The sequence below is a fragment of the Heterocephalus glaber genome, unplaced genomic scaffold, assembly GCF_053883595.1.
Source record: "Heterocephalus glaber isolate CG9 unplaced genomic scaffold, H.glaber_assembly_v1.0 deba00001504, whole genome shotgun sequence".
NCBI lineage: Eukaryota > Metazoa > Chordata > Mammalia > Rodentia > Bathyergidae > Heterocephalus > Heterocephalus glaber.
The window spans coordinates 47130021-47418378 of record NW_028258324.1 but is presented as its reverse complement, the minus strand read 5'-3'; the positions used below and the strand labels follow the sequence as shown (position 1 = coordinate 47418378).

General features: G+C 39.7%; 1 protein-coding gene and 2 pseudogenes across 2 annotated transcripts; all 3 read left to right on the top strand.

The window, feature by feature from the left end:
* The first annotated feature begins 140554 nt into the window (after window positions 1–140554).
* Slc7a14 (solute carrier family 7 member 14) lies at window positions 140555–262966 on the top strand. The gene is made up of 8 exons (XM_004834585.3): window positions 140555–140778; window positions 202576–203032; window positions 228728–228964; window positions 230452–230669; window positions 239685–239831; window positions 242475–242683; window positions 244513–245390; window positions 262423–262966. Exons 2-8 carry the CDS (start codon window positions 202729–202731, stop codon window positions 262743–262745), a joined length of 2316 nt encoding a protein of 771 aa, XP_004834642.2. The 5' UTR covers window positions 140555–140778; window positions 202576–202728; the 3' UTR covers window positions 262746–262966.
* A 2720-nt stretch (window positions 262967–265686) lies between these two features.
* On the top strand, window positions 265687–271687 carry LOC101726180 (elongation factor 1-alpha 1 pseudogene; annotated as a pseudogene). Its single transcript, XR_015440946.1, has one exon. The product of XR_015440946.1 is annotated as an elongation factor 1-alpha 1 pseudogene (transcript).
* A 13394-nt stretch (window positions 271688–285081) lies between these two features.
* Window positions 285082–286939, top strand: LOC101697648 (E3 ubiquitin-protein ligase RNF115 pseudogene; annotated as a pseudogene).
* The last annotated feature ends 1419 nt before the right edge of the window (window positions 286940–288358 follow it).

Genomic DNA, 288358 nt, shown 5'->3' with positions numbered 1-288358 from the left:
GATGTCTTGTTAATGCTTGAGATGTTTTTTAATTATATGGAAAAATGTTTAAGTACTTTTGAGTTTTGCTTTGGTTGAGTTCTATTATATTCAAATATTATTATAGATTTTTTCCCTTGCATTGCTTTTCTTTGAATAATTTTAATTTTTGTATATGTGTGTGTTTAATGAATGATAATAAAGTTATACATTATTTAAAATAAAAAAATATATTGTATACCTAAAATGTTCCAATAAAAATTAATTTTTTAAAAAGATACCTAAAGTCTTCTTTTGCTAAAATTTTTTGACATCTAGCTTAATCAAAGGTCACTGTACAGTACCAATCATACTTATTTAAGAAATTCCAAACTGCTCTTGTAGAACATATTGCACTGTTAGGAATACTCTCAGGATTATATAAAAGAGAAAGAAGGCAAATTGGACCCTTTATGGCAGACATATTTTCATTTTCTGTGAAATTTAACTGGCTATTTAGAGTATGTATGATTGCTCTGTATGTGGAACAGTGGAAAGATGGGCTAAGTTTTATCTCCACCTTATTGAACATGCATATTATTTCAATCAATACTCATGATGGCCTTGTAAATCAGATTTTTTGCCACCACCCTTTTAATTTGTAATTTTATTTTAAGTTGTTTTTAATATTACAAGAAAATGCATCCTCCCCATAACTGAGTCCAGAGACATACATTAGTGTAAATGTCTTTCCCAACACATCTTATCTTTCATCTTTTCCATTTTGCAGATAGCCACTGTGAGATTAACACACCTGTCAAAGGTCACACAGTGAGTAAGTGGAAGAGGCAGTAATGAAAGCCAGGTTTGTCTGACTAAAGACACTTTAATCTCCATTTTATTGTTTAAACACCAGTGCCTGGCACCAGTCTTTTCAGGAAGGGTATTACAATGAACAGAAAAAATAATCAACAGAGATCCTGTGGGCTGCCTTTTGTCCACAATTAACTAGATAGAAAGATGAAGCAATGTCCAGAAAATGAAAACTGCTGTGAGTAAAGAAATTTTATTAAGACAGACTGACCTAGGCTGGCTCCCTCTTTGGTTCTGGATTGGCTTATAAAAGCAAGTAGATGTGTAGCCAACTGCCACTCCAACTGAAGATAAAGTAATAGGGTCAGGATTAACTTTCCTACCTGAAAAAAATGGAACAAAGTTTATGAAACAACCAAGACTATGAGCATCAACAATGAATGGCCATGAGCCTTATGATTGCCCCAACTTACAGCCTTGAGAGAATATCCATTTGTTGGCACAAGGAGGTGGAGTGTGAGTGGATCCATGTTCTATCTGACAGAGGAGATGAAGTGGGGCGCCTGCAGAGTCAGGTGGAGTTTTCAAGGCAGAGTTGCAGAGAGGAGAAAGCTGTACACTCAGGGAACCCCAGAGATCTTCAGAAGATCCCCCTTGAGTTTTCAGCTCTATGTCTTTGGCATATGTCTTTCAGCTATATGTCTAGGAGAAGGAACTACCTGGGGACAGTAAATGAACAAACCAAAAATATTAGAGGGATCATAGTTGGGCCTCACAGAGAGCAGGAAATAGTTTCTGATACCACCAGCCACAGTGGAAAACATCATATACAGGGCATCACGTAGAATATTGGAAAATTTTTTGCTTCAAGAAAAGAGCAAAATTAGCCCTAAAATTCTGCTGTGGCTCCTCCTATAAAACCTTAAATTAATAGCCACAGGATCAAACTGTTTCTAGATAACTTACATATATGTGGTTTGAACATTGTTTAAGCAAGTCTCACCAAAGGCTTGTGTGTTAGGAGCTTGCTCCCTAGTTTGGTAATGTGGGAGCTGATGAAACTTTCAGCAAGTGGTCCTGGAGGGGAGGTCCTTAGGTCCTCCAGGGCATTGCCATCTCTCATGAGAGGCAGTTATTATAAAGCCTAGCCTGGCCCCACCCAGACTCTTTCTGGCTCCCTGCACGGAAACCTGATCACTTGCTCCCAGAGGGCCTCCTACCATTGTCATCCGCCATGATGTAATGCAGCTGAGAGGGCCCTCGCCAGAACAAAGCCCACACACCAGCACCATTTCCTGCAGCCTCTAAAATACTGAGTTAAATAAACCTCTTTTCTTTATAAGAAGTTCACCTCATGTATTTCATTATGATCATTAGAAGCTGGCTAATATGATGACAAAAGCAATATAAAAGTTTCCAGGACGCAACTGGGCATTGTAGCACATGCCAGAACTCTGGGGAGCTGAGGCAGGAGGATTGCAAGTTTGAGTACTGCCTGGGCAACTTAGCAAGACCTCATTTCAAAATAAAATAAAAAGGGCTGGGGATGTAACTCAGTGAGAAGACCTTGGTTTCAATCTCTAGTATTAAAAAAAAAGAAAAGTCCAGGACTCAACAAGGTAAAATCCCCAATGTCTAGCATCCAGCCAAAAATTATCCAGCATACCTCTTCCTCAATTCATGTTCTAGGTTCTGGTCCATCAGTACCATATTATTTCCAATTGCACCATAGATCGCAGGTGTTAAATGTGTCTTTCACTCATTTCTGCCACTTTCTCTTAGCAGCTTCCAGGTTTTTAAAGCTGCTTTCCTGCCCCTAGAGACTTCCAGGACTCACTTATTCTGTCTGTTCTCCTGCTAAAATGTCTAAGCTACAATTTGGAGGAGATGCCAAAAATAGTCATTCTGCAGGGACCTACCTAGTTATTTCTCCATAATTTATTTACTCAGAGGTGCTGCTTTGAGGATGAATAATACCATTTCTCTGACAATTTCTTGATATTATGACACCACTCAATACAAAAAAACAGCAAACAGTAGCTTTGATAAATAGGGTAGCAATTTAATGATGGGAAGATTTACATTCTGCTTGCTGCTCTGAGCAAATGTTCTCAAAGATATAAGAAGCTTAGAGTTTAAAAGAAAGGGAAAAGAGAAAATTAAAAATGTGACTCAGCCAGGTAAATAGGACCAAAAATATAAAATTCAAAACACGTATTCTAAAAATATCCACATTCTCACATGAAGCACACTCTTCTTATGTAATTAAACCATATATTTTAGATATATTTTTAAGAAAGAATAAGATTTGATCCTTGGAGAAAACCAATTAAATTCCAAGATCTGTGCTTATGTGATCTCAGTCTCCCAACTACAAAGCCTTGGGCAACAGTAACTCATCAAAAACAAAATCAACATTGAAAAGATTTTAAAATAGAGTGAAGTACAATAATATCCTGCTTCCAGAGCAGGTGTCCCAGGCCAGGGATAGAGTCAGAGGATGCTCCTGGAAATGTTAGTGCCCTTAGGGTGTCCCCTTAGGTAATGAAAGGGACAAGTATTCAGTGCCCATCGGATTTCTTCCATGAGCTAGACTCTGTATTGTGTGCCAATATTTCATAATGAAATGAAGGGAAGGCCAGCTGCCTCCCTTGGTGATAATCTTGTTCAGGTCTTTTGGTCTAGTTTCCTCGGGCACTTTATTCTGTATTAGCAAGAAGCCCTTGTTTTATTGTCAGTGTGTTTCTGTGAGTACTCACTGAAGGCAGCTACAGCTGTCTCCTCTTCCTCCTCCTTTTCTTCTTATGCTTTCCCTCAGCTCTCAGATGAGGGTTGTAGCAAGGGTGGGATCACCTGGCATTTAGTTGTAAATTGTGCCATGCTCTCCAGCTTCTTCTCTAAGCCCTGCTCTTCTTTCTGTCTGATCATAACTGCATTTTGTCACTGTTTGGGCTCTGTTTATTCTCAGAGCTCAGAGACCCCTTTGATGTATTTTGGCTTACTTCTTCTCATCCAAACTCAGCTCTCCCTCAGCCATGATGCACTCAGAAACAAATCCACCATCTACACGCATAAACATTTTTGTGTGTGTTTTTTTCCAAATAATTTATTTTTTAGTAATACAAATTTGCAGTACATAATAATTACATTCATCATGGGGAATTGATATATGCATTAACCCGTCTTATTTTCTTTTTTTTATCCCTTCTCTCCCTTCTCGCTCCATCTTTTGGTCCTCTTTCCTTCTGTAAACATTCTATGAGGAACATATCTTTATGGCAAGCTCTAGAACACTGTTGGATATGACATTGGTAGTCAGCTGGGTAGGGTGTGGATGGCCCATGAATACATGGCCTGTGGCCACCCTGGCAGCTTCAGCTTCTCCCCATGAACTGCTGTGGCTGCATCCAGCTTCTTCCACCTTCTCCCCTTGGTGTAGAATGTGCCCTCTCCCTAGAACTTTTCTCTCTCATTCCTTTACTCTGGTCCTATTTTCACCTAGTTGACTCCATTCTTCAGATGCTCCCTTCCAGAAAGGGCTTGTGGGTTACATAGTATTATGGAATGACTTGTGCTCCCTGCCTTCAAATTCATACATTGAATTCCTAACCCACAGAACTTTAGAATGTGGTCTTATTTAGGTGTAGGATCTTTTCTAGTCAAATTAAAAAGAAGTCACTGAAGTGGGTCCTAGTCCAGTATGACTGGTGACATTATAAAAGGGGGAAATTTGGACACAGAACCATCCAGAGGGAACAATGTGAAGAGATACAGGAAGATGGCCAAAGAGGAACCCCCTCACAACCTCAGAAGGAACCAACCCTGCCAATGCCTCAGTCTTCAACTTCCAGCCACCAGAACGATGAGAAGATACATTTCTGCTGTTTAAACCTCCCAACATGCTGTACTGTGCTACTGAAGCCCAAGCACGCCATTACTCTCAGCTTCTCTGGGCCTCACTTTTTTCATCTGTTAAATAGGGATGATAAATTCTATTTCACAAATGGATGTGAGGATTGAATGAGATGTGAAAGTTCCTAGATGGATTATGTCTTCTTCACAGTGTTGGGAACGGGACAGGAGGGGTGTGTTTATGCAGCAGTGGAGCAATGGGCTCAATCTGGAATTTGCTGATTACCTGGTGCCTGTGGAACAACCAGATACACATTCTAGGAGGCAATGGTCTATACAGTGCTGGATAAGTGTTGACTTGGTGTAAATTAATTTACTCTTCCTGCCCTCAAATTTCTCCCTCCCTCATTTTCATGCTTGTAATGCAAGAAGTCTGACTCCTCCAGCCTTTCTACTTCTTCTCGACTCTCCCCCACTCCTTATAACCCATCAGCACAAATAACAAAATATCTATCTACCTGCCTCTGTTATCTGGGGAATCATTTGCTTTGTGGAAAAATATAAATGATGGAAATGCACGAAGTACATGGGAGATGAATAGAGGGCTTCAGTGTGGGGCAGGGCTTCCTTTGTGTTACAAAGATGGGTCTAGAAGCAGGGTAATGATTTATGAGGTTTTTGATAGTAGTTGGGGAGGCAAACCATCTCATTTATAAATGTGAACTACTTCCTTCTAGCATCTTATATTGAAAATGTAAATAGAAATGCCATAAGCATGGATTCTCAGCACTTTGTTTGATCCTGGGCTTTAGAGAAGGAAATTAGAATGCATAAGCAATTATCTTTTGGAAGATACAGTATATTGTTTATGCTCTGAAATGAGGGGAGCTCTGCCCTAATCTCAGTGTGTGTGTGGGCACACGTGTGTGTGTCTGAATAGGAAAGTAAACTGAAGGAGAGGAAGATATCCAATATTTGCTTGTATTTGTTAGACTTTACCATATGTCAAGCTGAAATCTTTTTTCTTTTGTTACCTGTGGTCCTCTGATGGTGTTAGGGCTAACAAAAGGGCAAGAAAGAAAGATACAAAATTATACAGAAAAGAGCCCAGACTTGAATTTCACATCTGGCCTGCTCCCTGGTGTATTACTTTTCATAGAATTACACACCACAGCATGTTATAACTGTGAATGGGTGCCAATGTACCTGATCTAGCTCCCTTATTTCTAGGACAGGGATAGAAAGAATAAAGGAGATAAGCAACCTGTCCAAAAGGTCCAGGAAAAGCAGTGGTCTAGGTAGGATTCACGCTGTGAGGCCAGTGACTGTGTGATCTGCATGAGACTCTCAGTCAGAGGTGACAGGCTCTGGAAAGGGCAATGCTTTATTGTGACTTTTTAATTTATAAAACTGAAGCTTACTTTGCAGCAAGCAGCTCATCTGGTAGCATATAAAGCACCTTTATGACAAGTTATAAAAACACACTCCCTCTAGGCCCACGACCCCAGAGGAGAGACATGGCTTTGGGTAAAACAGGTCAATCTCCCTTCACCACCCTAATTAAGTACAGTTGTCTAGAATTCATGGTTTGGAAATTGGAGTGCAGGCTGGGTCTTGGCCCCTATGGGCCTCTCAGCTGAGTGATCTGCTATGCAGCAACCAGCTTGATCATCCCTGAAGAAGTTTGCAGACCTATGTCTTCATTGTGGTCAAAGGCATGGAGAAGTGTTTGTCTAGCTGGGTGACACCTAGATTTCTAAAGCTGCTCCCTCATCTCTTTCTGCCTTCTTCCTCTTTGTCTATTTCTCTCCTTCCCTCCCTCCTTCCCTTCCTCCCTCTCTCCTTCCCTCCTTCTTTCTTTTCTCATCTCAAGCTAATGTGGCTGGTATAGCACCATCTAGGACACTGAGATGCTAGTTGAGAATAACAAACTGAGATCTACATGCTTGTGTTAGTGTTCCAAAGTCATCCATTCAACAGAAATCACACCAAGATACACCTTTTCTTTCTTGGGTGATTTCTTCATTATAGTTTTTATAATAATTTCTTCAATAAACATCAGTCAAATATGTCCATACCACTCAGCTGTTGATAGCTTTCTCAGGGCTTTGCTTTTTGCTTTATCACAGACAACACAGTTACACCTTAAAGTTACAATTTTGATCAATAAATAAATACTTCAGTTCATCTGTTTCCTTGGTTTATTTTTTATATAGCTCTTCAATCTCTCTGTCTAGCATTTCTCTTTGGAGTTGCCAAATGAAAACACAAATGAAAAGAAGAAAAGAATCTTTCTCATTATCCCTTGGAGGCTGGAATTAATCGATGAGAGGCAATAGGAATAGCATAAGATAAGCAGAAGAAAGACCTGATATGAAAAATCCCTGTCCTGTCACTTTCTGGACAAGTGGTCTTGGGCAAATCACTCAACTCTGCTATGCCATTGTTCTTCAGTTTGCAAAATGGGAGTAAAAATAAAGTCTAACCTTTTCAAATGAGAGAATATATGCAAAATACTGTGGTATTTATACACAATGGAGTGCTACTTAAACATAAAGAAAGATAACTTGTGCTGGGGATTTAGCTTAGTGGCACTGCACCTGCCTGGCCAGTGCAAAGTCCTGAGTTTGATCCCTGATACCAAAAAAAAAAGAAAGAAAGATAACTTGAGTTATTTGAGAGGTAGAGGAAAGGAGGAGGGAAGGAAGGGAAAAGGGATGAAAAAAAGGATTTTGAGGTGTTATGTATATGTACCAAATCCACAGTTTCCAAAAAGAGAAGGGGAAATTGTGGGGGACCGCCCTATTGATTATGCCTAAAGCAGGTTGTAAGCAGTGCAGGCTGTAAAAAGTTGACCCTGTAATTGGCTTGTTTATAGAAGTAAGTCTGGCCAAAGCCTATGTGCTGAGGTCAAAGTGACTCACACCCAAATTCCATTCCCAGAGTTAAAACCTTCTTTTCTTAAAAGACAAAGTTAATTATTGACCACAACTTATATTTTTTCTGTTCTATTCCCAATTCAAGAATGCTTTGTCTCTTCCTTTACAAGCCTTGCCTACATCAGTGATGTGTCCATAGCCACTATGAATTCTCTCACATAGTCCCTTTACCTCAATCCAACTATGATGTCACCAATAAATATCAACAGCTCCAGGTGTTCAGGGCCTTTGCTTGTTCAGCCTTACTTATATACAAAGGTTGGTCACCTTGGCTTCTCATTTCTCTGTCTCTTTCATTCTGTCTTTAAGTTATTCTTTTAACCTTGCATTATAACACTTAATAGGCGATCAAAACCAGCCACAGAGGTCTCTGATAGAGGGAAGGGGTAAGGGCTTAAAAAAATGGAATTAGGAGGTGTTACACACATATACCAAATCCCCACAAGGACTGTAAACATTATATATTGCAAACATGTACACCAAAAGAAGGGGGTCAAGCGATGGGAAGAATGGGGAGGGAGAGGAAGGAAAGGGCATGAAAAAAGGAATTATGATGTGCTATGTACATGTTCCAACTTCCCACAAAGAATGTAAACATTATGTATTAAGTATGTATACTAATAAGTGAAAATTTAAAAAATAAATAAAAATAAAAGTGAATGAAAAAGTGGTTAAAATTCTACAACTGCCAAGCATTATACAAACGGTTATGATTAATTTTGTTGTTATTTGTGGCTGGTTAAGAGAAGGCCAAAGCCACAGCCCTTACAACTCCTCCTGTAAGGAGGTGGTACCTATTTTCCCCTCCCCTATGATCTCTGGACCAGCCTATCACTTGCTTTGGCCAATAGACCTGAAGTTGGGAAACAAGTGACAAGAGCAGTAGAATATAGGAGATAGATGCCTGTGTCTGTGTCTGGGGGTTGGCAGCGTAATGAGGAAACCGTTCTCCATCAGCATGGGTAGAGCTCAATTTTACTCTGTTACATCAGTGGCAACTTGGAATTTGCAAAGCTGAGGCCATGGGGTGGGGGGACCCTCATGAAGGAGCACAGCAGAATAGCTGAGAAGACACAAGAAAGAAAAAATTATTTTCACTCTCCCCAGGCATAAGCTGGATAAGGAAAGAATAGATGATCCCCCTTGCACCAAATTCTCCCCATTCTGGAGACTGGCTTCATTTAAAGAGGAAGGAATACAAAGGTGAAGATGAGTTGGGGAGAACTGCTATAGGTGGTTGAGTGATACAGTGGAAGTGCTAGGATTTTGCAGTCAGACAAACCCAGGCTTGGTGCTGCCTTTACTGCTTGCCAGCTGTGAGAGTCTGCAAGTTCAACTTCTGGAATACAGGCTACTACAAGGAAGGGACTGAAAGGTAACAGGACTGGAGGCAAGAGGATCTTGTGATAGAGACCACCATTGTTCCCAAACTCACTCTCCCTGTCTTGAGGCACAAGCTTGGTCTATGTTCTCCCAGACTCCCTTGCAGCTATGTGCGGCTACATAACTGTCTATGCTGATGGAATAAGAGTATGGAATGTGTGATACTTGCAGGCCTCTCGTGCATGTTTTATAACATGAGAGGAAAGCAGGCTTTTATAGCAGGCTGAAATGCAATGCCCACAGAGCCCTTCTAAGCCACCAATTGGCACAAAAAAGTCTAATAGTCAAAGTCTGAAGGACTGTGTCAGAGACAATAGCCTCACCAGCCTTGTAGCAAGAAATAAATTTTTATTATGTTAACCCATTGTAATTTGGAGGTTTATTTGCTCCCACAAGCTAATATAATCCACATAAGAGATTTTTGCTTGGCCCAGAGGAGATTACGAGGAGTTGGTGTACATATGTGGACACAGGAGAAACATTAGCAAAGGCAAACTGTGGTCCACTCCTCAGCAGTTCTTCCCATACTCCTCAAGGAATAGGGAGGAGTAAAGGAGCCCCCCAAAGTTGAAAGAGAGTTCCACTGCCTACAAACAATAAGCAGCAAGATCCCCCAAGCAAGTACTCAAACAGATAATGGAGCTACAGGTGGAGGTGTCAGTAAGTAAAAGTGGTAGCCATGGAAACAGACTTCCAGCAAGGCCACGAAGAAGCTAGGAGTGCAGTGATCTGGCAGGGACAAAAACATTGGGAAGACATCAGTGGTACAGACAGTGTCGAAGCCTGGGAAGGCTGAGGTGGGCTTAGCCTGGGATTGCATATTGCACCTCTCCCTGTCTCACTCTCCTTGCTCCAAATGCTGTCTAGAGCTTTGAGGGCTGCAGGTAACAGAAGGAGCAGAGAAAGATGAAGCAATATGGGAGCTGCAATCTGCTTGAGTCTTTTCCTGCTCTATGTTTCTGGCTTCTTCTTGAGAACTGCTCATGGATTCTCCCCAGCTATTTCCCCGCCAGGATAGAGTCCAGGCTGCCACACCAACAAACACTGCTGAGATGATGGTGAGCTCCAAACACTTACTAATAACCATTTTGAAGAGTATGTAGGGTGTGGAGTTCAGTAAAACAGCTCATTGGGATGATAACTGATGATTTGGGCAAATCTCAAAGACAATTATTTTGATCTATTTTTATCTCATTTTCCTCTATCCATTTTCTTCCATCCCAGTCTGATTTCTCCTATATTTTATTAGGTGGTTAAGAAATCTATGTGTCCTTGCCTTTCTTAACCAACCTATTTTCTTTTGATGTGAGAGTCTCTATTTCCACTCACTTCTGCTTTTTCTCTTTTCTGATTTTAATGCAGCAGACTCTGTGAAAACCTAATTGAACTCTTCTTTTATGTGGGGATTAAGAGCAGAATGGAGCTGAATTGATGCATTGTGCAGAGGCTCAATTTAACGTCAGCAAAGAATCCCTTTTACATATGGCTAAAATCGTGTTATTTATTAAAGGATAACTTTTAAATAACACAAAATCATGACTCTCAGGTATAAAATGAACATATTTTAAAGATTTTATTTCACTTATTAACTGGGGGAATAAGTCAGATGTTATTACTGAAGACAAAGAGCACAAATGTGCCTGTATATTCAGATTTCATATCTATGGATTCAACCAACTGGATTGAAAATGTTTGGGAAAAAATTTCACCTGTACTAAACATATACAGACTTTTCTTGTCATCATTCCCTAACCAATACATTATACTATAACAACTATTTACATATCATTTATGTTGTATCTGTATTATAAATAATCTAGAGATGACCCAAAGAATAGAGGATGATATGCACAGGTTATATGCAAAGGCTACACTATTTTATGTAAGACTCTTGAGCATCCTGGGACCAACCTCCATAGGATACTGGGAGGCAAATATACTTCAAACTTTTATGGAGTAAAGGAATGTTAAAACAAAAGTGCAAATGGATGCAAAATTGACTTTCTTGGAACAGGGAAGGGTTTTCTTTTCTTGAACATAATTTATTTCCATGTCAATAGTAACAGTGATTTTGTATTGCTATCAATTAGTAACTATTTACAATGTTTAGAGTAGCACAATTTATAAGCTAGAACTTGCCAACAGTATATATGTCCATTGACAGATGAATGGATAAAGCAAATGTGGTATTTATACACAATACAGTACTACACTACCATAAAGAAAGACAAACTTGAGGCATTTGTAGGCAAACAGATGCAACCTGAGAACATGTTAAGTGAACTATGTCAGACACATAAGCTTAAATATTGCATGGTTTCTCTCATATGAGAATCTCTCAGAGCAAAACAGAAGATAGATAAATAATAAAGAGAAGCGGAGTTCAAATAATTCCCTAAATTACCTATTCCATTGTTTCAAAAATATTTTAATATATATACTAATTTGTTTCATTTATACTACTAGTTCCTCTTTGTTCATTGAAAAGAAAGTTTTATGCTATTTTCTGTTTGTTTCTTTCTTTTCTTTTCTTTTTTTTTTTGGTAACGGAGATCAAACTCAGGCAGGCAGCAGAACCACTGAGCCAAATCCACGGCCCTGTTTGTTTCTTTTTTGTAAGAGAATTTTTTTTGTCTATTACTTGTAGTCTGTGAAACATTTTGGTCATTATTTTAAGATTATGATACACTATGTTAACTATTGTTATCTCTATGTCACTAGGAAATTTTGTTTTATTTTTTCATGGAAGAAGAGTGCTTTTTCTAAACTAAAATCAAAATGGATTAAAGATCTAAATATTAAAATAGAAACTCTGAACCAGTTGGAACAGAGATTAGGTAGAAACCTTGAAGACATCAGTGTAGGAAAAGATTTTATGAACAAAACCTCAGTTGCCTGTGAACTAGGACAAACAATCAACAAGTGGGATCTCTTCTTATTAAAAGGCTTCTGCACAGCAAGAGAAACCACCAGCAGTGTAAAAAGACAACCCACAATGTGGGAAAAAATCTTCACCTGTTCTTCCTCAGACAAAGGTCTACTATCTCAAATCTATAAAGAACTTAAAAAGATCAGACCTCTCAAATTTAAAGACCCAATCCAAAAATGGACATGTGGAATGAACAGACATTTCTCAGACAAAGAAGTAGAAATAGCAAATAAATACATGAAAAAATGTGCAACATCACTGGTCATTTGAGAGATGCAAATGAAAACAACTCTGAGATTCCACTTCACTCCAGAAAGAATGGCTGCTATCATGAAATCAACCAATAACAAATGCTGGTGGGGCTGTAGGGAAAGAGGAACCCTGCTCCACTGCTGGTGGGAGTGTAGACTGGTGCAACCACTGTGGAAATCAGTATGGAGATACCTCAAACAACTAGGACTAGAAGTCCCATTTGACCCCACTATTCCACTGCTGGGGACCTTCCCCAAAGAATTAAAAGAATCATACCACAGTGATATATGTGTGCCCATGTTCATAGCTGCACAGTTTGTAATAGCTAAAACTTGGAAACAGCCCAAATGCCCATCAACTGGAGACTGGATAAAGAAAATGTGTTTTTTTAATAAAATGGAGTACTACTCAGCCATAAAAAATGAGAAATTAGAGACATTTTTAGCTAAGTGGATGTACATTGAGGCAATACTCTTAAGTGAAATAAATAAGACACACATGTATAAATACCAAATAGTTTCTCTGGTGTGAGAAACTGAAAGTGTAAATAAGGACTAAATGTATAATAGGTAATGTGAAATAGGAAGAAAAGGGGCAAAGGGGAAGGAAGTGGGAGGGCTAGGGGAAAGGATAGAAGGGAATGGGATTAATATGAGAAAATGGAAAAATAGGAACAAAATCTTTGTAAATAGGGAGGACTGGAGGGGTTGAAGGGAGGGCTGGGCAAGGGTGAAAAATAAGAACCAAGAGAGACTATGTAAAGGTGCAAATTTCCAATGATGAATGTCATTATATTGTATACCTAAAATGTACCAATGATTAGAATGAATAATCGAAAATGTGAAATAGGCAGAAAAGGTCCAAAGGGGTAGGGGTAGTGGGAGGGGCAGGGGAAAGGAAAGAAGGGAAGGGAAAAATGATGAGAAATGGAAAAAATGGAAATAAAGTCTTTGTAAATAGGGAAGGGTGGAGGGGGTGAAGGGAGGGCTAGGAATGGGGAAAAAATAAGAACCAAGATGTATTGTGTAAAGGTACAATTCCCAATGAGAAATGTAATTGTGTTGTATACCTACAATGTACCAATAAAAGAATTTAATTAAAAAAAATTTAGAAAAAAAAAGAAGTGCTTTTTAATATTTTATTAATATCTACTTGTATTTCATAAAAATAGTACTATTTACAAAATAAAATGGCTCCATGTGTTGTTAAACAGTTTTGGGGTTTTCTGGGTTTTGTTTTTGTTTTGTTTTGTTTTGTTTTGTTTTGTTTGATTCAGATAGAAATCACGAATTGGAAAAGTGCAGCTCTGCCCACAGCCTGTGGCACTGGTCAACATCCATTAATGCCACACACATTTGGTCAACTCTGCCAACCACTGCTAGTAGACACCAGCTTGTGCCAAGTGCCATCGGCTAACTCGGCTGGTTGCCCCTCTCTGGTGCTGCTGGCTACCACCTCCAGTCCATGCTGGCTTGGGTTGGAAACCATCAGTCAACTCTGTCAGTTGCTGCTGCTCTCTGTCAATGGTCTTCATTAGCTGCTGGTCTCTGGAGCTCTTCAGAATTAATGGTCCCTTGTGTTTATAATTGTTATTTCTTTAAAGTAACTCTTCTGTTCACATTACTCAGGATATCCTGACTAGATTTATATGAACTTTTGAGCCCACACTACTCAAGAAATAAATCATGAACAAATTTACAGGACCACTTGTGCAAAGTTTTATTTGAACATGATCTTTGCTACAGCATTGGGGTAGAGAGGGTTCAGTAGAAAAGAGGAAGTCTTTCTCCACAGACTCAAGAAAGGTGAGAGGAATGCCACTTATATAGCTATAGCAGGCCTGTGATTGGTCCAAATTCAAGCTTATTGATTGGTCCAAACTGGTCTCAACTCAAGCCTTCTGGTTCGAGCCTAATGATTAGTCCAAATTCAATTCTACTGTATATTTAAATGCCATCCTGCTATGGGCAGGGCAGAAATCTTCAGGAACACATATTAGACGTCCAGGACAGCCACATCTGACATGGTGTCAGTTCCACCTAACTAGGGAGACAAGATCTGTTTGATTGATAGCTGTTGCATTTCCACGAAAAATGGCAGGGCTGAAACTGGAGAATTTCAGGAGGGATGGCTACATTAATCACTGCTTATGAGGGACTGGGGAAGATGAGGATGTTGAGAATGGGCACAGATCCCTCCTCAATCTCTGTCACATTACAAATGATTCCCCTGCTTGCTTCCTCAAAGAGATAGCAGCACCTGGAGTGGTAGGAATGGAGAGCGGGTACTGTGGCCAAGCCGCACCTCCTGTCAATGCCAAGAGCAGCCTCCAGGGAACCCCATCTGTGAGGCCTAAGCAAAAGGCCTTGAGAGTTTGCAACTTTAGTGTACAATTTTAGAAACAGTAAAGGTGTTCCTGAAGAGCTGGCAGACTACAGGCTTCCCAGAAGAAGCACTGCTGAGATATCTAGATTTGCTGCCCAGACCCCCTTTTCCATTCCCTGCCCCTTGTAAGAACTCCAGCCTCTCACCCTATTGATATGATTCCCCTCTTGGAAACTCATTCATTCTTCCTCTTGACAGTATACCGTGATCCGAATAAACTCTTGTTTTTTCTGTTTCTTGACTGCGTGTAAATTATTTTGCCATCCACGTCACTGGCCCTTGCATGGCATTAGCAGGACACTGAGACAAGAGCAAGAGGGTCTTGTGCTTTAGACAAGACATCATTTTCCATTAAAACATACTTTTTCGGAGGGGGCTGGGGATTTAGCTCAGTGGTGAAACACCAATTTAGCTTCAGTGGTATTCAAAAACTCTGTTCCTAATCAGTCTCATCCATTTTATGTTGTTATTGTCACAAAATACATTTTTATACATTGTGTCAAGAAGGAAACTTGGGTCTAATTACAATTTGCTTTGCACTTGGCCCCACAACTAATCTAAATCTAAACTTGACCCTGTCTAATTTTCACAGAAGGGCATTGATTTGTATCTTACACTAAATTTAAAAATCAAGGATAATTTTTCAGTCACAGAATCAGGAGACCTAGTCCAGCTTTCTGGCATGCAATCTATGAGTCTTGGTTTTCTTACCTACAAGATAACAGAAGAAACTAGATGGTAGTCTCAAAGGTCCTTTTTTTTTCAGTTCCCAAACTCATGTCAGTGGAATGTTTTGTTTTATATCACTGTAGAGGTTAATCTTATGTGTCAACTTGGCAAGACCATAGTGCCCAGATATATGGTCAAACATTATTCTGGATATTTCTCTAAAGATACTTTTTTTGCACAAGGTTAACCCTTAAATTGGTAAACTTAAGTAAAGCACATGGCTCTCTATTATGTGAGTGACCTCATCTAAACAGTTGAAAACTTTAATAGAACAAGGACTGACCTCTCCCAAGCAAGAATGGCAACTGCCTGCAGACTGCCTTTAGACTTCAATTGCAGCTCTTCCTCCCATCCCATCAGATTTTGGGCCCTTTAGGCCTCCCCACTAATGTGAGCCAATTCCTAAAAGTATATCTTTGTTATATATATTCACGTATCCCATTGGTTCTATTTCTCTGGAGAACCCTAACTAATAAAATTACTATGAGGAAAAAGGGGCCAGAGTTGTTGAAAATAGCTTTCTCTCCATGCTTCTGAAATCTGATAAAACCTATGATTTTCTGCCTATACTCTGTACAAAACAGTTTTGCATGTGATGTGTGCTTATTCAAAGTCACTTCCAGACTCCTTCCATAAAGTCCAGGACATCTATTGAGTAGGAAGAAGAAAAGAACATTATCAAAAGGAAGAGTCAGATTCTTTGATCAAGGACCTTTCATTTTTTGACACTCAAGTGAAGGGGGCTGCTGTCAAATAGCTGAGAGCTTGTACTTTCCTCCCTAAATTCTCAGTGAAGCCTGGCTTTTCCAGGAACTAGAAACATAGGATTATTGTCCTTGATTACTTTTTCTGGTATGTCTATATGACACAAGGTGGGGCCTTTAGGTTTAAATATACTCATTTGACTTGTGGATTTATTAAGGCCCAAGGCAAACAAATTTCATGAGGCTAAGGAAGTTGGCTAGGAATTACTGTCCCATTCCATACTGACAAAACATCAAGACCATTTAGGCAATAATACCAAGGATATCAATGATCTATTATGGAAAAAGAAATTCTTAAAGGCTTGTATAACCAAGCATAAAATATGCCATAATGATGTTGAGCTCCTACCATGTGCTAGTCTATGTTCACACATAGTATTAATATAGCACATTTGCATTCTTTCCTATCTTTCTTTTGTCTCTTTTCCTCTCCTTTTTTAATGGATGAGAATAATGAAGGGATAGTAGGATTAAGTGACTTTCCCAAGACCACAAAGCCGGTAAGGTGCAGAGACAGTAATCTAACCTGGATTCTCTGGCTGGAAGCCTTGTGCTTTTGCTACTGCATCAGACTTGGAGCACCACACCTGTGGTCACCCTTTCTCTGCCATCCTTCCTATTGAAAGGACGAGTACTTCCTACAGAATGTCAAATGTGAGAGAATGGTACTACAATGAAACAGAAAGAAAAGAAACACCATATTTCAGTGCAGTAATATCTCTCTCTCTCTCTCTCTCTCTCTCTGTCTCTCTCTTTCTCTCACACACACACGTGTGTGCACGAGCACACACACACACACACACAATTGGTAGAAACTATGTTGTGGAGCCAATAGGGCAATACATGACCATTGCTATCTAAGGAGTCCCAAAATTATCCTGTTTGTGGTTTGGAGCATATGCAAGCTATAGAAAATATGTGATTTCATGTGAACCTTGATGGTGAATGTGTAGGGTTTTATTCATCCAATGTCTGAAAAACTTCTATTATGGCCAAGACTCTTATTTTAAGAAGCTATAGAGGTTCTCCGGGATAATAGAATTCCTGGCTTCTGCCTTCCAGGAGCTTTTTATTTAGACTTACTAAGGAAAAACTTACCAAAGAAGTTACCAGATTTGCCAAATAAGATTAACATTAGAATGGATAGACATACAACCTGTCTACCCCATTAGCTCCAAGAGGGGAGTGTTTAACTTAAATTGGAGGAATTGCAAAAGATCTTGTAAAGCAAGTAGAACTAGAGCTTGCAGGCTGACAGCAACATCAACTGGCAGAACTTGGAGGGAATCTCATTTCCAGTTTAGGAAACAGACTTGGAAATGTAGGACTATGTTGCATTTATGACTAAAAGACCAGCTGATGTGAGCAGAGCATAGACAAGAAAAGGAAAGGTGAGAGATGAAGCTGGCTCAACTATTGGTTCTCAATGCTATCAAGAGTGTGTCGTGTTTTTAGTATAATTTTCAGCTTCTCACTAATCCTTCCAGTGGGAGGATTATACATCTTCAGTCACTGCTGTGGGACTTTCAGTGTCTCCTGTAGGAATACACATATCTGCCCCACTGACATTGGACTTGGTGCTATGACTTGCTTTAGTCATGACGTAAGAATAGATACGACATGTGCCATGTTTGGTACAAGCCTTAAGACCATGCCTTGTTTCTATCAACTCTCTTGCTTTTTATTCTCTGCCACCAGAATGGCTTAACCATAGAGAGGCTACTCCTTCCACTGAGTTACAGAATTGATATAACCTACAGTTGAAACTGTAATGACCCATAACTAACATGCAGCATGAATAAGAAATATATCTTTATTGTTATAAGTAAATGGCATTTTAAGGTTGTTTGCTGCCCAGCAAAGCTGAGTAATAAATGTGTTTGACATTATTCTGAAAGGCAATGGATATTGTAAAAAAAAACAACAAAAATTTGCCCTTATCCTGCTCCTGACAATCCTATGAATTTCAGTGGTGAGCAAAACCTAATTTTAATTTCTGGCTCTATTCACATTCAATTGCTTTTTCCATATCAGAGGCATTCTGGGAGAATAGAATAACAATCAGCTAAATACTGACTGTAGCCACTGGATTATATTCACCTGGAATCCATGTAAATCTGATAAATAGCACTGTGGGTGTCCAGCACTTTGTAGCTGATGGCAGCAAAAACATTACTTCCTTCCAAATTGTTGAGGATATTGCCAATTTGCCAGATAGAAATAAAGATTTCAAATTTAAACTTGAAGCTTTATTTTTCCAAAGATGGAATATTCCATTCAGACTCAGCAAAGCAATAAAGGGACAGATGTTCCATGCTGAGAAGGCAAGTGGGAAAAATGGTTTGCTAATGCTGGCCACAAGCTGAAAGCCTGTGCTACTACCTATGTAAGTTCAAAGAGCTTTAACCTTCACAAGGTTAATAAGAACAGTTTGGGGATAGAGTTTTTTCTTTTTATTTCTTGGGCATCACTTAGTTGAGCATCAATAGAGTTCATAATTCATTATTTAAAAATAGGAGAGGACAATGGAAGAGAGAGGAAGAAGGGTTGAGATTCCAAAATTGTCATTCAGGGCACATCACCAATGATCTAACTTCCTGCTGCCACTCCCTACCTCCTAAAGCTTCTACCACCTCCTCAGAGCTCCAGGGAGTGGAGACTAAGTCTTTGGGAGGGGGGTTTCAATATCCAAACTATAGTACTAGTAATGGTAGCAGTGATAATGAGGAAGAAGATGATAAAGAAATAAAAAGAAAAGGTAAGGGCCAGGGGTTTAGCTCAGTAGTATCACACCTGCCTGGCAAGTGCAAGATCCTGAGTTCGATCCCTGGTACCAAAAAAAAAAAAGAAAAGAAAAAGTGAATGACTTACAACTTACTACCTATGTGTGTTGAATAAATCTCCTTTCTTAAATCTCTGAAATAAAGTTTCTTCATTTGTAAAATAGATATAATAATATCTCTCTGCATTAGTGTTTATGAGGACAATATGAGATAATGAAAGCAAAGTGCTTGTAATCCGAGCCTCCTACACATGAGGCGTGTGCCCTCCCACCCCCAGCCCCATGTGAGTGGTTTTTATTGATGAACCATGGAATGTGCTAAGTAGGGAGGGAAGGGAAGATCTTTTTTTTTTTTTTTGCTTAAATTCTTTAATTGGTACATTTTAGGTATACAATATGTTTACATTTATCATTGGGTGCTTGTACCTGTACATGATGTATCTTAGTTCTTATTTTTTCCCCATTACCTGTGTGCCCCTCACCCCTCCACCCTTCCCTATTTACTTAGACTTCGTTTCCATTTTTTTCTTTTCTCATAATTTTTCCTTTCCCTTCTTTCCTTTCCCCTTCCCCTCCCACTTCCCTTACCCCTTTGGGCCTTTTCTTCCTATTTCAACTTATCAATTATTTGTTTTGATCCTTATTTACACTTTCAGTTTCTCACACTAGAGAAACTATTTGGTATTTACACATGTGTGTCCTATTTATTTCACTTACGAGGATGGCCTCAATATGCATCCATTTAACTATAAATGTCTGTAGTTTCTCGTTCTTTATGGCTGAGTAGTACTCCATTTTATGAAAAAAAAACAATCCCACATCTTCTTTATCCAGTTTCAAGTTGATAGGCACTCCAAGCTTTAGCTATTACAAACTGGGCCACTATGAACATGGGTGCAGATATATCATTGGGGTATGATTCTTTTAATTCTTTTGGGAAGATCCCCAGCAGGGGAATAGCTGGGTCAAATGGGACCTCTAGCCCTAGGTCTTTGAGGTATCTCCATACTGACTTCCACAGTGGTTGCACCAGTCTGCACTCCCACCAACAATGGAAAAGGGTTCCTTTCTCCCCACACCCCCACCAGCATTTGTTATTGGTTGATTTCTTTCTTTCTTTTCTTTTTCTTTTTTTTTTTTTTTTTTGGTACCAGGGATTGAACTTGGGTCCTTGCGCTTGCCCAGCAGTCAGCAAAACCACTGAGCTAAATCCCTGACCCTGTTATTGGTTGATTTCTTGATAGCAGCCATTCTTTCTGGGGTGAGGTGGAATCTCAGTGTTGTTTTCATCTGCATCTCTCAAATGACAAGTGATGTTGAACATTTTTTCATATGTTTATTTGCTCCTTTTACTTCTTTGAGAAATGTGTGTTCATTTCAGATGCCCATCTTTGAATTGGGTCTTTGAATTTGGGGGGTCTGATTTTTTTCAGTTCTTTATATATTCTAGATAATAGACCTTTGTCTGAGGTACAGCTGCTAAAAATTGTTTCCCACATTGTAGGTTGTCTCTTAGCTCTGTTGGTGGTTTCTCTTGCAGTCCAGAAGCTTTTTAATAAGATGAGATCCCAGGAAGTGAAGATCTTATGGCCATGAGGAACAGTGAAAATATCGATCATAGGTCCTGGAAAGGTTGAAGAATTATTGGGGTTAGAGTACTAGAAGGAGCAGTCTGGAGAGCTAGGAGCAAAAGCTGTGCTTATGAGATGCATAAAATAGAGAGGCCTAGGGCATGACTGTGGAGTAAGTGACAGAACAGAGACAGAAGACAGGTCCTTAATCATCACCATGTGGGTCTCATGTCTCCGCTGAACACTCAGGAGAGGAGGCTATCACATGTGGGTCTGAGCCTTTCTCCCTCAGCTCCTAGCACAGTGCCATGTGTTTCAGAAGGACACCATTAAGGTTTACGAATTTGTATTGAATTTTTAAAAATCAACAAATGCAAAATAAAAATGAAATAAGGGCACCAGGACTCATTTTCCTTTACAAACTACTTCTTTCTGATTTCCCTCATCCCCAAAAATCATTGCCAAGATTCTAAGATCAACTAAAGAAGATCCCTGGCCTTAGAGAGATTAAAGTCATGGTTTCAATTATTGAAAACCAATCATAGAATTCCACAGCAGGAGACAATTTGTAATTTGTAAAAGCATGAACTTAGACTTCATGGCTTGGAGCCTTAGCTGATAAGACCAGCCAGGCACTCAGTATTTACATCTCAGTGTGGTCATGTTGTCTTATAGCTATTTTCAGATCTGCACACTTGCTAAAGGGAGAAAAATGTGTAAAAATTGCCTAAAAATGAAAGTGATTCTCTCTTTAGGGAGCCCATACAGGCTTCAGTGTAGAAACTTCAAAAATGTAGAAACAACCAAGTTTTACATCCTTTTTGTTTAAGTTGCCTTACTGCTTTTATCAGTATTTTAGTGGGTTGCTAAATACTTAGGACAAAAAGTTCCAAGTAATGGGGGAAATTGTCTTCAGCTCAAACTAGCCTTAATGATAAGCTAAAGGAAATAGAAAAAAAAAAAAACCTTTGGGTTGCAAGTTGTGAAAATGAAAATAAACTAAGACTTTTGAAGCAATACCTTGTCTCATAAAATGTACTGCCTTACCTAGCAGCCGATGGATAACTGGAAGGCTGCAGCTCATAGTAATCAATCAAATATGATCACATAGGAGCAGCTTTTGCAAGGAAGAAAAACGGGGCTTAAATTAGTATTTTGTAGGCTTCTTCTTCTTCCTTATTTGCTCATCCCAGAGAGAAAATGTCTTCAGAGGGACTGACCAAAGCACTAACTCTCACCTTCATCCCCGTGTAGTACTCTGTAGTCCACAAATCTTGCAGGCTAAATTCTCACACCCTCCCAATGCAAGAAAGTATTAATTACTTATCTCAAGGCTGTGACTGGAAGACCTACTCAGAGATGCCTAGACTATGCCTGACAGAGCAGTGATTCAAATCATATTTTCTGGGTCCATACTTAGCCTTTCCCATGCCCCAACCAAGCCTGCACTCATGACAGTCTAACCTGAGGAGCATTTGTCCTAGGTTTCAGATGGCACATTTCCATCCGAACTGCCATTTAGGAGGCAAGAACATGCCAGCAGCTGGCTCTGAAGAGGACTGAGTCCTTCCTTATAGTCTCATATCTGCTTCTTCCTCTTTTCATGCCCTCTGCCCTCCATTAAGTCACCCTGAGTTACTGTAGTTCAGCCCATCATTGTGTTTCTTTCTTCCATGCAAGTTTTTGCATTGATGTAGGTTAATATTTCTAAAATGCCAATTTAATTATTGATTTCAAGACATTCTTTGGCTGTTATTCTCAGGATCAGGAAAAAACTCTTTAACTTGGTGTTCAAGGCCTTTGCATTTGATCTTTAACTGCAAACTTTACAGTTTGTCCTTGTCAAACCCATGGCACTGTGCTAGGAGTTTAGGGAGAAAGGCACAAACTTTGTAAACTGCAAAGCATTGCGGTTTATAAATGTTAGTGATAGTCACTATTAGGAAGTTACTATACAAGTAGTTATAAAAACTAGAGTTCCAAAAGACTGTTGGGAAGGGGAAACTTCAAAAAGAAGTAGTGCACAACTAGGCTGTGAAATTTGGAAATGTAGTAAGAAAAATACTTGAAAGCTTAAAATTTTTTCAATATACAGAACTATTTAGATATACTTCATTCTTTCATCTCCATGTGTAAAGAATACCCAAATCTGCTAGAAAAAGCAAACATTTAAAAGTTTGAATAAACACGTATTTGAGAACATATAATTATAATGGAAATAGATAATTGATAATGTTGGAAGTTAATAATGACATATTATACTTTCCTTCTCCAAGTAATTGTTTCCTATTCAATATAGTCTTGCTCAGAATTAAGTAAATTATTTCAATTCAAAGACATTTCCACTGGCATCAGTTTACTTATTTTCTGGCCAGTAGGAGGCTGCTACAGAGGATCTGACCACAAATTTTAAAGATCTGACATTCTGTGTCTTTCAGAAATGGCTTCTGAAAGGACTGAAAAACAATTTTCCAGAAATTATGGAAGCAACTAAAATTGTTCTAAAGGTAGGCCTGCCTTCTACAATTTTTGTGAAGATTGAGACAACCAATATGAAATGTATAGCTCAGTGCCTGCACATGGTACCATTTAAGGACAGCTTCCTTCACCCTTATCTTCAGAGGCTCTTGCACAATTATGTTAAGCATGCAGGGTTATATATACAAAATGTATATAGATTTGAATACAAGCATGTTGTGTATGTTTAATGTAACAGTAACATAATACAGACTGTGCTTTGGAAACTTAAACTGAGAACAAACTATGCACATTTTTAATTTGACTAAATATGCCATGCATTAAGGAACATTACCATTTCTCAGAATTCATATGCAAGAGGATTGATGCCTAAGACAATTTATTGGAAAATTAAATGTAATCTGTACAGTATCTTTGTGGTGATTGTGAATTGTAGATATATGGAAATCTTTGGGGTATTTTGTGTGATTGTCCTAGGCATTATAATTATCCATAAGCTTAACTTCTATAGACTTAATAAAGATGGCTTAAGAAGAAAGATCAATGAATTCATTAACAAGCGTTCTAAATAATCAGCTAAAATATATCTTTATTTCTTTGTAAAAATCTTGCGATTAAGGGCTGGGGATTTAGCTCAGTGGTTTCGGCTGCCTGCTGCGCAAGCGCAAGGACCCGAGTTCGATCCCCGGTACCAAAAAAAATCTTGCAATTAATAGTGAATTGAGGATTGCATCACAGTGAATCCCAACTATAGGTTGGATTTGAGTGAATTAGGCTTTTTCAGGTTTTCTCCATCTTCCTTTTCTTCCGCATTTCTTATTTCTCTGCTGCTTTGTTTCCTGAGTTCTGCTTCTTTGCATTTCTATTGTTTGATGACTTCTGTACTCTCTCTCTCCTCCCTCCCTCTCTCTCTCTCTCTCTCTCTCTCTCTCTCTCTCTCTCTCTCTGTAGAGCCTTTGGTTTCCTCTCTACTGTTGGCTGAATGTGTGCATCTCAAGTATCCAACTCAGGGATCTGGTATAGCCTTGGTCCCCACTGCATAGAGCACGTCTGTTGGATGGAGCCCTAGCACCAGACCAGCAGCAGCATAGCATGACTGACTGTTTTTGTTCAAGAGATTATTTAAATTCTGTTCTAAGTAATCATGGCCAGTTGTTTGATATCAGGTGAAACCTATGTCTGAGAATTTCCTGAAGGTGGTCTGTAGGCCTTCTGAGATCATTTTTAACTCTAAGAGTCTATGAATGTCAATTTGGAATGAGATTCAATTAGCATGTGTTGGATGACTATAACATGTCAGCTGTTCTCACTGTATTGTCTCATTTGTTTCTTGTAACAAGCCAGGAAGCATTTTACCATACTTTGTTGAATCTGAAATGCCAGTAGTTGTAAACTGTACACTAAGGCTGAAAGAATATTGACAATTCTATTTTGGCAGAATAGTCTCTTACCATTTAGTTTTCATTTTTTGTGTATCAAAAAGCTCTCTTAGACTTACATAGACATACTTTTTATTATACATCATTTTAATGTGCATATTGACAGGAAAATATAGCAAAACTAATTTTAAGGTATTCTAAAAGACTGTTTCTTTTCAGATTTTGACTCATCTGAATTACTTTCCTACTGAGTTGTCCAAAGATGTCCAAGATTTTACACTTGGTATCATTCTCTGGGTCACAGTACACTGATAATTCTTCTTTTTAGGAACTCTATTATCATCTCTGATATTTTCTTTCATATTTCTTATGTCTGTTTTGCAAGATTTAATGCTATGATATTGTTTTTATCTTATCATAAGTTGTCAAAAAATTTCCACCCACAGTGAAGACTCACAACCCTTCTAAAAATTGTTTCTATTTTATTTAATTTTGTTTTGTTTCCTTTTGTTTTGTTTTATAAGACAGGGTCTTGCTATGTAGTATAGGCTGGACTTGAACTTATTAAGTAGCCGAGGCTGGCCTTGAACTTACTATGTAGCCTAGGCTGGCCTCAAGCTTTTGGCAATCTTTCTGCCTAGCCTCCTGAGTGGGAGTGTTCTTAAGTGATCAGGAAAGGCAAAGTTCAGTCAGAGTTTCAGGAATAAAAATAAATTCAAGTATTTACAAGCAATACCAGCCATGTCACCACTCCCATAAACCAAGATTGTAAGTTGCCTCTGATTGCAAGATGTTAAAAAAGCAAAAGAGTATCTTAGAATTAACAAAACAGGTATTATTACCAATTTATAGATGAGGCTCAGTGCTATTTCATTGTTTCTCTATTAAAGAAGTAGGAAGAGAATTAAATTCAGATATGTCAATTGTGTTATGCCATTTAATGCTCAAGCACATTCTTTAAAGTGTGTGCTTCACAGATGAGAAAGGTTAAAAGACTAAATAATGCACCCATCATAATAGATTATCAAATGAAGAGGCAAAATTTAAATCCAGGTCTGTCTTACAGAGGGATTGGGATTAGAAGATTAGACAAGAAAGACAACTATGACTCAGGGAAATCAATCTTTAAGAGACTGGCAGGACACCATAATTATCTAGGATGCCTACGAATGAGTGGATACAACTCCCTGTGCTGAGGCCGGGTGTTAATGGAAGGAGAGTTCGGCCCCTTAGCCTGCTGCCTTTTGTCCTAGACAAAGCATGGGCTCTAATTAGCTCTTGAGGCTCCATCACACACCACAGAGAGAAGTCACACTGTATTCTTCAGTATTCTATTTCTCACCATCTCATCCAGCCAGCTGGGGACCTGACCATGACCTAAAGTCTCTATTTTTTTTTCTGTTTGATTTTTGTTGTTGATGGTGTCAATGTTAATTTATCTAGTCCTAAAGTACTAAAAATAAATTTTTTAAAGTTTCTTTTCATTAGTACGTGTTTGGAGTATATAACGATCGCATTAATCATGGGGCTTGGTATATGAACATAACACATTTTAATTCTTTTTTGTTTTTTTTCCCTTCCTCTCTCCTCCCTCCAACACTTCTCTCCCCTTTATAAAAGCTCTATTTCCATTTTTCCCTTCAATTCTTTTAAAAAGGAATTCATTTTATACAAACACCTTAAACATATTATTTTAAGTGAGCTTTTTTTTTTTCTTTCATTTCACTCAACAAAGAAAATAACAAACTGGGAATCTATCTACTATAAAATTAACTCGAGGGCACAGCGTTGAACTTGAAATAAGACTTCCATTCATAGGCATATAGGAATGGCTGGACATAAAATTCCATCGTCACAAAGCTCATTGTTGTTCTGAGGTCCTCAAGTTTTTGGTGGGCAGCCAAGGGGTCTGGTACCTAAACTGAAAAGACAAAGAACAAGAAATCAGACTAAGGAGGCTTAGAAGCTCTGCATGAGATGGAAGTGTTTGATGAAGTTCACTTTTCATCTCCTGTTGCTGGATGTTTCCAAGGTATAACTAGAGGAGGCAGAGCCATCTGCCATTTTTATGGTTGTGGCAGACAGTTCAATTCCTTGCTCCATGATATGCCCTTGGACAGAGTAACTGGTATGGACTCATGGTGCTCACCCTGTCTGAGCCTCCCTTCCCTGCCAGGAGAGGCTATTTATGGAGGAGCCTCTTTGGAGAGCTGAAGTGGGTGTGTTCAAACAATCATAGCAGCTATAAAGAGCTACCACATATTGAGAACACACCATGTTTCACACATTTCATCTCATTCAGTCCTCACAGCCATGCTGTGAAGTAGCTATTATTTTCCCATTCTTAAATGAGGATACTAAATTTTAGATAAGGTTACGTGACTCACCAATGTTTGCACAGCCAGTATATGACTGTGAAGTCAATGCTTGGATGGAGGTCTGAAGGGCTACCTAGGGTGTTCTCTGTCAACCAGGGCACACCATTGGGACCCACAGGGTTAGACTGGACACATCTGTGGTGACCAATAAAAGATCCCTGTCCAGGAGAGAGAGAGAGAGAGAGAGAGAGAGAGAGAGAGAGAGAGAGAGAGAGAGAGAGAGAGAGGGAGGGAGACACCACTTGAGATTTACAGAATTATAGATTTTTAAACAAACAAATGAACCAACAAAAACATGAAAATTATGCTGCTATTATGTTTGTTCCTGCTCTCCAGGCTGTTTATCTGGATTTTATGCTGTTTGGGATTGATGCCAATCCCTTCCTTTTCCTTCAGCACTCTTTTTAACCATGAGCTCCACCAGCATCCAACCATTCCCTGACTGTCTGGTGCCCTGACTCTGCCCTTTTTAAGCCTCCCTGATCCACTTGCCAGGGCTACCCAGATTCCTCCCAACTTGAAAACCTACCCCTCTTGACCCATTTCACCCCAGTAGCTATCATTTGAACATCCCTTCCCTTGAGTTCAGTAGACACAAGAGCTCCAGCTCATTGGTTTCCCCACAAAACCTTGGTCTTTACATAAAACCAGTTAATGGGATCAGGACCCAAAGAGGTCTGTGTGGGAAATGAGAGTTGGGGGGTCAAGTACTGTTAGAATTCTCTGGGTCCCTAATTTTGGGAGCTGGAATCTAATATGTCTATAGGAGGATCTACCCAATCCTGGTGCTGGGTAGAAGGGCAAGGATTCCAGGCACGGGTGAGAAGGAATAAGTGGAGTGCATGTTTGTGTGCATGGATATGAGATTCCGACTGAACAGTGTAGTAGAGAAAGACTGGGCTGGGAAGAAAATTAGAAGATGTAGTTTAAGGAAGAAAAGGTATGCAGATATGGGCAGTATTTTGAAACTTGAACTAATCGTACCTTCTGATTCTCCATCTTTTACCTTCATAAACACTTCTTTCTTCCTCAGCCAATTTATTCACTCAACAGATACTCATTGAGTTTCTGTGGTTCTGCCTTGACTTTACTTGGAAACTATGTTCATTCTCATTCAATTTCTTTATGAAGAAGAGTATTATGGGCTGGGTCTGGTGTACCACACCTGTAATCCCAGCACTCCAGGAGGCTGAGCCAGGGTTACAAGTTAAAGACCCGATCTTGACAACTTAGCAATTTAGACCCTATTTCAAAATAAAAAATAGAAAGGGCTAAGGATGTAACTCAGTCTCAAGGCCCTGGGTTGAACCCCCAGTAATGAAAAAAAGCCCTACAAAATAAGTATTATTTAAAATATGTCTCCATATGTCCTTTTTGGAATGAAATATAGACTCTTTATTACATCATTTTCTCCTCAAAAGATTTCCCCGTAGGGAGGGAGGCTCAATGGATACTCAACGGCCTACCACCAAGGGAGTGAAAATTCCTGGCATAACAGAGAGATTTGTCAACTCCAAACGGCTGATTTGCCTTTCAACTAGCATCCTATTGCATTTAAAATTATGAAAATTCTTTTTTTGGGGGGGGGAGTACTGGGGATCGAACTCAGGACCTTGTGCTTGCAGGGCAGGGAGTGGAACCACTGAGCTAAATCCCTGACCCCAAATTATGGAAATTCTATAAAGAAGGATGAAGAGGAGAAGGGAAGGAGGGGAATGAAGAAAAGAAAAGGAAAGAAGAGGAAAGAAAGGGGCAGGAATGGAAGAGAAAAGTTAATAGACATTCACCCTGCTGATCTGAGAAGGGTAATTCACTGGATTACACAGAGCATCCTAATCACTTGTGTGTAAATGTGCGTGTGTGTGTGTGCACGCCCATTTGCTTGTTTATACACACAAACACATGTAGTTTTTGCTACTGCTTCAGAAATTTTATTGAATTTTACCTCATATGATCCATGGCCAAGGTATTATTTCTGTGTTTTAAATCTAAGATATAACTACATTTAATTCACTAAATAGGCCAAAGTGAACAGGACCCCAAACTGTCAATGAGATGCTCCCTCCTTTTTTGGCTCTGACTTAACATTCCTTGCTTGAGTTACTGACAGGTCTATTTCAACTTAGACCAATTTCTTTTCTTGAACAAGGGTTGATTCTGGACTCAGAAGACCATATATTTTCAACTTCTTTCCAAACTGAATATTTTGGTGACTATGCTAGCACAGAAGGTAATTATCAGGCTGAAATAAGGTCCACAGCCATCCTATTTAATACCAGCACTCTCTCTCCATTTGATTTTCAATCTTAGGGTCAGCCAGAGACTCTGCAAAGCTTTTCAGAGACAGATATAGCACTGCTGTCTTCATATCTATAAGCCGTGGCATATATTCTCATTCTGAGTTTTCGTGAACTCTTGTGCAAGAAGTTCTGTTTGAAAGAATTCAGCTCCATGTTGCTGTCATGCTTTTGTGTTCACCAAAGTTACTTGTTACAGGGGTGTTACAATGAGTTACTACATTGCAGTTACTCATTCCTCTTTATTCTCCCCTACAGATTGTAACATTATAGAGAGCAAGCACTTGTCCTTTTATGCATCTTCCCATGCACTTCGTACATGTTTAATAAAGGTTTGTTGAAGAATCAATGAGTAGTTGTTCTCTCTAAACAAAGAATGCTCTTTAAGAATATTCAGGTATCACCAAATAGTATTCCCTTTGTAAAGACCAGTTCTATGCTGCTGAGTACTTCGGAATCTTTATGAAGGTGTCATCATGGGACACAGCAAAATTGTTCTCATCAATAAGTACCATTTTAAGAACTTAGTATCTTCCAAGCATTATGTTTGAGTTGATTTTTTCTAATTTATTAAGTAACCCTCAATATAAATTTTAATATTTTATTTTAAAGATAAAGAAAATGAAGCTTAGAGAAGCTAAGTAACCTGCCCGAGATGGTATAGGTAGTGAGCAATGCTTCTGGGATTCTCATCACAGTAGGTCTGTATTCATCCTCTACATCTTCCTACCTCTTAAGACTCAACTGTAAAGAAGAAACAGGTATTCCAAAGGTTATTTGGGATGTGTAATTTATGGAATAAATAGCTTTTTTAGCACAGAAATTATTTTATCTTTACAGACTCTTTTAGAATTAAGAACTTATACCTATGTTATTTACTCCTTGTCCAAACCTTATGAGATTTTTAAAAATTTTTATTTATTTATTTTTGGCCCTAAGGATCAAACCCAGGGCCTTGCTAAGAATCCCCCCTCCTTCTGTCTCCCCCACTGAACTATACCCACAGCCCCTAATCTTTATTTTTATTTTTTTTATTAAATTCTTTTATTGGTACATTGTAGGTATACAACACAATTACATTTCTCATTGGGAATTGTACCTTTATATAACGCATCTTGGTTCTTATTTTTTCCCCATTCCTAGCCCTCCCTTCACGCCCTCCACCCTTCCCTATTTACAAAGACTTTATTTCCATTTTTTCCATTTCTTATCATTTTTCCTTTCCCTTCTTTCCTTTCCCCTGCCCCTCCCACTACCCCTACCCCTTTGGACCTTTTCTTCCTATTTTGCATTATCGATTATTCATTCTAATCAATGGTACATTTTAGGTATATAATCCTAATCTTTATTTTTATATGCCAGAGAATTTATGATCATTTTATTGGAATGGGAAGATTTGAAAGCTCACCCCAAGGCAGGAGTAGCATAACTAGAGCTAATCACTAGATTTTTGTGGTTTCTACCACATGATTTAATATTCCAAACATAGCAAAGTGTGTTAAAAGACTAAACAGAGAAGCAGTTAGCTGATGGGCTCCAGTCCAACACTGGAAACAGAATTGAAAATAAAAAAACACAATATGTGCTAAAATGCAATGCTTAGAGCATGTACATCTCAAGACATATGTAGCAACTACATTTCAGCAGTGACTGGGCATAGTTTCCATAGCAATATGATGATTGCCAGTAGACTGTGTCAACTGAAACAGTAGACTTCCCTCATTAAAGGGAACAAATAAAAAGTTCATCAATATTTGTTTTTCCATTACAGTCAGATCATAATGCTTGGTTTTGGCATAGAGACAATAATCACAGAGCAACCAGGAACTAAGGTCTCCATGGTTGGCCTGGAACACCATGGAGTTCTGCTGGTAGAGAGGAGTTACAGTCACAGAGAACACTGGGTGTCACACAGGCTGTGCCAAGGCTGGAGGCCTGGGTCCTTCCATCCTGCATGATGATACACTTCAGCAAATGCAATCTAATGCAAAGAAGTTTACATTGGTCTTCCTCGGGCATAAAAAAATTAAACAAAAAAAAAGATTGATTTTCTCCAGGGAGGAACTCTTGGCCTTGAATGGGGCAGAGAGGTCTAGAACTAGAATGCAACACTTCAAGCTACATCTATCACATTCTCCCCCTGTGCCAGATTCTTTTTTAAGATTCTCTTATGAATTATCCCTGTGATTCTTCCCATAATTCCCATGAGATAGGTATTACTGCATCCCTGATTTACAGATGTGAAAACTGAAACACAGGGGGCTAAGTGTCTTGTCTAAGGGCACACAATTGTGGAATGACAAAGCTAGGATTTAAGCTCTGTACATCTGGCTCCAGAAGCTGCACTTCTAACTGATCTTCTGCATCATCCCTCCAGTGTCCTGAGTGAGTGATTAAGTTCTTGGACCACAAGTTCAGTGAGGTTTTCATCATACCAGGCTGGCTCTTTCCTCATAGTCTAGGGTATTAGAAGAATGAAGAGCGATTCATGAGAAGCAGAATGGTGCGAGTCATAAAGTTACCTTTTTCTATCTTGCTTCTTAATAACACACACATCTCTTAAATTCCAAATCAACAACTCTCTCCAAAACTCTGTCTACAGCTCAAATCCTGATAAAATTGTCTTAAGGGTGTGCCCAAGTTTGGTGGTGCCATTATTTGACTAGTTGATAATTATTGAGCTTCAAAGTTGAACTAATTCTCTTGCCATTCAGGTTGCTGTTTGGAGGAATAGGATCTGACCTTAATTCCTTTTAGTCAAGGAGTGATAATGTAAAGTGGCTGCATTCCTCACATCAGGTATCTTTGCCGACCTTATGAATAAAAATATCTTGATTAGGGGCCGGGAATTTAGCTCAATGGTTCCAGCGCCTGCCTTACAAGTGCAAGGACTCGCGTTTGATCCCAGGTACCAAAAAAAGAGAGAGAGACTCAAAAATATCTTGATTAGAAGCAGGTCTTTTGAGAGTTATCTGATGAGGACAAAAACCAGAAAGTTTGTCCATGAGCTGGAATATAAACATAAATACAGAGGAGGCAGCCTTGTATAGAGATTAATGATGTCACTGCTGGAGCATCAAACCTCTCTTCAACCATCTTGTTTACTGACAAGTTAGGGCAGTAAAATTGAACAAGCCTCAGTTTCCTCATCTATAAAATGGGATTAGTAACACTGTCTTCATAATGCTGTAGAAATTAGAGAGGCAATATAAAGCAATTAGAATGGAATCTGGGATGTTGTAGCCTCACACCCTGCCTCTTTTTCCCTTTGCATGCCAACAACACTGAGGTTTTTGAAGTTCCCCAAACATACCATGTTCCTACAGCATCAATATTTTTTCACTCTACCTGGAAGGCCCTTGCCCTATTTTTTCCCTTGAAAAACCCCTCCTCAGTCTTCAAGCTTAATTCAAATACTTCATGACTCACCTAAGCAGTCTCACATAGCTCTCTGTCCTCCCAGTATTTCCAGTAATCCACTATTTAAATGCTCACCAAACTGCAATGATGTCACCGCCTGTCTTTCTCTTTATTCAGCTCCTTTGAGTATATATAAATTATCAGTGCCCTGCAGAGTCAGTTGTATGAGGAGCATTTAGTAAGTACTTGTTGAATAGATGAACAGGTAAATACTGAAATTTAGTGTAAAGTCTAGGCTTATGTTCAGTAAATTAAAATTAGAAAATCTTTTGAAAGTATTAATAATCCAATCCAATCAATCAGGAAGACACTAACCATGAAACCAAAAGTGCATTCCCAATTTGGTTTTAATTGAACCCCACAGCTTCAGAAATTATTGATCAGATCGAATTAGACCCAGAAGAGATTATAGGTCAATTTGTGATAGAAAGAGACTCTCAAGGCCGGAAGGAGGCTGAGATCATGACTCAACTTGCAGAAGAGAAACTTTACAGAATTCAAATGTGTATTGTATGTCTCAGGCAACAAATGATTGGTTATTTTTTGCCATCTAACAAGTATTCTGCATAATAATGCACTAAGAAACATCAGGATATAATAGCACATCATGAACAACTAACTGGGTTTGTTTTTCCATGTTAAACTAAGAATCAATGGAAATAGTTATATCCCTTCCACTCTTCCAAAGGAACACACAGTTCTTGAGCAATTTCATTGTAGTGGAAGTATAGCTAAGAGGTAAGAATGGGAAGTAGCCCATCTACATCATTCAGAGCTTCTCAGGCCTATGATGTTTTAATAGGTAGGATGCAAGCAGATCATAAGGGCAGACTATTCCTACTTTTCCTGACTGAGCACTGGAATAATACGTGAGAAAGGAAAACTTTGTAAAGATATGCTGCAGAATGCTATCCTGTCATCTAACAGTGTTCACTAGTTTCCATAGTACAAATATACTTACAGCATGGCTGATTTCAATCTCCCCACGTGACATGGAACACTGAGATGGAAGAAGTACATGACTTTTGCTAGTCAGTAGAGAGTTAGCTCATCCAGCTCACTGTGCCTCCCTAGAGCCAGAAAAAATATACTTCCAGAGAGGCAGACACCTTTGGCACATAGCTAGATACAGTTCTCAACTAGAACTGAGTAGAACTCAGTTGCTACACTGATAACTGGCTCAAATGTAAGGAAAGTTCAAGCTTCTGTTCTATATTCAGTGGAAGACTTCCATCAGCTCTATACATAATTAAAAGCAACGAGATGAGAACAGGGTCACCTTGCAGGTGGCCACACCAGGAGTTAGCCCAGCATGAATTAGAAGGATTTTCTTCCTAAATTCCTGTAGTTACACATATTCCTGGTCTTGTTTGAAGTTTAATAATCCCCTTTCTGTCATACAGGAAATGTTGTATTTCTGTCTCTAGTCATGTCTTTTAAACCATAGAAATATTAGAGCTTGAATTCTGCCCACTAAATGAAAGATCATAGCTGGTTGCTTAATTCATACTGTGCCTTACTTTCCATATTTGAAAAAAAATGGAGATTGTGATGTTTTCCCAGAGATTGTTGGAAATAGTATAAATTATTTTTCAAAATGTATGTGGCATACAGTAGGAATAAAATGTGATGAACACTGTGATTACTCCTTTATTGCAGGAAGGGTGCAAACACAGCCAAGGAAAGTAACCAAAGAAGTAGGGCCACAAGCAGAGCTTGCTAAAAATAGGCATGAGGGAGGATGGATGGCTGAGTGGGCCCCAATGCCGAGAGAGCACAGGTGAGATGTAGGCTTCTGCCCCTCCCATCCCAACATTCTTTCTGAACTTGGATGGGACCAGAGAAGTAGTCTGGACAGACTGACAGTTCTTCCTTTGACAGGATAAAGTGAATATGGCAATATCTCTTCAGTACTCAAGTTTGTGGATTAAAAGTTGCACCCCTTACACAGTGATTCCCCCAATAGTATTTTGTTCCCATCAGTAAATTCCTAGAATAGTGAAGTAAAGACAGTGTTGTTTTCAGAGTCAGGCAGACTTTGCTCCAATTCTATCTTGATTCCAGCCCCCGCCCTAAGTGTGATTATGGGCAGATTGACAGTTTTTAAACCCTTTGGGGAATCAGTTTCTTCATCTTTAAAATAGTGGTTAGTGTAAGGACTGAATAAGACAAGACGGAAGATTGTTTACTGGGGAGTCACACACGGGGAGGTTCCCGTGGAGGTGGGAGGTTCCCGTGGAGGTAGGAGCTCCTGGGCTTCAGGTGGCTGCAGGTTGATGCCACCATGGCTCATAGACAGAGGGAAATGGGGCTGACGGGTGGGCCAAAATGACCCCACCTAGGCTGGGAGATGACATGAAGTCCTTACAGTCTTCATGGAGACACTCCAGATGCACAGGCTAGAAGGAGTTTGGGAAGAAAAGCCTCTACTAGAACAGATGACTTTGGGAAATTTTCTGAAAAGAGCTATTGCATCACCTTTTCCTTTGGTTCTGCAAGTATAACAACTCCCAAGGATGTGGGAATTTGCTGCAGAGCAACAAGCATTTCCAAAAACAAAAATTATGCAGGTCTTGCCAGTTTATAGGTGATGACTGAGCATTGAAAATTCTGATTTTCATTATGAGAAAGACTAAACAGAATGTATTATTTCTGTATGCATGCTTATGTGCCTAAAGATTTAGGGTTTTATATGACATGCTATTTCTTTTTCCCTTTATCATACATAGCCAGATGTTTTTCGTCTTTGAAAAATAATGATGGATATGTACAACATTCTTCAACTCATTTGCAAGATGTATTTATATAAAGAGTTTTAAAACATAATTCTTTCAAAATTTGCTTATCTATTACCACAAGTTATGGCCTGGAAAATGATGTTTCTGTTATTTTTCTCTTTGGAGTTAAGATATCCCAACCACAGAAATATTGTTAAGCTGGGACAAATCAAGTCTCTGAAATTTTGGAAACTGTCACCTTCTGTAATATATGTAAAATATTATACACAATATATTACATAAAGTTAATGCTCAGTGAAAGTTATTTTCTTCTCTTCTTTCTCTTTACTCACCTCATTTCCAAGGCTATCTGAAAAATAATCTCTCCTCATCATCCTTGCATTAGTATTCCCATTCCATTGCTATTCCTAGTCTACCTCAAAATATAAAATATCGCCAGATATTTCTGCTGTACTGCGAGCTAGGAATACAGAACAGACTCAATCCTTGCCCTAAGTAACTGACAGTCTAGAGAGAAAGAAAGGCCATTAAAACCTGGACACACAATCTGACACTCACCTGTCCATACAGTATTTAAATCTGTGGTTTCCTGTTACATTACACAATGATCTCACCTGGCTAGCTCCTCACTGGCTTTTGTCTTTCTCGGGCCACCTATCCTGATGAATGGTGTAAGCTCTTATAAATTAGAATTGCTCACATAAGTCCTTCAAACGCTCAACTGGAGAAGACGAACAGCTACCTTATTAGACTTGGTAGACTTTTTGAAAAGGCCTTCAAAATGAAGTAGAATTTGCTTGTGAACTGAAGAGGGAGAGAGTTTTAAGGTCAAGAATTCTATGGTTAGCAAAGATATCTGCCTACTCAAAATGCGGATTTTAGGAATAAATTTCCTCACCCCTTTTGAGTTTCCCCCATCAGACCTTTCATTTAATAAGCTCATAGAGAGGGCCTGCCTAGGGCCACAGGCTGCACAGGCAGTGGGTTAAGATGAGCTAAGATGAACACTTCCCTCAAAGAGTTCAAGGGCAAGAGAAGTGGAAATATAAATCAACTCACAATTAGAGGACAGTGATGGGGCCATGGGAATCACATACAGGGAGCTTTGGAACACAGGAGAGGATTTTCTCCACTGATTTGGTAAAATTTGCTTTCTCATAGTGTGCCCCCAGCCAAGTTAATCTTCATTATTGTAAGAGCAGTGATCCTGGCACAGTTATTTTTCCTGATTCCAATTTGGCTCCCCAGAAAGGTGAAAGTAGTGCATCTTAAAGTTTGCGTTCTTTCAGGAGCCGTAAAGCCTGTTGAGATGTTTGTCTCTGTCTAACAGTCTTCTAGGCTCTGCGTCCTTGAGGATATCTCAGAATGTCCATCTCAAGAAATGGCAAGAAGCAAGACTGTCGATGGCATTGGCAAAACTCTTCCTAGCAAAGTCTGGGTTTAGAACTGGTTTTTTCCACACTAAAAAGAAGTATCTCCCCACACTTTTCCAGTCTTGGTCTAGACAGTGTGTCCTAACAGTTAGTGTGCACCACCTCCTCCTTGCTTGTTATTATCCCATGCTGGATTCCATCAAATAAAACAGCTTAATTCTCTCTAATTCTTTGAATGGTGCATCCACCACGCCTGCTTATTCCTGCATAGGAGGGGCAAGCTGAGGGACTAAGAAGACTTTCTCACACATTCCAGCTCAGAGAACATAAAAACATACAAACCATGTCATCTCTTTGGGGCCCACCATTGCTCCATCTACAGCAGGAAGCTGACCTTTGTAAGCCCGGTTTCTGAAATGGGCTGGAAGGAAAGATTCAGACAGGGCTACCTGTGGCAGAGTGGGAAGGTGAGCAACACCAGGACCTGGAAGTGGGTCTCTCAGGGAAGAGGTAGCCATCAGGAGACAGTCCCATTAACCACATGGAACTCAGGATAAGATGATGAAAATAAGAGGGCTGTCTTAAGAAACCAGAAAGTTTTCAAAATGTCTTTTAAAATCAATTGAAATACAGCTTCAGATATTTTATGCTTTGATACTGACAGGAGTATCAATGTTTTGGTAATGATAGGAACTCATTACAAACTGTGGGAGTTGCTGAAAGCATCACCTCAGGTCCTAAGGAGGGGCTGTTTACAGATGGAGAGGAGGGAGAGTTTCTCAAACACTTTTTTTCTCATTGAAAAAAGATTTTACACTGCTGTGAGAGTATAGTGTGACTACAGTGTTACTTTTTCTGGTTTTGTTTTGTGGAGCATATAGGCATGCCTCCAAGGAGGGAAGGAAAAGTGATGCTGTGTTTTTCTCACTCCTCTTACAGTTCTTCAGCTCAGTCCTTCCTAGGTGTAATGAATGGCAGCAATACTAAAGCAACAGCGATGAGAGCAACTGTGATCGCTCTAAAAGCAACCATGTTACTTCTTTTCAGAGCTCAGGGTTGAACAAACTAGAGACTTTCGTGGCTACTCAAAAAGTATGGAGAAGAGAGTCAAGGCTTTGCTTATACAAAGATGTAGAAAATTTTAGGAATCATAATTAATGAGGTAAATAACATGCTACTAAATGTAGGTATTCATTTCTGTAAGAGTAGTTTGTTCAAATTTAGTACTTTTATATCTATTTTAAAATGTATTTTATGCAATTCCAGCTGGTGAAAAGCAGGGTTCTGTTTCAGTTTTCTGCCTGCTGTGCAAAGTCTGACCAACACAACACTAAGATACCTCGTGTGACCTCTGGTCAGTATATGTAAATTGCAGGAACATTCTATAATGGGTTTGGGATTAGAAGACTATTAGATGATGAAACTGAAAAGCAAATATAAAATGAACAAAAGGTATTAAGTAAATTTATAGTGATTCAAATATCTGAAAGTTTGAATTTAAAGTATTAAATGAACAACATTCGCATTGAGTTCTGAAGGCAACAGACATGACTAGAGGTCTCTGCAAAAATGATTTTGGAAGTCATATTATTATAGATAGATGAGCTAGACAGAAACATTATAGGCAGTCAGATAGGGCTAGCTCGAGAGCTTCAGGACAAAGGTGAAACACACCACAGCTGCACTGGAGACACATCGGCTGAAAACCAGGCCTCAGGACAAAGACAAGAAGACCAGACCTGCATACTTCCTCAAAGAACAAACACTGGCCCTAATGAAGTCTAGATAGACATCAACCACCCCCATGAGTGACTAGAGACCTCTGGACCCATCACTTCCTAGGAAAATCTTTGTTCTTTCCATCCACACTTGTTACGTGTCTTGTTTCCCAATTGGACCACCATTACCTAAGTGACTATACTTGTAACCTTATTGGATGCTTGTGGTGGTGGCCCACGTTGTCCCCACGTGGGTTTCACCCTATAAAATTCCTCTGTAAAGTGGGGTCCCCAGGCTACCCACTCAGGTACACCTCCTGCCCCTCAGGAGCTTTCCTATCAATAAACATCTTCCTACTCTTAACCTCCATTGTTCCTAGGACTCATTCTTCGATTTCTAGAGAACAAGAACTCAGCATATCATACAGTTTACAAGTTGGGAGATACATTATTTCATGTTTCATCTCTGATATTATTTCCTATAACAATATGAAGGCTACTATAGCATTAATTGTCAGGGTTGAAATCAAAACCCAAGCAGCCTTTGAGAAAAAAATGCAATCCCTGAACACCAAGGATGATGTTGTGATTTTCGTCCCTGAAATATGGGCAGATAATTCAAAACCAAACCTGGTCTCATCCTTTGGAATACCATATCGTGAAAAAGGCTTGTTCGCAAGAAAGCTGTGTACTCCTTTTTTGCCCTTGGAGACACTTGCTTTTTTAACCCAGCTACCATGCTAAGAGGAAGCCAAAACAAGACCAGGCAGGACCACACTGGGGGCCCTAACATGGGCATTCTGGCCAGCTGAACCCTACAGAAGCCCTAATCCACAGCATCAACCGCCAGATATGTCAAGTCAAAATGCCTCTTGATGATTCCAGTGCCGAACAGTTGAATCTTTCAGGTGGGAAGCCCCAGACACCTGGGGCAAAAATTAGATGCCCTTGCCCTGTACTGTCTGAATTAACTGACTCATGGGTATGAGTCATACTAAAATGAGCATAATAAAATGGCTCTATCCCTCTTCATTTGGGGGTGACTTATTACATAGCAAGAATATCTTCAAATCTCTCAGTCCAGACGTCTCTCTTACACATCCAGACACTATATGACCACTCTTCACCCAGGTGGAAGAAAGGGTAGCTATTTGGATTTGGGCTGAGGATCCTAGGATCTAACTACTTTAACCCACTTGCAGTCAATCCTGTCTGCAATTATACACATGCTCCTGTTTCCAGAGGTCTTGGTCCCATTAATTCCTGAACCCTTAAAAGAGTCTGTTAGAATATTTTCTCACCTTTCCCTTCTGCCAGCTCAGGATTCAATTTCCTCAAGTCTGCTAAGGTCAGGTATCATTCATTCCTTTAGTTTTCCAGCTTCCCGAATTTTGTTACTATAGTCTTACCTTCCATTTTTTTTCTTGGGAGTTCATGCTTTTATTAAAAATATTTTTTGATGTTTTAGAGGGATTTGTGTAGGAAATAGAATTAAACCCATCTATGTTAAATTTACTATCCGTAATTGAAATTTTACCTAAATCTTTTATATCTTTTCTGGATATTGTGACTATTTTCTTTTACTTTTTAATTAAAATAAATTACTCAACAGTACCAAATACAGGCACTTACGCATTATTGAAAACATCAACAACAAAAACCTTTCTACTCCCTATTTTTTTCAACTCATTTAGTCCTCTGAGACTGGTCCAAATGCATGTGAGTCTAAAAGCTCCCACTTTCTCTAATTTAATTATCATCATCAAAGACCTCTTTTTTATGGCCTATGTTGCATATTCATAAGAAATAAGAACACAGGCTCATCTCTAAAGAAGAAGACTAATGATAGAAAACAATATAAAAAAATACAAAAACTATCATAGAACATGCCATGATTGTAAATAATAAGTAGATACTGTATTTATAGATGAATGGGCCAACTCTTAAGCAGGTGGTTTGGGCCATGACATCAAGAGAGGTTTAGGTTTTTGCAGTGGTCATATCTCTTACCACCTAATAGGTCCACTTAATCCTCCTCTCACCCTGCATGTGGGGCTTTGGAGGCTGTTTTTTCTGCTAGTTGGGCCCTTGTGGAAACAAGAGTGTCTCCTTCTCCTTTTCTCCAGGTTTTCACCAAGGAAAACCAACTTCTCACCATGGGACCCTCTGCCCTAGCCTCTCAGCTCCTGTCTGTCACCTGCTGCAGATCGTCAATGTCTCTGCTGAATGGCTGCAAAGGCTTATGCAGAGGAACCATCCTCCACAAACTGGAATACCCAGAACCTCCACTCCTGTACCTCTCAATCTGCTAGTATTAGTATTGAACAACCATTCTGGCATAGTTGCACTACACCAACCCATTCCAAACTCTAATTCTTCTCTGAATGAGAAAATCTCCCTCACCCAAAAATTATGTATATATCATATATATTATATATAATTCATTGCATATATTATATAATATACATTATATTATAAAATTATAATTGTATTATAATTTAATATTAAATACAATATAATATACAATTCATGTTTTATATAATTTATATGTTATATAAATATATTATATATATATGAATGGATATATAAATATGAGTTATATAAATATATTCATTCTAAAAAAGCCATATCAGGTGTGTAGCCTTGGAGTGTTTTCATGTCATCACTCTAGCCAATGAATCACTGGGCACCCTGTAATCATGTAAAAACTGTGCCTATTAATTTACACATGTTCACCATGATGGGTATGAGGTTAATAGTCCTTAGAAGAATTGTATGTATTGAAGCATTTAGTTTTTTAATGTAAGCTTAGAATTTATTTAAGTATAACAATTGTATCACTTGTTGGGTTTTTTTGTATCAGAGATCGAACTCAGGGCCCCTCGCTTGGCAGACAGGTGCTCTGCCACTCAGCTACATCCCCAGCCCTGTATCACTTATTTTTGAACTAAAGTATGAAAGCATTTTTGGTTAAGATATGGATCTGTGAGCATCTATTGATGCATGCTCTTGCATGTATATTGGTGTAATTACTTAACCAAAAGTTTAAATGATTTAAAGGGTATAAAAATAGTTGAAAACCCAAAGGAGAAGTGCTTAAGTGGGGAGCAGAGGAGTTAAGAGCCAAAAATGAAACTATAAGACTATGAAGATCAAGGTGATTATTGGGAACAAGACAGAGTGAAATACTAGAAGATGAATAGAATAGAAGCACCTGTTGAGAATAGAGGCATAGCCAAGGGCAAAGAATATGATAATAAATAAGTCTGAAAACTCCACATTGGCCTCATACCACACACACCTTTCCTTCCATGACACAAATGTCCTCCCCAGAGACAGACATGGCAGTTCTCCATACATTTCACTTGTACAGTCACTATTAACAAATCAGACAGGTAAATGTTAAAATCTATGTATGCCTCTATTCTTATTCAGTTATACACTGATCTCTTAATGATTCTATCATTGAACCCCTTAAGTGTTGTATCTAACAAAACTGAGATTGTATATTATCTTAAAAGTATGTATAAATAAGTAGTTACAATTTAAAGAGTTGTTTTAATTAGTACACTTAAAATTATTTTGGCTTAGGTTTATTATTGCAAAGACAATGTGATAATCCTCAGGTAAAACATCTTTTCTCTTTAAAACACTTGCTATTAGGTATTTAATTTGCTATGTAGTTAGGCATATGTTCTTCCACTCTTTTTTCTATACATTTATACACATTAATGAATGTACAATTTTGATAGCCAGAATAAAGACCTCCCAAAGATTTCTATATCCTAGTACCTGGAATAAATTAAGTTAGAGTGCAAAGGGGAATTCAAGTTGACTTTAAAATAGTGAGCTTAGCCTGAGTTACTTGTGTGGGCCCAATGCAATCTCAAAAGTCCTTCAATATATAAAAGAGGCAGCAGCATCAGTGTTTGAATGATACTACATTTTAAAAAAAGATTTGACCAATTATTCCAGGCTTAGAAAATAAAAGAAAGCAGACCAGGAGCCAGGGAATTCAGATAGTCTTTAGAAGCTGGAAAAGATAAGAAAACAAATTCTCCCTTAGTTCCTCCAAAAAGGATCAAAACCCTGAAGACTTCTTATGACTTCTGACTTCCATAACTATAAGATAAATGTGTGTTGTTTTAAACCACATAACTTGTGCCAGTTTGTTACAGTGACAATAGGAGGCTAATATACTGACATTGGGATTTGCTCAATAAATGACCCAGCAGGTTCACCCAATAGTGAATGTCAGAGGCAATAAACTCTACACACACACTCGGTTTCCAATTACCTCTTTCATCATTCCTAACCATGAGTAAATAGGCAGTGGTCTCCAGACATCTGATGAAAGCCTCATAATGGAGAGATAGACAACAAACTTTTTTTTTAATTTTTAAATTAATTTTATTGGTACATTTTAGGTATACAATTCATTTACATTTATCATTGGGTGTTTGTACCTGTACATGATGTATTTTGGTTCTTATTTTTTTCCCCCATTACCTGTGCGCCCTTCACCCCTTCCGCCCTTCCCTATTTACATAGATTTCATTTCCAATTTTTTTTCTTTTCTCATAGTTTTTCCTTTCCCTCTTTTGCTTTCCCATTCCCCTCCCTTCACTCCTTCGTCTTTGGACATTTTTTTCCTATTTCAAATTCTCAACTATTCATTTTAATCATTTTAACCCTTGTTTACACTATCAGTTTCTCACACTAGAGAAACTATTCAGTATTTACACATGTGTGTCCTATTTATTTCACTTGAGTATGGCCTCAATATGCATCCATTTAGCTATAAATGACTCTAGTTTTTTGTTCTTTATGGCTGAGTAGTACTCCATTTTATTAAAAAAACCACATTTTCTTTATCCAGTTTCCAGTTGATGGGCACTTGGACTGCTTCCAAGTTTTAGCTATTACAAACTGTGCCGCTATGAACATGGTGCACATATATCACTGTGGTATGATTCTTTTAATTCTTTGGGGAAGATATCCAGTAGGGGAATAGCTGGGTCAAATGGGACCTCCAGGTCTAGTTCTTTGAGGTATCTCCATACTGACTTCCACAGTGGTTGCACCAGTCTGCACTCCCACCAACAATGGAGAAGGGTTCCTTTCTCCCCACAACCCAGCCAGCATTTGTTATTTGTTGATTTCTTGATAGCAGCCATTCTTTCTGGGGTGAGGTGAAATCTCGGGGTTATTTTCATCTGCATTTCTCAAATGATGAGTGATGCTGAACAGTTTTTCATATATTTGCTTGCTGCTTTTCTTCTTTGTCTGAGAAATGTCTGTTCATTTCAGATGCCCATTTTTGAATTGGGTCTTTGAATTTGGGGGGGTCTGATTTTTTTCAGTTCTTTATATATTCTAGATAGTAGTCCTTTGTCTGAGGTACAGCTGCTAAAATTTTTTTCCCATATTGTAGGCTGTCTGTTAGCACTGTTGGTGGTTTCTTTTGCAGTGCAGAAGCTTTTTAATAAGATTAGATCCCAGTTGCTGATTCTTTCTGCTAGTTCTCGTGCTGCTGAGGTTTTGTTCATGAAGGCTTTTCCTATGCCAATGTCTTCAAGAGTTCTACCTAACTTATCTTTCAGCAAGTTTAGTGTTTCTGCCTTAATATTTATATCTTTAATCCACTTTGATCTTAGTTTAGTGCATGGTGATAGGTGTGGGTCTAGTTTTAATCTTTGGCAGGTTGAAATCCAGTTTTTCCAACACCATTTATTGAATAGGCTATCTTTCCTCCAATGATGGTGGTTGGCTCCTTTGTCAAAGATGAGGTGGCTGAGCATGTCTGGAGTTGTTTCTGGATCTTCTAATCTATTCCACTGATCCTCAGGTCTGATCCTTTGCCAGTACATGCTGATTTTATCACGTAGCTTTGTAGCATAGTTTCAAGTTGGGGATTGTGATACCCCCAGCCATGTCTCTGTTGCCTAGAATTGCTTTAGCTATTCTAGGTCTCTTATGGTTCCAAATGAAATTTTGAATTGTTTTCTCTAGTTCTGTGAAGTATATTGTTGGAATTTCAATTGGCATTGCATTGAATCTATATAGTACTTTTGGAAGTATGGCCATTTTCACTATATTGGTTCTTCCTACCCAGGAGCAAAGGGTGTCTTTCCATTTTCTTGTATCCTCTTCAATCTCTTTTTTCAGAGTGCTGTAGTTTTCAGTGTAGAGGTCTTTTGGTTCCTTTGTTAGATTAATTCCTAGATATTTCATTTTTTTGGATGCTATTGTAAATGGAATTGTTTCCCTAATTTCTCTTTCAGTGAGTCTATTATGTGTGTACAAGAAAGCTATTGTTTTTTGAGTGTTGACCTTGTATCCAGCTACTCTACTGAATCTGTCAATTAAGTCTAGAAGTCTTCTGGCAGAGTTTTTTGGGTCTTCTATGTAAAGTATCATATCATCAGCAAATAATGACAGTTTAACTTCTTCTTTTCCTATCTTTATTCCTTTTATTTCTTTCTCTTTTCTAATTGCTGTGGCCAATGTTTCCAGAACTATACTGAACAGGAGTGGTGACAGTGGGCATCCTTGTCTGTTCCTGATTTTAGCATGAAAGTTTTCAGTTTTTGACCATTTATTATGGTGTTGGCTGTTGGTTTTTCATTGATAGCCTTAATCAGGTTAAGATAAAGACCTTCTATTCCAATTTTCTGTAGGATTTTTATCATGAATGGGTGCTGGATTTTGTCGAATGCTTTTTCTGCATCTATTAAGATGATCATATGGTTTCTGTCCTTGACTCTGTTAATATAGTGTATTACCTTTATTGATTTACGAATCTTGAACCAACCTTGCATCCCTGGGATAAATCCGACTTGGTCAGGGTGTATGATCTTCTTGATGACCCTCTGTATTCTGTTTACCAGTATCTTGTTGAGGATTTTTGCATCTATGTTCATTAGGGAGATTGGCCTGTAGTTCTCTTTTGGGCTTGGGTCTTTCCCTGGTTTTGGAATGAAAGTAACACTTGCTTCCAGGAATGAATTTGGAAGTATTGCTTCCCTTTCAATTTCCTTGATGAGTTTAAGGAGTAATGGCATTAGTTCTTCTTTAAATGTCTTGTAAAATTCAGCAGTGAAGCCATCTGGACCTGGGCTTTTATTTGTTGGTAAATATTTTATTATATTTACAATTTCACTCATTGTAATTGGGGTGTTTAGAATTTCTATACCTTCTTCATTTAACTTTGGCAATTTGTATGTATCTAGGAATCTGTCCATTTCTTCTGTGTTTTCCATTTTATTGGAGTAGAGGTTCTCAAAGTAGGTATTGATGATCCTCTGGATTTCTGTTGGATCTCTTGTGACTTCACCTTTTTCATTCTTAATTGCATGTATTTGTGCCTTTTCTTTCCTTTTTTTGATAAGGTTGGCTAAAGGTTTATCGATTTTATTTATTCTTTCAAAAAACCAACTCTTTGATTCATTGATTTTTTGTATTGTTCTCTTAGTCTCCATTGCATTGATTTCTGCTCTGATCTTTATAATTTCCTCTCTTGTATGAGCTTTGGATTTGTTATGCTCTTCTTTTTCTAGGAGCTTGAGGTTCTGCATTAGGTTATTTATCTGAGCTTTCTCTGTTTTCCTAATATGGGCATTCACTGCTATGAATTTCCCGCATAGAACCGCTTTCATTGTGTCCCATAGATTCCTGTATGTTTTACTGGCATTTTCATTTACTTATAGAAACTGTTTAATTTCTTCTTTAATTACTTCTGTGACCCATTGGTTGTTCATGAGGATGTTATTCAGTTTCCATGTGTTTGTTGGGGTTTTGCGGTTTCTTATGTTATTGATCTCCAATTTTATTGCACTATGGTCTGATAATATACAGGGGGTAACTTAAATTCTTTTACATTTACTTAGACATGTCCTATGAGCTAGCATGTGGTCTATTCTGGAGAATGACCCATGTGCAGCCAAAAAGAATGTGTATTCCGATTTTGTGGGGTGGAACACTCTTTAAACATCTATTAAGTCCTTTTGTTCAATGGCTTGGTTCAGTTCTAGAATTTCTTTGTTAGCTTTTTGTCTAGATGATCTGTCTATTTGTGATAGTGGGGTATTGAGGTCCCCCACTACAATTGTGTCAGTGTTTATTTGGTTTTTCATGTCTATTAATATTTGTTTTGTATAGTTGGGGGCATTCGTATTTGGTGCATATATATTTAGGATTGTCATCTCTTCTTCTTGGATTTTTCTCCTCACAAGGTTGTAGTGACCCTCTTTGTCTCTCTTAATTAGTTCTGGTTTGAAATCTACTTTGTCTGCAAATAAGATTGCTACCCCTGTTTTCTTCTGGGTTCCTGTGGCATAGAGAACTATTTTCCATCCTTTTATTTTCAGTCTATGAGTTTCTTTTGGAGTTAGGTGTGTTTCTTGTATACAGCATATTGTTGCATTTTCCTTTTTAATCCATTCTGCCAGTCTATTTCTTTTGATTGGTGAATTGAAGCCATTAACATTGAGGGTTATAATTGATAGATATTGACTCATCCTTGTCGTGATGTTTTACTTTTGTTTACTCTTTTATTTCTTATTTTTCCCCCTTTCCCTTTAGTGTCTTAACTTGCCTGGTGACTTCCCTCTGTTGGGCCTCATGGAGTTGTGGCCTTCATTGCTTTTTTCTAGGATATTGTTTAGAATTGCTTGTAGTGCTGGTTTGGTGTTCATGAAATTTCTCAGGTGTTCTTTGTCATGGAAGTATCTAATTTCCCCATTGATTTTGAAAGATAATTTTGCAGGATACAACAGTCTAGGTTGGAAGTTATCTTCTTTTAGGGCTTGAAATATTTCACTCCAGGCTCTCCTTGATTTGAGGGTTTGTATTGAGAAGTCTCCTGCGATTCTGATGGGCTTTCCTTTGTAGGTGATTTGTTTCTTTTCTCTACCTGCTTGTAGGATTTTGTTTTTCTGTTGCATTTCTGGGATCTTGATTATTATATGTCTAGATGTAGATTTTTTTTGATCATGGCTAGTTGGGGTTCTATATGCCTCACTTATCTGTATGTCCAATTCTCTACCTCTGTCTGGGAAGTTTTCCACTATTACTTCTGTGAACAGTTTTTTTTTATGTCAATTGTGCTTTCTCCTGTTTTTTCATGGACTCCTATCAGTCTTATGTTATTCTTCTTTGCATCATCTAGCAGTTGTTGGATTGATTTCTCATGATCTCTTACTATTTTTAAGAAATCTCTATTTTCATGGTCTCTAACCACGATCCTGTCTTCTATATCTGATATTCTATCTTGAGATTCCCTTAATCTGCTGTGGATACTTTCAATGGAGTTTTTGATCTCCTGAATATCTGTTTGAATCTGTTTCATGGATTCCATTTCTTTCTTATGTTGGGCGATCATAGTTTCCATTTCTTTCTTATGCTGGGTATTCACGGCTTCCAGCATGTTTCTGTTCTAGATCCTCTAATCATGTCTTACACTCTGCTCACCATCTCTGTAGATATCTGGGAGATTATTTCTGCTTTGAATTTTTCTAGAGCCTCATTCATCTGTTTTGTTACTTCCTGTGCTATCAGTTCAGGGTATCCAGGTGGTTGGTTATGGGACATTTCCATCTCATTTCCCCCAGGATTTATCCTTGGTGGGGTGGATGTCTGAGTTTGTGCCTTGCTTAAATGTCTTCTCATTTTTGTTTTTGGTACTGTCCTTGGTTTAACTCCTGGGTTGATAGTTTGAAATTGCTTATTGTAGGTATCTTTGTTGCTTGTAATTAGAACCCCTATGGAATGATTGCTTCTCAGAGGTGTCTTCCAGATATAGCTGGTCTTTAAGTTTTGAGTCTGCAATGACTCTATGGCTATCTCATTTTCCTTATACTAGGAAGGTTCATTGACCAGATCAATAACAACACCTTAGCCCAAGTGATACAAATCAGCAACAGCACTGCATCAAGTACATCTTCAAAAATGACATTTTGTGGTAGTTAATCTATCACCTTTAGCTGTGTGAATTAAATCAAGATTGAGGACCAACCCAACATATAGTGAATAAACTCTTCAATATAACAACTTTACCCTTTGGGATGGGGAGTTAGAAGGGGTTGGGGAGGGAGGGACAGATGGGAAGAAGGATAGGGGAAGGTTAGCAGTGTGGTCAGAGGACACAGTTGAGAAGGAAAAAGAGAATAATAGGAAAATAAATAACTCTGAATGAGGACTAAAACAGAGACAAAAAGGGAAGATGAACAATGTGGGAGAGCAAGAAAGTGACTGTAAGAGAGACAGAAAGGAAAGAGAAAAGAAAGAAGAAAAAGAAAAGAAAAAAAGGAGAGAAAAACAAATATTTGCAAAGAGTAGGAAAAAAAATAAAGATAAGAGGAGCAAAAGAAAAGAAAAGAGAGAAAAAAAACTAATAATACTAATTTTGGGAATAAAAATAAAACAATGAAGACGTAGGGCCTCTTTCAGGGTATGTCTCTGCTATCACAATAGACAATGTGGGTAGCAGTGTGCAAATATATTTCAATGAGTCTCAGCAAGCTAGTCACATACCCATGAGATTCAGGCAGATTTCTGGCTGCAAGTCCCAAGTTGAGCTCCCTGTCCTCCTGTAGGGTTGAACTCTGCAGAGTTGTATTGCAAGTTCCAGCTGCCCTTCCCCTGAAGATAGACCCGGTCCTGATGGGATGTGAAGATGACTCCAACTTACCCAGTACAGTGGTCTGGTGGTCCAGTGTCCTCTGTGTCTTTGTAGTGTGGAACCAGGTGACTGTACAGAGAAGAGGCCAGAGGAGCGGTGGGTGGGTGGGGGGTGTCCAGTGGATTGCTGCTGGGGCACGGGCTGATTCGGCATGTTCCTCACTACTCACAACTTTGGTAGGGCTGACAACAAACTTTTGAAAATGATTTTATATAATCAAATCTGTTAAATTTCTCCTGTAGTGCTCTTGGAATTTTTTAATAAGTAAAATTTGCTCTCTTTCCTAAGATTATTTTTCTATATTTTCTTCCAGTTCTTATAATGTTCTAGGTTTTCATTTTTAGCCCTTAGATCCTCTTCTTCTACCTAATTAGCCCAGGTAGGTTATCAGTACCATTATATCATGGTCCTCTCTACTTACTATTTGCAGTAAAATGTCCCTAAGTGTACAGCTAAATGTGATGTTGGGAGATGAAGTCTGGTCACTGAGGGCAAGGCCTGGAAGGGTGTATCTCCCTGCCTCTTCCCTTCATCACTCTCTGGTTCCTGCTGCCATGCCATAAGCGACCTCACTCTGCCATGCCCCTCTGACATGCTGCCCTGCCTTGGAGCCAGCTGACTACAGATGAACCTCTACAAACTGTGAGCCAAAATAAACCTTTCCTCCTTTAAGTGTGAGTGTCAGGTGTTATGTCCCAGTGATGAGAAAGTAACTAAGACACCCACTCTGGGAAGTTCTAGCCCTTAAACTTTTGTGAGAGTGAGTTGATGATTCTGAAAATAATTTTGAAAAAATAAATTTAAAAAAATTATAAAACACTACTCAAATATAAAGTTTTAGGAAGAGGAGGAGCATCAGTATTTCCAACAGCCCTATATTTTGCCAATTCACAGCTACCCCTTTCCTACCATACCATCTCTGTATTTTGACTTCCCTTTTCCTACCATACCATCTCTGTATTTTGACTTCCCTTTTGTTTCCTTCTCATTTCTCCAGACTTCAGAATTACCAGTGAAGAATTCTGCACTGCTCAGGAAGATCAAGTTTTCATCATCGGAAGCAGCCTGAGAGGCACAGGAATCTCAGAACTCTAATCATAACCTTGATATCAACATTTGGAACAACCATCATAAAAGCAGTTACTACAAGCAGACTCAAGCAGTTCATCCTCACTGGGGTTTATTTATCAGGCCAGTATTCAAAACAGAAACACCACTCACTTCATCTCTCCTCCAGCTTCAGAGGGTGCCAGCTACATACTTCAGGCCATGGTTGGAGTTCTGAGTAGGCTTGTTAATCAAAGTTTCTTTAGCTTCATCTAACAGCAGGGGTGTGTTGAGTAAAACTTTCAGAGTCAGGTGTTGGCTCTGCTTCCTTAAAAAGAAAGCAGTGAAATAGGAAAGGCATCCAACTGAGATAAAAGCTATGCTAACAAATGATAGCATTTCCAAAACAAATCATTGGCTTGAATACCCTCAAATGAAATAGAAGAGGAGGGAGTGTCAGGAAGAGCACAAGATGACCCAGCCTTAGAATGAACAGAAGGCAGGGGTGGACAAAAGACCTTGACAGAAGATGTGAGTCTTTCTGTCAATTTTTCCAACAGGCCATGCCTTCCTGTTTCCCTGTACTTCCTGTCCTTCTCACAAGGTACATGCTGTGAGGACATGCTAGGACGTCATTTTGTGTTGACAATTATTTTCCACTGTTGTGTCTAGGAAAACAGTCTGTTGGAGAGAAACATGGAGCTGAATGAGAAGAAATAGCTTCATAATTTTAGCATAGAGAAAGACTGGTAAGAACTAGGAATCAAATGTAACAAGTGAAATCATTTTGATGGCAGAGTGAAGGTCAAGCCCAGGCCTCTTTGGTCACACTCTTGCTCCAATATCCTGGTCACATCACTAGTGATAAAATGCACATAGGTGATCTCTGAATCGGAGTGTTGAATAAACATATGGGCTATTGGGGTGTGTGCTAGAAAGTCATCACAATGCATGTTTTCTAGATATTTTCTCTGTTCTAGAATGTGCTACTTGGAATGAGCACAAAGAAAAACAAACTTGGAACACATCATCCATCAGATATAATGGAAAAACAGGAATATGTGATCTAGTTATTGAAGAATTCTAGCAGGATTTGGTGATTCTTTTAATTAGAACTCTTTTGGATGCAAGTGTGATCTTGAATATGCCTTCACATGGGGGTGGTTTTTATTGGTGTTATATCATGGAAAATCCAAGGACAGTCATACAGTTAACTGGAACCAGAGACTTGAATGCAGCCAAGAACTCTTTTTCCATCTTAAGTAATTGCATCCTTCTTTTCCTCTTTCCCTACTGAAATCCTCTCCTCCTGTAACAGAGCATTAACTAGCATTCAACTATTGAACAGCTGTCTGTTCTTTCTGGATTCCAAGTCCAAATGTTCCAGGCAGAGTTTCATTGATCTATCTTGGTTTGTGTTTCACCTCTGACCAATCTGTTAAACCAAAACTCTTGAAACCAAGGGATATCTGAAATAAGAGTATTGATTGATCCATTACAGCTAGATAAAGGACTAGGTCCAGGAACAAGTTCTTTTAGCTTCCAGCAACTAAGTAGCAGCTAGAAAAATGTCCATTGAACCTACAGCTAAAAATATTTTTATAATGAAAATTTGGGGAAAGAAAGTATAAATTGATTACATTGATCCTATACTGGTTATAAATGAGAGGCTTGGGATTATGTGATGGGTAAAACTTTGAGATAGGTGTCCAGTCAGTCCACAAGCAGAAGTAATTGTTGGTTCTGGATTGGTTCAGTTGTAAGCAATGGTGGTGCCTAGGCTAGGAAATCATAATAGGATTTGAGTTAAGGTTTTATACACATTCAGGAATGTTAAATGGGCCTTTGTTCCTTTGGACCAGTAAATATAAATTGATTAACCTCTCCCCTTCCCTTCATTTTCCCATTCTCTGGTCCTTGTAATAAAACATGGGAGAGCTCTGAAGTTTTTCCTCTTTTCAGATCCATTGAGATGAAGGAGCAGATTTTGTAAAAGCTAAGACTTCCAGTGAGAACAACACAGCTACCATCTTCAACTTGATGAGTTCCTCAAAGTTCTGCCTTATATACTCACTTTAGCCTTCTCATGTCTATCTCGGTTCTCTGTTTTTCTCCTATAGTCTTATGTCCAGATTCTCCTTCCTTGTACAGTTCTTATGAAACAATAAGCAATTTGAATGATCTGCATGGTCTGAATCAGCTTTTTTCCCCAAGACATTCCTTCATGGCTCTCCTGCTCAGCTCCATAAACATTGTCTATGGGCTCAGGATCTCTGCCCACTCCAGACACCCAGCTGCAAGGCACCATTGCTGAGGAAGTGAGATTACAGTGTTCATCAAATGACCATGTGGAGTTATCCAGAAGGTTGTTAGAAGGGCAAGTCTGTAGCTTAAAGGGACATTATAATCGAAGTCATCACTTCTGAGCCATCATCTCCCTGCAGAAGACAGCTGGAGTTGTGGAACTGTCAATGATTAATAAAGAAGAAAGTTGTGAGATGAGAAGGTCAAAGAGAATGTGGAGTACCCTATATATGAGGATGTGCAGAGGATAAGAGGCCTTCAAGTTTACAAAAAGACAGAACGTGAAGAGAAGAAAGAAATTTGATTGACTTAGATGATCAACTTGTGTTACTTTGCAAGAAACTCCTAGTTGTCTAACAGTCAGAAACAAGACTATCTAGTCAAAAGCCAGACTTAAAATCCATGACTTTACCCATTTTTCTATTTGCTCCTAAACACTAGACTTGATAAAAGGACTGATTGGGTAGGGGAATGACGTAGTAAGTACATAGTAAAGATTCTTATTTTCTTACTTAAGAATTTTTATTCATTCTTCTAACAAAATAGTTAATTTTTACATTTCATAGTTGCTTAGAATTCCAGGAAACAAAGCAACAAGCTTCCAAATTTAGGAGACCCAGATATGTAAAGATATATAAGATAGATTGTCATTGCCTAGAAAGATCTTTTGCTATAGGATATCCTTTTTCTATCATCTTGGTGTACTTTTATTTGCATGTTTGGCATTTAAACCATAGTAGGAAACGAGAACCCCACTGAGAAAGATATACATCTGTGTTTGTAATAGCATTTATTGCCTAACTGCTCTGGACAATTTCCATGCTTCTGAGAGTGTATGTAAATAGGCTCTGCCCATCAGCTGTAAAAAGATATAACTGTAAATTAACATAGTTTCTGGAGGTCATAATAACTGAGATAAGGAATGTCTCTCTTATTAATGAAGCAACATCTTCCCCAAGGCTTTCAAAACCAAAATTCTGTGATTTTTTTTTGTTAGACCATGTCCCATGATGTGTTTTAAATAAACAGCTCAGACCAATTTTCTGCAACAGCCATTTATCATTATTGATTTCTGAAATTAACAATAAAAATATTTCCAGTACCCTCTAAAAATTTCGTTTTTTGGAACGTGAATTACAAACTGAATAAAATTTGAAGAACCCCTCAAAGGAACAATGACAATTAAATAAATAACAACATAATAGTGGTGACACCAACCTGAAGTGTTAGTATGAGGATCATACTCAATTGGGTACTGCATATATTTAGTGACAGTTACCATGTTAACTCCTATCATCTTGGTACTAGATTTATCTTCACATACCCTGCCAGTTTCCTGAATATTCCCATTCCTATGTAAGCCACATTTCCTACACTCTTCTTTATCTGAGATATTCCCCTTTTGATCCATTAAATGGAGTTATTTTAAAGCTGGTGCTGTAGACCAGGGTGCTCCAGATGTCATTTGACTCAAGTAGAGGACAGCATCAGGACTCACACTCTCTGTGGCCTGAATACTGCATATGTTTTCTGCACAAAGGTTGATAGCAGTTGCTGCCTTTTGTTTATTGAAACACATTTTATAGAATGGTTTAATTTCAAAATTTTAAGGACAAGAGTTTCTGGGACTGGGAGAAATTTGAAAAAATGTTTCTGCCTGAGAAGTCATAGCCAAAGAGAGAGGACCTAGGAAAAATAGCTTACTACTTTTAAGGATTAGGGGAAGGCAAAAATGAGTTAAGAAGTAGTAGGAACTATAGGGGAGAAGTTTGAATGCACAATTTATATATGGACAAGAAGAGTGGAACCAAACCAAGGCCACAAACAGATGGAGAATCCCGTCTAATAACATTTGGTGAGTATGTTGGGAGGAGGAAGCACGACCTATTAAGGTTCAGAGATTTATTTAAGTAAATGTTCACATTTCATCGGGATCCTTCAGAGAAACAGAACCAATAAAACATGGATGGATGAATGGATGGATCGATGAGGTAGATCGATGATATAGAGATATACGAGAGGATTTATTATGAGTACTGGTTCGTGCGATTATGGAGGCAAAGAAGTCCTATGATCTTTCATCTGCAAGCTGAAGAACCAGGAAAGTCAATGGTATAATTCAGTCCAAGTCCAAAGGCTTCAAAACATGCTGATGGCCAAGGACGGGGAAATGTGCATGTTCCAGCTCAAACAGAGAGAGATCACCCTTCCTTTGTTTGTCTTTTTGTTCTGTTTATGTGCTCAAAACACTAGACGCCCAACCACATTGGTGAGGGTGTGTCTTCTTTACTCAGTCAACAGATTCCAATGCTTATATCTTCTTGAAACATCCTCACCCAATATACCCAGAAATATTTATTTTCCATTTAGTTTATTGGTATATTTTAGGCATACAATACAGTTACATTCATTAGGATCTTGTACCTTTACATGATGTATCTTGGTTCTTATTTTTTCCCCATTCCCCTGCCCTCCCCTCACCCCTTCCACCCTTCCCTATTTACAAAGACTTTATTTCCATGTTTTTCAACACCCAGAAATATTTTTAACAGCTGTCCAGGCATTCCTTCACCCAGTAAACTTTACACTGAAAATTAACACATACCAAGAAAATCATATGAAGCATCTACATATATTACCTTCATTGATGGTTTCTAAATACCAGTACAGTTTTGATGTGTTTCGAATAAAACATTTGATCTTAAGTCAGATAGTTATTACTGATATTCAAAATCAAGCTGTTTCTGGCTTTTGTTTTCAAGGCATCACACTTCACCTCTCTTTTTGAAAGTTAGATATAGCTATGTGATTGGCTTTGGCCAAAGTTTTGTGAGTGGATACCTTACAATTTGGCATGTAATTTACCATATTCTCTTCCCACTGCTGAAATGATAGTGAAAACCTATGTCAAGATGATACGTCTCTCAGCTTGCTTCTGGGAAGGTTTCAAGTGTGCCAAGACATTTTTTTAAAATTTGCATTGGAGATGTACCTGATTGAGAATTAGGGCTGGAAAATGAGGAATTGTAAGAGTTATTGGGACAATAAATACAATTCAAAAATGTGTGGTCATTCTACTAAGTCCTAAATTTGTGATCAATCACTGAGATTGGAGACTTGTTTTTTGTTTGTTTGTTTATTTGTTTGTTTTACTGCAGCATCTCCTCACCTGTCCTAATTGACATTTCAACATATTTGTCAAAATATACAACAATCCATTTATAGAGGGCCAACAGATAAACTGTGTAATCTTGTTATAACCATCCAAGGTAGATGAGAATGTGGTTTCCAACATCTAGGTGAAATAAATTATATTGGTGCTGACAAGTAAGCAACTTGCTAGGATTCTCACTCCCAAGTGAAAGGCAGTCCTTCTCCAACATCCATCAGATCTTGCCCAGGAAATACTTACAGAAGAGCCGAATTCAGATTGAAAACAGCTGACATCAGCAAAATGTGCTGTCTGCATGAATTCTGCTTAAGAGTATGGTACTAAGTTTCCCCTGCAGAGCAGCTCAAGGAAAATTCAGCTAGAGAGTGTTTCACTTGACCAGCAGATTGTTGTACAGAAAACAAAATGAACTTGCATGCCTTTAGATTAGGCAGGCCACCCTCAGGTTTGTTACTGCCCTCTACTAATTTCTATTCTTTTTTACACTAATTTATTAATTTTATTGGTACATTTTAGGTATACAATATAATAGACATTCATCATTGGAAATTTGCACCTTTACATAATCTCTTGGTTTCTATTTTTTCCCCTTTCCCTGCCCTCCCTTCAACACCTCCATTCCTCCCTATTTACAAAGACTTTGTTTCCATTTTATCATTTTCTCATATTAATTCCATTCCCTTCTTTCCTTTCCCCTACCCCACCCACTTCCCCTTCCCCTTTGCCCCTTTTCTTTCTATTTCACATTATCTATTATACGTTTTAGTCCTTATTTACACTTTCAGTTTCTCACACTAGAGAAATTATTCAGTATTTACACGTGTGTCCTATTTATTTCACTTAAGAGTATGGCCTCAATGTGCATCCACTTAGCTATAAATGTCTTCAATTACTCATTTTCATGGCTGAGTAGTACTCCATTTTATTTTTTAAAAACCCCACATTTTCTTTATCCAGTCTCCAGTTGATGGGCAATTGGGCTGCTTCCAAGTTTTAGCTATTACAACTTGTGCTGCTATGAACATGGGTGCACATATACCACTGTGAAATGATTCCTTTAATTCTTTGAGGAAGATACACAGGGGGGAATAGCTGGTTCAAATGGGCCTTCCAGTCCTAGTTGTTTGAGGTATCTCCATACTGATTTCCACAATGGTTGCACCAGTCTACACTCCCACCAGCAGTGGAGCAGGGTTCCTCTTTCCCCACAGCCCCGCCAGCATTTGCTATTGGTTGATTTCTTGATAGCAGCCATTCTCTCATTTGCATCTCTCGGAAGACCAGTGATGTTGAACATTTTTTTGTATGTTTAGTTGCTATTTCTACTTCTTTGTCTGAGAAATGTCTGTTCATTTCAGATGCCCATTTTTGGATTGGGTATTTAAATTTGGGAGGTCTGATTTTTCAAAATTCTTTATAGATTCTTTGTCTGAGGAACAACAGGTGAAAATTTTTTCCCAGATTGTGGGTTGTCTCTTCACACTGCTGGTGGTGTCTCTTGCTGTGCAGAAGCCTTTTAATAAAAAGAGATCCCACTTGTTGATTGTTTGTGCTAGTTCATGGGCAACTGAGGTTTTGTTCATAAAATCTTTTCCTACACCAAAGTCTTCAAGAGTTCTACCTAACCTCTGCTCTAGTTGGTTCAGCATTTCTGTTTTAATATTTAGATCTATAATCCATTTTGATTTTACTTTAGTGCATGGTGAGAGATATAGGTCTAGTTTTAATCTTTGGCAAGTTGAAACCCAATTTATCCAGTATCATTTATGAAAGAGGCTATCTTTCCTCCAGTGAGGGTATTTGGCTCTTTTGTCGAAGATGAGATGGCTGAGTGTGTCTGGAGTTGTTTCTGCATGTTCTAATCTGTTTCACTGGTCCAAAGGTCTGTTTCTTTGCCACTATCATGCTGTGTTTTTTATCACAGTAGCTTTGTAGTATAGTTTCAAGTTGGGGATTGTGATACCCCCTGGCATGTCTCTGTTACCTAGAATTGCTTTTACTATTCTGGGTCTCTTCTTGTTCCAAATGAATTTTTGGATTGTTTTCTCAAGGTCTATGAAGTATGCTGCTGGGATTTCAATTGGGATTGCATTGAATCTATATAGTACTTTTGGAAGTATGACCATTTTCACTATGTTGATTCTTTCTATCCAGGAGCAAGGGATGTCTTTTCATTTTCTGATATCTTCTTCAATCTCTCTTTTCCGAGTGCTTTAGTTTTCAGAGAAGAGGTCTTTGATTTCTTTTGTTAGGGTGATTCACAGGCATTTCAGTTTTTTGGATGCTGTTGTGAAAGGAATTGTTTGCCCTATTTTTCTCTCAGTGAATTGTTGTTCATGTAGAGGAAAGCTATTGATTTTTGTGTGTTGACCTTGTATCCAGCTACTTTACTGAATTTGGTTATTAAGTCTAGAAGACTTTTGATGGAGTTCTTGGGGTCTTCTATATAGAGTATCATGTCATCTGCAAATAATGACAGTTTGACTTTGTTTCCTATCTTTATTCCTTTTATTTCTTTCTCTTGTCTAATTGCTGTGGCTAATGTTTCCAAAACTATATTGATCAGGAGTGGTGATAGTGGACATCCTTGTCTTGCTCCTGATTTTAGTAGCAATGATTTCAATTTTTGACCATTTAGTATGATCTTGGCTGTTGGTTTTTCATAGATGGCTTTTATCAGATTGAGGTAGAGACTGTCTATTCCAGTATTTTGTAGGGTTTTATCATAAATGCATGTTGGATTTTGTCAAATGCTTTTTCCGCATCTATTGAGATGATCATATGGCTTTTGTCCTTGGCTCTGTTGGTATAGTGTATTATATTGATTGATTTGCATATGTTGAACCATCCCTGCATTCCAGGGAAGAATTCCACTTGGTCAGGGTGTATGATCTTCTTGATGATCTTCTGCATTCTATTTGCCAGTATCTTATTAAGGATTTTTGCATCTATGTTCATTAGTGAGACTGGTCTATAGTTCTCTTTTCCAGTTGGATCTTTCTCTGCTTTGGGGATCAAGATGATGCTTGCTTCCAGGAATGAATGAGTATTGCTTCCCTTTCAATTTCATTGAAGAATTTAAACAGTAGTTCCTCTCTAAATGTCTTGTAGAATTCTACAGTAAAGCCATCAGGACCGAGGCTTTTCTTAGTTGGTAAGTTTTTAATTACATTTTCAATTTCATTGATTGATATTGGTTTGTTTAGAAATTTTGGTCTTCTTTGTTTAATTTTTGTAATTCATACGTATCTAGGAATCTGTCCATTTCTTCTGTATTTTCCACCTTATTGGTGTATAGGTTCTCGAAGTAGGTATCAATGATCTTCTGGATTTCTGCTGGGTCCATTGTCATTTCACCCTTTTCATTCCTAATTGCATGGATTTGGGCCTTTTCTTTCCTTTTCCTGATAAGGTTGGCTAAGGGTTTGTAAATTTTGTTTACTCTTTCAAAGAACCAATTCTTGGCTTCATTAATTTTTTTTATCATTCTCTTACTCTCCATTTCATTGATTTCTGCCCTGATCTTTGTAATTTCCTCTCTTGTATGAGCTTTGGGTTTGTCTTGCTCTTCTTTTTCTAGAAGCTTGAGGTGCAGCATCAGGTTGTTTAATTGGGCTTGCTCTGTTTTCCTGATATGTGTATTCACTGCTATGAATTTCCTTTGTAAGACAGCTTTCATTGTGTCCCATAGATTCTGATATGTTGTATTGTCATTGCCATTTAATTGTAGGAACTGTCTGATTTCTTCTTTAATTTTCTCTGTGACCCAATGGTTATTCAGAAGTGTGTTGTTCAATTTCCATGTGTTTAGGAAATATTTGAGGTTTCTTTTGCTATGGATCTCCAATTTCATCACACTATGGTCTGATAATATACAGGGAATAACTTCAATTTCTTTGTACTTACTTAAACAGGTTCTATGAGTGAGTATGTGGTTTGTTTTGGAGAATGACCCATGTGCAACTGAAAAGAATGTGTACTCTGATTTTGTGGGGTGGAACACTCTGTAAACATCTGTTAAGTTCATTTGTTCAAGAGTTCAATTGAGTTCTAGTATTTCATTACTTATTTTTTGTCTAGTTGATCTATCTATTCATGACAGTCGGTATTGAGGTCCCCCATTACTTTTGTATTAGTGCTTATTTGATTTTTCATGTCTGTTACTATTTGTTTTATATAGTTGAGCACACTAGTGTTTGGTGCATATATATTTATGTTTGCCATCTCTTCCTCTTGGATTGTTCCCTTTACAAGGATGTAGTTTCCGTCTTTGTCTCTCTTAATCAGTGTTGGTTTGAAATCCACTTGATCTGCAAAGAGGATAGCTACTCCTGTTTTTTTTCAGGTTCCTGTCACATGGAGTATTGTTTTCCACCCTTTAACTTTCTATGAGTTTCTTTATGAATTAAGTGTGTTTCTTGTATGCAGCATATTGTTGGATCTTGCTTCTTGACACATTCTGCCAGTCTATTTCTTTTGACTGATGAATTGAGACCATTAACATTGATGGTTATAACTGATACATATGTGTATTTTTCTTTTTGTTGGATTCTCCCCCTTTGCTTTTAATTTCTTGTCTCGCCGGATGGATTCATTTTGCTGAGCTTCCTGAGGTTGTGATCTTTGTTGTCTTTTCCTAGGATGTTGTCTAAAATTTTTTGGAGTGCTGCTTTGGTATTCATGAAGTTCCTAAGTGCTCTTTGATATGAAAATATCTTATTTCTTCTTCAATTTTGAAAGATAGTTTTGCAGGGTACATCAATCTGGGTTGGAGACTGTTTTCCTTTGGGGCTTGAAATATGTCACTCCAAGCTCTTCTTGACTTGAGGGTTTGTGTTGAGAAACCTGCTGTGATTCTAATGGGCTTTCCTTTGTATGTGATTTGTTTCTTTTCTCTAAGTGCTTGTAGAACTTTGTTCTTCTGTTGGGTTTCTGGAATCTTAACAATTATATGCCCATGTGTAGATTTTTTTTTGATCAAGGCTAGTTGGAGTCCTATATGCCTGACTTATCTATATGTCAAGTTCTTTCCCCCTGCTTGGGAAGCTTTCTGCCATCACTTCTGTGAACATTTTTTTTATGTTGTCTGCACACTCTCCTGTTTCTTCATTGGCTCTGATCAGTCTTACATTATTCTTATTTGCATTGTCTAGTGGCTGCTGGATTGATTTCTCATGGTCCCTTACTATTTCAAAGAAATTTTTCTTTTCCTGGTCACTAATTCCAATCCTATCTTTTATATCTGAAATTCTATCCTCACTCTGGCTCATTCTGCTGCCCAGGCTTTCAGTGGAGTTTTTAATCTCCTGGAAATCTGTTTGCATCTGTTTTATGGATTCCATTTGTTCCCTATGTTGGTATTCCATCATGTTCTCAGCTCCTCTATTTTTTTATCTGTGTCCTCTCTAGATTTATTAATCATGTCTTGCACTATGGGCAAAATCTCTGCTGTTATCTGAGAAATTATTTCTGGTTTCATTTTTTCCACATCTTCTTTCATTGCCAGTTCAGGGAGTCTAGGCGTTTGAGTATCAGATTGTTCCATCTCGTTTCCCTTTGGGGTTGCTTTAGGTGACCTAGAAGTCTTTTTTTGAGACTTGTTTACGTTTCTTCTCATTTTAGCGGGGGGGGGGCTACTGCTGGCACCCATGTGGCTCAGTTCCTTGGCACTGGCCAGGGGAGCTCTGGTCCTCGGCACTGGGGGCGGTGGTACAACAGCCTGAATGGCTCAGCTATTCTTATGTCCTGCTGTTTTCCACTTCTTTGTTTCATTTATATTATTTGCCTGGCCTCTGAAAGCATCTGGACCTGGCAGAGAAGGACTGTGGCTGAGAAAGAAAGTGTAAAAGCCCAAATAGACAAAGAAATGGCACTTTACTTCTTTAGTGTTCTTTCCAGAAACCCATAACACCAGTCTAATCATATGAGAAACACCAGACAAATTCTGATTGGGAGACGTTCTACAGGTTACCAAGCCAGGGCTCCATAAGATTGCCAAGGTCATGAAAAACAAAGGCCTGAGAAATCATCAGAAGCCAGAAGAAACTAGAGAGACTCGATTTTTTTAAACCTTTGCCTGTAAATCCTGATTGATTAGATGACATTGATATAGGGGGAAGAGATGTAACTTCCAAACCTACTAGCTATCCAAAACTCAAGTTTGTGTTCTCTAAAATCAAAGAATGAATTCTAAGAACATTGGGGGCTAAAAATAGGAAAAATTTATTGAGAGAAAGAAAGCTTCTAAGAGAGACAGAAGGGGGACCAGAAAGTGGTTGCCCACCCAGCCCACTTTTCAAAGATGTTTTATACAGCAAAGCTTTGTGGTGAGGCTGATGCAAAGTGGGACAAAACTATAAGACCCAGTGGAAATTTACAAGGTGGGCATGAGGAGGGACAAAACCATGACCAACCAATAAGATTACACGTACAGTCAGTCACCCAGTTAATATTGATTAAATAGGGATCAAATGGGGAAAACAAGTCCCATACAAGGAATTTCCCATTTCCAATATCAATCACTGCTATCTCTAGGGGAAGTAGTGCCTCTTCTTTTTATAACCAGTGAATGGACCTCAATTGTTCTCCATGTTGGCTCCTTGCTGTGTTGGCTCCTGAGGGCTGGCACCTTGAGGACTGGGGCCTTGAGGGCTGGGACCTTAAGGGAGGCCCTGTCTAACTGCCTACAAGATATCTAATTAACTTACCTATCTACAATAACAACTGAGATTATACCAAGAGGATGAGAAAGACCTAGCCATGCCTTGATCTCAAGGAAGTGTTTTATGGGACTGGGAACAAAAAACATAAAGACCAAGGAGCAGTAATGAACTTGGAATATCTGAGGAACATGGAGAATGTTGATGTGTGTGTATCAGAGTGAGCAAGGTGAGTGATATACTGATAAGGACAAAAAGATATTAGGGGCCACATCATATAGGGCATGGTAAGGAGTTTGGATTTTACTCTAAGGACAAAGAAAAGCTATTGAGATCCTTAAATAGAGAAATGATATGGTCTAACTTATTCTATAAAAAAGATCATTCTGATTTCCTAAAATGAGGGGAGATGTGTTCCTTCTTTTTTCTGCTTTAAATGTTTGATATTATTTATCAGTTAAAATGTATATGAGCCTGTTGTTGTCATACAGGTAAGTTTTCAAGCTAGGAATATAATTTCTTTAATAGGTGCTATTCAAATTTTATATTTATATTTCCTCCAGAGCTAGTTTCATTAATTTGTCTTCCAAGGTACTTCTTAGAAGTTGTCTAATTTATTTCAAAAAAGATTTTTGTAATATGCCTTCTATATCCTTTTAAATTCTGTAAAATCTTTGGTAATGTCTCCTAGATCTTGATATTGTAATTTTTAAAATGTATAATTGATATTGTGTAATAGGAAGAAAAGGTCTAAAGGAGCAGGGGAAGTGGGAGGGGTAGGGGAAAGGAAAGAAGGGAAAAGAAAAAATATGAGAAAATGAAAACAAAGTCTTTGCAAATAGGGAAGGGTGGAGGGGGTGAAGAGAGGGCAGGAGACAGGGGGAAAAAATAAGAACCAAGATACTCATGTAATGGTACAAAATCCCAATGATGAATATAACTGTATTTTATACCTAAAATGTAGCAATAAACTTAATGGGAAAAAAATCATTCTGGTATCTGAGGAATGAACTGCAGATAAGAATGGGAGAGAAGGAGCAACTTGAAGGCTGTTGCTGGAACCCAGGAGAGAGATGGTGTAGCTTGGGGTGGATTAGTAGCAGAGGAAATGGTGAGGATGGAGCAGACCTAGGCTATATTCTGCACATAGAGCTCAAAGAAGCTGCTTTTGGATCTAATGTGGGGAAGTAAGGGAAAGGCAGAAATCAAAGCTCTGAATTTTTAGCTTTCATAACTCTGTCAATGGTGCCATCTACTGAGATTGGGAGTCTTAAAGAAGTTTCAGAAAGAGTTGAGTAGGAATCAGGAATTCTACATTAACGTATGATTGTATCCATTCCATTCACTCCTATAGCACCAAATATAGTTTACGTTTTTATAATTCCCAGACTTACCCCTCTAGCCATGAGGTTCTGACTCTAATAGCATTTGTCTGACATTTTCACTTGAATATCTAATAAACATTTCAGTCCTAAGACCTTGCTGAGATGAGACCAACTGCCTCATACCAGAGCTACTGAAACTCAGGAAACTGACTCCTGGTAATTTATTCAAGAAATGGTAACTGTTTCCTTCAGTTTGCCCTTACCTGCTTCTGCCTATAGGACCCTGACAGATTTACAATGGGCTGAGACACCAACCTAGCACAACAATTTTTCTAGCTCTATCAAAGAACATCATATTTTATCCTAAGAGACACACCCTAAACCTCCAGTGCTCTACCTCCTAGGTTTGTCCTCAATTTTCCATATGTGACACAGATCACAATATGTAAAATGATATGTAAAATATTACCACCAAAGAAATGACAAATTCTTCAATTTTTAGGAAAAGATGGGGCCCTTACATAGTGTTAGAGTAAGGAACATGGGCCCTTTTATAGGGAAAGAAAAAACAGCCTCTACAACTAACAGTGGACAGTAAGGAGCTACCCTTGGGTCAGCTCTCAAAACAACTCCCCTCACCCCGTGCTTTGAACATCCTTAACTCTTGCTAAACTGTGAGTTGCAGCTACCCCAATGCACTGTATGACCTTAGTAACCAGCCTATTAACCAGTTAAGTGGAGACACTCTGGGTGGATGGAGATGGCCCCTACTCCATAAAAAAGGACCACTATCCCATATTCAGCAGTCACCCAGCTCTGAGCCCCCCACTCTGGAGTGGCTTTGAATCGCTTCCGCAGTCAATCTACTTTCACTTTGCTGCAGTAACTCTACTTTTTCTCTGCAATGTGACTTCTGACTCTTCTTCCTCTTTCTACATAAGAGAGAGAGACAAGCCCGGGAAAGTTCAAGGGTGGGCTGGTGACCCCAGACCCACTGGACACAACAAACGTAGGGTAGAAGAATTTATAGTAAGGAGCCTTATAACTGGAGAAATATGGAAATGACTGTAAGTTTAGGAAACAGTAACAAGAAGCTATACCAAGAACAGTGGAAATATGCCATTCATATCATGGGATTCCCATTCTCTTTGGCACACAAAGGAAAGGGGGCCTCTGATCCAGGAGCCACAACTCTGGCCTTTTTCTAGCCATATCCTTTCTCACAGGGCCAAAGAAATGGGCTGAACAAGAGCCAATTTATAAAATTCTTTCCCACAGCCTAGATAACTTGAGACTCAGGACCCCTTAACCATCTGTCTCCAAACCTACAAAGGGCGCCTCCGTGTCTCATTCTCCCAAAGGTGAGTGACGTGACCACTGCAAGTCATCTCCTTATGCAGTGTGGGGTCTCAGGAAAGACAGCAAGAGCCAAGCCCAACAAACAGATGTGGGCTGAGTACAGCAGTCTCAGGAGAGTCATCATCCCTCCACCCCATACCATGTCCCAGGGTGGAAACTGATACCCAAATGGGGTGTAGGATATTGTGGCTTTCAGTATCATCATTTCCCCCATGCACACTCTTACTCTGACCCTTTTATGTCTTTCTTCTCATGTTCATACGTGGTTTGCTTTAAACATGAAGGAAAAGACACAAAAGTTTTGGAGTATGTATGGGGAAAATGACCATGAACAAAGCTAACATTTTAGGAAGAAGCTGGCACATCTTTGTTCTGCCAGAATGGGGGGAGTGTATGCCTGTGTGTGTTCAAGGAATGAGGAGTGGGTGTTGCCATTAAGAGGTCAGACCTACCTTATAAATGAAGCCGCTCAACCCCACATTTTCTGAATAAAGCATCAGGCCGTACCAGAGAAAGCATCTCTGGTCACTCACTGTCTGGCCTCACATTTACCATGTGGGAGGGAGCTGGAAAGGTCTGTGAAGTATTGTCCTTTCACTCTGTCACAGTAGTCTTCATTGGATCTTACGCACCCCAGGGTGGGATTCTGGGTTAGCTGGTGGCCAAGAGTGTGGTCTGGGCATCCGGAGACTTAAAGTCCCCACACAATTCCACTGTGCAGCCAAGATCAACAATCACAGCTCTGACAGCAACTCTCTCCCACACTCTCCAACCCAGGAAGAGGCTGTTGGTTTTAGACCAAACTTTCCAGAACTGCCCTGCCATTGAGACTTCATTCAGGAGAAAGGCATCCTTAGACATTATTGCAGGAGCTTTGGGCAAATCTGTGCTGCCACTGTAGACACAGTAACAGTGAACTTGGACTTAATGTAGTATCAACAGACCCATAATACTTCTTCCATTGTTTGCTATTAATAATATCAGAAAAAATCAATATAAAAATAGCTTACATGAGGGGTTGAACCTAAACCATTTCACTATTTAAAAAACACAACAGCAGACAACTTAAAATTGCCAGATCATAATGCTTTAGTCTTGATAATTTACTCTTTTCTTTGCACAGAGGTCTTTTGTGATGAATCCGAGGGTGCCGAGCTCCCTTTTTCAGAAAGGATATAAGGAGCCCGGAAGTGTGGACTCCTGTCTGGAGTCCTTATCACTGAGCACCTGCCAGCAGGGGCAAAGCCCCAGAGGGAGCTGAGAACATGGAAGAGAGCCCCAGTCCTGAGGCTGACAGCCTGGCATCACAGACTGGGTTGGCCTTGGTCCCATATCTTCTGTACCTCTTCCTCTTTGCTAAAGAAATTGAGAATTAATCCAAGTGAGAATGGGGGGTGGGGGGGATATCAGTAACAATAGTCTTTACCTCTACATGATAGAACAAAGAAAACTAATCTGAAGAGTTAAAGGGGGGGAGGGGTGGCATGGTATAATGATGAGGGGGAGATTGGGAGTCATTGCAAGCATAATATAAGGGCATCCAACCGGCTATTTTTCAATTTCTGCTGGCATATGCTCTTTGACTGACTAGAATTTGAGAAACAAAGTCATTTTCTACTTCACTGGTGATAAGTCAATATTTTCACTCCAAAGAATGGTTGCTTTCATCTTTTTCTTCTACCTAAATGAAATTCTTGATTAGTGTTTAACATTCACACAGAAGTATTAGAAGGACATCTTTCATTTAGCTTAGAACAGTATATTCTCAAGAATGTCTTGCGTCAACTTGGAAGCTGTACTGCTACCATTGGAGCCTGGTGTCTGCCTACTGCAGGCTCCTCCCCTCCCCATCGCTCCCCTCCCTGCTCCTCTCCTCTCCTACAGGAGACACAAAGGAAAATTCTTTCAGAAACCTCCTGAAGGACAGAAGAATGAGTAGTGCCAAACACTGTAAATAAATCTTCCAAACAACTCTTGAAGCTGTCAAAAACCCAAACTTTTAACAAATTTAAAGATTGATTGCCTCATATTAGCAACTCATGAAATGGGCAGCATACCCTCCATGGTTTAAGAAAGGTTCTCCAATGAGCTGAGCAGAAGAGACCTTTACAGGCAGACAAAGGCTGAAGAAAGCCACAACAAGGAACAAAAGTAGATGGGTCATTACAAGGCTACTTTCTCTATAAGGTTAAATCAGAGAGACTTCCTTATCATGCCAGCTCAGGTGGTGTGGGCCTCTTCCAATTCCTTACTGTGAATTTTTTGGTTTTGGAAAACTACCCTGTTTTAAAGTTCACTTTGACTATGTGGCACCAAGCACACGTGGCTCCATTCTGGTTTTGTCTCATTTGTTGTGCCTAATGCAGGAATCCAGTCCAAAACAGTGGCCTCTCATAAATTTTACTTTATAGAGTTTAACTATTTACATTTCATAGATTGACACAGCAAGCCAATTAATAAATACAGAGAAGCATTCCTGTTCTAGAGAAATAAGTGGCTTAGGGTTTCAACAGAGCTTTAATAAATCTATTTTAGTTCAAATTATAACTTCTATAGAGAAAAGCCTGATGCAGTCTGTCAAAATGTTAAAGTATATACCCCTTAAGGCAACAATCCCAAGCAGTGGGATTTATGCCACAGATCCATGTACAGCTGCAAAATGTGTATACGTATCATTTCCATCTTAGCAGTGTTGAAAGCAAACAATGTTCCTTGATAGTAGACTGGTTAAGCCAACTTATGGTACCTCCATTGATGAAATATTATGTAGCTTTTAAAGATGAGTCTATTCTTTCTCATTTACAAGGATCTTCAATATATATTCAATGCAAAAAGAACAGTGAAAATGTCTGTACAAAAAGTATAAATCATATATATTTACATACATATTTATAGGATGTCTTTGGAAGGGTACAAATAAACCTGCTAACATAGGCTTCCCCTATGAGAGAGCTGAGTGGCATTAAGGACCAGTAGGAAACCAACTTTTCAATATGTGTGTTTTCCATTTTTTACCATGTGCATGTACTGCTTATAAAAACACCTGTTTTATGATTTAAAGTGAGTCTATAGTCCTTAATCGAGACTCAAGGAAGTAAGGCACAAGTCAAAGGTCACAGAAGGGTCCTGAGCCCCGCAGAAGAGGCCCAATCACCCCGCTGCAGACAGGCGGGTCTGTGCACGCCCTGCCTAGGTCCCCAGTCACACGGAATACGCCTAATCAGCCCGCTGCAGATAGGCAGGTCTGTGCACGACCTGCCGAGGTCCTGAGTCCAGCGGAAGACACCTAGTCACCCCGCTGCAGACAGGCAGGTCTGTGCACGCCCTACCTAGGTCACCAGTCACACGGAATACACCTAATCAGCCCGCTGCAGATAGGCAGGTCTGGGCGAGCCCTACCGAGGTCCCCAGTCTCACAAAGGAAGCCGAATCACCCCTCTGTGGAAAGGCAGCCACCTGGTTCCACACTACAAAGACGCAGAGGACACCAGACCACCAAACTAATGTACTGAGTCCCGCTGCTCCCTGCCCAAAGGTAGGGGCTTCTGAGCCGCCATCCCACTGCTCCTGGTCCAGAGGAAGGGGTTTCCCAGCCACCATCCCTCCGGCTGCTCCCAGCCCAAAGGAAAGGGCTTTTGGGTCACTATCCCTACCGCTGCTCCTGGCCCCTGTTCCACCTCTCCCAGCTCAGAGGAGGTAATCCATCCAGGCCCTAACAGCCCCCCGCCCCAGTCAAAATGAGAAAACACATAAATAAGTCTCAAAACCAGACTTCCAGATCACCTATAGCAACCCCAAAGGGAAATGAGACGGAACACTCTGATACTCAACTACCTGGACCCACTGAACTGGCAACAAAAGGGGATCTGGAAAAAATGAAATCAGAAATAATTTCTCAGGTAACAGGGTAACAGGAGAAATTGTGCCCCTAGTGCAAGACATGATTAATAAATCTAGAGAGGAGCTCAGGAACATGATGAAATCCCAACATAAGAAAAACATGGAATCCATAAAACAGATGTAAATAGATTTCCAGGACATGAAAAACTCCACTGAAAGGCTACACAGCAGAATGAGCCAATGTGAGGACAGGATTTCAGATATAGAAGATAAGATTGCAATTAGTGACCAGGAAAAGAAAAACTGCTTCAAAATTGTAAGGGAACATGAGAAATCCATCCAGCAGCTGCTAGATGATGCAAAAAAGAATAACATAAGACTGGGCTCAATGAAGAAACAGGAGAGAGTGCAGATGACATAAAAAATCTCTTCACAGAAATAATGGCAGAAAACTTCCCAAGCAGAAGAAAAGAGCTTGACATACAGATAAGTGAGGCATACAGGACTCCAAATACCCTGGATCAAAAAAAAATCTACACATAGGCATATAATTGTTAAGATTCCAGACTCAACAGAAGAACAAAGTTCTCCAAGCAGTCAGAGAAAAGAAACAAATCACATGCAAAGGAAAGCCCATCAGAATCACAGCAGACTTCTCAAGACAAACCATCAAGGCAAGAAGAGCTTGGAGTGACATATAGCAAGCCCTAAAAGAAAACAGCCTCCAACCCAGATTGATGTACCCTGAAAAACTATCTTTCAAAATGGATGGAGAAATAAGATACTTTCATGACAAAGAGCACCTTAGGAACTTCGTGAATACCAAACCAGCACTCCAAAGAATTTTACACAATATCCTAGGAACAGGCATTGAGGATCACAACCCCAGGAAGCAAAGCAGAATGAACCCATCTGGCATGACAAGAAATTAAATGTAAAGGGGGAGAACCCAACAAAAAGAAAAAGTCATGGCAATGACAAGTCAATACATTTCAGTTATAACCATCAATGTTAATGGTCTCAATTCACCAATCAAAAGAAATAGACTGGCAGAATGGGTCAAGAAGCAAAATCCAACAATATGCTGCATACAAGAAACACACTTAATTCAAAAGGAAACTCATAGACTGAAAGTTAAAGGGTGGAAAACAATACTCCATGTGACAGGAACCCGAAAAAAGGCAGGAGTACCTATCCTCTTGGCAGATCAAATAGATTTCAAACCAACACTGATTAAGAGAGACAAAGAAGGATACTACATCCTTGTAAAGGGAAGAATCCAAGAGGAAGAGATGACAATCATAAATATCTATGCACTAAACACTAGTGCATCCAACTATATAAAACAAATACTAATGGACATGAAAAGTCATATATGCACTAATACAGTTGTAGTGGGGGACCTCAACACCCCACTGTCACAAATAGATAGATCAACTAGACTAAAACTAACTAATGAAATACTAGAACTCAATCGAACTCTTGAACAAATGAACTTAACAGATGTTTGCAGAGTCTTCCACCCCACAAAATCAGAATACACATTCTTCTCAGCTGCACATGGGTCATTCTCCAAAATAGACCACACACTCACACATAGAACATGTTTAAGTAAGTGCAAAGGAATTGAAGTTATCCCCTGTATATTATCAGACCATAGTGTGATGAAATTGGAGATCCATAGCAAAAGAAACACAAAATATTTCCTAAGCACATGGAAATTGAACAACACACTTCTGAATAACCAATGGGTCACAGAGGAAATTAAAGAAGATATCAGACAGTTCCTTCAATTATATGACAATGACAATACAACATATCAGAATCTATGGGACACAATGAAAGCAGTCTTATGAGGGAAATTCATAGCAGTGAATATGCATATTAGGAAAACAGAAAGAGGCCAAATAAACAACTTGATTCTGAACCTCAAGCTTCTAGAAAAAGAAGAGCAGGAAAACCCCAAAGCTCATACAAGGGAGGAAATTATAAAGATCAGAGGAGAAATCAATGCAATGGAGACTAAGAGAATGATACAAAAAATTCAATGAATCAAAGAGTTGCTTCTTCAAAAGAATCAACAAAATTGACAAACCTTTAGCCAACCTTGTCAGAAAAAGGAAAGAAAAGGACCAAATCCATGCAATTAGGAATGAAAAGGGTGAAATTACAACAGACCCAGCAGAAATCCAGAGGATCATCAATACCTACTTCCAGAACCTATATACCAATAAGATGGACAACACAAAAGAAATGGACAGATTCTTAGATACATATGAATTGCCAAAGTTGAATGAAGAAGACCTAAAAATTCTGAACAACCCAATATCAACCAATGAAATTGAAAATGTAATTAAAAACTTATCAACTAAGAAAAGCCCAGTCCCTGATGACTTCACTGCTGAATTCTACAAGACATTTAGAGAGGAACTGCTGCCACTACTGTTTAAACTCTTCAATGAAATTGAAAGGGAAGCAATACTCCCAAATCCGTTCCTGGAAGCAAGCATCACCTTGATCCCCAAAGCAGAGAAAGACCCAACTGAAAAAGAGAACTATAGGCCAATCTCACTAATGAACATAGATGCAAAATTCCTTAATAAGATACTGGTAAACAGAATGCAGAGGATCATCAAGAAAATCATACACCCTGATCAAGTGGGATTCATCCCAGAGATGCAGGGATGGTTCAATATACGAAAATCAACCAATGTAATACACTATATCAATAGAGCCAAGGACAAAAACCATATGATTATCTCCATAGATGCAGAAAAAGCATTTGACAAAATCCTATCTGCATTTATGGTAAAAACCCTATAAAAAATTGGAATAGATGGTCTCTACCTCAAACTGATAGAAGCCATCTATGAAAAACCAACAGCCAATATCATACTAAATGGTCAAAAACTGAAATCCTTCACATTCAAATCAGGAACAAGACAAGGATGTCCACTATCACCACTCTTGTTCAATATAGTTCTGGAAACATTAGCCACGGCAGTTAGACAAGAGAAAGAAATAAAAGGAGTAAAGATAGGTAATGAAGAAGTCAAATTGTCATTATTTGCAGATGACATGATACTCTATATAGAAGACCCCAAGAACTCCACCAAAAGTCTTCTAGACTTACTAACCAAATTCAGTCAAGTAGCTGGTTACGAGGTCAACACACAAAAATCAATAGCTTTCCTCTACACCAATGACAGACTCACTGAGAGAGAAATAGGGCAAATAATTCCTTTCACAATAGCATCCAAAAAACTGAAATACCTAGGAATCATCCTAATGAAAGAAATCAAAGACCTCTTCTCTGAAAACTATGGCACTCTGAAAAGAGAGATTGAAGATGATATCAGAAAATGGACAGACATCCCCAGCTCCTGGGAAGGAAGGATTAATATAGTGAAAATGGCCATACTTCCAAAACTGCTATATAGATTTAATGCAATTCCAATTGAGATCCCAGAAGCATACTTCATAGACCTTGAGAAAACAATCCAAAACTTCATTTGGAAACAAGAAGAGACCCAGAATAGCAAAAGCAATTCCAGGTAACAGAGACATGGCAGAGGGTGTCACAATCCCCAACCTGCAACTTTACTACAAAGCTACTGTGATAAAAACAGGATGGTACTGGCAAAGAAACAGACCTGAGGACCAGTGGAACAGATTAGAAGATGCAGAAACAATGCCAGACACACTCAGCCATCTCATCTTCTATAAAGGAGCCAAACACCCTCACTGGAGGAAAGATAGCCTCTTTAATAAATGGTGCTAGAAAAATTGGGCTTCAACTTGCCAAAGATTAAAACTAGACTTATATCTCTCACAATGCATTAAACTAAAATCAAAATGAATTAAAGATCTAAATATTAAAATAGAAACTCTGAACCAGTTGGAACAGAGGTTAGGTAGAACCCTTGAAGACATCGGTGTAGGAAAAGATTTTATGAACAAAACCTCAGTTGCCCATGAACTAGCACAAACAATCAACAAGTGGGATCTCTTCTTATTAAAAGGCTTCTGCACAGCAAGAGAAACCACCAGCAGTGTGAAGAGACAACCCACAATGTGGGAAAAAATCTTCACCTGCTCTTCCTCAGACAAAGGTCTACTATCTTGAATCTATAAAGAACTTAAAAAGATCAGACCTCCCAAATTTAAAGACCCAATCCGAAAATGGGCATGTGAAATGAACAGACATTTCTCAGACAAAGAAGTAGAAATAGCAAATAAATACATGAAAAAATGTTCAACATCACTGGTCATTCGAGAGATGCAAATGAAAACAACGCTGAGATTCCACTTCACTCCAGAAAGAATGGCTCCTATCATGAAATCAACCAATAACAAATGCTGGTGGGGCTGTGGGGGAAGAGGAACCCTGCTCCACTGCTGGTGGGAGTGTAGACTGGTGCAACCTCTGTGGAAATCAGTATGGAGATACCTCAAAGAACTAGGACTGGAAGTCCCATTTGACCCTGCTATTCCACTGCTGGGGATCTTCCCCAAAGAATTAAAAGAATCATACCACAGTGATATATGTGTGCCCATGTTCATAGCTGCACAGTTTGTAACAGCTAAAACTTAGAAACAGCCCAAATGCCCATCAAATGGAGACTGGATAAAGAAAATGTGGTTTTTTTATAAAACGGAGTACTACTCAGCCATAAAAAATGAGAAATTAGAGACATTTATAGCTAAGTGGATGCACATTGAGGCAATAGTCTTAAGTGAAATAAATAGGACACACATGAATAAATTCTGAATAGTTTCTCTGGTGTGAGAAACTGAAAGTGTAAATAAGGACTAAATGTATAATAGGTAATGTGAAATAGGAAGAAAAGGGGCAAAGGGGAAGGAAGTGGGAGGGCTAGGGGAAAGGATAGTAGGGAATGGGATTAATATGGGAAAATGGAAAAATAGGAACAAAATCTTTGTAAATAGGGAGGACTGGAGGGGTTGAAGGGAGGGCTGGGCAAGGGTGAAAAATAAGAACCAAGAGAGACTATGTAAAGGTGCAAATTTCCAATGATGAATGTCATTATATTGTATACCTAAAATGTACCAATGATTAGAATGAATAATCAAAAATGTAAAATAGGAAGAAAAGGTCCAAAGGGGTAGGGGTAGTGGGAGGGGCAGGGGAAAGGAAAGAAGGGAAAGGAAAAATGATGAGAAATGCAAAAAATGGAAATAAAGTCTTTATAAATAGGGAAGGGTGGAGGGGGTGAGGGGAGGGCTAGGAATGGGGAAAAAATAAGAACCAAGATGTATTATGTAAAGGTACAATTCCCAATGAGAAATGTAATTGTGTTGTATACCTACAATGTACCAATAAAAGAATTTAATTAAAAAAAAAAAGGTCACAGAAGGCTAAAAGTGATGAAGTCAAGGCTTGACCCTGGGTTCTCCTGATCCTCAAGTCCATGCACCCTGCTCACCAGCACGCTGCTTTTTGTCCTGTTATTTCCTCCATCGCCTCAGGTAAGAAGATCCAAGAGCTGAAATGGAGCCTTGCTATGAGAACGGGGCTGATTCTTGTCTCCAGAAGACTCCATTCAACCTCGCCTGAAAGAGTTCTGCCTAGATTTAAGTATTCAAAGAAATTCAATAAGGAGATTGTCATAGCATTTTTGTTTTAGTATCTTACAGATAATTTTATTCAATAAAGCTTCTTTTTAATGTTTTGTAGCACACCAAGGCCCTGAATAATTTATATGAGAAAATATTAAGAAACTATTAAGTTAGAACTTGAAATATTCATTCAAGAATATTTATTGAGGGCCTGTTATGTATCAGAGCCTATAAACTCTTAGATTACAACAATAAGAAAAAAAGGATAAAATAGAAACAAAGCTTTGCAAATAAGGAGGGGAAGAAGGGTTGGGGAGGATGGGAAAAAAAGAGGAATCAAGATATATCATGTACAGGTACAAATTTCCTATGATGAATGTGATCATTATGTATATCTAAATTATACCAATAAAATTAATTTCTAAAAGAGTAAGACATGTCCCTAGCCCTCAAATAGGTTGGTAGCAGGCTGGAAGATATGTCAGGCACACAAGAATCTGTGACACAAGGCAGAACATGATGCCAAAATAAGCAAATGCAGGGGCTGGGAGGCACAGGCCCTGTTGTTCCTCCAGAGCCTACTGCACCTCACAGCTCAGCCAGGCCCAAGCAGAGCAGTAGTGGACCACAAGGCCTGTGGGCATACAGAGCTTGGACCTGTCTCAAGCGGCAGCCACTGCTCTCCCCCTTTTTACTGATGCCTCATGGAAATGAGGGCCCAGTGTTGATCTTCCTATTTAAGGTGAGCACTCATGACCTTGATGTAGTGATTTCTGTATGGAAAAACTACCAAGCATCTCAAATAAAATGTGTGTATGGATAAGTTCTGCACACTGGTCATCAATCTGAAAACTCTATTTTTATATTTTCATGTGCTTCGCACAGTCCCTCATGAACAAATAGGTGATTCAATCTCTGAGCCAGGTGTGGTGCTGCATGCCTATAATCCTAGCACTCAGGAAGCTGAAGCAGGAGGATATCTGTGAGTGACCAGCCTGGGCTACACAGTGAGACCCTGTCTCAAAAAAAAGGCCCTTCACTTTCTTTCCTCAGTCTGGAGGTAGGTAATTTTCTAGTACAATAGCCTTCTCTTAGCTACTGATTTCTCCCTAACCCTGCCACCATTGCATTAGAGTGTCTTGGTGAAGAAATTTTCAATATTGAATTGCCAAAGCAAATTTTCTCAATGGATTTTTTTGCCACTCACAGATAGACTTAGTCTTTAAGAGATGCTCAATAGTAACTGTGCCCATAATAAGAGCAACATCTAGGAGGCAACACAAAATAGCTATACACCAACTGCTCCAACCTCCATCTTCACTGACAACTTCAAGTCAGGGCTTCACCTACATAGGATGACCTCACCCTTGAAAGGAGAATGGATCAAACTTTAGAATTTGAAGTTTTCCAGGGAAAACTTGAATGTTGGACAGCTGGGCTTGGGGCCAAGATACTTTGGATCTCTTCATTTATTCAGTGTGTGACTCTGGGTAAGTCATTGCCAATTAAATAGCCATTTGCTCATATTTACAATGCAGAACTGATTTGAATCCCATCCCTTCTGGCCTTTCAAGGATTCTCTGATCATGATCTGAGTGGATAAAGGAAGCTGTTCTAAGTAAGAACTTGATGAGTTACACACAGAAGATTTAAATAATAACTGCAGAACAGGATGAGAGTAGGGGGCATCCTCCAAGAGTATCACATTCTTTGTTGATCTACCAAGACATAATACACAGTTTTTTGTTTTGTTTTTGGTCCCAAGGATTGAACTCGGGTCCTTGCCCTTGGGCAGCAGGCGGCGAAACCACTGAGCTAAATCCCCGTCCCTAATACACAGTTTTTTGTCAAACTGTTTGTCCTCAAATGCATGAAATAGTGTGAGGTCATGCACCATGGTGCCAGGAAAATGAACCACTGGGTCTTCCCTTTTCTCCTCCTCTAAGCCCAGTGTGTAATCTCAGGCTGTAGGTAGTCTGAGGGAGAAAGACAGAGGCTATAGAAACCTGGAGGGAAGTATCCAAAATAAGCTCTAGAGGAATCTGGAAAGTCTTCCAGTATGAAATATTCTTTAAGTAGAAGTCTGAAGCCTGAGTAGGAGTTAACCAGAAAAAGAGAAAGAGGAGACCCACTCTAATTAAGGGGAAAAGGGAATTGAGGGTCTACAGCTGCCAATCTCTGCATTAGAAGAACTGACTGCAATGCAGTATGGCTTGAGCACCTAGGGTTGTGTTAGTCAGCTTTCTGTCACTATGACAAAATGCCCAAGAAAGACAACTTAAAGGGAGAAAGTTTATTTTGATTCATGGTTTCAGAGTTTCAGTCCATGGTCTGCTGGCTCCATTGCTTTGGGTCTGAGGTGAGGCAGAGAATCATTGCAGAAGGGCACAATGGAGCAAACTGCTCATCTCATGTTAGCCAGGAAGCAGACAGGTGAGATAAGCAAAAAGCCTGTGCTAGCAGCCTTGCTCCTTTCTGCTTCTGTTCCATCTGGGCCTCTGCCATATTGGATGTTGCCACCAGCATTCAGGGTGAGTCTCTCCCTTCAATTTGCTGTCCCATATGTCAGTTATCTCTGGTAACACCTCACAGACATGCCTAGCAGTATGCTTTATTAACCTAGCCATCTCTGAATCCAATCAAGTTGGCAATCAAGGTTAATAATCACAGAGGACAAGGAATTGGGGCACAGTGAGAGAGAAATGTGTCTGAGGATGAGCAGACACCAGATCACAAAGGCCAAGTTAGGCCATGACCTGTACGACCAGTTCCTTGGTCCATTCATTTCTTCATTTATCCATGCATCCCATTCATCTAGTCACCCACCTACCCATCTAACTGTCCATCCATCACCTATCCAACACATAATGCAATGGCTCTCAACCTTGTAATTTCATTAGAATTGTATGAAAAACCTTATTTATCTCAATGCCCAGGCTGCATCCTAGACCAGCTAAATCAGATCTTCAGGGGTAGGACCCAGGTATCTCCACAAGAGATTGCAGTATAGTCAAGTCTGAGAACTACTGAAATAATGTGTTCATTTATGTACCTGTCAGTTAACCAAGGCCTTGAAATCAACTGTGCCAGTTTCCCCATATTACTCTACATCTTAGTTTCTTTATCTCAGGCCCATGAGTTGCATAGGACTGGGCATTCACAATCCAGGTCACCAGCAGTCACAATCATACTAAGTAGAACAGGCACCTTCTCTTCATATCTTGCTTCATTCTGTTTGAAACCGTTTTGTTATATATTGGTTATACCAGAATAGAATCTGTCCATCCGTCACAAAATTTTTGTAATCAACATACAAATTAATAAAATCTGCTCTGCTATTAGAGACTCCTAGTATATGACAGCCTTGTACAGTGCACAACTGTGCAATCATACATGACAACTCTTTTTTGTTAGGGCAAGTGTATCCTTCTAACCCCTCTCCCCCAACCCTTTTATTGATCTCAGCCAACTTATTTGCCTCCTTTCCAAGATGATCCTTAAATAAGGGGGAATGTATTTCAAAAGAGTACTCTGGTTCTGAGAAAGGTTTTCCTTATTGTTGCTTGAATTAGTAGATTCATTGAAATAAAACATTCTATAAAAGCCTACAAATTAAATCACATTTATTTAATGAGTCATATTTATTGAAAAATAATTATGCTGCATGAAATTAGAACTGTTCAGGAAAACCTGAGAAGATGACTGCGAAACTCTAACTTCCAGTCTGAAATTCCACAGCTCTACTCTGCAGTCCCCTGAGCAGTCCCATGACAGGAAGTTTGTGCCCTGCTTTGTTCCCTTTGCCTCATGAGTTCTTTCCAGTTTAAAGGCAGCTGGTGACCTAGAAGAGGGTCCTGGCTGGGACACAGAGGTGCATAGAACACAAACCCTGAGGTGCTGTCCCTCCCATGTCTGCTGAGAAGGAACAATGCCTCTTAGGAGACACTTCTGTGGGGGAATCATGCTCACTGATGCAAGGAGGGAGGAGACAAAACTGACAAAGGTGATGGTAGCCCCAGAAACCCACAAAGAGCATTTGTCCCACAGATGACCAGGAGGAGGGAGGCATGCCTTCAGAGGAGGAAGTGTGTACAGCTGGAAAACACATCTTGCAGACATGAGCAAGGCATATCTTCCCACCTGTGGAGGCCAGGACAAGGCTATCAACCAGTGGATAAGACAAAAATAGCAGTAGTAAAAGTTATCTATGTCCCCAAAGAACCATTAATCAAGACAGGGAAACAAAAGGATGTAGCTAAACCTCCATCCTTCACGGAACTCTGCCCACAGAATCTAGGGGCACAGGAAGACCGGTCATGTTCTCAGAGATAACGTTGTAATCCTAATCTTGATATTAACCAGCTGTTTGACCTTGGACAAGTTATCTTACCACCTGGTACCTCTGAATGTACCTATGTGAAATAAGGGGGTGAACTATGTGACCTGAAAATTCCCCTCCAGAGCTGGAGGCAAAATGACAGATAGCAGAGTCTCTGGAGACAGAAGACCAAGATGCACCTTGTGGCTCTGTCTCCTGCTAGTTGCGACCTTGGGGAAATTATTCATTCTCTATGTTCCAGAATAAGATGGCAATTAAGATGTTACCTCATAGAGGTGCTGTGAAGATCAAGTGAGATCACATATATAAAGTGCTTAAAACAGAGCCTGGCGCGAAGACCATGGTCAATAAATATTCCACTACAATGGAAGCCACATGAGAGCAGTTATCCATGTCTGCTTTGAGCACTGTTGTGCTGATATCACTATCTGATAATAGCATCTGGCATATAGACACGCAGTAAATATTTGTTGAGAGGATGAATGAGTGAATAGGCATTTTGACTATGGCTCCATGATCATAGTTTGAACCAGAGACTTCCCTGTCCTCCCTCCCCCCTCATTGAGGTTTCCTATCATCATTCTTACCATAGTGTAGAGGATCTTGAAGAAGTAAGGTAAAAGAACAAAACATGAAAATTAACACACACACACACACACACAGCCACTCTAGTTACTGTGACAGACCCTGCATTTTCAAAAATATAAAAGGCTACAAGAATATTTTCAGTCACACATGCTCTTCCAGAACCTTACTACTTTCCCACCAAGAGATGAAGTCCAAGTTCCCTCCACTTGAATACAAGCAGGGCTTTTGACTGCCTTGCCTAATAGAGTATGGTCAATGTAACATTATATGACATCCCAGGACTAAGTCATAAAACATGACATAACTTCTTTGGGTCCCCCTTGAAATGCTCACCTGGAGATGCAGAGCTGGCATGTAAGAAGTCTAAGGCTGCCATGTTGCAGAGAAGCTTGAGCTGCTTTACATGATGGTCCATATGGAGAAGCGCTGAGGCTCCCTGAAGAGGAAGCCATGATGGCCAGCCCTCAGCTCCTCCTGAACCCCTGAACTCCCTTCAGGGCCAGCTGGAGCTGACTGACCATGACTGCATATAATGCCCTGAGCTACAGTCACCCAGCTGAGCTGTTTCCCAATGCCTGACCAATAGAAACTATGAGAAATAATCAGTATTCTTGTTTTCAGTCCCTGTTGGAGGATGATTTCTTATGCAGCAAAGATAAATTTGACCTACTGCTTGGCAAAAGCCTGGCTTGTTCAGCCTCACCTCTCTCCAGCCCCATATGACTACTTAGTCCTTGGGGATGTCAGGGCTTTTCTGGCAGGAATTCAAGCAAAGCCTCCTCCCCCAGTGCACCTAGGAATTCTACCAACAGCAGAATCCCACATTCTCTCTGGTCTAGTTCAAGATCAGCACTGCAGGGATTACTCTAGCTTTGGTCCCCAGCCTACCTGGCCCATGTCAGACTCTTTAGTGGGAACTTTCCTTTCTATCTGTGCTTCTAGTAACTGTTAGACCCCTCAAGAACCCTTTTTCATTGGTGTATTGTTGAGAGGTTTCTCATTTCCTTCTGTCTCCCATCATTTACTTTCATTTCCCTCAGATCTAAGGATGACTGATTGCAACTCGACCATTTTCTTTTGTCATTAACGTTTGAGCGATTATAAAAGCAAGTGCCTATACATTCTGAGACTGATAAACATCACAGAGTTGATTCTGGGGGAAAAGTTACATTTACTTTGAAAAAGGAAGAACTATTTATCATACTAGTAATTCAAAGTATATATTCATATTTTTAAAGAGCAGCCATGCTTCGGGCAATCCTTTTACAAAAAGTGTTCAAGGAACTGTTCGTACAAATTGTTCTTGATCAATTCAAGACCTGGCTATTCCTCTAGGGCATAAAGGAAGTCATAGAGTGAACACACTCATGTCAGACATAACATGTCTTAGGTGTTGGGAAAAGATTTCTCCAAAGTTGAGAACAGAAAGTATGAAAGCATAATTTCAAGGTTGTCGTGCGAGACAACCCAGGTCTGACTCCTTGGAGCTACTCGTAGTATGGTGCCTATTGCAAGAATCTGGAGAAAGAAACATGCATTTGTCTCCCACCTCTGTGACTTATCAGCTATGTAACTTGAATAAGTAAAATTTCCAAGGCATAATTTTTTCTTCATCAGTAACGTAAGATATTAATAACTTTACTTTTAATAGTATATAAAAATAATTAGTAATATGTTCAAACTAAAACTTACACTAGAATACTCATGACAATACCACTCATAATAACAAATAGGGAGAAATAACCCAAATGTCCATCAACCAATAAATGAATAAAAATGTGGTATATTCATGAGTAAAATACTATTCAGCCATAAAAAGGAATGAAACATTGATATATGCTACAACACGAGTGAATCTTGAAAACATGCTAAGTGAAAGAAGTCAGTTGCAAAATGTCACATATTGTACAATTCCTTTTAAATAATATGACCAGGATAAGTAAATCTATGAAATAGAAAACAGATTAGTGGTGGCCAGGGCTGGGGGTAGAAAGTAATATGACAGACTTCTTAATGAGTACTAGATTTTCTTTAGGGACGGTGAAATGCTATGAAGCTAGATAATGGTAAATGCACAACATTGTAACTGGTTAACTGCCACTGAAGTACACACTTTGAATTAGTCAAAGTGGTGAATTTTAAGTATATTTTGCCACAACAAAATAAAGTATGTAAAGCACACAACAGTTTCCAGTACTCCATAGCAGTTCAACAAAAAACATTACTTATCCCTCTTTGACTCTTTGCTAGGTTTGTCTGCTTTCTCTCAGGGTCCAGAAAATGGTGATGAGCATGCAGTGCATCTCAACAGTAGAATCAAACTTGTATCTGAAGCCCTGATGCCAAGGGAGGGTAGGAAATGTCAGCAAAGGGATAATAAATAACATCAAGCACAGAAAAGCACCATGTTCTGCCCGTGGTGAGGACATCCTCAAAGAGTTCACAGCTCAGTGCAAGGGATTTTACCCCCATTGCCACACATCTATATGGCCCCAACTTTAGGGCAGAGTCCTGGGCCCCATCATCAAAGACTTTTTTTGGTAGGTCTATAGTTGGGCTTATTATCTGAAATTTTAAAATCTCTACAAGTAACTACACGGCCAGGATGAGGAACCTCAGGACTAGAAAGTGAGCCAATACAAGTGTAGGGTGAAAAATGAGAAGATGGAGGGGAAGTGTTATATAAGCTCAAAGTAAACCTGGGGAGCTTCCAACTCCAAACTGGAAGAACAATGGGGAAAATGTCAGAGCAAGTTTTGTGGAAGAGATGTCATCTTCAGTAGCAAGAACTGGAGTATGGGCAAAAGCCAATTTAGGTAAAGAAAATAGGCAGGCAAGACCTGGTAGCAGAGAGCTCAAGCTCCAGTGTTGTGGACTGAATATTTCCCCCCAACCCCAATATTTATATGTGGAAGCACTAGCTCATATTCAGAGGAAAGAAGGAAGTAGCTAAGGTTAAGTAAGGTCATAAAAGTAGGATTCTGGTGCAGTAGGATTAGTATCCTTTTAAGAAAAGACACCAGAAAGCCTACTCTTTTGATGACTGAAAAGGCCATGTGAAAACACAGCTAGGTTCAGCCACCTGCAAGGCAGAAAGCAAGCCCCCACTAGAATCCAGCCATGCTGGCACTTTGATCCTGAGCTTCCAGCCCCCAGAATTGTGAGAAAAGAAACTTTTGTTGCTTAAGCCATCTAAATTATATTTTGTTAGGTAGCTTAAACAGGTTAACACACTTGGCCAGAGCATCAGACACTTGGGTTGATAATGACTTCATCTGAAAGGTAGTTTGGGAGCAGATCCCGGAAGACTTTGGATGCTACTGTTTTTAAATAAACCATATTTTATAAGAATTTTTGGGGTGTGACCCAGTGATTCAGTGGTAGAAAACATATCTAGCATGTGTAAGGCCCTGGATTCAATTCTTGCCCCCCCCAAATATGCAGTTTTACAATGAACACCAAAAATGTTCCACTGTAAAATATGCTGGTTACTTCTGGGAAGACTCATTTGAAAATGAGCTGATGCTTTCAAATATCCTCCAGTGATTTTCTCTGAGGTCTGGCTAGGTCTGCAGGTGAACAGAGGGTCTAGCCTAATTGGGAGCCCCTAGGGTTATATCGGAGCCTCCCAATGCCTCTTTCTCAATTGTCAGTGTTCCAGCAGGACAAGGGAATCTCATTAAACAGTGTTTGTTCCTAGGAAACAATGATGGCTGAAGAATAAAGGTAAAATCAATAACATTGTCATGTAGAGAGCAGAAGCCCAGGTGGTCATAGCTTTTGTTGATAAGCTGTGGAAAGAGGAACCAGAGCTCATGTTCACTCATTCTCCAACGTCAGAGTGATAGTGACAAAAAAACCCTAGGACACTGCTGGTTTCTAGCACATACAACAATAACCTTAATGCAATTCTCTCTTTCTCCATATCTGCCAGATGCTGTATTGAGTGCTTTACAATGATGTTTCATTTAATCTTTACAATAATACCATGACTTAAACCAGCTTGCCCATTTTATAGATGAAGGCATTGAAGTTCACAGGATAAATGTGTCTTTTTGGAAAGGAGCCAGGAAAGCAAACCCAAGTAGAATCTCAGGGCCACCCTTACTGTGACAGATTGTGTTCTCCTTCTCCCCTTCCCCATGCCACTAGACTGATAGGAAACTAGCACCAACCTGGAACAGTTTGTCCCAACCACTCCATCACATTACAAAGTCAATTCAGGGGAAGGGACAATAGAGTTGAGAGTCAGCTCCACTTTGCTTTGGGTACAAGTGGGACGTGTATTTTACAAACTCTTTTCTGAGGATTATCATGTATTTTCTAGTTGGGGATTTCTTTACTAAATCAGGCAACTTCCCACCAATAGGCCTTGGCCCAAAACTCTTCTTCATCCTAAGAGAACCGTGTACCACCTGAGTTCACCCATGGTGAAATTTTCTCCACCAAAAAGATATAGCTCACAGGACATTCTATTCTGAGCCCCTTTCAAGAGAACAAGTAAACCCCTGGTGGCCAATTAGATGTAGCCACCCATCTCAAGTGGACTAAATTGCAATCAAACCTCTACTATTGGCTTTGTTGCTGTGAGAGACATTTAAAAATACTTGTAAATATTTTTTGCAAATTGCTATTAAATATCTTGTGTCGTCTGTTGAATAATGGCCCCTCACAATGATGTGTCCATATCTTGACCCCTGGTACCTTATTTTGGATGCAGAATCTTTGCAAAAGTAATTAAGAATCTCCAAATGAGACAGTCTTGGACTTATGGTGGGCTCTTAATCCAATGTCTGCTATCCTTATATAAGAAAGGAGTTTTGAGACTCAGAACCCAAAGGAGAAAGTCTTGTGAAGACAGACCAAGATTGGCATGATGTGTCAACAAGCCAAGGAACCAACCCTAAGGATCATCTATTGCTACCAGAAGCCAAGATGCCAGGGCATGGAATGAACTCTCCATTAGAGCCTCCTGACCTCTTGATTCTGCATATCTGGCTTTCAAGATAATGAGAAAATTAATTTGTTGTTTTAAACCACAAAATGTATGATAATTTGTTATGGAAACCCTAAGAAACTAATATATTACATCACACTTAATGTCAGGAATTAGCCAACAAACTTTCTTCTAGAATTCAGTACAAGGAACTAGTGTCTCTCCAGATAATCATGTATGCTCCTCCTTACCAGCAAGGAGTAAAAGGTTTCTAGCCTGGTAATTTTGTACTTTTCTTGTTAGAAAGCTCAGAAGAAGACTAGAGCTCAATTTAGTGATTTCTCGTCCTGTTTTCTTGCTATAAACATCCCCTTACTTTTTTGTTTCTATTCTCTTTCATTTTTAGATTAATTTTCTTAGTAGTTACATTTTCTTATTATCTTGTTAGTATTATAACTCACATATATCCTTTTTGAAGAGAAGTGACTATCAAATTATAAATAATAGCAGAGTAGCTAAGAGAGAGAAAGAAGGGATAAATCTGCCTAGGTTTAAATCCAGCTATACAGTGAATGTACAGGCATTCTGTGCCTCCATTTCCACAGACATGAAGTGGGAATAACATTAGTATATGGGGCTCTTACAAAGGATTAAATAAGTTAAACAGATGCAATTCATTTAGAACAATATCTGACTCATAAAAAATATCCACTCAATAAATATTAGCTGTTGCTATTATTTGTCCATGTTGCTGTGGCATTTACATTGTTCTGATGGATGAAGCTTGCCCTCCCATCACAGCACAAAGGATTTCCATGATGGGCATCTTCCCGGGGACACCTCTTGTCCCTTGCCAAGGGCATTGGATCTGACCCTCCAGCAATGCTGACCACATTCACACACTTGGCTGTCTGCACTGCAGGTTGCCCTGACTAACTTCTACTGCCCTGAAAGCTCTACTCTGAGGTTACCTTCTCCAGGATTCCATCCGAGGCCTCCCTGGGCTGTGGTAGCTCTTCCTGGTCCAGATCCAAGTATAGCCCAACACTTCCTCACCGTGTTGGAGAGACTTGGATTGTGGCTTTCTCCTCCAGAATATGTCTTAAACTCCTGGTTTCTGTGTTTGTTGGCAAAGAACAAATGCATGGAAGTTCTCTGGAAGGTGAATTATTAGGCTGAGGTGAGAAAGGCATCTCTTCTTACTGGCTTGGGAGGCCCTGGATGGCTCTAGATAGCATCTGATAGCTTAAAGCTCCAGAAGTGGACCACACTGGTCTACTTACACTTAAGTTAAAAGATGCTTCTTCCACCAAGGCCTTTAAATCTTAGGGCTGATGTTACTCAATTGGCTAAATGTCATTCTGCATTCAGAGCTACTGACCTCAACTTTTGAACGAGTTAAAGAATAACAGCCTCTGGGAGAGAATTTCCAAATGGCTGTGTTTGATCACATTCAGAAGCATGACATTAAATCTTCTAAGAGGTTTTCCATCATGTCCTTTTTGAGGACTCCAGATGTGGGGCTTGACAATGTGTGTGTGTGTGTGTGTGTGTGTGTGTGTGTGTGTGTGTGTACATGCATGCACATAACTGTATGGGAAAAATGAGTCAAACTCAGGCATGTCAGGCCCACAAATAACCTGGGCTTAATGGGCCTGTGTTCCACTCCTCCCATGGCCCTTACTCCCACCAAAAACAGGATAGAGTATGAGGACCTCAGACTCAGTGCTTGAGGGGCTGTGTGCCTTCAGGGACAGGTGCCTGAGCCTGCACAGAGGAGATGTGGGACAGCTAGGCTGAGGGGTCCCAGACTACAAGAGCCCACATTGCTCAACACCCTCCTGAGGCTTCACCTTCTGACACTCTGCAGCATTCGTGGTCTTGTGCCAGTATTCAGATGATCGGGAGGTTCTTAGATGTAGAAAATGAAGTTGGAGAATGGAAAGGAAGCCCAGGGTGATTTCTTCTCTCAGGAGGAGCCTGCCATTATCAGCCAGTGTGGAAACTGGATGGTCTGGGTTAGAGTCAGAGGCAGGAGAGGCAAGTGGCTGGGTGACAGGTGCCAGGCTCTCTCCTCCCAACATAAACACTGGCACACAGCACATTTTCTGGCACACAGAAATCTTTTCAACATCAGTCTCTCTCTCTCTCTCTCTCTCTCTCTCTCTCTCTCTCTCTCTCTCTCTCTCTCATCCTCATCTCCCAATACTTCTACCTTCCAGGCCCAGCTTGCAAGGAAAGAAAAGGTAGGAACCTTGGTAGTCCTTTGTCATCCCCCTGTCTGGTCTTGTCATACATCAGAGGGGAAAAAATGAGACTCGGTAGTAGTCGTGTCATCATCAGACCTGCCTTGAGTGCCTCAAGTAACTGAACCCCTCTCTGGCTTTGGGGCAGGGCTAAGATCATTTACAGGCATAAAGCAAATCAAGTGCTGCCAGGAGGAAAGTGTTGTGGTTTGTATCTAGATGTACCCCCCAAAGTCTCATGTGCTCATAGGTGGGGTTTTTCAGAGGTAGCTAGATCATGGGTCTGTGACCCTGAATTAAGGGTGTCTATTAACTGGGTTAGTCACTGGTTGATTTAACATGGTTCTGAGTGTGGATTAATAGATTTACTGAAGACAGAAGCCCTACCCTGGGTTCGAGTGGCATCAAGCAATAGGCTTGTAGGCTTGATGTAATAAAAGAGGAAAGAGAGGCTTGCTGCTCACTGCTTCCTACGTGCATGCCCTTCTGCCATGCCACTCTGCCTTGGAGCCAGCTAAACCTTTCCTTCTCTAACTTGTGGGTGTTGAGTATCTGTCCCAGCAATGAAAAAGTAACTAAGACAGTAAGGCACAAAGCCGAAGTCAGTCCAGACGCAGAACCAAAGGATGAATACCAACAGTAGCAAGGAGTGTCAGTCAACAGGAAATTATTGAGCAACTAGTGATGGCCAAGCATTCTTCTAAATGCTGAGGACAGGGCAGAGAACAAAAGGACAGAAATTCCTAACCTTTAGTAGCCTCTTTTCCCCAGTGAAAATCCCGGTGATTCAACCAAAGTTTGAAGGTCTCACTACAGTGCAACAAGGAGCTCAGACTCGGTCTTTGTTGGAAGCCTCCCTACCCTTTAACTTTATGACCTTATGCAATTTACTCATCTATACAATGGAAATGATAAGACTAACATCCCCAGAAGCCTGCTGTAAAGATCAAATAGTGCCTGGCTTACAGTAAGCCTTGAGAATTTCATTATTTTATCCTGGACACTGACCTTATAAAAATGCTGGGTGTGTGCAATGCTGGCACTTGCAGGGCATTTTAAAGAGGCTACCAAGGGCCTGCCAGCTGGTGTTTCATTAGTAATGACAAATTGCTGCCTGGCTTCACACAGGTCACCGATTGTTCTCAGCTTCCATCCCATTCTCCAGTCCTAGGACGGCAGAGGAGTGGATGGTGTCACTTGTGCAGGAAACACTGGGTGGTGATCGGAAGTCACCACCAGCACAGTCCAGGCAGATGGCTCCATGTTTGTCATAGAAAGAGAAGGCAAAGCAGCCTGATAGTGGAGGGGGACTCACAGCTTCTTTCAGGCAGGTTAATCAGGAGCTGGGGGCTTGTGTGTGTGCTGGAGCTGCCACGTCATGATGTATTAAAAGCTATGCTAAAGTTAAATTGAGATTCAAAAGGCTAATTAATGAATATTGACAGTATTTTAAAACAAATATAGTTGCCTTATTTTAATGAAGTTGGGATAGGAGTAAGGGAGGAAAGGATTCAGCCTGCATAAAACTCAGGAGGCCCCAGTATGAAATAATATGAGTATCCAAAATTGTTTTAAAGCACTTTAAAGGGTTTAGGATATCTGCTCTGTCCAATATGGTAGCCACAAGGCACATGTGACAATTGAATACTTGAAATGAAGCTTGTCAAGTTGAGCTGTGCTATATGGGTTCCCTACACTTACAAAGAAAAAACATGTAAATATCTCATTAATGATTTTTTATTGACTACATATTAAAATGATAATATTTTGGATATATTATTAGAATTAATTCCACCTTTTGTTTTTACTGTGACTATTAAAAAATCTACAACTTACGTGATGTCTTAGTTACTTCTTCATTGCTGGGACAAAATACCTGACACTCACAAGTTAAAAGAGGTAAGGTTTATTTTAGCTTACAGTTTATAGAGGTTTCAATCCATAATTAGCTGACTCCAAGGCAGAACAGCATAGCAGAGGAACATAGCAGAGGAGAAACAGTTCATAGTATGACAGGCAGGAAGCAGGAAACAGCAAAGCAGTGAGCCCCCCTTTCCCTTCTATCCCATCTGGGCTACAAGCCTATTAGTTGGTGCCACGCACATCCAGGGTGGGCTTTCCCATTACCCACACCCAGAACTACACTAAAGTAATCAGTGGGCTACTTTAGTTATCACATACACTTAATTCATTCTCACACATCCTAAATACAATCACCTCTGAAAAGCTCTACCTATGCATATGAAAAGCCCATGAGGCTTTGGGGGGATATCTAGATATGAACCATAATATATGCTATTTCTATTGGTCAGTGAAGTTTAGTTAGAGGGTATTATGGGAACTGCTTTTTTTCCAGGGGTGCTACTTGAGCTATTACTGATTTCTTCTTGGTCAAGTAGCAAGAAGTCTTCTCAATGGAGAAAACACTGGGCCAGAAGGCTGTAGATCTAATTTATCATTTCTCTTTGACCATCAAGTTGTTACATGGCCTTGGCAACAACAATGGTGGTAGCAAATGATTCTGTCATATTTTTAATAGGCAAGGCACTGTTCTAAGTGGATACATATAAACTTCTCATAACAACTCTATGAGATGGGAACTATTACCTCCATTTTCCAAGGAGGATAAAGGTGTGGCAAGAGGTGTGGAGAAGTTAAATAACAGACTCACAATTGGACAGTGGTAGAGCAAGGATTCAAACCCATGCAGCCTCATTTCCAGAGTCCAATAAAGTGTGAACCACTTTATTGCCTCAAGTTATTCATACTGGCTTAAGTTCAGTCCCCTTCTCTACAAAATAGAGTTAATAATATCTGTTCTGTCTACCTTGTGGGATTATTGTGAAGATCAGAAGATGACATGGGTTATCACAAATGGTACAAATTCAAGATGGCAGAAGCTCAAGAAAGAAAATGGCATTGAAAGAGCTTCCCACCTATAACACCATTAAAATCCAGGCTTGGTTCTTTCATAGAGTATCTTCCTAAATACCTTAGAGCAGTGGTAGTAGACCTATTGCACACATACCACAGTGGGCTTTTATATCATTGAAAGCTCTAAAAGGTTCACCAACACTGTCCTAGATGGAATAATTTTTTTCCTATGCTTCCATACCATTTTGTTAAATATGACAATCACTCACATATCTTATGTTTCATTGCAAGTATAGGTTCATTTCCTTCATTCCACTTCAGTTTTCTTAAGACAAACTGTCTTGTAGACCAATGGTTCTCCACTGGAGATGACAGCGCCCCCCCACACACACTTGTTAGTATCTGGAGGTATTTGTGAGTGTCTCACCAGGTGGAGGGAGAGAGTGAGTGTGTGCTACCAGCTTGATGTTGTACACATTAGGGATATTGCTAAATATCCTACAATGCACAGGTCCAAAATGTCAATCATGTTAGAAGGGAGAAACTCTGCTGTAGATCATTCCATGACCCATGTTTTACACATGTATGAAACAATAGGTGCTCAATAAATGATGAGAGATTAAGTGAACAAAAGAATAACAAATTTAAAGTAATCCATCTTCCTTGGATGTAACTTTGTTTTGGTTACACTCAACATACATGGATTAAATCTCCACTACATGCCAGACACATGCTAAGCCTGGCAGGGGGAAGAAGGACACAAGCTGTAAAATGCATAAGGCTCCTGCCCTTGTGATCTAGCATTCTCCTAGGGGAATCAGGGTCACAACAAAGAGGCTCAAACTTGCCTGGCAAATGATAAGTGCCACTCACTTTTCACTAGCTCTGGGTTGGAGTACCACTCAAGGGCTTTGTAAAAAGACAAATGGCTCAGCTAATCTGGGAAGCATTAATCACTTTTTTCTCAATTTTTTCTATGGAAAAATTTCAATCATACAGAAAAGGTGAGATAACAGTACAATAAATATTTATATACACATTATTAACATTAGATTACTAGATTGATCAGTTGATAGATTTAGAAATATAATATATATGCATGCACACAGACCTTTTTTTCTGAACCACTGGGAAATAAGATGCAGACATCGTGTCCTTTGCTAAATACATCAGCATGAATTGGGCAGACTTACTGATTTAATAGGTCTGGAATAGGGCCCTGGAAACAGTCATTTAAAAAATTCTCCATTTGGACACACAGTCAAATTTGAGAACCTTGGGAAAGAGAAACTATGGGGACAAGGCTGTCTTGGGAAAGAGACACAGCCTTCTGAAAGAGGTAAAGGTCAAGGTGAGTTTTGAAAATACATAAAGGTCATCCTGGTAAGTAAGATAAAGAGGGAAGTTCCAAGCAGGAGCAATAATATGAACTCAGGTGTAGAGGCTGGAAATGGCACGGTATGTTCAGTTTTCTGGAAGCACAAAGACACAGGTAGAGAGACTGGGAAAGGAGGAGAGACCAGGTAACTAAACCTCATGTACCTCCTAGGAAGTCATAGACAGCCACGAGGGACAGTCAGGTCTGGTAACCATATAGAGAATAGGTGGAGGGAGGGAATGACGGAGACTGTAACACAAGTTCAGCTCTGGCATTACTCATGGGGTGCCTCAGTCCTTGAATCCCACCTGCCCTTGCTACCTCCATGTCTTAACAAACTGTGGAGAGACACACAGGCCTTCTAAGACTGGAACTCTCACTAATTTTCTCCCTTCATCAGCAGTTCCTGAAACCTTTTGTCTGTACCTACAAATTCTGGTAATCCTGGGCTTAAATGTCCACCTATGTATTTCTAGGACCCTCAGATATGCTGACTGTGCCACTGGGATGTATGAGCCTATTGCAGTGCCTTTTGGTTAACTTCCTCTACCTGCCATCATGCACATCCCACTGCCTACCCATTCACAGGCCCCATCCAGTTGCCGGGTCTGCTTCCAGGACCCTTTCTCTTACACTTAATGTGTCTTGGTGCACTTTCTCATAGCTGGTTTCCATTTCCAAGTAAGTGATTGGAATGTTTCTAAGGTCCTTTTTCAGGTCAAATATGATTCTCAAATCTGATAGACGATAACAGTGAACATCAAGACTTAAGTCAGAAAGTCCTTACTATAGCTGTAGTTATCCTAAAACCTAACCTAATAGCCACATAATCTCAAGATTCAATGAGGGCAAAACCATTAGACAGGCTTGTTGTGTAGTCAGTGTACCAAGAGAGCATGCATTGATTGGTCAATTGTATTGTCAAACAGTAATCTTCTAAGCATTCCTTTAATGTCTTTGACCTCCAGCATTCTGGCTAATGCTTTGCCTAAGTTCATCTTAAGTATACTTAGCCCTTTCAGTACCAATTTTGTAAATTGAGATAAAATGCCTCTATGCTCCCTCTAATTTCTACAGAGCCTGCAAAAGTAGCTACATTCAAAGAAGTAAAAACAACAGAGAGATGCCACTCCACAACAAATGAGGTCATGCCTGGCCCTTGGACCTCCCTCTTCAAGTTCTTCTCTGCTGGCTGTGTACAGAATGAATTTGGCTCCCAGCTGGCAGTAACAGCCTAAACTCAGGGACACTGTTTGTGGTCAGATCACAAGGGCCAATATAGTGCAGTTGTCTTTGCCAAAGTCCTTGCATTTGGGAGATTCTGAATCCCAGGGACTCCCAAGGAAGAAAGGAAACACAGGTCACACTGGGAAGTTCTTCTATTGTACAAATAAGAAAATGAGGTTTTAGAAGGGTCAAGTGCTTTCTCTAAGGTCACACATCGAATTAGTATATGCTTGTCTATGTCTTTCCATTCTGTCTAACCTGAAAATTCCACTCTGGGCTTTACACTAGAGACCTGCTCATACACAGGTGTGATGATGGATAAGCAAGGTTGCTCAGGGCAGCACTGCAGTGTAGCCAAAGATTTGAAACAGCCTTAATGTCCATAAGGGAGTTTAATGGAATAGTAAGCACCTGTAAGAGAGAATATTACCTGCTGTCTGTGTGCTGACATGAACGGTTCCAAAGCCATGCTAAGTTAGGAACAAGGTGCTAGGCATGTGTAAGAATGAAGTGATGCTGTTTGTAAGAATGGAGGGAAAGAGCCTGCTCTGTGTACATGTACGTGTGTAGGAGGTCATATTATGCCTTTGTTTGCTTATGGAAAGAAGAACCAAAAAAAAGAAGAAGAAGAACCAGGTGACTGGGGGTGATAAGGCAGAGTTTTAACTGAACTTTTAGGACCATATTATTATTTATTCAAAAGCTTTATGAAGTGTATTACCCATGTGGCAGACTGGAGGCCAGGTAGCTTGTCCAAGTGATACAACTGGCTAGATAACAGAGTCACAGGCCGTCTTATTCTCATCAGCACACATAAAAACAGTTTTCTAAACACTTTTTTATTAGTACATATTTGCAATATATATATAATGTTTACATTCCTTATGTGGAATTGGTACATGTAGATAACAGATCTTAATTCCTTTTTGCATTCCCTTTCTCTTCCCTCACACCTCCTTCCCTCCATTTCTTGATCTCCTTCTCATTTGAGAAAGTTCTACCTCCCTTCTTCCTGTTATCTATCTTTTATTTTGTTCTTTGTATATAATTTCAGTTTCTCATGTAAAAGAAACCATGTGATATTTAAGCTTGTGTGTCCAATTTATCTTACTTAATATTATAGTCTCAAGGTGCATCCATTTTTCCTAACACTTCATAAAGTGTAGAAAGAGAAAGAAGTGATGGGTTGAAAATAGAAGAAAAAAGATTTTAAAATGGGACTAGGGACCAGAGGAGAATGAAAGGAGACAAAAAGAGAAGAGGGAGTTGATAGTGGGCAGGAGCTAATGATAGTGGTGGATTTGGAGCCCTGCCCCCTCACAGCCCAGAGATGGCTCCAATTCAATGGGTGCTGTGACCAAGGCTCATGGGCTAAGTGGGAACAGGTAGTGTGTAAGGGAAGGGCAGGAGATTGCTAGGTGCTGCCTCTATGGACCCTCTGGACCGCATCCCTCTCCATGCACTGCATCTGGTGCCTCCACTCAGACCCACAGAATGAGCCCTCCAAGGGTGACTGTACTCTGCCATGGCGTGAGCTCCAACAACTCCTCAGCTCCACTCCAAAGGGCTGTGCAGCAGCCTCTCCAGCCTGATGAGAGAGGAGCACCCTTGTGTCATATGGCACTTTGTTCTGTAGCCAAGGTCTGATGAAAACTTGAGGTGCTGATGGGGCAGCCCAGGCTGCTGCCAGCCTGCCCCTGGTAGGGCTTACAGCAAAGTCACATGGGCTAGTTTCCACTTCTAAATGTGCCCCTCTTGGTTAAGGGGACTTCTCTGCCAGAACACCATTTTAGGTCATTTCTGTTATCAGCTTTGACCTTTAAGGGATAGAAGAGAAATGGAATTGTGCCATAGGGGCTCAAGCACAGGCCTCACATTGCCAAGGCCATCCCACGCTACTTCACTCTTCCTTTTCCTCATTTGTAAGGAACAGAAACTACATTCCCTCTGAGCTTTTTTAGACAAGCTTCTGTAAACACAAGAATCCCAGAACCCTCCCCTCCTAGAGGCCAGCTCCAATGTCCCACCCAAAGTCTGAGGGCCAGTAGGGGCACTGTAGCTACCATGAGGTCTTCATGGCCTGGCTTCCCTTGGCCTGAGTGCCCTATTCCCAGCCGTAACTGAATCATGGGCTCCAAGGCACTGTTCTCAAGGGCAGCTACAGAGCTCCTTGCCCTGGAGAAAGAACAATACTGGGGGAGGGGGTGTTCTTAGTCATTGTTTTGTCATAAAGGTGAGACAGAAAGAGATGGCATCAAAGAAAGTGATAATGTGAAGATGCAAGAAATCCCTTTGTGGAATGATTCCTACAGTGATACGTTAATGAACATGCCCTGGAAAGCAAAGTATCTTTTACTGAAATCAGCCAGGCACAGAGGCATGATTCCATATATCTTCTGCTCCCAGTTGCTGCTGCAGCCGCTGAGGAAAAGCAGGGGTGTGTCTTACCCAGGTGCACGGTAGTGGAGCCTGGGCCAAGTGTATCTGAGAGGAAGCTCTCACAGCCATCCCCACCGGTGACACCTATACCTTGATAAGGCATGTTACCTCTCTCACAGCAGAATGTGAAAAAGAAAAGGAAGTCCCCCCATCACTGGGTTGTGGTCAGGGAATCCATATTCTAATTGAATTCCTGTAACTATCTTACCTAACTTTGATAAGAAAATTTTTCTAATTAAAAGCTGCCATGGGGACTTCCTTCATGTGGAAAGGAGCAGAAAGCATTTGCTGTTAATATAATGCAGAATAATTGTGAAATTCAAGGAGAGGGTAAAATCTGACAATTCTCTAACATGGCACAAGATGGTTCCAGATATAAAATTAACTCTGTCTCCCACGACATCCCCATGCTCTGGGTTTTGCTTTCTCCTACAACAGTGCCTGTTCTTGTCTCCATCATTTTCAACCCTCAGATGACTTTTACATAATCAGGACCTGATCCCATACTGGTTCAAGAGAATGGAATGGCATTGTTGGGTTCTTTGGGCTGTGGCCCAGCCTTGGAAGCTAGATCGGTTTTTTTAAAACTCCATAATGATGGGTTTGTCTGCTTCCATCAACTGCCCACATAATCTAAGCACTTCTCCCAAGAAAATCTTCAGAATCTTTCCAGTCTAGACCTATTGCTTGGATGTGGCCCACAATGCATCTGGCTTGGGTCCTCATGGTTCTCCAAGTGGCATTCATTTTCTGTAGGGTTTGGTATCATCTCATTTTCCTTCATCAAAACTGAAGGCTTTCTTGAGAAAACAGGAGGAAACTATATTCACTAAACTAAACGTGGGTGGCAGACAGACCCTCTCTGTGCTAGAAACCAGCTTGTCCATAGTCATCTTCCCTGAAGTCAAACCAAGACCTAAGGCCTGTAAGGGAGAAGGCCCAGATCTAATGTGGCAGAGGGATAAGATGCCAATTCATCAGCACCACTTCTCCCCAGCCCTATTTCTCTCTGCAGACATATGCTGTTTTTGGCTTTACAAATGTTATCCTTCAGTGATAGCAAGGACATTACTCCTGGGGCTCCAACATCAGACAGACTTGACTTATTCATTTGGTCATCCTTCATTATGAATGGGTTCTGTTATACTCCGTAGAGTACAGTCAGGTTTCAGAATCTTTAATTATCTTCAATAAAGATATTTCCAATTCACACAAAAATACTTAACAAATTGGTGTTTAGCTGAAGTGTATAGTCAGTCTCGTAAATATATACAAGTTTCACACAGGTGACTGGCTACATTCTGAACATCTTCTCACTGGGGCCCTGGGGCAAGAGCTGGAGGACAAAGAATCAAAAATACCCTGGCCTCTTTCCTTGTTGCTGTTGACTTGGGTGGTTTGGGCTTAGCACCTCTCTCTGACCTTAGATTCATGTTTTCCCAGAGAAGTGGAAATGAAACCAGCACGCAGGAGTTTTGGCCTGGATTTTTGGCCATCAATACAGCTGACCGACAGCCTATGCAAATCAGATAGTAATTAAGGCCTAGCAGCAAAAACATTTCCATTTATGTCCTGATCTAACTGTGAATGGTGTATGGTGAAATGGTTGATCCCCAGAGAAGACCTGGCTCCTCCTCTCACATCTGTGGTGATTGAACCCGTGCTAAGATAGGATTTGAACCCTTGGGGCAATCAACCTCTTTGCTCAATCCCACTGCTTAGCTGGCACAAAAACAGAAAGAAGTGTGGGTCCACCTGCCCTGGAGCCCCCTTCAAGACTACACATTTCCTTTTCTACTTGATGTGTTTTCTCTGCATCCAGCCCCATTTATCCTACATGGAGCTGCAAAATCAATCTTCTTAAAGAACAGCTGTCATCTTGTTAAAACTTGTCAAAAACTTGTGATTACTACCTGTTTTCAGCATAGGCTGATGTCCAAATTTCTTAGTAATTAACTTATTTGAAAATATATATGGTCAGAAGCTGAAGGCTGAGGGTAGCTTCTCTGACTGAAGATGGGGGAATGTCTTCACTGCAGGTGGATCCTTTTCCAGCCTGTGTCTCTTACAAGCTGCTCTTTAAGGTAACACACAGTACCTGTGAGCCAGGATTTCATCTTACATGGAGTTGCCACTAGCTGGTAGGACAATAATGATCATCAATTATGGATATCTGATCTGGCAACGGGTATGAGAAAGAGAACTGAATGATGGCAACAGCGCCTAGTATTTGCCGTTCATTTGTTATAAAGTGAACAAAATGTGTATGTGTGCATTTTGTGTGTGTCTGTGTGTACATAATGATGAACTGACTCACCAGATGATAACCACAAACTATACAGAGCCCTCTTCACCACTAACAGTCTATTAACCAGTAAGTTAAAAAAATTTTAGCTACCCCTTACTTGCAAATAGGACCTGAGGATTCAGGGCTAGAAGCTGGATGGAAATCTCAGTAAAGGCTGGGAATGCCTATTGGTAGGAGGCTCCAACCATAGAGGGATCAGAGGTCAACAAAGAGTAGAGAATCAAAGCCAGCTGCCTTTCTTATTAGGAAGCTGAAGTTAGGAAAAATTGGAGAGAAGGGAAGGAGTAACCAGCACAAGCTGAGCAATTTAGTGAACAGAGGCAGAGGGAACCTTGAAATTGAAGAAAACTGTCACATGGTTTTTGTCCTTTAGGAATGTTGAGGTGTCACTTTCTCAGAGTGGCCCTCCCTGGCACTCCTGGCTACCAGAGCAGTTCCTGCCACTCTCCATCCCTTCCCAGCTTTATTGATATTCAGAGTCCTTTTCTCTGCCTGATAATGTATCAGATTTCTATTTACTCTTTTTGTTTGCATCCTCATATAAGCTCCCTATAGGCAAAGGGGTTTTCTTGCTCATTATGGTTTCCCCAATGCCTAGGACAGCTCCTAATAAATAATAGAGTTTCAATACATCATTTTTGTTTGACCGATGAACTGATTCAATAGATAAGAAAACTGAGGTTGAAAAGTAGAGAGTGACTTGCAGAGCTCAGGAGTTGCAAACCACCCACCCTACAACACACGAGATTCCCTTTGCAACAGAGAGTTGGTCATCCCTTTGGTTCAGTAGTGGAAAGTTGAGAAATGAAGGATTACAGACAAGGTGGGGAGTATTGGGGTAAAGAAGGGTGAGGAGAGGCCCTCTTTGATCTGCACCTTGAGTAATGGCGTCATTTGCACAGAGGAAGATGGGAAAAAGCTGGCTAGGGAGGAAATTAAATGGTTGTCTCCCTTTCCCTACAGTGTGACCTCTGAAAGTCAATCCCTCATTTTGGTTCTAGCACCCACACATCTCTAGTTGTGTGAAGCAAAAATCCCTCCTGGGGACAAAACTCCCCCTGGGTCCAGAACCACTGGAATCTAGCCAGAAGTAAGCTCTTCCCTCTCCTTTCTGGGAACTGCAGCCTTCTTAAAGGTCCCGGGTTCTAACACAGGATCAGGAACACTCTCACCCTTTGAGCATTTTCTTCCCTGCTGGATTGTGGGCTCTCGATTCAACTCATGCAGCATCCTTTTCTGCACATTGCCTTGTTTCTCTCACACATGGGAGCAAACAAGGGACCAACAACTCTATCACTGCAGCACGTGAATGAAAGCTGGGAAAGGAAAGAAACACCTCACTGAGGGGAGAAAACCAAGTGACTTGATTGGCAGTTCTGAAAATAGTCCCTGAGGGGCACCCTCAAGGGCACTGGGCTGCATTATTTAGCATGTCTGTTTAAAGAGAAAACCAACATTTTTCCTTTGGTTTGGTTTTCTTTCTGGTTTAAGATTCAGTACATCACCCATATTGATGGATTTCATTGCAATATTTTCCCCAAATGACCTATAGTTCCATTTTCTAATATGCAGCCACCCACCCACAGCTTGGAAGCTGGCAATTGATATTCTGTAATTTTCAATGAGTAGCTGAAGCTTTGCTGTGCACTACAGTAATACTGCTGCTTGTTATAGGTAAAAAGAAAGAAAATGATTATTACACTGATGGAAAATTCAGTTGCATCTCAAAGATGATGTAACTCTAAATCGCAAAAGAATTAGGAATCCATGGCTGGATGGAGCAATTACAGGTCAGCAATTTCATGTTAAATTGCGTAGTGCAAGGTGGGGCTGGAAGATACTGCAGAGCAAATTTAATTCGCCTTGAAAATAATCAGTCGATGCAAAGGCCTGGAGATGAAAAATTTCTTTAAAATTAATTATTGCTGCTCAAATCTAGCCAGTCTCTTTCAGCAGCAAGAACAGCCTGCAGAGAGAGATTTCATCTCTTTGAGTATGTTGAAAAGATCTGTTGGTTTCTGGTCCAAAATCAGTTTGAGTTTACCATTATACAGGGAAGCCTATGCTGTACAATGAGCTGAATTGTCACTGAGTCAGATGAAAAAGTGGACAGGAAAGATAAAAATGGGGATTGGTACCTCAGCCAAACAATCCAATCAGATTTTCAGGCCTTACCCTGTCTAGAAATCTAGGTAACTGTCAGTTTCTTTGTGTGAATAAGGAGAAAAATGCTCCCTTCTCTCACGAGACCCAGCACATCCTTAGTCATTGAAGACTAAAATCAAAAAGGAAAAACACACTGCATTTCTGACATGCAGTTCACAGCACCCTTCTTTGAGAGCCTTCTAAGAGCTGAGGCAGAAGTTGTAAAGTCAATTAAAATCATCAGCCATGATTGACAAGGAAACTTGAATACTAAAAGAGCTGAGACTCTCATACCACAGGACTGGGTCTCATATCCCCCAGGAAGGGGAGTGAGACAGGGCAGATCATTTCTCTGCACTGAGGTATACTGTGTCCTTTAGATTTGTTTCCATCATCCATGCTAAGGACAGAAATGAAGGCATGTCCTGCTAATGTGCTGGGGCCGTGCATCACACAATGCCTCCTTGTGAGCTGAGGGACGTCTACATGCAAACAGGATTGAAGGAACAGTCAAAACAGCCTCCCATGGCTATTTGCCCCACAAACCCCAAAAGACCAGAGGGACTGCAGTGTTTGGTTTGTGGTCTCCCTGCTTCTATAGGAACTGCCCAAGTGGTCAACCCTGGACAGCAGTTGGAGCCCCCCTTGCTACTGCCTCTGAGGCCACAACTGCAGATAAAGAAGACTCACTCAGGCTACAGGCAGAGCTCCAACACATAAAATAAGGGAGGAGAGGAGAACAGAGAAAATGAATCAATCCACAAATTAAAAAATAATAATAATAAGTTGAGGTTGGGTGCAACATCGCACCCCTGTAATCTCAACTACTTGAGAGGCTGAGGCTTGAGGATCATAAGTTTGAAGGCAGCTTGGGCAACTTGTGAGACCCTGTCTCAAACTTTAAAAATGGATAGATAAAAAAGGTCTGGGAATATAGTGTGGTGTGTGGCCCCAGGTTCAATAACTAAATAAAACACATGCATACATTTAGCCCAAGGTGGCACCTACATAGGTCATGTTGCTGACCTATGCAGTGGCGAAAAGCACTTCTTCCCTCAGGGTACAAAGCCCAGTGAGCAGATGGCAGGCTGAATTTTAAAGTGTAGCCATTATGCCAACATGTACATTCTTATCAATATCTCTATCAGTCATGTTCAAGAAGGAAATCAATGGCATATTCAGGAGACTTGCGGGGGGGGGGGACATTTATCAAGATGTGGGCAGGTTGTAGGATAAAATAGTACCTGTAGGCTGAAATGATGAGGGGCACAGTATCACTGGGACCTGGAAAAAAGGGCATCATGCAGAGAGGGTCATCTTGACAGGAGTTATAACCACTAGGAAACGGCTAGCCAGAGGCAATCTCATAAGGAGGAGGTCAAGGAAACAAACACCTTAGCCTTACTCCCCTCTTTCCCTCCCAGCTCCTTCTGGAACTCATTAGCTGAAGTCACCCAGAAAGCCAGGAGTTGAGGGATCTCTTTGATGGGGCCTATAGGGTCAGCTCCCTGAGGCAGAGAGCACCACGCAGAGGGTGGAACATTGATCTGGAACACACTGGGAAATATGTAGCTCACTGCCCAAGGTAGGACAACCCTGGCCATTTATTCATCTTTCAAACATGTGTTTAGAGCTGCCACCCAGGTGCTAGGCCAGATCCTGGGTACACATTGATGGGCCTACTATGGATTGTTAACCTCAAGAAATAGCTTGGTGAGGGGTGCTTGATGTTTTCTGTGAATCAGCAATCTCCTCTTCCAAAGAGTAGGTCCAATAATCTTGGAAAATGAGACATTTTATTTCTAGCCATGTAGCTTATGCTTCCACTTTATATAACAAGAGGGCTGATATTATCCTGAAGGCTCTGGACAGTTTACTTCTTATGAGTGTCTTCCTTATAAAAAATTAACCAGAAAATTGCTAAAGTTCACAAATGCAGCATCAGACCCAGAGGGACAATATAGGATACAATTTTTGATATCTTTAGGTAAAAAAACATGAAAAACACATATCAAAAAAGTTAAAAAAAAAAAAAAAGCTAGGTGAGGCTGTCTTTTTATTCTCCTTTCAATGTAAGCAGGGTAGTATATGTTTGTTTTCTGTGGATGGTGCTGATTCATCAAGGATTCAAGAATTACTAATGAGTGTTTTCACTTCTCATTTACAAAAGGAATACATTAAGAGATTACTCAGCTGTTCGGTGTGGCTTTTAATTGAAACCTCCTTCTCTGTATGGATGGGCAGGATTTGTTTTGCACTGTGCACAGAGGCTGGGTGACCTTTTCCGCATCAGAGAGACTGAAATGTGGTCAACACATTTTCTGTTTTCAAATGAATGATTCCACGCAGTCTATTTACACAGAGTAGCCAAATTGTCTAGCTTTTCATAGAACTCATCTCTGTCTCTCGCTCTCTCTCTTTCATTCCTCTCTCCCACTCTCTACACTTTGATCACTTTCTAAATAGAGAAAATGCACCAAGAGATGACACATTTATCAGCCCAACAACTACACTCCATTTTACCTCCTTAATATCAAACCTATAGCCTAGTAGAATAGTTAGTCCAGTGTGACAGATGAAATGTAATGTCTTCTCATATTCAAGAACAAATGCAAAGTGATAAATCTCTGACACAAATAAGTAAATGGACAAAGGAAATAAACCAGACAATTGCATCTAGAAATCGCATTTACAGAACAAACATGGGAGGAAATGTTCAACCTCATTTTTTCATTCCCTGATTCATTCATTCATGAAGTTGTTAAATATTTATTGAGCACCAACTCTGTGCTTGGCACTACACAGATCCTGGGTGTATAGTGATGATTAAAACACAGATTTCATTCTCATGGGGTTTCCATTTCAGCAAGAGAGACCTGAAAATAAGATTCATGGAAGAGGATGTCCTGTTAGGTACAATCAGCAATTAAGAAAGCTGAAATCCTGAGGTGAGGAAGGTTGAAGAGGACCACAAGAGAACTCAGCAACAACAAAGAAGCTGAGAACTATAACAAGCACCATTTTCAATGAGAAAATTCACAAACATTTTAAGCAATTTTCAATTCAGTAAAGCAATAGTGAATTGACAATTTAAACAATAATAACCATGGCTCTTTAATCATGAAGTTCCATATTAAGGGTATAATATATTGGAAAAACTATATGCCATAAAATGTTCACATCACATAAAATATTGTTATGTATAATAGCAAAAGGTTGGACTCTAATCCTAATCACAAGAAGTTTCCATGAACTACAGCACATCCTTTTGCCTGAATATTTTGCAACCATTAGAAATACTTAAGACAATTAGGGAAACAATCCATGTCACAATAGTATCCAAAAAAAGAGAAATATCTAGGAATCAATCTAATGAAGGAAGCAAAAGACCTCTACATTGAGAACTACAACAATCTGAAAAAAGAGATTGATGAGGATGTAAGAAAATGGAAAGAGGGCCAGGGATTTAGCTCAGTGGTTCTGGTGCCTGCCTTGCAAGCACAAGGACCCAAGTTCAATCTCTGGTACCAAAAAAAAAAAAAAAGAAAAGAAAATGGAAAGATATCCCTTGTTCCTGGATAGGAAGAACAAATACAGTGAAAATGGCCATACTTCCAAAAACTACTATACAGATTCAATGCAGTCCCTATTGAAATCCCAACAGTATATCTCACAGAACTAGAGAAAACAATCCAAAAATTCATTTGGAACAAGAAGAGAGCCAGAATAGCAAAAGCAATTCTAGGCAACAGAGACATGGCAGGGGATATCACAATCTCCGACTTGAAAATATACTACAAAGCCACTGAGATAAAAACAGCATGGTACTGGCAAAGAAACAGACCTGAGGATCAGTGGAATAGACTAGAAGATACAGAAACAACTTCAGACTTACTCAGCTACCTCATCTTCGACAAAGGAGCCAACCATTCTCACTGGAGAAAAGATAGCCTCTTTAATAAACAGTGTTGGAAAAACTGGATTTCAACTTGCCAAAGATTAAAACTTGACCCCTATCTTTCACCATGCACTAAACTAAAATCGAAGTGGATTAAAGATCTAAATATTAAAACAGAAACACTAAACTTGCTGGAAGATAAGTTAGGTAGAACACTTGAAGACATTGGTATAGGAAAAAACTTTATGAACAAATCCTCAGTAGCACGGGAACTAGCACAAAGAATCAACAACTGGGATTTCATCTTATTAAAAAGCTTCTGCACTGCAAGAGAAACCACCAACAGAGCTAACAGACAACCTACAGTATAGGAAAAAAAATTTAGCAGCTGTAACTCAGACAAAGGGCTACTATCTAGAATATATAAAGAACTTAAAAAAATCAGACCCCCCAAATTCAAAGACCCAATTCAAAAATGGACATCTGAAATGAACAGACATTTTTCAGACAAAGAAGTACAAGCAGCAAATAAACATATGAAAAAATGTTCAACATCACTGGTCATTCGAGAGATGCAGATGAAAACAACACTGAGATTCCACCTCACCCCAGAAAAACTGGCTACTATCAAGAAATAAACCAATAACAAATGGTGGCGGGGATGTGGGGAGAAAGGAACCCTTCTCCATTATTGGTGGGAGTGCAGACTGGTGCAACCACTATGGAAATCAGTGTGGAGATACCTCAAAGAACTAGGCCTGGAGGTCCCATTGACCCAGATATTCCCCTTCTGGGTATTTTCCCAAAAGAATTAAAAGAATCATACCACAGAGATATATGTGCACCCATGTTTATAGCGGCACAGTTTGTAATAGCTAAAGCTTGGAAACAGCCCAAATGCTCATCAACTGGAGACTGGATAAAGAAAATGTGTTTTTTTTATAAAATGGAGTACTATTCAGCCATAAAGAACAAGAAACTAGAGTCATTTATAGCTAAATGGATGCATATCGAGGCCATACTCTTAAGTGAAATAAATAGGACACACGTGTAAATACCAAATAGTTTCTCTAGTGTGAGAAACTGAGAGTGTAAATAAGGATTAAAAGGTTTAATAACTAATAGTTGATACTTTGAAATAGGAAAAGGTCCAAAGGCATAGAGATGGTGGGAGGAGATGGGGAAAGGAAAGAAAGGAAAGGAAAAATTATGAGAAAAGAAAAAAAAATGGAAACGAAGTCTATGTAGATAGGGAAGGGTGGAGGGGTGAGGGGCACACAGGTAATGGGGAAAAATAAGAATTAAGATATGCCATGTACAGGTACAAACACCCAATGATAAATGTAAACATATTGTATACCTAAAATGTACCAATTAAAGAATTTAAGAAAAAAAGAGAGAGAGAAACCACCAACAGAGCTAAGAGACAACCTACAATGTGGGAAAAAAATTTTACCAGTTGTTCCTCAGACAAAGGTCTAGTATCTAGAATCTATAAAGAACTTTAAAAAATCAGACCTCCCAAAGTTAAAGACCCAATCCAAAAATGGGCATCTGAAATGAACAGAAATTTCTCAGACAAAGAAATAAAAGCAGCAAATAAACATATAAAAAAATGTTCAACATCACTGGTTATTCAAGAGATGCAGATGAGAACAATGCTGAGATTCCACCTCACCCCAGTAAGAATGGCTGCTATCAAGAAATTAACCAATAACAAATGCTGGTGGGGTTGTGGGGAGAAAGGAACCCTTCTTCGTTGTTGGTGGGAGTGTAGACTGGTGCAACCACTGTAGAAATCAGTATGGAAACACCTCAAACAACTAGAATTGGAAGTCCCATTTGACCCAGCTATCCCTCTGCTGGGTATCTTCTCAAAAGAATTAAAAAATCATACCACAGTGATATATGCTCACTCATGTTTATAGTAGCAAAGTTTGTAATAGCTAAAACTTGGAAACAGCCCAATTGCCCATCAACTGGAGACTGGATAAAGAAGATGTGGGGTTTTTTTAATAAAATGGAGTACTATTCAGCCATAAAGAATGAGAAACTAGAGACATTTATAGCTAAGTGGATCCATACTGAGGCCATACTCTTAAGTGAAATAACTAGGGCACAGATGTGTAAATACCAAATAGTTTCTCTGGTGTGAAAAACTAAAAGTGTAAATAAGGATGAAAATGTGTAATTAATATGTGAAATAGGAAGAAAAGGTCTAAAGGAGTAGGGGAAGTGGGAGGGGTAGGGGAAAGAAAAGAAGGGAAAAGAAAAAATATGAGAAAAGGAAAAAAATGGAAATAAAGTCTTTGTCAATAGGGAAGGGTGGAGGCGGTGAAGGGAGGGCTAGGATTGGGGAAAAAATAAGAACCAAGATACATTATGTAAAGGCACAAGATCCCCATGATGAATGTAACTCTGTATACCAAAAACATACCAATAAAGTTAATGGAAAAAAAAGATTTAAAGAAAGAAATACTTATGATACACTAACTGAAAATGAAAATTATGTGTACAGTAAATAACAATCGTTTTTATATATGCACATAAAAACCTAGGAGGAAATAATTAAAATGCTAGCTGTGATCACATGGGTGGTATTTTTTCTTTTTCGTATGTTACCAAATTTTTTAGTGATTAAATTTTTTAAAATAAAAAGTCAAATATGGATAAAATGGAAAGTTAAACAAAATCCTACCCAGGTCATATTATTAGCAGTTTTCCACTGGCTTGAATTTAAACACCAGGAAAGTCAGCATCGTCAGCCTGGAGGCCTGGATTGCTGGCCTATCTCTCATCATGGTGTAATTTTGGCCAAGCCCCTTATCTCTCTAGTTTCATTTTAAGAAAATAAGAGAGATGCTCTGGATTTTCTCTAAAGCTCTTTCTGGCTCCAAGACCCATGAATTCTGGAGAAAAGCATGTGTCTCAATTCACTGAAATCATAAACAGGCATCAAGGCCCTTCACATAAATCAAGTGCAAGCTGCCAGGTGAGAAGAGACATAGTCAGAAAATACTGTGTTTGACTCATCAGCTATTTCTCTTATAAGATTAAACGTTGTCTTTTCCTCCTGAATCCATAACATCTTCTGGTTCTTGTTTTTCAAAACAATCTTTATGGAAGAGCAAGCTTTATCAATTATCTATCATATGTGTCAATCTATTATTATTCAGGCACATGGAGGCAATATCTTAAATGTAGAATCTGAGTTCGTAAGCCAATGTAAAGCCTGTTTCTCTAATTTGTAAGCCCTTCTGCCTTTTTCACAGTCATTCACAATGTAACTCACTCTGAGCTTTACAGAGGCAAGTGTTTCAAACTAAACGTAATCCTGCACAATAGAATCTACTCAATTTCTATGGACTGGAAGAAAGGGCCCAATTAGTGAGGCATTTCTTGACATATGCTTGCCTTAGGGCCTAGAAATATTTTCAATTTCTTTTCCTGATTAAATATGATTTAACATTGAGTCAGTGTTTTTTTAAGGTCCAAACCAAACATATCAAACTCATGGATTGAATGAGGATTGGTGGATTTCCGTTCAACAAAGAAGTTAATCAGTGGTTGGTGAAACAAAACCTGAAACGCCTTTCATTTCATGGGCAGTTGTGAAAGAGTCAATTCCTTCACTTGTAAAACAGGAGGCTTGCCTTTAATAAGTAATAATAACTAAGGTTTCAAATGTCCCTGCCAACTCTATACAGTTTTGTATGCTGACTCACAAGCTACTGGAAGATGCAAAGGCAAGAGCTTGTGTGGTCCTGGCCCTCAGTGAAGACCCACAAGAGTTACTGACACCCACAAAAACAGAAACACAGAGTCAAATACCCTAGCAGCAGTGCAGAGCCCCAACATAGACTCCTTAAGGTGACAACCCTTCACATTTTCCCTCTTCTTTCTGTAGGAGGGTTTTTAGAGTTCAGGGGATACCAGAGCTAGGAGAGATAGGCAGCAAAAAAATAAAAGATCTGAATGAAAAAAATTTCTCTGGATAACTTCCCCGATCACTTTGGGGATTGGTACAAGTGAAAATGTATGTTCTACACCCTCAGAGCTATGATCCACTAGTTACACATTTGCTTCTGTTCGCAACTGAGCCTCTCTGGGAAGTGACAGCTCAGTGGTGGAAGCTGTTCTCTTCCCCAAACACAAACAGCTCCTGTCTTGAGGCTTGAATTCACCAGGCTGATGTGTCTCATTGCTAGGCTGCCAGCCACATGAAAGCCTCATACAGCATAGCCAATTTAAATATGCACGAGAGACCTCTTGATTTCCTTCCTCCCACATCTAAATTTGGTGCCCCCCAAAACACAGGAGTCGTGCTTCACATCTCCCTTTCCCTCATCTTCCTCAGTCATTTCAGCTGGTAGTTCTACCTTCCACTGAGATGGCTCCTGCCCATTGGTGTCCATCTCCACGGCAGCCAGTCAGGTTCCAGCCCTTGTCCCTTTTTATGGGGTCTCACCAATGACCTCCTATCTACCCTTGACTTCCACTCTTACCTCCTCCAGTCTGTTTTTCTACACCTGCCAAAATTCTAAAACCTGACTTAAATTATGTCATTCATCTGCTTTAGACTTTCACCTGGCTTTGTGTTGTACTTTGAAAGAAATCCAGGTTGCTAGCATGGTGTCATGGGCCCTGCACAATGGGGCTCATGACTTCCCGGCCACCTCACCCAAGGCCACTTTCCCTTTTGCCACTGTGCTGCAATCTCAGTGTCATCTCGTCATGCTGGTTTCTATACCTCAGAGCCTTTTCTCTGATGTCCCCCTGATCTTTATATGACTGAAAATTCTCCTTTAAGTGTTGGTGCCAACATGACTTACTCCTAGAGGCCGTCTCTCATCATGTTTGCAGAGAATATACTACCTTGATTTCTATATGTACTAATGTCCTGTTTGCTTCTTCCTTGCACTTACTAAAATATGTAATTGTTTTACTTGTTGTTTATCTGATTACTATTCTATATCTTATCTAGATTTTAAACTCTAAGGAACCACAAGTCCTTGTCTTTTACTTCCCTATATGTTTCACTTCCTGCACATAATACATAATAAATATTTATTGATGCAATTAATTCATGACTGCTATTAGTATTCCTAATTTTTTTGGCTAGTTGTTAAGGAATCCATCTGATTAGCCTAATTTGATTCTGATTTGTTTTTCCACTTCTGTATTCTAGCTGCAGAAAAGGAAAAAAATTTGGAGCTTCATTTCCTAAAACCAGCTGTTAAAGGAGTAGGGGATATCTACTCCTTTTCCAGGAGAACAACTGAGCAGTTTCCTCTTCTACACCATCTCTTCTAGAAGACTTTTATTTCACAGTATAGAGAATACTCATTATAGTCATTTATGAGAGCTGCTTTCTGTTTTATAGTCAATTACTTTGTAGCTCAGTAATATTTATGTGTATCACTAAATATGTGCCAGTGATTTTTTTGTACTTTTTTTCAAACTATACCTCAGATGGTACAGTGGTCCTTTTTTATAATTAAAGGCAATAATATATCAACCAGATGGATTATTATGTAGCCATTAAAAAGTTATTGTTACATAAACAGTAACAAGTAGAAATGTTTATGATTTACTTTAAAAAACAAAAGCAAAATATGTAATTACTCTGATTTGTGATTAAAACTAAATTTGTACACAAACGAGTAATTATAATACAGAACAAGGACAAGAAAAAAATCTTGGCTTTCTAATATGTTGGGTTTATTTATGATTCTTTTAAAAATTATTTCCATTTCTGAATACAATATTAATTATGCAATAAGATCAAAAAGAAATAGGGATGAAAACCTGACTACTTTGTGCACTTGCAGCTGGGACAGCAACCGGAAGCATGCAAGATTAGTCTGGGAAAGTCTCATTGAAATATTCCTGCTTGTGTGGACGGTCTAGAAACTGCCTTTGGCTTTATCAGCTGATTAAACCTGTCACTCAACTGTTTCCCCCAGGAAGTAGTCACAGGTGGAATCATTTTAAATATTGTATTTCCTATTTGTTCTCCATGTGGGTATCTGTATAAAGGTGTGTGGGTTAGAGTAGAGGAAGCAGAGAGGACAATGCACTTAAAATAAATGCAACAAAATAAATTACAAAGATTAAGCTGGGTTTGCATGTCCTACATGGAACAAATTTCAAGATATATTGTTAAATTAAATCTTTAAAAAATAAAAACATGCATATTATGATATCATGTTAAAAAACAAATTAAACAAAATCAGATACTGATGCATATTTTTCTTTCTATCTATATAGAAAGGATTTGCACATAGCGTATACTGCAAAAATATATGCAACACATTTATAATATACATTCACACACACATTTTTTGAAGCAAAGATATACCTGGAAAATTAGAAAATGTACGGGTAATAATGGTTGCCTCCAGGGAAGAACACTAAGGGCATAGGGGCTGAGGATAAGTGAGGCTTACTTTTCACCATACAATCTTTTATATTGTTTAAAATATTTACCATGGGCATGTATTACCTATTCAATGAAATGGTTAAATCATTGTTATTAAAGACAGTGAGCTAAGTTGCCAAAAAATCAAAATATAAATGCATAATGAAGTGGATTATATTCAATGTTTCATGAATAGATTTTTTAAATATATGAAGGTAAAAATAAAATAAATACAACTTATCAAGTGCTGTGTACATTGTGTGCTGAGTACTTTATGGAACACAATAGGCAAAGATGAATCAGAGCAGTGTAAGATGCCATTTCTGTATGAGTTTGCATATATGGCTGCCAAAACAAAACTATCACAAACTGGGGGGGGGGGGGGTTACATAGGGAAATTTTCTTTTACTATTATTGTTTTGTTTTGTTGAGACAGTCTCACTACGTAGTTCAGGCTGACCTTGAATTCATGACAATCCTCCAGCTTCAATGTGAGTGCTGAGATTCCAGGTGTGTACCACAACTCCTGGCTCAGAAATTTATTTTCTTATCATTCTAAAGGTTGTAAGTTGAAGACAAAGAAGTTGAGGGGTTTGATTTTTCCTGAGGCCTCTCTCCTGAGCTTGCAGGTGCCCTTCTAGCTGTGACCTCACAAGGTCTTTCCTCTGTGCAGGGATGCCCCATGTCTCTCTGGATGTCCACTTTTCTCTTCTTATAAAGATAGATTGAATGAGAACCCATCCTCAGGGCCTCATTATAACTTGATTGCCTCTTTAAAGGATCTATCTCCAAATTCAGTTACATTCTTATTTCTAGGGGCTAGGGCTTCAACATATAAATACTAGGAAAACACAATGAATTCCACAACGTTGTTCTTTTTTTTTTTTTTGTACCGGGGATTGAACTCGGGTCCTTGCGCTTTCACAGCAGGCAGCAAAACCACTGAGCTAAATCCTCGGCTCCCACAACATTATTCTTGAAGAATTTTCTGTTTAGAGAACTGTTTTAGAGAACTAAGCCATATATTCTAGGGAAAAAAGGAAAAAAGAACCAATGCTAAAGACAGCTAACAAATGTCAAAGTGAATAGTAACAGAGAAAGTAAAAAGCTGAGACTTTTTAGGGCAGTGGCAATTTCTTAGGCAAAACTCCTATTTTACAAAGTGAAAATTAGGAACACATGAGTATGAAACTACAAATTGGTCCTTGTCATAAACACTATACATACTACAAGAGTCTGCTTTGGGTCTGGGAAAACAATTAGTTCACCAAATTATAGTATTTTAGACATGATGGTAAAGGAACTCATTAATTTAACCAATTTTGTGGAAAAATATTATCCCTTGTGTTGTTTGCAATTGTCTCAGCAGGAGAAGGATTTATAAAGAGAAGAGAATATTTTATTTGTCACAATTATTTTATGACAAGGACAGGCAAGAGGGACTTTGATACATAAAAATACAAAAATTCCTCCAAGGAGGGATTATGAATCATCCCTATTAATCAGTTCATCCATCAGATATAGAAGTGAGGGCCACTATGGTATGCTTGGGCCACTTGGGGCCTTGACACACATCAAAGAAAGGACTCACTACTTCTGTGGGCACTCAGTCCAGCCAGCAGTTAAAGTTGGTTAAAGGCTTTACCTGCTATTTTAACACAGACACCTGTCTTCCTTCCCAGCTTATTTTTCTCCAATTGTTCCTCCTTTCTTTCCTCACTTTTGTCCCATTTTCTGCACCATTTTTATAGATAAAAGAGCATATGACCCACAACCACACCAAAGTGACTTAGTTCCTAATCTACCAAATCCACAAATTATGATGGTGAAACCATTCTGTGATCTGCAATATACAGGGGCTCCTAATAATACTCTCAACATACTGTGTAGAAATTGTGAGGATTTGATTCACAGTGCACATCAAAGTATTTTGCATGAGTAAATCCCTATTCAAACATTGGCTCTTACTATAATGTAATGGAGAATTAAACAAAATGGGGAGGTGAAAGAAAAACAAGGTCCATTGAAACTGGTCAGTTGGTCAGGTCCACTGTAACCCCTGTATCTTGTTAGAATGAAGATGTTTTTGTTCCCCCAAAGGTGAAAGGAGGAGACATAGCATCAGGAAAATACATTCATTTTAATAAGGAAATATACCAAGAGAAAATCTATGTACCATGGAGCAAAAGGAATTTCAGTAACCTCTTGCTTTTTTTGTGGACCTTTCTGTTAATCGTTAGGTTTTCCACTCGGAAAAGGCCTGTTTTATAGACTTCTCAAAAGGATAAAAGGTGCTCTGAATTCCAGGAACACAAAAATAGAGCCAAGAAACTCACAGATCCAATGTGGTCAATCACTTGGGGTAGATGATATATGGCTCAGTTTAAAAGCAAATGAATGGTGGACCTAGTTACCTCTCTGAGAATGGAAGCCACAGTCATGTTACAACTGTGGAACCTGCAGCTCTGTTCTCTGCCCCAGGCAGCCACAGCTGCTGCTTGACTGACAGCCCTGCAAAAGACGCCAGGGGAGTGACACTCCAGCAGGACAATGCTCTAGGTCACTGGGCCGGGCAACATAGAATCCTGCGAGTTGGGAGAGGTCAAGCAAGAGGCTCTTAATTCCATGTTCTTAGCTTAAATCCATAGAATAAAACTGCCATAGATATGTGTGGTGTGTTTGTGAATGTGTGTGTGTTTTAACAACAACCAAACAAAACAGTATCAGACCACTATTAGAGCAATTAAGCTCCTTTGTTGGTTTGTTTGCCTGTTTGTTTGTTTGTCCAACTTTAGTCAATCTGGACTAAATTTCCTTTAGTCTAGAGGCCCAGCCTGACTTTCATCAAAACATGTGGTTGATGTTATTGAATGAGAGTCCTTGGGAGCTTTCCTCCTTCTATAGGGAAGTGACAATTTCCAGTGTGGGATGAGGGACTTCCCAGTGACTCACATGGGAAGGTAGAGCCATTACTAGGGAAGCTCAGCCCACTACTAAGTCTGTCCACCTGTCTACCAGATAACCGACTGAGCCAGAGAGAGCATCTGCAAGGCAAAGGGACTTATCACTGTCACCATTGTGCTCCCTCTCCTACCTCAGTGCCTCCAAGATGAAGAGGCTGACAGCACTGAGCAACTCACATTATATTCCCCAATAGGCAGCACTCTTCTGGGGCTGGTCATGCTCTCTTGAAACTTTTCAAGCTTTCCCTCAGCATAAGTAAAAGGAGGAAGGAAGAGATGCCATGCACTACCTGTACATGGTAGTTATACCTTTGTGTTCCTCCTGCTGGGAGGTGGTGCATTGGGAGGGAAATTCCATGGAGTTTGGAGTCAGAACCTGTCTCTGCCACTGTATTATCAGCTTGAGCTAAGGTGTGTGGTAATAACAAACAACCGCGAATCTCAGCAGCATGCAGTAACTAAGTTTATTTCTCACTCTGGCTACATGTTGATTGTAGGTCAGCTGCAGCTCTGTCCCGTGGGGGCCTTTATCTTGGGAGCCAGCCAAAAGAAGCAGCCTCTATCTGGGCAACTGATCTTGTGGAAGAGAAAAAGGACTGGAGCCATATGTCCCAATCACATTTTACTGACCAAAACACTGATGTCAGCAGAGCAGAGGGAACAGAACACTGAATAATAATATAATGAGTAATAACACAACTTACTAACTCTGTTCTTTGGCAAATTACTGACAGGATTATAATGTGGACTCCAAGATTTTTTTTTTTTTTTTGGTTGTTTGGTTTGGTTTGGTTTGGTTTGGTACCGGGGATCGAACTCAGGACCTTGTGCTTGCTAAGCAGGTGGCGGCACCACTGAGCTAAATCCCTGGCCCTTCCAAGTTGTAATAGGATAATTATATAAAATATGGGCTAAAATTTGAAAATATAGCAGGAACTAAAGTCAGTTCCCTCCCAAACTTTAAATTCTAGACTTATCAGTCAAAGAAATTCTCATTCCTTTGGAAATAGCTATTTTGATACTCCAATATGAAGATGTGCCAATGTTAATTGCCTCTCTGGGGAAATACTTGCACTTTAATAATAGCCTTACATGTTGCTTTAACCTAAAATTTTAATTCTAATACTAGGAATTTCAGACACTGGAAGGTGTTGATCTGCTTGACTACCTGCCTCCTTGCACCAGTGGCTCTTGAATATTCCTGGTTTAGACACATTAGCTTTACCTGTGATTTAAGCCCAGGGCCAGGCTCTGGAACTATTCCTCTCTTACTGGAGATTGCACAACTCCAGGACAGATACCTGGTAAATCAGTACCAAGACAACCCTGAAAATAGTTTCATGTAACCTTTTCCTGTGGTTCCTGTAGATTCCAATGCCTGAGTCCTTGGTTCTTGTGCTGTACTAGTGACTTCTAAAGCCTGCCTTGCTGCCAAACTGATCCCCACCTTCTAGAAAACAGAGTCCAGCTATTGACTCTAAGCCTGGAATTTCTTATCTTCCAATTTTCTTATGTAAGTTACACAAAGCCACAATTCTTCCCTGCTAGGACATTCACCTCTTCTCTCCCACAAGACCTCTCTGATACGTATTGTCCACCATTCTGGATCATCACCTGATTGTACCTGTTTTTCCTCCACTGATTTTTTGGCCCCAGTTAACCACATTCTGTTGGCCCTGCACCAATCATACTCCAGCTCAGCACCAGGGAGGGAAGAGGACTTTTCATTGAGTTGTAGAGTCACTGTTCCAAAATCCAGGCCTGATTTATAGTCCATGGGAAGTTCCTTCAGGATTTCAGCAATGAAAAGTTGCCTTCCATCATCGGTGTTGTCACAACTGCCCCTCCATGAAGTCTCTGTGCTATCACGACACTGACAGGGGAGAGGGGTAGCTCAAATAAAAACAGGCAATCCATGTCTGGGTTACCAGTCCGGGGTTTCTGAATCCCTCAAGGCTCTGTGATGATGATACTGAGGGGCCTATAAATGAATTTTCATATTTTCAAAATTTCCTGTCACTGATACTGAATGAAACTTTTTCTATTGCCCTGGACAAATATCTTTACTATCTAATAGTGCCATCTATGTCTGGGCCATACACTGCCCCCCAGAACAAACTGGGGGCCAATGAAACGTCTTCTACTCCCCTCTACCTTCACAGCCCAGATAGTAGTTTATAGAAGACAGGAAGTTGGGAGGGAAAGTGTGATCTGTTTGATGTGGGCACTTCAGTACACACTGTGGGACCTAGAGGAGGGCAGGCACTTTCTTTTCACATGCAGTAGTTAGTGTAACATCGGCTGCTATAACCAATGAACCTACACTTCATAGTAGCTTGCACATGGTAGTTTATTTCTTATATAACTGTTCAAAGGAGACGTTCTTGTTTAGCCAACAGCTTTTCTCTGTGACTCGGGAGTTCTATTCTTTTCTACCATATGGGTTTTTCCATTATTTTCTAGGTGGACCTCATCATCTGCAACCAGACATTAGAGGAAGATGTACCTGGAGGAGGCACATGTGGTCCTTAAATACTGTGAACTGGAAGTATCCCGTGTCACTTCTCACAATCTTCTGGTGAAACCCAGTCAAGTGGGCACACCACAAGGCAAAGGGGGCTAGGAATTGTAGTCCCTGGTTCAGAAGCTCTTCCCCAGAGACCTCTCTATGTAGAAGAAGGGGCACAAATTTTGGTTAGCATCTATCTATAAGTGCTACATCACCTAGTCCCAAGTGATAGAAAGAAGGCTCCAAGGGAATTACTGGTAGAGATTGGAGGCATTCACAGGAAGTGGAGACTGCCATCTCACCCCCGGGATTGATGCTTGCTGAGCTATACAATCTGTCTTGCTTTGATATTGCCTCCCTAAGAAAGGCAGAATGTCGTGACAGAGTTCTTGGGCCAGATTAACATAGATTCACTGATGGGGTAGAAAAGATGCACCTCACTCTAGAGACCAGCATTTGATTCTCACATATATTCTTCTAAAGAAGAGCTGACAAAGCAAGAAAGAACTATAATGTATCATATATGAAAATAATTGCCAAGATATCCTCATCCCAGCCTCCCATGACTCTCCAAAGATTTGAAACACACCCCAGTGGACTTGATGGCACAATGCAAAGAAGCACAGAAGCTGTATAGGAGGAAGGAGATGTATGGATCCCAGAGCAACCATGAACCAGCTAAAACCAAAACAAAGAAACCCAATTGCTTCTCTCTTAGGGGTCCCATGTACAAGGGTTGAGGAGGGTATCAGACAAAATTTGTCACTATCCTCCAGGAAACCTTGAGTATATCTATGCAATGCCACTCTATCCACATCAACCAGACCAGATCCAAACAGAGCTTGGACAGGGAGGTCTCCCTACCACACACAGGTGGCCAGCTATGTAAGATGCCCCATGCCCCATCTCTGCTTCCTGTTCCTTCCATCCCACCAGGTGGGAACCTTGAGAGAAGGCAGGTGTGTCCATCTCCTCTCCTCAGCTTCCGGCATACAGAGGGCACTGTTTGGGGCTGTGCTGCAGGGAGGGGGGAGAATGAGCTTTAATAGACTTTGAAATTGAACCAAGACCTAATTAGCAAAAGTGACAAGAAAGTTATGGAATCAGCTGAATATGCTGTTAAGAAACAGGAAATGGGGGATTTATCAGAGCATAGCTCAAAGTGGTAATTGGAAAAAAATAAGACCGTTATACTCCACTGAGTTGAATCTCCTCAGGATATTGTTAAACCTATTTCTGAATCATTGCCTGTTTGCATTTGCCTGATTAAAGCTCCCTTTCTAATTTCAGGGGAGGAGTTAAGAGCTGGCTCTGTTTCCTTTAACTAGTGAGCATTAATTCAGGGAATATGAGCTAGTAAACACAGGTGAAACTGAACCCAGTTATAATTCTGCTTTCCAATCTCTCTTGCCCTAAAGGGATCCCCAAAGAGGATGTGTCTCTTAGCCAAAAGAAGAGTAAAGTTTCTTCTCACTCCAAGGAGGATTTTACACTCCCAGATGGTGAAGAGCCAGTAGAGTAGCTCCAACTGCCTCTGACTTCCCCGTATGGCTGTCCACCTCTTTCCTCCAGGGCAGGTCACCAAAGGAACAAACCTCAGAAGGTGCACTGCAGCATCATGGACCAGCATGTCCTGTCCCCTCAGACTGTCCTGCAGAGACAGCTCTGGATCCTAACAAGAGAGGCAAGGGCATTTCTTTACTTATTCATTCAGTCAGTCACCATGGTGTGTCAGGCACTCTTTCTACTTCACTGTTGGGACACCTCAGGAAAGAAATAGAAAAATCTCTGCCCTTGTTCAGCTTGCTTTGTGATGGAAGGAGAGAGACAATGAACAATGGAAATATATATAAATACATTTGAATGAAGTGAGGGAGAAGGCTATGCAGTTTTTGTGAAAAAGAATATTCCAGATAGAGACACTGAGGCAGGAGCTTGCCTGATTCTTTGTCTTTCGTTTCCTCCAAGGGTTCTATGACATTACAATTAAAGACACTCATGAAAAAGGATTCCAGAAATTCTTCAGAAAGTGTCAAGAAGGATAGGATAATTGTGTTGGAAGCAAGGAAGAGTATTTTGAGGGAGATTAACAGAAAGTGTCTTTTGCTGTAATAAATTTTTTTAAATTTTAATATTCACTATATTCATATCACAACTTGTATATAGATAGCATCAGGCATGAATAAGATTTAATACAGAGAATATTAAAATTAAATATTTTTATCACATTATAGTACTACCTGTGAAAACCCTCACAATTTTCTCAGTAGATGGAAAAAAGGTATTTAATAAAGTTCCATGCTTATTTATGATTTTTTTAAAAGTGTTTAGTACAAGAAGAAACCTTAACTTCCTTTAGGAAGAGCCTGCTCTTTCCCCTGCTGCCTTTGCCAACAGGCCAGATGCTATTTGAGCAGCTTCATACAATAGCATCAAGAGGCCAGCTGTCATCGTCTTCATCTTTGTTGTCAAGAAAACTTGCAGAGAACTACTTTTCGTCCTTATAAAGATGATCTGTGATAAGAATGATGTATTCCTAGGCCAAGAGAAACAATTAGGAACTTTCCTCATTCTCAGGCGACATCCAGAGTACGTGCATGCGTTTCTGCACCTAATTAATAAGGTTGCATTGAGAATTAAATCATAAAAACAACGTTCAAAAACACCAAGAACCTGGCCATTTCCCACCAGAGTTATCATCCCTACATGGATGTGAGTAATGATCATGTCTCTTTTGATGGATAATCAAAGTCACAAGCCAAAGTAATAGTGTAAAAGTGTACTATCTAGAAAATAATACTGAGGGAAATCAGTATGTAGTAAAATTTCCGTGGACTCTCAACCTCTTTTCATATTTTTTAAAAACCAAAAGAATAAATTTTATAATTTTATTTATATAAAGTCCACAAAGCAAAACTAAAAGTTGGTAAAAGTAAAGACAGTTTGTGGTTTTAAAAAATACATCCACAGGGGCCAGGGATTTAGCTCAGTGGTTTGGCCGCCTGCTGTGCAAGTGCAAGGACCCGAGTTCAATCCCAGGTACCAAAAAAAAAAAATTACATCCACAAATTCCTTGTCATTCCTCATTTCAAGAAGTACAATGTAATTAGAGAAGAGAAAGGGGAGCAAAGAGAGACGGGATGGGAGGGTAACAGAGGGTAATGGGAGGGTGGATATGATCAAAGTATTTTATATGTATGTATAAAAATGCCATTGTGAAACCCATTACTTTGTGTAATCAATATGCACTAACAAGAAAAAAATAGAGTCTAATTCTGCTCCTCTTGGACTGAACTTATATACTAGAATAAATAAATCAATAAATAGAATAAAGGGAAAAGAATGCTGTGTAACTTTGTCTTGAGTTACAAAAAGCCACTTGTTATGGCTTGTGTTCACATGTCTCCCCAAAGCCTCATGCAGGTAAGGTGGGCCTTTCATTTTCAGAGGTGGCTGAATCTAGAGTGTGTGATACTGGGATTAAGGGTGTGTGATTACTAAACTACTATACGTGAGCAATTGATTTGGAACTGCTGTAATCCCAGTAGTCTGAATAAGATAAAAGGGGCAGAAAGACACTGTTAAGTTCCTTTGTTGTTTTTTCTGTCTTCCACTGCCATGAACTGTTGCTCCTCTGCCAACCTGCCTTGGAGCCAACCAATTATGAACTGAAACCTCTACAAATTGTAAGCTAAATGAACCTTTTCCCCTTTAACTTTGGGTGTTGGGTATTTTATCTCAGCAATGAGAGAAAAGTAACTAAGACACCACTATAGCGCCTATCTATCGCCTATCTATCTATCCATATATCCCTCTCTTCCCTCAATCCGGGAAAGTTAGCTACCCTTTGTGAGCAGTCTTGGGGAAAGACCCACATGGTGAGGGACTGAGGTTCCCTACAACAGTCAGAGTGGAACTGAGGATTCCACCCAGCAGCTCCATGAGTAAGCCTTCTTGGAAACAAATCCTCCAGGTACAGTCAAGCTTTCCGATGACCACAGCCCTGGCCACCATTCTGACTGCAGTCTCATGAGAGACCTTGAACCCAGTCCACCTATGTATGTGCTCCTGGATCCCTGCCACTCAGGAACTGAGATCATATTTATTATTTTAAGCTACTAAGTTTGAGAACCAGTACTTTGCTACACAGATACAGATAACTTATTCAGTTCATTTTAAAAAGAAAGAGAATTTCACAAAGAAAATTGAGCACAAGAGAGACAGATACTAATAATGTTCTATTTCTTTGCCTGGAGGGTAAACACAGGAATGCTTGCTCACTTTATGATAAATCATCAGTTATTTGTGTAAAATTTGTATCTATGGTATATTTCAATAAAAGCCAGCCTTAAAATTGTGCTAAAATCAACTATGTAATACAAAAGATTTTTGTTCATTAGAAAGACAAAAATTAACAGATTGGCAGTTGTCTGAGAGAGATATTTACAATATCTGTGACTAATGATAAATTAATGTCTTAATGTGCAGACAATTCTACAATACAAAAAATATAAAGAAGCAAATAGAACAGTGGTAAAAGATAATATCCATTCACAGCAAAGGAAACACAATTACTTAATAACAACATAAAGAAATGCCAACCCCTACCTGTAACCACAGAAGTTCACATAAATAATGGAAATATATCACTTCACACACATCCAATTGGTAAAATACAGAAAAGTAGATAGTACCAAGTGTTGATGAGGATGTGTGGAAATAGGAACACTTTTGCACTGCTAGAGGAAATGCAAAATATGCATTTTAGAAGCAATCACACCTACAGAGAATGCTTATACCCCAAACTCTATATCCACCATGGACATAGAAACTTCTTATAAGTACACAAGAAAATGTAAATGAATAATAACTTAGTGCAGTTTGAAACAGTAAAGAAATAACCACCAGGGTATTTTGTAAGTAAAATGCAGTACATGTATAAGGAAGGAAGTCCATACAGATATATGATAGGATGAACTAGATCTGCACATTGCAATAAAAATAACTCTAAGAAACAAAGTGATACTTCTAACAAAATACAATTTCTGACTTTTGAAACACATACACAATAATATTATGTATTTTCATGAATATGCCAATGTGTAAGTAAACAGACAAACAGTGAAACACAAACACACCCATAAAATAAGTGAGAATAGGTGCCTGTGGGTGATGAAGGAGAGCCAGTTTGGATTAGAAGAAGGGAGAAAATAATGAAATATTATATAAATAAAAGGAGTGGGTTTCTACAAACAAATGATGACAGTGAGGCTCAGAGCATAAGTAGGTACAACAAATTCAACTGTGCACCTCAGAGTGCAAAAGAAGGGAAGGAAATTTAAGAAGAATGAAAACCCGTTTGTAGACTACCTTGAATAGAAAACACTCTCAAAATTCCTGAAGGCTCAATGTCTGACTCCACCATAAATCTGCCAGCTAGCTGCTTTACCAGTAAGAATAAAAGAGAAATAAATATGTTTTGCTCTTTCCACAAGATCATACTGGCTCCTACAAAGTTCAATGTCTTCTGCTTCCCTGCCCACACAACCACATCTAAAAGGGAAAAGAAGACTTATTGGAAATAATACTATTTCAGTTTATGAACTGTGATTGGTATGAAACCTACTATTTGCCAGTAAATCTTTATTATCATTATTCAAGTTAAACTTCTTGCCATAGTTTATATTCTATATTAATAAATGCTCATATAATTCATTAATTTCCCCCAAATCTTTTAGATAGCAAATAAATAGAGTCTCTAAGTCTGTCCGGAACCGAGCTCCAGATATGTCTAACTTTCTACTACAGTTTGCAGCCTTCACACTGGCCTAGGAAAATAAATAGACATGAACCCTTTGTGACAGAAAAATCTTGACCTTATGTGGCTGGGGGATGGAAAGTATCCCAGGCTTAAATATTATTTTTCAAAGCATATCCCTGGAACTGGTCCATTTATAAAGATGATTGTGGCCACAACCCTGACTGTAGCTATTGGGGAAAAGGGACCAAGAGCAGCTGCTGTACTGCATGTTTCCAGACACCCACCCCCAGCTGCCTACATGTATCCATGGCATTTGCAGCACCAAGACATGGGGTCAGAGAGCATCTTCACTCAGTGTGCAGCCCCCATACTAGTATGCAGAGCCTTCCCTGGAGCCGATGAATCATAAGAGGAATTAAGCTGTGAAGGACCTGTGCTCTATCTCTGGGTACTGACTGCTCACCAACATTACCATTTCTATTTTCCAAAGCTGTAGCTGCCCACCCTTTTTCTAGCTTAATCTCTAGATAAATATCTTCCCCTTCCATCCTCATACCAATGTTAGGAACTGGTACTTTTTACAAGATCTATTCTTCTTCTGGGAAATGTGTTTCAGCACCAAGGACAGAATCCCTTCCTTACGTGTATGTGTGAAGGACTCATCACTCTAAAAATACTCTAAAAACGTGTAAAGAATATGTCTTCACATTGGCATACGAAAAGATTTTATGAACAAACCTCAGTAGCACGGGAACTAGCATGAAGAATTAACAACTGGGATCTCATCTTATTAAAAAGCTTCTGCACTGCAAGAGAAACCACCAACAGAGCTGACAACCTACAATGTGGGAAAAAAATTTTTAGTAGCTGTAACTCAGACAAAGGGATACTACCTAGAATATATAAAGAATTGAAAAAAATCAGACACCCCCCCCCAATTCAAAGACCCAGTTCAAAAATGGGCATCTGAAACTAACAGACATTTCTCAGACAAAGAAGTACAAGCAGCAAATAAATATATGAAAAAATGTTCAACATCACTGGTCATTTGAGAGATGCAGATGAAAACAACACTGAGATTCCACCTCACTCCACAAAGAATGGCTGCTATCATGAAATTAACCAATAACAAATGCTGGCAGGGCTGTGGGGAGAAAGGAACACTTCTCCATTGTTGGTGGGAGTGCAGACTGGTGCAACCACTATGGAAGTCAGTATGGAGATACCTCAAAGAACTTGGGCTAGAGGTCCCATTTGACCTAGCTATTCCCCGCTGGGTATCTTCCCCAAAGAATTAAAAGAATCATACCACAGCAATAAATGTGCACCCATGTTTATAGTGGCACAGTTTGTAATAGCTAAAGCTTGGAAACAGCCCAAGTGCCCATCAACTGGAAACTGGATAAAGAAGATGTGGTATTTTTATAAAATAGAGTACTACTCAGCCATAAAAAATGAGAAACTAGAGACATTTATAGCTAAATGGATGCATATTGAGGGCATACTCTTAAGTGAAATAAATAGGACACACGTGTAAATACTGAATAGTTTCTCTAGTGTGAGAAACTGAAAGGGTAAATAAGGATTACAATGATTAAAACCAATAATTGATACTTTGACAGAGGAAAAGGTCCAAAGGTGTAGGGGAAGTGGGAGGGGAAGGGGAAAGGAAATAAGGGAAAGGAAAAATTATGAGAAAAGAAAAACAATGGAAATGAAATCTATGTAAATAGGGAAGGGTGGAGGGGATGAAGAGCACACAGGTAATGGGGAAAAAAATAAGAACCAAAATACGTCATGTACAGGTACAAGCACCCAACAATAAATGTAAACATATTGTATACTTAAAATGTACCAATAAAAGAATTTTTTAAAAGAGAATATGTCTTCAGCAGAAAAAGGGAGCTTATAAGTGTTGTCTGGATACTGTCTGATTATTCTTGCCAAATTGACCAACTCTTGTACAGGCCAGCTTATGAAGTGAAATCCATAAACACTAATGACTGTTCCAATACCACCTACCATAGTAAGCTGTTATTTTAGGTTTATTTCTCTGCCTCCCCCATTAGAAAATAACCTCCTGAAAGGCAGAGAATTTATTTTCTACCTGTTTATTCCTGATAACTAGCATGGCACTGGGCATATAAAGACTATAAATGGCTGTGTAAGTGAGTGAGAACTGGAGCCTGATGAGTCTAAGTAAAAACCTAGAAGACACACAAGGTCTCAAAACTAAAATTAAAAGCTAAATTCTGCTATTATTTCCTCAGTCCTCTATTGACTTCCTCCCCAACTCTGACCCTTCCCTGCCCCATTCCACTTAAAAGCCATCATTTTTAGAGTGAAAGAAGAATAATAAAATAATTTTTCCTATGTGTCCTAAAATATGATCTAGGAGTTAAGCATGCCTGAAGAGATAGGGAAAGGGAAATTTTACTGGCCGAAGCTAAAAGTAGATGACATCATACAAGGAAATGTTAACTACTGGAGCCAAAAAAGAAATCAGACAAAGGAAAAAAAAGTGTGAGTGTGTAAGTATGCTAGGTAAAAAATACCAGGAGATTTTCAAAGCCTAGGTGGCCCCAGGCAGGTGTTGAAGTCAGAGCACAGATTAAAGATTCAAGTTAGTAAAATGGAAGCCAGGACTAGCATAAGTGAATGTCACTATCTTTAAACATAGAGTCATGAGGGAGAGTACAAGTCAGACCCCATTTATGGATGCTATCTATCAAGATAATTTAAGAGAAACAAAATACAAACATCTCCTAGTTTTTCCAGAAAATACTTTCATAAATAACTGCTGGCATAAACATTGGCAGTTTCTAACCAAAGCACTTGTTCATTTGCCATCACTGAGTGGCTGCAGACATACTTTAACAATGTTTCAAATGTGATAGGATTCAAGATATTTTAAGAACCCTTTGCTTAGTTTTACAACACATAAGTGCTCTGCTCTGAAATGATGCACTAGTCCATGAAAAATTGGTGCTGAAGTAGAAAATGATTCACAAACTCTGATGCATACAGTTGCAGAGTAAAACAATATAGAGAGAAAAGCCTCTCCCTTCCCTCTTTTTGTAAAATCACAATATCTCCTGCATGCCCTTACTTTTCAACCACTTATCAGTAAATGAATAAAAAAGTGACAATTTAATTGGGTAGGAATCTTTTTTCATTAGAAGTCCCTATTGAAAAAGAAAATTTTATTGCATGAGCAAATGGAAGCTCAGAAAGGTCATTCTTTTGAGTGACCATGACTTGCCAAAGTGATGCTAGCTTTCCTAACAAATTATCAGACAGTGATGAGTGGAGATAACCATTTGAGTGATGTATTCTACAGATAGTAAAACTTTAAAATAAGAATGGCTTAAAGGAGTGATAAGTTAATTTTCTCTCATATGAAAGAAGGCCCCAGAGGGGAAGTTTGGGGTTGGATTAAAAACTCTATAGTCATGAGAGATTCAAATTCTTTCTATCCTTCTACTCTACTGTCACTGGGTCATGGCCTCCTTCCTCAAGATCACTTCCTCATCTAAAATGGCAAACAATTCTAATGATCACATCCAAATTCAGGTATAAATCAAAGACTTCAGATAGCATTTTTCCAAAAAAAGCAAGAAGGAGACATTGTTAGTAGGGAAAGAAAAATAGATATCAAGCATTTGAGTAGCCCCCATTATTTGGATTTAAAAAAAACAAAGCTCAGACCGGCAAGTTGGCTTGTCCAACCTCATACAACTGGTCAAGATGGATCCTAGATCACTGTTATGGCATCCATTTCCCTCTCTTTACTGTCTTCCAAACTGAATTTTTATTTTTTCAGGTATTCATTCCTTCACACACGGAGTTCTTGTATTGTCAGAAGCTATCCACATTTAGATGCAGGAAGACGTTTTTCCATGGCTTCTGAAAAAGTTGTTCCTTCATGTTAAGGGAGAAAGTCACCAGAAGCAGTACTTTATCTTACTAGAGATTAGTACTTATTCTAGAGCAACCCTTCAACATGAAACTGTTATACAAAGAAAAGAGAAGAACCAAAAAAACTTGCCAAAAATAAAAATGGAGCAAATGGATTAATTTAACATAGTGGGCTGCTCTGCCTCTGGATTCCAGGTAAATCTCCCTATGATTTAAGTTGATTTGACTTTGGTGATCCTTGATGTTTTCAATTTGTCAAACACCCTGTTTGTTTGCCTCTACCATCCTGAAATTTTCCTTACTATAGTGTATGTCATACTATTAATATCCTAGGACTTGACAGCACTTTGAAAATAACACATAAATGCCATTATAAATAACAACATTGCTTGTTTGAATGTGGGCTAACACTAAGAATATTTCCATGTATAGCTATTCATCATAGGAACTATAATTAAAGCTACCTTTGTTCTTTCTACTTCTACAGAAAAACATGCTTTCTTTCTCTACCAAAGTGGTATCACAGAAAGGGTTACAGTATGTCTTACCTACCTCAACAATCATGTCAACTTTACCGCTTGACAGATAGGACATCTCTTGACTTCTCATTGCTTAAATCTGAACACACTCCTCATTGTGTCTGATCTCCAATCTTGCAACATGCGAGCTGTCTCTTCAAATTGTTACTTTATGATACATATTTAAGGCAGCAATCTAATCAGCTAAAATGCATGCTACTACATTTTCTCCTTGGGGAGTTTCCATCACACATACTATTGCAGCTTGAGTGAACGTGCCATGACCAAAGTTCACCAGCAGTGATAGTTTAACACCTATCAATGACAGGCTTTTTAGAACTGTACACATGCCATCTTTACTGATGGCTGTTTATACATTCAGCAATGTTTGATCTGGACACTTATCATAGTAGAACATTTTAAAGCTTTTTTTGATGTGGTAGGGATTTTTATGATTAATAGTTAAATAAAAAACAAGCCATTAGAGGACTTAAGAACATGTGTCAACAAATGTGCAAATATTGATGAGAGGATTATTCATGAATTTTAGTCAGATGATTAACAATTGCTGCAACAGCATACACATAAATGAATATTTGTTTATTTTACATCTATGTCATTCTAATAATAGAAGTCAATTTGAAAATGAACTAAAACATACTAACACTTGAAGTCCAGAAATCACTGTCTGATTTTAATTATCTTAGCATAGACTGTAAATTATCTTCCTTGGGATTAAGAATATAACAAATTCTATTCAAAATATTTATGGATGTCTGAGACTTAGAGAAGCAAGTTTCCAAGATAAGGTCCTTCTGTTATTAGCCACTTGTAAATTTACTAGTTACTGTGGGCAGCTGTATAGACACCAACTTATATAATCATACCTCTAATGTTATGAGCTCAGTGTTGCTATTCCTTTTGTCATATGAGAAACCTGAAAATCAAAGAGGTTAATAATTGCCTCAAGATTACATGGCAAGTTGGTAACATACTACTCAAAAATCCATGCTTTTTACCTCTGAATGTTATAAGGGAAGTGACCAGCACAATACTTTATACTGCAGAGCTTAATTTCTCCCTACATGACATTGTCCTGGGATATTGAAAATTTGTCTAAAAATAACTCATTCAATCACAGAGGCATCTATCTGGTCCTTCTCCAGCTATTCCAAAGTCATATTTTCCTGTGCTCAACACCGTGTATCTAAAAACTACTGGGGCTGTTTTTTTTCTGCAACTGGAGATTTTGGATAGAATCTTTCCCAAAGCAAATCTGCTGCTCTGGGTGATTATTCTGAAATCTTTATTGCTCATTAAATGATGCCAGCTCTGAAAAAAAAAAAGGATAGTAGTAACTTTTATTCTCATTGTAAACTAGAAAATGCTTCTAAAGTTTTAATTTTTTATCCTAACAACTTTGTGAGGTACATAGGATAAATACTATCCCCTTTTATTTAAATAGAGATTGAGTTCCTATATGAGATATGAGAGGTATCAAGGTCATACAGATGGGATATGGTACAGCCTTACTTTGAGCACAGAATTCCAATTTTAGTATATGTGCTGCTGAAGCCAGCACAAGCACAGAATTCCAAATCCAGTGCACTTCCTGTCATCCCAAGACTTCTCCTACAGACAGCCCATGCCTATCTGAAATTCTCTGAAGAATGAGAGCAAGTAATAATCTTATTATTCTATAATATGAATAATATGAGAGAAATAGGAAGAATGTGATAATATAAGCCTACTGAAATGAGTTTGATTGAAGTTGCCTTACCCATATCCAATTCCCATTCCTTGATAACCACCCATTTCACTTAGTCCCATAATTTGAGGGGAAACAAATCTCAGCCCTGACTTCAGGGGTACACTATTATTTAGCATAATCCAAACACTTGGTTAGAGCTTTTGATCAGGAAGGGGGATATGACCAAATCCAGGCCAATGAGATGAGAAAATGCTTGCTGGGGCCTCATAAGAGAGAAAAACATACTCTTTCCTTCTGGGTAGTATATGGTATAGATGGGAAGCCTGGATCCAGTGCAACCATTCTGATGCCATGAAAAGTACCTATTTTTGATGACTGTCAAGCTGCTGAATCAAACAAATCCTGAGCCCTGCCCTAGATATGATATATCCCACTCTCTCTCTCTCTCTCTCTCTCTCTCTATATATATATATATACATACATATATATTCATCTATGTATTCATATATATATATATATTCATCTTTGTTTAAATAGGATGTAAGGCAGATTTATATATATTGATTTATTGTTATAAGAACCAGTTAATCTCCTCTACTTTTAAGCCAATTTAGTGAGTTTTCTTTTACTTGAAAGCAAATTCAATTTCACTGATACATGCAAGCGTACATTCATAGGTTTGGGGGTAAAAGTCAGTTTCCCATTACTCATTGGTATCTCCAACTCAGCTATCTCAATCCCACTGCTCTTGAATATAAAAAGTTCAGGTCTGGTCCATTTCCTTCTGTCACTTCAGATTGACAGCTCAAAACAACTTTCCTTCAAACAGCCCTTTCCTCTATTAGCTCCTTACGGTACTAAAATAAAACATTTCTATCAAGGCACAGTTAATTAGCACATTTAACATCTTTATTAAGAGTTTTTGAGTCTAGCAGGGTGACAAGTTGAGCTAAGGGGAGCTGGGAATCAGGTAAGATATGTTGACACTAATGACAAGAAGACTGATTCTGGTTGCTGTGATCATTGTATAATTTATCTCAGATGATGGCATTAAGAGCTCATGAAATGGAATGAGGGAGAAAACTTGATAGAGTATAAAGTACTGACTCATGTGAAATGGTTTATTAGGAAGATATTTATTCACTATTTTATCAATATGGAAGTTCCTAGGTGTGTAAAAAATCAGGCAATACATCTTTCATTCTTATTTACAAATAAAATGTTTAAAAGTCAGATAAGAATCTAAGTACAGGACAAAGATTATTCTACGAAGTGATTTTGGCATGAGATCACTTGAAACTACATTCTTCTGCATAGTATTCTCAAGGCAAAGGATGCTACATTTAATAAAGTTTAGAAAATGTTCTATTTTTTCACATGTCTAAATCTAGTTTTTTCTTCTAGTGACAGTATCTCAACCACACTCCTAATCTATGTGATTTATGTGGCACCAACCCCATCTCTCAGAACTATGGTGAATATAGGATGTAAGCCAGCCAGTCATCATATTCCTTTTTCCTAGTGATTTGTTAAGGAATCAGAAAATTATGCCAGTCAGTACAATGAGAGTCAGCTCTAGAACTTGTGCTATAAGTGTTGGGAAAAATAACTGTTGGGAAAAAGGTACTCTCCTTCCACCAGATTTATTAGCCTGGGGCTGTTTGTTTGTTTGTGAACCTAGAGCAGGTGGTGAATGAGTTTGGCTGAGAATGAAGAAAACTCAGAAAAAAAACAGACATAATGGTGTTCCTTTAGCACCCAGATCCAGCGGTACCTGAAGTCCATGGATCGTCAGTTACATGTGCCTTCTATTTAGAAGGCCATTCACAAGGAAGACCAAAGAGGCCAGATAACAGCCACATTATACTACTCACTCAATTACAGAGCATAGCAAGACTGGCAAACTGCTGCACACCAGCTGACCCTTAGAGCTTTTAGTAGTTTCCATTCATATACACTATCCCAGGGAACACAACACAGGACAATTTCTCGGTTCTATTCAGCACCTTGAAGTTTTAGGTAGTTCTATTTTTCCCCTACTTTCTTTTCCCTCAAAGACCCAATCTCAATATCATCACATAGGCTCTCTAGAAATATTTTTAACTATTTGTTTGATATTCATTGAATAAATTTTCTACTGGACAACTGTTCCATTCTCTCCTGAGAACTCATAGAAGTTTGTTGGATCCCATCTTTAATTCATGTTGACTAAGTTAACAGATGACTGAAATCAATCTATGACCTAAACAGCATCTGCTACCTAGTCAGCACCCCATAAATATTGACCACTATCATTTTTAAAAGATCTTTGGCCTTATATTTGTTTGAATGACTTTTATTTTTTAATTGAAAATAACAACAAAAAAACAAGAGTTAATTGCATATCAAGGCCATACTCTTAAGTGAAATAGATTGGACACACATGTGTAAATGCCAAATAGTTTCTCTAGTGTGAGAAACTAATAGTATAAACAAGAGTTAAAATGATTAAAACGAATTATTGATAATTTGAAATAGGAAAAAAGGTCCAAAAATGAAGGAGTGAAGGGAGGGGAAGGGGAAAGGAAAAACTATGAGAAAAGAAAAAAAATGGAAACGAAATCTATGTAAATAGGGAAGGGCGGAGGGGGTGAAGGGTGCACAGGTAATGGGGAAAAAAATAAGAACCAAGATATATCATGTACAGGTACAAACACCCAATGATAAATGTAAACGAATTATATACCTAAAATGTACCAATAAAATGTACCTATAAAATTAATTTAAAAAGAAAAAAAATGCAGAGAAATTAGAACTCTTAGGCATTACCAGTGGGAATAAAAAATAGTGCAACCATTATAGAAAACAGCATCATAGTTTCCCAAAATATTAGCCATGGACTTACTATATGATACATCCATTCTACATATATGCCTAAAAAATTGAAAGCAAAGACCCAAATATATATTTGTACACCAATATTCTAATAAGTATTATTGACAATAGTCAAATGGTGGAAACAACCTACATATCCACTGTTGAATAAATGGATAAGCAAAATGTGGAATAGTCATATAACAGAATATTAGTCAGCCTTAAAAAGAAGGATGTTCTGACACATGTTACAACATGGATGAACTTTAGAACATTATGCCAGGTAAAATAAGTTAGCCACAAAGGACAAAAGCAATAATGATTCCAAAATGACTCCATTTATGAGGAACTTACAGTAGTCAAATTCTTAAAGGAAGAAAAGAAAATAGTGGCTACCAGGGACAAGGGGTGGAGAAAATAGAAAGTCATTGTTTAACAGATACAGAGTTTTCATTTGAGATGAAGATAGATAGTGATGATGGTTGTACAACACTGTGAACGTACTTAATGCCACTGCGTGGATAGTGATGAAAGGGGTAAACCTTGTGTATATTTTACCTGAAAAGAATGTTTTAAAAAGTCTTCTAGCCATTCTCATCAGACTGAAATCACGCACATACAGAAACAATTGTTTTTATTTGCAATTTCTCCAGTTTGTTCAGGCACATATCTCCTCCTACAAAAGTCCTCATCACACTAGGGGAAGCCTTGGACCACAGCAGTCACTCCCAAACTTCATGTCACCGAAGGCTGTTTTATCACCATTCTTCCAGCTGACACCACAGAAACATGACACGTACAATCTAGGATTCCTTCATCTTTAATTCACTCATCAGATACGAGAAAAAGACACCATTCTCAAAATATTCAGTGCTGCTTCTCTTGCTAGACATGATGCCCTCTCAGAGCCAGAGGCAGCAGCATCTTTCTGAGGGGGGCAAACATTTTCCTGTTGCTCTCTTTCACACTGACCTCTTTTCTCCTGATTTATGAGGCTTCCTAACCTGCTACACTCATTAGCATGAGTGAGATGGCCCAAGTTTTATGCAGAGTTCATTTAGTAAAGAATCAGAGATGTTAAAGCTACTTACAGAATTTAAAAGAGATGGGCACTTGCTTGTTAAACCAGCCCTTGTCAGCATCTGTTCAGGACAAAACAATTGTAGTCTTTAAGCTACTGTGAGATGGGATTAAATTTGCCTCATTTCCCATTATACCTTCAAGTACTTCTGATGATACATTAATTGGTATAAATGTTTCCAAGACAAATCCTAGAGCAGAAGCTGACTGAGCTAGGGTAAGGGGCTCAGGGTGGAGGGCACGTACTGTGTTGTCATCACCATGTTCATCATCATATCATCGTATCAGAAGGTAGAAATCCCAGAGTACCCATGGAGAAGCACGAGACTGGAAACAGACCTCATGAATGAAGAAAGCCATTGTAATTGCTTGCCTGGAGAAGGTAAAGGTAAGGAGAGAAATTCTGATTTCTTAGGGCCTCCAATTTGAGCGCTGTTTTAACAGATGATCAAGCCTTTTCTGAACACTGATGTGTAAACATAGATCAAAGCATGGGAAAAAAAAGATCAATACGTCTCCTTTACAAGGATGATTAAAAGCGAGACTTACAAGGTCAAACCTGAAAAGCAGTGATCTGGTGTCTGGCTCAGGACCTGATTCCAGAGGCCAGGTCATGTTTCCAGAACTGAAAGCTTGCTGGAAGCAGCCTGAAGCCACATAGGGAAGATGCCCCAGACCACTCTGTGGACCAGCTATAGAGCTATGGACCAGCACCTACAGAGATTGAACAAAGTCAGACTGAAGAAGTGAGTCTTTCCACCAGGACACATTGGTTCTTGCCTTGGGTCATCTGAAAGGTACTCCTGGTACCTGACACAGTGGGACATTGCAAACTTTCAGTCAAGGATGACTAGACAGTACAACAACTTATGGAAGGAGGGGGAATGGAGCAGCCAGGCTGCAAAGTCTCCCTCCCTGGGGATTCTGAAAACAGACATCTTGGTGGATGACTTAGGCCTTCCAGAGCTGGGACCTGGAAGAGATAAAGATTAGAATTTTGTCCCCTTTTCTAAATTGTCTCATCACTTTCGGCTAATGTGCTGGAACTCTTTACACAGACTTTGGCCTTCTTAAGAGATTTAAGAAATGAGTAAATGGAAGGAAATATTCTCATTTTCTAAAAGTCATTGAATTAAACAGGAGAAAGCTTATACACAGCAGGTGAATACATATTTTTCAAGGGCTGACAATAAAATAATCACTGTTTTCTGTGATGGATGCTTACTCAGAGGGTAGTGATTTGCCTGCCCATCTCATGAAGGGAATCTGCTGTGGCCATAATTGATCCACTACCAGTATAATCCATTACCCCTTTGGTAGCAATAGCATGGACTGATTAGACTGGGGCAAGCTAACAATCCCATTAGAGTGAGTGTCACTTCTCTCCCTCCAGTTCTCTTCTGGGCTTATTGACATTTTTGTTTTGTATTCGGATCTGATGCTGAGCCTGCTTCCTTGTCGATGTGACTGTTCTTACAGGCAAAGGTGGCTTTAAAAAATGTTCCTTGCCCTGTGGTCATTCCTTATTGCCTATGATTGTAATAGGTCCATGGTTGGTAACAATGGCTAGAAAATGAAGTCTGGTACCGTCTGAGGCTCAGGCTGATTATGGGCAGAGATTCCTGCATTCAGCATGGGTGATTATCCTTCTCACTACTGCACTGTGTGCAGCTATTCCCTAGCCTGACCTAGGAAATCACACAGGTCCTGGCCCAGAGACTTGAATCTAAGAACTCTTAGAAGAAACTGTGCTCATTGCCTCATTTTTCTGAAGAACAAATGGAGGCTCAGAACAGGGAACTATCATGACAGAGATCAGTCAAGTAGATAGAGGCTGAACCTCATTAATCCCCTTTGTATCCACCTTCTTATTATTAATAACACTAAGAATGCTCATCAGTACAAAGCAACAATATATGCTAGGCAATTTATGGATATTATTCCAATATTCACAACAATTCTGAAGTTAGGCATTATTATTTCTTTTTACAAGTTAGAATACTAAGCCCCAGAAAATAAGTTAGCAAACACCACATCAGTAGTATGTACTTCAGGATCTTAGCAGCACACGGGGCAATTCTAGATATTTCATTCTCGGGCTTCTGAGGAAGACCCACCCAACACCCTCTAACCTTGCTTATCATGTCCTCCACAGCGCAGCATAAGGTAAACTCCCAAGCATGTGCCCTCTTCTATACTGTGAAATATGTCCCTTAATAGTTTGCAAAGTCCTTCCCAATATTTATTATAAATTTTTCATGTGGGCTCAGAAATTATGTTCAATCATATCCTTAGACTGTTTCACCTATTGCTCTTGTGTAGTATTGTATAGAGAGATATGCTTTCAAGTGATGAAAAATAATGAGGAGGAAGATTAGACTTTGGGGTGATAAGCATTCAGAAATACATCTCCACTCGGTGGCTTCAGGAGAAGCATGGTTTCCTAGGAAGACAATGGCAGCCCATGCAGGAGACAAACAGTGTTTCAGCTATTTGCCTGCACATGCCTCATAGGGCAAAACCAAGTCTCAGGAATTCTCATGTCACTGTGAACAAGTGGTCCGTTCATTGGGACCAGTGTGGCTCTGTGAGAGTGACTTTCTCACCCTTCCTCAGAGAGATTAGAAATACAATCTGGCATTGATCCTGGTTTACTTTCTATGTTGACCTTGACAAGTTAGATAACCCCTCTGAGCCTGTTTCTTTGTATGTAAAGCAGGATACTGAAAACCTGAAAAGAATATTCTGAAGACAAAATTATGTAAATATTCTAATACATGGCCCAACACTTAGTAAGCACTCAAGAGATAACAGTTCCCTTTTCTTTCCCTTCCTTCCCTTTTTCTCTGGCTCTTCCTCCCTCCCAATCATCTGGACCACTTTTCCTCACCAGCCTACCTCTTTTGAAGCCCCTACTGTCTTCAAAGTTTCCTGTGGTAACTGTTTCCTTTGGCATCATACTGCCTTTCCCCTGTATATGACAAGGAGGATCAAGGAGAAAAGCATACTAATGGTGTTATGGCTTGTGTCTAGATGTTCCTCCAAAGCTTCATGCAGTCATAGGTGGAGCTTTTTCAGAGGTGGCTGTATCTAGAGTGTGTGATGCTGGGATTAAGGGTGTGTGATTACTAAATCAGTCCACTGATTGGTTTGACATCACCCTAATCCCAGTAACCTAGATATAATATAAAAGGGCCAGAAGGACACTGTTAAGGCCCCTTCTTGCTTGCTTTTGCTATCTTCTGCCTGCCATGAACTGTTTCTCCTCTGCAATGTCCCTCTGCTGAGCCACCCTGCTTGGGGCCAGCTGATTGTAGACTGAAGGCTCTACAAACTGTGAGCTAAATAAACCCTTCTTCTTTTAACTTAGAGTGTCTGGTATTTTCTTTCAGCAATGAGAAAAGTAATTAAAACAGAATTTGGGGCCAGAGAAGTGGGGTTGTTGCTATGACTGTACCTGACCATGTGGTTCAGGATCCTTTGAGACTGGCTTGTAGAAATAATTTGGAAAGGTTCACAGATACCAGATGAAAAAGTAGAGATGGAACACTTTGGGCTATACTTGATGGGAGATTCTGGTCAGAGCTCAGAAGACCAGAAGGATGATAAAAATCCTGCTGGTAAAGACCAGGCTTGGGAGGTTTCTGATGGGGAGAAGGACTACAGTGGCTGGTGGACTCCAGATGATGTGTTATGCCTTGGCAGAAAGTTTGTCTGCATTTTGCTCTTGTTCATAGACTTTGCCTGAAACTGAGATTAAGTGTGGCAGACTAATTAATCTTGCAGAAGAAATTTCAAGGCAGTAGAATGTTGAGGCAGTAACCTGGCTACAGTCGGGGACTTTTAGCCAGATTTATGTTGAGTATCAAGAGCAAAGAGCCCAGCAGAATGATTCAAAATGTTGTGAATTTGGCCAGAAAGGAAGCTCCAGTAAATTTTCCACCTTCAAAGAAGGAACAGAGGAGAAATTGGTCTCTGAAAAGACTAGGAAGAAAAAGTCAAGTACTTCAGAAGAAGACAACAGAAAAGATAGCCTAAAAACATCACAAGAACCAACAGCCTCAGAGTTGCAAAGGTGAAAGACTTTGCTTTGAAAAGAGAGACCCAGAGCACCATGTTCCAGAATGGCAGTGGCCTAGGGAAGTTGTTCATTGAGATTTGGTTCCTAGGTACCTGATCCCTACACCCAAGACAGAAGGAAGTCTGGCCACTCCTTCAGCTGGCAGCAGACCTTGGCATCATCCATGTGGTGCTATTTTTAGGTGAATGTAGAGTGCAAGAGTTGTGGGATCAGGAAGGCTTCCACCCAGATTTCAGAGGGAGGCCAGGCAGTGTGTCCCTGAGAGGTCAGCATGTGAAGCTGTGAGTGTGCATCTAAAGGTGTAATGGAGTCCCCAAAAGTTAGGAGAAGAAGGAATGTGGATAAGGAAAGCTGCAAGGAGTGAACAAATCCAGCCCAAGAGAGAAGCCATGGGAGCTATAACTACCAGAAGTGCCATAGGGGCAGAGCCACTCAAGCTCTTTGGAGTTCACAACTTGCCACAGATTTCAAGGAATGCTGGAAGTGAAACTGTGAGATTTTATGTTTGCCCTACTGGATTTTGGTCTTGCTTTTTTACCATTCTTTGCTGTCCCTCTGTTTATAACTTTTGGAATGGTAATGACTATCTTGTGCCATTGAATGTTGGAAGTGTTTAACTTTCTTTTCATTGGTACAGAGCCTTGCAGCTAAGAGTTTGCCTTAAATCTCAGAGGAGACTTTGTACTTGGACTTTTCAGCAATGCTGAAACTTAGTACTTTGGCAACTCTTAGAAATGGACTAAATGTCTTTTGCATAAATGGATGTGCATGAGTTTTTACGGGGCCAGGGTGGAATGTTATGGTTTGTGTCTAGATGTTCCCTCAAAGCTTCATGCAGTAATAGGTAGGGCTTTTTCAGAGGTGGCTGGATTTAGAGTGTGTGATGCTGGGATTGAGGTTGTCTGATTTCTAAGTCAGTTCGCTGATTGATTTGGCATCACACTAATCCCAGTAGCCTAGATACAATGTAAAAGTGCCAGAAGGACACTGTTAAGGTCCCTTCTTGCTTGCTTTTGCTGCCTTCTGCCTGCCATAAACTGTTTCTCCACTATGATGCTCTTCTGCCAGACCACCCTACCTTGGAGCTAGCCACAGACTGAAATCTCTACAAACTGTGAGCTAAATAAACCTTTCCCCCTTTAACTTAGGGGGTTGTTGTGCCATATGTTTATATGTCCCCCCAAAGCCTCATGCAGATAAGGTGGGGTTTTCTTTTTCAGAGGTGGCTGAATCTAGAGAGTGTGATGCTGGGATTAAGGGCATGTGATTACTAAACCACGAGAGTGATTGGTTTGACACTGCCCTCATCCTAGCAGTCTGGATAAGATAAAAGGGGCAGAAAGATGCTGTTAAGGTCCCTTATTGCTTTTGCTACCTTGTGGACATCATGAACTGTTTCCCCTCTGTGACACCTCTCTGCCATGTGCTATTCTGTCTTGGAGCCAACTGATTATACACTGAAACCTCTACAAACTGTGTGCTAAATAAACCTTTTGCCCTTTATCTTCAGTGTCAGGTATTTTGTCTCAGCAATGAGAGAAAAGTTATTAACATAGGTGTTGTGTATTTTGTCTCAGCAAGGAGAAAGACAACTAGAACAAATGGCAACCCCATTGGTCTGGAGAACTTGGCAAAAGGAGATTATGAGGAGAGAGATAATAAGATCAAGGAGACAGAATCAAGGATGGTTACGAATAGTGAAACTATCTATATGGTAGAACACTTTACTATTCACTGTCTCTGACTCTATTCTCATTCCAGGCAGATAGAAGTGTTGTTCTTCTTTTTCCTTGTGACTGCAATTCAGTGGGCCCCTATGAGCAGTTCCTGGCCAACAATGGGCAGCAGTGATAAGCATCACTTCCAGGACAGAACATTTACTTTCTGGTGCAAGATCCTTTGGCCCTGGTCTTGTCCTCCATGGTAACTCTGAGGTGTTCTCTTAAGACAGAGAATCATAAAATCACCATTTCAGAGCAACTACATTGTACAGCCCATATAGACCCTCCATAGATACATTGTGTAAAATGTCTGTTATCTTAAGCTACAGAGAGTTTACGTATGTTCATTATCACAAAATAACCTAGAGAGTATCCCAACCCAAATCTTGACTTGCATATTATACTCCTTGTAAAAAGGTATTTTTTGTCAGCCTTGTTGTTGTCATCATTGTTGTTTTATCCAAATAAGCAAATCATGACCATACAAATCTTTCAAGAAAGAGCTCTGGACTATGAGACAGGAGACCTATGAAATGTGATATTTAGTTCTGGATTTTCTGTCAACTAACTATAAGATCTTGGGTTAGTCACACCCTGCAAGTCCTAACTTTTCTGACTAACAAAATAAAGAGTTAGCATTTCCCCCGATGTTGGACATGTACATTCAGTGGAAATTTGAATCCTTGCTAGTAAGAGTGTTCCCAAGAACCAGTAGCACCAGCATCATTGAGATCATATGAGAAATGCAAGTCTTTGGGTTTCACCCCAAACTTACTGAATCCATTTCTGCATTCTTAACAAGATTCTCCAAATGATTCCTACGCACATTAAAGCTAGAGAAATATTGATTTAAATGGTAGTTACACATGACAGTAAGTGACCTATAATCAAAGAGTGAGAAGTCGTCTTTCAATCTTTCTGATTACTTTATAAATAAAGTCTCAGTTTGATGCCACTGTCTTTAACGCCTCGCTAATAGCTGCTAATTTCCCTTTTAACAAGGCAAAAACAAACTTTAGGTTCTTGAGATGACAAAAGTATTTAGCTTGACTATAATAGCACTGTTTCATCTCATTGTGTTTAAATGGTTGCCTTGTATTTATGGAAAGTAATGCCAGTTTTCTATTTAAGGTATGATAGAAACCTCTATAGAATAAATTAATTTAGAAAAGTGAATGTGTTTAAAGAAAATACATAATAAATGGGAAGAAATGTTCATTTTAATATTTTCTTTTTTTTTCGTATTAAATTCTTTTATTGGTACATTGTAGGTATACAACACAATTACATTTCTCATTGGGAATTGTACCTTTATATAATGCATCTTGGTTCTTATTTTTTCCCCATTCCTAGCCCTCCCTTCACGCCCTCCACCCTTCCCTATTTACAAAGACTTTATTTCCATTTTTTCCATTCCTCATCATTTTTTCCTTTCCCTTCTTTCCTTTCCCCTGTGCATTTTAATATTTTCTTTCATGTCAGGTAACTCCATTGGTCTGACATTCCTAACCTCTGACTTCTCACACAGCACTGCTCATTAAGCAACTTTATTTCCTCGACATGGGGTAGGCATGGGGAGAGTGCCATATCTGTTTATAAACTGAGGAATGAAATGGGCATGCTTGGGTCAGCAATCCCTTCCTCTTCATAGAATTTAGATTTCCAGAAGAAAATTTATTCATGGATAAATATTAAATTTCCAGTCCAATTGGTAGGATCTTAACAGCAAGTTGTTTGTTTAACATATCTTTAACGTGTGCCTATGAAATGCTAAATTCCGGCTATACACCTTCTTTTTTGTCCTGCTGCCTGGAAGTACTACTACTTTGGAGGGCTCTAGACCATCTCTGTCTGGCCAGGCAGCCTCTTCAATGCCCAGCTTTTGAATCTGCTCAGAGGCAAGAGTCAGGGGCACTGATGAACTTGGAGTCCTTCTGGAAGAAAGCATCAGGTAGTCATCATCGTGAATCATTAGATAAAAATGGGCTATTCTTTTTAAGGCATCTGGCCAATTCCCTCATGGCCTAATCACCATCCACCTGAGGAGACTAATCATAAGGGATTTTAGTGATTTCTCTCATATTGAACAGTTTTGGCAAAAGGCTCTAAGTGAAAGCACCCTGCCACTTCTTTGGAGAGTAATAGATTTGTGTCACTAAACTAACTAAAGGGATGCCCTTTTACTTCTTACTATATTGCTCTTTCATTTTCATTGTGGTACTTATCTCCATTGCTTTGTTTATTTGTTTGTTTACTTTGTTCACTGACGCCCTCCCCTAGACTGCAAACTCATTACCTTTTGCAGTGGCTTCTGCATTGTTCGTGGATGTATTCTGAGGATCTATAATATATTGAATAAATCAATCAATACTTTCATTTTCCACTTACTGGCAAAAGAAAACTAGGGTGTACCTTTCAAGAGCTAATTATCAGTCATTCTATAATATCGTTATTTAACTTTGAAACTGAAATATGTCCCAATTATTGCTGCTGTATGTGGCTTTAATGCTTGACTATACTTTTGTCTACTGAATTTATATTCATTGGTTTATTAATGTGCTACCTATACCATGAAAGTGTTTTCAGTGGCTTATGATAAAGTTAACACTCAGCAGGCAAAAGATAAGAGCTTGTAAAGAAGATAGGACCCAAGAGAAATCTTACCAAGAAATCTTGTTAGGGAGTAACATTGTATCACAATCTATGCAAGATCTAAGCTTCTTTTTCTGCCCTTTGCTGGGTAAAGTTGACTTGGATATTTAAAACTGGTTTGAAAAAGTTATTCAGAGTCCTAGAGCAATTTCTGATGAAACTGTCTTAAAGCACTATAGCCTTTGACTTTGAGATATTGTACATTTTCCAACTTTCAGAGACACATTGACTTTTTAGTAGCTGGCTGTTTTGGAACAAATCCCATCTTCCCATCTCCTTGCCCCCGTAATGCATCTGAACTAGAATGGACTCGGGGTTTACTTCAGTTCATAATATTAATAACTTATATTTGTTTTCTCATTACCTTTTATAGTGATTTCTCATGCATTACCCCATTTGAACATCAGTTATCTTACAGAGAAGGAAGATAGAGATTTTTCCATTTTTAAAGATAAGACTCTAAGTGATTTGCCAAACATTGTTAAAGTAATTGGCAGAGCCTGCACTAACATACCAAATTTATGATTCTTTAACTTTATCTTTTTTCTGCAATGTTTTACAACTTTTTAAGGATTCCAGGAGATCTGATATGCTCTGCAGGAGTACTCAGAAGTTTAAATTAAGGAGATATCTCAATAATTCACACTTGGATGCTGGTTCAAGGTACTAATGAGCTTGAACTAAGTGAGCTTAGCAAGACTGTTCAGGCCATAATTTTTCACCTTTCTGAGAAAAACCCAAGACCCATGGGGTCCAGGGAAGACCCACGACCTAGAGCTAGATTTATACTGATCTACCTTAAGAAGGGGTTATTAGCCAGCATTCTTTCCAAACACAAGTTAATTGACTTTGTCTCTAAAAGCAGAGAGTTATATTTCATTAGTCCCATATATTTTAGGGGCTTGGGCAAAGATGTAAGAATTCATGTAAATAACTACCATCCAAATCAACAGACTCAATGCATGTTAAATAATCCATTCACTGATGAGGTCAATCACGGTTGAATTGGTCCTATCTAGTCCATATCCTTTGAGACACAGCATACCTCTATGACACTCACTGTAAGGAATCAATGTAAAATATAACCCTTGTGTCTCTCCTGTCCCCTTTTAGACTGGTTATCTGTCTATCTTGATCAGAGAAAGCTCCTTCCATGTTTAAAAAAGATATCTTCATTTTATTGATACAGCAAATTCTTTTTATTTTCTGAAATTTATTTTAACAGAAACAGGGGAAGAAGAACCCTCATTTATTAATCTCCAAATATGTGTCTAGAATTAGGTTCAGCAATTCAAGAGCATGATGATTTCTAATTCTCATAACAGTCCTGTGAGGTGGTTATTTCACGGATGAGAGAAGAAAGGTCAGGCAGACTGAAATTGCAGGTGGGTCTCCAAATCTCAAACCCATGGTCCTTACACACATTAGATGGTGTGAACCCCAAGATAAACTAGCCTACTTGAGCTCTGGATCTTTTCTCTTTGGGAGTAGAGGAGAAATCAACCTTCCCACCCTTTCTTTGCCGTAGTGCCAGGTGAGTGGAAGAAGTTTAAGAGCAGTTACTCGGCCAAGGAAGGGGGAAGTTTTCAGAGGGCAGGAAGCAGGCCTTAGTGGCTGAGACCAGCAGGGACAGAGCTGAGGACGGATGCCTTCCTAACCCACGGACACTGCAGAGTCCTGCCCTGCCCGGGCCTGTTCCCAGGGCCGAGAACTGCCCTCCTTCCTGGCTCCTGGGCCTCCGCACACTCCTGGGGCAGTGGAGCCCCGACTGCAGGCTCAGAAGCCCAGCGAGCTATGAGTGGCGGACAGTGGAACAGGGAAGAGGGTATGTGGTGCCAGGTTTGGTCTTGGTAACGTCAGGGGTTGGACTAGCCACGTGACTCCAAGGAGGCGGAGACAGGCGAGCTGGAGGGAGGACCGGCAGGCGCGGGAGGGGTGGGGGTGCCGATCTGAATACTCGAGGAGCTGTTCAGCAGCAGCGGCTGCCTCTTGCTTTCCTTCGCCGCAGCCCTCCCCACGGCGCCCCCAGTCAAAGAGACAGCCCCGCTCAGTGACAGCGACCGCCAGCCCCAGCCTCGGCCGCCAGTCCGTCGGCTCCAGTCCTCTGGTGAGTGACTGCCCCCTTCGTCACAGCCTGTCCCCCCTCCATGACCCCCGCGCCGCATCTGGGTCCTCGAGACTGGGATGAACCGGGGAACGGGAGCCACCGAGAGAGGGGAACAGGAACATGGCGCGGAGGCTTCGGGCTCCCTCCGGGAAGGGGTTCCCTGCCAGGAGGATGGAGCTGGGTCGGGGTGTCTCTGGCTGGCCAGGAACTCGGCCGGGTTAGAGCCCGCGGTCCGGGGGGCGCCGGGCTCGAATTCGCGGGAGCTGCCCGGAGGGGCGGGGGCAAGAGCAGTTGGGGCGGCGGGGCAGGGGGAAAGGGGCGAGCTGGGCTCAGCGTCTGGGCCGCCCGGGTCCGGGCAGAGGCTGGGCCCGTCCTTTCCTCCCTGCCTGGGCGCGCAGCCGGCTCGGCCCGCTTGGCTCGCGGGCCCGGACCGAGACTATGGAAAGGAAGAGACGCTCTTCTGGCCGCAGCCGGAGAAGAGGGCGGGTGCAACGTCTGCCCTTTTACCTGAGAGCAAACTCTTCAAAGGGACTGACTCCTGCTGAGCCTGGCGGCCGGTGAGGCTGGTGCGCTGCCTGGGCATCTGTCCCCGGAGACCCGTGACAAGCCTGGGACGGCGAGGAGGACGTGACGGGAGAAATGTCCGGGGAAGCTCCCCGCCCAGAGCGGGCAGCCCGGGGCGAGGACTTTCTCCCGCACTGCCCCACCCCTCCAGACTCCTTTCATCCCCCACCCCAAAGCACGTCAGTCGCCCACGAATCCAGAAGGCTGGAGCAGCGCAGCCTGGCCCCGAACCTCCTTCCCTTTTCTGAGTCACTCCCTCTATGTACATTTTATGTTGCTACTGAAGAGTGGCAGGGTTTTTGCCTGTTCTTGGCACTCCTCATCCTCCTACCTGTGCGAAGCTCAGGTTCATTGAGTTGTTCTTGAACCCGCTCTGGGAAGGGTGGCGGGGGCAGTCTCTGACTGGAGTTGGGCAAGGGCCAGCCGCGATCTGACTCCTCGGGGATCTGGGGTCGGGGAGAGCGCCCGGGAGCCCACGTGGGATAGGCGCCGTCCGTGGTGCTGAAAGTTGTCGGTGGCACACCGCGGGCCAGCATCCTCTGCAGAAAGGAACTGTGTCAATCACAGAAAGACGCTCTAGTGTTTAACCAGAAAGCAGGTAAAGGTTCTCTGCCTTTCGGTTTTCTGCCTTACCCTGTACTCTGCTTGGGAGGTTCCAGGCACTTCTGGATGCAAAAGCAAGGAGGATCCAGCTTGCTAACTTCTGGTGGTGTCTCATTCTTTCTCTTCTGCCTGTGCGTGAGTCTGCCTGTTGGTAACGTGTTGTAAACGCAGTTAAGGATGCTGTTTTGATAAACATCTCTGTGGGTTTCAGGAACCAGAGAATTATAAGGCTACAAAAAAAGGAAGATACTTCATTAACTGGGATTTTCTGTTTCAGGTTATGGCTTTTTCTCTCTCTCTCCTCTGCATCATTCTCTCCCTTCCACACGTTGTTTACATCGTCTAGACACAGATTTTTAAGCAGCCCTGTGTGTTGTCTTTTTAACCAGTCTCTAATATATGAGACAGGAAAGAAAGTAAGCCAATTTGGGGAGACCAAGTTAAGAGAATATTTACTGAACATGTACTGTCTGCTAGGAATTATTATTTCATTTAAACTTCACAATAGCTACTAACTATAAATATCACATATATAATGAAATTAAGAATCCTGGATCCAGAGGCTGAATTCTAATTCAAGTCTGCTTACCTCTAAAGTCCAAGCCATTTTCACACACACACACCCTTTTTATTTTGGTACCGGGGATCGAACTCCGGACCTTGCACTTGCAAGGCAGGCAGAGGCACCACTGAGCTAAACCCCCAGCCCCCCCTTATTTTGATATTTACCTTTCAATAGCTTGTAGGAGAATGTAGCAAAAGAATGACATAGGAACTTGCTTTTTTCTTTCACACTGTTCTCTCTTTCAACCCTTTCCTCTTTAATCTGTTCCCCCACCATCACACACTGCCAGTTTCCTAACTATTTTGATGCATGCTGCTTGTGATACCACCATTCACACAATTTGAGCTCTGGGATTATAGGAACAAGCTAAGGGACTAAACCAACATTCTTTCCTGAAAGAACAAAAAAATACGTAGTCTTGAAGGCCAGAGTCTGTCTACATGTGCTTTCCTATCTAGAGTTATATTATTGAGTTTAGAGCTAGAATGATATTAAAGATCCATTCAACTCCATTATGTTACAAAAAGTAGAGATTGGAAACCCAAAGATGATCATTTTTCACATGAGTTAAAAAGGTGATATTTAAATCCAGTTAACTTGCCTCCAGAGCCAATGCCCTTCCTACTACTTCACTATGCCTGAAATATTCTTCCAGGCTGCATTCTTTCATTACCTTTAAGAATGTCAGTATCACTGATGTACATTCATAATATACCACAAACATAAAACAAGAGCAGTGCTCTTAGGCACTTTTTCCTTCCTGTTCTTTTCTCTCTGGTTCCATCAGTCTAGTGTTGTCTGACTCAACATATCTGAGAGATATGACCAAACTTCCTCAGTAACAGTTTCTCTATGACAGCAATTCACAAATAAGGACAGTATTGTGACATTTCTCAGCTTACCCTTATGTTGTCTATCTTTCCTCTTCTATGAGTTATTCCTTTAAAAATAACTTCCCCAAAATTGATTAAGTACCTTCCCATACACTCCTAGTGACTAAAAAGATGTAGACATGAATAAAGATCATCATATGTGCTAATATCTATAAAATGCTTACTTGTGGTAGGCACTATATTAAGTCCTGTCTTCCTTCAGTTCATGCAATCTTCCTGATTATTTCAAGTTGGTATCTTCATTAGAGATGGTCCTAGAGATACAAGTCACTCTAACATACAGCAGAGCCTGATGTGCTATTCATTTCTTCTTGATTTTCTTTCCAGCCCAGGGTAATATTTCATCTTCAATAATTGGATTTCTGTAGCCCTAGTAATTGTGTTGGCAAAGATGATATTTTATATTGAATTGATAGTTCTGCACTGCTCCATGCTTAAGGTTTAAAAACTCACATGGCACAGTATAGCTCTTTGCCTTAGTATTTAACACAACATATTCTTCCCATTTATTATCCTTTCCTTAAAAATTCCCATATGCCTTCTTATTGATAATGCCAGTACTCTACCTCAACCCCACCTCTGGAACAATTAAGTTATAACTCATAATTAATTATATAACTTCTATTGTATCCTCACTATGTGATCTGCAAAGGTGCTATTGCTGGAGTGCTCTGGACCCCCTGTACCAGAATCTTAAATGAGCTAGAATTCTTCTGTCCAATATGGTAACCACTAGTCACATACAGCTATTTAAATTTAAATTACCTGAAAGTTTAAAAATTTCAATTAGCTAAGATTTTAAAAATTTAGTACCTCAATCACACTAACTGTAATTCAAATGTTCAATAACCATATGTGGCTAATGGCTACTTATTGGTTAGTTTAGACATAGAAAATTTCCATCACAGAAAGTTCTATTAGACATGCTAGAAACATTTTACATCAGCCAAGAACTAAGTATTAGGAAGAATTTAAGGACCTGAGACTTTGCTTTAAAGCTTCTGCCAAGAAAGGAGAAAAGGCTACTTGTGCCTAGTACTTCTCCAGCAACTAAAGATGTCCACACCAATTTAGATAGCAAAAAGAGCACATGTCTCACTTAATGAACTGGTAGCCACTGGGCTCATTCTGTGTGGATTCCATTTTACCATAGAGTGCAATGTTTCCTGAATGGAGTTTGCTAGTTTCCTGAATTCCAACTTGGAAATGACCTGAAAGTTCTTACCCAGAATTCAAGTTCATACATCACATAGTAATGTGTGTGTGCACGCATGCACCTGGGTGTGTGTGTGTGTGTGCACTCATGTGCGTATCTTGTCTCAGTAAGCAGAGTATGAAAATATAAAGATAATACAAAAATTGTGATCAGTAATAAGTATTAGAGCTCCATTCCTTCATCTGTAAAATATTGATGAGAATTGCCGTAACTATCTTGAAGAGCTATTGTGAGACTTAGAATGTAGGTATATAGAAGTACTTTGTAAAAGGCATGATGGAACTTGCAATTATTGATCATTTCATTTGGTCAAAATAAAAAATAGGGTAGTTTAACACTCTTTCCAAGTGTGCTTAGTCTTTGATATGAATGTGTTTTGCCTTTATTGTCATTCATTTCACTAAAAAGTGGAACTTCTTTTGGTATTGGCCATTGAACCAAGGGCCCTTGCACTGAGCTACATTCCAGCCCTTTTTTATTTTTAATTTTGTTTTTGTTTTTGTTTTTTGGTACCGGGGATCGAACTCAGGTCCTTGAGCTTGAGCAACAGGCGGCAAAACCACTGAGCTAAATCCCCAGCCCTTTTATTTTTAATTTTAAGACAGGCTCTCACTAAGTCCCAAAATTGCCTAGGCTGGGCTCAAACTTGCAATTCCCCTTCCTCGGTCTCCTTGAGTGCTGGAATTATAGGTATATACCACCACACCCAGCAGAAAAGTAGAATGTTAAATTAAAAATTTTTGATTATTGAGATTTCTAGATAGTTAGGTTCTATTAAACACTGTGTATTGTTTGTGGTTTCAGTTATTTGACCCTAAACAATTCCTTCTCATGATTAAAAAAAAGACTAAGACACATCAGTAATTTGAAATGGTTTTTACCTTTTAACAAATAGTTTTAATTTTTCAGTAATTATCCTGTCATGATAGCAGGAATTCAGAGAGAACAAAAAGAGTATTATGGATATTTCTCAGTATGGGTTAGTGAAAGGAGTAATTTTTTTAAAATTTTCTACTAATTACTAATTGAAATGAGCTTCTACCCATCTAACAAATTAATGTGAAAATATTCTATTTAATGTGTTGATTAACCCAAAATAAAGAAATTTTATTAATTTAACTGAATTGTCAATGTTGCATTAAGAATTCTGGTCTTAAGTAAGAAGTCTTTATAACATCTATTTACTAAGTAAAATCTATTAGGGTCATGAATAATTACACACCTAGCTAACATTTGCTCCCAAACCTGCTGCTTGGTGCCTACTCCTACATCTTGCTCCATATTATTAGGCCTCAAGTAGAAGTGCTTTTCAAATGCAGCCATAGCTTACTTAATGGCTTACCACTTGACACATAAATATTTTTCTCTTATAGTATGTACAGAGCCAAACACAATACTGAGGCATTGAAGAAAATAAGTCTAGAAACAAACCTATTCCATCAGATAATTCTTGTTACTTATTATGATATTCATCTTAAAAACTCAAGTCACTTTATCTATCATGTGTGTATGAATGCATGTATGTATGTATGTACATATTCATTGGCAAAGCATCTGAGTGTGACCAAAGGTATTAGATTCTCTCTGGTTACAGGATCTCTGGAAAGTCATTTCTATTCTTAAGAACTTATGTCTTCACAAATACGTGGGTGGTAACTTGTTAGCTGAGACATGCACTTCATTTCTGATGCTGGTCAAGCATGCCATTCTCAGGCCTTTGTCACATATGGCATTATATTACTGAAGGGGAAATTAGTGAAGCTGTCAACTCTGGCCTCTAGTAGATCAAGCTAGCTTTCATAATAAACATCTTTCATTGGGAGTCATGGTTTATTCACTTGGTGGAACTTGTGTATTTCATAGAAGGCCGGGTTTTGGAAAAAGGGGAAGCCATTGCCTTGGAGCCGTAAAGAGTTTAATTATCTCTGTCTTGTGACTTAATGTATTCCTCTGATTTTATATCCCAAGAAACAAAGAGAATTGACAATGTAGCTTTGACACTCATCCTTATAGCATGCAATCATCTGTTTAATCAATAATGTCATTGAAACTTGTCCTTTATTGGCACAGAAATGCAATGGTCAAGTGTAATTGGAACTCCTGCAACCTGGCACATGGGTGTTCAATGAATATTTATTGAATTTAGACCATTTTTCCAGATCTGTTCATGCCATATGCTTATCTAGCCAACTCTATCAAGAAAGGAGTATTCCTCGTGGTGCTTTCTGGTAACAAATAAAAGAGTAGACAAACATACAGCATTAAATCTTTTGCTGACAACCCCATTCTTAGCCCCTCTTGGGGCATAAGCAGTGATGGCCAAGATAGATTGCTCCTGAGAATTATGTCTTGCTGCCTCCTTCAGAGAACAAGAGATAATTCACCCCCAGGGTCTTGAATTTCACTGATTATGCAGTCATAAACTCAAAGCTTAAGGGGCTTTGTGTCTCATTCTCCACTTTTACTTTAAAGAAATACTTGGCATTTTCTTGAGAGAGTATTTGGTCAGCCTTCATGTTAGTGGCAGGAATTGTTATTGTTCCTAAATTCAGAAAAAGCATACATTAGGATGAAAGCACACACATTAATTAGAGGGCTAATGAAAGTTTGATGGGTCACAGAATACTGTCCTTTTTCAGAAATAAATAAGCCTCTTTTTCAGTGTTCTGGTGATTACTGACAAAAATGAAAGAAAAACAGATCATTCTCTTCTAGCAAGTCAATAAGCAAATGCTCAGAATTAATGATTCTCAAAATGATTCTCATTTGCCCAAGGCAAAATTTTCCAACCCAGTACACTGACTTATAAATAAGCAAACTGGTTTATATAGCCTCTTCATTTTTTAAACTTGTTTTTAAAACAATGAATAAGTAAAAACCAATCTCACCCAGGTGTTTAAACATTCTGCTGACAAAATGGTCTTTATAATTTGTCTTCATTAATTGTTCATTAGAGATCATATCTATACAAAATATACCTATGTTATTAGGCTAATATTTTGTAATGATCACATAACCCAACTCTCACATTACAACCAGAGAAATTGAGAGTAAGTACATCACACAAGTCAAGGACAGAAGCAGAAAGAAGACTGAAGTGCTCTCTCCCTGCTGCCATTCTTGTGCATTTTTTCACATCATCATCTTTTCACTAGTCATGAAAATTTGTTCAGTTAGTGCAGTTAGCTTCTTCAACCAAACTTTTTACTAGAGCTTCCATGAGTAAGAAAGTGAAAGTACTTAGATTTTAGATTATTTCGCTTTGCACATTCAAGTGAAAGAACTAGTGGCCAAGAAAAATCAACAGGTAGAAATTTTGTGGGGGGAATTATGGGCCACTAAAAAAAAGGTGTAAAACACCAGAATCCCTGTAACCAGAATTTGGGCAAGAATTTATCTTCTTTTACCTTCTATATCTTTTCCTCTAAAACAGGTTGTTTGAATCAAATGGAGTTCCAGGTCCTAGAAGCTATAACATTCTATGGTTCTATGATACATGAGTGGGGAATAATCCATACTCTGCCTCATTGAGATTACATAATCCAAAAAAAAAAACAACAAAGTTCCTACTTTTATATTGTTACTTATTGGAATCTCTGACATTGCATGCTAATACTTTACCCGATAACAATAATGACAAGAGTAATCATAATGATAGCTCATACTTATTTACATATATAATGACCAATGTAAGGTTATTATCTCAATTTTATAGATGAGAAACCTATATTCAAATGTAGTTAAATAACCTGTCTAAATTCATATAGCTAATAATTTTGTGCTTTTAACCCCCATGCTACACTGCTTGTACAAAATCCAGGAGTGTCTCAAATGATGTGTGCCATTTAAGGGTCATATAACACACAAGCCTCTTCTCTGTGGAATTTCTGTTTTTACTTCCCTTTTATAGCCACAGAGTCAATGAAAAAGGTGACTGGAACTTATATCTGTGGTTCTAATGATGCTATACAGGGATATGCATTGTCCTTGCAGTTGATGCCATCAATCAGTGTTCCAGTGGTTCACCATTGAACACTGGTGCTCTGCAGGCCACTGTATGCAATGTGGACCACTCTTCCTGCCCCTGGAAAGTGTGAATGACTGCACCACCAGAAATGAATGGGTGTTGGTGTAGGATCCAGCACCTTGTAAGACTATAAACGTCATCCCACCACATCTTCATTGTTCAGTGGAGTCTGCTGGGTTCTCCCTGCAGGGTTTTGACACAGAGTAAAAATCTAAATGGCATTTAAGGCACAGATAGAGAGAGAGCTCCTCTAGTGCAAGTTCTTGGAGGTGGGTTTGGTTGAAGAGTAAAACTAAAACTTTCAAAATCATGTTGTGAAACTCCTTTTCTTCTCATTAAACCTATGTGGCCAAATTAGTCATAAATACAATATACCACAGTGTTCATCTTTGTCACTGTGGATTTTTTGTGTGGTAAATCTACTAATGGGCATTTAGTACTTAATATGGCATGTCTATTAGCTGACAGTGCTGACAGGAGCTATATTCTTTAACTCTCCATTCTAGCTTTGTAAACTAGCCAAGTATCCTACCAACACCAGAGGCAATTATAGAGTACATAGCTCAACTTCTGTCTCTGTGGTTTTCTAGACATTTTGTGGGGAGTGAAATGGTCTAGAAGTCAGAGGACTTGTTCTCTAATTTCAGCTTTGAAATATACTGACTGTGAAACATGAGCTAGCCCATCCAACTTCTTCAGGACTTAGTTTCCTTATCTCAAAATAGGGATAATATTCTCTCATATCACAAAAAGACCAATGAGATGGCATTAAAGTTCTTTGCAAATTATAAAGTCTGTACAAAGGTAAAGGATGAATTTTCAGTCCTTCTTAGTCAAAAATAACTCTCAAGTTACTGATACCCAATCCTGAACGGCAAAATTGATATCTTTAGATTAAGAAAATCTTGAATCTAGACCTTTAAGTCCAGAAAATGGTACTTAAAATATGGATGGCCTCCTGGCTTCTTCTAAAAGTAATGAGTCATTGTGGTGTGACACCCTCTCACTAAGGGGTATTTTCCATAGCCATAGACACAGGGGATAGGGGTGATTATTGAATTGTTGTGGATTTGGATAAGGAATGTAAAATATACTGCACTAAATTGGACAATCCTACAAAATAAGAAAGTATTCCTGCCCAAACATCAATAGCATTCCTCCTGCACTGAGCAATATTGCTCAAAGTAATGGGCACGATCCTTAATTCTCCAGTTGATGTAGGCAGAAAGAATTTACTTTTGGTCTCCTCCTCCAGATGAAATCCATCCATGTGAAGTTTAAAACGGCTCAGAGAAATTACCCGGCTTCCAATTATTTTGAGAGAATAAAATGGAATTGGAGATAAGTGATTTTAAAATCAGCCCTTAAAAGCTCCTACAAGAAGTTCCCTCTAACTTCAGCAGGGGCGTGGAATCCTGGTAGGTTAATATGCCCACAATGTGAAGCCAAGTCTACAGGTTTTGATTTGGGGATCCAAAATCAGTACATCATGTTTCCAAAACCACCTTCTCTGTGGTTTATTGAAGAAACACTGGATTATGCCCTTTCTTTATCACACACATAGGTCTAGTTCAGCACTGGACATATAGTCCCCACACAGAAGTCACAAGTGATAATCTGACAGACAGAAAGAACTCCATTAATTATGTATGCAACATAACATGTGCCATAATATGTTATGAAGGAGTCTCTAAAGAGAGACCAGAGAAAAATTCATCTCCACAGAGGAAGTTACAATTGAACTTGGGTGGTATGTAATATTTTCTCTGGTGGTAAATGAGAGAGAGGGCTGTTGCAGAAATGGGAACAGCATAAGAAAATGATGGTAATGTGAATAGCAGTGACACAGATGCAGGCTGATGTGCTTACCTGGCTTTGATGGGTAGGAGATCATATTGGAAGGACTCTGAAGAGTCTTCAAGGCACCTGGGTGGATGTATTCATTTACCCTAGAATTTATCCTTTGAACAGTTTTTATAAGTATTTTAGGAATACTGTTGGATTCAGAACTAATTCATTGTGACACCACAACTGAGGAATATAATACCTTTGGGGGGGAAAAAGAAATCAATCAGCCTCTCCTTTCCTTATGTTTTGTAGCTGAAGTAATTAAAATCCAGAGACATTGGGTGACTTGCCCAAGAATGTTGCCCAGTTTATTCCTTTTCTGGTATTAGGACAGTAAGAAAGAGAATGAATGATCAGAGATAGGTGGCCACAACAACAGGATTAATGGAGTTAGACAGACTCATAACAGGATAGCAGCCACAGAAGGGCTGGAACCTAGTCCATCCTCTCAGTTCACAGCATCCTGCCCTGGTCTGTACTGCCCTCAGGAATTTTATTCATTATTTGAGTGTAATCCAATGATATACACAATGTGATTATTTAAGTATTGATGAAGCTCAAGTTTTCCATTGCTTACTGTTCAGCTACAGTTCCTTCATTACAACCAGGTGATAGATAAGATCGTGGGCTGCCTGAGCATGAGAGCACTCTCTTCAGAAACACAGACAAACAGGATACCAACACGTGGGCTTGAAATTCTCCCCCCACCTCACACATCCTCCCCTGCCTCCTCATTTCAAACTGCCAGCGATTATAGAAGCACAGCCTGAACAGAAGGCATCTTAATCTCTGGTGGTTCTGTAAGTAATATGCTGATCATGCTTGCGTATAAATGATCACAGCCTCTCCATTTTCTACATGAGGGAGCCTTCAGAAAGATGAACCAGCCTGTGCATAAAGCACATCAGATAGGATTTCAGACTCCAGAGCTCTGGCCTTGTTTGTAACAGGGTTAAATTTTTGGCCCATTCACACATTCCCAATGATTTATCTAAGCTTGTGACCTTAAATTTCACCACATAATCAAGTTAGTCTGTGAATATTCAAGTTTCTGAGATCCACTGTTTCTCATCTCTCTTTTTCTCTGGCTATCTCTCCTCCTCCCTCCACTAAATACACATCCAACAAAACCTAAACTCATTCACTCAGTTTAGGAGACTGGAAACTAACACAGCTAAAGGCAGTATAATGACTAGAGTCCCAGTCCAGTGCATTTCCCTCCACAACAAATACTATTTCCTAAGGAGAGATGATAGCATTTTCTTACTCTCAAATCTCACACTCATATTGCACAACCCTGTAAGATTGTATGAAAACAACTGATGAGCTGTATTCAGAGGACCCGCCAGGGCTTTGTTTAGAATACCCACAGCTTGTTATCCCCCATGCTGTAGCCATCTATCCATCACATTAAGAAGCCAATCGGGGAGGTCTTTATATTTTCCGGTCCACAGGATACTTGTAATCAAGGCCATCATGCAGGTAGTGATCACCATAAAAAGCAGTGTGCCCAAAAGAAAGAGGGCCTGTGCCTCTCATTACTTGAGAATAGCATAAAGTTTACCCAAAGCTCACTGTGAGTGGCAGGTTATTGGACTTATAATCCTATATATCAAAAATTGGGTCATTGGGTTGATTTAAGCAAGATTGGTAGTGGCCAAGAAAGAAAATCCCCAAGCCATTCTGTTTCAGGAGCAAGGTGCTTTGCCTGAATTAATCAGCACAATGCATTTCATTTAATGTAAAGTTTATGGTCATAAAAGATTTTTTAAGTCAATAGCACTCAAATTTTCTGTTTAAGTTACTTCTAAGAAATCACTTTATGACAAAAATAGGTTGTGTTTCAATAAAGAATATGTTGAAAAGAAGCAGGAGAGAAAGAAGAGGGGAGAGAGACCTAAGAACCAGCTTCCCTAGTAAGGGTTTTTAGGGTCATGATTGTCTCACAGGCTGACTGACCTTATGAAACACAGAAACTTATTTTACCAGTTCTATCAGGAGTGACCTAGCTCTGTAGAGCCAAGCCAGCTCTGCAAATCCCAAATGATTGATTTGTATACCAGGTGCCAATATATCCACATAGAATGGGAGGCATTCATGACGCTACCCAGTTTATTCCTTTTATAGTATTAGGATAGAGAGAAAACAACATGAATGATCAGAGATAACCTGTGGGTACATTAGGATTAATGGAGTTAGACAGACAATCTCCTGAAATGTGTCAATCAGGTACAATAAGATGAGAGAACTCTCTCAAATTCCATGCAAGAACTCCCATCAGGTTATTAGAATAGTTGTGTCCTTCAAATAAAGGGTTTTGTTCATCCTGTTTCTCTAGTGGCAAAGAAACAGGCAAATTCTTTTGCTTTAAAATAGTTGTCAAAAAATATAGACAGTTATCTAGTCTCTATGCAGCCCTTATCATCTGTTAGGATATTACTCCAAATATGTTATAACTACTTAACTCATAGCCCGTGTTAATTAGTTACATGTTAGTCCCTTTTAGGGAGATCAGGTAGATGCTGCAGCTTCTCTGCCAACCACGGGTAAGCCAACCAAGTGGGTGAGATCTTCCTGTAAGGGAAAAACTTGTGCTTTGAGCTAATTCTGTTTATTCCACATCAGAGGATGCTATGATCTGGCCTTGCTCTAAGTGTACCTGGGTCTGTTTTATCCTTGTCAGTAATCTCCGTGTGTGGACCCTGACATTTGAAATTATATCTATTTAATCACTCATGCAGAAAACAGTCACAGGGTGACCATGACTCATCTTCATGATGTAGAAGGAATCATCTTTCAAAAGGATTTTTTTCAAAAGTCAGACAACATGGTTACTTCTAAGAAGCCATACAAAAATTTGACTATTTTTATTTTCCCCTTGAGCTGACTGGTTATCCTTATTCCAAGCAGGAATGAACTACACAGACACTTTAGGATTGATTTTAGGTTCTGTCCTAGTCACAAAATTTTGACACAGTTTTTATTCCAACATTAGAGTGCAGAGGAACAAAATATCTGAATGAGTATAGACTGTCTTACCAGAAATAAATTCCTAATATAGACAACTAAAATATGCCACTATAGAATTTAACTGTCAAAATAGAAACAAGGCTTTCTTGCTTCAATACTATCTTAGCAAATAGCTTCTGTTCCTCCTTTCAGCTGCAAGTCCCTGTGAATCTTCAGTTATAAATAAATACTATGGCCTCATCACAGTATATTGGGAGTCTAGGGCTAGGGGTCACTGATCTATGGAGCAGCATGATGTCATCTCTTTACACCTGTGCTCCAATATGGCAAGTTATTGAATGTCCTTAAAGTCGAGAATAATTAGGTAGTGGTATCATAATACTTCTGATATTAGCAATTGCTCACATTTACTCATTTAGTCATACAAAGTAAGTATTTTTGTCTTCATTTCACAGAGAGTTACAGAATTCAAATGACTTACCAAAGTTCTCATAGTCAGTGAGGGTTAATGTCAGAAATGGCATGCCATCTGGCATCACAGTCCTTTCTATCTATACTGCCCAGGTACAACTTTTAAATCCTCTGAATCAGACCATCCTAGAGTGTCAGATGGGAGTGTGTGGACAATGAGAACACCTTGAAGGCCTATTACTCCCTTGGCACATATTTAGACCCCTAGGTACACAGATTTGCTGTAGGACTTTGAGCAAGTTCTACCTTTTCAGGACTCAGGAATTCCATCTATGAAAGAGAGAAATAATGGTTCTTTTTTCAGATATTCATTCATTCAACAAATAGTCTAAAAACTGATGCTACCATGGAGGGAAAACAGGCTGGAACTCTCAAAAAAAAAAAAAAATAGGAGCCCCAGTCCTAAAATAAGAACAATATGAAGTCCCAATTGCCTGGAGGAGTATATTCAACATTGGTTGTTTTGCTTTAGTTTTCTTAATTAATAAAATGATTTGAATTCTTATTATGTAACTGTCAAGAAAACAAAATTACAATCTCAACCAACCAATGTAATGCAGTACTACTTAAATACACAGAAACCTAGACCTTCAATGTTCCTGTGAGTGGTTTACAAGAAACATCTTCCCTAAAGTGGCAGTGATGCACATTACATCTCTAGACTCAAAATAAATTAATATTCTAGAAGTTCAAGATATATTTTCACCTGCCAGGAATGTATTTCTTTCAGTGAAGGCTGGGATTGTTTATTACCCAAAAGCAAGAACATAGTGCAAGAAGACTAATAAGCTGTAATGGGAGAACTGATGGAATGAGGGATATTTATGAAAACAAATCAGAATGGGGATTTGAAAGAAAGGCAAGTAATTTGAAAGGCCATTTTGTTCAGTTTAAGATAATTCTAACGTTAATCTTGCTGATGGACCGGAGTGTATTAAGGAAATGTTGAGTGAGAGAGTAAAGAAAATTATATCAACAACCAAAAAAAAAAACGGTGAGAGAAATTGTATTCTTTTAAAAATAATTCTCTTAAAGAGAAAGTTAGACAGAAGGTGTGGGAGTTTTTGCTGGGAACTGAGAAGTTAAGGTGCATCATATTTCCCTGATCGAAGCTTCATTGGTGTTTTGGGTTCGGGACTAAGAAGTACACATAAAGCTGGGTATGATGGCACGTGCCTCTAATCCCAGCACTCTGGAAGGTTAAGACAGAAGGATTGCAAGTTCAAGCCCAGCCTGGGCAATTTAACAACTTAGTAATACTCTGTCTCATAATAAAAGGGGGGTCAGGGATGTAGCCCAACGCAAAAGCCCTGGTTTCAATTCCCAGTACCTCCACAGAAAGAAAGAAAAATACAAGGGCTGGGGATTTACCTCAGTGCCACTGTGCCTGCCTCATAAATGCAAGGTCCTGAGTTCGATCCCCACTACTGGAAAGAAAAAAGAAGAGGAAAGAAAAATACACATAAATAGTTGGCTCTTTCTCAGTTCTGAATCATTTGATTTGTGCCGAATTTCCAGAAACTGCTTCTGAGAGGCATCATCACAAAGCATTAACTAATGGGTCCCACCTGCACCTGTCCTAGAGGCCTGATTTATATACAGGGAGCCACATTTGGATTTAAGGTGATTTTCTCTTCTTCACACTAGGGACATCAAGTCTTTCCTAGTACAAGAAGAAAAAGAAAATGAATGAATAAATAAAAAATGCAATAGGGGCCGGGGATTTGGCTCAGTGGCACCAGGCCTGCCTCACAAGCAAAAGGTCCTGAGTTCGATCTCTGGTACCACAAAAAAGAAAGAAAGAAATTTACCAACCTAAATGCACAGTCTGACCCCTATACAGGGCTAATTTCTACTCAAAAAGTAGGATAATATCCATTGTAAGTGGAATGTTTAAGATGTAACTCATAGCATGACTGCACAACATCACTGAGGATGCTGTATTGCAACTTTGCTTAAAATGGTAAGGCAAAAGATGCAGGCTTCTTTTTAAATAAACTGTGGGGTGATCCTCAGCAGAGTCGTTTTGAGCTCAGCTGCTTGCAATGTTTTAAAGAAGCATTTCAATACAAGCCCAATGGCTATAAGATGAATAAACTCACCTCTCCTGGGCCATGAATGCAGAGTGAGGCAATTAGGCTTCAAGCCATAGACATGGGAGCCACCAAAGTTGGTTGTGATCAAAAGAGGAACAGAAGATTCTGAATATAGTGAGTGGAAAGGGTACGAATAGGGAGCAGAAGGGGAGACAGACAAAGATAAAGAGAAATTGGAAATGGTCAAGTCAAAAGATTAAACTGCGAAAACTGAGAAAGAGCAAATAGCAGCTCATAGAATCAGGGGCCATTGTTGCTATGCTGGTTTTATTGGACCCTGTCACTCAGATCTTGTTTGAGAAGAGCTGAATTCCAAAGACTGAGAAAAGACCGCCCCTCCTCTCCTTGGCTTCATGTCTGACTTCAGTAGGCTTCTTTCTCCCTTAGCTGGCAGGAGCCACTCCACTTGTAAAAATAGTTAAAGGGAACGAACAGAGAGTCAGAGCAGGAGGAACACCAGATGAGCTTTGTGTGCCTGAAGTCAAAACAATGCCAAGGAAGCCCCTGAAGAGGTGGAGAGAAGGTGGCGGTTTCAGCTCAGCTCTCCTCCAGCTGAGTGAGCCTCACCTTGTGCAGGTATCTGTGCCTTTCTGGACCTGCAATTCCTCATCTGTAAGAAAGAAAGGCAACAGTAGAAAATTGCCATGGTTCTTCCTAGCCGGAAATTTTATTACATCTCCAATATATTAATTTAGAGATGCACTGGATCATACATGGATCACATTCAATTCAGTTCAATTCCAGAATGGACCATTATACAAAATGCTAGATCTCTTAAGGGCTTGCTGTCCTCACTTTTGTTTTCTACCCCTCATTTCTTTGTTTTTTTCCATTACTTTTCCAAAGCAGTGTTTTTCCTGTCTTCCTTGTTTTTCATAGGAAAGGGGTTACTTCAGCAAGACAGGAAGCTGAGGTCATCTGTTTATTGATGAGATGAGGAGGAGCCAAGGCCCAGCCAGCCAGCTCTTTTGCACGCTGTTCAGCTGGTGACCTTCAACCCTGCACCAGCAGGGAGAGGGAGTTGAACTCAGTCTCCCTTCTGACTTATTTTTTATTACTCCTTCCTCTGCCAAGCTGCAGCTCCCAAGTGTTCCAGACAACTTTCTTCTTCACTTCCTGCAGACCCAGGAAAGTGACTCTTTTTACTCCCTTTTCCTGGGAAAAACATTAAAGAGGGAGATGATTTGCACAATTCTTGCTCTAACTTAGCTGAAAAATAACCACCACGCACACTTGCACACATGCATATTCACACACACACACAGCTCCCAGCCTCCTGCCTACAATGGCCCTACTCGCCCTTGGCCTTCTCAGATCCATCAGGTGAGCAGAACCATGGCAGCCTCACTCTCAAGCAAACCACCAGACCCTGGGGAGTCACTGGTCTTTTACTTTCCTGAGCTATATTGCATTTGAAAACCATAATATCCTTACTCATCTCCACTGGACCTGAACTCAGGCAGACTCTCCCCTACCTTGCTATACTACTCCACCTTCACCCTAATGCTGGGATACCTCAACCCTTTCCAATGCCAACCTGATTCTCTCTCAAGGCAGACAACTAAAGTTGCTCTTGATATATTAAATTAAGAGCATAGAATCTATTTCTTCTGGTCCTCACACTCAAGGAAGACCTGAGATTTCCTTCTAACAATCCAGGATTCTACGACAAGAACCAGATTATTGGATAACTAGAAACCCTTTAAGATAGAACAGTATCCTACTTAATTCCCAAGACAGGCCTGAATCTACAAATGGCCCAAAGCTAATAAGATAAGGAAAGACTTGATTATCAAACCAGTGCTCTAGAAAATGCAAGTTACATTAAAATTGGAGTTGACACTTGTTCCACCCCCAATCACCTAGAATGATACCAATAATGTCTGTGTTTTAACTTACTGTGTAATAGACACTTTACATACATTACTGTGAATTAGGGCAATAGTGCTACAAAGTAGAGATTATCTTCATTTTTTAGACAAAGAGACCATGGCTCAGACAAACTATAAACTCATAAATAGGTGGGACAAAGGCATAGATTTGTATGATTTCAGAGACTATACAGACTAAAAATTCATAAAGTAAGACCAAATAGTGAATAGGAAGAGACCCCTGCACCCTGAGAATATTGCCTCTAACTAGCAGTATGACCCTAGGTATATTTTTTAGATTTCATTTTCCTTGTCTATGAAATGAGGGCATTGGATCTGACTCTGGGCATATCTTTTTGAGTTTCAGTTTCCTGTTTATGAAATGAAAATGTCAGATCAATTATTCCTTCCAGCTCCCACACCTGGGAGTGTGCTGTCTAGTCCCTGCATGCTTCCTCCACGGGGCCTGATGCTAACATCTAACCTCACCACAACAGATTTCTAACAGGAAGTGCCACTTCAGAGCTCTGGAAATGACTCACAAAGAATTCTCTCTCCAGAGAGAAATTAAAATTCATATGATTATGATTACCCACTGCTCAGGGCTGGCTTAGGTAACATGCATTGCCATTTACTTCCCTTCCACTCCAAAGCACTCTCTGATGACATTAGAGGTGGGACCCATGTTTAATACTTGTCACTTATGTGTTTAAAGGTGTAATGACTCAAAAGTGAAATGGAGAGAAAAGAAAAATATTATACACCCACACATATCTTTTATACAAAAACCCATCACAAGAACATGTTAATGGTAGATGGAACTAGAATGACTTAATGGTAAGGAGTCTTCATTTAATGAAAGGAATCACCAGGATTCCTACAATCGTGGGTTTACAATCCATCAAAGACTAAATATGATGGATAGATAGATGCCAAATCTAATTTAACTGGAGTCAGTGCTGACAAATGCAGTTCAAAACCAAAGAGGGACTATGTGCTATTTAATGTGCTAATATGATATTCTGTTTGCAAATTTGCTTTGGACAAAATCTTTAGGGCCACTTTTTTAAAATTTTATTAGTACATTTTAGGTATACAATATAATGACATTTGTCATTGGAAATTTGCACCTTTACGTAATCTCTCTTGGTTCTTATTTTTCCCCCTTCCTCTGCCCTCCCTTTTTATTGAACCCTTTTTGCAGCAGAATGTCCATGGTATGAATCTATACAGTAAAAGTATGTATTGGCAAGAAAAGGATAAATGTAAATGTATTGTATACTTAAAATGTACCAATAAAAGAAATTATGAAAGAAAAAAAAGGGAGAGGTGAAGGCAAGATGTGAGGGTAAACTTAGAAAAGTGGCATGGTGCAAATATCCTATTGACCTGTTACAAGTGGAAGATGCTGATAGACAAAAGGATGACATTTGATGTAATTCTTTGAGTTATATAACCAGAAAAAGAAGCTTCCTTCAAGCTTCAATAGAATATGAAATTAGTATGTTAAAGATACATCTGCACTCCCATGTTCATTACACCATTATTCACAAGAGCCAAGACATGGATCAACCAGAGTGTCCATCAACTAATGAAAGAAAATGTGGTACAAATACACACACAGTGGAATATGATTCAGCCATTTAAAAAGAATGAAGTTCTGTCATTCAGGTAACATAGATTGGAGTCAAGGTTGTTATGTTAAGTGAAATAAGCCAGGCACAGAAGACAAGTATCACATAATATAACTCATGTGGATTCTTAAAAAGCTGATCTCAAAGAAGTTGAGAATACAAGGATGATTGCCAGAGGCTGAGGGGGTACATGGAGGAGGAAAAGATGGGGAGAAGTTGATAAATAGGTGCCAAGTTAGAGTTAGTTAGAAGGAGTAAGAAGTTCTGGTGGCCTATTGGACAGTAGGCTAACTATACATGATGATAATGTTACTATGTGTTTCAAAAAGCTAGAAAAAAGGATTCTTAATGTTTTCACTATAAAGAAATGATTCATGTTTGAGGAAATAGATATGTTCATTTTAATTTAAATATTATACACTGTATACATATACTGAAATATAGCATAATATAGCATCACTGGAATAAAACACCCAAAGCTCAGTGCTTAAAGGAAGTGAGGTTTATTTTGGTTCACGTTTTAGAAATTTCAGTCCTTGCATGATCTGCTTCAAGGCAGTAAGGCATGGTGGAAGGGCCTGCGCAGAGGAAAGCTGCTCACCTCATGACAGACAGGAAGCAAAGAGGGAAGGAAGGAGCCAGGGAAGGAGATAGACCCTTCCGGGTCACACCCCCAGTGACTCACTGCTTCTGACCAGGCTCCACCTCCTAATAGCACAGTTAGCTATAAACTCATTAGTGGACTAATCCACCCATGAGTATAGTGCCCCCAGGATCCAATCACCTCCCCAAAGTCCTGCCTCTGAGTGTGTGAGGTTTGGGGGGTACATCTAGATATAAGCCATAACAGTACCCAATAAACATGTACAATTTTTAAGATTTTATTTATCAGTTGAAAAATAAATTTTAAAAAATATTAATAGGGCTCCTTTGATGAGCATGGTAACTGTTGATGGGAGTTTGAAAATTAGAACTTATTTCTTGTAGTAAAAACAGACATTGTCAGAATAAACAGCATTTCCCAGGAAGAACTGGAAATCTTGTGACTGCCATTGGTTTGCCATGTCCCTACCCATAAACAGCACATTATCAACAATACCATGGGTATCCTTTTAAAGTTTGTTTTTGCTTTATTTTTATTTTATTTTGTTTTTGTTTGGGGTTTTTAAATTGTTGTTTGCTTGCTTGCTTGTTTTGCTTTTTGTAGGACTGGGATTTGAACTCAGAGCCTTTGCATTGAGCTATATCCCAAGCAAGCCCTTTTCTTAATTTTTTATTTTAAGACAGTGTCTCATGGAGTTGCTAAGTCGCCCAGGCTGGGCTCAAACTCACAATCCTCCTACCTTAACTTCCCAGAGTGCTGGGATTTCAGGCATGCGCCACAACACCAGGCACCTTTTAAAGTTTTGACCCCTTTTCCACATGCTATTTTTCATTTAATCTTTGTCATAATCTTGTGGAGTATCAGAGCAGATATGCTATCTTCATTTTGTACACAAAGAAACTGGGGTTCAGAAAGGTAGGACAATTTGTCAAAGACTTAACAACTGGACATTTTTCTTCATAAGATTACCCTAAAACCTTGGACTTCTGCCTCAGTCCAGTGGTCACCATGATGCCTCAGTGAACTGGGGTTTGAGGTGCCCCAATCAAAGTAGTTTGAGCAGAAAACAGGTTGTGCATTGCCCATGAAGATATATCATGGAAATTTCCCAGACAGTAAAGTCTGAGGATCAATGAACAAATATTAGTTGCAAGAAGGTTGATAGGTTCTACACTAACCCTGAAAAAGACGAAGTGTGGGTCACATCCTCAGAGAGCTGAAAGCCATGGGGCCTGACCTTCAGGACCTCATGCCATCAGATGTGCTCTCACAAGTAATATTAGCACCCACTATGGCCCAGAGAAAGAAGAAATAAAACAGAGGGAAAAAATGGGTGCTTATTCCTGAGAAGAGGATGAGGGAAAAATGGAGTATGAGACCCACAAAAAGGTACTAGGATGAGTGAGTGTTTGTGGGTGTGTATGGGATGCATCTCTTCTGCTATGTATTGTCTCAAGTTCCAGACTCTTGGTAAAAACGATATATATGTGTCATAAGCAATTTCAATTTATAGCCTGAATATAAATAAGTCAAACAGATTGAATATAATTCTTCATTAGAAATGAAAAGCATTGGCCAACTATTCTTAGAATTTTCCAGTTATTGAACAAAGTTGCAAATGTCAGGCACTTTCTGCTCTTGCTATTGTTTTCCATGAACTAAAACCCTGGCCCAGTATGTACAAATTACGAGGACATCTGAAGAGAGGCCATGCCTATTGTTTCTGCACCTCCTCACCAATACCCAGTGTTAGCAGACTTTAAAATTGTTGTTTAAGGGCTGGGGATTTAGCTCAGTGGTTCCACCACCTGCCTTGCAAGTGCAAGGTCCTGAGTTCAATCCCTGATACCAAAAAAAAAAAAAAAATGTTGTTCAAGTGGTGTTAATTTGTATGTCTCTTATTATTCATAAAGTCTCTTTGTGTGTTTTTCTGTGGTTTTTGATCATATGGGTTTTCTTTCCTTTGAATTGCTTCTTCTAACCATTGCCCTTTTCTACTGTGTTGATTGCCTTTTTTTTCTTATACATCTGTAGAAATTTTACAATCCATGTTATTTATAATAATCCTTTTAGTTATATGTGTTGAATGTATGTATCTCCTTTAAATCTGTGGCTTCTCTTTCTATATCTCCCCCCCCATTACCACATTTTTAAGCTCAGTTTATGATGGTACCAAGAAGATTTACAACTATTTGCAGTTACCATCCTGCTGAGACATTTCTAATTTCTTTTTAAACCAGGGCCTTTGCACTGAGCCACATCCCCAGTCCTGTTTTGCTTTGTTTTTCCTTGAGACAGTTCTAACTCATTTAAATTGCCCAGACTGAGCTTAAACTTGCAATCCTCCTGCCTCAGCCTCCCAGAGAAAATCCTAAAACAAACCTGTTTTAGTTACTTTTCTCATTGCTGAGACAAAATACCTGACACCCAAAGTTAAAGGAGGAAAGGCTCACAGTTTACAAAGGTTTCAGCTCATACTTGGCTGTCTCCAAGGCAGGGTGGCATGGCCAAGGGACATCAAAGAAGAGAAACAGTTCGTGGCAGGCAAAAGGCAAAAACCACCAAATAACAAGCAATGACCCTCTTTCTGTCCCTTATATCCTATCCAGCCTACCCACCCTTGGGGAGAATAACACTCCCAGGGTGCGGCAGCCTTCATCTTAACATTGCATCATTAATTAATTCCAGCATCACATCCTTGATCCCAGCAGCACACACACTAGATCCAGTCACCTCCAAAAAAGCCCCACATATGACCATAGGAGGCTTTGGGGAGGCATCTAGATACAAGCCGTAACAGAATTATTAAAAAAGAATTTGTCTTTCCCATGAAGTTAGATTTTTCAGAACACTACTTGAAGATGCTAAAATTGTAGACGTAAATGTAGATCACTTGTGCTATTTCTTTTCATCCATGGTAGCTAAAGTTTGTTTCAAAAGGAAATTTAGTCGGGATAATGCTTTAAGTCATTCATTCCTATGGTATTAATGATGATAGAAAGTTTACCAAGGGGGGGGGATTTTCTTAAATTCAGTACTGCTATGACCTTTCAAAACAATTCTAATGCTTTTATCACTTAATTGGAGATTACCTCAGCTGAGCCAGTGAGGTGGCAAAGACAACCAGTCTCAGAAAAGCCAGTGAACTGGAAGTGTTTGGTCAATTTGGTCAATTATACATTGAGTAAGACTAGAGTCTCATTTAATAAAAGCAATTGCAGTGTACCCCCACCCAATTCAAGAAAAAAGAGAGTTGAATCTATGTACTTGTTTTTAAACCCAAGCACTTGTATTGGAATTAATAATATTTTTTTAAATCTATCCCCTTTAATTAGAACATGTATGAGTCATTATCCCTTTCTTGAATAAGCCAATGTAATGAGTACTCAAGGTGACAATAAATTTCTCAGAGGAAAAGAAATGAACTAAAAATTACTCTGTGAATGCTGCATCCCTTACATGCAAATAATTTTAAAATGGATGTCGTGATAGGTGCACTAAGGTGGTAGATTATAGTTCTTTTTCCCACTTAGTAAATTTTTTTAAACATTATTTTATTGCTACATTTTAGGTATACACTATAATGACATTCATCATTGGAAATTTGCACCTTTACATAATCTCTCATGGTTCTTATTTTTCCCCATTCCCCTCCCCTCCCTTCAACCCCTCCACCCCTCCCTATTTACAAAGGCTTTGTTTCCATTTTTTCATTTTCTCATATTAATTCCATTCCCTTCTTTCTTTTCCCCTACCCCTCCCACTTCCCCTTCCCCTTTGTCCTTTTTCTTCCTATTTCCCATTACCTATTATACCTTTCAATCCTTATTTACACTTTCAGTTTCTCATACTAGAGAAACTATTTGGTATTTACACATGTGTCCTGTTTATTTCACTTAAGAATATTGCCTCAATGGCAATCCATTTAACTATAAATATCTCCAATTTCTCATTTTTAATGACTGAGTAGTACTCCATTTTATTAAACACACACACACACATTTTCTTTATCCAGTCTCCAGTTGATGGGCATTTGGGTTGCATCCAAGTTTTAGCTATTACAAATTCTGCTGCTATGAACATGGGTACACTTATATCACTGTGGTATGATTCTTTTAAATCTTTGGGGAAGATACCCAGTAGAGAAATAGCTGGTTCAAATGGGACTTCCAGTCCTAGTTGTTTGAGGTAGCTCCATACTGATTTCCACAGTGGTTGCACCAGTCTACACTCCCACCAGCAGTGGAGCAGGGTTCCTCTTTCCCCACAGCCCTGCCAGCATTTGTTATCGGTTGATTTCATGATAGCAGCCATTCTTTCTAGAGTGAGGTGGAATCTCAGTGTCGTTTTCATCTTCATCTCTCAAATGACCAGTGATGTTGAACATTTTTTCATATGTTTATTTGCTATTTCTACTTCTTTGTCTGAGAAATGTCTGTTCATTTCAGATGCCCACTTTTGGATTGGGTCTTTAAATTTGGGAGGTCTGACTTTTTTAAGTTCTTTATAGATTCAAGATAGTAGACCTTTGCCTGAGGAACAGCAGGTGAAGATATTTTCCCACATTGAGGGTTGTCTGTTCACACTGCTGGTGGTTTCTCTTGCTGTGCAGAAGCTTTTTAATAAGAAGAGATCCCACTTGTTGATTGTTTGTGCTAGTTCATGGGCAACTGAGGTTTTGTTCATAAAATCTTTTCCTACACCAATGTCTTCCCACTTAGTAAATATTTACAATGACAGCTATTATTTTTACAGTAACAAAATCTTAAGGAAAGAGGGTAGCACTGTACTTTTGAAACCAGTTAGTCCTTTTGGATGAGAAAAATACATCTTTTCTGGTACCTAGAAGGCAATCTTACAATCACTTAAGAAATCAGTTTTAATTTAGTAATAATCTACTTTTTGGAAAGAGAAAAGAATTACGTTCTGTATTTTCCCCTGAATTGCACTAATCTAACAATTGAAACAACCCTTTGAGACCACTAATATACTATTCAAATAGATCTTTTATTAGTGTAAATATTGGCAAATGACAGAAAAATACAAACTGTTAATTCTGCAGGATACAAATTTAGAAAGCACTGTCACTTGTGGGCTTTATGAAGTGGGCTTTCATGCAGTTGGATTCCTACACAAACTTTCCAAGGCCAGGCAGTTACTACCATGGAAATCAACAGCTCGTATCCTTCAGTTGAGCAGGGCCTCACACAGGGAGAACTATATATACCAGGACTAAGTACTATTATAAGAGGAAGGAATTACCACCCTCTCTGCTTAGGTGTAAGGAGAAGCTTAAACAAGCCATTTTTATACTATAACCTTATATTTATAGCCAGAAAAAAGCCCAGTCATTGAAATCCAACTTTGTAATTCTCCATTCAGAATGACATTGTAGGAAAAACATCATGTTTAACTCTGTCATTTGACATTTTTCATACAAAGTGGGTGTGTTTCCTATTTGAATTTCAGCCACACTGTCTTATTACTGAGCTACTGACATCTACTGTGGCGATCTGAAAATAAACCTGGCTATTTTCCCAGATACCTCCATGTACCAAACACAGCAAGTAAGAAGTACAAGGGGATTTAGAACTTGAGAATTGTAACTCTGAAGGGAGTTTGAGTAGTCAATCCTTCCCACCCTGCCCTTTAATTTTCTAAATTTAGCCTGTAAGGTTCAGAGCAGTCCTCATGAACTAAACTGATATAGTCTTCCATTGACTTCAACCACCAGGCATGGTAGCACTGAGTTCCACTACAGTGTGTATAACTCAATTCCCCACAGGGCCAATAGTCAGGGCCAATCAGCCCAGGAATACAGCAACCTCCTTCCTTGCTTTTGATGCAGAACCAGAGTCTTTCTCAAGATCTCAGAATGATTCAGTGGTTAACATAAGACTAGAAGGACATAGGCCCTTGTCTCTCAATAGTAATATTTACTAATTACTGTGTGCTTTCATTCTCTAAGCATATTCTAGGATCAACTCATTTCATCCTTGCAATAATACTTTGAGGGAAGAGATTATTATTATCCTGATTTTACCAAAGGGGAAAAGTCAAACTGAGATTGTAGAGAGTTCAAGACAGAAGGCCACAAAACTTGTTGGTGACAGAGCTGGGATTTGAAGAGAGATAGTTGAGGCCAGGTCTCCACTCTTAGCTACCACCATTATTTCCTTCCAATCCATGCCTCCCAACCTAATGACATTTTCACCATTGAGGCCTCAAGCAACTATGAGATGTCTAAAGGCAAAGACTTCATCCCTTTCCTGTCCTGTCCCAGTAGGCAGCACAGTGCTTGACAGAGAATCAGCATCTTCTACGAGTTCAATGGCTGGGATGAACTTCTCTGTGTAACAGAATTGGACAATTTCAGTTAAACTATTCTTAGGATCATTATGGAATTATATGACTTAGTTACAGTTACAAATGAAGACCAATCAATAACTTACTGACCTGATGCCATGACTTTTAAATAATGAAAAAGCTGGTTTGGTATTTTGTTTGGATCTGATTTTTAGCACTTCAAATATGCCTGGATAGTGCTAAGCACTTTACATACATTGCTTCATATAGTTGCTCACATTATTTGAATAACAGAAATGTGATAGAAACCTAATAACAAACAATATCCACAATAAAAAATGAATGATTACATCAATTGTGGCACAACTATGTAATGGAACATTTAACGTCCATTCAAATCACATTTTATAAGGATTTGTTAATGATATGAGCAAATCTCCATAAAATAATAAGCAGAAGTAGCAAAATAAAATATTTTACATACAATTTGATCATAATTTTGGACCATTTTGCACCAAAATGTTAACAGTGACTAATTCTGGGCATTGGGCTACAGGAGGGAGTCCAGAACATGGTCTGCCATTTCCTCTGAGATACAACCCAGCAAGGATATAGGCAACAGTCAGGAAGCACACACATACATTGCTTAGCACTCTTCAGCCACACTCTCCTCTGCTGGGCCCAGCTCTGCCTCTGCCGCCTGCATCTCTTCACCTTGCTCCCTGAAGACTAGGGCTCAGCTGGGCAAAGAAGCTTCTGGAAAAATGACCTCTACATTGTGAAGGATGACCTTCCAGGACCTCCACAGTACACCTCATTAGAAAGTTCTGAATGGCGTGTACCCAGTACAGGGACTGACCATGTCACTCTCCCTCCAAAGGCAAAGAGTTACCACAGAAATACACTTAAGAGAATGGTGCTCCATGATCCACCTGGGAACCACAGGAAAGATCAGATGACAACGAAAACCTATGGGAAGCCTGGTCCGCCCTCTGACTGACCAGGATTCAGAGATAGGTGCAAGAAAGGAATTCCAAAGAGACCAAAAAGACCTCATGAAAATTATTTTTTTAATGAATCTCCCATTTATTCACGTATTATTACTTTTGGTACAGAGGTTGTGATGGGAACAGGGAGAGCCTGATAAGCTGTATTTCAGTGCGATAATGTTCATCTTGAAATAATTCACCTGAGAAATCAATGGATTGGCTTCCTTCATAGTGTCTGTCTGTCTGTGGTAGAGAAAATCAATCCCTAATTCCTTTAGATTTTTTGAGGAATGCCTGTGAGGCCCTGTGTCTAGCTAGATTTTGCTATTCAAACACACATGCAGAAACTAGACTTGTATGATGACTCACCACCATTTGCTGCACTGATACTGAGAAAGAGGATTGATGCCCTGCCCAAAGAATAACCCTAGCATATCCAACTCGTCTGTGGTCGCCCAAGGCACATGATCCCTGTGTGATTTACTGAAATGTACATTACTGTAATTGCTCTGACAACGGAAACCCTCCTCTTACATACATTATTGCATTTAGTCATCCCACCAACTCTGAGAGCAGGCAAAGTTAATACTATTTACAGAGTAAGATCTTTACTTCAAAAAGGCTGAGGGACTTGCCCAAATTCATGGGAGGAAATGGAAGCCAGGGCTAAGGGAATCCCAAACCTATAGGCTTCCCACCTCACCATGTTGCCTCTGGACTACACATCATTCCTTGTACAATCTCCAGGTCATCATTCCCATGGAATATTAGCATTACATTTAATAAGTGGGCTTTATCAAAATTATTTGTGAATAACATATCTTAATTACATATTAGCTAAGGTCTGAAGGTACAAAACCAGAGAATATCACTTCTAAAGGTTGATATAATTCAACCCCTTCATCTTACATATAAAGAAACTGAGACCCAGGGAAGCAAGCTGTCTTAATTCAACCAATACCCACTGTGGTAGACTTTTGTGCCAGTTTGCATAAGGTAGACACACACTGAGTAGTGTAAATAAAAGGAGACACCAATTATTAAAATAAAGGCAGAAGAGTTGTAAAGAGCCACCTTTAAGAATCTCTTCTAAGTGACATCAAAAATATGATCAAAGATTTATGCAAGAAAATTCATTGTAACATTATTTATAATAACAAAAATGTGATAGAAACCTAAAGTCAAATAATACCCACAATAGATAAATGATTACATCAATTATGGCACAACTATGTAATGGAACATTTACTAACAATTCAAGTCATATTTTATAAGGATTTGTTAATGATCTGAATGAGCATCCATAATGAGACATCCATATAATGAGAAGTGGAAACAGAAGAATATAATATTATGTGTATAATTTGAGCATAATTTTGGATCATTTTGTACCAACATGTTAATAGTGGCTAATTCTGGGCATTGGGCTATAGATGAGTATTCTTTTCATGCCCTATATTTTCCAAACTGTCTACAGTGAGCAGGAATACATGTCAGAATTAGCTAAATAAGCAATATGTTTTGCAAAGTGTTTGGCAACCTCTTCAGAGATTACTCCCCACTTAAATTGTCTTCAAGTAATAAAGGAATAACGTGGAAAGGTAGACTAAGACAAAAACCCGCTAAGAGTGTGAATTTCATTCTTTTTGTATGAACGCATTGGTGAAGATTCCTGACCAAAGAGATCATAACTGGGTCTGTGCTTTAGGAGGAGCCATGGGGCAGAGAATAAGGAGAATAAGACTGAAAGCAGCAACTAAGTGGCTTGTGACTGCAGTGATCAGGGCAGCTAGTGGCTCATGAAGGCTGAAAGAGGTGAACGCTGTGGGAAGAGAATAGGAGAGTTATGCAGCAACATTGCCAAGGCCTAGTGCTAGCTTTTTGTGGAGATGATGAAGCCTCCTGGATGGGGAAGGAAATGCTGAACATCAGCTACGGTGTGCTACCAATATGACCCTTGGATTTTATACTTTCTCCTTGGCTTAAGAAGCCAGGAGCTGCCATATGACGCATGGTTTATTTCATTTGGCCACTCAGAATTGCATTACTGACATCATGGCTGTGCAGTGGAAGACGTAATCAAATCAATTCTCTAATCACTCCTAGCTGTCCCCAACACAGTCCCTGGATAGTAGAATTGAGCTGGCAAACTTTTCAGTATTTCTTGTTTTTCTCTCTTTTTGCTCTTACCTCTTGTTTTCTTTTTTAGCTCTGCAATTTGCAGTTTTCCTTAACAACCTACTGTCTGAGTCACACCAAAGAGGGGTTAAAAATACTAGAGAGTAGAAAGTTGCTGGAAGCATAAACAAGATATTCACAGTGCCATCTGTAGGCAGTGGAATTCATGGTCACATATAGTGCTTCTTTTTATTTAGCAATACTTTTTAAGATTTTTCCAATTAACATCTATTAACTTTGGAAAGAAAAAAAGAGTAATTCTAAGATGTCAAACCATACAAAAACATTATTAACAGAGTCTTGTGCCCCAGAGCCATAACGGGGGAGTTTGTGACCATGGTTGATTACAGTACCAGTGTTGTGAGCACGTTACTTAAGCACAGCAGCTGCCACTCCACAAGTTTATTCTCCTCCCTCCTTTTCTCATTTCAGAGGCCCATGCACCATGTCTACTTTTAACTCTTAGGGCGTCCTCATGTCTCTGCAGATTCTGCTCATCTTCCACTGAACATTAACACTGTCCTTGAAAATCTCATGGGCAGTATTTGAATTTTAAACTGCCTCTTTTCTTATGGAACAAAAGCTTTTGCCCCATTAGAGAATTTCTAGTGGTTGGAAGACTTTCTGTTGTTGCTGAGATGAGTTGATTATGATGTCTTGACCTGGAAACTTCCTTCCTTTATTCGTTGAAATTACACATACAGACTCTCTCTCATCTCAAAGACATATGCATTTTATGCCGCTCAAAAACACATACACATACACAAATTAACTCAAAATGGATCAAAGGCTTAAATATAAGAACTAAAGCTAAAAACTCTTAGAAACATAAACATAAATCTCCATGACCTTGTATTAGGCAAGCAAGTTCATTAAGCAATATAATATAGAGAAATTAGACTCCCTCAAAGTAAAAAAATTTGCATTGTAAATGAAACCATCAAGAAGGTAAAAAGACAAACTATAGAATGAAAGGAGATATCTGCAAATCATATATCTAACTAGGATCTAGTATCCAGAATATATAATGAACTGTTATGACTCGACAATAGAAAGATGACCCAACTTTAAAATACATAACAGTTTGAATGGACATTTTCCCAAAGATATGTGCAAATGACTAGTAAGTCCATGAAAAAATGCTCAGGATCCTAGCCATTAAGGAAATGAAAATTGAAACTGCAGTAAGATAGCACTTCACACTCACTACAATGGTTATAATTTTTTTTTTTTTTTTTTTTTTTTTTGGTACCGGGGATCAAACTCTGGTCCTTGCGCTTGCAAGCCAGGCGGTGAAACCACTGAGCTAAATCCCCGGCCCTTGGTTATAATTTTTAAAAGACAATACAAAATATGGAGGAAGGCATAGAAAAATTGATACCTTCATATATTGCTGGTAGGAATGTAAAATGATATAGCTGCCTTGGAACATAGTTTGACAGTTCCTCAAAGTATTAAATACAGAGTTGCCAAATGACTCAGCAACCTAAGAAATTTTAAAATAATATCCACATAAAAAAATCTGTGCAAATTGTTCACAGTGACATTATTCATAATATTCAAAAAGAACAACATAAATGGTAAGAACTGATGAATGAGTGAATGAATGAATGAACAGAATAGGGTATATCCATACAATGGAATTCAGCCATAAAAAGAAATAAAGTTTTGATACATAATTCAATATGGATGAACTTTGACATTGTAGTAAGTGAAAGAAGCCAGATGCAGAAGGTCACACATTGTATTACTGCATTTCTAATGAAATGTCCAAAACAGACATATGCATTTCATATGTTACACACACACACGCACACACACACACACACAAACAGAAAGATTTGTGATTACCAGGAATTTGGAGAAGAGGCAATGAGGAGTATCTGCTCGTGAGAGTAGGTTTCCTCTGGAGGCAATAAAAATGTTCTGAAATAGACCACTGTGATGCTCACACAACTGTGAATATACTAAAAAAGAAAAAAGAACAGAGTTATACACTTTAAAAAGATGACTTTTATAGACTATGGATTATACCTCGATTTTAAAATTTTACATGTGATGAGTTTTTCAGAAGGTCAACTAACATATAAATCAAGAAAACTCAGTACAGTATTAGGTTTAGTTTGGAAGTTTTACAATTATTCCCCATTTCAGAAAAATAACTTCATTCACAGCTTTTTCCAGTATTTAAACCACCAGCATGCCACAACTTAAATCATTTGTGGCTATTGAGAGCTCAATGATTCTTGCATAGAGGTGAGTTTAAGTACTTCATTACATTGTGCTTGAGCATCTACAGCTCAAAGAACATTTTTATTACAAATTAATTTCCTTCTAGTTCTTCACATTACAGTGAGTGCACTATATTGATTTCTTCTTAAATGATGCTTATGGGTGGGTTCTATTATCTATAAATTACACTTCAGAATTGGAATGGGTGTGGTACCCCACACATTTGTGATGTAGCATGTGCTATCAAAGGGTGGCATCGAAGCTAATAGAATTGACAACTATTGACTTGTTTTCAGATCAACCTGTCATTATACACATATGCCCAGTCACAACCAACTTTTAATTGTAGCCCAAAGTGTTCATCTCTTGCCTTCTGCACATAAATTGCAGAAGGGTAAAACCACAGTAGCCTCAACTTTCAAATTTCCCTGGGCTAAATTGCCGATCTGGCCTGTGCCCCTGAAATTATACAGATTCCTTATAAAGAGCTTCAGTTGCCTTCCGGTCCTTGCTCTCATTCAGGCTCCCATAACTCCCTGTGTCTGAGGGAACGTGGTTATTAGCTGATAGATCAGGTAAACTTTGATGGTAATTTTTTTAAAAAAAAGGTCAAATGTGGAGATGAGTAGGATAACTATTGTTTATTGTCAAAGGATACAATCTTCTTGTCACTGTTCAAGCTAAGTGCCTCTCCCCAGGATATCAGATGGGCAGATGGGGACAGCCATTAGAATTTTTAATTTCTGAAATCATAACAAGTGTCACAATGGGACTTTTAAGCAAGTGGAAACAGGTTGGACCCAGTATCAGAGCTATAGATGAGTATCCTGGAGTGACAGAGAAGCCAGGGCCAGTGTTCAGGTATGGACTCACACCATACCATCATCAAATGAGTCATTTTGTTCAAACCTCTTTATTTTTGTCTGTAAAATAGAGATATTGATGCCTATGCTTTCTGTTTTATAGGCATATGATAATTGAATATGAAAATATTTATGATACTTTTATAAGATAGGTCTGCTCATTTATTCATTCCTATGTCTTGAGCACTACCTACTTTACAGCAGGCCCTGGCTTGGCACTGGGGTCACTACACAGCTCTGCCCTCATGGGATTCAAGGACAAAAAGAGACACAAATGCTAATAAATAATGATGCAATTAATTAACTTAGCATATGAAGTACTTCAAAGGAAAAGTGTGGGATGCCAAAGAGTTTATAGTGGTGGAATAAACTGAACTCACTCATCTGTCAGAAGTGGTTTTCAAAGTGATGCCTGGAGGGTTCACAGGAGCTAACTAAACAGCAATTGCAAGATTCAGGTTGAGTGGTTTTCTTTCAAATATTGATTCTTGGACTCCAGCCCCAGATTCAAAAGCTCCATGAAAGAGTCTCAGGAGCTGTGCTCATGCTTTTGTTTTTCTAAGGTTCCCAGATGATGTTCAGATGCAACCAGATGTGGGAATAATTGAGCTTGGCCCAGAATGGGGAGAGAGCAAAACAGGCAGAGGGAACAGCTGCTCTCAAGGCCCAGAGGAGGGACACACCCTTCCTGCTGGATGTAGATTAACTGCCCAGCAAAAGATCTTCCGGAAGCTTCATAGAAATGCAGAGTCTCAGGCTCATCTTACACCTAAGGAGGCAGAAACTGCATTTTAACAAAATCCTCAGATGATTTTTTTATGCACATTAAAATACCAAGAAATACTGGGTAGGAGAATTAAAATCTCCTTGAAGGAACATCCCTAGCTTCTATTTTGTGATTTCCTTAGCATCCAATACATATTTTGGCATTTCATAAATACAGCTTGAATCAAACTGCACAGATGCAAATTTTTATTTTATGGAAGATGCTAAATACAGAGCCTTCTAAGACTGATGAAAAACTAATCCCTCTTTCTAGAGAAATGGGCAGAGACACAGTAGAGTGTCAATTGGCACAATCTTTGCAAAGAGGAATCTAGCAAAAGGGGCCAGAACATAAATATATGTATACCCACTCAACTCATTACTTCATTTCTAGAAACTTAGCCTCAGGAATTATATAGACAAGTCTGTACAGTATATGTCCATGGTAACACTACTTATAAGAGCAAAGTAATGAAAATAGTTTCATTCTCCATTGGAAATTGAAATTTAAAGATTTTTAAAATTTAATTTTATTGGTAGATTTTAGGTATACAATATAATGACATTCATCATTGGAAATTTGCACCTTTACATAGTCTCTCTTGGTTCTTATTTTTCACCCTTGCCCAGCACTCCCTTCAACCCCTCCAGTCCTCCCTATTTACAAAGATTTTGTTCCTATTTTTCCATTTTCTCATATTAATCCCATTCCCTTCTATCCTTTCCCCTAGCCCTCCCACTTCCTTCCCCTTTGCCCCTTTTCTTCCTATTTCACATTACCTATTATACATTTAGTCCTTATTTACACTTTCAGTTTCTCACACCAGAGAAACTATTCGGTATTTATACATGTGTGTCCTATTTATTTCACTTAAGAGTATGGCCTCAATGTGCATCCACTTAGCTATAAATGTCTCTAATTTCTCATTTTTTATGGCTGAGTAGTACTCCATTTTATAAAAAAACCACATTTTCTTTATCCAGTCTCCAGTTGATGGGCATTTGGGCTGTTTCCAAGTTTTAGCTATTACAAACTGTGCAGCTATGAACATGGGTGCACATATATCACTGTGGTATGATTGTTTTAATTCTTTGGGGAAGATCCCCAGCAGTGGAATAGCGGGGTCAATTGGGACTTCCAGTCCTAGTTGTTTGAGGTAGCTCCATACTGATTTCCCCAGTGGTTACACCAGTCTACACTCCCACCAGCAGTGGAGCAGGGTTCCTCTTTCCCCACAGCCCCGCCAGCATTTGTTATTGGTTGATTTCATGATAGCAGCCATTCTTTCTGGAGTGAGGTGGAATCTCAGCGTTGTTTTCATCTTCATCTCTCGAATGACCAGTGATGTTGAACATTTTTTCATATGTTTATTTCCTATTACTACTTCTTTGTCTGAGAAATGTCTGTTCATTTCAGATGCCCATTTTCAGATTGGGTCTTTAAATTTGGGAGGTCTGATGTTTTTAAGTCCTTTATAGATTCAAGATAGTAGACCTTTGTCTGAGGAAGAGCAGGTGAAGATTTTTTTCCCACATTGTGGGTTGTCTCTTCACACTGTTGGTAGTTTCTCTTGCTGTGCAAATGCTTTTTAGAAAGAAGAGATCCCGCTTGTTGATTGTTTGTGCTAGTTCATGGGTAACTGAGGTTTTGTATATAAAATTTTTTCCTACACCAATGTCTTCAAGAGTTCTACCTACTCTCTGTTCCAGCCAGTTCAGCGTTTCTGTTTTAATATTTAGATCTTTAATCCATTTTGACTTTAGTTTAGTGCATGGTGAGAGATATAGGTATAGTTTTAATCTTTGGCAAGTTGAAACCCCATTATTCCAGCACCATTTATTAAAGAGGCTATCTTTCCTCCAGTGAGGTTGTTTGGCTTCTTTGTCAAAGATGAGGTGGCTCAGTGTGTCTGGAGTTGTTTCTGCATCTTCTAATCTGTTCCACTGGTCCTCAGGTCTCTTTCTTTGCCAGTATCATGCTGTTTTTATCACAGTAGCTTTGTAGTATAGTTGCAAGTTGGGGATTGTGATACCCCCTGCCATGTCTCTGTAACCTAGAATTGCTTTTGCTATTCTGGGTCTCTCTTGTTCCAAATGAATTTTTGGATTGTTTTCTCAAGGTCTGTGAAGTATGCTGCTGGGATTTCAATTGGAATTGCATTGAATCTATATAGCACTTTTGGAATTATGGCCATTTTCACTATGTTGAACCTTCCTATCCAGGAGCAGGGGATGTCTGTCCATTTTCTGATATCATCTTCAATCTCTCTTTTCAGAGTGCCATAGTTTTCAGAGAAGAAGTCTTTGATTTCTTTCATTAGGTTGATTCCTAGGTATTTCAGTTTTTTGGATGCTATTGTGAAAGGAATTATTTGCCCTATTTCTCTCTCAATGAGTCTGTTTTTCATGTAGAAGAAAGCTATTGATTTTTGTGTGTTGACCTTGTATCCAGCTACTTTACTGAATTTGGTTATTAAGTCTAGAAGACTTTTGATGGAGTTCTTGGGGTCTTCTATATAGAATATCATGTATCTGCAAATAATAACAATTGACTTCTTCTTTTCCTATCTTTATTCTTTTTATTTCTTTCTCTTGTTTAATTGCTATGGCTAATGTCTCCAAAACTATATTGAACAGGAGTGGTGATAGTGGACATCCTTGTCTTGTTCCTGATTTTAGTGTGAAGAATTTCAGTTTTTGACCATTTAGTATGATATTGGCTGTTGGTTTTTCATAGATGGCTTTTATTAGATTGAGGTAGAGACCATCTATTCCAATTTTTGGTAGGGTTTTTATCATAAATGTGTGTTAGATTTTGTCAAATTCTTTTTCTGCAAATATTGAGATGATCTTATGGTTTTTGTCCTTGGCTGTTTTGATATAGTGTATTACACTGATTGATGATTTGCGTATGTTGAACCATCCCTGCATCCCTGGGATGAATCCCATTTAGTCAGGTTGTGTGATCTTCTTGATGATCTTCTGCATTCTATTTGCCAGTATCTTATTAAGGATTTTTGCATCTATGTTCATTAGTGAGATTGGCCTGTAGTTCTCTTTTTTCAGTTGGGTCTTTCTCTGCTTTGGGGATCAAGGTGATGCTTGCTTCCAGGAAAGAATTCGGGAGTATTACTTCTCTTTCAATTTCACTGAAGAGTTTAAACAGTAGTGGCTGTAGTTCCTCTCTAAATATCTTTTAGAATTCAGTGGTGAAGCCATCAGGGACTGGGCTTTTATTAGTTGGTAAGTTTTTAATTACATTTTTAATTTCATTGATTAATATTGGGTTGTTTAGAATTTTTAGGTCTTCTTCATTCAACTTTGGTAATTTATACATATCTAAAAATCTGTCCATTTCTTCTGTATTTTCCATCTTATTGATGTATAGTTTCTCAAAGTAGGTATTGATGATCCTCTGGATTTCTGCTGGGTCCACTGTCATTTCATCCTTTTCATTCCTAATTGCATGGATTTGGGCCTTTTCTTTCCTTTTTCTGTTAAGGTTTCCTAAGGGTTTGGCAATTTTGTTTATTCTTTCAAAGAACCAGCTCTTGGCTTCATTGATTTTTTTGTATTGTTCTCTTAGTCTCCATTGCATTGATTTCTTCTCTGATCTTTATAATTTCCTCCCTTGTATGAGCTTTGGGTTTGTCCTGCTCTTCTTTTTCTAGAAGCTTGAGGTTCAGCATCAGGTTGTTTAATCGGGCTTGCTCTGTTTTCCTAATATGAGTATTCACTGCTATGAATTTCCCTCATTAGACCGCTTTCATTGTGTCCCATAGATTCTGATATGTTGTATTGTCATTGTCATTTAATTGAAGGAACTATCTGATTTCTTCTTTAAGTTCCACTGTAACCCATTGGTTATTCAGAAGTATGTTGTTCAATTTCCATGTGTTTATGAAATTTTTCCAGTTTCTTTTGCTATGGATCTCCAATTTCATCACACCATGGTCTGATAATATTCAGGGGATAACTTCAATTCCTTTGCACTTACTTAAACATGTTCTATGTGTGAGTATGTGGTCTATTTTGGAGAATGACCCATGTGCAGCTGAGAAGAATGTGTATTCTGATTTTGTGGGGTGGAAGACTCTATAAACATCTGTTAAGTTCATTTGTTCAAGAGTTCAATTGAGTTCTAGTATTTCATTACTTATTTTTTGTCTAGTTGATCTATCTATTTGTGACAGTGGGGTATTGAGGTCCCCCACTACTATTGTATTAGTGCATATATGACTTTTCATGTTCATTAGTATTTGTTTTATATAGTTGGGTGCACTAGTGTTTGGTGCATAGATATTTATGATTGTCATCTCTTAATCTTGGATTCTTCCCTTTACAAGGATGTAGGGTCCTTCGTCTCTCTTTATCAGTGTTGATTTGAAATCCACTTGTTCTGCCAAGTGTACAGCTACTCCTGCTTTTTTTTTGGTTCCCGTCATATGGAGTATTGTTTTCCACCCTTTAATTTTCAGTCTGTGAGCTTCTTTTTGAATTAAGTGTGTTTCTTGTATGCAGCATATTGTTGGATCTTGCTTCTTGACCCATTCTTCCAGTCTATTTCTTTTGATTGATGAATTGAGACCATTAACATTGATGGTTATAACTGATATGTATTGACTTATCATTGTCATGACTTTTTCTTTTTGTTGGATTCTCCCCCTTTGCATTTAATTTCTTGTTGTGCCTGATGAATTCATTCTGCTGGGCTTCCTGGGGTTGTGATCCTCATTGTCTGTTCCTAGGATATTGTGTAAAATTTTTTGGAGTGCTGCTTTGGTATTCATGAAGTTCTTAAGGTGCTCTTTGTCATGAAAGTATCTTATTTTTCCATCAATTTTGAAAGATAGTTTTGCAGGATACATCAATCTGAGTTGGAGGCTGTTTTCCTTTAGGGCTTGAAATATGTCACTGTAAGCTCTTCTTGCCTTGAGGGTTTGCATTGAGAAGTCTGCTGTGATTCTGATGGGCTTTCCTTTGTATGTGATTTGTTTCTTTTCTCTAAGTGCTTGTAGAACTTTGTTCTTCTGTTGAGTTTCTGGAATCTTAACAATTATATGCCTATGTGTAGATTTTTTCTTTTTATCAAGGCTAGTTGGAGTCCTATATGCCTCACTTATCTGTATGTCAAGTTCTTTTCCCCTGCTTGGGAAGTTTTCTGCCATCACTTCTGTGAATAGTTTTTTTATGTCGTCTGTCCTCTCTCCTGTTTCTTCATTGACTCCAATCAGTCTTATGTTATTCTTTCTTTGCATTGTCTAGCAGCTGCGGGATTGATTTCTCATGGTCCCTTACAATTTTAAAGAAATCTTTCTTCTCCTGGTCACTAATTGCAATCTTATCTTCTATATCTGAAATTCTCTACTCACATTGGCTCATTCTGCTGCATAGACTTTCAGTGGATTTTTTAATCTCCTGGAAATCTGTTTACATCTGTTTTATGGATTCCATTTGTTTCCTATGTTGTGATTCCATCATGTTTCTCAGCTTCTCTATTTTTTTATCTGTGTCTTCTCTAGATTTATTAATCATGTCTTGCACTATGGGCACAATCTCTGCTGTTATCTGAGAAATTATTTCTGATTTCATTTTTTCCAGATCCTCTTTTGTTGCCTGCTCAGGGAGTCCAGGTGGTTGAGTATCAGATTGTTTCCTGTCATTTCCCTTTGGGGTTGCTGTAGGAGATCCAGAGGTCTGTTTTTGAGGTTTGTTTACATGTCTTTTCATTTCCATGTTGGGTAGTGTGGTGGGGTGCTGGTGGCACCCTCACAGCTCACCTCCTTTTTGCTGGGAGTGGTAGCACAGCAACCTGGAAGCTTCCTCATCTGTGCCAGAGGTGGTGCTATGGCAACCCAGAAGCCTCCTCCTTTGGGCTGGGAGTGGTGGTATGGAAGCCCAGAAGCCTCCTTCTCTGAGCTTTGAAATTTAAAGATTTAAAACATTGTTGAATGTACATAGAATGGGCAACCCTGCAGCTCTTTAACGTGATGATGATGTACCTAAACTGTCTGGGATATATGACATCTATGATATATTAAGTGAGAAAAATTATCAAATAATTATAGACATTGTAATTAGATAGATAGATGATAGTAAATAGATAAATAGATGTAGGTATATATATATATTTCTAGAAAATATTATTTTTTAAAAGCCAAACACCAAAATATTAACAATTCTTATCTCTTGTAGAAGATTTTGAATGATTTTAACTTTACATTTATACTTATTTGTTTATTTCTTTATTTATTTTGTGGTACTGGGGATTTGACCCAAGCCCTTTGCACTAAGCTACATCCCCATCTTGTTATTTTTTATTCTGAGTCAAGGTCTCACTAAGTTCCCCCAGCCTGACTCTTACTGGCAATCCTCCTGCCTCAGTCTCCCAGAGTGCTGGAATTATAGGCATGCACCACCAACCCAGGTAACTTTCTTTTTTAGATCTCTCTAAATTATCAATTATTTACCATTGGTGTATATTGTTTTGTTTGTAGGAAATGAAAAATATCTTTATGTTCATACAAAAAAAATTCCACATCAGAACATACTGTATTTGGCTCACAGAGTATGCAGGAGACAGCAGGATTGAGGGTAGAGGAGGAGGAAAACAGAGAAAGAAATGGAGGGGGAAGGAACACGAGGTGAAAGGGACCAAGTCCTGCTGATCTTATGTCTCTGTCCTGGTGGTCTCAACCCTGGATGCACATTGGAATCACTGACATCACTCATGCCAGGTTCCTACTCAGATCAATTCAGTATAAATCTCCTGGGAGTCAGACTACCCATTGCTATTTTTTAAAGCTCCCTAGATTATCCTAATGTGTGCCAGGCCTGTGAACCCTTGCAAGGCCAGTTTGATAAGTCAAGGAGACCTGTCCATCATCTACCTGCCTGTGGTCTTGTTCTTAATGCTAGAGCTCTCACCAACCTTAGCATAGCAAGTCAAGTCCAGCTGGCAGGGAGAAAATTGTGATTACAATGAAAGACAGCTAAATAACCTATATCCAGCTGTCATTGATGTGAGGGGACCTTCCCTCAGACTGTATCATGAGGGCACCAAGGAACACCCATGGTTTGGTCAGATTGCTCCAGGAGGTGACTTGGATGTCTGATTCTTTGGAACCAGAAAAAGAACTTCTTAAAAGTACAGGCTAAAGTGGTGGTGGTAGCACACGCTTGTAATGCTAGCTACCTAAGAGGCTAAGGCAGGAAGATTACAAGTTCAAGGATAGCCTGGGCAATATAGTGAGACCTGTCTCAGAGAGAGAGAGAGAGAGAGAGAGAGAGAGAGAGAGAGAGGTTCGATCTCACATCTTGAGAAATTATAAGATATCTTCTTATCTCTTTTTCCTTCTTTGTTCATGGCACCAAACAAATTGCTTCCCTTTAAGCGACTCAGTGGATATTGGAGCATTAATTGATAACAGAAGTCTAGATCAGGGATGGCAAACCTTTTAGAGACAAGTGCCCAAACTGCAACCCAAAACCCACTTATTTACCTCAAAGTGCAAACCCTGCAATTAAACCTGAATAAAAAATAACTCATACATTAATATCTTTTGTTCATGCTCTAGGTTTGCCACCACTGGTCTAGATGTTGTACTAGCAGGTTGGCTGCACAGACATAGCTCAATCTGCCTTTGAGATACACTGGGCCCAAGATATATCACCTGCCATCAAGGAGCCCCACACACAAATGCCCTTTCTTCTCTATGTTTTTGCTCCCCTAAAAGAGAATCCTCTTCAGTCACTTTCTCCAACTACTTCCCAACAGGCTCTACTTTCCAGGTCACTGGAAATACTGATGTGCTCCTTGCCACTAGGTAATATGAGATTCTGCCTGGCCTCTCTGGGAGCTGGGTGAGGCTTTGTCTCCAGATGAGACTAGGATCACACTTTGTGATTAGATGGGCAGGCTAGAACCTGATAAAGTAACAGAATTTCTTCACTTTTAATACCAAAAAGGACTGTCTAGGTGCTTTAAGCCTAGGTGTACCAAGCATTTGAACTTGTTTTTCTCTTGATTTAACAGAGTTCTATTTTCTCTATGTCTCTCTGTTGATTTAACAGAGTTATATTTTCTCTGGTTAAAGTAAGCTTTCCTACTCAGGTAAGTCCTAAGTCACTATAGGCAGAGAAAGGCAAGTCAATTAAATGTTAACAGTCATTGAGAGGCTATTGGGTACAAGACATTTGCTTTCATCGTTATGGATTAATATGAAGTTAGTTTATTCAAGATGGTGCAAAGGACAAGGTGACAGCTTCCAAAATCATAATGATTATATATGTTTTTCTGAAATAATGTATTAGCTAATGTGAGCCTAACTGAAAGAAAATTTCATGGTAGGGGAAAGGAACCTTCCAATTAAATAGCCAAGTTGAAATGTATATAACTTTAGTACTTTTGGCCAAAGGCTATTTTGTTTATATGGCACATATTCATTACTAGTGAAGGTAGAATTGGATTAGGGTGGTGGAAATAATAATTAAGAAGAAAGAGGGCTGGGTATTTAGCTCAGTGGCACCTGCCTTGAAAGTGCAAGGTCTCGAGTTCGATCCCCGGTACCAAAAAAATAAAAAAGAAGAAGAAGAAAGATACAGGAAAAATATTTTGGGAGAAGTTCTAGGGTGTGAAGATGAGTACACCATTTAACATCAAGTTGAGCTGTACCATCCCATGGCCCCACACATATAGCATAATGTTCTGCCACAGAGTGCTGTTCTGCTGTTACTACATTAATAATAGAGGAAGGGAAAAAGAGACTGTGGAATATGGCAAAGGAGAAGAGATATAATTTCAGATCCTTTTTGGAAAGAGATGAAGAGCCATGAGAGTAGATTGCAGGCAGGAGACAAGAATTGCTGGTGCCCAGAGCATGTGGCACTAGAGGCTGGCATCCTGGCTCTTCTGCATTCTAGCTTCAGAGCCTTGGACCAGTCTTCCAGCTGCCTTGATGCTCAGCGTCCCCTATTGCTGAAGTTATTAAACACAGACTATAGCTGTACTGTCCAGTATAATAGTTGCTGGTCACATGTGGCTATTTAAATTACACCCATTTAAATAGTCTTTACCCCCCCGCCCCGGTCACCCTTTCAGCAAAGATACATCAGGCATCATGGCAAAATGTTTTCTTGATGTCAGCTCACACCTTTTGCTTACTCATGTGATCCACCTAGCAGCAGACACCACATTAAGGCCTGAAAATGTCCAGCAATAAGGATCTTCTGGAAGAGGTATTCTTCCTAAGATAATTTAAAATCCCATTATACTAAAGAAGAAAAAGATCACAATTCCTGAAAGAATAGTTTAAGACCACCATCAAGCTTTCATGTGGGTATGCACACATAACCCACACTGCCCAAAATTCAAATCTCTTCAGTCAAGAAATGAGAGGATTTGAAAAGAGGATTTGAATTAACTGTGTTGAATGCTCTGAGAGGTCAAGGAAGGGAGATGAAGCCTTGAAACATATTCATCACATTTAGCAAAAATGGAAGCCATTTTTGGAAGTCCTTTGCAAAATGACTTGGGATAGGGGCATTTGGGAATGCCAATGTACAGGGCTGGCCAGTGAGGAGTGAAGAGGGGAACCAGACTGGAGGATAGTAGCTGGAGCAGCAGTACTACATTGATAGGAAGTACTTTTACTTCTTTGCTTCATAAGATGGACCTGTTGATAACTACAGCTCTTAGAACAGTCCATGGAGGTACCAGAATTGCCTTTGGAGTAGTCAACATGGAGAGAAAAAACAAGCTTTGAGAAACCAATCATAGAGCTAGGGCATTTACTTCAAGGGAAGATTCTTTCCAGTAGAGATGTTGGCCTGTGTGTTGTGAGGAAATGGGAGAATCCTACCTTCAAGCTCCTGGTGATTCTGTAACCAAGTCCGAGATATCCCTAGGCCTAAAAATTGTATCTCCAAAGTAAAAAGAATAATAATGATAATGTTGATGAATCTAACTCAGTGGGGAAAACAAATCCTAAATCCGGCTCCCATAATAGAGATGCATGAAACATAACTACAGAAACTGTGGCTATTTCTTCATGGCCAGAAGCAAGAGAATGTTCATTATTCTAAGAGCTGCTGTGCTTTGTTTTTTAACTAAATATGGAGTCTCTTCAACTTACCATGGAGTTACGTACCATTAAACACACCATAAGTTGAAAATAACAAAAGTTAAAAAAAATTTAATATACCTCATCTGCCAAGCATTGTAGTTTAGCAAGATGGTACACTGTAGTTATCATTTGTTTACCACCTGATCATGTGACCAAGTGCCAGGTGTGGCTCACTGCCACCACCCAGAATCACAAGAAAATATCATCCTGCCTATCATGAGCCTGGGAAAAGATCAAATTCTAAAATTCAAAGTATAGTTTTGAATGAGTTCCTCTCATTTCTGTACCATCTTAAACAAGTCAAACCACTATAGGTCAGAAACTGCAATTTTTTTCTAGTTTTAAAAGAATACATGATGGCCACAGAAAGGATGGAATAGAAATTGCTCCTAGTTCTGCTATCCACAGGGTCCCACTTTTAAAGTTTCAGCCCTCTACTATCATACAGAGAGTGTAATGTGATCCTACTCTACACCCAGTTCTGTTGCCATTGTTATAGTTGTTTTTATTTCATACATCCTGACTGACTTCCTTTTTTTTGTTGTTGTGAGAACTGGATTTACTTTATTCATATTAATTAAAAACAAACCATACATACTCTACTCAAACTCAGAGAAAATATACATTTATTCATTAAAGCTCACCTGTTTTAGATAACTTTTTCTCTTCACACATTACTATATTAAGCCAATGTTTGATCCATACTGCAAAAACTGTACAAAATGAAAAGACCTATTAGTTCCCTAGGGAAGCCTTAAGGCAAAAAACAAAAGCCTTATGATACAAAAAAAAAAAAGACATTGGGAATATAGAGATGGCTCAGATGAATAAGCACAGCAAGAATGAAAACAATTTTTATATAAATGTACGCCAGAAGACAGTAGTCCAAAAAGGAGCATTAAACATTTACTTTCCTGCAGAAGTAATGATCTTGTCAGATAACCCCTGAAACAAATGGGGGATTTCGGATTGTAATAAACATACTCCTAATTCTGTCCTATATTTATCCACCATATCAGTGTTGTTTTAGAATTCTCTTTTCCCAGCCGGGGATTTAGCTCAGTGGTTTCACAGCCTGCTGTGCAAGCTCAAGGACCCAAGGTCAATCCCCAGTACCAAAAAAAAAAAAAAAAAAAAGAATTCTCTTTTCCTTTTTATAGTATAGATCTCTGATCAGAGGTCAATAATTTCTACAGAAGATAGAAGATCCCTTAGTGTGCTATGGGTCTTTCTTTGGAAAGCCGCCATCCCCCTTTCCTCCACGACACTGGGACTAAACCCAAATTCTAGGCAGTCCTGTTATGTTTTTGAGTTGTGCTAAAACTTTTTAGCACAAAGACTTCTTTAAGGCTACAAACTTTACATGTTGGTCCCATTAAACAATGACCTCAAGGCAGTTTTTCAAATAGCATGAATCAAACACTTGCACATTTCAACAGAATACACTTTACATTCATCTCTAAGTCTATGACTGACTTCCTATTGTTGCCAGTCACTTGGGTCCTTACCAAGGGCCATTCCCCAAGAAGACAGGAGACTGGCAAAAAGAGAAAAAGCTGTATTCAGAGCTTGCCTTGAGAAGATGGAGCAGCCTCTTATTACCCCAAATCAGTCTCTCACCATGTTCCGGTGTGCAAGTGCTTTTATAATAAGAAGGGGGGGTGCATATGATGAGACAACAGGCAACGAAATTTCCATGCTGTTTCATATACACACCACCACCCCACACCACCATTCTGGGATTCTTCCCTTCTGACTCTACTCCGCTCCTCCTCTGTGGAAACAAAACAGGGTCCAAACTCCTGAGGCCATCATCTGCATATTTTGTTCATTCTGTGCTGAAGAAAGGAGGGGGGTGGTTTATACTCTCAGCATGAGGAACCTTAGAGAATCAGTTTATCTCCAAAAATTCTAACTTTTAAAAATCTATTTTCCCTCCTGCTTACAATGTCACTAAATATTACTTTGTAATAATATTCTAATGGTTGCTTAACGTTTCATTCTCTTAATGCGTCATATTCATTTTGCTATTTTTAGATACTTGGATTGTTTCTTTTACCAAAATAAATAATATTGCAATGGATAACCTTGAGCAAAAATCTTTTTCCTGTATCTGATTATTTCTGTAAGCTATAGCTTCTTTCCAAAAACATTTTATCCGTTTATATTCCCACCATCAACCTATGGAAGAATCATTGCTTTGACTCTTCAGCAGCAGTATCTTCTTTTCAAACTTTTGCCATTATTATAACTTGAAAATATCTCCTTCTATTTGGCTTTTCTTTGAATATTAGTGATAATGGATATATTTTTACATATTATTGAATATTTACATTTTATTAACAATTGCTCCTTATTATGCTCCATACTTAAATTTAAGAAACTGTAGTCTATAAAATTTTAATTCAACAGCCTGGAAGTAAGTACTTCACAGTTGAATAGCTTGTAGGGTGGAAATTCATTTAAAAATCACCAAATGAAGTCTGCCATTTGTCTGTGAGCTAGAGCTGTCAGCAGTGAAAGATGGCCTTTTAGCTTTCAGATTTCCTAGTGGGAAAACCTAATGATAGTCAAGAATGGAACCTGTCTCTGGAGAGGAATTTCAAGGCTCTGGATCCAAAGTGGACCCTGAAGGTATTGTAAGGTAAAAGCCCTCCTCAAAGGAATCTCCAGAAGCTGAAAATGAACAGTGCATCTCCAGGGCAAAGCCAATTTTCAATTTTCAAAAATATTTTAAATTCTAAGGCTGTTTTCCTCCCAGATGGAAAGAAATAAAGCATACTGAAGATAAAAAGTATGCTTTTTCTTCTGTGTTGCATATTCTATGATTTACAAAGTTTTTACTGCACAGATTAGGTAGAAGTCTGAGGTCTCCAGGAATTACATGGGCATTCTACATCAAAAAACTCTAAACCTAATTAAATTTTAATATTAAAATTTTTTAATATTATGAGAATGTATATTTTAATCCAAGCTTCTCCTAATGAATATAAAAAGATTAAAAGCATATAGAGATAATTTACTATTTATTTAGTAGAATTATTTCTATGTAATTTAGTTTCCTAAAAGGATTTGTGAGGACATTCAATGAAAAGAGAATTTTCTCATTTATAAAATCTGGAAACCAGGTGATTTCTAAGGTTTTGTGTTCTGTAATTTTATGCACAGAATAAACAACAAAGAAAGTCATCTTATATTACAATAGCTATCTCAAAATTGCAAGAAGTTTGTAATAACAAACTACTATTGGAAATGATATCTTTCTAGGAAGAAATACTTTGTGCTCAACAATATTTTAAGTACCATGAAAGAATATTCTACAAATATTTATTGATTACCTACTTTGCGTGAATTCCTGTTCTATGACATTAATCAAAGAATGATGCAGACAAAATCCCTACCTTCAAGGAGTTTATAGAGGAAGGAGACAGACAAAAAATACATTGTCACTTGAAAGTGTCAAATCAAGATAAATAACTCAAAAATTGGATGGATGGATGGATAGATAGATAGATAGATAGATAGATAGATAGATAGATAGATAGATAGATGATAGAATGAGGGGAAGTATGAGAGACGAGAGTCACTTTTAGCTCAGGAAGACATCATATGTCTCCAATGGGACATTTCAGTGCAAAATGGAACCATGAGGAGGGCACCATACAAAGACCTGGGCAAGAGATTCCAGAGAAAATAAACAAGTGCAAAGGCTCTGAGGCGGCTAAGGACATAGTATGTTTCAGATACAGAAAAGAAGTCAGTGTGGCAAAACAAAAGGGAGGATGGTAGCCGGAGATGAACTCAGAGATGAAGTAGACACCAAACTGTGCAGGCCCCTGCTGGAGGTCATAGTAAGGACTGCAGATTTCATCCCGTTCACAATGCAAAACCAGTGGCGGGGGGGGGGGGGGGGGGCAGGTTTAAGAAGAAACTGTATTGAACAATCTGCCCAAAGCAATTTAAGAATGCATATTGAGTTGAACATTCCATAGGAATTCAGAGAAGAGGAGGCACAAGTGGTTAACACACATTTAATGACAAATGGGATATGAGCTGACTCCCAAAGGAATGTGAAAGTATGGATAGCTTCAGGAAAACAGATAAAGGAAACAGGAACAAAAGTCTGAGAAGGAAAAAGCATTACAGTCAGTGAGGAGACCCACTCATTATCACACTGGAAGGTGACTTTCCACCTGTCTCCCCAGCCTGCCTGGGAGATCCTGGAGGGCAATAGCCACCTTTTTCCTCATTGTGTCTCTGCATCTTGCATACACAGTGCCAGATAATTATGAGGTGCCCCATAAATGTTTATAGAAGTCCACTGAAGCCATTAGGACAAATGGTGTGTGTTGAGAACAGTAAGAGCCGAGAGCAGAGTGAGGGTGGGTGTGCTGGAGTCGGGCTTTGTTGAAAACTGAAAGTTCATGGAGCATATGTAATAACCTACATCGATAATTTGAGATTCCATTTGTCTGTTTATTGTTATGTTATGTAAAATGGCCATTCTCAAACCTTGAAGGATCTGTCTTACTGAAATTATCTGGCTTAAAATGCAGACTCTAGAATACTAGGAATCCTTGGGGACAGGAGAAGGAATCTCAAAGAGACAGATGGCAAGCCTCTAAAATTGTTGAATCCAAAGTACAAAAGAGGCTGGGGTGGGGCTCATTCATAGACAGCAGAGAAAACAAAGGTAGTTTCCAGTATGAGCTCCAAACCCAGAGGCACAAAGCCAGTTATCCAAATTGCATTTATATGTTTGGGAGGCAACTTCTCATGCAGCCAACTCTATTGAGTACATCCAGGGTGAGTAGCTACAGGGTTTATCCACTTAAGGATTATCCTGAGAAACCCTAGGAAGGCAGCTGGTTACTAACATAAGCAAACACATTTAGAAGACTTCTGTTAGAGCTTCATTTCCCTAGATTGGGATGAGGAAAATTCCATGGAAGCCAAATCTCTAGGAAGAAATTTGTGGAACATTAGACCACCTTTTTCTCTTCCTTCAGCTCCTACAAGGAAAAAATATATGGAAAAAAGGAACAAACTGGCAAATGATTGACTTCATCTGGAGATCGTCATACAAGAAAATATAGGTTGCTCCATTCACCTTCTTAAATATAGACCAGAAGGGAAAGTCTTGTTTGGCCGCCAGAAGACCTGCTGTGACCTGGTGCCTGACCTGCCCCTCCCAAAGTAGCTGGGTGAATGACTCTACCAGGGGTGTTTCTGAGAGACAGTGGGTAAATGTGGTTTCAGTTAAGTGTTGTTTTAATTAGATACAGAGCGTTAGAAAGAATATATGGAGAAAGGCTGAGCCCATATTTTTTCAAGAAAAGAGAGGAGACATGACAGTTTGCCATAGACAGTGGAAATATGAAGATAGATATATCTAAGATAAGAATGGTTCTTAGGTATGTAGGTTGTATAATGTTCCCCCTGGAGACGTCCACATCCTAATTTTAGGAACTTTGTGACTGTTACCTTGTTTTATAAAGGGGACTTTGCACAGATGATTAAGTTAGCAATTGTCCTCACTGGGACACAATATCTGACACCCCCCCCCAATTTTAAAATCATGGTTTCAGTCCCTGGTCAGCTGGCTTGGGGGCAGAAACAGCATAGTTAAGGAAATGGAGGGTGGGTGCTCAACCTATGGCAGGTAGGAAGCAGAGAGGGAAGGAAGGACTCTGGGGACAAGAACATACTCTTCCAGGTCACTCCCCCAGTGTCCTACCTCCAACCAGCCCCCACCTCCTAACAGCACATTCAGCTACTGAACTCACAATGGATAAGTCAACTGATGAGTATGGCGTTCCATGATCCAATCCCCTTCCACAAACTTTAGAATTTGGGAGGACATTTTAGATCTAAACCATAACAACAATCTTTGAGATGGAGATTATCTCTGATCAAATGATGGTCTAATATAATCATAAGGCCCTTTATAAGAAAGAGGCAGGAAGTTGAAGAGGAAAGAAGATGATATGTTACTGGCTTTGAAGACAGAAGAAGGGACCACTAGCCAAGGAAAGGAAGTGGCCTCTAAATTTCAGAAGGTAGAAAAGTGAGGGAAATAGGCCTCCAGAACTTCCAAAAAGTAAACAGACTTGCAGACTCAGAACTGTAAAAATGACAAATTTACGTTGTTTTAACCATTATATATGTGGCTATTTATTCCAGTAGCAGAGGGACCTAATACAGGAGAAAGTTCTGTGCAATATGTGATAGCATTTCTCTAGTTCATCAGGAAGCTTTCAGTGAAGTCTACTTTCCCTCAGTGTGTTGGGAGTCCAGTTGGTGTTTCTGTCCCATTTCTGTGAGGACACGCTGAGCCATCTCTCCTAGCATTAACTTCAAAGGAAGAAAAGCTCTAAAGGGGTAGGGGAAGTGGGAGGGGAAGGAGAAAGGAAAACTTACGAGAAAAGAAAACAATGGAAAAAAAGTCTATGTAAATAGGGAAGGGTGGAGGGGGTGAAGGGCGCACAGGGAATGGGGAAACAATGAGAACCAAGATACTTCATGTACAAGTACAACCACCCAATGATAAGTGTAAACGTACTGTATACCTAAAGTGTGCCAATAAAAGAATTTAAGCAAAAAAAAATTGGCATATATTTTAGAAATGTCCTATGAGTGAACTCATCCTCTTTCCCAATAACTTTTGCATGCAGTTAAAAACCCTAGTAACTGGAGTGCTGGGGAAATACATTCTAGCTAATTAACTTTTCTAACAAATGTGAACTAGAATAAATATTGTTATATCAGTCTTCTGTTCAGAGGTTTTTTAAACTTCAGTGGCTTGCACTCTTACTGAGTAAGAGGAGCTTGCCAATGGTTTTAGATTGCTTTTGTAAATTACCCAAATTCTTCCTGTTTCTAAGACATCTTTTGGGACATTGGTCACCTCTTAAATGCCTACATCTACAGGCTGCATTATAGTCTCAACTGCACTCACAAGTGTCATCTCATTAAATCCTCATGACAGTCCTACAAGATATCTCTTATAGGCTGAACACCCCTAATCTGCTCTTTACTTATAATGTAGGTTCCTCATGTAAGACAAAACATCCGATTTATTCAACTCAACATTATGGTGTCAGATGCATCCATTTTCCTATAAATGACTCGAATTTATCCTTCTTTATAGCAGAATAGTACTCCATTGTGTATAAATACGACATTTTCTTTATCCATTTATTTACTGGTGGACATGTAGGCTGCTTCTATGAGTTGTGCTATCAACATGGGTATCCATGTATCATTGTCATATGATGCTTTTCACACTTTCAGGAAGACACCTAGGAGAAGATTATCTGGGTCAAATGGAATTTCTAGTTTTAGTTTTTTGAGGAATCTCCATACTGATTTCCATAGTGGTTGTACCACTTTATAGTGCCAATAACAATGTAGAAGGATTCCTTTTTACCTCACAGCCTCACCACCATTTATTATTATTTGATTTCTTTTTTTTCCCCATTAAGTTTATTGGTACATTTTCGGTATAAAATACTGTTACATTCATCATTGGGATCTTGTACCTTTACATGAGTATCTTGGTTCTTTTTTTTTCCCCTTTCCTTTTCCCTCCCTTCACCCCCTCCACCCTTCCCTATTGGCAAAGACTTTGTTTCCATTTTTTTCCTTTTCTCATATTTTTTCTTTTCCCTTTTTTCCTTTCCCCTACCCCCCCCCCACTTCCCCTGCTCCTTTAGACCTTTTCTTCCTTTTACACAATATCAATTATACCTTTTCTAAATTACAATATTAAGATCTAGGAGACATTACCACAGATTTTACAGAATTTAAAAGGATATAGAAAGCATATTTCAAAAATCTGTTTTGAAATAAATTGGACAACTTCTAAGGAGTACCTTGGAAGACAAATTAATGAAACTAACTCTGGAGGAAATATAAAATTTGAATAGCACCTATTATAAAAAGTATATTTCTAGCTTAAAAACTTACCTATATGACAACAGCACGCTCATAAACATTTTAACTGATAAATTATATCAAACAATTAAAGCAGAAAAAAGAAGGACCACTTCTCTCCTCATTTTAGGAAATCAACATTGTGCTAATCCTAAAACTGGATAAAGATAATAGAAGAAAAAAGTATGAACATAGATAGAAATTTGTTTAACAAAACAAGCTATTAGAAGTCAGATCTGGCAGGATGTAGAAAGTGGTTTTGTTATAGGGATGGTAGTGTTGGTTCAGCATTGGAAGATCCACCCCCAAAAGTCACCATTTTAAAAGAGGAAAGGAAAAAGCCATATGATCCTGTCACTAGTTGGAGAAAAAGTATTGGACTAAATTCTATAGCTGTTCATGGTAAAAGCTATCAGGAGACTAGAAGTAGAACAGAACCTTCTCAACAGATTAAAGACATGTACTCCATACTTCCAGCAAGAATGCCTTATATGAATGGAGAAGATACAATGCTTTCTCCTTGAGGTGGGGAACAAGGGCAGATATGCTTACTCTTTATCTGTCCATTAAACTTTGAAACCTAGGCCCAACCAAAATAGTCTGGCAATAAAATAACACAATTAGGATAGGACTGGCAAAATAGAAGGAAAATCTTTTTATGTAGATGAAATGATCATCTACAGAGAAAATACTAAGAAATCTCTAGGAGCCCCTAGAACTTGTACTTGAATTTAACAGGATTAGAAAACACAAGGTATATATAAAAATTCAGGTCTGTGTATACTTGCTATAAATGAAGAATTGGATATTGAAATTTAAAAGTTATGTAGGAGTACAAAGGACCTAGAAAAGTTAAAAACAAAAACAAAAATTTGTACCTAATTTTAAGACTTCTAAAGCTACAGTAATCAAGGCAGTGTTGATGTAAGGAAAGACATATAGATCATTTGAATAAAACAGAGAATCTAGAAATAGAACCACACATATATGGTCCACTGAGTTTTGAAAGATTATTTAACATTAGCATTTTATAGACTATAAACTCAATTCAAGAGCCAAGGAAGAGATGGTGTTTTCAGCCAACGGCACTAGAACACCTGGTATTCATATATAAAAAATTAACCTTAACCCTTTGTTTCCATACATGAAAATAACTTGAAAGGATCTATGAACCTACATATGAAAGCCTAAAAGTATAAAACTTTAAAAAGAAATTAAAAGGGAAAATGTTTATGAATTCAGGGTAGGCAAGAACTACCTAGTATACAAAAGACATGATGTATAAAAGAAAAAAATTGATAAATGAGATTCCATCAAAATTTAGAACTTTAAATGACATCATTAAAATGAAAAGTAGTCCTTAAACAGACCATATTTACAATGCATATAACCTGTGACCAGAATATATAAAGAATTCTTAGAGCTCATTAATAGACAACCCAATTAAAAAGTAGACATAAGAAGATGATAAATAGCCAGTATAGCACAAGGAAAGGTGTGCAACTCTAGAATCAGAAAAATACTAATCAGTACAATAATAAGATTGAATTATACACTCACTTGGGAGATGAAGTTAAAAGTCTTAAAAGCCTTGTCATGGCTTTTTCTTTTGGTTGGATTCTCCCCCTTTGCGTTTAATTTGTCATGCCCAATGGATTCATTCTGCTGGGTTTCCTGGGGTTGTGATCCTCATTGTCTTTTCCTAGGGTATTGTCTAAAATTTTTTGGAGTGCCGGTTTGGTATTCATGAAGTTCCTGAGGTGCCCTTTATCATGAAAGTATCTTCTTTCTGCATCAGTTTTGAAAGATAGTTTTGCAGGGTACATCAATCTGGGTTGGAGGCTTTTTTCCTTTAGGGCTTGAAATACATCACTCCAAGCTCTTCTTGCCTTGAGGGTTTTCATTGAGAAGTCTGCTGTGATTCTGATGGGCTTTCCTTTGTATGTGATTTGTTTCTTTCCTCTCACTGCTTGTAGAATTTTGTTCTTCTGTTGGGTTTCTGGAATCCTAACTATTATATGCTTACGTGTAGATTTTTTTTTATCAAGGCTAGTTGGAGTCCTATATGCCTCACTTATCTGTATGTCAAGTTCTTTTCCCCTGCTTGGGAAGTTTTCTGCCATCACTTCTGTGAACAGTTTTTTTTTTATGTCATCTGTACTCTCTTGTGTTTCTTCATTGACTCCAATCAGTCTTATGTTATTCTTCTTTGCATTGTCTAGCAGCTGCTGGATTGATTTCTCATGTTCCTTTACAATTTTAAAGCAATTTTTCTTTTCCTGGTCACTAATTGCAATCTTTTCTTCTATATCTGAAATTCTATCCTCACATTGGTTCATTCTGCTGTGCAGACTTTCAATGGAGTTTTTAATCTCCTGGAAATCTGTTTGCATCTGTTTTATGAATTCCATTTGTTTCCAATGTTAGGATTCCATCATGTTCCTCAGATCCTCTATTTTTTTATCTGTGTCCTCTCTAGATTTATTAATCATGTCTTGCACCATGAGCACAATCTTTGCTGTTATCTGAGTAATTATTTCTGATGTCATTTTTCCCAGATCCTCTTTTGTTGCCAGTTCAGAGAGTCCAGGTGGTTGAGTATCAGAGTGTTCCATCTCCTTTCCCTTTGGGGTTCCTGTAGGTGATCCAGAAGTCTGTTTTTGAGGCTTGCTTACATGTCTTCTCATTTTCATGGGGTGGCGGGGGGGTTTCTTCTGGCACCCGCGCGGCTCACGTTCTCTGCCCTAGGAGCTTCCTTCCAGGTGCTGGGACCTGCTCACCTCTATTATTTGATTTCTTGATGGTAGTCATTCTTTCTGGAATAACATGGAATCTCAGTGTTATTTTAATTTGCATTTTTCTAATGACGAGAGATGTTGAATATGTTTTCATGTATTTATTGTCCATTTCTACATCTTCTTCTGAGAAAATCATTTCAGTTACTTGTTTTTTACTGGATTGTTTATTTGGGGGGGTCTAATTTTTTTTAGTTCTTTATACAGTCTAGACATTAGTTCTCTGCCCAAAGACTAATATAGCTGAGAAAATTTTCACCATTAGTGAAAGTTACACACCTGACTTCATGTGATAGGTTGCAGTCAATACACAGGTACATGTAAAAGATCATATAAAGTGATCTTCATCCTATGTGTAAAGGGTATATATGAAATATAAATGAATTTTACATTTAAAATTGGGTACTATGCCAGAGAGAGAGAGAAAATATATATATTAATATTCCAAAATCTAAAAAAAATTAAAAATCCAAAATACTTCTGATCCCAAGCATTTTTTAGGTTACTCAAATCCATACTATTCTCATCTTTCATATGAAAAGATTTCAGTTAAGAGACTTACCCAAGGTCACACAGCAGAGTCAAAGTAAAGACCTCATTGTTCTGATTTCAAATCCAGTATCTCTGTAGATAAAGAGGGTAGGAGTGATTATCCCAAATCTTTCCAAGTCTCAGAAAATACCCTTGTATCAGTCAGGGTCCCAACAGGAAGCACACAGCAGATTGAAATCTACTGTGAGGACAGTTAATGAAAAGAACTACATACAAAGTATGGGCAATGGGTAGAAAAACCTGAGGCAAAGTGCACTTTCAGGACATGGAAACATAGATACCTCTCTCTGCATGAAAGAACAAAGGGAAAAAAGAGTTATCAGGATCAGAGAGAGGTAACATGAGGAGAAGCCCATGGTTTCTAATGGATGAACATGGCCAACCCATACAGGCCTAGTAGGGGCAGTTGGGATAAACAGCCAACCTCCCTCTCTCTCTCCCTCCTGATCTCTTGCTGGTCCTCCCATTGACAATTTAAATGGAGAGAGGGGGACTTTGATGTGCTCCATGCCAGCCAGCCCCCAGGATCACAGCAGGGGGCTGGCAAGAGTGGCTGGGATGACAATCAGAAGACCCTGTATCCCTGAGGCCTCCTGGTATCAAAATGTCTAATATTCTGTGTTACAGTCATTTCCTTTATGGGCATCATGCTACCACTGAGCCAAGCACATAGTAGAAACTCACTAAATATTTCTGTAATGATTACTTTAATACAACTTCTTAAATTTTTTTATGGTGGCATGAAAGGATTAATTGGTTTTCTCATGTTGCTTGTCTTCTCTAAAAGAGGGGATTCCCAGTGACCTCTGATTAATGGAGAGTTTTTTTTTTTCATTTCTTAGGCTCTGGTTCCATTAATATTCTATATGTACAATGAGTCAAACATGACTCAGAGTCCTGATTCCCTGAACCAAGGATCAATGCAAGAGGAAGGTGACATAACACTATAGTCAGGCACACAGGGATGCATGATCCCAGCAGACCCCTGAGGACCCAGGCATTGGGCCCATGGGAGAGGGGAGTAGGAGGTGATGTCAGACTGTGGTCCCTCCCTGCCTGGAGCTTTGCAGAATAGTGGTATTATTTCAGTGCTGAAGAGCCTGATCTCTAAATAAGACTCCCATTGCTTCTCCAAGTTGATGCCAGATGTTCTTAGGAGAGCAAACATACACACAGATAGTGTTGTCAACCCCTGCAGGATTAGCAAACAGGGGAGCAGAATGGAAGAATATTTTTTAGTAAAAATATTATCCCAGAGCAAATAAAATAAAGATCTATTACCCTCATAAGATTCTTTTAAAGAATTGTTTTATTTCAAGCAAACAAACTTAAACTGGTATCTCTTTGTTTTGTTCTGTTTTGTGTCAAGAGCAAATGAATTTTTTAATTTAAACTGGTCACTAAAGAAAGAATATTTATATCTTTAAAGAATTAATTGTGGAAGTTCAGGAATTAATATATAAGCATCTTTTTAAGCTTATAACTTGGATTCACACATTTCTGCTCATTCAGAAAAATTAAAAGCCTAAAAAGAAAAATACAATTGCTTTGCCTAGTACACAGTAGAGGCTCAGTGAGATATTACCATCACAATTACATCTTTCTTTATAAGAATAATATACAACTTTACCCTTTGCCATGTGACTCATCTGCCTCCCGAGGGAGGAGTATATATCCTGTCCCACTAGCTTTATGTTTGGTCACATGACTTACACAGCCATCAGAGAGTCAGTGGAAATGCCAATTCCCACTAGAAGTAGAAGAGGCACTTCACATTTCTACCAGTCCTTTGGCCCAGGCCTGTGCCAAGAGAGAACAGTGTGTGTCAGATGGGGATTGCTCCTTCAGCCTGAATCCCAGATTGAGAAGAAATGTAGATTAGATGTACAGACCAGGTCTAGGAAAAGACCTAAAACCAATACACAGCCTGGAGTACAGCTGCAGCAAGTGCTAAAGGTCATTGTTTAACTTACTGAAATTTGGAGTTGTTTGTTACTGCTGCAAAGGTGATTAGTATACTCAATAACCTTCTCAGAAACATAAAAAGAAACAAAGTTTTGAAAAGGAAGCTAAATTGGTACCTCTTTTGCATAGCTAACATATATAATTGTTACAGACTCAAACTTCCTTTTAAAACATTTCAAGCAAAAGAAAAATAGCTGTGTCTGACATTCCATATGCAATACAAATGGAGTAACATATTGTTGAGTAATATGGTAGATAATCAAAAATATTTGAAATAGTGTTGATCAAACACCTAACAAAAATGTAATTAGGAACACTAGGAAATCAGAAAATCAAGAATGATAGGTTTAAAACCAATTATACATCTGAATGTATTTGTCAGGTGCCAGCATTGATTTAGGAGCAGCATGCTCACACTCGTGCATGTGAATACATGTGTGTGCATGCACAAGCACAAATACAGCCAGACAGATCAAAATCACCCCCTAGTCAACCATAATAAACTGCAGTCTGCCCGAGAAGCACAGATCAGAGTGTGATGGATCTAGAAGTTGTAACACATGCAGCACTGTGGAGCACAGAAGAAATTAAAGATGTTTAGTCTTAGGGAAGATAAGGCTCTGAGAAAAATACTAGTTGCCTTCAAAAACTTGAAGATTTATTCCATAAACAGATTAGGCCTAATCTGTATAGTTACAGAAAACAAAGCTGCAAACAACAGAAGAGTGTTACTAGGACACACAACTCAATCCAATTTACTACAGTGTTCTGTTAGGGCTAAGCAGACCCTGAGAGTCATACACAGCTGGCCTGTACCTCTACTCAGTGTAAGTCAGAGTAGCTGATGGGCAAGCACATCTGCAATTAGGGTGCAGACACAGACCATATCTGGCAAGCTGGGAAGTAAAAGCACAGCTGCACAAGCAAGGACCTCATGAGAGAGTCCACCATCAGACATGGCTGGGTGTGCAGAGTAGCCCCAGGTACGGGGCTCAGGGGGGATCATGATCTCAGGGATAGGGTGGGAATTGTAGGTGGACCACCATGTCCACAGGTGTGGGGGAGAGGGGTGTGCATGTGTGTGCATTTTGGAGAAATAAGTCAAGCACAGAGAAGAATGAATGATGTAGTACCCAAAGGCCCAAGCAAATCTAGTGAGGAGCCCCTTTAGTAAAGGAAACACAGGAGAGAGAAGAAATCCAGACTCTACAAGCTTGAGAGAAGGAATCAAGAATCCTTTGAGTCAAAGTTCCAGGTGGTATATTCAGGAGAAACCCAGGAAATTTTCAGCAGAAGAGATTCCAGGGTAGGGACTGAACAGCGGGTTGAAGAGCTCTCAGAGAGCTGCCTGGGCAGGTAGAGGTGGAGGGAGGTCAGCAATAGGGAACAAAACTACTTGGTCAGGAGTCAGAGCAGGGTAATTCTGGGCAGTGCTCCTTGGAAATCATTGTATGCCAGGTACTTGGGTGAAAGCTTCACAAGCATTGACTCCTTTACCCCTCTCCACAACCCTGTGAGCTGAATACCATTGTTATCCCATTTTATAGATGGCAAAACCAAAGCATAGAGACTCTGTCCAAGGTCATTAAGGCAGAGCCAGAATGTGAACCTTGGAAATCTAGCCCCAGAGTTGTGTCCTAAGCCAACAGCTCAGCCCACTCTCCCCATACAGGAGTAGAAGGGGCCTCAGAAGAGTGCGTCAGAGCCTGCAGTCAGCTGGTGGGCTGTTTCAGGCAACTTTCACTCTAAATTGTAACCTCATTTTGTCTAGGGACATTGATCGATTTGCAGCAATCATAACTGCACAAGCATGCCATGGGGCTGCCAATGTTCCCTGCTGCCCCTGATGGTCCAGCAAAGGCTAAAATAATATTCATTGGGAAGTCATGAAGGGATTTATATAATCCCTTAGTGTATTTGCAAAATCAGGCAGGAATGATTTTTAGCTGTTTACTGTTTTGCCATTTCCTCCCTCTCCTCACCTCCAAAGGTAGGCTCCAACCTAATTCTATAATTCCACCTATTCAGTGAACTTCTAAACCATAATCATTTTCTTCCTGAAATAAACCTGCTTTCACCATCATTATACTCAGGAGCCCACGAAGCTTCAAACAAGCCAGCAATGCCACAGTGATGACTCTCTCCTCTCAGAGGCCCTACTGTAAACCTTCCTTACTTATAGCTGTGAAGTATTTTGAGAAACTTGAATTGAAGTGCTAGAGAAAGCACAACACGCATTTATTGCTCATCTTGGAAAGACAACAGCAATGAGCTTCCAAAACTATCTTTGATTAACATAATCTGGGTGTAATGAATATGGATATTGTCAGTAGTCACCTAGAAGCAGTTTTCTTTTGTACATTTTGTTCTCTCCAGTAAATTTCCTACCAAGAAAGGAAATGCCTCAAGCCCCTGTTTGCATCAATAAAGCAAGAGCTCAGGGGAATTGCATGGAGGGAATTAACCCAGGAAGGAATTCTTGCCACCCTCACCCTGTGTTCTAGTTAATTATCCACATTTTCACCACAATTTCTAATTATCAGAAATATAAAATGTAAATAGAAGTTGTTGCCTCCCTAGTAAGCCTGGGTGTTTTTCAATGTTCTTGTGACAGTCTCTGATGAAGGGCTGGCCAGTACAAGCATCCTAGGGGATTATCTCCAGACAGGGCAGCATCCAGACATTGCCTGCCAATGGGAGGTAACAGCAGACCCTGCCACCAGCCCAGAGTGGGACAGGAAACAGGAAGTACCTGTCAAAGTCACGGTCCCCAGTGGAAATAGTAACATCTGGTTTTCCACTCCCAGTACTCATCTTGGCATACCAGCCCCTGGAAAGCCAGGAGTCCAGACAGGAGCTCTGCAAGTAGACACCCAAAGCCAAGTTCTGGCTCTGTCCTTTAAGACCTCTGTGACCTTGGGCAAGAGGTCAGACCTCTCCTCAACTCTACTTCCTCCTCTGCAAAGGTGAATTTGTTATAAGGATTAAATGAGTTAACAAGACACACAAAGCCTCCCCTCATCCTGTACCAGTCACACTCACTTCCAATGATGTAACTTAACTAATTACATCTGGAATGACCCTATTTTCTTTTTCTTGGTACCGGGGCTCGAACTCTGGACCTTGTACTTGCAAGGCAGGAGGCAAAACCACTGAGCTAAATCCCCAGCCCCAAGAATGACCCTATTTTCAAACAAAGTCATCTTCTGAGATTACTAGGGGTTAGGACTTCAACAGTTGAATTTGGAGGGACACAGCTCAGCCATAACATATACTCCTTACCCCACTCCAGAGCAACCTATCTCTGTTCATCAACCTGTGCATTGCTTTGTCTCTCCTTTGCCAAACATCAGCACCAGGAGAGCAGGACCTTGCGAGCCTTCTTTACCACACGACTGATGCCTAACCCCAGGCTCTTTCAGAGAAGATGCTGGGAACATTTTCTTGAATGAACAAATGAACCAAAACTAAGTCAACAAGCCAACTTCCTGCATAAGGAAAACACCAGAGTCAAAATAGTGAAGTGACTCTTCAGTTATTAAAAACATTATTTCCTTAACTATGGATGTCGGGGAAAACTTTAAATATATTGTTAAGCAAAAACAAGGAAGTTTCAAATTATAATAAATGGTAAATCTCTTTTATTTAAAAAATGCACATGTATATACCCTCTAATTGATGTGTATACATACTTTTTTAGAGAAGAGTCTGAAAGAATACAAGTCAAGCGTTAATGATGAGTTGTTGCTAGGTGGGTTGTATTCTATTTACTCACATGGATTTTTTATTATTTATATTGTCTAATTTTCTTCAGTAGACATGCTGAGCTTTAACAAGAAAAATAATAAAAGACAAATTTTTCAGAAAACAAAAATAAATCTTCTCACTTGTGATGTGATGTAGGTGTTCATCATCTCTCATCAGTCTACTTCTGAGCCTGTCACCTACTTGGCACACAATAGATGCTCAATAAATGGCTGGATGAAATTAAGTAGATATGTATATTTATTTCCCTATAAAATGCAACTAAAGCTACAGTTCTAGCAGCTTCCTCTATACACGTCATGGTCTCATGGCTTTGGAAAGAAGAATAAGAAATAGATATAAAGAGAAAGAGAGAAGGAGGTGGAGGAGGGAGAGAAGAGAAGGGAATGAGAGGAGGAGAAGGAGGAATGCAGACACTCTAGGCTCTAGGGGGAAATTAAACCAGAATGGTTGTCACCCAAACCCTGTGAACCAAGCTGTCATATTTTGTCTGATTCCCCTAATTTAGTCAATGTTTGCAAAGCCTTTAGAAATGGACAAGTGCTATATTAAGTGCTAAGTAGTATTAATTAATAATATTAGTAAATTATGTAGGGAGGCACCTATTATAGACATGAATGTCATAGGCTTATGTGTACAGTACTTGCAATAAATGTTTGACTATACTTCAAAAATTCTTTTTAGAATCTTATAAAGCTTCTGGCTTCCAAAGAAAGTAGCTTCATAAAATACTTGCATTTTCTAATTTGACAAAACTTTAGAGATCACTTAACCCCACAGTTCTCAACTCCGTCTGACTCAACATCCTTTTTTACCATGAATATCTTGTCAAACCGCTCCTTAGTATCCTGAAGTGAAATTCACAGCTAACCTACCCATATCCAACATATTTCATATGTAAATACCCAGGCCTGTCCACATGAAGTTGTCAGACACTTACACTATACAAAGAATCACTGCAAATGCACCAGTTCCAAATGACAGACTGTCACAGAGGTGCTGCGTGAGAGGTACAGACAGTACCATGAGTGGCATTGCCATGGAAGCCTTAGTTTCCTGAAATGATGGAAAATTCTTTGTATGTCCCAAATTAAACAAATTAAAACCTGCCCTTGATGTATTCTGTAGCTGCTTTCCTAGAAAATTCAATGTACTTGTATGTTAAAAGTATCCAGAATATTATGAGCTTTTATATTTAGAACAGAATTAAATTCTAGGTCTAGATCCTCATCACTGGGATGATCATCTACCAAAATGTCTGGCACAATATTCAAAAAATGTGTGACACTGTCCTATACTATCTCAGCTCTACCCCAAATGTCAGGAGCACTCCTCACCACCCTAATCTTCAAGGCAAAAAAAAAGCCCAAAACATTTTTCATTTCTTTTGAAAGCAGAGTTCAAAACAGTCTCACAGGTGACATGGCATGTCATGGCTCCTCTTGAGAGTCATAGGTCTAATTTCATATGCTTATGTAAAAAATGAAGATACTGTGTCCCCAGGGAATATGGCCAAGAATCAGAACAAGTCTTGGCAGAGCTAAGAAAGAAGCACTTAGGTTTGACAAATAAGCCTTTTCCCATTTTCTTAAGCTTTTTAAGGCATTTTCTTATGCTTTTTGCAGACATGCACTCATCTCATCCTCACATCAACACTAGGAGGGAGACTTCACCCTTGCCTGGATGGCTGGGACTGAAGCACAAAAAGTGAAGTAGCTTAGCCGGGGTAGAACAGTAAAAGGCGGGCCAGACTCTTGAGAATGACCATGCAATATAATGCAAGCTTCAGACTGTTATTTAGGACTGGAAGTGAAACATCAATGAGAAAAGGAACCTTCCCATATTATGAGCAGAAAAGACAGAGCCGTTTCTACTAGCTCAGGATGTTAACCTCCAACCATGCTTTCAAGTCATGGTTTGTTTCCCACGTGGTCTCATATTTTCTTTCCTTGTGTTTTTCCTGCAGATATTCATGCCCAGGAGAAGGCTGCTGTGGGTCCCTCTGGACCTTTCCTAAGCAGAAGATCCCCATTCACTAGATGACATCCAGAACCATCCACTAAGGCTTCTGTAGCCCTCCTCCATTTGCTGAGCTTCACTACAAGCCCTACCACTCAAGATGAGTGGCTTCCTGGCCTCGCTGGACCCCCGGCGGGTACAGTGGGGGGCTGCCTGGTATGCCATGCACTCCAGGATCCTGCGCACCAAACCAGTGGAATCCATGCTGGAGGGGACTGAGGCCACCACGGCACATGGCACCAAGCTGGCCCAGGTGCTCACCACTGTGGACCTCATCTCTCTCGGAGTTGGCAGCTGTGTGGGCACTGGCATGTATGTGGTGTCTGGCCTGGTAGCCAAGGAAATGGCAGGGCCTGGTGTCATTGTGTCCTTCATCATTGCTGCAGTTGCATCTATATTATCAGGTGAGTGTCTCAGGGAAGGCAAGTCCTTTAGGAAGTGTGTCTATTGGTCTGGTTACTCCTGTCTAACTTTCTAGCCTATTTAGTAATGAGATGTATGAAGTGGCAGAGAAGTGGTTCCCAGTGCTCCCCTTTTGCCTCTACTTCCAGGAAGATCAAGGCTAGGTTTTTGACTCAATTTTAATAGCTTTCCTTTTTTCAATACAAATATTTATTTGGTGCCCAGATGTCCCCCAACTTCTCACCACCTGTTATATTCTAATGGCTATTTTTATTTTAACTCTTCCCTTCACTGAAAAAAGGTCAAACTCTCAGAGGGAGAAGTAGATGATATAGCTAGGATAAAAATAGTAAGAAAGAATAGGCAGAGTGACAAAATGACAAGTCAATAACTCTGACATGATTAGGATTTGATAAGCTTCAAACTGGCATTGTGCCTCACAAGGAGAAGGAAGCCAAGCTAGGAGATTTAAAGATATTGTGAGAATCACAAACTGCCATCTGCCACAACTATCTCAGCAGACTGATCATCCACAGAGGTAAATCTGTTAGCGCCTTCTCTCCCCTTTAGAGAGAGTCATGAAACTCACTTTCAAAAAATAAGGTGCTAGGACTTACATAATGACAATTTGTGAAATGGCTTTCCCATTGCTTTTCCCTTTTCCCATCTCTTCTCTTGAGTTACGATCCTCAGTACTTTTCTAGAATACCAGAAGGAGGTCGATGAACAACTTAAAAAAGAAGGAAAAGGAAATCTTCCTGCTCCTTGATGGTTATAGTGCAAAAGCATGAGGTTTTACTGGGTTTGAGGCGGGCAGATTATGTGAGTCAATCTATCCCCTGGGAGTGAGTTTGGATCCTTGGCATGTTTCAGAAGAATTCCAACTTACCGGGAGTTCTGTATACTAATACAGTACATACCATCACAAGCAAACCACTGCACCAATTCCATTCATCTATAGTAAGGAGTCTTCATGCATGATGCAGACAGTCCACAGACATGTAACCCAAAAGTATGCTGGTTCACAGTTGACATCTTCGTGTACGCATGTGTGTTTGCATGCCTCTGTGTGTGTGTGTGTACATGCGTGTGTGTGTATTGGGGATTGAATCCAAGGCCTTCTCACTGAGCTACATCTCTATCTCCACCCATTTGTTTTTTGAGACAGGGTCCTACTAAATTGTTAAATTCCCTGGGCTGAACTCAAACTTTCAATCCTCCTGCCTCAACAAGAGTGCTGGAGTTACAGATGTGTGCCACCATTCCCAACTGACATTGTTTATCTAATTTTTTTTAATTTATTTATTTTATATGACAAGGAAAAGATTTGTGATTTCTCATTTTCTCTTAGTTTCACCACCATCCCCTCTTCCTGTAGTCGACCTCTCACATCCATGAATACTCTAATAACTGAGGTTTCTGCAGAATAGAGTATTTTTCTCCCTTATAGATGAAAATAAATGATTCACATGAGTGAACTTTGTAGATACTTGAAATTCTATTAATGTGATTGGAATTATTTCCAAATTTTCATAATATGGATTGATATATCTAAGTGTTCTCATAACACAGTGGCACATGCCTATACGTAGTTCCAGCTACTCAGGACACTGGGGGAGGAGAATCACAATTTGAGGCTAGCCTGGCAACTTAGTGAGGCCCTGCCCCCCCCCAAAAAAAACGAAACTAAAGGGCTAGGGATATAACTCAGAAGTAGAGCACCTGCATAGCATGCATGAACCTTGGGGTTCAATCCATATTACTGACAAAAAAAGAAGTGTTATCATATAGAACAGATTAGACATGGTAGGATAAAAAGCAGACATTAACTAGGGGACACAGGACATGTGCTGAAGTTCTTACTCACTAAATGAAGTCTATACGATTTTCTCTAGACCCCATCCAATTTTGTCCCAGTTCCCAAAACATGATTACTGTGGTTCCTGTGAATGAGTCACCTGCATCTTCTCTCACAGTGCTACATAACATCTAGAAAGGAGAACAAGATTTGGTTGCATCCGGAGAACCTGCTGCCTGCCTCAGTGCTCATGGGCACTGTATGTATAATCTCCACTTTTCCACTGCTCACATGGACAGCCTGGGGTTGGCCCAGCCAATGCTGTGTGGGAGCCAATTTGCACCAGCTGCCAAGAGCCCTGATCATGTATGCCTCTCTCCAGCTCCACAGTCAGTGATACCCCATGGTTGGCCTCAAGTCAGCTATGGTGAGATTACCTATTCACTGTTGTTGTTGCTGTTTTTCAGGGAGCTGTTTGTTTACCAGCAGATCACTGGCCCAGCTCCACCACAGGCCCTGGTGCTGCCAAGTAGCTTGTGCCTTCACCACTGCACCAGGCACCAGAAGAAAAAAACTGCCTCTCTCCAAACAGGATCCCCACTCTCTGCATATGGCCCCATCCACAACACTGTTCCACATTTTGTGACTGACCCATCTCTGTGCTGAGGCCAGCCAGAATCCTCCTAGAGCCCCCAGCCAAGGATAGGACTCATAAATAACTTGTGCCAAGTTAGCATGTTTATAGAAGGCCTCTCAGACTTGTGATCCTTGGTCACTAAAGTTCCCTCCTTCCGTAGTGTCTTCTTTCCCTTGCTGTGTCACACCGCCAGATTGCCTCCACCTTGACCAAACTTTCTGCTGCTTCTCCATAGCACAACAATGAAATGTCCCTACATTTTTACCCTTGTTACTATACGGTTCTTTTCTCCTCCTGGCCTTAATTAAAACCTGGCTTACCTAAAAATAAGTCCAATCTCCATAGTTGTGCAATTATATCTGGCAATAATTGCTGCTTGGTTACAAGAATAAAGTGAAGAAAAAATTAGAATAACTAGATTCAGCTTTTTCCAAGTAGAGGGAGAAAGGAGCAATGAGGTTAAGGTATTTGCAAAGAAAAAGTAAACTGCTGAACCATATACTGTAGGCTGAATAGATTCATGAAAAGTTGTAGGATCAGAGGAAACTGGAGATTTCAATGAGGTCAAGAAATCATTGGAATAAAAGTACTGAGAAAGTAAGATAGAAGATTAGGAAATGATGTTAGAGAGTGAAATGTTTGAAACCCAGGTTCTGAAGTGACACTGTAAGTGATAAAGTTTAGTTAGACTTGGAATCTGGTTCAGCCACTGACCTCTGAGAGACCTTGAGCAAGTTCCTGGACTTCTATGTGCCTAAGTTTCTCCACTTAGAAAACTAAAATGCCTACTTCACAAGTTGCTGTGAAGACTAAAGGAGATGCTGATAAAGTACAATGCCTGGCACATAGCACTAAATAAGTGATTATTATTTTGTGCCAAATCCTATGTTAGGTATTTGCCATAGAGTATAATATTTAAAACTCATAATATCACATCAAGGTTGTGCATTATTGTGTTTTTCACTGCTATAACAAAATACTTGAGTCTGGGTAATGTATAAAGAAAAGAGGTTTATTCAGTTCACAGTTCTTGTGGTTCAAGGGCAAGAACTGGCTGTTGTGAGTGACCCCTACCCAAATGTGTTCCATCACATTGTGGTCAATGGCATCATGGGTATGCATGTGTGATAGAGATCACAAGGTAAGAGAGAAAGCCAGAAGTGAGAGGGGCCAGTCTTTCTCTTTTATAACAGCTTCCTCTCAAAGGAACTAACCAGGGTCCCACCAGAACTACCTTAATCCCTTGAAAGAGAGCACCTCTGGTGACCTGATTACTTCCCCCTAGACCTTACTTCTTAAAGGTCCCACCATCTCTGAAAGCACCATGCTGGGGGCCAAGTTACTAACACATGAACCCTGCGGCATACCATATCCAGGCCACAGCAGTAGGTTTTATTACCTCCAAATTTACATATATGGTAAGTGAAGTTTTAATGACAGAGCCTAGATACAAGTCTGTTGTGCCAACAAAGTCTCTAGCCTATTAATTTGAGTCACTTAAGAGCTTTTTTCCCCTAGAATAATGGATTTTGAGTGGAATGTCTATTTAAATCTTTTGCCCATTTCCAAATTGGGTTCTTCGCTTTCTTATTAACTTGTATTGCCATGTTTATTAGGATATGTGCCATTTTTTTTATTAGTACACGTTTGCAGTACATAATGATTGCATTTCTTGTGGGGAGTTGATACATGTACATAAGACATTATTTATACATTCTAGATATCAGTCATTTATTAGATGTATACATGGGTTGATCAAAAACTACTGTGTGTTTAAATTTCTTTTAATGAATTACAGTGAAAGGCACATTGCTGTTAATCTCCCTCAAAGTACTCCCCCTTTCTTTAAGCACAGCCACTTTCTGAAGCAGTTCTGGGAGTCCTTTTCATGTATTTATGAGATACGATCAAAAATATGGCCAATGCTGCTGTTGTGTGCAATCCAACAGAATGGCAGACTTGTAAAAATATTATGATGTGTCCTCTTCCCCTTTATTCACCAGATATGGCACCATGCAACTTCAGGCTCCTCCCATGAAAGGTAAATGTTTTGAAATGATTCAGGGCATCAAGGCAGGCACAATAGCACAACTAGAGATACTCACAAAAGAAGATTTCCTGAACTGGTTCAGAGAGTGGCAAGAATAATGGGATAAGTGTGTTCAAAGCAAGGAGGAATATTTTGAGGGGGATTAAAGGCAAGTTGTCTTTTATTGTAATAAATTTTTTTAATTTAAAAATTCACTATATTATTCTATTAGACCTCACATTGATGCAAATACTTCTATTTTGTGGCTTTTCGTTTAATTTTCTTTTAATTGTTTTCATTTGTTTTTTAAAAAATAAATGCCCAGGCTCCACTGCATGAAATTCTAATCCACTCAGATGAGGGTAGGGCTTAGGGACTGATGTTTTCTTCAGAATTCCAGGAAAGTCTGATACACAGCCAGAGCTGAGACCTACTATGAGACAGGAGTTAGGCCCTTCCCTCTGCTGCAGCCATGACCCACACTGACAGGAAACAGATGTTGGAATATGCTTGGCCGGAGAAATCTTGGGAGATTTTCTAGGCCACGTGTTATCCTAGTGCTATATAAGCAAGTTTAAAATGAAAGAAACCTTACTCTGAGAGAGAAGTTGCTTTCTTTACAATGTGACAACACCCAAAGTTTCAGCAACCTCCCTAGCTCCTCCTACTACCACTCTGCTCCAACACTGTAAGGCCCACAGGCTGCCCACAGGGGAAGACGCTTATCAGAGGAAGCAACCTGCCTGCAACCCTTCCCCTCTGTCCAGAAGAGCTTCTTTACTCTTTAATAATAAGCTCAATAGGCTACAACTAGACGAATGCCCATGCCAGGCCTGAAAAACCTGTTTGTATACATATAGTAGATTGCATAAACTAGAAAAAGGAAATTGTTTTTTCTTCCTGGTTCACACCTACAACTTTGTGGAGAGACTGAGGGCTGGAGGGAGGATGGTTTGCAGAGTTTCTCTAATTTAGTTGGCAAGGGATGAAACAAAACAAAGCCATCGTGCCAGCAACATCTGGCCACTCAGAGCCCCAAGGGGCTCCTGTGAACTTGAATGTCAGAAGAATAGCAGGTTTGATTTTTTTCCCCTAAGTTTATGTCCAGTTCTCTTTTAGTGTTATTAAAACTGAACCAAAAACATAACATGGTTTAAATTGACTCCCAAAGTTGTACTCTTTCTATAAGAGCCCTTCAATCACATATCTCAAATTATTTTGGAAAAAATTAAATGACAATATGCATACACAGAATCAGTCCCGTGCCAGGTACACAATAACAGTAATTTTTATCATCTACCAGTAGAAATAGTTGGCAAAAACCTAATAAAACATGATTCAGTGAAAATGTACTTGATTCCCACCCCATACCAGTCCTGGGGAAATATCAACAATAGAAAAGAAATTGTCTACGTCCTAAAAGACCCATTGCTTATTCATGGAAATGAACCCTAAACCTGATATGATAGTGATGATACTAATAGCAACCTCAGCAGCAGCTACCATTTATTGCCCACTTGCTTTGTGCCAAGAATTCTAAGCACTTAAAACATTATTCTACTCATCTGTATGGCAAATCCTACATAATATGCGGTCTTACATTTATCACACCTCACAGATGAGAAAACTGAGGCTTATGAAATATTTAGTAACTTGCTTGAGGCTCCTGCTTAAGCAGTGACAGAGCCCCCAGGCATGCTGGTGCGTGCCTGTAATCCCACCTTACTGGGACTGAGGCAGGCAGATCGCTAAGTTTGAATACACCCTTAGCAATTTAGCGAAGTGGAATCTTGTCTCAAAATAAAAAGAGCAGGGGATATAGTTCGGTGTAAAGGTCCTGGGCTCAGTCCCTAATACCACAAAGAAAAAAAGAAAAAGTGACAGAGAAAAAAAAAAAAATGAAGTAAAAGCACTCTAACTCCAGAACTCTTTCTTAATCATTTTGCAATTCTGCTATCAAATTAGCAAGTTCGGGTTAAGTTCAATTGCAAATCATAGAAAACTGAAAAATGATATAACTTCATTTCTCTTTTATAAAAGAAATCTAGGAAGAGACTGCCATTGTGGCTCCACAGTCTTGAGGATTCTGCTCCTTTGCCCACCGCCCTACCATTCATCTACTCATAATCTTCCCTACAACTTTTACTTTGGCCAAAGCTTGAACTCCTGGCAACAGCCAAGAGTATGCGAAATGCAATCTTCCAACTGGCTATGTTGTCAACCCCAGGACTACTGAGGTTCTCTTGATAGGACAGAAAAGGAAAACTGGCTGTTGCTGCCATATCTATAATGGATGCATAACCCCTAAAACCTCCAGTTTGCTGAGGTTGATCTGTTCTAAGATATCCAAATAAAATTGGTTCTGATTCCCAATATAAACTGGAAAAGCTAAATAAACCTATAGCATTGTAAAGCTTACCTTTCTCTGAGTTCTACTGGTGCTAAACCTCTACTTGTCCATGGAGTCTCTGTCTTCACTCTGCACCTTACCTCCTGCTGCCTCTTATCTTTACCTCATCATTGAAGTGGATTCCTCCTGATCCCTACTCTTCCTGAAGTATAAGTGACACATGGTTGTATGTTCAATGGACCTCTGGAAAGTCTAAGCCACAAATCAAGAACACAATACAGCCAATCACAGCAGACAGCTTAAACTTGAATCGAGGACACTCCAATTCTCCCCGACTGTAGGGAACCTCCACCAATCCTCTCTTCTTGGCTCCAAACCCTGCCTCATTAAGGAAAAGCCTTTCTCCTTCAACCTCATCTTCCACTTCCTAGCCCTAAAATTAGTCAAGCCCAGGGGCCAGGGATTTAGCTCAGTGGTTCCGCCGCCTGCACAAGGACTGCAGTTCGATCCCCGGCACCAAAAAAAAAAAAAAAAAAAAAAATTTGTCAAGCCCAGAAAGCGAAGTATGCAATAGGCACTGAGAAGCCCAGTGACACAGCCAGATGTGTATTTTAGTAACATAAATGGAGAAAAAAATAGAGGTGGGTTATGCTCATATTACACAAAACAGGCACAAGATTAGGAGGCCCTGACAGTGGAGGTTAAAAGGAAGCTTCGTATGGAGTAGATTTGGACATGGATATAATGAGGAAAAGGAGGAAATGTTCTTTCTATCCACAAAAAGATACATAGTGAATAAGAATGTTTTTTAAATAATCTCATTAGAATAATGGATTTTATGGTGCAGTTCTGGTAACAGAAAGTGAAAGTACAAGCAGCAAACTCTAGCCAAAAGGCCCATGGTGGAACACAGCCAGGGATGTGGAGCTCATCTGTGTGTGCAGCCCACTTCAGAAGGACCTGCGCAGATGACCTCCTCTGTCCTCACCCACCCATGGAAGGAGGGTGGCTTCAGTTCTGCTCCGCTCAAGAGGATCCAGATCCAGAGTTTATAGGAACTTCCTGGAAATCCCACAGCATGGAGCCAGAATTCAGGGCTAAGATGGTAGAACTGCAGACCTTATGCCCTTCCATTTCAGGAGGCTGTTTGTCAGTCTTTTGAAGCCAGAAAATCTTTCTCTTTCAATGTGGACTGATAAACTGTGACCAGTTCTCATTGATTGGATCTAAAAATCAATTGAGGGCCATCACACCAAGTAATCTTTTCCTTGGACTCAGTTTGTGGTTCAGAATTAGGGTTTATAATCTGTTCTTCCCACCATCCTCATTTGCTCTTCAGCAACTTGTGACCCAACACCAGCTCAGACAGTGGTGAGGGGAGCCCTGGAGCCGGAAGAGGGGAGCAGAGCCTGCTGAGCAGTTGTCTTTGCACAGGTGAGGCTCCCAGCTCCCGCCCTGAGCTGCTTTTAAGTCCTCCCAAAGCTCACTGTCTTCCATTCTGGTTCATCTCACTTTGGATTGTCATGACCAAGGCAAGACTAAGAGCCAGAGTTTATATAGATTTACATACATAGTCTGATGCATTGCCTTGTTATATTTTTCACAACAACAAACTATTTTCCCTCCTCAAATTGAATCCAGACTTGAGCGGAGCCAGGAGAGGTGAAGCTTTGCAAGCTTTCTCAGTGATCTAAGATCACTCATTCATTACAAAATTTGCATTTGTTTGCTCCCCAAGACACTTCTGAGAACTATTCATGGGGCAGGGCGGGGGAGGCCGGGGTAGAAATATTGAGAGAGTGGGGAGAAAATTCAAAGACAAACAAATGGATGCCTATCCTCAAATCTAAGGATGACCAGCTCTCCAAAATACTACCCAAATACACAGCCATTTGTTGAACTTTTACTAAGAATAGCAGCTTCCCCTGGTGTTTATAAAGTAAAAGATATAACTTAGCAAACACTTGTAAATGTTAGCCCTTATTATTACTGCTATCATTTTTATTATTATTAGACACATACTATGTGCCAGACACTGTGTCCCCATTACTTCATTTAAATCCTGCTGGCCTCCCTGCCTGGTGGATATTCATGTCCCTGTTTTATGTCTCATCGTAACAGCTAAACTCCTGAGGACTTCTGGTGCGCTTGGTGATAGCTCAATACCAATTGCTTAATCCTTCCAACAAACCCTACAAAATAAGTGCCATTATGATACAAATTTTGCAGGACCCAAAATTGAAGCCCAGAGACTTCAGGGCCAGGATCACAGGCTAGTCAGCAGCAAAAGATGAGCCTAAATTTTTCATTCTGCCTGGCTCCAGAGACCATAACCCACAAGATGCTTTGTGAAGACTCACATCCCTAAACTGAAGAACTCAACAAAGATAGTCCAATGAATTGAAGAAACTCTCACTTGGGGGGGGGGGGGCGTTGTCCAAAGAGCCCATACTTCACCCTGTACCATTGATTACAAGAGAACTTTTCTAGATCAAAACTTCTGTAAATGAGGTCATGAAAGTGTCTTCCAAGCTCTGCGTCTTTTCACCTGTCAGCAATGAGGAGAAAGGTGCCATGAAGTTCACAGAGCTCTTATATATAAGTTTCGATTGACAGCCCTGTAGGAAGGATGTCAGTTACCAGTTCAAAGAAAGTGAGCATATTTCAATAGAAATTTGCAAATTTCTCAAATTTCTGATGGTGAAAACAACTTTCCTCCAGCCAACCCAACCCAGGCCCTTTTTCCATCTTCAGGTCTACAGCACCTGCAGACCAAGAGCACCAAGAGTGGCTGTGGGAAGGAATGACCACCTGCTCTGGGCTCAACAAGGCAGAAATTGCCATCAAACACAAAAACTCTGAGACAAAGGCTCTACATGCATGCAAAGAAATAAGAAGGGCACCCATGACACAACTGTGAGCACTGCTGGAGACAACCAAGCCTGGGTCCAAAGTTGGAAGACTGAGCCCTTGTTCCAGCCCTGCCACTCAGCAGCTTGGAGCCCTCCGGCAAGTAATCCACAAGTCTCAACCTCTGCTTTCTCCCCTGCAAAATGAAGAGCTTGAGTTAGTTTGTGTATAGCATGAGTTAAGATGAAATAGAACTCAGGGAGGGAAAAGATTTGTAAAGAAAGATCTATTGTCTCCACTCAGGCATGTACACATTCCACTCTCATCTACCATCCAGAAGCCAGCTGCAATTGGTACCTGTAGCTAAACTGTCTTACTCCAAGGCCTGCTCTACCACTTACTCTTTTTTTTTTCTGGTACTGGGGATCAAACTCGGGACCTTGCACTTTCAAGGCAGGCAGCAGAACCACTGAGCTAAATCCCTGGTCCTGCCACTTACTCTTTATGCAACTTGCCAAATATAGTTAACCTAAAGCTTCACAAACTGGTCAAAAGATACAAACATGCCAAGGCATTGCTCCCTCAGCCCTGAGGGCAAAGGGATACAGCAAGGAGCCAAGGCTAGTCACCCTACCTGTGAGTAGCCTCACCCTTTCTCACATTACTTTCTTCCCATATCCATATAAATGTTATCATTCCCTACATTTAGTGTGTAAAATGTAAATAGTAGGAAGTCCTGATGACCTGTCTAGATCTTGGATACATCATACATAAATGAACACAATAATGTATGAATGAACTTAAGAGTAAAATGAGCATGATGGTTTCAGGCATTTCCCTTTAACCTTGTGTACTTGTTCTCAGCGCGAGAGGTGGGGGTCCAGTCCCTGCACTGGAGTTTCTGAAATTTGTCAGCACTCTTAGTGCCACTTTCATCTGCTTTAGAAATGAGTACTGCCTGCTCAGGGAGAGGAGGAGTTGCAAATACCTAGATGAGAAAGAATTGCTAGTTGTCACCTCAGCTCCTACTCTCCTTCTCCTTTCTGTACAAAGCCTTTTCAGCTCAGTTACCAGAGTTACCTGCACAAGGGGCAGCAGGTCTTGTAAAGAAAGGTTAGTAAGAAAAATGGGAGGCCAGGCTGGACTACATAGCAAGACTCTGACTAAAAAAAAAAAAATGGAAAACTTCTCTTCACCCTCACAATTTCTAATTGAAGTCATGGAGCAGAACAAGAAGTTTCTAGATTAAAGGTTTAAAACTGTTGAAGAAACTTTTCTACATCCTGTTTCAGAAGTGCATGAAGCACACATAAGGCCTGGTCTAGACTAGATCAGTGGTAGCGAACCTACGGCACAGTTGCCACAATGGGCTCGCAGAGCCCTCTCTGTCAGCAGCGAGCCAAGTCGCTCCAACAGCATCGCCCCAGCAGCCAAGCATTGGATAACAGTTTTTTCTAAACTAAAACCTCAGTGTCCAAGTTTTTTGTAGTGTTAGCACTTTGCGATAAATTAGTGGGTTTTGAGTTGAGTTTGTCTCTAAAAGGTTTGCCATCACTGCTCTAGATGATGTCCAGTGTTCTTGCCATGACCAAGGCTAAAAAAATCCATCAACCTACAGTACTTTTTTCCAGTCTCTTTTATCGCACTTCCAAGGCAAATCCTCCTCACCTGCAAATAATAGCCACAGCTCCCACTGAAGGAGTGACTTCCTTATACCAGGATCTGTGTGTGTATGCTTTGAAGACTCAAAACAACCTGCTCAGTAGTGTCACTGCCAATGTTTTCCAGAGGACACTAAGACTAGATGGTGGACCAATCTGGGCCTGAAGATTGGCTCAGAGAACAGCTTACTCGTGGATTCTTTAGCTGGATGCAATGACAAGATCATTACATCAGTGATGATTACTCATATAACAGTAAAATACTTGAATTCATGAGATTATGGAAACTATATCTCCAGCAATCTCTGAAATATTTTCATATAGGGAGATCTAGGAAAAAGAATGAACAGATTGGCTAGTCACAATTAATCAGCAAATTAATAAACTGCCTTGACCTGCTTTAGGGGCCATTTCTCTAACTATAAGGACAGCTTCTTTCCTTCTTGTCTTATGTTAATATATTGGTGCTGTGGTTTAGGGAACCTGGGAGCTCTTTATTCCCTGCCAAACTTTAATTGGACCCCTGTCAGGGTCCATAGCTAATGGTGCCCTCACTGATAAATGGCACTGCCCATCCCCTGAATATGGGCTCCCGCTGTCCACCTGGGCCCTGATTTGGCAGAAAAATCATACGCCTCTTCTTTGACACAAAGAAACACAGGCATTCCCAGACAAATTGCTTTTCTTCCAGACACATTTGTTAAAATTGCCCAGGCCTCCTTGGCAGGCGAGGGAGCTACAGAGTTTGCTTAGGTGCAAGAGACAGAAGCAGTGAGGGAGGAGGAAGAGACTGCCTGGCAGGTCACTTCTTGAAAAATAAACCCACAATCTTTGGCTAACCAAGAGCATCTTGGAGAGGACATAAGGACAGGCTGTCTGAATCCAGCCCACATGACTCAGGGATAGACAGGTGTTTCTCAGAATACAGCAAGGGAGACAGCAGGGACAGAGACACTTCGTTACCTGCCATCTGGAATTCAGTGTCACCAGGAAAACACTTCCAAGAGAATTCACACTCCATTTCTCTCTGAGGTCCTGAGATTTCTCCTCCTATCCCATTCCCAATCACAAGACTAGCAACCATAGCAATACATACAATGCCTTAGTCCTGGTGTGAATTTTTAAAAGAAACAAAGCTGCTTTATAAAAAGAAAATGGGTAATGACCATCCCAGCAAAATGTTATATTGGTGAGGACTTCTATGTGTGTGGGGGGATTGAACCCAGGGCCTTTACACTGAGCTACATCCCTATATCCCCAGCCTCTTTTTGTTTGTTTATTTTTATTTGTTTGTTTGCTTGCTTGCTTGTTTGCTTGAAACAAGCTCTCACAGTGAAGATGTTCTTAAGAGATGTTTGGTGAATCTCACCAGTGTAGTCTAGTGGTGGACTTCATCTTGTGTCTGGCCGATTGGTGATAATTGGCACTTGAGAAGTGACCTTAAAGATGAAGAACTGCTAACCTCATCCATTTGCCAGATGAACCTACCCAACCTTCCTCCCTCCCCAGTATGAAGTATACTAGATACAGAAAAGCTCAAAACAATCAGTCAGGCCTAATAGCTGTGCCTGACTGCCTATCATCCGAGGGCACCCAGACTAACCCACTGGCCAACACTCAAGTTGTTGTCCTTCCCAGAAGCCTGGATGAAACTCAAAGCTGGCAAATAGTTTTCTTGAGCAACCCCCTGCACTCACTCTCATATCTATTTCCCTTTGGACAGTCCTCTGATTGGTTAGTTTTCTGAACTAAACCATAAGACTCATCAAAAAAGGGGAGCACATTCTTCCTGTTCACCTTCTAACCACTAAAATCTAATGTGAATGCATATAGATGATACCTTATAAATGTTTTGAATGAATGAATGAATCCAAAAGATACCAGAACTGGATGTCAGAAGACCTTGATTCTAGCTACAACTCTGTAATGAATGAATGTATGACTTCAAGTCTGTGACTCAGTTGCATTTTCATAATATAAAGAAACCATCCTGAAGAGCAGTTGCCGCCCCTCCCCACTCCCATGCTCAGCACAGCTCATGGGTCCACAGAGAGGGGTCCAGGGCTCTGGGGAGGTGTGGATGAAGGAGATCCTGAACAAACCAGCCTCAGGTCTCCCGTGCCCTCAGACACACTATCTTGCTTTTACTTCTTTTTATGTTAGGCTCTCAAATAAGACTTTGAGTGAAAAAAGGATTCTACAACCAAGGAAGAGTTTTTTAAACTATAGTGAACTGTACAGTCCTTTTGCCACTACATTCTACCAATCTATTAAAAAGATCCTGCCTCTCACTCACTTGATTCACTTCTGTGAGAGGTGGTGGTCTAGTCCATGCACCAGTTTCTGAAGCCAAACCTCTGCAGTCCCCCAAATCACCTGCCTATTTCATTCCAGCATATCCTTCCATCTGCCTGAAACTAACCTTGCCTCCATTTATTTTTACTGGTTTTTTTTTTCTTGCCTCTTTTTTTTTCTAACTGGGGGGAAGTCCCAGCCCATCCTTCCAGATACAGCTCACAAGCCTAACCCCACATCTCAGTCTCCTCCCTGCTTCCCTTGCAACCAAAGAACATGCTCCCTAAGAGCCATGTTTACCCAACTTGGCCGCAGACCACTTCATAGATACTCTGCGGTATTAAACACTAGCTGTGTGGAATCAACTATTTATTAAACACCTTCCTGATTAGAATATTCAAGCTTTGGGCAGGAGATTTAGCTCAGTGATTCTGTCACTTGCCTCACAAGCGCAAGGACCCAAGTTCAATAACCGGTACCAAAAAAAAAAAAAAAAGAAGAATATACTAGCTTCAAGGTCTGGAAATCTGCCATACTTCCTGGTTGTGTCTCTGGCATTCACTACATTGTCTGATTGAGTAGATACTTAACAATTCATGATGCATAAAGTAAGCAAATTTGGAAGTCAGAAGTTATTTAGGAAATTGCTAAGTTAGTAAGTAGGTTAGAGAATTAGTCAAAATAAGTATATGCTAATGGAAAACCTCTCTGTGTAGAGTAACTGGCATTCAGGTGTGAATAACCATTACATTTAATTCTTCCAAAAGAATGTGCACCTATTTAGAAGTACTTATTTATCTAACAGCTTTCTTTGGTGGAATGTGCAGGGAAATAAAGTTCTTCAGGGAGAAGCCATTCTCCAGTCCTTGACTGCTCCCTGCTGAGTCTTTCTCCTTTACCCTACTCTGAGGAGGAAGAATCCTCTCTGTTGGTTCTAAGAGGGTCATAGAAAGTCAAGGCTGGCTGTGAGTGACATGATGAGGTTTGAGGGGAGGAACACATGGTGATTATCTTTGCTAATGGGCAGCACTCCTATTCCCAGGAGCCTGCTGAAGTGAATCCTTCCAGTTTCTCAAGGATATGAACATCCCATCTCAGAACAACTCTCGTGGGAATATTCCCATCATGCAGTTGCCAATCACTGACTCTTGGCCACCTGCACCCCACAATGTATTCTATCCTGATGTCTCAGTACATGGTGATATTCCTGGAATCAATATGTCTCTTCCTCCCCAATCACCGAATGAATAACTAAGAAATACAAAATCACTTTGGTAATAACATAAGGCAAATATGATTAGGGAGGTAACTCTGGGCAAGAATCTTTGCATGAATTATCAAATTAAGTAAAGATTATTTATACATTGATCTCTCATGTAAAATAGTAATGCTTTACCATAGTACACCCAAAACAATTTCTGGTAACAAAACCAGAATGCTTCCTTTGTTATTCTGAAATGAAAACTAGAGATAGTGTTACCTTCCTACACATTCAACTTTTTTTGTTGTTGTTGTTAAATTCTTTTATTGGTACATTTTAGGTATACAACACAATTACATTTCTCATTGGGAATTGTACCTTTACATAATGCATCTTCGTTCTTATTTTTTCCCCATTCCTTGCCCTCCCTTCACACCCTCCACCCTTCCCTATTTACAAAGACTTTATTTCCAGTTTTTCCATTTCTCATCACTTTTCATTTCCTTTCTTTCCTTTCCCCTGCCCCTCCCACTAACCCTACCCCTTTGGCTCTTTTCTTCCTATTTTACATTATCGATTATTCATTCTAATCATTGGTACATTTTAGATATACAATATAAGGACATTCATGATTGGAAATTTGCACCTTTACATAGTCTCTCTTGGTTCTAATTTTTCACACTTGCCCAGCCCTCCCTTCAACCCCTCCAATACTCCTTATTTACAAAGATTTTGTTCCTATTTTTCCATTTTCTCATATTAATCCCATTCCCTTCTATCCTTTCCCCTAGCCCTCCCACTTCCTTCCCCTTGGCCCCTTTTCTTCCTATTTCACGTTACCTATTATACATTTTAGTCCTTATTTACACTTTCAGATTCTCACACCAGAGAAACTATTCAGTATTTATACATGTGTGTCCTATTTATTTCACTAAAGAGTATGGCCTCAATGTGCATCCACTTAGCTATAAACGTCTCTAATTTCTCATTTTTTACGACTGAGTACTACTCCATTTTATTAAAAAACCACATTTTCTTTATCCAGTCTCCAGCTGATGGGCATTTGGGCTGCTTCCAAGTTTTAGCTATCACAAACTGTGCTGCTTTGAACATGGGCATACATATATCACTGTGGTATGATTCTTTTAATTCTTTGGGGAAGATCCCCAGCAGTGGAATAGCGGATCAAGTGGGACTTCCAGTCCTAGTTCTTTGAGGTATCTCCATACTGATTTCCACAGTGGTTGCACCAGTCTACACTCCCACCAGCAGTGGAGAAGGGTTTCTCTTTCCCCACAGCGCTGCCAGCATTTGTTATTCGTTGATTTCATGATGGCAGCCATTCTTTCTGGTGTGAGGTGGAATCTCAGCGTTGTGTTCATTTGCATCTCTCAAATGACCAGTGATGTTGAACATTTTTTCATGTATTTATTTGCTATTTCTACTTCTTTGTCTGAGAAATGTCTGTTCCTTTCAGATGACCATTTTCAGATTGGGTCTTTAAATTTGGGAGGTCTGATCTTTTTAAGTTCTTTATAGATTTGAGATAGTGGACCTTTGTCTGAGAAAAAGCAGGTGAAGATTTTTTCCCACATTGTGGGTTGTCTCTTCACACTGCTGGTGGTTTCTCTTGCTATGCAGAAGCTTTTTAATAAGAAGAGATCCCACTTGTTGATTGTTTGTGCTAGTTCACAGGCAACTGAGATTTTGTTCATAAAACCTTTTCCTCCACTAATGTCTTCAAGAGTTCTACCTAAACTCTGTTCCAACTGGTTCAGAGTTTCTATTTTAATATTTAGATCTTTAATCCATTTAGATTTCAGTTTAGTGCATGGTGAGAGATATATGTATACTTTTAATCTTTGGCAAGTTGAAACCCAATTTTTCCAGCACCATTTATTAAAGAGGCTTTCTTTCCTCCAGTGAGGTTGTTTGGCTCCTTTATCGAAGATGAGATGGCTGAGTGTGTCTGGCGTTGTTTCTGCATCTTCTAATCTGTTCCACTGGTCTTCAGGTCTGTTTCTTTGCCAGTACCATGCTGTTTTTATCACAGTAGCTTTGTAGTAGAGTTGTAGGTTTGGGATTGTGATACCACCTGTCATGTCTCTGTTACCTAGAATTGCTTTTGCTATTCTGGGTCTCTTCTTATTCCAAATGAATTTTTGGATTGTTTTCTTGAGGTCCATCAAGTATGCTGCTGGGATCTCAATTGGAATTGCATTAAATCTATATAGCAGTTTTGGAAGTATGGCCATTTTCACTATATTAATCCTTGCTACCCAGGAGCAGGGGATGTCTGTCCATTTTCTGATATCATCTTCAATCTCTCTTTTCAGAGTGCTATAGTTTTCAAAGAAGAGGTCTTTGATTTTGTTTGTTAGGTTGATTCCTAGGTATTTCAGTTTTTTGGATGCTATTGTGAAAGGAATTATTTGACCTATTTCTCTCTCAGTGAATCTGTCATTCATGTAGAGGAAAGCTATTGATTTTTGTGTGTTGACCTTATAACCAGCTACTTGACTGGATTTGGTTGTTAAGTCTAGAAGACTTTTGGTGGAGTTCTTGGGGTCTTCTATATGCAGTATCACGTCATCTGCAAATAATGACAATTTGACTTCTTCATTTCCTATCTTTATTCCTTTTATTTCTTTCTCTTGTCTAATTGTCGTGGCTAATGTTTCCAGAACTATATTGAACAAGAGTGGTGATAGTGGACATCCTTGTCTTCTTCCTGATTTGAGTGTGAAGGATTTCCGTTTTTGACCATTTAGTATGATATTGGCTGTTGGTTTTTCATAGATGGCTTTTATCCGATTGAGGTATTCCATCTATTCCAATTTTTTGTAGGGATTTTACCATAAATGCAGATTGGATTTTGTCAAATGCTTTTTCTGCATCTATGGAGATAATCATATGGTTTTTGTCCTTGGCTCTATTGATATAGTGTATTACACTGATTGATTTGCATATGTTGAACCATCCCTACATACCTGGGATGAATCCCACTTGATCAGGGTGTATGAACTTCTTGATGATCTTCTGCATTCTATTTGCCAGTATCTTATTAAGGATTTTTGCATCTATGTTCATTAGTGAGATTGGCCTATAGTTCTCCTTTTTGGTTGGGTCTTTCTCTGCTTTGGGGATCAAGGTGATGCTTCCTTCCAGGAATGAATTTGGGAGTATTGCTTCCCTTTCAATTTCATTGAAGAGTTTAAACAGTAGTGGCAGCAGTTCCTCTCTAAATGTCTTGTAAAATTCAGCAGTGAAGTCATTAGGGACCGGGCTTTTCTTAATTGATAAGTTTTTAATTACATTTTCAATTTCATTGGTTGACATTGGGTTGTTCAGAATTTTTAGGTCTTCTTCATTCAACTTTGGTAATTCACATGTATGTAGGAATCTGTCCATTTCTTCTGTGTTGTCCATCTTATTGGCATATACGTTCTGGAAGTAGGTATTGATGATCCTCTGGATTTCTCCTGGGTCTGTTGTAGTTTCACCCTTTTCATTCCTAATTGCATGGATTTGGGCCTTTTCTTTCCTTTTTCTGACAAGGTTGGCTAAAGGTTTGTCACTTTTGTTGATTCTTTCAAAGAAGCAACTCTTGGCTTCATTGATTTTTTTGTATGGTTCTCTTAGTCTCCATTGCATTGATTTCTCCTCTGATCTTTATAATTTCCTCCCTTGTATGAGCTTTGGGGTTGTCCTGCTCTTCTTTTTCTAGAAGCTTGAGGTTCAGCATAATGTTGTTTAATTGGGCTCGCTCTGTTTTCCTAATATGAGTATTCACTGCTATGAATTTCCCTCGTAAGACTGCTTTCATTGTGTCCCATAGATTCCGATACGTTGTATTGTCATTGTTTTTTAATTGAAGGAACTGTCTGATTTCTTCTTTAATTTTCTCTGTGACCCAATGGTTATTCAGAAGTGTGTTGTTCAATTTCCACATGTTTATGAAACTATTTGAATTTCTTTTGCTATGGATCTCCAATTTCATCACACTATGGTCTGATAATATATAGGGGATAACTTCAATTCCTTTGCACTTACTTAAACATGTTTTATGTGTGAGTATGTGGTCTATTTTGGAGAATGACCCATGTGCAGCTGAGAAGAATGTGTATTCTGATTTTATGGGGTGGAACACTCTGTAAACACCTGTTAAGTTCATTTGTTCAAGAGTTCTATTGAGTTCTAGTATTTCATTGCTTATATTTTGTCTAGTTGATCTATCTATTTGTGACAGTGGGGTGTTGAGGTCCCCCACTACAATTGTATTAGTGCATATATGACTTTTCATGTCCCTTAGTATTTGTTTTATATAGTTGGGCACACTAGTGTTTGGTGCATAGATATTTATGATTGTCATCTCTTCCTCTTGGATTCTTCCCTTTACAAGGATGTAGTGTCCTTGTTCATCTCTCTTAATCAGTGTTGGTTTGAAATCTACTTGATCTGCAAAGAGGATAGCTACTCCTGCTTTTATTCGGGTTCCTGTCACATGGAGTATTGTTTTCCACCCTTTGACTTTCAGTCTATGAGTTTCCTTTTGAATTAAGTGTGTTTCTTGTATGCAGCATATTGTTGGATTTTGCTTCTTGACCCATTCTGCCAGTCTTTTTCTTTTGACTGGTGAATTGAGACCATTAACATTGATGGTTATAACTGAAATGTATTGACTTGTCATTGCCATGACTTTTTCTTTTTGTTGGGTTCTCCCCCTTTACATTTAATTTCTTGTCATGCCAGATGGGTTCATTCTGCTTTGCTTCCTGGGGTTGTGATCCTCAGTGTCTGTTCCTAGCATATTGTGTAAACTTTTTTGGAGTGCTGGTTTGGTATTCACAAAGTTACTAAGGTGCTCTTTGTCATGAAAGTATCTTATTTCTCCATCAATTTTGAAAGATAGTTTTTCAGGGTACATCCATCTGGGTTGGAGGCTGTTTTCTTTGAGGGCTTGGAATATGTCATTCCAAGCTCTTCTTGCCTTGATGGTTTGTGTTGAGAAGTCTGCTGTGATTCTGATGGGCTTTCCTTTGTATGTGATTTGTTTCTTTTCTCTCACTGCTTGTAGAACTTTGTTCTTCTGTTGAGTTTCTGGAATCTTAACAATTATATGCCTATGTGTAGATTTGTTTTTTGATCAAGGCTATTTGGAGTCCTATATGCCTCACTTATCTGTATGTCAAGCTCTTTTCCCCTGCTTGGGAAGTTTTCTGCCATTATTTCTGTGAAGAGTTTTCTTATGTCATCTGCACTCTCTCCTGTTTTTTCATTGAGCCCAATCAGTCTTATGTTATTCTTCTTTGCATCATCTAGCAGCTGCTGGATTGATTTCTCATGTTCCCTTATAATTTTGAAGCAATTTTTCTTTTCCTGGTCACTAATTGCAATCTTATCTTCTATATCTGAAATTCTGTCCTCACATTGGCTCATTCTGCTGTGTAGACTTTCAATGGAGTTTTCATCTCCTGGAAATCTATTTGCATCTGTGTTATGGATTCCATTTGTTTCCTGTGTTGGGATTCCATCATGTTGCTCAGCTTCTCTCTAGATTTATTAATCATGTCTTGCACTAGGGGCACAATCTCTCCTGTTATCTGAGAAATTATTTCTGATTTCATTTTTTCCAGATCCCCTTTTGTTGCCAGTTCAGTGGGTCCAGGTGGTTGAGTATCAGAGTGTTCCATCTCATTTCCCTTTGGGGTTGCTGTAGGTGATCTGGAAGTCTGGTTTTGAGACTTATTTATGTGTTTTCTCATTTCGACTGGGGGGGTGGGGGGGTGCTTTTGCCCCCCACCCCCACCCGAGGATCATCTCCTCTGAGCTAGGAGAGGTGGGACAGGGGCTGGGAGCAGTGGTAGGGATGGTGGTCCAGAAGCCCCTTCCTTTGGGCTGGGAGCAGCGGAAGGGATGGTGACCAGGAAGTCCCTTCCTCTGGACCAGGAGCAGTGGGATGGTGGCTCAGAAGACCCTCCCTCTGGGCCAGGAGTGGCGGGAGGGATGGTGGCCTGGAAGCCCCTTCCTCTGGGCTGGGAGCAGCAGGGCAGAAGGCAGCCCAAAATCCCTTTCCTCTGGGCTGGGAGCAGCAGGAGGGATGGTGGCCAGGAAGCCCCTTCCTCTGGACTAGAAGCAGTGGGACAGCTGCTCAGAAGCCCCTACCTCTGGGCCGGGAGTGGCAGGACCCAGTACCATGGTCTGGTGGTCTTGTGTCCTCTGTGTCTTTGTAGTGTGGAACCAGGTGGCTGTACAGAGGAGCGGGGGGGGGGGGGGTGTCCAGTGGATTGCCGCCAGGGCACGGGCTGATTTGGCATGTTCTGTGCAACTCACAACCTCGGTAGGGTGTCCACAGACCTGCCTGTTTGCCTGCATTCAACTTTTTCAAAAAAAATCAATATGCCCTGAGTATGAATGATAAAGGAATATTCAATGAAAATAATATTTATTTCTCTGTGTGAATGCTGGAGTGTATCTTAGGAGACATAATGAAGTTGTCAGAGGTTTTCAGTGATTTGTGGAACCCCTAGGAATGCAACTGTCACAAATACACACTCACATAGGTGTGTTGTGTGATGCTCAAAGACCACAAATAATGTTGCTGTTGTTGATGTGGTTTTCCAAAATGATGACCAACTCTTGGTAAATTTTAAACAAAACAAATTACATCTCTCCCTCAATTTACCCAGTTATTGTAGGCCTAGCAAGAATATTTTTAAAACCACAAAAAGCAAATATATTTATATGTAAAATGGAGATAAATTCACTTCAGAAGTTATAAACAGATTTGTGCTTATATGATTATCCAACGGGACCTTCATAATCAGCTGAGATGCAAGACAGTGCTTCCTTCCAAGCCATGGTGCCACACATTACAGAATATCTAATGGACCAGATCCCTGACTATTTAATGCCACAAGTGCTTACAATCATCTTGAGAATCACAGATTTCCAACCTTCTCCCTAGGAGAAAGCACTACCTTTGTTGAGAACCACCAATTTGCCATATTTTCTATAAGGCTTCCCTCATTGACTGAGATAATTAAGAGTTGATTGTAGTTGTGAAACCAAAGATGCACTAGAAGAGACCTAAAGCTTACGTAGTTGGCCACTTCACTTCACCCATGTGAGGGTAAATAACCTAATCATGGATATTCAGTTACTAAGATAAAAACCAAGGTTTCCTTTTCCATACCTTTTCTTATTGAAAATTTAAAACTCTATCTCTCTTGCATACAGATATTTTGCATACATATGTTCAGATATTTTGAAATACCTGAAAATGTATCTCTATTGTATACAGATATTTTGCATAAACATATTCAGATATTTTGAAATACTTGATAATTTGAAATATTTGAATAATTAACAAAATATTTCAGTTTTTTCCAGGATATTCTGGCTTGTAAACACTTTTCACCACTAAGTACGACTGCCAAGTTAGATAATCTTTAGCGTTCACCAAAAGCCTGGATTTCTGCATATAAATAAATCAGAAGAATTTGAAAATACTAGAAGATCTCTTGTACAATGTGTCCAAAAAAATGGTTTTGCAGGACAGAAATTGTCTTAAGTGGTTACTGGCTGATTGATTTTCCCACTGTTTTCCCCAAACTACAGTCATCAGGATCCCAGCAGGGCCTTGGGAAATGAATGACTGAGATTCCAAAGTCTCCTTAGGCCTTGCTGAGCCAGGGCTCCTTCCTCTGACTCAAGACGGCAGGCACTGTCCCTTCCCAGACCTAATGAAGACTTGACTTGTCACTAATTACACCTGGCAAGCGGGTTCTGGTAGAGAATTGGATATTTTTACATTTAATTTGGGAGATCAGATATTCTGGGAAGAATTTTGATTGTACAAAACTCCACAATACTCACAAGTTCTCCAAATTAAATTTGCAGTCAAATTGAGGCCTGTTTCTAGAGTATCATTTGGAAAAATTCTATTTATGATTTATACATTATCAGGGTATACAAAATACCTGTATATAAAATAAGTTCATACAGGGCCAGGGATTTAGCTCAGTGGTTTCACTGTCTGCTGCGCAAGCGCAAGGACCCAAGTTCGATCCCCGGTACCAAAAAAAATAATAATAATAAGTTCATGGAATTCAGGAATTATTGGTTGAAGCTGTGGATCCTACAAAAAAGAAGAGAAATTAGCTGCTTCCTAATCCCTTCCTCTCACAGCACCTGTGTGTGCAGATTAAATTCTCAAGAACTCCAAAGCATACATGAAAATCCTCTGGGAAAATAGCATCAGGCCCTCATACTTAATGCTCACCTACCCTATACTCTCTTCATGGAAGACTTCTTCAGGCCCCCCTTCAGAGACCATTTCCTCTTAATTTTAGACTCACTCTAACAGTATAAACATCCACTGTTGGAAGCAGCAATTTAGAAAAGAGATGGTCTGATTGCTCGAGGTAAGGACCATGAGAGCAACAAGTAACTGACTGCCTGACATCAAGGACAGAGATGGAACAGTATTTTACAAAATTTACAAAATTGGGGGAGGAGGGCTGAAATAAAAATTAAAACAGCATCCTGGGCCATTTAATGTAGGGACAAAAGATTTCACTATCTCCAAGAGCCTCTCCAGGACAATATAGTGCATGATATAAAAGAAGAGTTTAGTTCTGATATTCTGCAGCAAAAGCAAGACTCAATATAACAGAATTCTATAGTGTACAAGTTAGGAGACCCTTAAGGGAGCACATTTATTTTACAAATAAAGAAACTGAATATAAAGGGTGGTGCTGAGACAGGAGCCCAGCCTAACAGGTACAGGGCTCCTTCCACAGGGACATCTTCACAACCAGGGCAACTTCAGGGAAGAAAGAGAGATTACATCACATTTATTGTGCCACTGCTTCTGACATCCCTGTTTTTGCTTCCTGGCATTGATATCTCCCTTCAAAAGGAGAAGAGATCTCCTCTCTTTATCCACAAAAGAGTGAACTATTGTTCCCTGGTTTGTGAGGAGAGAATCTCAGGGTTGGCCCTTAACAAAATTAGGACTGAAGGTAAAGTTTCCTTTGAGTTCCCGCCTACATTCCACTCCTGGTGTGTTTCCTGCAAGCTGTCTTATGTCTGTCCTCCAACTGGCTGCCCCACCCACTAGCCCACATCCAGAGTTCCTAGCCAAAAGAAGAAACTGCCAACTCCCAGGAGTTTGCTGTAGTCTCAATCTCTTTCTTATTTGATCTCTAATCACATCAAAGTATTTTTTCAAATATAAGCAATCATAAGCATTACTTGGGGAGCTTGTTAAAATGCCATTTTCCTCTCAAATTAGAATTCAGTGGATGATTCTAGTGGAAGGAAACCCCAAATCTTCTCTGCAAAACACATGGCTTTTGCTTAACTGTCCAGCCTAGTCTCTTCCTAACAACCCCATGCTAACTCTCTTCCATCCCAATACTTCATCCTCTCTTCCCTCCATACCTTTACCTCATGTTCTATCTTCTTTAACCAATTAATTCTTCCATATACCTCAAAACCAGCTGAGTATATGTCCCACATCTATGTTCTCATTGTTCTCATATACTTCTGCATTGTCAAGCTTATTGGACCTACCATGTGCGCTGAATCCCTGGCATATCTCTCCTTGAAGGTAGGGACATGTGTTACTTGTCCTTCTTGTTTCCAGAATTTAGCACTCTGTCACACACTCTAAAAGTGTTTGTTAAATTATCTTTTGCATATGCTAATTTTCCTTATTTACATTATTTATTATTATTATATACATTATTCTTTATTTCCTTATTCCTCATTTACATTTGCATTTTTATCTACCTACTTGATTCAATAAAGAATTTTCTTAGATTGCTTAAAGCACTACTTTCAAATGAAGAGCATCATCTATAACCTATCAAAACTGAAATAGAAGAATATTATTGCACAATATAACCCTGGTCCATAGTGGAGATCACAGTGAATCAGACCCATGTGCGCTCAGGATATCTGCCACCTAAGGAACCCAACAGAGTCCACACAACCAATGAGAATTTTTCTAAATAAAGATCAGGTTCCTGTAGTTCAGTAAAACTAGTTCTTATTGCCTTCCTAGGCATTAAGGTTAAAAGGTTTGGGAAAAATATGGTTGAAAGTGATTGGAATTGGCTTAGAATTTCTTCATATATAGTCACATGCCACATAATGATGTTTTGTTCAATGATACAACACATACATGACTGTGGTCTCATAATATTGTAATGGAGCTAAATACTCCAACAGACCAGTGCCATCACAGCTGTCATAACATCGCCATGTCTGCAGTGCAACGTGTTGCTCAGATGTTTGTGGTGATGCTGGTGTAAACAAACCTGCTGCATTCCCATTCATATAAATGTACAGCACATAGGATTATGTACAGTATGTAGTAGTCAATAATGATGACAGATGATTGTGTCATTGGCTTATGTATTTATTATACTATACCACTTATAGGTCCTTTAGAGGGCACTCCTTCTACTTATTAAAAAAAGACTACTGTAAAATAGTTCACTGTCTGTGCTGGCATCAGCCTCATATACTTCAGGTTTACTGCATCTCCTGCTTGGATCATTTTCTCTTATACTTTTTTTATTCATCTTGCCCTTGGAGTGAGAGGCTATGTCAAATACAGCTCAAGTGTGTAGCAGGCATTCCATCTAGGTTTCTGCAAGTGCATTCTATGATGCTCACACAGAGACAAATTGCTTAATGTATTTCTCAGAACACACTCATTAAGTAGCACGTGACTTATGTAAAACTTTGTGTATTTATTCTAAGGGCTCAGAAATTCCCAGTATTTTCTACCCAAGAGTGTTACCTACCAAGAAGCTAGCTCATCTCATAAAGCCCACCATTTGTGTGTGTTTGTTCCCTGCAGGAGTATGCTATGCAGAGTTTGGAGTCCGAGTCCCCAAGACCACAGGATCTGCCTACACCTACAGCTATGTCACTGTTGGGGAATTTGTGGCATTCTTCATTGGCTGGAACCTGATCCTAGAGTACCTGATTGGCACTGCAGCTGGTGCCAGTGCTCTGAGTAGCATGTTTGACTCACTGGCAAACCACACCATCAGCCACTGGATGGTGGACAGCGTGGGAACCCTCAATGGTCTGGGTGAGACTGCTGCATGCTCTCCCCAACATGCAAACTTATTGAACCAAATGAATGGGCTCACCTTTAAAAATCCAAAGCATGTTGAGAACCTTGAGTGATGCTTTTTGTTTCTGTAATGGAATTTTTTATCCCAAGGAAATTATTCTAATTTTCATGGAAGCGTTATACAAAACATTATACAAAAAACTGTTCATCACTGCCTTATTTAAAGAGGTTTATCTGGAGTGCTTGAGATCAGAAGTTTTTTTGAGTTTTGGATGTTTTCAGAATTGGAAATATTCACCTATACATAATGAGATTTGGACATGGGACCCAAATCTAAACAAAAATTCATTTATGTTTCATATACTCCTTATACACATATCCTGGAGATCATTTCATTCAACATTTTAATATATTTGTGCATGAAACAGAATTTCAAAGTATAGGTTCTTTTTACTGGTGGCCTCATGTCTCCAAGCAAAAATATTTCAGATTCTGGAGCATTTCAGATTTCAGATTTTCAGATTACAGATGCTCAACTTGTAATAAAACAAATTAGAAACAGCCTAAATATTCTTCATTGTGGAAAATAATTAAGTAAATTATGGTATATAGTATGTATCTAGCAACTAAAAGGATGATTAAGGAAAACAATATAATAACATGAAATATGTTTTAACATAATATCATGTATCAAAGGATACAAACTATTCTGTGCACATACCATCTGGATAACTATATAAAAATAAAGCCAATGCAGGAAAAAGAACTGGAAGAAACTTCTCCAGTGGTTTCATCAGAATTTTTTTCAAATTTTTATAAATAAGCAGGAGGTAGCTTTTAAATTAAAAAAAATTTAAGGAACAAAATGGATTCTCGATTAGCAGAGGTCAAGGACAGGTAATGCAACTGACTGACCGCTAAACAATCAGAAGCCCATCTAAAACTGCCAGGGCACCTCAGGCCCCATCTGACCCTTTCCACTCACTTTCCATTCTGATGTCTGGTGTATCCCTTCATGTTCATGAGAAGTCAACCTATGGCTGAGGAAGCTTTGGCACTTTCCTCAGAAATTCCAAGGAATGATTTTGTGGCTGTGACCATGAAATTAACATTTATTGAAGCTAAAATCATTTTCAAAGGACATGTTGGACCTATGTATACATCTTGAATATCCCAAAACAATCCAGGCTTCAAATGCTCTGTGCCATGCTCCCCCAGGGGCTGCTGTAATTGTCACATCACATATCCCAACTTTTGGTCCAAAATATCAGGTCTTCTTACTTATCTACCAAACCTGCCTGTTTTCAAATAGACACTTATATCTCCTTGTGCACACACATACACACACACACACACACACACACAAACACACACACACACACACACACAAGAGCTCTTTGTCCTATCTGACAGACTGACCACTGCTCTGAGGGGCAGAACTGAGGGAAGATACATTGAGATGAAATCAGGCGTTTGCACTAAATCGTGCCCTTCTCCTCTAGGGAAAGGTGAAGAATCATACCCAGACCTTCTGGCTCTACTGATTGCAGTCATTGTGACCATCATTGTTGCTCTGGGAGTGAAGAACTCCGTGGGCTTCAACAACGTCCTCAACGTGCTGAATCTGGCAGTATGGGTGTTCATCATGATCGCAGGCCTCTTCTTCATCAATGGGAAATATTGGGCTGAGGGCCAGTTCTTGCCCCATGGCTGGTCCGGGGTGAGTTCATCTTAAAGCCTGGTGTACCTGTCACACACTGTGTCTCTGCCTTGCCACTACCTAACACAGATTTTTAAGGTACTACTCTGTCCCATAATCTTCATCATTTGAATCTGGATTTAACTGAAAAAGAGGATCTCATTTTTTAAATTTACTTGTTTCACAAGCATTTGTTGAGATCTTATTTTATATGAATTACAGTTATAGATTCCATGGTGTGGCCTTTGCAGAAGGTCTAACACTGTGTCAAGTACTTTAAATGTAAAATCAAATTTAATTGATCAGAATAACCTTAGGAGGAAAATATTTACACTTTTTTCTCAAAAATGAAAAAACTCAAAGAGGTCAAATGAATTACCATTAAGCACACAGTGTAAGTGGCAGGATAGAGACCCAAAGCCCATACAAGAACAGCTCCGTTTCAGAGTTTCTCTGTAGCCTCCAAAGAGCATCTGGCAGGTACATAAATAGACCAGGCAGTGTAGGAAGCCAGGGAGTGGACAGACAGCAGGAAGAGATGAGTTTTGCCTGGGTGTGAAACTAGGGAAAGAACAGTTTTTAAGCCAAGCATTTGATCCCAGGTGGAGAGTCTTGCTGGAGTTGAGCAGACTCAATCAGTGCTGGTTAGAAATCCTATTCCAAGTGTCATTCACAGCACAGAAGTTTATTTAATTTGATCTTGGGTTTGGCAAGAGAGTGAGTGTCCTGCATCAAAAGAACATTTTCAGATCTTATCCCCATATGTGGATATGTTGTGGTATGGATTATGCTAATGAAAAATGGTACCAGGCACAGTGGCACATTCCTGTAATCCCAGCTACTTCGGAGGCTAAGGCAGGAGGATCACATGTTTGAGGCCATCCTAAGCAATTTAGCAATACCTTGTCTCAAGATAAAATTGGAGTGGGGGTGAGGGAGCCTGGGATATATATATATATAATGCAGTGGTAGAAGCATTTACCTAGTAAAAGCGAGCCCTGGGTTCAATCCTCAGCATCACAAAGAAAAAGAAAAATGGGAAGGTCAGAGTGGCAAATTCTTTATATTTACAAGTGATTTGAAGTTTGCCTGGTTTATTTCTCTGGTATGACTAAAAATGCTTATTTTATGGGTTTATCAGTAAAAATCACCAGCCATTTTTTGTGACAGTAGTACATAAATTAGAGAATTTTCAGCTGGCAGGGATCTGAGAGGTCCCCCGGTCCTATCCCCCCATTTAACAAATGAGTGAATCACCAGAGGCCAAGACAGGCAAATCTGCCTAACACCGGGGGCAGAAGAAAAGCCAAGGACTCCACTTGCTTTGCTTTTGTGGCTTTTGCTCAGACTTATTTTCCTCCAAGATGTCCAGGGATCTGAAATCTCTCTTGGAGAACACTCAAAATAACTTCCATTTATTCTAAACTATGTCATGCTGTTCAATGCAGAGAAATAAGTGAGGAAGCTATTTAAGCTTTTTTTAAAAAAATCTAGTCTTCTGTTTATCCAAAATAATTCCAAAGAACCACAAAGCTCAACTCTCTTCTGAAATGAATAAATACTGAAACTGATTAAAATCAGAAGAGACAAAGAAACACTGTTGACCCCATTCTGGATCCCCACGTCTATGTTTTCTTATTATACAAATTGTTCCTTTCCTATAACATAAGAGAAACAACAAATTATAAGAGTGAGAAGAAAGAATGTTTTCTTGGAACTCAAGTACATTTTTATTGTAGCACATGAAAATGTTCTCAGTGTTTTCTTAACAATGTAAGAAATTATTGGGTCACAGACTTACTGTAAGACTTTGGGTATCAGTTAATTTCAGTATTTCGGGCTTTTTCATCTATTAAGTGAGAAAACAAACTGCATCAAATGCTTGCAAGAAAGAACAAAATCATGGCCGTTTTCTGTGCACATTGTTATAGTTAGCAATCGTTACAGTGTCAAGAGGAAGGCACTAATATTTACTGACTACCCTGGTAGGTGCTCTATGAATATTATCTTGCTTTAAAGCAAACCCTTAAAGCAGATGATGTTATCTCGAATGTGAAAATAGAGAATGCAAGGGTCAGAGAGGCTGGGTAACCTGCAGATCTCACTTAGCCACTCTGTGCTATGGCTGAAATTCTCACACAGGCCTGTGTGACACCAAAACCCTTTCTATTTTATTCAGTATTTCATGTATGATATGAAGACCCCTTCCTTCTAATTCTTCTTAAAAAATAAAGTAGTGAATCTGACATGTTATATTTCCTTTAAACTTTTATAAAATCTTAGAATCTAAGAAAGAGCTAGAAGGAACATTAAGAGATAATATAGCTTTTTTCTTATCTTCAAATGGGAATATGATTAAGCCAACGTAAGCTGCAATTATTTGTCTTATTTATTCTGTTCATATTTAATCTTCAAAATCCTCCTAATGGCTCCTCCTATAATTTAGGTCCCCCATAAAGGCTAGAAAGAGTTACAGGGGAATGGGGAAAAAAATAAGAACCAAGACAGATTATGTAAAGGTGCAAATTTCCAATGATGAATGTCATTATATTGTATACCTAAAATGTACCAATAAAATTAATTTTTAAAAAAAGACTAGAAAGAGTTAGCATGGATAAATGCCTTTCCCAAAATCTGAAGGGAATGAACAAGTTGGTTAGACTTGTCTTTCACCTGGTGCATGTTTAGGGGGTCTTTATTCTCTTCAGGAGTTTGCTCCTCCTTTCTCAAGGACTACACACCCTTCCTCAACCAGAGTCCACCTCAGCAAGGAAAGTGTAATCCAGCTAGCCTTAGGGGCTGCCCATGTATGCATCCTGGGTTCTCACTAGCTTTTGTAACAAAAGATTAGAATTTAGGCATAAAAAAAGGATATTTTAACATTTTCTTTGTGACAAACTCTTTCATATACATTTTTTTTAACCTTCACAAGAGCCCTGCAAAATAAGTATGAGTATCTCCACTTTTACACCAAAATACAAGTTCAACTTTCATGGTCATTTTGACTTTGGGGAAGGCCCAGAAGTTGCATGGTGCCAGATCTGGTGAATAAGGTAGATGAAGACACACCATAATATTTTTATGAGCTTGACTTTTGGTTGAATAGCACATGGTAGCACCTTTCATTGTATTTTTTATTACCTCTTGTAAAGACACAAAAGGACTTGAAGAACAGCTTCAAAAAGTGGCATGAACAATGGGATAAGTGTCTATGGAGAAAGGAGGAGTAATTTAGAGGGGCCCTAATGGCAATGTCTTTTACTGTAATCAGTTTTTAAAATTTAAACATCCACTATATATTTTTATCACTCCTTGTAACTGATGTTTAAAAAATTTAAGATCACAGATCTAGACTGGAAGTAACAACTAAAATTTGTTCCTGGTCCTGGATGACTCCAAATCTGTATTTTACTCCACTATCCATCACATTTGGACCCAGGGGACCAGTTATCATTTGTTTGCTTGTTTGTTTGTTTGCTTGCTTCCTTGTTTTTGCACCCTTGGCTACTGGTCTCACTCCAACCCACATCAATCATTAGTAGTTTTGTCATTGGCTACCAAAAGAACATGACTAGGATTTTGGATTTTTGGTAAAATCCATTATTCTGAAAGAAACTCAACTGTATGCCCTGGTTGCTGTGACTAAATGTATCATCTGAGCACAAAGAACAGCCCAGTGTGATGTTGCTGATTCATCCTCTCTGCTCTCTGCCTGGCCTTGGATTTTTGCATAGTACATTTCCTCCCTAATGAAAGCAGCTGGTCCTCTTCCTTCTCAGCTTTGGTTCCAGGTCACTTTTTCAGTCCAGCAAGGCCACTGTGAATTTAAATCCTGTTGTTTAAGGACTGACACCCCTTCATAAGCATTACCAGAGTAATAAACACATTTCCCACTCTTACCTAGCAAATGTCAACAAAAGCATGCTCCCACTTGGCAGCTGCACGGACTTCTTCACTCCTTAGGGAAACCCTGACCCCTACTGCTGACTAGGGGACTAGTACAGAGTTCCAAACCAATTTGTTTTCCAATCACTTCAGATAGAATGGGATAGAGAAAACCATAATGTAGGGAATTGTTTATAAGGATACCATTATATGACTTTAAATATAATTCTCAAGTATAGTACTTTGAAATGGTCAATGAACAATCAGTTCTCTGGCAATGGAGCCCTCACAAACCTACTCTTTCCCCTGCTCCATCCATTTCTTTCCAAAGAAAATACCTTAAGGAATGGTTTACTCACTTACGAATTCTGGGTCAAATGCTTCTTTGGTCTTGAAGAGCTTAAGAACAACAAACATTTTTTCCTATATCAAGTAACTCTGGCCCTCAGCTGAACCGCTGCTTCCATCTGCAACTCCTCAGCCCTGAACATTGTTGGATGTGTGTGCCCTTTATGTTATTTGTTCTTGATGCTATCTTATGGTTTTTCTTTAACCAAATAAGACACTCTAGTGCACAAATAGCTCCCAGGAAAACAGTCCAAACAAGTATTCTTGGAAAATTCTGACAGCCTCCAAACAAAGGAAAAGTTGTTTTTCATGTTCCTCACATCTGACTCCATCTGTTGGAACCTATTAGCACATTCCACTGTCATTGTGGACAGGCTGCTAATAGAGATGGGGTAACAGGGTGGTTGAAAGTGGTATTAAAGTTGGAGATTTGTCTTATTACCTTGGGAGTAAATTATGTAAAAGTGCCCAATTATCTCCTAAGCATCTGGCAGGGTGGCCAAGAGAGGATGTAGGAGGGCTGCCTTATCCTAATGCCTCTCAAATATCACCAAGGCACAAGGGGCCAGCTTTTAGAGACCCCACACACTGATTAGCAGGCCACTAATGATACTACTTTTAACAGCTAAGTACCGAGTGGCCCTCCAGTAACTGAGCCATGGGCCATTCCTCCACAAAGCTCTTAGAGGGATGGACCCTTCTGCATCACCTGGCTGAGCAGCTACACAAGGTTTACTTTGGGAAATGATTTTAGCATTGCTATCATATTTAAAAATCAATACTATTTCAAGTATGTAAAATATCAAAAGAGAGAGTTATGATACCTTACCAGTGAACCCAGAAACACACATACACTTGCATATAAGCATATATGGGTACTCACACACATGCACACACAGACACACACACACATCTCATCCTCCAGCTAGATTCACAGAAGCTCATCTCTAGGGACCACACAGATCTTTTCACACATGTAAAAGTATCCTAATCCTAAATACTAGTGACCAGATCTGAGCCTGGAGAGAGTGGCATGGAAGACAGTTAGTGATTATTTGGGTAGGGATGCATACGTGGTTTCCTTTCATGGCTCTTCTGTATTTATTATTTGTTGCAAGGAACAAAACTCATTCAAACTAACTCAAGTACAAAGGTGATCACTTTTGCTAACTTTGTCTTCTCTTTAGTAATCTGTTTAATCTGTGTTAGATTGGGGTGTGCTTGACCTTCATAGGTGTGCTGTTCTTTCTCCATTGTCTTCACTGCACAGCTTCATGCTCTGGGCTGTGCTCTACAAGACCCCTTGCTGTTTGCTTCTGGTTGGGTGCAGCCAGTGGAAGTTCTAATTGGGCAATCAGAAGATTAGAAGAAACAAGGCCAGGAGATTTCTTCCTTCCTCTCTGGCACCACAATGGCCATTGCTCCTCCTGGGCAGCTCTGTCTACCTCTGCAGCTCTTGCTGGACTCCAAGATCACCATTCTGCCTGGCTCCTCAGCAGAAAGATGACATCAGTTTGTCACTGTCCAACATCCCAGTTGATTCCCTCACCCTGGCCGATCCCTGCCTCTAGACCCTTTGTGGACATCATTTCATTTGAACTATCTGCATTAAATTCTGTTGACTGCTTGGTGCAATAGGGCTTCCAGATGACCTATCTGTGACCTATGCAGTCTTCCTTCAACTATAATTGCTTCCTGGTTCTACATATGCTAATTCAGGATAGTGTGCATCCTCTTTTTTGGGGGGAATTCAATCCTCAGTACCTTGTGCTTGCCAGGCAGATGGTGGAACCACTGAGCTAAATCCCCAGCCCAGCGTGCATCCTTTTTACAAACTTATTCCCCCTCTTTTCCAGCTTGATCATAGTTGATTTTCTGGCATCTAATTATTATCAATAATTGTCAATCCTTTGTTTCATTTATTTAGAAAATAGAAGCATTTGTGTTTTGCAAATAATGTAGATACTGTACCTATAAATTTGGTTCAGTGTATTACCATAGTCAATGTTGCACTTAGGGTCTTGTAGTATTTTCCAAACTCCAAGTCCCCCAAGGTCAAGCTCAGAGTACTTTTTTGTTTATGACTGAATCCCCATTACCAAGCACAGTGCCTGCAACACAACAGCATGTAATATACATACATCAAGTTCTAAGTGAAGGAAGAGGAGCATAAGAAGTGGAGAAGGAAGTGGAGCATATGGAGGAGGAGCTTGTACTTTGAGTTTCATCTCCTCTAGAAAATTTACCAATAGCAATTGTAATGCTAGAGATTGAAACTAATATTTATTGAGCACCTATTGTATTCTGTGATTGCAGTTTACTATATTATCTCATATAAGCCTTGTAACAACTCTATGAGGCAAGTGCTATTATTATCTCCATTCTAGTAATAAAGAAATTTAAGCTCTAAGAGATTTGAAATTTGTGCTAGGTCACCAAGCTAAAGCTAGTATGTGGCAGAACCAACCTAGGTTTGACTGTCTACAAAGTCTACACTCCTAAAAAACTCAATCCCGCCTCCATGGGTGGCTCTGGGATTCACCTCTGCTCCAACTGTGACTCTGCTAGTACTTCAGATATTTGAAGGTATCCTCCATGTTTTCTATTGGATCTTCTGCTCTTCAGATTAGACACCCTCAGGTCACTATTATTCCTCGAATCATCTGGATGACAGACTTCTCATCTTTTTCAAAAAAATAGATTTGCCCCTAATCTGCCTGTTTGTTTTACCAGGTCACTGTATGATTTACAAGAGGAGAGAGAGAGAGAGAGAGAGAGAGAGAGAGAGAGAGAGAGAGAGAGAGAGAGAGAGAGAGAGAGTGTGTGTGTGGTAGAGAAGAGAAATTTTAAAAGATGAGAACACAGGACCTGCTTTCTGAAATCTGCCTTAAAACAAGGCTATCTTTGGTCGGCCTGCAACACAATACAATGTAATATATTTGTATCAAGTTCTAAATGAAGCTTAGTGAGCTTGGAATCCCATCATCTATTCATCCTTGAAGACCCCTGACAAGTAAAACAAGCACATTTCTAAGCCTAGGAATCTCTTTGTATGACAAAGTGAGGTCTGTTTTCTTTCCTTCTCTGGATACCAAAGACACTTTGCATAGCCTGATACAAAGGGCTTTCCTGGAGGGGAGTAGGGGACTCTCTTCTCTCCCAGAAAGTAGCCCTTAGAAGATGGAGCCACTTGTGTTAGAGAAGTTCTTTCTACCTGACTTATTAGACAGACCAGGAGTTATTAATTTTTTTGTGCCATAGACCCCTTTCCAGTCTGATGAGACTTATATATCCATTAGAGGTTAGTGAAAATTAAAATGTAATTATTTCCCAGAAAAAGTGACAGACACCCCCCACCTCAATGCCACTATCCCCAGGATAAGACCCCTAGGTTAGGGGACTAAAGTATCAGAATCAGTCAGGAGAGGCTGTAGAGGAGACCAGCTCATTTTACAGATAAGCAAAGGTTGTTTTTTGAAGGTTTGATAAGATCTTCAATTTGTGATGTACCTTGCACTTTCTAGTATATACAATACTTTGGCTTTTCCTTATGGAGAAGTCAGTGAGGAAGGTAAGAGTGAAATTTTTGGACAAGTACCTGTTTGGCACAGGCTTTGAACACAATTATTTATAAAGCGAATATGAGGCAAAGGGGGGAAATATCTACATTATCTCCTGGACCCCTATAGAGCTTTCAGTTTGTCCCCTCACCCAGTACACACATGTCTTTTCCTACAAAGACGTCTCCAAGCATTCAAAGAGACACCTATTTTACTTTCAGTTAATGACGATACCAAGGTGAAGAAGACTCAGTTGAACTTTAATAAATTCTTTAGAAGAAAGCTACACACTACTTGATGGAAGATTTTCATTGACATCCTGACATGAAGACCCAGCAACCCTTGGAGCCGCATAGGCCCCTGGCTGACACACATTCAGCAGACGTCACTGGATACCAAATGGCACTGGATGTTACTAGATGCCACCTCCCCAGCTTTACTCTCACCGTCTGCCTCATGCCCAACTTGGTCATTCAAATCCTTATATGGAGCAGAATATCTAACTCTATCTCTACTCTTTCTACCCTTTGAAGGAAATAGAGTATCTAAAGATGAGAAAATCTTTTCTATCATTTCAGATCTGGAAGGTACCACACAGATGATCTGTCAGAGGCACTAACATAAATTTTGTAAGGGCAATTCTTCCTTGTGCAGAAGTATCTGAGTCCTCTCCACTAAATTCTGGAAGCTCCCACCCCATGTCTCCATGGCAGTCAAAAGTACTTCCATGGGCCGGGAATTTAGCTCAGTGGCGCCCACACCTGCCTCATAAGTGCAAGGTCCTGAGTTCTATCCCCAGTACTGGAAAAAAAAAAAAGTACTTCCACACATTCCCAAAAATGCCTTAACCAAGCCACGTAGCCTGTGATTGTGGTTAAGAACTGTTGGATGAAAACAAAGTGCAAGAAGGTTAATGAGTTCCCTAAAACAGAGACAGCCAGCTATTTAGTTTTTTTATACTCCCACTTATTTCAAAAATAAAAAAGATACAAATGTGTTCAATGACCCAATTTTCATTTGGCCATAAAAATTCTTATCTCCATTTAGCACAAGAGGAAATTGCCCCAGGCTCACACAGCTAGAAAGTAGAGATGAGCCCTTGGGTGTTTAGCACTAACTCTTACCACTCTATCCCCTCTGCCACTCAGTAACATCTGTAGGCATTGAGCAGTCAAGGGTGTCACGTCTAACACCGTGTGCTGCTCTGACCTTCTGAGCCTGATAAATGCCATCATCCATACAGGTGCTGCAAGGAGCAGCCACATGTTTCTACGCTTTCATTGGCTTTGACATCATTGCCACCACTGGAGAAGAAGCCAAGAATCCTAACACATCCATACCATATGCTATCACCGCCTCCCTGGTCATCTGCCTGACAGCATATGTGTCTGTAAGTACCATATGTTGATGGGACTTTCCCCATATCCTTTTTATATTTGATCTTAAAATATGGTTTTAGGACTGTGTCCTCTCCTCTGTCAGGAAGTGGGGCTTTCCTTGTGCCTTCTTGGTTTTTGCATGATTGTGTCTTGTGCCCCAATAGTCCCACCCACCAATGATAAGAAGAAACTCAGGGCTCCAAACTGGAGATGAAGCAGCCCCAGACCCTTGCTTCAGCCCTGGGCAAATCTCCATCCTTACCCCTCCCTGTGCCCAGGCTCCGGGTGTGGGCTGCTGCCCCAGGGTATGGTGGACAGGGATGGGCTACTGTCCAAGGATCTCAGGTCATAGGCTGGCAGTAATGGGTGACCGGCAGGCAGAGGCACTGTGGCCTCTGTGCACAGCCCTCAATGCTCCTCTGTCTTCCAGGAGCTTCCCAGCAGTGAAGAGGCGAGGCTCCCACTGAGTGGAGAGAAAGCATACATTGTTCTCTGCAGACTCTCTTTCCCTTAAAATCTGGGGGCAAATGCACTTTCTTTCAACTGTTGCTCTGAATCTTCACACCAGCTCAAACTCATCATTGGGGTTTCCCTGCCTCATGCAGCCCTCATTATGAAGCCTTCAGCCTTGTCTCCTCGGGATCCCCTGAAATCCTCCTCCATACACTTTTGTTTTTGGTAACGGGGATCAAACTTGGGACCTTGCGCTTGCAAGGCAGGTGGCGGAACCACTGAGCTAAATCCCTGGCCCTCCTCCATACACTTTTGATGTTTCATCTCTCAACTCCCATGCTAGAATTTCTGTCATAGAAATAGCTCAGCCAGGTCCAACACCCTACCAGCCACTGGCAATACAGAGAACCAGCAGATGAACCTCCAGGTATATGAACACAAACACACTTGCGCGCACACATTCACACACACCCAGGTCCTAAAGGCCCTACCCACTTTGGTCACCACAATTTGGAAAGAGCCAGCAGCTGGGGGTACAGCATGCCACCCCTGCCATTCCTCTTTCCAAAACAGTCATCCTTAGCTACTAGCTAAGGAAGTCAGACCAACTAACGGTTGAGACAAGCTACAAAGCAGAATTGTTCTAGAAACTAAACAAAAGCTCCAGAGTGTAACCTCAGATATGATTGATAGAAATTCAGCTGCCCACCCAGACACTTTATGGATGGGTCAACTGTCACCTCTCTCTGTGCACAGACACACATGTGGCTTCATCCTATCCATGTCATTACCCTACAGGCAGAAAGTTGGGGGATGGGTAGCAGAGTAGGAGGCGCAGTCCCAAAACTGCTCTGCATTTCTCCCTCCTTTCCTCCCTCCTCCCCCTCCTCTTGCAGGGGAGGGATTTTGCACCATACATACAGCACACAACAACACAGTCCATCCTCACCATGCCTTCTTTAGAGTAGCACTTTAGAGGCCACAGTGTACTTCTATCTACCAACTTTTTATCCAACCTGGTTGAGCATGGCAGTAGACTTGGTGTGATTTATTGGAATTATCAATCCCACTCTCTCCAGGGTACCCTACCCCATCCCTAAAAGAGATGTCACAAGTGCGTCTGTCCCTGGGAAATGTTCTCTTTTAGACTATGTGGACCGTATCCGTGCTTCAGGAACTGTTTGGTCTTGTACTGGTCAGCAGGCAGCCAGCCTATCCCATAAAAAGACCCAAATTGCTGGATTGTGATGGTAAATCCTGCTATCTTCCCTAGTGGTGCATGGTTTCATGGGGGGATATTTATTGGCTCCTGAGGCACAGGCAAAAAAATGGCTTACATTTGACAACCCTCTCCCTTTCAGATTTTGAACTCTCTCCTTTATGTCAGGATTGGTCTTCACAGGCCCGGGAAAGCTCCCTATCTGGCCATGTCACCAGTCGCTCCACTCTCTGGGGCTAATTCTGAAGAGGTGAATGTTAGGCAGGTCTATGAATTTGAAGGAAGACAGGTCCTGATGGTCTCAAGCCAAAAGTTTCCTGGTTCAGCAAAGCCACAGTGGTCTTACAGCCCCAGGGTGGAACCAAGTCCCACCCTGATGCCATAATTTCTTTGTTGGTCTACAAAACCCTCAGGACTAAGCTAGAGAGAAGTGGAAATAGAGTCCCAATTGGGATCCCATCAGTTGACTGACTGTGGACCTCCTAGGCACTTACCTTGCAAGATCTCATCTCTGGTGTTTGGAGTAAGAGAGAGCACAGTTAAGCCCCTGATCCTGAAGGACCCTGAAGGAATGAAAGAATTGAGAATCTTGTCTTCATGGATAGTATGTCCAGGATCACCTCTGGAACAGGCGGCAGCTCTTCCCATCTGTTACTGTTAGCCTCCATTGCAGTGCCAGGGTAGTTCTGCTTCCATGGTCTTGAAGTCCCTGCAGAGTTTTTCTTTAGACCTGAAATGACCATATGTACTCTTTACAGATTATTTTGACCAGTCCACTAAAGTCCCATGTGGAAAGAAAACATGGAGGTCAAGAGTTCCAGAGGCCAACTGACTAGTCTAAAATAAAGCCACATGCCAGCTAGTGGCAAAGCACTTTCCTCCCATGCAGCCCATCTGTCCACACAGTCAGTCCTCTGCAGTCTACCTGTAGTCGTGTCTTCCTTTGCCCTCCCTGCAGTCATGTCTTTTCTTGTTTTAACAGGTGAGTATGATCTTAACTCTGATGGTGCCATATTATGCCATTGACACCGAATCCCCACTCATGGAGATGTTTGTGGCTCATGGCTTCTATGCTGCAAAATTCATAGTGGCCATCGGGTCAGTTGCAGGATTGACAGTCAGCTTGCTGGGCTCCCTCTTCCCAATGCCAAGGGTCATTTATGCCATGGCCGGTGATGGGCTCCTTTTCAGGTAAGGGCTATGTTCTGTGAAATGTGTTGTGCTCTGCTGCACCTATCAAGAATGATTGTCAGCCTGGCAGTAATTTTGACAGGTGCCTTTCACATCAACTACAGATCTCCTGCTATCCTAGGAGAGTCTGAGTGAAAAGAGCCTATGCCCTGAAATGCCCCCTCAGTTTGACTCTGGGTCCCTCCTCAATCCAGCATCAACTAATATGTTCCCCCAATTGCCTTCTCCTTTCCTTGGCATTGTATTTTGCTTGTGAAGGTAGTGGGTGCCAAATTGTTGCACAGGGGAAGAAGGAAGAATCTGTCACAGGTGCATGTTAGGCCTCCATTCCTATGAAGCCTGGTACCTGGCCCTCTCTCCACAGCTCCTCTGAAGTTGAAAATAAATCAACAATCAGAAAGAGAATAAGACCCTCTGAACAGAATGAAGTAATTGTAGCAACAATAGCTACCATTTATTGAACATTTGTGTATCCTGGGTGCTTTGTATACAGTATCCCATTTATAGTCCTCACAATAACTCTATTTTGCAGATGAGTGTACCAGGAATTAGAGGAGTAAAAATATCTGGCCCTAAATCCCCCAGCTGCTGAATGACAGGCCAGGGTTTGAAACCAGAGCTATCTGACTTCAAAAAACAGACTCTTAACCACACCAATATAGTGACAGTTCTAATCCCCTCCATTGGCCATGCGGGTGCCAGTGTGGGAGGCTGTTACATCCCCATCACTGTAGCCCCCTTCTTGATCTCTTCACTTGGCCACCTTCCCATGGCATGGAGGGGCGTGGCCCCATCTCTTGGTCCCCAGGGCCTACCATGGGAGGACAAGGCAGGGAGCTCCAGGGGTGCAGAGTGAGCTGGCTCAGAAACTTATCTCTGCCCCCGGCTGTCAGCCTCGGCTTCTTTTCCTCTGCACACCCCCTGCACTTCCCCAGTTCAGAGCTGCCACATCTGTGTCGCTGAGCACATCAAGAAGGGAATACAGTGTTGGAGGTGTGACAGCTTCATACATCCAAAGGTTTTTCTGTCGTCAAAGAAAACAAAGAGGAAAGATGCTGAAGCTTCAAGCAAATTTACAGTGCTTTGTGAATCATGGAAATGAGGGAGGAATGGAAGAGGATGGAGGAGGCAGAGCAGGAAAGGAAGGCAGAGGTCTCCAGAAGGCCTTCAGGAATGGCTAAAGAAATGCCTGCCATTCAGTCACCCTTGTTCATCTTTCCTTCTTCAAATGGTAACTAGATGACTTTAATTTTAACCCTGAGCACATAATTATCATACTATCTTGCCAACTAAATCTTTATACTTTTGTAACATGGCGATGTCTCAAGTTTTTGAAAGTTTTGGAGACATTTTAATGCTGGGCACCACCCCCGGAGATTCTAACGCAGTAGATCTTGAGTGAAATCTGAGAACATACCTATTTCTAACAAGCTGACAGTGGTGCTGATGCTGCAGATTCACGGGTTTAAAGATTCCCGAGCAGGCTGTGACTTCCTCCTTTTCACAGCAAGGCTTGGACTCCAATTTAGATCTCTAATGGATCGCCTAGATTCACTCCACTCTTCCTATCCCATGATGGGTAGGAACTTTAATAAGGAAGTTGCCTCAAAACCAAAGAATTTAAGTGAATTCTAAATTCTATTCTAGGAGCCAAATTCTGGGGTAGGAAGAGCAGCCAGTTAAAGCAGTGTGCTAAAATAAATTGGAGGGGTAAGACCAGAAAGAGCTAACCACACCAACCTACTGACACTTAGTACCCTACTTTGGCCATGTGAGAATCAGTTCCCATCTGTAACACACCACTGACTCTGCTTACACCTGCCTTCCAGGTTCCTGGCTCACGTAAGCTCCTACACAGAGACACCAGTGGTGGCCTGCATCGTGTCAGGGTTCCTGGCCGCTCTCCTCTCGCTGTTGGTCAGCCTGAGAGACCTGATAGAGATGATGTCCATTGGCACACTTCTCGCCTACACTTTGGTGTCTGTCTGCGTTTTGCTTCTTCGATACCAACCTGAGAGTGACATTGATGGCTTTGTCAAGTTCTTGTCTCAGGAGCACACCAAAAAGAAGGAAGGCATTCTGGCTGACTGTGAGAAGGAAGCTTGTTCTCCTGTGAGTGAGGGGGAAGAGTTTTCTGGCCCAGCCACCAACACTTGTGGGGCCAAGAACCTGCCATCCTTGGGAGACAATGAGATGCTCATCGGGAAATCAGACAAGCCAACCTACAACATCAGCCACCCCAATTACGGCACCGTGGACATAACCACAGGCATAGAAGCAGACGAATCTGAGAACATTTATCTCATTAAGTTAAAGAAGCTGATTGGGCCCCGATACTACACCATGAGGATCTGGCTAGGCCTTCCAGGCAAAATGGACCGGCCCACAGCAGCAACAGGGCACACAGTGACTATCTGCGTGCTCCTGCTCTTCATCCTCATGTTCGTCTTCTGCTCCTTCATCATCTTTGGTTCTGACTACATCTCAGGGCAGAGCTGGTGGGCCATCCTTGTGGTTGTTCTCATGGTGCTGCTGATCAGCATCCTGGTGTTTGTGATTCTGCAGCAGCCTGAGAACCCCAAGAAGCTGCCCTATATGGCCCCCTGCCTCCCCTTTGTGCCTGCTTTTGCCATGCTGGTGAATATCTATCTCATGCTAAAACTCTCCACCATCACATGGATCCGGTTTGCAGTCTGGTGTTTTGTGGGTAAGCAACTTCCTTTTGGACCCTTGAAAGCACCTCTGTCTCTCTCTCTCTCTCTCTCTCTCCCCCCCCCCGCCCCATTTCTCCTCTTCTTTCTCCCGCCTCCCCCTGGGGGAGGAATGGAACCAGGAACATTTTACCACTGAGATACATCCCCAGCCCTTTTTATTTTTATTTTGAGACAAAGTCTCACCAAGTTGCCTAGGCTGACCTCAAATTTGCAATCCTCCTGCCTTAGCTCCAGGTAGCTGGTATATAGGTGTACACCACTGCACCCAACTGAACAAACTTATCCCAACATTTCCTTCTAACTGGCCTATGTACTTCCATTCTTAAGAAACCTGGCTGGCTCTATGGACCCCTGCTTTCTACATTAGAGTCAATAAAGCCAGTTGTCCCCTTTCTGCCTGTTATGTTCTTGGTCATTGGTTCTGGTAGAACGGCATTGATCAGTCCGTCATTTCACTACATACCACATTATTGAAGTTTCTTCTCATGTGATGATAATTAGTATCAAGAAAAGTTCATTTAAAGTGAGTGCACATTATTAAGAGGAACATAAATAATATTGTTAAAGGGGAGGGGGTGATTGGAATTCTGTCTTGGAAACTAAAAATTGTGAAACAAAACATTATAAAGAAATTCATTTATCTCACATTTGATAAAACTAAAAGATCATCACACTCTACTTTTTAAATGAACAGAGCATGAATTGTGGAGTTTGGGGCATTACTTTTCTGACAAATCCGTATCATGGCACTATTCAACATCCCCTTAGTGCATACTGACTTTTATAACATACTGAAGAGTTTTGCACTTGTTCCCAAGGTCCTTTCTTCATTTTCTGATATTCAATCATACCTTCTTGGAAAATCCCATAATACCATCATCCTTGCTGATTTTCTCTCCTCTCCCATTAATAACTGTGTGACTCTGATCCTCATTGGTTTACAGCTTTCCATGTGGCTATGTCTAAACTTACTTTTGTTGATTTCAAGAAGTCCTTTATCTTTTCCAAGATTCCTAATCTTACTTTAAGATCAATTTATATTGTATTTGCTTTACACATTTACTATCTCTGACCATCGCTGATGTTTATAAGATGGCTGGGGGTTGATGCAGTGAGAACTCGAGAGGGATGTCTAAGATAAGACTAATTTTAAACTTCTGAGTCAGTATTATTTGTTTGTTTTTGAGATAGGATCTCACTATTTAGTTTAGGCTAGGCTTGAACTGTGTAGCCCAAGCTGGCCTCAAACTTGCAGTGATCTTCCTACCTCAGCCTCCCGAGTGCTGGGATTACAAGCATGTGCCACCGTGCCTGGCCCTTAGTCACTAGTTTTATGTCCCTTATACAACTTGATGACCCCAGGGTCTCTGGTCCTTAATTACTTTGAGAACTAGGCAAGTAATAGATTAAGTATCCCCTGCCTAAAGGAAAGGAAAGACAAATACCTGTGAATCAACTGGCCTGGGCAAGAGGACAGAGACTGGATTAGCAACCCATCCATGGCTTGAGGCCAGAGAAGTGGGTGTTCAACCGTGCTCTCTGTGCCTAGAATAGGTACCTATGCTATGTGCTCAGGAACTGCCTCTTGAGTTGCATAAAGTACTTTTCAGAGGAAAAGAAAGAAAAGCAAGTCAAACAACCAGAAAGATCTTCAAGGAAGTAGAATCTGAATGAGGCCTACAAGGTAAGATTTAGATAGAGAGAAGCAGAAAAATGCATAGTAATAAGAGGAAAGACGGTGTCTTCAGCAGATTCCTTGCCTCTGTGGGCCACTCTTGCTTTCTGTTAACAATTGTCCCAATTCTTCACTGTTGTAAATGTCATCCCTTGTTGGACTTTAGGGGGGTTTCTTGAGAGAACCCCACTGACTCACTGAGATTCTCACCATTTATACAATCTATTCACAATCTCTCATGGCAGTTTAAACACTTTCCACTGGAACATATAGCTCACCAATGGAAAGGGTTTATTCTGGGTAGAAGTGACTGAAGTGGGTGGAAATATTTTAGTCACGAATTTGTGATGAGAATGAAGCTGTATACATCAATATACATGGACTGATTCATTCACTCACAGACTATTAAAGCTGGAGGGGCTTTCAAATCAAGTACAATGTCACACACAGGATGGTGCCCATTCCACTAGTGATATTTTAGCTGGTTTTAACAAGAATTTGAATGAACTTTCTAGAATATTTTATAGTTATACATTTTCAAATATATTAGAAAAAAATATATATATATATGAATCTGTGATTTCATAAATATTTTTGCTCAGGAAGAAACTATAGATTTGTTTTCATTTAAAAAGTGAATTACTTTTTAAAACATCAATATAGGTGCCATATGATTTATAGTAATAATTAACACTAAAATAGCACCTATCTACCAGCCATCATTCTGAGGGCTTTACTTATTGAATTTGTTTCATTTATTTATTTAATCCTCACAACAATCTCCCTTTTAAAGATAAAGAAACTGAGATGCTTGTCCAAGGACAGGCAGCCCCGATCTAGCAGAGCCAATATTAGAATTCAGGGGGTGAGGGCCAGAGGCCATAACCAATATATTAAAAATTAAGTATATAGGGCCAGAGATTTAGCTCAGTCGTTCTGCTGCCTGCCTCTCAAGCCCAAGGTCATGAGTTCAATCCCTGGTACTGCAAAAAAAAAAAAAATTAAGCATACAAATAAGGAGACTTGGGGAGATGTGGACATGATCTACCAACTCCCCACACTTCCCCGTCTTGATTTTACAGAGGAGTAACCTGAAGCGGCAAGAAGTGAGACAATGTGCCAGAGGTCAACAGGAAGTCATCTGAAGGGCTATGACTAGAATCCAGTATTCCTGTGCTCAGATGTGGGGCTCCTAGCACCCCATCAGATGCAGCTGAGCAGACTTTCTTATTTGATCGGAAGGTTTGGTGGTGATTAACACATCAAGTCAAGGCTGGCTTTATAGGGATGACCTATGCTCAGGGTCCTTAGGTTGGCTTAATATTATGCTGCTGCCATCTTGAATTCTAAATAATTTCTAAGTAAGAGGCCTCATGTTTTCATTTTTCACTAAGCCTCAAAAATTCTACAGCTGATATGGCCTAATATTTGTAGCTTCTGAAGCACCAGAGGCATTTTGCAACTGGGGAGGGGGCAGAGGCCTTCACCTTTGGAGTTAAACAGCACCAAGTTCAAATCATAGCTCTGCCATACCTTTTGATTTTGGGAAATTCACCTAACTTCTTTGGGCCTCTATTTATTCATCTGTAAAAATGCAGATCATTCTATCATCCTGGAACTGATTTTTGGAAGGGCTTCAATGAGAAAATGTTGAAGAAAGCAATAAGAAATATTTCCTCACTTTCTTTTAAAAATCTAAAACAATTCATTGTCAGCCAGTGTGAACAGACTAGCTATTAAATGCCAGAACACAATGTAAACCTATACAGACTCCAGCTGCCCTTCTATGCGACAGAGAAAAACTCTCTGCCTGCCTTTTGTAACCGTGCAGATAGCACAGACTCCAAAGTCCCCCTAGAAACTGCTCTGCACTGACTCAGTGGATGTCACCCTGCCCGGTGGGCTGGCCAGACACTGGGCACAGGCACAGCCCAGCTTGTCACAGTGTGCGGCCCACAACCCACAATTGGAAAGGATTTCTAGTCCACTGTTTCTGGGCATCTGCTGCTAATTGCTTTGATAACACGATTTTTGAAGGCAGCCACATGATGAAATTTAGCCCAGAACAGAGATTATCAACTCTGGCTACACATCAGTAATACTGTGGGTTGCTTCTAAACATTTTAAGCCTAGGCTCCCCTGACAGATTTTCTGATTCAATTGATCCCGTACCCAAATGTTGGGTACTTTTAGAGATCCTCCAAGTAATTTTAATGTTTAACCAGATTTACAACAGTTCTCAAAGTATGGTCCCAGGCCAGCAGCATCAATATCTCTGGAGAACTAGTTAAGAAGTGCAATTTTGGACTCCATCCCAGACATTCAAAATCAGAATCTCTGGGGACACTTAAAGGCAGTGGTGGTGAACCTATGGCACACGTGTTACTGTGTTTTTCATTTAAGACAAAAGATGTTAATGTACAAGTTGTTTTTTTCTAAACTAAAACCTCAGTATTCAGGTTTAATTGCAGTGTTGGCACTTTGCAATAAATAAGTGGGTTTGGGGTTGCAGTGTAGCACTCCGTCTCTGCAAGGTTCGCCATCACTGGTTTAAGGTATAACAAGCTTCCAAAGTGATTCTAATGCATGCCAAAACTTGAGAGTCACTGCTGTAGTGATCAGAAGAAATTAGCAAGCAGGGCAGATAATTTAATTATTAAAAAACTGTTTTTCAAAAACAGATTTTTCCATGTAAAAATATATCCATCTAACAAGTCCAAATTGGCTTATAAAATCTTTAATGATCTTATAGAATAAATGTCCCACTTTTAAACTTCTATGCCTCCAAAACATCAGATCTTTCTTTTTAATCCTTCTACACACAATATAACTTTCTTGGGAAGAACAGTAAAATAGTTTTAAATGGAGCTTCTTGTAAAACATCAGCTACTTTTTTAAAAGATTTCACTGGTGGGGCTGAGTCATAACTTGATAATCATCTCAGACACATTTTTATCCAGTGTTCTCTAAATGAATCTTAATTACAGTATTTTATAACAATGTACTGCTAAGCTTTTGACCTTCAGAAAAACTTAACTCAGTAAAATAAAGCACAGTCTCCAACAAGTTTACCCAACACTTTTCTTTTCCTTCAGATGAGATAAATAATATATAGTAAATGATTTTAATCCCAACAAAGTGAACACAAAGCACCCTTCATTTTCTTTTTCTCTTAGATAATGCAAATTTGTAAAAGATCATCTCAAGGGGTTGGGCAGAGTCTCAGGGAATATGAGACCAGCAGGGACATGGTGGGAGCACCACACCTGTCTTTCAGATCTACCCCTCCCTGTGGGCCTTCATCATTAATTAACCATCTGGTAGCCTAGCCTGTGGGCACCTTACCCTGAGAGCTGCCAAGTTTTCATTTGGAAGTTTTTTAGTCCTTCTGAGGAAAATGAATTTTTGTCTATAGATATAGAGAACATACCAAATTTGTCTGTGACTTGGGCAGTGAGCTCAGGAATCCTATACCAAAACATAAATATTCTAAAGAGAATACAAGCCCTTATGATCTTTACTTGATCTAGTACCTGGAATCTTATTGTAAATGACCAGAAAGAGCCACTTTGAGGAACAGAAGAAGAGGGAATGAGAAAGGCCATGAACTAGGTCTTGAAAGGGCACCGAATTCTTGACAATATTTCCCATAAACAAGTCTGAAATTCTCCTTGGTGGCAGAGGATAAAACAGTTGGCACTTTTAACGTCAAAATAATGTTCAGAAGAGCAAGAAAAATAAGGAAGGTCCGCTGAGGATGGCAACAGGGCTGGATTCCAAGAAGGAGGGAGCATGGAGGGGGTGCACAGAGGACACTGTGCTGGACATGGAGAAACAGGGACAGGAAAGGGTGGGGCTTTACTGCAGTAGAAGCCAAAATGTTGACCCGCCTTTGAGACAAAAAGAGAGAGAGAGAGAGAGAGAGAGAGAGAGAACTACGGCAGACATGGAAGGCCCTGGTGCCAGTATGAGCAGTGCACCTAGAACAGACTCTCAACCCCACCCACAAAGGGCAACTGGCTTCTTTCCCTGACATTATTTTTGTGACATTCACCCACCCTATTGCAGTTTTTGATTGTTCCTTTTCATTGCTGGCTAGTCTCCCTCTGTGTTAGTACGCCACCACGTATCTGTCCATTTCCTAAATAACTTAGGCTGTTTCCAGTTTGGGGCTGTAAAGAACAGAGCTGCTGTGAACATTCCTGTACCTATCTTTGGTAGACATGTGGACACATTTCTCTTGAGTATCTGTAGAGTTAGAATTGGATCGCTGACTCATATAGCTGGATTTTTTTCACATTCTTTTAAGAAAATTGCATTACCAGCTATGGCCATTATATATCTCAGATAAAATAAGGGTACCTAATTCCATTTTGCAGATGAGAAACTGAGTATAAAGTCACATGACTTCACATTAGATCAGTTGTTACAGGGCCAGGGACAGAATGTCCTCCTCCCCTAACTGCATCCAAAGCCTGCTCTTCCTGGCCACACCATATTAAACAAATCTGGCTATTATTACAATCAATAGGACTCAGAGTAGTACTTTTAAAAATAATGAGTAAGAGTAGGAGATGGTGGAGATTGCAGTGGGTGGAAAGGACATCTTCTCATTACCATCCAGTCTCCATGTCTACATTGGCAAATGTCTGTTTTGGAAAGTCTATCTCAGAGAATCAAAATAGAAAAGGTCTCTGGGCATAGCAGAGGGCCTCAGCTATCTGCAGCAGGCAGAGATTCCTGTGGAAAATGCACCCCAGGAAGAGGCAGCTCCACCTAGCCTGAGACCAGGAGGCTGCCTACCTTGGCCCTAAGCCTGGAGCTACATGTAGAGGACAAGAGGTCCCAGAGATAAGGTACCTGCTCTTAAACCTGAGTTTGTGCCTGCAGAGTTGGAAATCTGCTATTTTTACTTATGTCACTCAATCTGTTTCAGAGTTGAGTTTTTGTTCTAGATTTTGTCTCATAGGATCAAGCCTCCCCCACCCTAAGTTTATAGGGTTGGGGTCATTTGCTTAACTTGCAAAGGTAAATCAGCACAAGTAGGTGAGCAGGTGTTTGGTTAGTGATGGCCAGGTGCTCTGGCATCTGAAGGCAGGCATGACATTCCTAAACCTTGCCTGGAGGCCCCTGGATGGAATGGGAACAGCCCTCTACTTGGAGAGATGTGAGTTCTGAGGCTATTTCAAAGGCTGATTTTTTGTGCAGTTCTTAACTTCTCTGTGATGATGGCTGATGCAGTTCTTACTTATAAATGACTTTAAGATCGCAACATATTTTATTACATCAAGAAAACCCATTCAGTTGCTACAGGTGTGATTCCTTTTTTTTCTTTTTTTATTTTACAAAGACTTTATTTCCATTTTTTCTATTTCTCATCATTTTTCCTTTCACTTCTTTCCTTTCCCCTGACCCTCCCAATACCCCTACCCTTTTGGACCTTTTTTTCCTATTTTGCATTATTGATTATTCATTCTAATCATTGGTACATTTTAGGTATACAATATAATGGCATTCATCATTGGAAATTTGCACCTTTACATAGTCTCTCTTGGTTCTTATTTTTCACCCTTGCCCAGCCCTCCCTTCAACCCCTCCATTCCTCCCTATTTACAAAGATTTTGTTGCTATTTTTTCATTTTCTCATATTAATCCCATTCCCTGCTATCCTTTCCCCTAGCCCTCCCACTTCCTTCCCCTTTGCTCCTTTTCTTCCTATTTCACATTACCTATTATACATTTAGTCCTTATTTACACTTTCCGTTTCTCACACAAGAGAAACTATTCAGTATTTATACATGTGTATCCTATTTATTTCACTTAAGAGTATGGCCTCAATGTGCATCCACTTAGCTATAAATGTCTCTAATTTCTCATTTTTTATGGCTGAGTAGTACTCCATTTTATAAAAACAAAACCACATTTTCTTTATCCAGTCTCCAGTTGATGGGCATTTGGGCTGTTTCCAAGTTTTAGCTATCACAAACTGGGCTGCTATGAACATGGGTGCACATATATCACTGTGGTATGATTCTTTTAATTCTTTGGGGAAGATCCCCAGCAGTGGAATAGCAGGGTCAAATGGGACTTCTAGTCCTAGTTCTTTGAGGTGTGTCCATACTGATTTCCACAGTGCTTGCACCAGTCTACACTCCCACCAGCAGTGGAGCAGGGTTCCTCTTTCCCCACAGCGCTGCCAGCATTTGTTATTGGTTGATTTCATGATAGTAGCCCTTCTTTCTGGAGTGAGGTGGAATCTCAACATTGTGTTCATTTGCATCTCTCAAATGACCAGTGATGTTGAACATTTTTTCATGTATTTATTTGCTATTTCTACTTTCTTGTCTGAGAAATGTCTGTTCATTTCAGATGACCATTTTCAGATTGGGGCTTTAAATTTGGGAGGTCTGATCTTTTCAAGTTCTTTATAGATTCAAGATAGTAGACCTTTGTCTGAGGAAAAGCAGGTGAAGATTTTTTCCCACATTGTGGGTTGTCTCTTCACACTGCTGGTGGTTTCTCTTACTATGCAGAAGCTTTTTAATAAGAAGAGATCCCACTTGATGATTGTTTGTGCTAGTTCACGGGCAACTGAGATATTGTTCATAAAATATTTTCCTACACCGATGTCTTCAAGAGTTCTACCTAACCTCTGTTCCAACTGGTTCAGAGTCTCTATTTTAATATTTAGATCTTTAATCCATTTCGATTTTAGTTTAGTGCATGGTGAGAGATACAGGTCTAGTTTTAATCTTTGGCAAGTTGAAACCCAATTTTTCCAGCACCATTTATTAAAGAGGCTATCTTTCCTCCAGTGAGGGTGTTTGGCTCCTTTATCGAAGATGAGATGGCTGAGTGTGTCTGGCATTGTTTCTGCATCTTCTAATCTGTTCCACTGGTCTTCAGGTCTGTTTCTTTGCCAGTACCATGCTGTTTTTATCACAGTAGCTTTGTAGTAGAGTTGCAAATTGGGGATTATGATAACCCCTGCCATGTCTCTGTTACCTAGAATTGCTTTTGCTATTCTGGGTCTCTTCTTATTCCAAATGAATTTTTGGATTGTTTTCTCAAGGTCCATGAAGCATGCTGCGGGGATCTCAATTGGAATTGCATTAAATCTATATAGCAGTTTTGGAAGTATGGCCATTTTCACTATATTAATCCTTCCTACCCAGGAGCAGGGGATGTCTGTCCATTTTCTGATATCATTTTCAATCTCTCTTTTCAGAGTGCTATAGTTTTCAAAGAAGAGGTCTTTGATTTCTTTTGTTAGGGTGATTCACAGGTATTTCAGTTTTTTGGATGCTATTATGAAAGGAATTATTTGCCCTATTTCTCTCTCAGTGAATCTGTCATTCATGTAGAGGAAAGCTATTGATTTTTGTGTGTTGAACTTGTAACCAGCTACTTGACTGAATTTGGTTATTAAGTCTAGAAGACTTTTGGTGGAGTTCTTGGGGTCTTCTATATGCAGTATCACGTCATCTGCAAATAATGACAATTTGACTTCTTCATTTCCTATCTTTAGTCCTTTTATTTCTTTCTCTTGTCTAATTGCCATGGGTAATGTTTCCAGAACTATATTGAACAAGAGTGGTGATGGTGGACATCCTTGTCTTGTTCCTGATTTGAGTGTGAAGGATTTCCATTTTTGACCATTTAGTATGATATTGGCTGTTGGTTTTTCATAGATGGCTTTTTGTCAGATTGAGGTAGAGACCATCTATTCCAATTTTTTGTAGAGTTTTCAGGGTGTATGATCTTCTTGATGATCTTCTGCATTCTGTTTGCCAGTATCTTATTAAGGATTTTTGCATCTATGTTCATTAGTGAGATTGGCCTATAGTTCTCCTTTTCAGTTGGGTCTTTCTCTGCTTTGGGGATCAAGGTGATGCTTGCTTCCAGGAATGAATTTGGGAGTATTGTTTCCCTTTCAATTTCATTGAAGAGTTTAAACAGTAGTGGCAGCAGTTCCTCTCTAAATGTCTTGTAGAATTCAGCAGTGAAGTCATTAGGGACCGGGCTTTTCTTAATTGATAAGTTTTTAAATACATTTTCAATTTCATTGGTTGACATTGGGTTGTTCAGAATTTTTATGTCTTTTTCGTTCAACTTTGGTAATTCACATGTATGTAGGAATCTGTCCATTTCTTCTGTGTTGTCCATCTTATTGGCATATACGTTCTGGAAGTAGGTATTGATGATCCTCTGGATTTCTGCTGAGTCTGTTGTAATTTCACTCTTTTCATTCCTAATTGCATGGATTTGGGCCTTTTCTTTCCTTTTTCTGACAAGGTTGGCTAAGGGTTTATCAATTTTGTTGATTCTTTCAAAGAAGCAACTCTTGGCTTTACTGATTTTTTTGTATCATTCTCTTAGTCTCCATTGCATTGATTTCTGCTCTGATCTTTATAATTTCCTCCCTTGTATGAGCTCTAGGGTTGTCCTGTTCTTCTTTTTCTAGAAGCTTGAGGTTCAGCATCAGGTAGTTTAATTGGGCTCATTCTGTTTTCCTAATATGTGTATTCACTGCTATGAATTTCCCTCGTAAGACTGCTTTCATTGTGTCCCATAGATTCCGATATGTTGTATTGTCATTGTTATTTAATTGAAGGAACTGTCTGATTTCTTCTTTAATTTTCTCTGTGACCCAATGGTTATTCAGAAGTGTGTTGTTCAATTTCCACATGTTTATGAAACTATTTGAATTTCTTTTGCTATGGATCTCCAATTTCATCGCACTATGGTCTGATAATATACAGGGGATAACTTCAATTCCTTTGCACTTACTTAAACATGTTTTATGTGTGAGTATGTGGTCTATTTTGGAGAATGACCCATGTGCAGCTGAGAAGAATGTGTATTCTGATTTTGTGGGGTGGAAGACTCTGTAAACACCTGTTAAGTTCATTTGTTCAAGAGTTCTATTGAGTTCTAGTATTTCATTGCTTATTTTTTGTCTAGTTGATCTATCTATTTGTGACAGTGGGGTGTTGAGGTTCCCCACTACAATTGTATTAGTGCATATATGACTTTTCATGTCCCTTAGTATTTGTTTTATATAGTTGGGCACACTAGTGTTTGGTGCATAGATATTTATGATTGTCATCTCTTCCTCTTGGATTCTTCCCTTTGCAAGGATGTAGTGTCCTTCTTCGTCTCTCTTAATCAGTGTTGGTATGAAATCTACTTGATCTGCCAAGAGGATAGCTACTCCTGCTTTTTTTCGGGTTCCTGTTGCATGGAGTATTGTTTTCCACCCTTTGACTTTCAGTCTATGAGTTTCCTTTTGAATTAAGTGTGTTTCTTGTATGCAGCATATTGTTGGATTTTGCTTCTTGACCCATTCTGCCAGTCTATTTCTTTTGATTGGTGAATTGAGACCATTAACATTGATGGTTATAACTGAAATGTATTGACTTGTCATTGCCATGACTTTTTCTTTTTGTTGGGTTCTCCCCCTTTACATTTAATTTCTTGTTGTGCCAGATGGGTTCATTCTGTTTTGCTTCCTGGGGTTGTGATCCTCAATGTCTGTTCCTAGCATATTGTGTAAAATTCTTTGGAGTGCTGTTTTGGTATTCACAAAGTTCCTAAGGTGCTCTTTGTCATGAAAGTATCTTATTTCTCCATCAATTTTGAAAGATAGTTTTTCAGGGTACATCCATCTGGGTTGGAGGCTGTTTTCTTTGAGGGCTTGGAATATGTCACTCCAAGCTCTTCTTGCCTTGATGGTTTGTGTTGAGAAGTCTTCTGTGATTCTGATGGGCTTTCCTTTGTATGTGATTGGTTTCTTTTCTCTAACTGCTTGTAGAACTTTGTTCTTCTGTTGTGTTTCTGGAATCTTAACAATTATATGCCTATGTGTAGATTTTTTTTTGATCAAGTCTATTTGGAGTCCTATATCCCTCACTTATCTGTATGTCAAGCTCTTTTCCCCTGCTTGGAAAGTTTTCTGCCATTATTTCTGTGAAGAGATTTTTTATGTCATCTGCACTCTCTCCTGTTTCTTTATTGACTCCAATCAGTCTTATGTTATTCTTCTTTGCATCATCTAGCAGCTGCTGGATTGATTTCTCATGTTCCCTTATAATTTTGAAGCAATTTTTCTTTTCCTGGTCATTAATTGCAATCTTATCTTCTGTATCTGAAATTCTGTCCTCACATTGGCTCATTCTGCTGTGTAGACTTTCAGTGGAGTTTTTCATCTCCTGGAAATCTATTTGCATCTGTGTTATGGATTCCATTTGTTTCCTGTGTTGGGATTCCATCATGTTCCTGAGCTCCTCTCTAGATTTATTAATCATATCTTGCACTAGGGGCACAATGTCTCCTGTTATCTGAGAAATTATTTCTCATTTCATTTTTACCAGATCCCCTTTTGTTGCCAGTTCAGTGGGTCCAGGTGGTCAAGTATTAGAGTGTTCCATCTTATTTCCCTTTGGGGTTGCTGTAGGTGATCTGGAAATCTGGTTTTGAGACTTAAGTGTTTTCTCATTTTAATTGGGGTGGGGGCTGTTGGCGCCTGCACGGATTACCTCCTCTGAGCTGGGAGAGGTGGGCCAGGGGCCGGGAGCAGTGGTCGGGATGGTGACCCAAAAGCCCTTTCCTCTGGGCTGGGAGCAGCAGGAGGGATGGTGGCGGGGAAGCGCCTCCCTCTGGACCAGGAGCAGTGGGACGGAGGCTCAGAAGCCCCTACCTCTGGGCCCGGAGCAGCAGGACTCAGTACCGTGGTCTGGTGGTCTGGTGTCCTCTGCGTCTTTGTAGTGTGGAACCAGGTGGCTGTACAGAGGAGCGGGGGGGGGGGGTGGGTCCAGTGGATTGTTGCCGGGGTGCGGGCTGATTCTGCCTGTTCTGCATGACTGGGGACCTTGATAGGGCGTGGGCAGACCTGCCTGTCTGCAGTGGGCTGATTCAGCCTACAGGTGTGATTCTTGATCTTGTCCAGCTTGATCCTCTCATAGGCACATTCTCCACCAAGGAATTTTATCTGGAAAAGAAATCAGAGCTTCTCTTTGAATATTTACCTTCCTTTCAGCCTTTCATAGAATTCATTGCCATTACTTTGAGCAGGGTTGGCATTCACCGTATGCCCCATATCCCCTGAATTCATTGCCATTACTTTGAGCAGCGTTGGCATTCACCGTATGCCCCGTATCCCCTGGTACAGCCACGTTTGCATTAAAATGCTGATACACTCCTGTGCCTAACTGCTTGACACACCACGCCGGGAAGCCCATGTGACCCATCAACTAAAAAAACAACCTCACCCCACCAGGGAAGCCTCCAGGACCCTACTGCAACCCAAAAGCTGGCTCCCTTCTGATTTTTACCATCACACCTACTTTTGAATAATTTATGACAGATATAAGATGTGTAATTGCAATGCAATTCTGCCTTTTAAGAAAAGGAAAGATTAAATATTCAAGCAGAACAACTAATCTTATGTATTAATTAATGACCTTATTTTTGAAGCTTGGTAGAACTCTGGTCTACACCAGTCATCAAATCCACCCTCAAAGGATAGAACTTTGCTGTCTATAAGCATTTACAAAAAATATGGTACCAGTTCCAATAGCAGTTTTAAACAACAATGCCCAGAAATGATTTCAAATAAATGATGACAACTTTGAGATAAGTATATAGCCTAGTAAGATGGAAAGATTTCCCCTGTGTGTGTAATAATTCAGGGAAATTTCAATACTGCTGGTAACAGATAATATTAAGAAATGCTTATTAATTTTTAAATGTGACGATTCTAAATTATGCTTTTGAAAGAGTTTATTTTAGAAATGTATACTGAAACATTTACAGATGAAACCTATGATAGAAGAGATTTATTTCAAAAACAATCTAAAGGGCCGGGGATTTAGCTCAGTGGTGCAGCCGCCTACCTCACAAGCCCAAGGTCCTGAGTTCGATCTCCAGTACCAAAAAAAAAAAATCAATCTAAAGAGAAGGGGAGAAGGGAGTGGGGCCTGGGGATGGGACTAGTCATTGTAGTCACTGAATTTTGTACATGTTTGAAATTCTTCGAAGTAGAAAAGTGCAAAGCTGTTTCCCATCGATCTATACCTCATAGCCTCCCCTGGTAGATGGAAGAAATGGGAGAGCTAGAAGCTTCCTGGGTTAGGGGATAAGCAGACCTGGAAGGATTCATAGTCTGGCCACTCACAAGGTTGCTGTGGACAGTCCCCTTATCTTCTCTGCTTTGTTTCCTGTGTGAGTTGCACATAATCAGCAGACACACACACACACACACACACACACCCCTTCCCAAACAGGTTAGGTGAAGTCTAAACACAACAGCATCTGTGTAACACTGAAAGCCCCTCGGAAGAAATGTGTGGCCTCGTTCCTGTTGTCGCAGGAACTCATCCAGAGGTGTGTGAAGTTCAGATGACTCAGGATTCCAAGAATCCCCACCACATTTTCAAAAACTACCTCATGTGTAGTTCTCCAACCCAGCTGAAAAGGGGAGCTGAAACAAAACACCCTGCTGCCACACAGGAGGCTTTTAGCAGAGCTGCTGACTCCTCACACAAAGCCCTTGTTTATGTGTGACAAATGTCGTACATGTGTCTCTTCTTCCTCCCTCGCTCCTTCCCTTCATTTGTTCACCTCTGTTTCTTTGTCCCTCTCCATTTCATCTTTTCTCCCATCCTTTTCTACTTCGTACCACTTTTCCTGTATTGACTCAAGGGCCAGCAAAAATGATAAAGGCAGAGAGCAAACCAATCCTGAGAAGAATGGCTTTGCCAGAGCCAGCTGCCTGCACACAGCTGAGCCCTCTTCGAAATGTGTATTTGAAGACAGCGTGACACACCTTTGAAACTGTAGGGGGCTGGAGCAAACATTAAAAGATCCATAAATATTTATGTGGTCTTCATGGTCTTCACAGGTTGCTTTCTCCAAAGTAATAGTACACACACACACACACACACACACACACACACACACACGTTCCTTCCAGGCCTGGCCACTCTCAGAGAACAACTGTAGAGCTGTACTCTTCCTGACTATCTACTGTACTGAGCATGGTCTATAAACCTGCTGAGGCAGGGAAGTGGGAGGATTGGATATGCGAGGGACTTGATCCGCGCACAAGGCCAGTTCTGTCCTCTCTGACCCAAGCAAGTTGCCTAGCATTCCCAGCCTCTGTTTCTTCTTCTGTAAAATGAAAGCACTAGAATACAGAGATGATCATTAGAGTGTTTCCACCTCAAATATCCTTGATCAAATTCACCACATTTTTTAGAGAATTCCCATGTGAATCTACCTGATGCCCACATACTTGGTGGGAGCAAGAGAAGGTCTGAAGAATAGAAATTAAGCCAGTGCTTGGGCTGTGGAGTGACCTGTGTAGTCACAGAGGAAGGAAGCTGCAGGGAAAGGGAAAAAAGGGTATTAAGTCCAGTAGGGAAATGGACCATCTATAAATGGGGTCAGGGAAGGGGATCAAAAAGAAAAGAACTGACACAATAAATCTGAGCAGAAGTTGGAAGCAAGATTTGGCACCTGCCTTGATGTCCAAAGAAGAAAATCCAAAGAGCAAATTTGGGTAAAAGAAAGTGTATTCCTACTGGTCCCACTTGGTTACTTGAAATTCATTCACCAGTCTCAGGCATGCTTCAGAGGCTTTCTCCAAGAATCAGCATACTGGCCCTTTTAGAAGAGGCCTTAATGTGCTGTGCTCTACACAAGGATAATAACTATCCCCCATGGCCACCCCCCTAGACAAGAAAGCCTAAAGACTCATGATCAAAAAGATGAAGTTGCTATTTAAGCAGTAAGAGCTACATCTGCTAATGATTAACTCTAGAATTTATTACCAATTAGGACTATAAATCTCTGCTTACTTTGGCTCCTGGAAAGTTGATTTCACTTGGGGGGTGGGGGGGGTTGCCCAGGAGGGGTTTGGGAGAAAGTCATTTCAGACAAAGAGGGAGAAATCCAAGCTTAAAAAGACACACTTCAGAATCAAAAGGGAGCAAGATTTCTCAAGCTCCAGAGCTAGAAAGCAGGCTTGACTTGTGGTCCTAAGCAAACAACCAAGCAGATGGCACAGGACACCAAAGGCAGAGGGGGTGGTGCCACTCAGAAGAGGGTGTTGAGGGCCTGAAGGAAGCTCCATAACTGAGTGGACCCCAGAAGCCAGGCCATGCCATGGCCTGAGTGAAAAGTGCAGGATGTGTAGCAGGCTTAGTCTATCCCAGGCATTCTCAGTCTTGGCTGAATAACCTGTGAAGCCTTAAAAACACACCTGTGCTTGGGTTGCACAGAAAACCAATTTAATCAGAATTTCGAATGGTGGGTGAGGCTTGAGTATCAAAGCCAAGATTGAGAATCTCCATTTATTTCATTTCATCCTCAAGTGACCCAGTGTTCTAACTCTAACTCTCACAGTTTTACAGACTAGCAAGCTGGGAGGCTAAATAATGGGCCCAGAGTCCCACAGCTAATAGTGATAGGGGTGGCATTGGAATCTAGAGCCTGCACTCTTATTCATTGTGCCCTATGACCACCATGTCTCTGGTTCTCAGCTTTCCAGGCCCTGAATTTCATGGACTTTTTAAAGTGAAGAATGGGGGCCTTAAACAATTTTTGTATGTTATTGCCAAAAATCACGGAAATGAGACATTACCTCCCTGTGAATGCTACATATTATTTAGGAGGATGTCTTTCCTTTGGATAGAATGACATCAGCAGAAAGAATTTGCACTGAGAATTTCAGGCTCATCAACAGTTCTCATTCATTCATTTAGCAAACATTAAGTACCAGTTTTCTGCAGTCTAAAAAGTAGAACACAGTCTAAAAAGATGTGCCAAGGGCCTTAATGTATAAGGGCCGTAATATATACATGTTGCTAAACAGCAAAATGAGATGGAATCCCTAGGTGGAGGCAAGTGATAATAAAATGTTATGAGAAAGTGGGATATACTGTTGCTGATCCACAAATATTTAACCCAAGGCAGAAAATGCAAATTCCTGGCAGGCAGCTATATAAGACTAATGAACTAGATGTCAGCAGGGGAGGTGGGGACACTCATGACCTAGAGGGCCTGCGCCCTGTCTAAAGAGGCAGCAAATTCTCACATCTAGCCAGACATTCCCACACAGGAAGGTTGGTGCAAGGTTTTCAGGTCCTTCTTCAACTTTAGAGGAAGCTATAAATATAGGTTGCTTAATGTAAGACTTCTCCATTTTTAAAATGACATCTAATTCAAAACACCGTGTAGATCAAAGAATACATGTGGCCTCCAGTTCTGGTTTTACCATCAGAAGTGATCTCCCCACAGTGCCCTGGATCCCAAAGCAATGTTTGTTCACCTGTACCTTCCCCCCACAGGTGTGCTCATTTACTTTGGGTACGGCATCTGGAATAGCACCCTGGAAATCAGCGCCCGGGAGGAGGCCCTGCACCAAAGTACATACCAGCGCTACGATGTGGACGACCCCTTCTCGGTGGAGGAGGGTTTCTCCTATGCCACAGAGATCGAGAGCCAGGAGAACTGGGGCGGGCCTGCTGAAGACAAAGGCTTCTATTACCAACAGATGTCAGATTCGAAGGCAAATAGCAGGACAAGTAGCAAAGCGAAGAGCAAAAGCAAACACAAACAGAACTCAGAGGCCCTGATTGCAAATGATGAGTTAGATTACTCTCCAGAGTAAGCATAAAAATACAGAGGGTAGAAATGATGATTGGTTTTCAGCAACTTCACTTGTGGGCTAGAAGGTGAACTTTTTTTCACTCTTTTTTCCCCAAAGTCAATCCCTAGTCATAGCCTATCACTTGCTATTTTTGCTCATCAGAATGGTTCTAAAGAAGGGTTTAACCTAGGGCTCCTAACTGGTTCCCTTGTGAAAAAGAATAAACAAGAGGATATATGAAATTTTATCTAATGTGCAACCAGCAGAGGCAATGGTGGCAAATGTTTCCCAGGCCTTTGCTTTACTGGTTGAATTATTTTGCTTCTTACTGAGATCCCCAAGAAGCAAGGGGCCAGCTTCTGAGGCCCCAGAGAGGCTGCAGCTCTTTTGGAGATGCAACAGAGCAGGTGGATGTGGGCAGCATTTTAGCCACCTGCGAGCACAAAGGCAAAACTATGTAGCATGTCAGGCTGAGCACTGCTCCCCAGGTCAGTGTGAGCAGGTGAGTGTCAGCCCTTCCTCAGTGAACAGACTTACCCCAAAAACATCATGGAGAAGACACATGCTTCCTTTTTCCATCCATATGAAGACATATGCTTCCTTTTTTCCTCCCATTTTCCAAACAGTGTTTTAGGATCCAGCAAAGGAAAGGACTCTCAGACCATTTCCACAAAGGTTTTAGATTCAGACCCAATAATATGGTAAGAAGCACCATCAAAGCTCTACTTAAATGCCCAGAAAGAAAATTAAATAACCATCTCTCGCCATGAAGGCCAGAAGGGCATTGGCAGAAATTAACTGTCTGTCATGCCTTCCCTTATACCAGACTCTGAGCTCCTGCTGATATGATGACGGAGGGCAAAGGTGAAGCATGATTTCATGGCACTAATATGCCTTGAAGAAGTGAGCCGTTTGTTTTATAATCAGATAAAAATCTTTGCAAGGAGAAGTGACCCAGCCACTGAGATCACATTGCAAATTCTACTTCATATTTCTAAAATTATAAATTCTGTAGTGGGGTTTTTTTGAAACATGCAACCACTTGATTGGTGGGTGCTACATTGAAAACAAAAAAATGTTGAAGCACTGTTACTTAGGTAATTACATTCCATGCGATCACATTTCACTTCTGAACCTTATGCCTCTGGGGTAGCTTACTTTTGAGAATATTTCTCTCTATTACTTCCCAAAGCAGCTTCACTGAAGCCCAGGGAAATATCTACCTGATAAGGTCTAAATTGGGGCCATAAGGATTCTTAAAAGAATTTTCTCTGAAACAGGAAAAAACACATGGGCTGTAAATTCTACTATTGGATTTCAAGGATTCCCACTGGCTGCATTGAGTTGTGTATGTGAAGTATGTGTGTATGTGAATGCATGTATGTGAAGACTATGATTTTAATCAAGCTGAAATCTTTGTGAGAATTTTCTGGAAGGGACAAAACAACAAATTTCTTGACTTCCCTCTCCTCAATTTATTATCCTGCCAAAAGTTGTCCAAAACACATCAACTAACATTTAGATCTATTCTTAAAACTTGAGGTTCAAGCCTTGGCAGAAGAGGTAAGGTTCATTTTTTCATTCAATTAACAGTTATTGAGAATAGCTGAAGTGCTAAGTGAAGAGCATGAGAAGAAATATAATATTTGCCTCTCCAGCTCACTATTCAGGGAGGGGAAGCCCCAGGGCCTGATAAACATAGATAAAACAACCGAACTTGACAAGTCCTCGTGACTAACTCACTGAGCTTCAACATAATGCATAAAAATTAATTGAAAGTTGATTTTTGTAAATAACACTTTTAAATAAATTGCATATCACGCCCACAACTAATGTCCACCATTAAATTCAAATAACTACCATTTTTAAGGTATTTTTTATTCTTCCATATTAATTGTTTAGAACTCTGGCTTCCTGAGTACATTTTGTCATTTTCATGTCATGCTTAATGATGCTGTGTTTTCTCTTCCCTAAATGCAACCATGAAGATATAGGGCCTGGTCTGTGACATATATTCCTTGGGGATTAACTCTAGACTAATTATCAGCAATCTTTGTGAAAACAGTTTTAAACTGGCTTTAAGACTCAAGAAATCTTACTAAATACAATCTGGTAAGCTTGCCACACAATCTAGATAGATGGGGGGAGTTATATTCATCAAATATGTTCAAGAAAAACATGAATGTAAAATAACAAAAACTAAACATGGGTAAAAGAATTTCCTTTTACTTATGAGGTTTAGGTCTTAAAGTAACTATAGTCTAATGGCAGGCGTATGTATTTCTATAGCATAAGAAGGAAGAACACATGCTTTAGCTGATACCATTGGTGTTGTTTTTGTGCAGATCCTATGAACTACTCTCACTTCAGAAACCATTTTTCCCAAAGAGTATCTTTATATATTTTAAGCTTTGCTTTTTTAATTTGTTTTTGTTGTTGTTGTTGTTTTTGTTTTGTTTTTGTTTTGTTTTGTTTTGTTTGAGACAAGGTCTTGCTATGTAGTTCAGGCAGGCCTTGAACTCACTATGTAGCCCAGGCTGGCCTCAAACTCACAGCAATCCTCCTGCCTCAGCCTCCCAAGTGCTGGAACTACAGGCGTGCACCGCCACACTTGGCTTGCTTTTTATTTTCTAAAGGTGATAGATCATCTCCCTAGCAGCCTTGGGTTTAAGAAATATCAATATTATAGGAAAAGTTTTTCAAAATACATTCATTGAAATGTTTTTCCTCATGTTTTCCAGCTTCTGTGAAATCGTTTCAGATTTCACAACGTAATTTTCAAATACCATCAACAATTGGAATGACTATATTAGGGTTTTCCTAACAGATTTCTGAATATTATGTTTGTGGAACTGTATTAAATATAGACCAGTATAGAAATAATTACAGTGGTACCTCAGTTCACGAATTTAATTCTTTCCACGATTCTGGTCACAAACCGAATTAGATGAAAATCAAATCAAATTTTCCCCATAAGGTCAACATTGAACCTAACCATTGAATTTGATTTGGTTCTCATCCAATTTGGTTTGTGACCAGAACCGTGGAGAGAATTACATTCGTGAACTAAGGTGCCATTGTACCTTCAAAATTTATCCCCCTTAATGCACCCCAAGGAGGATCTATATTTTATTGAATTCTTCTTTACAGAAAGAGCTCCTCTTGAGATTTCAGTGCATGAATTTGTGGTTTGGAGCCAATTACTTGAGTTTTTAAAACTTTTATTCTATGAGGGCCAGAAATTTAGTGCAGCAGTGTCACCATCTGTCTCACAAGCACAAGGTTCCAAGTTCGATCCCCGGTTCCAAAAAAAAAAATTATTTTGTTCTATTCATTATTGATTCTCTGCATCAATTTTAAAAGATATAAGGTAAACATTCAGCTACATATGCTCCAAAACAAAAATTAAGCACTTTTTCGCAACGGGTTTGCTGCAAGAGGACACGTGTATTGAAAACCACCACTAAATCAAAGCCAACATGGGAAAGGAAAAGACTCATATTAATATCCTCGTCATCAGACACGTGGATTCGGGCGAGTCCACCACTACCGGCCATCTGATCTACAAATGTGGTGGCATCGACAAAAGAACCATTGAAAAATTTGAGAAGGAGGCTGCTGAGATGGGGAAGGGTTCTTTCAAGTACGCCTGGGTCTTGGATGAATTGAAAGCCAAGCGTGAGCGTGGTGTCATCATTGACATCTCCCTGTGGAAATTTGAGACCAGCAAGTATTACGTGACTATCATTGATGCTCAAGGACACAGAGACTTTATCAAAAACATGATTACAGGCACATCTCAGGCTGATTGTGCTGTCCTGATTGTTGCTGCTGGTGTTGGTGAATTCGAAGCTGGTATCTCCAAGAACGGGCAGACCCGGGAGCATGCCCTTCTGGCTTACACGCTGGGTGTGAAACAACTCATTGTTGGTGTTAACAAAATGGATTCCACTGAGCCACCCTACAGCCAGAAGAGATACGAGGAAATTGTTAAGGAAGTCAACACCTACATTAAGAAAATTGGCTGCAACCCTGACACAGTAGCTTTTGTGGCAATTTCTGGTTGGAATGGTGACAACATACTGGAGCTAAGTGCTAACATGCCTTGGTTCAAGGGATGGAAGGTCACTAGTAAAGATGGCAATGCTAGTAGAACCACACTGCTTGAAGCTTTGGAGTGCATCCTGCCACCCACTCACCCAACTGACAAGCCTTTGCGGCTGCCCCTCTAGGATGTCTACAAAATTGGTGGTATCGGTACAGTCCCTGTGGGCCGAGTGGAGACTGGTGTTCTCAAACCTGGCATGGTGGTCACCTTCGCACCAGTCAATGTCACAAATGAAGTAAAGTCTGTTGAAATGCACCATGAGGCTTTGAGTGAACCTCTTCCTGGTGACAATGTGGGCTTCAACGTCAAGAACGTGTCTGTCAAAGATGCTCGTCGTGGCAATGTTGCTGGTGACAGCAAAAATGACCTACCAATGGAAGCAGCTGGTTTCACTGCTCAGGTGATTATCCTGAACCATCCAGGCCAGATCAGTGCTGGCTAAGCTCCTGTACTGGATTGCCATACAGCTCACATCGCTTGCAAGTTTGCTGAGCTGAAAGAAAAGATTGATCGCCGGTCTGGTAAGAAGCTGGAAGATAGCCCCAAATTCTTGAAATCTGGTGATGCTGCCATTGTTGACATGGTTCCAGACAAGCTCATGTGTGTCGAGAGCTTCTCTGACTATCCACCTCTGGGTCGTTTCGCTGTTCATGTTATGAGACAGACAGTTGCTGTGGGTGTCATCAAAGCAGTGGACAAGAAGGCTGCTGGAGCTGGCAAGGTCACCAAGTCTGCCCAGAAAGCTCAGAAGGCTAAATGAACATCACCCCTAACACCTGCCACCCTAGTCTTAATCAGTGGTGGAAGATAGGTCTCAGAACTGTTTCTCCCAATTGGCCATTTAAGTTTAATAGTAAAAGACTGGTTAATGATAACAATGCATCATAAAACCTTCAGGAGGAAAGGAGAATGTGTTTTGTGGACCATTCGTTTTCTTTTTGTGTGTGACAGTTTTAAGTTATTAGTTTTTAAAATCACTTTTTAATGGAAACAACTTGACCAAAAATCTGTCACAGAATTTTGAGACCCATTAAAACAAAGTTTAATGAGAAAAAACAAAAACAAAAACAAAAATTAAGTGAAAAATTCAATAAAAGTAGAAATAGGATCAAGCAAAGCTAGAAGTCTGTTTAGCACACAAATGCAAAACTTTAATATGCTTTGCTAAATTTGCCAATGAGGGGTCACCTTAAAAATAATAAAATTGGCAGTAATGACAAAAAATATTCCCTCATGATATGATCAAGTCTTCCCCACAAGGGCTGAGGATTAAAATAGCACAGACCTTTGAAATCTATAGATAAGCTTCAAATCTGTATTTTACTAGCTATATATGCCTGGTGTACAGTGGCTATTCAATAAACATCTGATGGTTGGATGGAAGGATGGATGAATGAATGAAATGGAGGAAAATGAAGTATTTATTCAGCAATTATTCAGAGTGCCTACTATGTGCTATGGCATATATTTATACAATAATAAGTAAAATAGAAATCTGGCTCTTAAGAAATAAGGAGAAATAGGACATATAAACAAAGTATAATAGTGCAGGTGAGATGAGAGACATTGCATACTATAGAGGTGACAGTATGGTAAAGACTTCCTTCTATTGGAAAGCTCGTAAGAAACAGAGTTCTGTTCTTTTTTGTGAGTCTGTGGAATGGGCAGACCTTTACTAGGTAGAAATGGGCATGAGGTATACCGAGCAAAGGATAAGTAAGATGAAGACTGTGGCTGACAGTTACTGACTAATCTGTACTATGCTTCCTTCAAGGGAAAGCAAGGAGCTAGTTTGACTGGACCATATCATTTATGCCTGATGTATCCACAGAACAGTAAGCGATAATGCTGGGATGGCAGGTTAGTTGCACGTCAAGCTGGCTGGCTCTCCTTGGGTGGGGAGTGACTAGAGATGTAATGAAAGTGTGAATCATAGAAGGCAGGACTTGAAAAATGCTGCAGCAGTGACTTCATTGCCTGTGCAAGGCACTAACAACTGGCACGCATACTCCAGGTTGATTTAACAAAGTAAAGGAAAAAATATCCACACTTCAAAGCAATATATGATTCTTTTTGGAACCCTATATCTAATTTCATCATTAACCAAGGAAAAATACATGGACGCACAACACAAAGTTATTTACAGCCACTTTACAATTTTTTTTTTTTTTGGTACCGAGAATTGAACTCAGGACCTTGCCCTTTCGAGGCAGGCTGTAGAGCCACTCAGCTAAATCCCCCACCCGCCACTTTACAATTTTAATAGAAAGTTTCAACAACCAAACTAACAACTTTTTGTATCTATCTAAACAGTAAAACCTCAGTTCCCAGTTTTATTCAACTTCAGTGCTAGACTACTTTGAACCAGTGAAAGAAACTGGAAGACACAACTAGGTGAAAAATCCAATCCTTCTTCAAATCAAATGTCTATAGCATAGTCATGATGATTCATTATTTTAAATTTAAATAAAAGGAGAGAGCATGAGGAAAGAAGGGAGCTGTTGAATTTAACAGTCTACCCTCCAGAATGTATGGATCAGTCAGGATACAAATACACTAATTTGGGGCCAGGGATTTAGCTCAGTGGTTCCAGTGCCTGCCCCACAAGCGCAAGGTCCCAAGTTGGATCCCTGGTACCAAACACACACACACACACACACACACACACACAAGCAAACAAGTACACTAATTTATTAGGGAACAAAACTCAAAGAAATGTCTTTCCTCTATTCTGCTGAAAAGGGTTGACAATGTGGACATCCTTGAAGCTGTATTTTGGAGGAAGTTTACTTACAAGGGACTGCCTCTCTTCTACATAATAAATAGAAGCTATATCAGTTTGAGAATCACTTAAAAGGCTAGAGGAAATTACCATCTCTTTTGCCAACAGGTTGTACGTACCAAGAAACTGAGATGTCATTGCAAAATCCATAAGTTAGCCACAGGAGTGCCTAATTTTGTATCTCATATTAGAAATGTTTGTTGTATGTAGAAGTCAGACATGAGGAAATGTATCTGAAGCTAGAGCTTGGGTCTGCTTGCCTGGTGGCAGTGAATGGTCCACTCTTAGATTCTGAGCAGTCCTGAGAGAGCCTTAATTTCCTTCAGGGAGCAGGAAGGGAGGAGAGCAAAGCAAATGCACCCCAGATCTCACTACTGGGGTCATGTGGCATGATGTTCACAACAGTGCTTGTGGGATCACAATTTTCATGTAACTGCAGCTTCCCCTGTTCGGATGTACTTCTCTAGCACTGAGGATTTGTCCACTGAGTCCCTTTGGAGAGCTTAAGAGAGAGGCCCCCTGCAGGTAACCAATGCTTGCCTGGCCATGAAAGAGCCAGTATTTGTAGTTAAGCAACCCACAAGCACAGACACAGCATCCCAAACCACAGAGCCCACCAGGAGTAGCGACCAGATGCTGCTTCCTCAAGGAGTTGTCTTTACATTCCTCAGTTGGAATGTGACAGGTAGCACAAAGCCCCTTTCATGGACATAGTTGTTAGTCCTGTGTCCCACTTTGATTTTTTCTAACACTTTAAAGAAGAGGCTGTTTAATTGGCTTTTCCCTGCTCCTCAGGAACATCTTCCTTTTGAAAATGCTTTCCTCATCTTTTTTGTCTTGTTCTTCTTGAGTAACATGCACATCATTCTGAACTACTTAGGCAGATGCCTTTTGCCAAAATTACTTCTCTGAGAAATATAGAAGAATATCTTCTTTTTTAAGAACTTAAAGCCCAAAAGGGATCAGTGAAAATTTTAAAGCCCATCAAAAGTGAACGTGTATTCTGCACTATCAACTAAAATAGTGTTAGAAATCACAAAACAGCATACCACATGCATGGAATTACACAACCCACACAGGACTTGCACAAAGTCGGCTGGGGCTTGAATTTTCCTGACAGCAGGTAGTTCTCATTTCTTACTCTTTGAGAACATTTAGTGCATGTTGGTACATACCAGGAAAGATTTAAATGGCTTTATATTAGAACTAGAAAACAAGGGCAGCCTGTTTTTTTTTTATATTAGGGACTTCCTTTGTGCTTTTTATTTGTTGGTTATTTTATTTTTTCTATTAAGCCTTCCTGACATTGACATTGACGACGTTGGCTAAAGGAAATTGTGGATTGTGTGAATTTATTGAGAAGTGCAGACTTGGAAGTATTGCATTCGTTCTCACATTGGGATGAGGAAACTATTCCATGCACACCCATTGATTGATCTTGGCAGTTGGCGATACACTTGTCTCACTCACAGGCCCAAAGTTGAGAATTTACCCTTGAATTCATGAACCCCCACTTCCCAAAGTGGATACACTGTTGATGTTATGATGGCGCATAAATACCTCAACTGTCAGGCTGAGAGAAGGGGCTGAATGATTTTAAGAGAGCAGCTCTAGTCCTCATTTCATGCAGTCACACCACCTGACAACAGGCCTCCGCATTCTAGTTTTTCTCACTGTGGAAAAGAAATGTTACTGTTGAATTCATATCCAAAGTTATAAATAACAGCTCATGACTTTTACTAACTTGTTTCATTTTTGTTTTGGTCCTTGAGAAATACAACTTGCATTTTGCAAATGGTAATTTCTGGTGTTGTTCTCTGCTATTTTTTTTGTATGAAATTGCTGTATTTGTTAAAGTTTGTTCACTTTGTGGTTTTTAATTCCCATTGGTGCACTATACAATGGGGTATTGTAATGTACTATGAAGAAAGAAATAATATGCAGATGTACTATGGAGTGTATTTTATTTTCAAATGACTGTGGTGTTAACAATATACTGATTTATCAAAATACTAAGAAAAAAATTCTAAATTTACCAAAATGTGTATATTTTAATAAATGCATAAAGCTTTATTGTGTGCCTTTAAATTTAAAAATGAGTTTATAAAGAAAGTCAGAAACAGAAGTGTCTTACTATAAAATATCCATAGCAATGTAAAGCTTTTACAAAAAGAGAGAGAGAAGAAAAAAGATAAAGGAGTTTCCCATATTATATTAACCTTAACTAGTATCTGAAGTCTGTTACTTTTTTTTCCATTTAAAATGGAGATGAGTAAGTGAATTTTGCCTTAAGTGTTTCAATTGTCTTTTGTAGAAGACAGATAAATGAGTTCATTTATCTAATTGCATTATTGTGGAAAATTCATTTTCAGAATAAAAATATTTTAAAAATTGCAGCTAATCAACTAATAAAATTTAAATTTGAAAAAGCCAGTGCCATCCAACCTTTTTAAGTGTACTTTACTTCTGAGAGGAGAGCATAGACATTCTACTTTAGTGGACTCTCAGAACTGGAAGTGGCTTCATCTCCCTCTGGCCAGTTATTTCTAACAAGGGTACAGGGCTCTCTCTTGGTTCCTGCTCCTTACAAGAGCTCCTTAATTACCTCATCTGCAGTACCCACTTCTGTGCAAGCTCCAGTCACTCTGCACCCTTGGCACCATCTTATATTTAACACAGAATATTTTATTCTTACATTTAATGTGGAATATTCAATTTGTGATTCCCATTTATTTTAAGAACAAATTAGAAATCATCACCAGCTTATAGTCCCAACCCCAATTACCATAGGATTAAAGATGGCTTAATTTATTTTACTTTTTGATAGTACAGGTTAACGGTGCTTTGAAAAAAGGTAGAGGGTATACTAGGGTCACATGTTTTTCCCATCCCACATGAGATGCAAAGAATTTGCCACATCTTGATTTCTTACGACTCACTGATCTCCCTTGTAAGTATCTACCCACCTCAGTAGCAGGGGAAGGAAAACAAATTTAAATATGTTAATTTACAGAATCACCGTTGATTTCTAGCTTAGTGTCTCTTAGATGACTGAGACTTTGGGGATAAATGCAGTCCCTTGGATTTCCTTCCCCCACCTTCACCTCTCTCCAAAATGGCATCTGTAAGTGGAGCTTATATGGTCTCCTAGGAGGGGAGAAAACTGGGGGTGCAGATGAGCACTAGAATCTCTGGATCTTTACCAAATGCTACTCTCTGGATTGCTCCCTGGACAGGGACCCTAGAAGAAGGACTGGCCCCTCTAGTTCTGTGGACTTCATGATCATATTCAACATCAGTACCCCCAGGTCTGGCACTGACCTCAATCATGAACTGGGTTCTCCATATGGATGCCTCTTCATTCAGACTGTAGGCTTATGCTGGTGTCCTTTAATGTCCATCACAGGTTGTCCTGAGACTTGAGGAGACAGGAGTACCTCTGGTTCAAGAATCCAGCCATTTTCTTTACTCTGTTCATGGAAAGCTGAGAGCCACTGGTGTGCTACAGCCTGCTCATGAGAATGGTTGTCATATTTTCAGGACTTTTCAGTTGCTAAACACAACCATTATTGAAACTTGCAAATAAATTAATTATATTGGAAAAAGGTAAGATATCTCTTCCCAACTCCATGTACAGTGACTTCACACTGGTAGCTTGAAATTAGCCATGGTGGGAGTATTTACAACAGGGAACTTGGCAATACTAGAAAGATGAAGAGTTCAGAAGATGATAGTACTAGTCACAAAATAATGTTAATGTACTCAATGCCACTGAACTGTACACTTAAAAATGGCTAAGAGGGTAAACCTTATGTGCACTTTACCATGATTCTTTAAAATTTTCTTTTCCACAAACTCCTAGCTATAAAAATTTTGCAGCACATCACTGTTTATATCCTTTCCAGCTAAGTATATCACTAACCCATCCAATATTTTTAGGCTTTTCACTCCTACCACACCTCCATCCATAAAGAAGGGGAAAGTCTGAACAAGTATTTTCCCTCTTTATTCTACCTATTTCTCTGATCCTGTCCACTATCCAGCAAAACCAGCAGGGGCTAGATTTTCACTCTTTTTTCTGTAAAAGTCTCCCTCCCTATGTATTATCCTCTTTGGGAATGATAACCTTCATAACTGGTGGAAGGGTCACCCTTTTTTTTTTTTGGTACCAGAGATTGAACTCAGGACCTTGTGCTTTCATAAGGCAGGCGCCAGAACCATTGCACTAAATCCCCTCCCCAGTTGCCCATTTTTTTATCAATGAAGAATCTACAAATAGTATCCAAGAGGAGTCACAGGACAACCTGGCACTAGGTACTACCAATATCAAAATTCACTGGATTAGTCAGGTATAGTGCCACACCCCTGTAAGACCAGCTTCTTGGGAAGCTGAGGCAAGAGAATCACGTGTTAGACACCAGACTGGGCAATTTACCAGGACCCCATCTCAAAAAAAAAAAAAATAGAAAGTGCTGAAGATGTAACTTAGTGGTAGAATACTTACCTGGTATGCCCAACCCCCTGGTGCAAATCCATAAAAAATAATAATAATTGGATTAATGTTCCAAAATATTACCTCATTACATGGGTCTTACAATTAAGACTATTCAATACCAAGTGTTAGAATATATGAAGAAACTTGATCCTTTCTACACTGCTTGATGGGACTGTAAAATGATACAGCTCTCATGGAAAATAGTATGGCAGCTCCTTTAAAATTCATAATAGAATACTGCATAGTCTAGCAATTATTTGTATATATCCAACAGAATTGAAAGCAGGGTCTCAAAGAGATATTTGCACACTCATATTCACAGCAGTATTATTCATAATAGCTAAGTATGGATACAACCCAGTGTTCATCACTGGATAACTAGATAGGCAAAATGTTCTAAATACATGTCATGGAATATTCAGCATTAAAAAGGAAAGAAATTTTGACAACACAGTAAGTCTTCAAGACATTATACTGTGTGAAATAAACTAATCACAAAAAGACAAATGCCATATGATTCCACTTATAGGAGGTACTTAGTCAAAATCTAGAGACGAAAAATAGAATGTGGTTTTCAAAGACTATGGAAAGGAAACTAAGGATTTATTCTATAAGTGACACAGAGTTTCACTTTTCCAAGATGAAGAGTTCAGAAAAAGATGGTAGTAATAGTCACAAAATAATGTTAATGTATTCTATGCCACTGATCTCTACCCTTAAAAATGGCTAAGATGGTAAATCTTATGTTCATTTTACCACAATTTTTTAAAATTGGGAAAAAACTAAAAGTTTATTCAGAGCATCATTGCTGCTTCAAAAGCATCTTCTCAGGCCATAACTCAATACTATTTTAAAAATTAAATATTCCACTAGAAATTTAAGAGATCCTCATATACCAAACATTAAATTGGCAACTTTTCCACATTTTATTCCCAACTATCAACAACTGATCGGCTGGCAAACAATCTTTCTTGTGCCAAATTCCCTTTTTCCTTTGTCCACATGCACTGCTTCTCCCACCAGGGGATAAGTCCTTCTATTCTCACTTTGGCCTCAGTCAAATCCAGGGCACCAAAACACTGAGCTGGGCAGCTCAGAGAAAAAACTACATGTGTGGTTCCGCCGCTTGCCTCAAACTCACAAGGACACAAGTTCGATCCCTGGTACCAAAAACAAGGAAAAAACTACATGCCCCCATTTCTAAGACCTGAAAATTCAAATTCCACAAGCTTTTACTATATATAGATATATATATCTATATATAGTGCAAGCCCACTACTCCATCAAAGACATTTAAAGTACTTTCAGGAAGGAATGAGCTTTCTGTTAGTCAAATAATTCGATAAGTACTGTGGAAGGCTTTCTTTCAGAGAAGGGAAATACAAATGATTTGTGACTCTAATTAACTTCAAACACAAAAACAGAAATGCAATTTGGAACAGAATCCAAAGAGGAAACAGTCCATCCAAATTCAACTGTGGTGGCTGGAAGACTGTGATTGAATTTCCCTTCAATCACAGATACTCCTCCCAGGATGGGGTGGGGAAAAGGAAGAGTGTTTCCTGGCAATAGGGTTTCCCTGTTTTATGAAGCTTTATTTCCAAAATAGTCCCCCTAGTGGACTGAGATTTAGATGGTTCAAGGTGTGATATCATGTCACTGACTTCCGTGCTCAGCCTTGTCTATCTCGTACAAGAAGGCAGAGATTGCCTTAACCAAGCTTGGAATGGGTAGGGAAACAGATGTTTTGCCAGGGATCCTTCCATAGTAAGCTGTGAGCCTTGAGGCCAGCAAAGAAAAGCACATTTACCTTACCAGCTCCCTGATCTCGGAATTACTCTAAAGGAAACGAAGAGTAGTGTTCCTCAATAAGAAAATCCTTAAATGCCATCATAGCTAACTCCCCTTGGAGGAAGAAACACAGTGTCTAAACTCACCCATCATCACTTCTCAGCCTTTTGGCTAAGATCAAATGTAAATAAACCCATGGTGGGATATGAATGACTGATACTATAGCTCTTCTCAAAAAACAGATTTTCATAAGTCATGAGCACCTTGAGACCATAATGTTAGTGAAATAAATCAGACACACAATCTTAAATATCAAATAATTTCTTCTTATAATGAGAAACCAAAAATATAAATAAAGGCAAAATAAAAGATAAATAACAAGAAATAGGAAGATAGATCTTTGGCAAATGTGAAGAGAATCAAAAGATGGAAGGAGGGGTTCAGGGAGGAGAATGGGATGAAAAGAAGAATTAACATGTGTAATGTACATGTACCAACTTCCCATGAGGAATGTAATCTTTATGTACTATTAACACATATGAATAAAAAATACCAATTGAAAAAAGAAAGAAAGAAAAGATTATGAGGTCCCTGAGTACCTGAGAGGTAATGCAGTGAATCCAGGAGAGAGGAAAGGTGTAGAAAGGAGAGGCCAGAGTACTGAAGACACTCTTGGATCCATTCACTTTATACCCTTTCCCAGAGGTAGATCTAAGTAGGTAAGACCTGGAGGACACCGTAAACCTGCTGAGACATGATGCCCCCAAGGACCCCTCTAAGGGAAGAAGTGCCTGGGCGGATGCAAAGAGCCTTGCACTGTGAAAGATGTGGACTCAGACCTCCATCCCTGTCTATGTAAAAAAAAAAGCAGGCCAATTCCTTTGTTTCCCCATCCATAAGCAAGAAGTTGGCCCATGATTTCTAACTTCCCAGGTCACTGTCAGGAGTGAAGCGACAGTGAAGATGTCTCTCTTGCTTTCTGCTGAGTCCCAGCACCTAGTCCATAACTTAGCACACAAGAGATATTCGATAAATATTTGTTGAACGGATGAATGGATAGAAGTTAAATTTTCCTTCATCATCTGGAGACCTCTACTGTGCCTTTGCTAAAGTGAGAACAGTTTCAGTCACTCTACTTCAACACTCAAAAGATGCAAGACCCTTTGACTCACTTTGAGAAGTTGATTCTAAGAAAATAAATAATCAGATATATGATTGAAGGTTAATGCCAAGTGATATTTTGTAATTACAGAAAAAATTCCAAAAGATATATTTCACTTGTTACATTTGTTTCCCCATGTACTGAATAAAAGGTGCTGCAAGCTAGGGGGCTTTCGTCTTTGCTGCCCAGGCGCAGAGGACACCAGACCACCAGACCAAGGTACTGACTCCCACTGTTCCCGGCCCAGAGGTAGGGGCTTCTGAGCTGTCGTCCCACTGCTCCTGGTCCAGAAGAAGGGGCTTCCCGGTCACCATCCCTCCCGCTGCTCCCAACCCAGAGGAAAGGGCTTTTGGGCCACCTTCTGTACCGCTGCTCCTGGCCCAGAGGAAGGGGATTCCCGGCCACCATCCCTCTGGCTGCTCCCAGCCCACAAGAAAGGGATTTTGGGCCACCATCCCTACCCCTGCTCCCGGCCCCTGTCCCACCTCAACCAGCTCAGAGGAGGTAATCTGTCCAGGTTCTAACAGCCCCCGCCCCAGTCAAAATGAGAAAACACATAAATAAGTCTCAAAACCAGACTGCCAGATCACCTACAGCAACCCCAAAGGGAAATGAGATGGAACACTCTGATACTCAACCACCTGGACCCACTGAACTGAAAACAAAAGGGGATCTGGAAAAAATGAAATCAGAAATAATTTCTCAGATAACAGGAGAAATTGTGCCCCTAGTGCAAGACATGATTAATAAATCTAGAGAGGAGCTCAGGAACATGACAGAATCCCAACATAAGAAACAAATGGAATCCATAAAACAGATGCAAATAGATTTCCAGGACATGAAAAATTCCATTGAAAGGCTACACAGCAGAATGAGCCAGTGTGAGGACAGAATTTCAGATATAGAAGATAAGATTGCAATTAATGACCAGGAAAAGAAAAATTGCTTCAAAATTATAAGGGAACATGAAAAATCAATCCAGCAGCTGCTAGATGATGCAAAAAAGAATAACATAAGACTGATTGGGCTCAATGAAGAAACAGGAGAGAGTGCAGATGACATAAAAAATCTCTTCACAGAACTAATGGCAGAAAACTTCCCAAGCAGGGGAAAAGAACTTGACATACAGATAAGTGAGGCATATAGGACTCCCAATAGCCATGATCAAAATAAATCTACACATAGGCATATAATTGTTAAGATTCCAGAAACACAACAGAAGAACAAAGCTCTCCAAGCAATGAGAGAAAAGAAACAAATAACATACAAAGGAAAACCCATCAGAATCACAGCAGACTTCTCAACACAAACCATCAAGGCAAGAAGGGCTTGGAGTGACATATTCCAAGCCCTCAAAGAAAACAGCCTCCAACCCACATTGATGTATCCTGCAGAACTATCTTTCAAAATGGATGGAGAAATAAGATACTTTCATGACAAAGAGCACCTTAGGAACTTTGTGAATACCAAAACAGCACTCCAAAGAATTTTACACAACATCCTAGGAACAGACAATGAGGATCACAACCCCAGGAAGCAAAGCAGAATGAACCCATCTGGCATGACAAGAAATTAAATGTAAAGGGGGAGAACCCAACAAAAAGAAAAAGTCATGGCAATGACAAGTCAATACATTTCAGTTATAACCATCAATGTTAATAGTCTCAATTCACCAATCAAAAGAAATAGACTGGCAGAATGGGTCAAGAAGCAAAATCCAACAATATGCTGCATATAAGAAACACACTTAATTCAAAAGGAAACTCATAGACTGAAAGTTAAAGGGTGGAAAACAATACTCCATGCAACAGGAACCCGAAAAAAAGCAGGAGTAGCTATCCTCTTGGCAGATCAAGTAGATTTCAAACCAACACTGATTAAGAGAGATGAAGAAGGACATTACATCCTTGTAAAGGGAAGAATCCAAGAGGAAGAGATGACAATCATAAATATCTATGCACCAAACACTAGTGCACTCAACTATATAAAACAAATACTAACGGACATGAAAAGATATATATGCACTAATACAATTGTAGTGGGGGACCTCAACACCCCACTGTCACAAATAGATCAACTAGACTAAAAATAAGTACTAAAATACTAGAAATCAATTGAACTCTTGAACAAATGAACTTAACAGATGTTTACAGAGTCTTCCACCCCACAAAATCAGAATACACATTCTTCTCAGCTGCACATGGGTCATTCTCCAAAATAGACCATATACTCACACATAGAACATGTTTAAGTAAGTGCAAAGTAATTGAAGTTATCCCCTGAATATTATCAGACCATGGTGTGATGAAATTGGAGATCCATAGCAAAAGAAACTCAAAAAATTTCATAAACATGTGGAAATTGAACAACACACTTCTGAATAACCATTGGGTCACAGAGAAAATTAAAGAAGAAATCAGACAGTTCCTTCAATTAAATGACAATGACAGTACAACATATCGGAATCTATGGGACACAATGAAAGCAGTCTTATGAGGGAAATTCATAGCAGTGAATACACATATTAGGAAAACAGAACGAGCTCAATTAAACAACCTGATGCTGAACCTCAAGCTTCTAGAAAAAGAAGAGCAGGACAACCCCAAAGCTCATACAAGGGAAGAAATTATAAAGATCAGAGGAGAAATCAATGCAATGGAGACTAAGAGAATGATACAAAAAATCAATGAAGTCAAGAGTTGGTTCTTTGAAAGAATCAACAAAATTGATAAACCTGTAGTCAACCTTGTCAGAAAAAGGAAAGAAAAGGCCTAAATCCATGCAATTAGGAATGAAAAGGGTGAAATGAAAACAGACCCAGCAGAAATCCAGAGGATGATCAATACCTACTTCCAGAACCTATACGCCAATAAGATGGACAACACAGAAGAAATGGACAGATTCCTAGATACATATGAATTACCAAAGTTGAATGAAGAAGACCTAAAAATTCTGAACAACCCAATATCAACCAATGAAACTGAAAACGTAACTAAAAACTTATCACCTAAGAAAACCCCGGGCCCTGATGGCTTCACTGCTGAATTCTACAAGACATTTAGAGAGGAACTGCTGCCGCTACTGTTTAAACTCTTCAATGAAATTGAAAGGGAAGCAATACTCCCAAATTCATTCCTGGAAGCAAGCATCACCTTGATCCCCAAAGCAGAGAAAGACCCAACCGAAAAGGAGAACTATAGGCCAATCTCACTAATGAACATAGATCAAAAATCCTTAATAAGATAATGGCAAACAGAATGTAGAAGATCATCAAGAAGATCATACACCCTGATCAAGTGGGATTCATCCCAGGGATGCAGGGATGGTTCAATATATGAAAATCAATCAATGCAATACACTATATCAATAGAGCCAAGGACAAAAACCATATGATTATCTCCATAGATGCAGAAAAAGCATTTGACAAACTCCAACATGCATTTATGATAAAAACCCTACAAAAAATTGGAATAGATGGTCTCTACCTCAAACTGATAGAAGCCATCTATGAAAAACCAACAGCCAATATCATACTAAATGGTCAAAAACGGAAATCCTTCACACTCAAATCAGGAACAAGACAAGGATGTCCACCATCACCACTCGTGTTCAATATAGTTCTGGAAACATTAGCCACGGCAGTTAGACAAGAGAAAGAAATAAAAGGAGTAAAGATAGGAAATGAAGAAGTCAAATTGTCATTATTTGCAGATGACATGATACTCTATATAGAAGACCCCAAGAACTCCACCAAAAGTCTTCTAGACTTAATAACCAAATTCAGTCAAGTAGCTGGTTATAAGGTCAACACACAAAAATCAATAGCTTTCCTCTACACCAATGACAGACTCACTGAGAGAGAAATAGGGCAAATAATTCCTTTCACAATAGGATCCAAAAAACTGAAATACCTAGGAATCATCCCAACAAAAGAAATCAAAGACCTCTTCTCTGAAAACTATGGCACTCTGAAAAGAGAGATTGAAGATGATATCAGAAAATGGACAGACATCCCCTGCTCCTGGGTAGGAAGGATTAATATAGTGAAAATGGCCATACTTCCAAAACTGCTATATAGATTTAACGCAATTCCAACTGAGATCCCAGAACCATACTTCATAGACCTTGAGAAAACAATCCAAAACTTCATTTGGAATAAGAAGAGACCCAGAATAGCAAAAGCAATTCTAGGTAACAGAGACATAGCAAGGGGTATCACAATCCCCAACCTGCAACTCTACTACAAAGCTACTGTGATAAAAACAGCATGGTACTGGCAAAGAAACAGACTTGAGGACCAGTGGAACAGATTAGAAGATGCAGAAACAACGCCAGACACACTCAGCCATCTCGTCTTCGACAAAGGAGCCAAACACCCTCACTGGAGGAAAGATAGCCTCTTTAAGAAATGGTGCTGGAAAAATTGGGCTTCAACTTGCCAAAGATTAAAACTAGACCTGTATCTCTCACCATGCACTAAACTAAAATCAAAATGGATTAAAGATCTAAATATTAAAATAGAAACTCTGAACCAGTTGGAACAGAGGTTAGGTAGAACCCTTGAAGACATCGGTGTAGGAAAAGATTTTATGAACTAAACCTCAGTTGCCCGTGAACTAGCACAAACAATCAACAAATGAGATCTCTTCTTATTAAAAAGCTTCTGCACAGCAAGAGAAACCACCAGCAGTGTGAAGAGACAATCCACAATGTGGGAAAAAAATCTTCACCTGCTCTTCCTCAGACAAAGGTCTACTATCTCGAATCTGTAAAGAACTTAAAAATATCAGATCTCCCAAATTTAAAGACCCAATCTGAAAATGGGCATCTGAAATGAACAGACATTTCTCACACAAAGAAGTAGAAATAGCAAATAAATACTTGAAAAAATGTTCAACATCACTGGTCACTCGAGAGATGCAAATGAAAGCAAGGCTGAGATTCCACTTCACTCCAGAAAGAATGGCTGCTATCATGAAATCAACCAATAACAAATGCTGGCGGGGCTGTGGGGAAAGAGGAACCCTGCTCCACTGCTGGTGGGAGTGTAGACTGGTGCAACCACGGTGGAAATCAGTATGGAGATACCTCAGAGAACTAGGACTGGAAGTCCCATTTGACCCTGCTATTCCCCTGCTAGGGATCTTCCCCAAAGAATTAAAAGAATCATACTACAGTGATATATGTGCACCCATGTTCATAGCAGCGCAGTTTGTGATAGCTAATACTTGGAAACAGCCCAAATGCCCATCATCTGGAGACTGGATAAAGAAGATGTGGTTTTTTAATAAAATGGAGGACTACTCAGCCATAAAAAATGAGAAATTAGAGACATTTATAGCTAAGTGGATGCACATTGAGACATACTCTTAAGTGAAATAAATAGGACAAAGATGTGTAAATACCAAATAGTTACTCTGGTGTGAGAAACTGAAAGTGTAAATAAGGACTAAATGTATAATAGGTCATGCGAAATAGGAAGAAAAGGGGCAAAGGGGAAGGAAGTGGGAGGGCTAAGGGAAAGGATAGCAGGGAATGGGATTAATATGAGAAAATGGAAAAATAGGAACAAAACCTTTGTAAATAGGGAGGACTGGAGGGGTTGAAGAGAGGGCTGGGCAAAGGTGAAAAACAAGAACCAAGAGAGATTATGTAAAGGTGCAAATTTCCAATGATGAATGTCATTATATTGTATACCTAAAATGTACCAATTATTAGAATGAATAATCGATAATGTAAAATAGGAAGAAAAGGTCCAAAGGGGTAGGGGTAGTGGGAGGCACAGGGGAAAAGAAAGAAGGGAAAGGAAAAAATGATGAGAAATGGAAAAAATGGAAATAAAGTCTTTGTCAATAGGGAAGGGTGGAGGGCATGAAGGGAGGACTAGGAATGGGGAAAAAATAAGAACCAAGATGCGTTATATAAAGGTACAATTCCCAATGAGAAATGTAATTGTGTTGTATACCTACAATGTACCAATAAAAGAATTTAATACAAAAAATACCAAAAAATGTTGAAATTAACCTAATGCCCCAAAATGGAAGCTGTTTAAATTAATAACAGTACACACAAAAAAGAACTTCAATGTAATCATCTCTTGATATCTATGGGAGATTGCCTACAGTTCTCTCCCTAAGGATACTAAAATTCACAGAGGTTCAAATCACTTCTATAAAGTGGTATGGTAAAACTACATACACCCTTCTGTATACTTTAAATCATCTCTAGATTAAGTATAATTCCTAATACAATGCAAATGCTATGTAAAGAGTTGTTACACTTCACTGTTTGACAAATCATGACAAGAAAACAAGTCTGAGTATGTTTAGTACAGATGCATTTTTCCCAAATGTTTTTGATCTGTGGTTAGTTGAATCCAGGGATACACAACCCACAGATGCAGAGAACCAACTGTCCTGTACAGCCATCTGAAAACATGTGTTCTAAGAATGTTTAATAACATGAGGAATCATCCTCAAGTCTAAAATAAATTCTAAAAATAGGATGCATATATTATATATAGTGTCTTTAGTTTTGAAAATATACATATTTTGTACAGCCTGGAAAAACACTTAAAAGGAAATTATGTAAAATACCATTGTTGTTACTTCAGAGAAATTTGATTTGGGGTGGTTTTGCATTTTCTTCTTTTACTTTTCTCTTTTGTCTAGATCTTCTTCAAAGCATATTTTACTTTTATAATCAGAAATAAAATACAGTTGACTTTTATTTTCTGTGACATGAGGCCTTTTCCAAATATTTGCCCTGTCCTAAATGGCGAAAACCAGGAGGGCATCCTGACACCTTTCACCAGGCAGTGACACAAGGTACTGAAGCAGGGCTGTCCAGGCCACACCTTCCTCAGCTGCTCTCTCCCTTGGCATGTGACAGTTTAGGATGCTGCCAGTCCTTCAGCAGAAGGAATCCATGCTCTTATAGTGTGAACCAGCTTTGATGCTTGGCTCACGTGTATACTGGAGGGCAGAGGGGTTCAGGATGTAAGTATCATTTAATATATATAAATTCCCAATTAGAAAAAATGCTCTGGGGTCATCTTAGTCACTTTCCTCATTGCTGAGACACAATGCCTGACACCCACAAATTAAAGAAGAGATTTATTTTAGAGGATTCCGTCCACAGTCAGCTGACTTCAAGGCAGGAAGAGCATAGTGGAAGGGTCTGGTGGAGGAAAGCTGCTCATGTCATAACTATCAGGAAGCAAAGGGAGAGAAGGGAGGAGCTAGAGAGAGAAAGAGAGAAGGAGATGCTTCCAAGTCACGCCCTGTTTTAGTTACTTCCTCCTTGCTGAGACAGAACACATGACACCCACCACTCTAAGCAGAAAGATTTAATTTGACTCAGTTTGTAGAGGTTTCAGTCCATAGTCAGCTGGCTCTGAGGGAGAATGGAATAGCAGAGGGATATCTCAGAGGAGAAACAGCTCATGGAATGGCAGACAGGAGGTAGAGAGTGATCAAGGGAAGAAGGAGGGAGATACACCCTTCCAGGCCATGCCCCCAGTGACCCACTTCCTCCCAACTTAACTGTAAACTCATCAGTGGACTAATTCACAGATGAGTATCATGACCCCATGATGCAATTACCTCCCAAAAGCCCCACCTATGAGCACACAAGGCTGTGGGGGGATAACTAGATATAAACCATTGCACATCCCCCAGTGACCCACCTCTCCTGACCAGACCCCACCTCCTAACAGCCCATTCAGCTATGGATCCATCAGTGGATCAATGCACCAGCACACCCATAACCCAATCGCCTTCTAAAAGCCCCACCTCTAAACACATGAAACTTTGGAGGGAACATCCTAAATCTAAACAATAATGTGAGCTCCGAAAAATATGGTCATCATTGTGATAAAACAAAAATCTCATAGCTATAGGCTAGCCTTCAACTTTTAGGGTATTAATCTCTGAAGAATGTCATAGTAACATTGCCTCATTCATAACATAGTGCCACCACATACCCCCAAACATAAACAGTCATGCAATACTTGTTGACATGAATACATTCCCAGAAATATGTCATCAGGTAATTTCTTCCTGGCATAAACATCGTAGAGTATATTTGCAAAAACTAAGACAATTATGAAGGCACTAAAGGATGTATATTATGGGATCATAATATATGAGATCACCACTGAAACATCACTGTGTGGCCCATGATTGCATATTGTTAAGTATTAAATACTAGTGTTAATTTTTTCTAGATATCAAAGACATCCCAAAATATCATAATTTTTAAAGTAAAAATGTATGTATCTGTGTATTTCATTGTAAATATTCACCTTAATCCTTCTACCAAGTAAAACACTTACCAGTATGCCTTTGTATTGCCTTAGTAATACTGTCTGCCCCATGGCAGTAATTATTTGTTATTATGGCAATAATTATTTGTTAAATTAGATTGAACAGAATTCCACCTATACCTGCTAAAAATGTAATTATTTTCATAACATGCATATCACATGCTTTAGAAATGATATATATATTTCACTAAGGCCATTTCTTTACTTGAACTCTTCAGTGGCTGCCTACTGCCAGTAATACAAAGCTCTTCACTGCCTGCATCTATGCTTTTCTCCAGTCTCCCATCTACTCTTCCCCCTCGGTGTCCTATATTATGACCCCACAGACTGCAGTATGCAAGTTTTCTCTGTTCCCTGTGTCTTGAATGTCCTTCTCATCCATTTAGCAAATTCTCATTTATCCCTCAAGTTCTTCTCAAATATACCTTCTCTCTTTGAGTTTCTGGAATTTACCTTCTGTCCCTCTGTCTCCTCTTCCGATCATGTGTTCTCACAACAATTTTTTCATGTATGTAATATTTTACATATTCAATAGATACTTGTTTATATGTCTCTCTTATACAGATCAGAAGCCTCCAAAAATTTTGAAAAATACATAGATCAGATCTTCTATTCTTCTAAAATTGTTTTAATATAAAATTTTTTAAATTAAGTCTCATATTCAACCTGTAAGGCTTAATTTGTGTTGCACTACATTGTATTATACTGTGGAGCTTGTTATGGATTCTATATAAAGACATATATTCATCAGACCACCATTTTATGGGTTTAATAATGAGCTCTATAAAGCAGAGTATCCTCATCATTGAGGAGGGGTAAGTAGCACCATTCTCACACTTTCATTCAAAATATGATTTTTAAGTCCTTGCTGCCCAGAGCAGCACTGATCAGACCCAAAGCTCAGCTTCTTCTCAGTCTCATTTTTCTACCTTTCCTGTAATTTGCCGTGTACTGCTGTGGCTCATAGGAGACTAGGCTGCAGGACTTACTGCAGAGAATAATACAACAGATCTTTGCAGGATTCTTTGCAAATTCTGCAATTCCTGGATCCTCACATCCTTTTTCTTGGAGCAGGATGCTGCACTCCAACCCTGGGGACTATGCCTGGGGTCAGACAGGGCTTGAGGCCATTATAACCCAGCTTTTAGGACAACTGGAAAACACAGGGCCTCCCCCAGCTGACAAGGAAAAGATCACTTCTCTTCCAACAGTGACAGTAACTCAGGAACAAGTTGATACAGGTTTAGAATGTCCAGTATGTAAAGATGATTACACAGCTGAAGAGGAAGTCTGGCAGTTATCCTGCAATCACTTCTTTCACAGCAGTTGTATTGTGCCATGGTTAGAACTACATGACACATGTCCTGTATGTAGGAAAAGCTTAAATGTGAGGACTCTACTTGGCAAACCCAGAGCTCTGGGGCTTCTGCAAGCAACAGACTTAGCAACGATAGCCAGCTACATGACCGATGGACTTTCTGAAACTAAAGGCCACACCTGAACCAGGACTGTCAGAAATAGTCTTCTTACCATAGATGTAAATTGTACCAACACAAAAAAAGAGTAGATGGATTTAGGAATCACATAAGAAACCCCAACTCATAATATTAATCCAATGAATGTTTTTCTTCTCTAAATTTAAAGTTAGTATCTATAAAAAGAATTGTATCTACAAAAAAAATATGATTTTTAAATCATTTTAACTGACATAATAATTGTACAAATTTGGTCCAGAGGAAGGGGCTTCTGGGCAACCATTCCACCACTCCCAGCTCAGAGGAGGTAAGCTGTGCAGGTGCCAACAGCACCCCCACCCCCTGTTGAAATGAGAAGACACATAAACAAGTCTCAAAACCAAACTTCCAGATCACCTACAGCAACCCCAAAGGGAAATGAGATGGAACATTATGATACTCAACCACCTGGACTCCTGGAACTGGCAACAAAGAGGATCTAGGAAAAATGAAATCAGAAATAGTTTATCAGAAAACAACAGAAATGATGCCCATAGTGCAAGACATGGTTAATAAATCTAGAGAAGAGCTGAGGAACATGATGGAATCCCAACATAAGAAACAAATGGAATCCATAAAACAGACCCAAACAGTTTTCCAGGAGATCAAAAACTCCATTGAAAGTCTACACAGCAGAATGAGCCAATGTGAGGATAGAATTTCAGATATAGAAGATAAGATTGAAATTAGTGACAAGGAAAAGAAAAATTTCTTTAAAATTGTAATGAACCATGAGAAATCAATTCAGCAGCTATTAAATGATGCAAAGAAGAATAACATAAGACTGACTGGAGTCAACAAAGAAACAGGAGACACTGCAAATGACTTAAAAAAGCTGTTCACAGAAGTAATGGCAGAAAACTTTCCAAGGAGGGGAAAAGAACTTGACATACAGATGTCAAGTGAGGCATATAGGACTCTAAATAGCCTTGATCAAAAAAAATCTATACATAGACATAAAATTGTTAAGATTCCAGAAACCCAACAGAAGAACAAAGTTCTACAAGCAGTTAGAGAAAAGAAACAAATCACATACAAAGGAAAGCCCATCAGAATCACAGCAGATTTCTCAACACAAACCCTCAAGGCAAGAAGAGCTTGGAGTGACATATTCCAAGCCCTAAAAGAAAACAGCCTCCAACCCAGATTGATGTACCCTGAAAAACTATCTTTCAAAATGGATGGAGAAATAAGATACTTTCATGACAAAGAGCACCTTAGGAACTTTGTGAATACCAAAGCAGCACTCCAAAGAATTTTACACAATATCCTAGGAACAGACATTGAGGATCACAACCCCAGGAAGCACAGCAGAATGAACCCATCAGGCACAACAAGAAATTAAATGTAAAGGGGGAGAATCCAACAAGAAGAAAAAGTCAGGACAATGATAAATCAATATGTATCAGTTATAACCATCAATGTTGATGGTCTCAATTCACCAGTCAAAAGAAAA

Bases quoted from the DNA above. Each gene is read 5' to 3' on its own strand.
- Slc7a14 (XM_004834585.3), top strand. From the start codon at position 202,729: ATGAGTGGCTTCCTGGCCTCGCTGGACCCCCGGCGGGTACAGTGGGGG. The intron at 239,832-242,474 runs GTAAGTACCATA...TTGTTTTAACAG, and splicing joins GCCTGACAGCATATGTGTCT to GTGAGTATGATCTTAACTCT. The intron at 245,391-262,422 runs GTAAGCAACTTC...TTCCCCCCACAG, and splicing joins TGCAGTCTGGTGTTTTGTGG to GTGTGCTCATTTACTTTGGG.